This window comes from Lithobates pipiens, unplaced genomic scaffold, assembly GCF_037356315.1.
Source record: "Lithobates pipiens isolate NorthernLeopardFrog02 unplaced genomic scaffold, aLitPip1_a1.2 Scaffold_13, whole genome shotgun sequence".
NCBI classification, from domain to species: domain Eukaryota; kingdom Metazoa; phylum Chordata; class Amphibia; order Anura; family Ranidae; genus Lithobates; species Lithobates pipiens.
In genome coordinates this window covers 409616677-409905034 of record NW_027507718.1, presented here as the reverse complement: position 1 = coordinate 409905034, position 288358 = coordinate 409616677, and the positions used below count along the sequence as shown (strand labels likewise).

Here is a 288358-nt window from a genome sequence, read left to right as displayed (position 1 = left end):
GAACTCTCATTCAGATGAATTAGGGTTGATACAAGCATAGATATCAGTGAATTCATGTGCATTTTCTGACAACTGTTATGTATGTGCAGCTGCCTGACAGTTCTGTTCATCCATAGATATGAGAAGGGACTGTCACATCTGCTTTAAAGGAAACCTTTCAAGAGAATATCACCATAAACACCTCATATATCTGTGATATTGATGGACACCATAATATTTATATATATCTAATGAAGTAAATGTGTAAGTTTCAAGTAATTTTTTACTTCTTTTTGTATTCAACAAAGTATTAACTCCAGCTGTACACGACCCAGTAGAAAACACAATTTTTTAACAGCTGCCTTTTAAAGTGGTTGTAAACCTCAGTCATGGAATCTGAGCAAAGCACATATATCTGTAAAGTTAACTTATCTCTCTCCAAAGCTTTAAGTGAAGTTTCTCTCTGGTGCTTCCTTCTTCTGTTATCAGCATGAGTCACTTCTGAGAAGTTTTCCCAACACATGAGATAAATTTGTGTCGGGAGGGGAGCTCAGAACAGGGGAGGCCTGTCTATTAAGGGTGCATGGGCACCGCCCATCCCTGTCCTTCGCCATCCCACCCTCTATCCGTCTGGCCCCTTTCAGGACATTGGCGCAAGGTTTTCAATGTGGAGGGGCTGTTTTTTTGAAGCACCGATTAGAGCCAGAGTGCTCTCTGATCCCACCCAGGTGTGTGTAGCGCCGGCTCCTGAAGAGCGTGCGCTATATGTTTTTGAAATTTAATGTTACCCTTAAACCACAGTTTGTTTTGGGTTTGATTACTCAAAATTTTGACCTCAGCATCAGTCTGACTGGACTAACAGGTGTTCTGCCTAGCCATAGGTGGCGCTGTCACTTGCGGCAGGCATGCAAACACAGTCTAGTTGGGTGCATTAAGGTTACTTTCTCTCGGAACCGGCCCAGTGGGACTGTCACTCTTGCTGTGCCTTCTGGGAGAGGGTACTTAAGATGCGGATGTCACGTGTTTCGGGGGTTCCAGTCCAGAAGTATGTTCTGACTGCATGGTCCTGGTCCTCCTGACCAGCCCCCAAGACTTCCATGGCCTGGGGTGCGGATCCACCCGACGTTGTGTCTTGGGGCTGGCTAGCCCGAGGCGAGGAAACTGAGGAAGTGATTCGGAGGTGGTCCGGTGCTGTCTCGGTTAGTGGAGAGGCCCAGCAACTGTGAAGTTATCCAGGGGAGGACTCTTCGGAAGAAGGCCACGCAAGAGTTGGCTTGTCAACGAGAGCCTGGAAAAGCTGAAGGACCAAAGCCAATCCAATCTCGTATCGCTGGACTGACTGCAAGATACTGGTACCACACGAGTGTTCTACAAGTTTTTCAAGTTTCCCTCACGTGTTCTATAACAAAGTCTGTGGCAGAGACTTGTTTCTAACTCAAGCATCCTATTGGCTGCTAGGCCTGGTGAGAGAACGACTATCCAACTAGGGTGAGAATCCAGCTCTGTATGGCTATTCTCTGGATTTATTCAAAGTAAGAGATTTCTCTTTCATACTGACTTTACCATTAAGAGTACCTGGACTTTTCACCTAGACCCTCTGATCCTATACTGAGAGACTGTTTGTTAACAATTACTTTTTTGCGAATAAAAATCCCTTTAAGTGGATCTGTTGTCAGTCTCTACAGTTCTTAGGCCATCTACCTCGGGAAACCCCTAGACGCATACGAAGTGAGGAAGGTAACGGTAAGCCCAATAAATTCAGCCACTCCTTCGGGAGTCAGAGCTACATGTGTTTCAACAGCGAATGAATATTTGCTGTAGTAACACTGATCCTCCTCCCAGCCAATCAGGATGCAGGTTTTCACACCGGTCACCAGATTGGCTGAATTGGATGCCTAGGAGAAGGAGGGGAGGAGCTGAAAACCGACATGGAGAACACGGAGCTGCTGTACCAAGCTGCCTGCCACTCGCAACCCGCCACTTGCCACAATAGGGTAAGTGCCGGACCAACCGGCAAACAGCAGGGGGGGGGTGGGTTTCGCTGGTTGTTTGCCGCCCCCCCCCCCAAAAAAAAACCCACCAGCCACCACTGGCTCAGAACGGAGCTTGTCTATTTACAACACAGTTCTCCTGCTGTATGGAGGAGGGTGTGTTGTGTTCCTTTCCTCCAATCAGCTCTTACACAGTGTAACTGCAGCCTCTTCACCCCCTCTGTTCCTGACAGATGAAGAAAGATTTTTAACACAATCTCTTTTCTGAAGGGGTATAGAGAGGAGAAGACTGCAGATAAAGAAGTAAAAACTATGTAGTAGGATTTGTTTAATCTCTGTGTATCATCTGAGGCTGCTCACTTCACTGGGTATATGTGATTGTTTACAACCACTTTAAATGGTGTTTCTTCTAATTGTTTCTAATTATTGAAAAGGATCCGGAAATTTGGATGACATTCGATTTGGACAGAATTTCATGAATTCAGGTGTCCTGAGCTGACTTTGAATTTCTATTTAAATGTATTTTTGTTAGGACAATTATTAAAGAATACAATACATTAAGGGACCTGGTACTCGGCTTTCTCATATGGGAGAAAATTATTTTGTGACTTCACTGAAACCTATCTTCCACCTTGTGTTGTGCAAATCCCTTCACTAACATATCAATACTCTCACATTGTGATTTGACCCATGTGCCCCTTTGAGCAGAGTATTGTTGCCAAGAGTGCTGTTCCCCTCTACTTGGTCCAGATGTCTTTCAATCCACCTCCATCCTCAGCAATCCTTATATTGAACTCTCAAAAAAGAAAGGTATAGAATAGATAGTACTCTCTGCATGCCAAATAATATTTTTTGTTTTAACTTAAGCCAACGGTATAAAACTTAAAGCAGGAGTCCGCCGTTTTTTTTTTAAAGCCAGCAGCTACAAATACTGCAGCTGCTGACTTTTAAAATAGTGACACTTACCCGCCCAGCGCGCCCGCGATGTCGGCACCCGAAGCCGATCTCTCGATCGTCTCTCGGGTGCTGCCGCCGCCATCTTGGGTATGGGAATCAGGAAGTGGAGCCTTTCGGCTTCATTTCCCGGTTCCCTACTGCACATGCGCGAGTCGCGCTGCGCAATAAGGATGGTCCCCGCTGTCTCTGGGATCCGTGTGTTTCCCAGCAGGCAGCGGGGGACTTTCGGAAAAGGGGCGTAGATTCTGCGGAAAGGGGCGTACCTTTTTCAGAATCTACGCCGGAAGTGGGTGCAGATACCTGTACTGTACAGGTACCTGCACCCCCCTCCCCCCTGAAAGGTGCCAATTGTGGTGCCGGGGGGGGGAGGATTCCAATGAACAGAAGGTCCACTTTAGGGTGGACCTCCGCTTTAACTTAAATTGTGCACAAACTGTGGTGCACAACAGTTTATATGTACAGTATATCAATGGGAAATGTCTGAAAAGCAAGATGGTGACCCGCTAATTTCCATCCTCAGCTCCTCCCAATGCGTTACATCACAGAGTCACGTGACTTCCTCGGGAGATAAGTAGCAAGAAATAGTGACAGACACTCACTTTATAATTGAAGAACTTTTTTATTATTATGAACACATTTTGTTATTTGAAAGTTTTTTCCAAAAAATATAGACGTTGTTTGTATAATTTCATTGTTTCTACATAAATAACACTGTGTGGCACTATTTTATATATAATTTTGGTTGGCACATGTGGGAACACATAGAGTGGGGCAGTAGTATTGGGGAATATAACTATATGCATATATATACTGTACAGCATTTATGAGACATAACAATTGCACACAATTTGTATATATTTCTAATTATTTCACTGGAGATTTTCACAGTTACTAACACTGTAGTGTAGTTTTGCTGATTATTTTCTACATATGAGGCAATAGTCTTCTGGTTCCCCTGTCAGGCCACAATAAGGTCCCTATCCTGAGACGCAGTCACTTGGAAGGCGAGAAGCTAGCCAGGTCTTAAAAACATACCAAAAAGATATTTGTAGTCCATAAAAAGTACAGGAGAAAAAGGGACAAAAGGCTGTAAGGGGAGGAACGTTTTGCATTCAAGTTGGTTTAGAGAACATACTGTAGAGTGAAAATAGGAGAGAGAAGAAAGATGAGAGGAGATTAGTGCCTGTAATGAAATGGAGGAGAGTAGGACTACAAACAGGTACTGTGCCCTGCTTCTCCTCATGTAATGTGTCTGGTACCTCTCCCATGTAATGTACCCTGCTTCACCCATGTAATGTGATCTGCTGCCCTTTGGGTAATTTGCCCCCCTGCCCCCCTGGGCTCTGCCCTGTGGACCCTCTCCACTCTGCCCTATTGACCCCTGTACTCTTCCCTACTAACCCTGTATACCCTTCCCTGCGAACCCCCTCTACTCTTCCCTACTGACCCCATGTACTCTGCCCTTCAAACCCCTGTACTCTGCTCTGCTGACCCCCTGTACTCTGCTCTGCTGACCCATAAATTCTGCCATGCTAACCTCCTCTACTCTGTCATTCTAACCCCTATACTTTGCCTTGCTGACTCCCTGTGCTCTGCCAAGCTGATCTCCTGTGCTCTGTCCTGCTGGCTCCCTGTGACTCAAAAAGTGACTGCATCCAGGCTTGTACAGTGAGGTCACTGAGATATTATATAATTAAGACCACATTTAGTTTTACTTTGTTGTTCCTTTATGTGCTTACTGAGAAATATCTATTAATGTCACTCAAGAAAAATACAGCAAATTACAAATACTGTATCCTTATTGGGGCATCAATAAGGCAATGTCATAAAATTCTGCTTGTAGAGATTATGATATGAAACTTAGTTGTCAAGACAATATTATGGCCTAGACTTCAGTCATAGAGGCGCATGTGACACAAATAGTTCAAGATATTTTGGTTAGATAATACATTTCCAGGAAAAGTTGGACATCTGTCTGTTCTGTTGCTGTACTTGTCTAATATGTCTTGATTTTATGAGCATGCAGTGATGTCAAGGAGAAAATATTATTCCTTTTAAGTACTCAATTATATAATGTTTCTCAAGAGATATTCACTTAAAGCTAGGGGGTTTTGATTACAATCAAGACCACAACAACAAAAATAAAGTCAATGTTGGGGCTTTGGCTCACAGCTGCCATTTACATATTGGGGCTCATTTATAGAAAAATTGAAAAATATTACTTATCATTGGAAAATGAACAGTGAACCTGCAATTCTTATCACAACCTGAAAAATGACAGCTGCCTATTTCTATTGCATTGGCCGTATTTATACCCAAATGTATATTTTCAGAGCAGTCTCCCTCTTTTTACTCTGACTGAAGGTTTTTCACATGCTGACCTTTTAGCTTAGTATGTTGTCCCATGCTCCTTTCATTATAATGCTTCTTCTTGTACATAGGCCCCTGAAAGTTATCCTGCAAAGACAGATTGGAAGGTAGAAATTGGGTAATTCCAAGTATCAAAGCCAGGGAATCAGCATGACAGCCAAACAAAAAGCATTTTCAGAAGAAGAGGTCAGAAGTGGCAGCCTCCAGTATAGGTTTCATTCAAGTACTAAGGCTTTCCTTTTAAATCTACCACTTCATTTGTAGGTGGGCCCGAGGCTCAAGGTACCCAGTTAGGGAGAGACCACACACACACACACACACACACACACACACACACACACACACACACACACACACACACACACACACACACAGAGACAGAGTTTTTGCTTGTTGTAATTGTTTGGTATATTGTGTATAAATATATATATATAGATTATCGGTAATGAAAGATGATAGTTCTTGTAGACACTGATATATGGCAATGCAGTACTCATAATTTCACAATATTACCACTCTTGGGGCCTGTAGTACCAAAACAACAGCTGGAGGGTGGAGGTTTGTGGTGTACTGGACGGCAATGTATGGCTACTAAAGAAAGCCCCACATGGCTATCCTGGATAATGGGATGCCTCAAAACTCAGTTTTAACCGGTTCCCGACCGCCCACTGCAATTATACTGCGGCAGAATGGCTTCCCTGGGCGAGTCGTCGTTACTGTACAATGACCCCCTAAAAATGCTGCGCGCCCTTAGTGTGTGCCCGGAGTGATGACCGGGATCACACAAATCCTGATTCTCTCAGGGGAGAGGAGACCGATTGTGTGTTCATACGAAGACACGATGAACACATGCACTTTAACAGCATCCCGCTCTTCATCCGTAGGGTTCAATATTGAGTTGGCCCTCCCTTTGCAGCTACAACAGCTTCAACTCTTCTGGGAAGGCTGTCCACAAGGTTTAGCAGTGTGTCTATGGGAATGTTTGACCATTCTTCCAGAAGCGCATTTGTGAGGTCAGGCACTGATGTTGGACGTGAAGGCCTGGCTCGCCGTCTCTGCTCTAATTCATCCCAATGGTGTTCTATCGGATTGAGGCCAGGACTTTGTGCAGGCCATTAAAGTTCCTCCACCCCAAACTCGCTCATCCATCTCTTTGTGTCTTTAGTAAATCCACCCCATTACATTTAGTAATTCCACCCCATTACATGTAGTGAAATATATCTATTTTCTCTGGTCAGTTCACAATATTTCTGGAGACTTTTTGTGTATATAAAAGCATATACATTAATTTATATACATACATACACCTCCAATCACTCTAAGCACAATGCACACACATATCACAATGATCAAATTCCTTGTTAGAACATACCGTATGTAATATGTTGTAGGGATACTTATTCAAATGCGAATGTGATTAGACAAGTATCCCTACAAAGGTGTGAAACTTGAGCTGTTAGGAGAGGGATGTCAGGTGGATTAGGTTTGACAGATGGATACCAGAGTGATACTTTCAAGAAGACAATGACTATTCTCTAAGGCCGCGTACACACGGGCGGATTGTCTATCCAACTTAGTCCGCTGAACCGTGTTTCAGCAGACAATCCGCTCGTGTGTGGGCTTCAGCGGACTTTTTCAGCGGACTGTCTGACGAACAAAGTCTTACGGAATTTCCGAAATTTTGTCCGTTCAAACTTGGTTTTGTCCGTCCAAACTTGGTTTCAGCGGACAGTCCGCTCGTGTGTAGGCAAGTTGGACGAACTAAGTATGGCGCATGCTCAGAAAGGATTTACACGGCCGAAGGTTGCATTGCAGTGTATAGGACGTCGTTTTTCTAGTCCCGTCGTACGTGCTGTACACGTCATCGCGCACGCTTTCAGCGGACTGTCTGCTCATCGTGTGTGGTCAAGTCCGTTCATGCAAATTTTGAACGGACTGTCTGTCGGATTGTCTGACGAACTTAGTTGGCCAGACAATCCGCCCGTGTGTACGCGGCCTTACAAGACAAAACAGACTTGTTCAAAGATATAGCAATGACTTTGCCAAATATCATCGCAAAAATGACTTTAAGCCCTGGTTCACACTGACTGCGGGAATGAAATTGTGCGAGTTCAGCTGAACTCGCACAATTTCATTCTCACATGTCAGTCAAGTCTTCGGGGGCGATTTCAGAGACACCTGTGCGGGTTGCTGCACAGCTGTCAATGGTAGTACAGAAACTACTTTTGGGAATCGGTGCGGGGATTCTTCCACCAATAAAACAGACAACTTATTTTGTATTGGCGGAAAAAGGGTATTTATATAAGTGTGTCATTTTTTAATACTATTTTCATTCAATATTTGACATTTTTCATTTCCAATATTTTTATTAAAGTGTTTTTACAAAAGAGAATACAAAAGTTAAGGCAAAGATTGCAGATCTTCCACAATGTAAAGTACATACAAAAATGGTAAGTGTTCCAAAAATGTTAACATAACAAGATATAGCAAAAATAGAAGATGCACTGTCAATGTGGGGTAACCCCCGTTCCTTGTCAAAAAATGCACCACGGGCTTATTGGCAGTGGTCCCAAACCTTTTTGGCACTAGGGACCACCAGCTGCATGGAAGAAAATTGTGGCAAGGACTGTGGGACGTGGGGGGGGGGGGGGGGGGTGCTGGTGTGATCATGCAGCAGGGTAAACGATTTTTCATGGGAAATGGCTGGTGTTAGCACTTCAATCATCATGGCACCATGCTTGATATGGTGTCAGGGTGATTGAAGTGCATTACTTCTATTATTACATTGTAGTAATAAATGTTCAACTCACCATAATGCAGAATCGGTTGGAGCCCTGAGCGTATCACTTGCCACCTCGCCTTCCACCAGATGCAGAATGTCATTTGCCACTCTGCCTGCCACATTTCCTGTCACCAGATGTGGAATGTCACTTGCCACGCTGCCTGCCATCACTGCCTTTGTGCAGTGGTGGGTTCCGAATGTGCCTCCACCTCACCCATTCAGAATAGCAGCAGCGGTTCTGGCTGTAGAATGGAGAGGAATATGGAGGTTGTCATTGATCATTCTGAAAATGCCAGGTGCCTGGCTGCCATGCTGGTCTGAACCCCCCATGTAGATCTGAAGCTGTGCCGTCATTGGCTACACGCTGCTCCCAGGCACGGAGGATCAGACCCCAGGGTCAGCCAGACACTCAGCATTTTCAGGGTGATCACTGATAGGCATCCAGCATTACCTTCAAAAACGAATTGGGTTCTGACAGGATAAACTGCAATAGATTGCTCTGTGCCAGGGGCAGAAGGGGTGGTGTCTCCCTGCTTTCTCTCTTCATCTTTGCTGCCACAATTTGGAAATTATGGTTTGCTCTGGAAGTTCAGACTCTATGTCTCTTTCTCTAGCCAAAGCCTTAAGTTCAGAGAGATCTAGTTTTGCATATGTGCCTTTAGATTTATGCCAATCATCTGTTTCTAGGATATGAGCCAAATCCCTCTTTGTGGGACTGTTAAACCTCTGCTCTCTACTATATTGCCCAGCTCATCTTTTGTGTGTTCCATGTAATCGAATTCTTTTGCTTTTGTGCGTGGACCCCTTAAAGCCAAACAGGCAGCCACATAAGGTGGGGAGTCCTCCTCTACAGAGTCTTCTGGCCAAACATAGTAAATTTGGGCAGTACTTTTATTAAACATCTCCATCAAGCCAGTTTGATTTGCTACTTTAGCTTCTGTCTCCCATGTACAAGCTATTCTCCACATTCCTTCACTGCACAGTAGTGGGCCATAATTGTGCAGAAAAATGTGCCATACTTGTAAATCAAAAGTCCCTTCAGATTTTAAAAGTTTAGCTGTTCCCTTTGTCCAGTCTACCCATTTATCTAGGGGCTCAGTATAGGCGGAACCGTGCCTTCGGTTCATATATTCGCTGTTGCTCATCTTGCGCCGGGCATTTTCTGAAGGCCTCTCACCCTTCATTCCCTTAATTCATTTAATGCCCATAATCATGGGCGTCTGCAGGTAGGGGCAAGGGGGTCAATTGCCCCCCCCCAGAATCATAGATTAGATCTTAAATTCAGCACAGTTGCATCGCTATCAAGGTGCTGGCAGCCCTAACCCGGGTGCCATCCGCCAGTGGGGTGACACCATGAAGATGCTGTCAAGCCCCCCAATCAGTGTAGTGTGACTTTGGCTCTTTTCTCTGCTCAGTCCAGCAGAGAACTCTGCGATGTTGTGACAGGAGAAAGGCGAGCTGCGGGCTGTCAGAGGTTTCCCCCGCTCGCCCCTCCTTTCTCCTGTCAGGGAGAAGAGACGGTGGCTCTCACCAGGTTCCTGCTGCTCCTTCCCTACTGGCCATAAATGAGGGCCAATCAAAGGAGACCAGGAGAGGAGAACATCATGAGACATGTAGTCCCAAAGATTGGCGGCCCCATTTTCTACAGGGATGAGGCTACAGTGAGATCAAGAGAGAGATTGAGAGACTGCACCCTGGAAAAAAGCTGAGGGAGAGAGTGCTACAGGACAAAGAACGAGGAGTGTGCTGGGCGAAAGCCAGAGAGAGAGTCATGCTGCCCAGTGCCACCAGAGAGAGAGAGACACACTGCCCAGCACCACCAGAGAGAGAGAGACACACTGCCCAGTGCAACCAGAGAGAGAACCACACTGCCCAGAGAGCCACACTGCCCAGCACCACCAGAGAGAGACACACTGTCCAGTGCAACCAGAGAGAGAACCACACTGCCCAGAGAGCCACACTGCCCAGTGCCACCAGAGAGAGACACTGCCCATCACCACCAGAGAGAGAAAGGCTGAGTCACTACCAGGGTACAGACATACTAAACTACTGACCAGCGTCGCCCCCGGGGAACCAAGAGTGAGCGACCGTCCAGCAAGAGGGATCACTGCTGTAGTTTTGCTGGGTCTGGTAAGAGGGCCTGTTGACCATTATCCATTACTTATCCTAGGGACTGTACTATGTCGGCAGACTCTGACCATGATAATGTGATAATGACATTGTCGAAAAGGGGCAGTGCATGAGTGACCGTAAAATGATGCCCCCCTGAAAAAAGTTCTGTGGACGCCCATGCCCATAATGACTGGCCAGTCTTCCCTACTTGTGCCTATACCCTCTTGCCTCTAAAACAAATAGTACAGCATATCTGCAGATTTACAAGAATAGTCTCCACTTATCTATGTGAATAGAAGGAGTTTATGACAATAGACAAAACACTCATTAAGAGACCCGCCTCATCTCTTCACTTGTCTGTGAGTTTTATTTGACCCTACCATGCACCTCTGACCCAGATCGCCCACAAGGAGTCAACACAGGGAACTGCAGAAGATTCTCCCTATCCACACACAGTCCAACCCATGAAGGAGGACACAAACACATTCACACACACACGTTACCCAACCAGAAAGTCTGAGAATGGTCTGGTATCCTTGAGAACCAACAGATAGGATACATAGGAAAGGCAGAAATATAGCAAGCTTAAGGGACAGCTTATCTAGCCGGCATTTAGAGGTCTGCATTCCCAATGATCCCGATCAAAGCGCGGTTCATTCTGGAGACTCTGCCAAACTCCTGATATCTGTTCTAGAATTATTTCTGATTGGGACTCTAAAACAAAGTTCATACTGCAGCTGAAGGAACAGATTCATAGGACTCAATCACTGTGTTTAAAATGTCCGTTCAGTGTCAAAATTTGTTATTACATGTTATTTTATACATAGATAAGAAAGGGGTGTGGTGATATGTTATTAAAAAATAACATCATGGCTCTAAAAGCAGAATCAGCAGCCATCAATGCACTGCGATCTCGCAGTGCATTATGAGGCACTCCACAGCGCTCTTGCTGCGAATGCCCCATATGTTCAGTTTGTTTGTGAACAAACGAACACCCGATGTTCGAGTTGAACTTACGTTCGACCTGAACATCGGGACAATCCCTATTTATGATATTCACAAGAAACATTCAACCATTGTAGCTAACCACTTCAATGGTTGTCATGCAGATGACCCGTCAGCTGTATCTATACAGGGTGTAGAAAAGATCATAGTCCCCAAGAGAGGTAGTGATAAGTTAAGGCTTCTGTGTAAAAGAAGTTTTTTGGATATGTTTTTTATGGACTTGCTGAAATGAAGGTGATTTTACTGGATGTATGGCCAACCAGAATTAATTTTGCTCATTGGAATCTGTGATGGACGGGGTCAGCCCCTGGTCTGTGTGTTTGTGGAGGTGGAGATGGGAGACTGATCTAGAGCAGTGTTCACACATTTAAACCATTTTACCTCTTTATTAACAATGAAAAATGACAGGGGTTCTAATTCTTCTCCACTGTATCCATCCCACTGGATATCACATGAGATAAAATAGCAAATGATTTCATGAGATAAATACAGCATATTTCAATGAAATACCACATGCTCTTCTCTAAGGCACAGCCCTGGCCACAGAGGATGCACAAGCAACCGTCATTTTCTCAGGATTCTCTAGGGCCTACTCACTGTGATCTAGGCAGACTGAAGGCATCCTTTACTTCAGCCAACTCTGACACAAGATACCCCAAATGTATCCTCTTTAGATTGTTGCCTTGAATATTGCTGTGCCTTTAGGGGTGATCCTATGGCTCCTCACTGAGCGAGAATCATCCAGGACTTCTTAAGGCTTATCCTAAGCCTTGGAAGGTTTAACAGCATTTCCAGGCTGGGTCACTCTCAGCAGGCAAAATGACCCGGCTACTCTCTGCTCTCAGCCTTATATACACCTGTCAGCAGTCAGCCCCCTGCTGGCTATTCTTTCTCAACCAGGGATTGGCTGAAACTGTATCCAGGGCCAGCTCAGACTCTGCCCTCTCCTCTCACTGTGTTTCCAGAAGATTCTGGAAAGACAGGGGGAGACAGACAAGCCTGTAGCTGCAGAACTCAAAGTAGCAAAACACAATCAAGTCTCCACTTCTATCAGCAGAGCCGGAAACTAAATTTGCCTTACTTCTAGCACCTGACCTAGGAGGGTGCTACATATAAATAATTAGATAAATAATGCTTGTGAAACAGGATTATGTAGATCTTTTGATTTTTATCAGTGCATAGAGTTTTGTTTTTGATCACAAAGATCATGTACAGTAGACTTTTCATTTCATCAATTCATTTTAAGTAAATTGTCAAACTTACATCACAGTTAGTGTTTGTATCCTTATTAAACCAATTCACTGTCAGCCCCTCTCCTTTATCCAACAATAATGCACAGTGTAAGTGTTTATTGAAATTGATGCCTCTAAATAAATTTTTCAGATATCTTCAGGCCGGTCACATGACTCCCAGCCTCTCAGCTACTCCGATCTCCAGGCTACAGCAGGAGGGGCCGAGATCTCTCTCTGACCTCACCCGGGAGGTCACGTGACCGCCATGCTGGCTGCTCAGTCCCTCCCGCTGTAGCTCTGGATCAGAGTAACAGAGCGGCCAGGAGTCATGTGACCGGTCTGAAGATATCTGAAAAATGTATTTAGAGGCATCGATTTCAATAAACACTCACACTGTGCATTATCGCTGGATAAAGGAGAAGGGCAGGCAGTGACATTTGTTAAAGTTGAATGTACTACTAATAGTGGCAGGAGGGGGGGTGGAGACAGCTCACAAAGACAGATGGAGTTGACAGGCAGGGAGGGGAGAGAGGACAGAGGAGAGCTGCGGATAATGGAGGCACATAAACTGACCACGTTGTCAGGGCTCCGCAGCTCAGCATATTTTTATTCGTCAGATCTCCTGAATTGTTTTTTCTTTTATGTTTTAATATGTTTTTACATTTTTTGTGGTTGTTTTTTTAACCAAAATCTCCTGTTTTTTTTTATTTTGGTGATCTCCATATTTTTTTTGTGTGTTTTGTGTGTCAAATTACTACAACGCCATTATTATCTTTTAATTTTTTTTATTTGGTGATCTCCATATTTTTTTTGTGTGTTTTGTGTGTCAAATTACTACAACACCATTATTATCTTTTAATTTTTTTTATTTTTTAATCTCGAGGAGGTTGTTTGGTGTTGGTGTCTCTTGTTAATTTGACTTTGTATTTTTGAAATTCACCTGCCTACTCCCAAATAAACTTTCCTTTTAGAAGTAAAACCCATAGGCAAGTATTTCTTAAAAAAAAAAAAACTTTATTATGGGTCATAACCAAATAAAGAGGAAGGTAACGCTGGAGAAACTGCTGAAATTGGTGAAGCCTTTGGCCCCCAGGGTACACATCAACTCTTTTAAGGCAAAATTGGTGGCCTGAGGAGTCCATATATAAGGGAGTACAATCTGGTCCAGAAGTCAAAGAGATCAGGAACAGCAGCAGATGACATACATGTCCCCAGGCTTTGGTCATACAAGAGCCTACATCTTTTGTCAGACCAGACTGAACCCAGGCCATCACTATCTTGTCTTCCTTTCACGCTTCCTTCCAGACTGTGGCTGTGGTGTTGGAGGTGTGGCAGGAGGAGGATGGTCCAACTCACACAGGTGGGTTTTTTGGTGAGTTCGCACCTCAACCCCTTATTTAGTGTGAGGTACATGATTTCCTCACACATGAGGTGTTGCCCATCCTCCATGTCCTGCAGTTTGCATGCAGCCATGGAGGCAAAGGCCTCTTCATGAGTGGGGGTGGTTTTGAGGGCCGCAGAAGCCTCCCCAATCAGCCTGAGTGCTGACTCCTCCATGCCCCCCCCTTCCTGGGCCTTTTTGTTGGAAGGCGGAGGGGAGAGACCTGGAATTCTGTGAGGCGCCTAGGTCTGCCCACCTCCTGGCTGACACTAACCCCTGCCTACTCCTGGCTGCCACATTCCACAGCCACCTCCTTCTGGCTGAGGTCTTCCTGTGTATGAAAAAGGGACATACTTTTAGTTTTTGGTTCATCAATAACACACAAATTTCAGCTCATGACTGTTGAAAATTGAATGTTAACAAATAGAAAAGACTATCATTCTGACCCCAGCATTTTTCATTCTTATTTTTGGCTACTACTGTTTATTGATATGTAAAACACTTTATTAAATCAGCAATTAGTGATCAATAATCACATCTGATTAACATCCTTAATTTGTACAAAAAACAATATGTAGAACCATACTATACCGGCTCAAGCTGGGGTCCTCCACTTCTTCCTGGCTGGAAGGTCCAGGGTGTGCGTCGGTAGCCTCAGCTTGGGAGGAAGGAAGCGTGGAAGGAAGGGTTGAGAGGGATTCCCTGACTTCATTCTGGTCTAACAGAAAATGCAGTCATTCATAGTACCACAGCCTGGGGACATAAATGTCATCTGCTGCAGCTAAGATATGTGCTCCTCAGGCCACCAATTTTGGCTTTTAAATAGGGAATGTTTGCTGTGGGGATCACCAGCTTCACCAACTCCAGCAGTTCCTCCAGCGCTGTCTGCCTCTTTAATTTGTTATTATAATGTGGATGTTTCACCTGCCACAGACAGGGCAGCTCCCTGTAGTTGTCTATAAAAATTGGGAGAAAGCTGTGGTCTTTGAACCCATCCATTTTCTCTGCAAGACACAACACAAGACAAACTCTAATGTCAGGCTAAACTCTCCTAATCTTGACCCAATATAGGCCTCAATATATAAGCAGTATAGGCCAGTGATGCACCAAGTTTAAATTGTATCTTCGTTATAACGATCGTCACTTCCGATACCCGTCCTCCATTCACAGATCGTACATACGACGCACGCATGTTACGTTTTATATACACTGCGCATGCATGAAACTCCGCACGCCCCTGACGTTCTTTCTCGTCTATTTCCCACCCCTCCTCTCTCAGCGCAGTGGGGAGAGCACATGGACACAGCAGGTGCATGATAATTCCAGTAATGAGGAGGACGAGGTAAGCCCGGAGCCAGAAACATCCCGATCCCAGAGGAGGCCTCAAATGTCCTTTGTAGAGATGGTGGACATGGTGGACATTTTGAAGAGGGCCGACTATGATGGGAAGTATGGACCTTATCCAAACCCAAATGTGAGAAAGGCAAAGATCATGACTAAAGTTGTGAAAAGTCTGCAGAAGAATTTTGGGGTAAGACGATCCAAGGATCAATTGAGGAAATGCTGGTCAGACCTGAAACTGAGGGAGCACAATCAGTACAGAAAGATCAAACGAGTTCTTCAAAAAAGTATTTGTCGTGTGTTCATATTATTTATTACTTGCATACTGCTCCATGTGCTTTTCTTTACTGTTGTACAGTTTAAAATGGCAAATTTAATATTCATGGGTTCAATCAGTCGTAGGAAACATCGTCCGTTCGCCACTAAAATACGATGTTTTGGGAAGTTGCAGTTAACTACATTTGTTCAGGCCTATTTCTATTAAAAGAAGTTTGTTGTCTAGATGGGTTTGTTACTAGAATGAAATGCAAACTCGATTCAGTGTGAAGGAGAGGACACTCAGCAGCAGTTTACACATCTGGACTCGTGTGGGACACCAGAACACCCTTTTTATTAGGGTGTCCCACACATGTGCTCCAGTGGATACTATAGGGGTGTCTCCATCTGTGAAACTTACACAAAACAGGTAAGTATTCCAGCTTTAGAAAGTATAAAAAATAAAGTTTTCATCTTGGAACTCTGCCAAAAAATACAGTTGTACGACACTTCCAAGCAATGTTTCATATTCCCATTTCTACCCTCAAATATCGGTGTGCTAAGTATTCCTTTTTTCAATTCTCATAGGGGGAGAAAAGACTTGGGACGTCTGAGGACACCAGGAAGCCCCCATCTCCGAAAGAAGGGGTAATCCAAAATCCTCAAGCAGAGGACGAGGATGAGGGAGAGGTTTTGGAAATTGGCGAAATTGTCACCACAACAGGTGAGTGTCTGAGACCACAGCTTCAGGTAATAGATGAATGCCTGCATATTTATAATACATGGGGTTTTTTTTGGTTTATTTTTAGGTGATGTGGATGTTGTGGAAGAAGAATCTAATTTCACCAGTGAAAGTGCCCAGATCCTCATCGGGGAGATAATGGGGTGCAATCGCGATTTAGAAAATCTAAAGAAAAACATCAATGATGTTCAACAAAAAATGAAGAACATCATTGATGTTTTAGGGAGAATCTAAAACATACAAAAATACCTAGTATTGATTTGTGTTTTTAAAAACAAGTTTTAAATTTTTTGAAAGGCCAAATTTTGAAGATGCACACAGTATGTCAACATTTTCTATCTACCACCACGGCAGATCAATGTACACGTTTTGTGGGCGCAACCCCTTCCTCGCTACTAAAGTGGCTGAGATAAAGGGGGTTGCATCCCAAAACACGTTCATTAATCCCCCATGATGGAAGATAGCACATGTTGACATTAGGCATGGGATCAGGAGGGAAATGCCCAGTTTGAATCCAAATTTGTGTACATCTTCAAAATGTGGCTTTTACAATATCAACACAGTTTTGACATACTAATGTCTGATATTGCCTTCACTTTTCAAAGTTGAACTTAAGTTCCTGAGTTGGGTATGTTATGCTTTGAAACATGCCTGTTTTAACAAAAAAGGCTAGTTATATTATTGTTACAAAAAATAATGTTATACACCAAAGATGTTGGCTTGTTGAAAAACCCTTTTATAAACACACATGTGAATGTGCTTTGAGTAAAAAGTTTGATCATCAACAATGTGTGGCTTCTTTCAATGCTCAAAAGCAGTTTTTGTAGTAAAGTTGGTGTTTTCAGTGCCAATGGGGATTATTTACTAAAGGCAAATCCACTTTGTACTACAAGTGCAGTTTCAAGTGCACTTTTGCAGTGCACTTGTAGTGCAAAGTGGATTTGCCTTTAGTAAACAACACCCACAGTGCTTTATAATATGCCCCAATCACTCCATTTTCATGACTCCCCAAATTTCTGTCATGGTGCTGAAAATTCATATTTTTTGTCAGTAATAAATTACATACATTAACAACAAAAACAAGGTGGGTGTGTGTGTAGCAGACCCAGAACATAATAATAATATTAGCCGTAGAAGAGATTGTCACCTCATGTCTCAAAGAAATTTGGTTTGCACTGTTGAAGAAAAGGCCCCCCAAAAAAAACAAAAAAAGATAACCTAGGAGACAGCTAAAAGAAACCTAAGCAGTAAATGAAAGCAAATATTATAAAGTTTCAAAAATAAATGTATTTAAAAAAATGTCTCAGACATTGTCTGGCATATCAATGGGCCCCCTACCGTCAAAGTACTCCATGTATCTTCTGACCTCGCGGGCGCTTTGGGGGGGGGGGCAAGCCAGAATTGCCAACTTCAAGTGCCATCAGGGTTGCAGCATCCAAAAGTGCAAAGTTGGCCTACGGCCCAACTGAGGCCAGATAGTTTGATAAATTTTTTCTTAGAAAATTGTGCAGAATGCAGCAGGCAAGCACAATCTGGTTCAGTTTATATTCTGCCATGTGTATCGGTGTCAAAAATAGGCGGAACCGGCTGGCCATTATCCCGAAATCGGTCTCCACCACTCTTCTGGCTCTGGCCAGCCGGTGATTAAAAACCGTCTGGTCCAGGGTGAGGGTCCTCATAGGGAATGACCGCAATAAGCTGGTCCCCCAGCACAAAGGCTTCATCCATGACAAAGACGATGGGGAGTCCTTTCCTATTGTCTTCTGAAGGTGGCAAGCTCAAGCTACCATTCCGGAGACGCCTGTAGAACTCCGTCTGGGTGATGACTCCACCATCGGACATGCAGCCATTTTCCCCCATGTCCATATAGAGGAACTCGTAAGTAGCTGACACCACCGCCAACATCACTATACTGTTATACCACCCCGAGTTGTGGGGTGGGACTATGTGGGCATGTTTACCATAAATTGCCCCTCCACAATTGGGAAAGTCCCAACGGGTGGCAAAGTGGAAGGCCACAGTCTGCCATTCCTGTGGCATTGAAGGAAACTGTGGAGTTGCAAGCAGATTAGACACAAACATTCTTGGCCAACATAAGTATAACATTTTTTGAAATGAGTATTTAAAGACAAAAGTATAAGGACCACTTATCAGATTCCTCACCCCATCTGATGGCCCGTTGCAAACATTTAAGGGGGGGGGGGGTGTATTTGACACTTCATTGATAGCTGAATGCAAAAATAATGTGTGTTAACTTTGGCCAGCCCCTCCTTATTTTCACTACTGGCAGCCCACTGGACAGGTAAGAAGTGTCATGATAAAAAAATAAAAATACACACTGAACAAATGGAAGCACATTTTTACATTCTACTATTACCTATCAAGATAATAATAGGAGAAAAAAACTTTAAACAGTACCATTTGAAAGTATTCAGGCAGGCCCTTGCACTACATGGTGAATTCATCCATAAATCTGACCACAAAAGAGGTAGGTATAGTGTGTATGGGTTTCCAAAGTCAGCAGATAGAGGATTGCTATCAGCTGACTTAGCGGTTGGGGGAGGGGAGGGTTCCAACTGAGTTTGGGTCACCAAAAAAAAAAAAGGCTCTGGCACTCTGCATGAATTTAAGGACACAAATAACACTTGTACACATTTTAGGTGGTGTTTAGGGGAAAGCATTACTATGGAGTTGAAAAAATACATTGCTAAGTGATTCGGCTATCTGTATATGGGCCCAGAAGAGCATGTTGGGGAGGTTAGTGAAGGCAAATATGCATGGAGGACAAAAAAGGAACTTTAAAAGCTTCCAGCATGCATGAGGACAAAGGGACACAGACCTGAATATTGGCAGAACAGGTCTCTGGGATAATGATCCCCAGAGCCTGGGGGGAGATGCCTGTCGAGAACTAGAGGTCCAGCAGGCTTCCCCAGTCGCAAAGTACTGCAACATGGAAGCTAGCATCTGTTCCAGAGCGATGGCTTTCCGCATGCAGGTATCCTGCCTGCTGATATAAGGGGACAGCAAAGCCAACAGACGGTGAAAAACGGGGACCGTCATCCTGAGATAATTCCTGAAATCATCAGGATTATTCTCCTGGATCTCATAAAGCAAAGGCATGTGCAAGAATTGGTCATGCTGGAGTAACCAATTCTTTATCCATGAACTCCTCCTCGCCCTGTGCATGGACTGGGCTTGTGTCAAAGCTAGAAGCCTAACACCAAACCCCTGCACAGCACAAACTCTACGCCGAGTACATACATGCAACATTGCTTCAAAATGGTCGGCTGGTCAGAATGAACAGAAAGCACTGAAAAACAGCAAGGCCTGAAAGAACAAGCTGAAAATCAGCAACGAGCAGACAAGAAGCACTGAATATCAAATAAGGTACTATAAAAAGCACGCACTGACAAACAAATGAGAACTGACTACACGCACTGAAAAGCAGATATGAACCCACAAGCACAAACTGAAGAGCAGTAACGATCTGAAGCAAAAGTCTGAAAAGCGCAAATCGTCTCCCCAAACTTCTACTGACACACGATAAACACAAAATCAGCAGAAGGATCCCAAAGGGTGGCGCACTTGGTACTGAACTTCCCTTTTATAGTCCCGTTGTGCATGTTGTACGTCACAGCGTTCTTGACGTTCTGAAATTCTGACAACTTTGTGCAACCGTGTGTATGCAATACAAGTTTGAGCCAACATACGTCGGAAAAAATCCAATGGATTTTGTTTGTCGGAATGTCCGATCGTGTGTACGAGGCATAAGCCCATATACTGTATGTAAAAATTGGTATCAATATTTATGACTGATATGACCGATGCCAGATAGGAAGAAAACTACTACTGCGGAGCAATGCAACCTGCATGTTATTCTCAGTTGCATAATGTTCTCTGGAACAAAGTCAACAATAACTCCTCACAAACTTTATGCTTAGCTATTGAGTGGAGAAATGTTCAGTAAAATTTTAAAGCGGGCATGAATAAAAGAGGCAATAAAAATGCAAAAATGTACTTCCCCATGAAAATTAAATTGTAAAGTATGTGCTAGACAAAATGTATGCCAGAAAATTATAGTACATAGTGGAGGCATTGTCCACAGCAATTGATTGGATGTCTGCTTTATTTCTCTAACGTGGAGTAGAAAAGGATTTATGCAGTGCAATGAATTAAGAAGAGTGTGTCTGATGCTGACTATGGAGAGGAAGGCCTGGGTCAATCCAACTTCTTTTACTGACCATGAATAAAATTCTCAGTTATATAGAGCATGGTAGCAGAGACTGAATTGGATTGACAGGCAAGCACCTGGCATTTTAGAAGAAGAGGTCAACAACGGAAGCCTGTTTTTTTTTTCTTTGGACACATTTCATTCAAACAAGTTTAAACACATTCTTTGTCCTACAGACGTCAACTAGAGAAAACATTTAAAATATAGCTATTAAGGTTAAAGTGGTTGTAAAACCCTCTCATATACCCAGCAAAGTGAACAGTCTCAGATGAGACACAGAGATAAAACAAATCCTGCTATATCATTTTTACTTGTTTACTAGTTTATCTGCAGTCTTCTCTTCTCTACAACCATTCAAAAGAGCAGAATTGTGTTAAAAACCCTTCTGTATCTGTCAGTATCAAAGAGAAGGAGGCAGAGAGCTGTAGTTACAGTATGTGAGAGCTGATTTGGAGGAAAGAGACACATTCCCATTCACACAGCACACAAGGTCGAAGGAAGACAAGCTGAGCTCCCTCCCCCTTCACAAATTTATCTCATGAGAATTTGTCAGAAGTGACTGCTGATAACAGAGGAACGAAGCACCAGAGAAAAATAACGCTAATGCCGCGTACACACGATCAGACTAACTGGCAGACAATTTGCCAGTGTGTGGGCTCCGGCGGACTTTTTTTCCCCAAAAGTCCAGCGGACTTAGAAAGAAGTTTTGACTCAAAAGTTGTCTACCGGACTGCGAGTCCGGCGGACAATCTGGCCGTCTGTGCGCTAGTCCGCCGGACTTTTGAAATGAATGGACTTGCTCACAGGGAGAAAAGTCCGTTCATTTTGAACGCAGCTTCAGGTAGACGGGACTAACACAGGAGGTCAATGTCGCCGCCTCCATGGGCGAGATTGACATCTCGCTAGCCCTGTTATCTGGTATGGACTTAAAAGGGAAGCCCCTATGCCGAAAAAACGGCGTGGGGGTCCCCCCAAGGTCCATATCAGACCCTTATCCGAGCATGCAGCCCGGCTGGTCAGGAAAGGGGGTAGGGACGAGCAAGCACCCCCCTCCTGAGCCGTACCAGACCGCGTGCCCTCAACATGTGGGGGTGCTTTGGGGAAGGGGGGCCATGCGGCCCCCCCACCCCAAAGCACCTTGTCCCCATGTTGATGAGGATAAGGGCCTCTTCCTGAAAACCCTGGTCGTTGGTTGTCGGGGGGGGGGTTTAAAAAGGGGGCCCCCAGATACTGGCCCCCCAACCTATGTGAATGAGTATTGGGGTACCATACCCCTACCCATTCACCTGGTGAAAAAAGTGTGAAAAAAAACACAACGCATCTTTTTAAAATAATTTATTGCACAGCTCCGGTGGTCTTCTTCCGTCTTGGAGGGTCTTCTCTTTTACTAGCGGAGGAGCCCGGCTTTCATTCTACGTCGCCGCCGCCTTCCGGGGTCTTCTTCTGACTTCGGGGTTCTTGTCCTCCTCTTCGGGGGTCTTGCCCCCCTCTTCAGTTCTTCTTGCCGGGCCTCCGCTCCTTCTTCCAGCTCTTTTACTAGCGGTGGCCAGGTTTGTCCGCCAGACTACGTCCGCCGGATAGTCTGATCGTGTGTACGCGCCATTAGAGCTTTAGAGATAGACAAGTAAACATTACAGATAGCCGTGCTTTGTTTGGATTTCATGACTGAGGGTTATAACCACTTGTCAAATTCTTTTAGGTGAATGTTAAAGCAATAGCTCTAAATAGGCTCAACTCACAGAAGTTTAAAACAAGGATGAGGACCTTTGATTTCGGCTATGTGACAAATTTTTCAAATGTCATTAGACTCATCTGATAAAAACTGTCACTTCTGTAAAAATAAGGATCCTTGTCTTGGTGTGTTAGTTATATCAATTGAGCACACTGTGTACTTACCTAGAAACTCCTGTATTGCCAAGTTGCTTGCCACTGTGTACTTGCTGAACATAACCTCTTAATTGCCAGTTAACATCATATTGTCCTTTGATCCTAATTACAACACTGTTTACTTGTCACTGTGTATCTCCTCCGTGGCTTATTACTACTGTATTGTTTATTGGAACTAACCAAGCTGTCATATTTTAGCTTTCCTAATTTCCTGGCTAATCCTATTCATAATGGTTCCCATGCACAAAATCCCCACCTTATCCTATCTTGGTGCAGTGGCATCGCTATGGGGGTGCAGGGGGTGTGAATGACACCCAGGTGACACCCGCCAGAGGGATGTTCCTAGGTGTCCCTGCAGCACCAGGTTTCTGAGCTGGAATGAGGTGACAACACCAGAGGTGGGGCGGTGACCTCAGTGAAGGGAGAACATGAATGGTTGGTTCCCTGTCTACCCCACTGCAGGACAAGTCCGGCTAACACCTCCTCCTGGATGTAGTGACGTTATGTACCGTGTGCTCCCCAGTTGTTCTCATAAAGGGTGGTTGTTTACTAGCCGAAGCTGGATGGAGTGATAGTGGCCAGGGAAGGGTGAGAGACCATCCTGGGGAGGCAGGTGCAGGGGAATTGTATGTAATATGAGATTGTGGGGTGTAGGGTAAATTAAAATTGAGGGGAGGGCTGCAGGGGAATTATCATTGTGTAGGGGAGGGTAATTACAATTGAAGGGGAGCTGCAGAAAAATTACAATTGAAAGGGGGGCTACCAGGGAATTATAATAGAAACCATGTTGCCTTCCAACAGGGGGTCTGCAAGGGAATTATAATTAAAGACGGGGGATTATAATTTGGGGGGCTGCAGGAGAATGATAATTGTGTGTGGAGAGAGTAATTATAAATCAAGGGGCCTGGAGCTGCAGGGGAATTATATGTGAGGTGGTATAATAGGGTTGGGGGGAATGTGGGGTAATTATAATGGGGTTACTAATTAGAACTATGGACTGTGTGTATGGAGGGGGAGCAAAGTAATTAGATGTAATGTGTGGTAGTTATAATTGGAGAGAGGGTCCAGGGTATTTCTAATGTGGGAGGAGAGGTTGTGGGATGATTATAAAATGGTAAAGGACTGTGGGGTAAATATAATGCAGGGTGAAGTAATTATAATGTGGGGGGGGGGGGGGTGTACCATGAGGTAAAGTTTAAAGTTAAAATAAACATAGTTCTTGAATATTTTACATTTTGAGTTGTATTATTTTCATGATATTGTTATTCAAATTTGCTAGTTGCTTGATAGTTGTTAATGCCACTACTCTTGTCATTATATGCAGTGTTATATGGGAAAAAATCATTTGGGGGGAGGGGGGTGACACCATGTTTCACCACCCCAGGTGACACCAACTCCAGTGATGTCATTGTCTTGGTGCTGGATTTTATAGCTTCATCCGCAACAACCTGCTCTTAGTGATACATTTTAAAGATTTTGTAAAAAAGAATTTTTATAGAAATGACACAACTGCCAATTTCCTTAAAAAAAAAAATTGTTTTTGGTCACATCTGGTCCCCGTTTGGGGGGAAAAAGCCTTCTTGAAAGTGGACCCCTTACATGTGTAGCTTGCAGCTTCCACGTGAAAATGGACAAATTTTATTTGCTACTAATCAAGAAAACAGATAATAGGTTTTCCATAATCTGAAACCTCATAAATTAATTTGATGAAATTAAACATTTTAACAAGTTATGAAGTTACAATTTTTATTTAAGTAATAAAGTGTATCTATGGCCAAACATCTTTTTAAAGGACTGGAATGAGTAGGGAGAGGTTAGCTATTTATTATTTTTTTGTCTGTGTACCATTGGAGAAATTTCCATTTGCTAACAAGTTATAGGAAATGACCCCAAATTGAGCAGGTGTCCCAGGAATAGTACTGTTCCTATTGAAAGATTTATGGGAATAACTGCAATATTTTCGATATAGCCCCACTTTCTTTCTCATTGACAATGGCCACTAGTAAACTAGTAATCGAGGAGGGTATCTATTTTATATTAATTTTTGAAATTCTTTTTATTGATGTTTTAAACATAGTACAAACATGACACTTGTAAAGTGACAACACAAAAAGAAAGAAAGAAAAGAAAGAAAAACAAAAAGTAAGAAAAAACACAAAAGAGTCATACAACAGCATGGCCCTGACTTACAGTAGAGGACTATCTCAGGAGAAAAGTCAACCACATTTCCACATAAAGAATTATTTTCTTTTCATAATAAAATTATATGCAAACGATTATGACATCCAGATATACAATCAACCCTTCACAGATAAATCTCAAAATGATTAATCTGAATTACTAGATGCAGTTTTATGGTATTGAACCGCATATTTAAAGAGAGACAGCTCTCACTCAGAAGCAGTAGGTCACCCTCCCCACACTTTGTCAAATTTTACTAGTACCACTCTATTGGCATATATAGCCTTATAAAGAGGTTTTGTTTATTAGAGCCTTCCAGGCCATGATGGTTGGAGCATTAGAAATAATAATGCTTTTTTTGGCATAATAGAACAGCAAGGTTAGGAGAGTTCGGATCACCTTTGTAGGGGCTAAGGGTTCAGCTGATCCCAGCAAGCAAAAAAAGGGTTGTGCCTTCTTAACGAGGATACAGACAGACAGCAATAAAAACTTAGAAAAAAATGTGTTGCTCTACCCCTTTAAGCCAAATTAATGCAAAATAAATGAAATGATGCATTTCATATTGCATTCATTCTTAGTAAAGATTTATTTGTTATTTGTGCTATTATATATTTTATTTCTCTTTTGTTAAAAATCCTTCCCAGTTTAGAATGTAATTGTGGTGAGAGTGGCATTATCTTGGATGAGTCCACTGGAGCCTTTATAATTAATTAGCCACAGCAGATATTTATCCAGCTGCCTGACAACGTCAGCTATGATGAAACGCATTGTATGCCTAGCCTGCTGATGTCATCACGTGCACTGGAGACATCGGACTGGGCTTTTGTCTCATTATATGTTTTTGTATACCCTCTCGCACTGCAATAAACAAGGTAGTTTTATGCCCCATACACATGGTCGGACATTCGGAAAACAAAATCCACCAGATTTTTTCCAACGGATGTTGGCTCAATTTTGTCATGCATACACACAGTCGCACAAAGTTGTCGGAATTCCTGAACGTCAAGAACGCGATGATGTACAACACGTAATATGGAACTATAAAAGGGAAGTTCAGCACCCTTTGGGCTCCTTCTGCTGATCTTGTGTTTATCGTTGTTAGTAGAAGTTTGGTTAAAGACAAATCGCGCTTTTCAGACTTGTGCTTCAGATCGGTATTGCTCTTCAGTTAGTGCTTGTGGGTTCGTATCTGCTTTTCAGTGCTGTTAAGGTCTTCAGATAGTGAGTCTGACTGAGTGGAAGGGGACCTCTCTTACGGCTCTGGTTCTAGTCTCTCTGGAATGGGAACAGGGAGACCGGAGCGCAGCGGGGTAGGAGAGTCCAGCCAGGTGCAGCAGCAGATGCTAGGTAGATGAGGATCCTCTGGAGCAGGAGCTCTCTGTAGCAGGAAGGCAGCTGGGAGAAGGCCACGGACCGTGGAATCAGGATGGATGGATCTCTGGATGAGGAGGTAGCAGACACAGGAGCAAGCAGGAGCCAGCAGAGGAATCAGGTACAAGCAGAGGTTCGGCAACGAGAAACAGTCCAAGAAGGGTCAAACAAGCCGGGGTCGGAGCAGGAGAGATCAGCAAGGTCAGACGGAGCCGGGTCAGGTATCAGATAGGGTTCAGGCAGAATAGCAGGTAACTTCGGGTACAAGCTGCAGACGAGACAGCACAGAGCCCCTGCAGCTGTGCCTTTAAATAGGGCCACTGGCGCCAATCGTGCTAACGCTCGCCCGTGCGTGCGTGTACCGCGCTCACATACGAACGACGTGCACCCGCGCACGTCAGAAGACGCTCGTGCCCACGACGACCCGCGGCACGAACGCGCGTGCGCGTACGGAGAGCCGATCGCACGGAACGGGCGGATTCCTGACATTGCCCCCCCACAAGGGGCAACCTCCGGGTGCCCCTAGTGGCTCTTTTCTCCGGGTGTGCAGCAAAGAAGGCCTGGATTAGTCTATTAGCATGTACGTTAGTAGCAGGTTCCCAAGAATTATTCTCCGGGCCATAGCCCTTCCATTTAATCAGAAACTGACCTTGTCCCCGTCGTCTTCTGAAATCTAGGATGGCCTCCACTTCAAATTCCTCACTGCCATCAATCAGCACAGGGTCAGGTGGCCTTGTTCCTCTACCAGGGAAGGGATCAGGTACAGCAGGCTTAAGTAGAGCTACATGAAAGACTGGGTGTATTCTCATGGAATCAGGTAAGGACAATTCATATGACACCTCGTTAATCCTCCTCTTAACAGGAAACGGGCCCAGAAACTTGGGTGCCAACTTCCTGGAGGGGCATGCTAATTTTAAATTAGAAGAAGACAGCCATACCTGGTCCCCGACTTGAAGGATCAATTCTCCCCTTCTCCCTCGATCGAAGCTCCTCTTGCTGTCAGCCTGAGCCTTGGTTATGGCCTCCTGCAGGGTCCGGTTGTTCTGCTGAAGAAAGGATACTGTGTCCTGTACTGCTGGAACATGAGATTCTGTAAGGATATCGGGAAGAAAAGACAGGTTAAAACCGTAATTGGCAAAGAACGGGGACTGCCCAGTGGTAGCATGGCTGGCATTGTTGTAGGCGAATTCCGCCAGAGGTAACAGGAAAACCCAATCGTCTTGAACAAAGGAAGAGAAACATCTGATATATTGCTCGAGGGTTTGGTTGGTGCGTTTTGTTTGCCCATTGGTCTGTGGGTGGTAGGCGGAGGACAGGGCCAATTCTATTTTCAAGGCTTCACATAGAGCTCTCCAGAAACGGGAGGTGAACTGAACCCCTCTATCAGATACAATGTTGGTGGGTACCCCGTGAAGCCTGATTATTTCCTTGATGAAAATGTGGGCAGTCTCGGTCGCAGAAGGGGTTCCCTTTAAGGGTAGGAAGTGGGCCATCTTAGACAAACGGTCACAAACTACAAAGATGGCAGTACAGTTCTCAGAAGGGGGAAGTTCCACGATGAAATCCATAGTAATCATCCGCCAGGGGCGGTCGGGTGCGGGAAGAGTTTTAAGCAGCCCCCAGGCCCGATTTCTGGGGACCTTATTCCGGCTACATACGGGGCAAGAATTCACGTACTGCTTGCAGAACTCCCTCATGCCTGGCCACCAGAAGGAGCGTTGTACCAGCTCCAAAGTCTTGCGGACACCAAAGTGCCCAGCGAGCGGATGGTCATGGAGGAGACCCAAGACCTTTACTCTCACATCTTCAGGGACGAAGATCAGGTTGTCCTTCCAAAGCAGGCCCTCCCTGGATGCTAATGAGATTCCTGGGGGACAGGAAGATGTGGAGGAAGCGCTCTTTAGCAGAGATACTAGGTCTGGTTGGATGAGTAGAAAGGTGTTAGCAGGGAGGATGGTATCCGGGGGTGCGGTGTCCTTGGGACTGTCAAACATGCGGGAGAGTGCATCTGGCTTTATGTTTCTTGATCCAGGGCGATAGGTTATGTGGAAACAGAACCGGGAGAAAAAGAGGGCCCAGCGGGCCTGCCGAGGTTTTAGGCGTTTAGCGGTACGGAGGTACTCGAGATTTTTGTGATCCGTGTAGATGAGCACGGGGTGTACCGCCCCCTCAAGTAAGTATCTCCACTCCGCCCCTACTGCTATCTCAGAGGCATCTACCTCCAGAATATAGGGTCTAGAAGGATCCAGGTGACTGAGGATGGGAGCAGAGGTAAACAAGTCCTTGAGTTTTTTGAAGGCGGCCTGGGCTTCAGGACCCCAAAGAAAACGCGTATTTTGCTTAGTGAGCTGGGTGATGGGAGAGATAATGGCTGAGAACCCTTTAATAAATTTTCTATAAAAGTTGGCGAAGCCCACGAAGCGTTGGATGTCTTTCTTGTCGGTGGGGGCTGGCCATTCGAGGACAGCAGCGACCTTTTGAGGGTCCATCCTGATGCCTGCTGGGGAGATTTCAAGGCCGAGGAATTGGATCTCCTGTTGCTCGAATTTACATTTCTCGGCTTTAGCGTAGAGTCCATGTCGCCGGAGCCGAAGCAGTACTCTGCCGACGTGTCCCCGGTGCTGTTCCAGGGACCTGGAGAAGATCAGGATGTCATCAAGATATACAATAACAAAAAAATATCCAAAAAGTCCCGGAAGACATCGTTAATCAAGTGCTGGAAGGTGGCTGGGGCGTTACACAACCCGAAAGACATCACCAGGTACTCGTAGTGCCCAAAGCGAGTTCGGAACGCAGTTTTCCACTCGTCACCTGCTCGTATACGGACCAAGTTGTAGGCTCCTCTCAAATCTAGCTTGGTGAAGATAGTAGCCGACCTCAGTTTTTGAAAGAGTTCTGGAATCAGGGGTAAGGGATAGCGGTTTTTAATCGTGACTCTGTTCAGCTCTCGATAGTCCACATAGGGTCGGAGGGTCTGGTCTTTTTTAGTAACGAAAAATATCCCAGCCCCGGCAGGAGACGTGGAGTGACGGATGAACCCCTTCTTGAGATTCTCGGAGATGTACGCCTTCAGAGCCTCTTGTTCCTTCTCGGATAAAGGGTAGACACGTCCAAACGGGATCTCCGCCCCAGGAAGGAGCTCAATGGGACAGTCGTAGGGGCGATGCGGGGGTAAGGAATCAGCCCCCCGTTTACTGAAGACATCCAGAAACTCGTGGTAAGGCTCGGGGACTGATTGACATAAGTCCAGGTCTGGGTCTAGGCAGAGAAGCGTTCTGGATTGTACAGAAGCCCCAGGAAGACAGTGGTCCTGGCAGTAGGGGGAGAGGAACCTCACCTCCCCAGAAGAAAAGTCAATGGAGGGATTGTGGGCCTGCAGCCATGGTATGCCCAGAATCACAGGGAAGAGTGGGGATGAAATGACGTCAAGAGTTAACAGTTCCGTATGTCGGCAGGAGGTGGAGGTGGGTAGTGGAAGGGTCTCCTGGGTGACCCGGCCAGACTTAATCTGGGAACCATCGGCCAAGGTGATAGAGAGTCCATGAGGTTTTTTCTGGAGTGGAATGGAATGCAGGTTGGTGAAGGCAGCGTCAATGAAGCAACCGCAGGCTCCAGAGTCAAGGATGGTGTTGACGTGGATCGTTCTTCCCGGAAGCTGAAACGAGAGCAGAAGGGCAACATGGAGAGAGTTGGAAGGCAGGTTAAAGGAACTGCGAGACACTGAAGAGAGGCACTTACGTGACTTAACAGGACAGTTGGCCACATAATGTCCGGAGCCGCCACAGTATAGGCACAAGTTCATCTGTCGGCGGCGGGCTCGCTCTTCAGGAGACAGGGTAGGTCGGAGTAGTCCAAGCTGCATAGGTTCCTCAGGAGCAGGAGAAACACTGGCAGGCCCCCTTTGAGGGGGAGGAGAGAAGAAAGGTGTGGAAGACGGGGTTCTGGCGGTCATCCAGGCAGGTCTCAGAGGTTGGGAAGAGCGTTCGGCCCTACGCTCGCGAAGTCTTCGATCTATCTGAATGGCCAGAGCAATTAAGTCCTCTAAGGCGTCAGGGGTACCAACACGGGCTAATTCGTCCTTGAGGCCTTCAGACAGGCCCATGCGAAATTGGTGTCTTAGGGCCGACTCGTTCCACTGGGTATCTGCGCTCCAGCGTCGAAAGTCCGAGACGTAGTCCTCAGCCGTCCTACGGCCCTGCTGGAGCGCAGTTAATGCGGATTCTGTGGTGGCAGCCCGCTGGGGATCGTCGTAAAGTTGCGCCATCCCTTCGAAGAAGGTGGAAAGAGTCTGAGTAAGGGGACTGTCATTCTCCAGAAGGTGATGGGCCCAGGACTGAGGTTCTTCTTGTAGGAGAGTGATAACAAACCCCACCTTAGTTGCCTCCAGGGAGAAGGTCCTGGGCTGGAGGGCAAAGTATAGCTGGCAGGCGTTGCGAAAAGCCCGGAACTTGGAGCGGTCCCCCGAAAACCTCTCCGGAATGGGAACCCTAGGCTCAGGTGGAAGCATCATGATTGCCGAATGGGCAGCTGGCTGAACAGGAGGAGGCTGAGGTGTGGTGTCTGGTGACCCCGGGGTAGAGAGATGCTGAACACGTTCCTCCAACCTGGTGTAGCCATCCTGAAGAGACTTCACGGCCTGGGTGAGAGCCGCAAGGTGGGAGCAGATCTCCTTCATGGCGGAGGCCCCTTCCGCAGACTCAGACATGGCTGTCTCGTACTGTTAAGGTCTTCAGATAGTGAGTCTGACTGAGTGGAAGGGGACCTCTCTTACGGCTCTGGTTCTAGTCTCTCTGGAATGGGAACAGGGAGACCGGAGCGCAGCGGGGTAGGAGAGTCCAGCCAGGTGCAGCAGCAGATGCTAGGTAGATGAGGATCCTCTGGAGCAGGAGCTCTCTGTAGCAGGAAGGCAGCTGGGAGAAGGCCACGGACCGTGGAATCAGGATGGATGGATCTCTGGATGAGGAGGTAGCAGACACAGGAGCAAGCAGGAGCCAGCAGAGGAATCAGGTACAAGCAGAGGTTCGGCAACGAGAAACAGTCCAAGAAGGGTCAAACAAGCCGGGGTCGGAGCAGGAGAGATCAGCAAGGTCAGACGGAGCCGGGTCAGGTATCAGATAGGGTTCAGGCAGAATAGCAGGTAACTTCGGGTACAAGCTGCAGACGAGACAGCACAGAGCCCCTGCAGCTGTGCCTTTAAATAGGGCCACTGGCGCCAATCGTGCTAACGCTCGCCCGTGTGTGCGTGTACCGCGCGCACATACGAACGACGTGCACCCGCGCGTGTCAGAAGACGCTCGTGCCCACGACGACCCGCGGCACGAACGCGCGTGCGCGTACGGAGAGCCGATCGCACGGAACGGGCGGATTCCTGACAAGTGCGTGTAGTCAGTTCACATTTGTTTGTCAGTGCGTGGTATTTATAGTACAGTATTTGATATGCAGTGCATCCTTGTCCATACATTGCTGATTTTCAGTTCGTTCTTTCAGGCCTTGCTGTTTTTCAGTGCTTTCTGTTAGTCCGTTCTGACCAGCCAACAGTTTTGAAGCCATGTTGCATGTACATACTCGTCGCAGAGTTCGTTCTATGCAGAGTCCATGAACAGGGCGAGGAGAAGTTCATGAAGCAAGAATTGGTTGCTCCAGCGTGACCAATTCTCGCACATGCCTTTGCTTTCGTGAGATCCAGGAGAATAATCCTGATGATTTCAGGAATTATCTCAGGATGACGGACCCCGTTTTTCACTGTCTGTTGGCTTTGCTATCCCCTTATATCAGCAGGCAGGATACCTCCATGTGGCAAGCCATCACTCCGGAGCAGAGGCTAGTTGCCATGTTGCGGTACTTGGCGACTGGGAGAAGCCTGCAGGACCTCAAGTTCTCCACAGGCATCTCCCCCCAGGCTCTGGGGATCATTATTCCAGAGACCTATTCTGCCATTATTCAGGTCCTGCAGAAGGACTATATTAAGGTAAGTTTTCTCCTTTAACATCACATTATATGTATTTAATGTTTGCTAAGGTCTTGTATTTCTTTCATCATCCACTAATTACCATGATTGTAATATGCTGTAAACTGCTGTGCCCCTTTGTCCTCATGCATGCTGGAAGCACTCCTGGGCCCATATACACCTATAGCCTAGTCACTTAGCAATGTATTTTGTCAGCTCCATAGTAGTGCTTTACCCTAAACACCCCCTAAAATGTGTACAAATGTTATTTGTGTCCTTAAATTCATGCAGAGTGCCAGAGGCTTTTTTTTGGTGTCCCAAACTCATTTGGAACCTTCCCTCCCCCCAACCCCTAAGTCAGCTGATAGCAATCCTCTGTACTGTTGTACTGTTTGTTTCTCATAGTATTATCTTGATAGGTAATCACAGAATGTAAAAATGTGCTTCCATTTGTTCAGTGTCCAGTGGGCTGCCAATAGTGTAAGTAAGGAGGGGCTGGCAAAAGTAACACACATTATTTATGCATTCAGCTCTCAATGAAGTGGAGAGGGTTACCTGTCCAAAACATCTCCCCCCCCCCCCCCTAAATTTTTGCAATGGGCCATCAGATGGGGTGAGGAATCTGATAAATGGACCTTATACTTTTGTCTTTAAATACTCACTTCAAAAAATGTTATACTTATGTTGGCCAAAAATGTTTGTGTCTAATCTGCTTGCAATGTTGATGTGTAAAATGACTATTTTTTTCTTGTTTGACTCCACAGTTTCCTTCAACGCCACAGGAATGGCAGACTGTGGCCTCCCACTTTGCCACCTGTTGGGACTTTCCCAATTGTGGAGGTGCAATTGATGAGAAACACATCCACATTGTCCCACCCCCCAACTCTGGGTCCTACTATTATAATTACAAGGGGTATAATAGTATAGTGATGTTGGTGGTGGTGTCAGCTACCTACAAGTTCCTCTATGTGGACGCGGGGAAAAAAGGCCGGATGTTGGATGGTGGAGTGATCGCCCAGATGGAGTTCTACTGGCATCTCCAGAATGGCAGCTTGGGCTTGTCACCTCCAGAGGAGAATGTTGAATGACTCCCCTTCGTCTTTGTCGCAGGTGAAGCGTTTACGCTATCGGACCATCTTATGCGGCCATTCCCTATGAGGACCCTCACCCCGGACCAGAGGGTTTTTAATTACCAGCTGGCCATAGCCAGAAGAGTGGTGGAGGACACTTTTGGGATAATGGCCAGCCGGTTTCGCCTATTTTTGATATACATGGCGGAATATAAACAGAATCACATAGTGCTTTCCTGCTGCATTTTGTAAAATTTTCAAAAAAAAAAACTCACCAAACTATGTGGCCTCAGTTGGGCCTGAGGTCAACTTTCCAGAACTTTCCAGCCTGACAGCACTTGAAGCTGGCCATCCTGGCTTGCCCCCCCCCCCCCCAAAGCACCCACAAGGTCAGAAACAGATACACAAAGTACTTTATGGGTAGGGGGGCCATTGATATTCCAGACAATGTCCTCATTGATATGCCAGACAATGTCTGGCATATCAATGAAAAAAATCTGTATATGCGCCTTTGGTTCATTTAGGATAACCACTCCATTAAGGATTTCACCAACAGCCTTTCCAAGCAATATATGGGGGCCTCTTGCACTAATTGTTTCTCATAGAAATATATAAATAGCCATCATAGTGTAGTATATAGTAAAAAATGTATTTAAAAGGTAAAAAACAAAGATTTAAACTCACATGTGCCTGTGCCTATGCCGGCACCAAGCATGTCCAGCCATATGTGCGGGGATGGTGTTCAGATCTATCTCGCTAACGCTCCAATCCCCTACAAGTGGCGGTGTATGTCCCACAGTCTCTGAGTGCGCTCCAAGCCTCGCTTTCTCGTGGTATCTTAAGTGACAAAAAGTGACATATACAGACTTAATCTGGTGAGTGACCATTTTGACAGGTGGTGGTGAAGTCACTTGATTGGTGGATAGAAGAAGCACTTTATAAAAGAAGAACTTTACATAGGAGGAATTTAGTGGCACTGGATTGATCACTCACTTAGGACATTCATGTGGCACTGGAACAGTTTTTTTCTATTTTATACTTATACATTGTTTACATACTATTTTTGTATTTTTATATATGGATACACAAATCCCGATCCCTCCAAATAGTGTATCGCCACAGTGCTCCAGTTCCTACCACCCTAAACCTCAGCTGCTACTTAAATAGAAAATTCTGTCAAATAGGTGCATCAAAATGTGTTTCTTTTTATATGAACAAATACTGTAAATAATGCCACGTAGCGCTATACCTGTGTGAATAATAACACACACTATCTACCTCAAATACTCCCACACGTGAAATGATATATAAAATCGCATGTGTATATGCAATCAGAAATACAGATACTAAAAGTGCATCACTCTAAATGCCACCCACTTTAAGTGAATAAAGATATATATAAGTTTGCATAAGTCTATACTTAAAAAACGTAAACCCACAATATAAATCAATCAAACCACTGTGCAAAAAAATTTACATCACCATAAGTAATTATAGTTTGAAACTCTAAAACAGTACACTCACCAGCTGTTAAGCCTTACACTCGCGTGCTTGGCTAATAAAGCTTTAACTTCTCTCAGAAGATGAGTGCTATGGGACATCCCAGTATCGTAGCCTGTATCCCTGGATCTCTTCTGATTAGAAGTATATAATATATATGTACCTCAAAAGAAATAACAATGGAAGCCTCCAATGGTGTAGTAACATTAAACCACTTTAATCTTTAAAAAACAATCTATATGCACTCACATGAACAGTAGACATGTGCATTTGTTTTCGTCCGAATGCATTTTCGTCCGAATTTCAGCTATTTTCGTTTTCGTTTTGACAAACGATAACGAAAGCACAAAATCCGAAAAACGAAAGATCCGACATAAATAAATGCTTTATTTTCGTTTTCATTGTTACAACAGTTCGATATAGAATAGGAGATTCGACATGACTCTGACAACAATCTGTGTCTAAAGAACCTGTGGTCGAATGTGCTTAACCTTACCTCTATTAGTCCAAGATTATATAGAGAAAATATTCGACAGAGAAAAAAGATTTGACAGAGAGAAAAGATTCTGCAAGTTACTGTCCTAAAAAGTGTTTGGGGACCCGGGTCCTGCCCCAGGGGACATGTATCAATGCAAAAAAAAGTTTTAAAAACTGACGTTTTTTCGGGAGCAGTGATTTTAATAATGATTAAAGTGAAACAATAAAAGTGTAATATTCCTTTAAATTTCGTAGGGGGGGGGGGTTGTCTATAGTATGCCTGTGAAGGGGCGCATGTTTCCCGTGCTTAGAACTGTCCCTGCACAAAGTGTCATTTATGCAGGAAAAAAAGTCCTTTAAAATCACTCGCAGCTATTATGAATTGTCGGCTCCGTAATACAGAGAACACTCATTGAAAGTCATTGATAAAAAAATAAAAAATAAAAAAAAGCGTGGGGGTCCCCCAAATTCAATTACCAGGCCCTTCAGGTCTGGTATGGATATTAAGGGGAACCCTGCCTCAAATTTAAGAAAAAAATTGACGTGGGGTTCCCCCTAAATATCCATAACCAGACCCTTCAGGTCTGGTATGGATATTAAGGGAAACCCCGCATCAAATTTAAAAAAAAATTGACGTGGGGTTCCCCCTAAAAATCCATACCAGACCCTTTATCCGAGCACGCAACCTGGCAGGCCGCAGGAAAAGAGGGGGGGACGAGAGAGCGCCCCCCCTCCCTCTTGAACCGTACCAGGCCACATGCCCTCAACATTGGGAGGATGCTTTGGGGGTCTGTGACCCCTCAAAGCACCTTGTCCCCATGTTGATGAGGACAAGGGCCTCATCCCCACAACCCTGGCCGGTGGTTGTGGAGGTCTGCGGGCGGGGGGCTTATCAGAATCTGGAAGCCCCCTTTAACAAGGGGACCCCCAGATCCCGGCCCCCCCCTGTTTGAAATGGTAAGGGGGTACAAAAGTACCCCTACCATTTCACAAAGAAAGTGTAAAAAATGGTTAAATAAAACAAACACACTTTTGAAAAATTCCTTAATTCCTTATTAAAAAATAAAAAAATAAAAAAAAGATTCCAACGGCGGTAATCCACTCTTGCTATCCAGCGACAGACGATCATCTCTCCAGCGATGTCTCATCTCATCCAGCGCAGCGATCCTCCATCCTTCTTCTGTCTCCTCCACGGAGACACTGCAGGCATTCCGGCGGCTGACGTTTCTTATATACGGAGGGCGGGGCCACCCGTCACCTGACCCCGCCCCCCTCTGACGCAAGGGGAAACCCGGAGTTCCCTGTGACGTAGGGGTGACCCGCACCCCTCTGATGTAACACAGGCAGGTTTCCGTTACATCAGAGGGGGGCGGGGTCACCAATACCCATATTTTTTCTTAAATTTGAGGCAGGGTTCCCCTTAATATCCATACCAGACCTGAAGGGCCTGGTAATTGAATTTGGGGGACCCCCACGCTTTTTTTTATTATTTATTTATTTATTTTTTTATCAATGACTTTCAATGAGTGTTCTCTGTATTACGGAGCCGACAATTCATAATAGCTGCGAGTGATTTTAAAGGACTTTTTTTCCTGCATAAATGACACTTTGTGCAGGGACAGTTCTAAGCACCAGAAACATGCGCCCCTTCACAGGCACACTATAGACAACCCCCCCCCCCTACGAAATTTAAAGGAATATTACACTTTTATTGTTTCACTTTAATCATTATTAAAATAACTGCTCCCGAAAAAATGGCCGTTTTTAAAACTTTTTTTTGCATTGATACATGTCCCCTGGAGTCCCATAGACTTTAATAGGGTTCTAAAGTATGCTATATAGTTAGCTCCGTCGAATCTTCTTTATACATTCAACAGACACCATAAGCCTTCCAAGACAGATTCGACCGTAATTCATGTGGATTTTCGGACGCATGCAATTTTTGAACGAAAAACGAAATAAATAAAAACGAATTTCGGGAGTAACTAAATAAATTAAGTTTTCGGACGAAAACGAAATTCCGAAACGAAATATTTTACTCTGCACATGTCTAATGAACAGTGAAAGAATAAGCCACATCAAAAAATCAATCCACTTCACACTTAAACTTCAACAGGTGCTTTGAGTATGCCGGGACATTGGTGGTCACAGCGGACCTCTTAAACAGGGAGATGGACAGCTATTTCTCACCCCTCCTCACGTATCCCGCCTGGTCCCACACAGCAGGTCCATGTTTTGATTTAGGGCACCTTCGCTAGCTTCTTCTGTCCCCTCCGTCCAGCCCCACCTCCCGCCGTCACATACACAAGCTAGTAACTCAGTAATGTTCGCCAGATAGCCACGCCCCCAGGGGGCCTGGCTATCTGGCGAACATTACTGAGTTACTACTGAGTTACTAGCTTGTGTATGTGACGGCGGGAGGTGGCGCTGGACGGAGGGGGCGGAAGAAGCTAGCGAAGGTGCCCTAAATCAAAACATGGAAAACAACCACAAAATGCTTAAAAATATAAAGCTAAAATAATTATTTGGGAGATCTGACAAAGAAAAATATTATATTCATTAAATCATGAAAAATAAGAAAGAAAGACGTTTGTGAGAAGTCTGTGTGAAAATGAGTAGCAAAACAACTTCATTCTTCTAGCATTTTAAAGAAAAAGAGAATGCGCTGCATTAAATAATTTTTACAATGGAAGTGTGACGAATGTGCTATATCCATTACGAACGCTAGTTTTAACAGACCGAGCGCTTCCATCTCGTAATTTATTCTGAGCATGCATGGCACTTTGTGCGTCAGACTTGTCTACACAAGATCGGAATTTACGCGTTTGGATTTTGTTGTCGGAAAATTTTAGATCCAGCTCTCAAACTTTCTGTGTCGTAAATTCTGACGGAAAAAGGGTGATGGAGCCTACACACAATCAGATTTTCTGACAACATGATCCAATCACACATTTTCCGTCAGAAAATCCGAATGTGTGTACGGGGCATTAGACTGTGTTACACTATGTAGTGTGTTTACCCTCCATGCTTTGTGTTGCACATATTCTTTCTGAGGTTGATGTAGCATATGATGAATTTGCTTACAAGGCTGACTGTTGACACTGTGATGTTTATTATACCTGTATGTGCTGATGACCTCATGCTTTAGGGGTCATCTCTTTTCAGTAAGGAGCCTTTTTGTACATGGGTGGTGGAGCACAGGAGTTGACAGGTTTGGAGTGACGTTTTCTGGCCAAATTTTTCCACTGCAAATATATGAAGCATGGACTTTTCTTTTTATACATATTCACGTTTATCGCAGATACATTTACTGTTTCACATTGCTTCAAATTTTCTCTGTTGGTGGTATGATACTGAATATTTGTACTTACTAATTTGAAATTTTTCCACTATTTTACAATAAGTAATAAAGGGTCAGCACAACACAATTTTCAAGTCCTGAGCTACTAGCCAGGCCTTAAGAGTAGGCCATAAAGCTGGCCATACGTTATACAATTTTCTTCTATAGATTTCCTTTAAATTTACCAAAACCATATAATATGAGGTCAAATCTGAACACTTTCAGTTTGTGTGCAATCAGGCAGGCCCTTGTACTACACAGTTGAAGGTAAATCTAAAGGAAATTGAATAAGAAAATTGTATGGTGTATGGCCAGCTTTACTCACCACCAGCTGCCCCACCCAACCTCTACCCTGCCCCTGCCCTCATAAATTATCTCATGAAATTAAACTTAATTGTTTTATACAGAATTAAGTTACAAACATAAATATTAACAACAACGTTATCAGTGCCCATCAGTGTAGCCTCACCTGTGCCTAACAATGCAGCCTCACCTGTGCCCATCAATGCAGACTCACCTGTGCCCAACAATGCAGCCTCACCTTTGCCCAGCAATGCAGCCTCACTGCTCATCAATGCAGCCTCACCTGTGCCCGACAATGCAGCCTCACCTGTGTCCATCAATGCCACTTCACCTGTGCCAACGATGCAGCCTCACCTGTGCCAATCAATGCCACTTAACCTGTGTCCATCAATTCCGCTTCACCTGTGCCAACAATGCAGCCTCACATGTGCAGGGGAAGAGAGAGGAGAGGAAGAGGATTGCCAGCCAGATCACCATAGAGCAGGGAACATCGCTGTAACAGCTTTCATTTGAATTGCAGAGTGTTCCCCGCGCTCGCTGTCACATACAGCCCCGCATCCTGGCTCGGGTACCTTGAAATATGTCACACGTCCCGGCATTGGACCAGTGTTCTGTCTATAAAAGTACCCGGGCCAGGAGGCGGGACTGTATGTGACACCAAGCATGGGGAACACCCGACAATACAATTGAAAACTGTTACAGCTATGTCCCCCGCTCTCTGATGCTCCTGCCAGCTCTCTCTTCCCCTGGGCGAACGCTAGGAGAACAGCTCCCATTCAACCCCGCCTTCAAACCCATGCTCGCCCCCTCCTCTGAGGCAAGGGGGCCTCTATCCAGACTCGCCAGAAATCATTTTCCACTTGCAAAATGCGAGTATGCTGGTATTATATTTATATTTTTAATTCTTTAACTTTAAGACTTATATACTTCATATTGTCAGCAGATGGTCTAATCCTTCCTTACTCTATCCAAAACAAAAAAATAAATAAAAAAAATGTTTTCCTGCATATACGCTTTAACTAATTACATACACTCACCTTTTAGTTCATTAAGATGAATAATGAATGCTACAGTGTCCCCCGATTACTTTTTTTTCCAAGAAGACTTCTTATGCAAGTCAACTAAGATAGAGACCTCCTTGTTAACCACCTGACATCCGCGCTATGGCTGAATGATGGCCACAGCGCGGATGTGAATTCCCGGGAGGTCGTCATATGATGTCCTCCCCTGTTCACGCTCCCTGTGATCACAGAGTCACTGAGACTCGGGTGATCACCGATCCGAATAAGGGGCCGGTCCTGGCCCCTTACCATGTGATCAGCTGTCAGCCAATGACAGCTGATCATATGATCAAAACAAAAGCTCGGTGATCGTTTTTTTTTCCTCCTCACGCTGACAGAGGAGGAGAAAAAAAAAGAAGATCACCGGCTTATCTTAAAGGGACATCGGTCCCGAAAAGGAAGTGACAATTATGCCTCATTTATAGAGTCTAACAGTGCCCATAAGTGCCACCTATCGATGGACCACAAGTGCCACCTTTCAATGCCCACCAGTGGTGCCAATCAGTGCCACCTAGAAGTGCTGCCTATCAGTGTAACCGATCAGTGCCCATCACTGCCACCTATTGGTGCCCATAAGTGCCGCCTCATCAGCGTACATCAATGACGGACAAAAATTACCGTTATACTTTTTTTTTAATTTGGTCTTTTTACATTAAAAAAATAAATAAATCGTACAGGTGATCATACCACCAAAAGAAAGCTCTATTTGGGGGGAAAAATTATAAAAATTAAATTTGAGTACAGTGTTGCATGACCGCGCAATTGTCATTCAAAGTGCGACAGTGCTGAAAGCTGAAAATTGGTCTGGATAGGTGGGGGGTTTAAGTGTCCAGTAAGCAAGTGGTTAATCAGTGCTACCAGTTTCAATAAATCAGTATGGTAAAAAATGAACATATACAGGTGGGTGATCTTTGATGGGAAATGATCCTCGATGGGAAGTGGTTAGTTCATTTAGGTCTTTCCACCAGGACAGCTTTTGTGGTAACAAAATCCAGCCTGAAAGTTAAAGACCGAAAGATTCTAGATAACAACCTTTTAGAAAACTTCTGTCTTTTCTAAAGAGATGTACTAATGTATTTCTCTTTGATCAAAGGAATGGATAAACCTAAATGGATATGAGCTTATCTATCTGATCGGAAATTGTCTCATGCTTTCAGGGGTGGCTGAAAATGTTGAAATTTTGTCAGAAGGTATGTTTTATTACTTTTTTTTTTCATGTGAGAGTCTTTATTTCTGAAGAATAATTCATGAAATAAAGGTTTCAACATGTAGTGCATATGTGGTTAGATGATGTCACTTACATTTTGTAATGGAATTTAGATTGTACTATAACTTTTTTAAATTTTGAACGATCAATAAAAGCCAATAACACACTATGAGTCATATACAGTGCCTTGCGAAAGTATTCGCCCCCCTTGAACTTTTCAACCTTTTGCCACATTTCAGGCTTCAAACATAAAGATATAACAATTTTATTTTTTGTGAAGAATCACCAACAAGTGGGACACAATTGTGAAGTGGAACGAAATCTATTGGATTTTTGAAACTTTTTTAACTAATAAAAAAATGAAAAGTGGGGCATGCAAAATTATTCGGCCCCCTTGCGTTAATACTTTGTAGAGCCACCTTTTGCTGCGATTACAGCTGCAAGTCACTTGGGGTATGTCTCTATCAGTTTTGCAAATCATGAGACTGAAATTCTTGCCCATTCTTCCTTGCAAAACAGCTTGAGCTCAGTGAGGTTGGATGGAGAGCGTTTGTGAACAGCAGTTTTCAGCTCTTTCCACAGATTCTCGATTGGATTCAGGTCTGGACTTTGACTTGCCCATTCTAACACCTGGATACGTTTATTTGTGAACCATTCCTTTGTAGATTTTGCTGTATGTTTGGGATCATTGTCTTGTTGGAAGATAAATCTCCGTCCCAAATTGATGTATAAAATACCTCTGCGCCAACCAACCAAACAAGGAAATGGAAAACTGCTGCAAACACTAGAAAAGAGCTTAACCTACTCCGTAAGAGATATAAATTATGGATTTTAGTGTTGCGCAATATAAAAGAGGATGGAGGGGGAATAGAAGAAGAAAGAGGGGGGGAGGGGAAGAGGGGAGGGGGGAAGAAAAAATGGGGAATGGAAGGAAAATGGGCAAGGAGGCAAAGGGGCTACAGGTGAAAGGATACTAGAAAGAAAATAGAGATATGGATAGTGACTAGATGTAAACAGTGCCTTTAAACTGATATAGTGCGTAATAACCTAAATGGTAGTATCAATCATAAGTAAATACTTAAACACATGCATAATAAAATAATATTCAAAAAAGCTGTGCAAAACTGCAATATGGCATGCCAAGTGAGTGTTTAAATAAAGTGACAATCCAAGGTCTATGACCAAATACCAGAAATCTATATGCAATCACTTAAATGAAAATAAGCACAATGCCATATAGCATGCCTGGTGAAATGTGTGAAAAAGAACAATTCTCGGTAGATCCAGTAAAGCATATAAAAAACTTGAGCTGATATTCCATGCAGTGCATTAAATTGTGCAAATGATGCTAGCAGCAGTAAAAAACGTGACCATTGCAGGTGAAAAATAAATAAAAATCAAAAAGATAAAGTGCTAATAGTCAATATGAAATGTTCAAAAAGTAATATAAACATGCAATATTCCGGAAAAAAAATAAAGTAAAGAGTTCTTTGCTTCAAACTCCAGTGCCACGTGCAAACATATAAGTGCAGTGACTTTTCCTTCTTTTATCCAATGAGTGAAAGGATGTGCCCTTACCTCACGGCTGTGAGGTTACAGCCTTATTGAAATAATGATGTGTAAGTTGCTCCAGTTCTATGACCTTAGGGTGGGTATACTTGGTTTTGAGAGGACACAACCAGTGATTTATTTTTTATTTATTTTTCGAGGTTGCAAACCAGCCAGGAGCTGAACTGAGTCAGTGGGTAACTGACTCAGTTCAGCTCCTGGCTGGTTTGCAACCTCGAAAAATAAATAAAAAATAAATCACTGGTTGTGTCCTCTCAAAACCAAGTATACCCACACTAAGGTCATAGAACTGGAGCAACTTACACATCATTATTTCAATAAGGCTGTAACCTCACAGCCGTGAGGTAAGGGCACATCCTTTCACTCATTTTGGTTTCATCTGACCAGAGCACCTTCTTCCACATGTTTGGTGTGTCTCCCAGGTGGCTTGTGGCAAACTTTAGACGAGACTTTTTATGGATATCTTTGAGAAATGGCTTTCTTCTTGCCACTCTTCCATAAAGGCCAGATTTGTGCAGTGTACGACTGATTGTTGTCCTATGGACAGACTCTCCCACCTCAGCTGTAGTTCTCTGCAGTTCATCCAGAGTGATCATGGGCCTCTTGGCTGCATCTCTGATCAGTCTTCTCCTTGTCTGAGCTGAAAGTTTAGAGGGACGGCCAGGTCTTGGTAGATTTGCAGTGGTCTGATACTCCTTCCATTTCAAAATGATCACTTGCACAGTGCTCCTTGGGATGTTTAAAGCTTGGGAAATCTTTTTGTATCCAAATCCGGCTTTAAACTTCTCCACAACACTATTACGGACCTGCCTGGTGTGTTCCTTGGTCTTCATGATGCTCTCTGCGCTTTCAACAGAACCCTGAGATTATCACAGAGCAGGTGCATTTATACAGAGACTTGATTACACACAGGTGGATTCTATTTATCACCATCAGTCATTTAGGACAACATTGGATCATTCGGAGATCCTCGCTGAACTTCTGGCGTGAGTTTGCTGCACTGAAAGTAAAGGGGCCGAATAATTTTGCACGCACCACTTTTCAGTTTTTTATTTGCTAAAAAAGTTTAAATTATCCAATAGATTTCGTTCCACTTCACAATTGTGTCCCACTTGTTGGTGATTCTTCACAAAAAATTAAAGTTTTATATCTTTATGTTTGAAGCCTGAAATGTGGCAAAAGGTTGAAAAGTTCAAGGGGGCCGAATACTTTCGCAAGGCACTGTAGGTATCTTGAACAAGGCTAAAATGTTCATATCTACTTTATTTTCATTCTCTGTATATTGTGTTTTCTTGAATGCCATTCTTCAACTGTAATAATTGTATTATTGTCAATACCTAGTCTACATAATCTGTCATTGACCTTGTTACTCTTTTTTTTCTAATCTTTTTGGTTGTTGTATATTGAATAAACGCCTAATAAAAATACAATTTGGAAAAAAATAAAATCCAAGAGATGTTCTCTAAATAATTGAACTGAAAAAGTTTTTTTTGACTTTGTCAACAAACCAACTACCATCTTCTGGCCAATAGGAGTGCCTTCACAGGTCACTAAGGCAATCCTAAAGTACAGCGATGGTAGTTGGCAAGGATTAGGCCTGAACTAATGGACATGTGTGGCTCATTCAGTTCCAAATAGAAATTCGGACAAATTTTTTGTTTTCCGAATTTCCAAATTACAAAATAACGAATCAAAAATTCAGATGAAATTCGAAGACTAGTTTTCAAATAAAATTAAAATACTTTTTAAATCAAATTCAAATTTCTGAAGAGAATAAAATAGAATAGAAAATAAAGGAAAAGAATAGAATAGAAAATAAAAGAATAGACTATAATAGAGTAAAACAAAACAGAATAGAAAATAAAAGAATAGGAAAAAATAGAATAGAAAAAAGGGATAATGGAAAATAGAGTAAAACAGAATAAAATAGAATAGAACATAAAAGAACAAAATAAACTAGAATAGAAAATAAAGGAATAGAATATAATTAAAAATAGAATAGAATAAAATAGACTATAACCATCTTCTGAAATTTGAATTTCGAATAGAATAAAAAAGAATAGAGTAGAATAGAAAATATTAGAATAAAAAATAAAATAACAGAATAAAATAGAATAAACAATAGAAAAGAATAGCATAGAAAGAATATAACAATATAACTATTTTCTGAAATTCGAATTTTCGAATAGAATACATTTGCATTTAAATAGAATAGAATATAATAGAATATTATAGAAAAAGTAGAATCCATAAAACAATAGAATAGAATGGATAAATAAATAAATCAAGTGCTATTTATAAATCATATATATATATATATTTTATTCTTGGGATTGAATTTATAGGCACATCACTTTAGTTAGCAATTTTTTTTTTAGTTTTTTTTGCTGCTGGTTCAGCAGATCATTAAGGGGATAGCGCAGCACATAATTTATTTATTTATCTGTGATTCTCACACATTAGTATGGGACATGATTAGTACTAGCAGCTGTCATCACACTATTATAAGATATGGGATCTTTGATTGACTTTACTACTAATAGAATAGAATAGAAAGAATATAACCATCTTCCAAAATTCAAATTTCAAATAGAATAAATTTGATTTTGAATGACATTCTATTCAAATGCAGTTCGAATGGATTCTAATTTGAATAAGTGAAGTGAATTAAACTAATTTAACTTAACAAATTTATGTAAATAACGAATCAAAATGAAACAAAACATTTTTTTTAGTTCTGCACATGTCTATAAACTAGAGATACTGCATAATAAGTAAGTGATTGAACAACAGGGTTTTCTCTCCTTCAGTATATTGATAACCCTCAGTACTGATTGGCCAGTGTTTGCTGTCACTCAGGAGCTGCGGGTAAACAGCAACTATTATTGGGTGGTGATGAGCTTGGGTTTGCTTTGAACCTGGAAATCAGCTGTCATTGATCTAAAGTGGCCACTTGGTCAATGATGCCATGAGATCCCTACCCCTTAGCTACCTGTATACAGAGCATTGGGGATGCTCTTGTCATGATTGCCCTCATGGCCATATCAGGTCAATCACAATCTCCTTCTCAGTGGCCCAACAATGACTGCCAATTTTTATGTTCAAACCAAACTCATCCCCACTACTGAGTCACTGGCGTTGATTCACTAAAGACAAATTGGCTGTTCACTTTGCAAGGGAAATTTCCCTTAGCTTAGTGAATGGGATGAAGCTTTGCTGACTTCTACCATCCAATCACGCTCAAGCAAATATAACGTTTTTTTTTTTTTTTATTGCACATAATTGGTTATTTCTTGTAAAGGGAATTGTAACCACATTTACTAAGCTAAGGGAATATTACCTTGCAAATTGTACAGTCTATTTGCCTGTAGTAAATCAACCCGCGTCACTGTTATTATTTGAAATAATTTGTCTCTAACATTCTGTGTAGTGGCTAGCAGAACACTCCCTCAAACAAATATTCTGATAAACAGAATATGGTGTGTGCCTGAAATACATTCTCCGCATTCTTTCTCAAACATGAAAATAATAAACAGATTTCATTGTTCTGGAGCTGTACAAATCACCCCCTTGGGTGCTGAGCTTACTGGTATGTGAAGTCCCAGCTGTGCTGGATACCAGTAATCTTAAGGTTTTTGTTTTGTTTTGCTATTACAAGTTGCTGTTTTCAGTTATTGCCGTGTGAATTATTGGCGCACCTGTAGACCTCTAGGAAAAGCATGTGGTAGAATAACTTGGTATAGCAGGACTATATGGGTGGTCCTTTGGTGAATAGTAAGGCTTCTACAGGTGTTTGGTGGTCAGGGTTATAGCCAAGGGCCAAACAACCTTACAGTTGCTGAAGGCTACAAAGTTCAAGAAGGCCATAGCTTTATGCTCATGGCCATTCTCTCTGTTGGGTCCTCTAGCTCAGATATCGACTATAGTATATGCAGGTGAGATTTCTGTTACACAGTAAAGCTGCTCAGAAGATAGGCAATCAATAAAGCAGTCAGATTCGTAGGTAAAATGTTCCAGGAAAAAAAGATAATTCCAGTGTCCCCAACCAGGTTTGTGACTCAAGATTTAAGTTATTACTAAATCCAGGGCCCTGCATTCACTATATCTGGTCTCCTACAGTACATAGAACATAGAAATGCAATTAATTCCGTAAATATTTAAGAAAACTCATTTATTCAGGGAAGTCTATCCCACTCCCACCTAACTGTCCCCGAGCCACCCCCATCAAATCATTTTCTGCAGCTATTACCTTTTGTACCATCACCCCCTCCTTTTAGAATGTAAGCTCTACGAACAGGGCCCTCCTGTACCTTTTGTATTGTACTGTAATTGTGTTGTCCCCCCTATACATTGTAAAGCGCTGCATAAACTGTTGGCGCTATATAAATCATGAATATTATTATTATTAATAATAATAATAATAATAATAATAATAATAATAATATATACTGCATAATACCTTTTCTCATCAGCAGTGTATACATAGCTCCCAATTGTCCCTGATTTCAAGGGACTGTCTCTCATTTGGAACAAAGTCCCTCTGTCCCTTTTTTATCTTCATGTGCCCCTCATTTTGGTCTGAGTTATATAGTTGTATATAAAATGCACTACTTATGTATCAAAACGTGTTTCCCAGCGCTAAACGTTTCATCCAATTTCTAAATTGCTGCATTTGTAAATTCCAAAAGCCAATATAAAGGAATATCAGTGGTAAAAAGCGCTTGTTGGTTTAACCAATCTTTTTTTTGTACAATTCTCCTTTAAGGGAGGTGTGGCAGGGGGCGTGTCCTATGCCTACACACTTTTGCTAATAGGTGTCCCTCATTCCCATCCCAGAAAGCTGGCAGGTATGGTATAGCGCAGTCCTGTTTACCTGACTGCCCTATGAGGCTGCAGGACCCCCTAACCCTCTGTCTGGACAGTGCTGATTGGCATTGTGCCGATCACATGCACCCTCTCAAGAAAATAAAATAACTCTAGCAATACACACCAATCTGAGCATGTGCAGCATGCCCCAAGGCTCTGTTCAGCAGATAGTTTAGGGACCGTGGAAGAAGGGGAGGATCAGGGAAGACAGAATCAAACAGCCTTTTTACACAGTGTTGAAGATTAACCCCTTAGGTTCCACAAAGAGTATAATCGGCATGCTTTACTGAATATACAGACTGATTTTACTATAGTGGGTTTAGTAACACTTTAACGTTACATAATCATATGTTATTTAAAGTTGAACTCCAGGAAGTCAGGAATTCATTTTTTTTTTTTTAACTAAAATTGGTACAGCTTGGTTTAATCGAATTCATCATATTTCACATCAGGAAAGGCCACTTGGGATATAGATATCATAGTAGCCTGTGTTACAGTCAATTCTGGTCTTCTCCGGGTGCTGCTCAAGAGATTTGATTCTTTATACTGAACAGAGAACGTTGCTCACTCTGCACCTACTCCATTCAGAGAATGCCATGAATTTCAATAAATACAAGGCATTCTTTCATTGAACAAGGTGACAAGGTCTGGTGGATCACAATCTCCGCCTTGTCCAATCAAACAACATCTTTTCTCCACTGGAAAAATTACAAGAGGTTTAATACAGTAAAATTAGTGGAGCTCAGTACTCTTATGCCCCATACACACGATCGGAATTCTGGCCAGAAAAAGACAAATGAGAGCTTTTCATCGGAAATTCCGATCGTGTATATGCAATTCCGACACGGCAAAAATCACGCATGCTATGATTCAACTATGAGATGGAAGCTATTGGCTACTGGTTATTGAACTTGCTTTTTCTAGTCCCGTCGTACGTGTTTTACGTCACCGCGTTCTAAATGATCGGAATTTGGTGTGACCGTGTGTAGGCAACACAGCTTGAGTGGAATTCTGTCTCTGATCCAAAAAACCCATATGACTAACAAAGCCCAATATATTATAAAGTGTCCAAAGTGTCCAAATAACCCCAGTCTGTTCTGTATTACTTCACACTGCTGTGCTTGTCATCCACCTGGTGAAAAAACTTGATCACCTCAAGGAAATAGGAGACATGCATATGTCATATAATCCCCACTGCTGGAATCCTTAGGAACCGGCTTCTGTTGGCAGGAGGCCACCTCCTCCACTTTCTCTGATCTATTTATGTTCCCACACAAGAGTCATAAAAGATAAAAGGTACCAACATAGTGTAGTCTGCTTTAAAAACTTTTATTTCCCCACAAAGTAGCACGCTTTCATCAAGTCCAAAATCACAGCACAAAACAACACAGGTCAAACGTCGACTATCCACCTCGGCAGACAGGCGGCGTGACGTCACGGGCTCAGCTCCTCCCTCCTAGATGCGCTGCGCCCCATGATTGCGCTTCTTCAGCAGGCCTACTGGGCTGTTTTTGAACACTTTAATTTGTTGAACTTTGCTAGTCATACAATTTTTTTGGATCACAGATTTTATTATAACTATTTTATGGTTCACTGTATTTTTAGTGGTTTATGAATTGTGGTAGGGTCGGAGATAAGAGTGTTGTGCTTCACCAATTTTACTGTATTACCGTAGTTCTCATATTTGTATTTCAATGGTATGTTTAGTATTTGGATTAGTCTACGTTTACTTGTAGGGTTCTTGTATTAGAATTCTCTCTGAGAATTTGCACAATTGGGAATGATAACTCTATATACAGAGGCTCAAGTGACTGTTATCACACACATCTATGGTAAATTGAAACTCTCTATAGTCTAACAACCACATTACAATGTCCATGTGAACGTAATACCAGTCAGGATAGAGAAGGACCCAGATTCCAGTAGTGTGACATATTACACTGAAATTACTAAGGACTTATATTTCCATTATTACAAAGAATGTAGTGCACAAAAGGTTTCAGAGCATGTGCAACAACTTTAGATGTAATTATGGCATTTGGTGTTTTTTTTAAGTAGAGAGAGCCATATATACATACATATTTGCCTTAAGTAAGTATCATTACAGCTATTATGTTGTTTGTATTACCTAATTACTCGCAGATAAATCACACATTCTGCTCAAGCCTTAACATGCTTAAATGAACATGACATTACCTCATCAAAGCTCCATATATTGTCCCATAGCGCTGCTTTATGATACTTACAGTAAGCCTGTCCTCTTTCTGAACTTTACCATCAGGACCCCTAGACTTACCAGACAGACACGTGCTAGGAATAAAATATGTGTTTTATGGAATGTAACCTCTGACACTCAGTCCGTCTTTATTGGGTTGAATGGTAATGAATTGCGAACCCTTACAGAAGCACATCTGTTTATTACAGTTACCATAGTGGAGCTGAGTGTAAAGTAGATGTTATGACATTATGCAAGAACAACAAATATGCTGTGACCATGAACTTGTTATTTTTTTATTTTTATTTTTTTATCAAAAAAGTTTTTATTATGTCAAAAAATAAATAAACGTCACTTTCAATATATCTTTCTATATCTATATACAGTATTTCAAATATGTACCATGTATATGCTTTCCGTAGAACGTGAATAGATATTCATACTGTTACATAGAGAAATGTGTACGGTCTTTATAGTGCAACTTCTATAGGGGCAGTTACAGCTTTGATATCGCCTTTTATATTAACTTCAATGAAACAAAATTAACAGAAATTAAGGAAAAATAACATTTAAAAAACAAGAATTAACGTAGAACATTTCAACCTTCAAGAGCAATTATACCTTTTCCCCAATATATAGCTTTTTAACCGCTTCCGACCGCCTCACGCCGATATACGTCAGCAGAAGGTCTCCTACAGGCAAACTAACGTAACTGTACGTTGCCCTTTATGAGACGGTCTGCGCCCACGACAAGCTCCGTGAGTCGGGTCACGGGTCCCGTGGACTCAATGTCCACGGGGATACCCGTGATCGTCTCACGGAGAGGAAGAACGGGGAGAAGAAATGTAAACAAGCATCTCCCCGTTCTGCCTAGTGACAGTGTCACTGATCTCTCCTCCCTGTGATTGGGAGCAGAGATCAGTGACGTGTCACATGTAGCCACGCTCCCCCACAGTTAGAATCACTCCCCAGGACATACTTAACCCATACACTGCCCCCTAGTGGTTAACCCCTTCACTGCCAGTGTCATTTACACAGAAATCAGTGCATTTGTATAGCACTGATTGCTGTATAAATGACAATGGTCCCAAAAATGTGTCAAAAATGTCCGCTGTGTCCCCCATAATGTCGCATTCATGATAAAAATTGCTGATCGCCGAAAATTACTAGTAAAGAAAAAAATTATTAATTAAAATGCCATAAAACTATCCCCTATTTTGTAAATGCTCTAACTTTTGCGCAAACCAATCAATAAACGCTTATTGCCTTTTTTTTACCAAAAATATGTAAAAGAATACGTATCGACCTAAACTGAGGGAAAAAAAAAAATTTTATATATTTTTTGGGGATATTTATTATAGCAAAATGTAAAAAATAATGTGTTTTTTTCAAAATTGTCGCTCTTTTTTGTTTATAGCACAAAAAATTAAAACCGCAGAGGTGATCAAATACCACCAAAAGAAAGCTCTATTTGTGGTAAAAAAAGGGCGTCAATTTTGTTTGGGAGCCACGTCGAGCAATTGTCAATTTTTTTTTTTTATCACAATAAAGTTTATTAGAAAGAATATGGTAGATACAGAAAGTAAAATACATCACAGAAAATGTATAACAGTAAGGAAATTATGGACATTGAAATTGGTCTTGTAATCTTAGGAGTGTATCTTATGAGTACATTCACGTATGAAAAGGGGTTATATTAACTATTATATATGTATGAGGAAGAGTGTAAATAATCAAACCATTACAGTGTAATAATCTGGATGAGAAAATAGTTGGGTTGCTCGAATTAAAGGATATAAATAAATACATCAAAGCGACGCAGTGCCGAATCGCAAAAAGTGCTCTGGTCTTTGGCCAGCAAAATGGTCTGGGGCTTAAGTGGTTAATTGTGTGCCTTCTTCCATGTAGTTCTCTGTTCTGTGTCTCTCCTCCATGCGTGCCATCTTGGCTTGCATCTTTAATCTGTACCCTCCTATTATTTGGGCAATCAGTATTGTATAAGTTTGTTAAGGACTAATTGTGGAGGAGCTACTTTTGGGGCGCTTAGCCAACATTGCCATATTTTTTCAATCTTTTGTGGTGATTTCCTATGATAATAATAGGTGTTTTTTTCTCTCTATAAGAATGTTATTAATCTCCTGGATCCACTACTTGCTCGTCAGAACCCAGTTAGACAGCCAATATCTTGCAATAAGCTTTCTTGCCAAATTGAGCAGTCTAATAAATATGAACTTGTTATTTAGGACACATTTTTTTTCCCATCCATATAACATAGCACCCTGTTATATTCCAACTGTGATTTGGAGAGTGCCATTTAGAAAACTGAAGATAACATATAATCGGTTAATTGGTTTGGCAGCACCATAATTTTTGCTTTACTTATCAGTCTAAAGACATTATTAAAGAGTAAATGCTGCCTATTTACAGTATAACATACAGCATGCACTTACTCCACTATTTAAATCAAAACGTTGCATCCTCTTGGTTGATGGGACTTAAGGTAAGGGGTTAATACAAGTGCTAGTACACTGCAAGTTTCATTGGTGCAAGGGAGCCATGCAGGGGGTCAGATAACCTGAACAGTATGGGGCCCATTCAAGGAATAGTTTAACCTCTTTCAGACTGCTCTTTCTATCATCCAATCAGGAGAGAGTACATTTCAAGGAGCTTAATTGTCAGTTGGTGCTGGGCCCTCTTGCCCCATGAGGTGTGGACATTTTTTCCACAATTCGACACTGCAACCTCTCCCATATACTCTAGTTTTAGTGCAGGAATTAGCCCTGCTGCAAAGCATTGCATCAAAAATTGTAATTAAACGCCCCTGTTAAACAGGGGCAGAAAAATTGGGCCTTAGGCACTGGTGCTGGTGCCACGACACTGCAACCTCTCCCATATACTCTTGTTTTATTGCAGAAATTAGCCCTGCTGCAAAGCATTGCATCAAAAATTGTAATTAAGCGCCCCTGTTAAACAGGGGCAGAAAAATTGGGCCTTAGGCACTGGTGCTGGTGCCACGACACTGCAACCTCTCCCATATACTCTTGTTTTATTGCAGGAATTAGCCCTGCTGCAAAGCATTGCATCAAAAATTGTAATTAAACGCCCCTGTTAAACAGGGGCAGAAAAATTGGGCTGATGGCATCACCCAGAACCAGAAATGTTCTTCCAACATATCAGCGGAGGAGGAAGAGGATAGACAATCAACATAACAGGACAGTCACTCAGCATCAGCATAGGCAGTCTTGAAGGGATGTGATATTTCAAAAAAAAATTATTCGGTTACATCAGCTTCAGGTGCTTGGTAGCTGTGGGTTATCCAAGACTGATTCATCTTGATGAAGGTCAGTCGATCAATTGATCTGGTGGACAGGCGCACCCTGTGATCGGTAACAAAGCCACCAGCAGCACTGAAGGTGCGTTCCGAAAGAACGCTGGATGCAGGACAGGCCAGTAGCTCAATTGCATACTGTGCAAGCTCTGGCCAGTGATCCATCCTCAAGACCCAGTAAGCCAGAGGATTTTCGGTGGGAAAGGTGTCCAAGTCTGACCTTGCCCCTAGGTATTCCTGCACCATGTAAATCAGACGCTGGCGATGGTTGCTGGAACCGATCATACCTTGGGGCTGCAGACTAAAAAATTGTCTAAAAGCATCAGTCAGACGGCCACCTTCTCCACCGCTCCTTCTGACCGATGCCTCAGCAACACGTTGTCCAGGACCAGGAGTTTGTAACCTCCCAGTCTCTGGGAACGCGTTGCACAGACCTTTCTGCAAGGCCTCCCGGAGATGTCTCGTCCTCTGCTCCCTTTGCAATGGCAAGATAAGGTCAGCAACCTTACCCTTGTACCGTGGATCAAGGAGAGTGGCCAGCCAGTAATGGTCCCTCTCCTTGATCCGAAGAATACTAGGATCCTTCTACAGGCTTTGCAGGATCAGGGAGGCCATGCAGCGTAGGTTAGCTGAGGCATTCGGTCCTCTGGGTCACTAAGGACAACATGATCCGCAGCTACCTCCTCCCAGCCACGTACAAGTCCACGGGTTTCTTGGGACTGTAAATCATCCCTACAAGACTGCTGCTGCTGCTGATGCTGAGTGCCAGCCTCCACCTCCATGCTGACACAATCATCCCCCTCCTCCTCTTACTCCTCCTCATCTTCTTCCTGTGTGATGGGTGGCACAGCAGGAACACTGTCTGGATAAAGGGGGCCTTGAGAGGCAAGGAAGTCCTCCTCTTCCTGCCTCTGTTGTGCCTCAAGTGCCCTGTCCATTATTCCACGCAGCGTATGCTCCAGGAGGTGGACAAGAGGTACAGTGTCACTGATGCATGCACTGTCACTGCTCACCATCCTTGTGGCCTCCTCAAACAGTGACAGGACAGTGCATGCATCCCTGATCATGCCCCACTGGTGTGGTGAGAAAAAACCGAGCTCCCCTGACCCTGTCCTGGTGCCGTAGTCGCACAGGTACTCATTGATGGCCCTCTGCTGCGTGTGCAGCTGCTGCAGCATGGCCAACATTGAGTTCCACCTGGTGGGCATGTCACATATAAGGCGGTTCTTGGGCAGGTTCAACTCCTTTTGGAGCTCAGCCAGCCGAGCACAGGCATTAAATGATCGGCAGAAATGCACACAGACTTTCCTGGCTTGCTTCAGGACATCCTGTAAGCCCGGGTACCTGCCCAAGAACCGCTGCACCACCAGGTTAAGGACGTGAGCTACACAGGGCACATGGGTCAGTTGTCCCTGTCGGAGGGCAGAGAGGAGGTTGGTGCCATTGTCGCAAACCACCATTCCTGGCTTAAGCTAGCGTGGCGTCAACCACCTCTCGGCCTGCCCCTGCAGAGCTGACAAAACATTCGCCCCAGTGTGGCTCCTGTCCCCCAAACAAACCAGCACAAGCACGGCATGGCATTGTTTTGCCTGCGTACTTGCGTAGCCCCTGGAACGCCTACGGAGCACCGCTGGTTCTGAGGACAGAGCACTGGAAGAGGCCATGGAGGAAGAAGAAGAGGAGGGGGTGGAGGAGAGAGGTGTGTCACAACCAATAGTAGCATTTTGGAGGCGTGGTGGCGGAACAACCTCCAACACTACTGCACCTTGTCCTGCATCCTTCCCAGCTGCCAGAAGAGTGACCCAATGGGCCGTGAAAGACAGGTAACGTCCCTGTCCATGCCTGCTGGACCATGAGTCAGCGGTAATATGCACCTTACCGCTGACCGCCCTGTCCAGCGAGGCAAGGACATTGCCTTCCACATGCCGGTAGAGAGCCGGAATCGCCTTCCGTGCGAAAAAGTGGCGTTTGGGGACCTGCCACTGAGGAACCGCACATTGTACAAACTCTCGGGAGGGGGCCGAGTCTACCAACTGAAAAGGCAGCAGTTGAAGTGCTAGCAATTTAGCCAAGCTAGCATTCAACCGCTGGGCATGTGGATGGCTGGGAGTGAACTTCTTTCGCCAGTCCAGCAGCTGGGGCAAGGACATTTGCCTGCTATAATCGGACGTGGGTGTACTGCTAGCAGAGTGCCCGGAAGCACTTGACACACCTAATTCTACACCTTCATTCCTCTCAGAGCAGGTTTCAGAGAGGACTGAAGGTCTAGTGGGGTTGGAGATCCCAGCTGATGAGGAGCAAGGAGAGGTCCGCTTTGTTCTTTGGTGTGGGTCTTTGAGGTACGCTTGCCAACGAGCTGCATGGCAGGTCAACATATGTCTGGTCAAGCATGTGGTGCCCAAGTGGCTGATATTTTGGCCACGCGAGATACGCTTAAGACATATGTTGCAAATAGCAGCGGTGCGATCTGATGCACTCGTCTCAAAAAAGGCCTACACCAAAGAACTTTTAGAATAACGCGCAGAGGCAGCGCCCTGCACAGGCGGAGCTCTGCGGTGTGATTCAGTCGGTGTGCTGCCCCTAAGCTGGCCCCCGGAGGGCATCCTGCCTCGTTGGACATGTGCCCCCTCCTCCTCCTCCTCTCTCCTACCAGGCACCCACGTGGAGTCAGTGCCCTCATCATCCCCTCCCTCTTCATCGCTGGAGCAAACCTGGCAGTATGCTGCAGCTTGTGGAACATGACTGCCAGATTGCTGTCCTTCTTGAGCATCCCCTCTCTCTGCATTCACGCTACTGCCTTCCTCTAGCTGAGTATCATCATCAGAGCCTACAAAACACTGGGCATCCTCCTGGACCATGTACCCAACACTGTGCTCAAAGAGTTCAGGAGACTCCTCAGGAGGACGTGGTGGGTCTAGGGAAGGAGTCACTGATGATGACATTGAGAGGAGGGAAGACGATGCGTTTGCTAGTACCCTGAGACTGGGTGAGAGAGGATGAGGAGGATGAAGAGGGCTTGGTCATCCACTCTACCAAGTCGTTGGCATGTTGCAGCTCAACATGTCCAGCTGCCGAAAAGAAGGACAAGCGTGTCCCATGGCCACGTGCTGATGATGACGATGCACCGCGTCCACGACCAGCACTGTTGTCTCTAGACACAGAGCCTGCTTGCCCTCTTTTATCGGCTCGCGCCTGTCTGCCTCTCCTTGCTGGCCTTCCAGACATGGTAATGGCCTGAAGGGAAAAACAGCAATTGGGTAGTGTATATTGTGCTGGAGGCACACACAACTTCCACTAACTCCTGCAGATGGCAGATGGCTCAAATAGAGAAGAGCTATGTAGGTGGATATAGCGGTGTATACTGGGTTCAGAGCACGCAGACAGCACGCACAAGCTCCTACCGCTGACTGCAAGCTCTATTTAAAACGAGCAAGATAGTTTGCTATATAGGTGGATATAGCGGTGTATACTGGGTTCAGAGCACGCAGACAGCACGCACAAGCTCCTACCGCTGACTGCAAGCTCTATTTAAAACAAGCAAGATAGTTAGCTATATAGGTGGATATAGCGGTGTATACTGGGTTTAGAGCACGCAGACAGCACGCACAAGCTCCTACCGCTGACTGCAAACTCTATTTAAAACGAGCAAGATAGTTTGCTATATAGGTGGATATAGCGGTGTATACTGGGTTCAGAGCACGCAGACAGCACGCACAAGCTCCTACCGCTGACTGCAAGCGCTATTTAAAACGAGCAAGATAGTTTGCTATATAGGTGGATATAGCGGTGTATACTGGGTTCAGAGCATGCAGACAGCACGCACAAGCTCCTACCGCTGACTGCAAGCTCTATTTAAAACGAGCAAGATAGTTTGCTATATAGGTGGATATAGCGGTGTATACTGGGTTCGGAGCACGCAGACAGCACGTACAAGCTCCTACCGCTGACTGCAAGCTCTATTTAAAACGAGCAAGATAGTTTGCTATATAGGTGGATATAGCGGTGTATACTGGGTTCAGAGCACACAGACAGCACGCACAAGCTCCTACCGCTGACTGCAAGCTCTATTTAAAACGAGCAAGATAGTTTGCTATATAGGTGGATATAGCGGTGTATACTGGGTTCAGAGCACGCAGACAGCACGCACAAGCTCCTAACACTGACTGCAAGCTCTATTATAAAAGATAGATATATTGCAAGCTATATAGGTGAATATAGCGGTGTATACTGCGGTCAGGTCACGCAGACAACAACCACTACAGAAGAGCAAGAAAAATCGGCCGATAACGATCGGTGTATACTGTGTTGAAGGTACACAGAACACCCACTAACTGCTTCAGACGCCAACACACTACACAACACAAGGCCGCCACGCTGGCAGCCTTATATAGTGTGGGGAGTGTACTACACAGCCTGAGCTATGATTGGCCACAGGCATCCTGCCTGTGGCCAATCATGGCTCTCCTCGCTGCCGGCGCTGTGATTGCCCAAGCATGCGGGGTCACAGTGCATGCTTGACCAATCATGAGCCAGCAATGCACTGCACCATCGCAGTGCATTGTGGGCCGTGAGCGCCACACGAATTTGGCGCGAACGGCACATAACGTTCGGAATTCGCCGAACGGGCGAACAGCCGATGTTCGAGTCGAACATATGTTCGACTCGAACACGAAGCTCATCCCTACTCAACAGTGTCCTGATGTGGTTATGATTTTTCAGTGTAATTATTATACTGTATGCTATTTTTACTTTATGCATGGCTGATTATTTATAGAAATTTCTGCATGATCTTTGTGCATCTATTATTATCTGATAGGCTAGTCCTTCTCTGGAGATGGGCTCAATGTTGAAGCACAATAAGCATCAATACATGCATCAATTGTTTAAGTGTTTCCATGGTTACAAGAACGACAGTTTGTATGCGTGTGTCTCTACTTGTTGAGCAAATTCCTTCTCAGCCACTTCTAAGCAGACATTTACAAGTCCTAATTTATGTTCTAAACCTGTTTTAATTTGTCATTGCCAAAATATGCCTTTTAGCTTTTACAGCACTGACATTTATTTATTTGGTTCTATACTGTTTAGTACTTTTTTCGTAAATATACTGTATGTTTTGACATTTTTAACTAACACAGTGATTTTTTGGAAGAATAAACAAATCATTTTTGGATAGGATAAATTACTTGAGTATAAACTAAATTCGGAGACAACGATCCTTGTCTAACAGCTAGTACTTTGCAGAAATATGATCATTAAAGCTGAAATTTAGTCTTTCCTTCAGTCTTGAATAGTGTGCAATTGTTGAACTAAAATGGTTTATTCTGATTTCACTACACACTCTGAGCTTCTCACAGTGTGCATTAAAAGCTACAGCAAATGAGATAGAGCCTGCCTCATTAGCTGTAGGACATCCAGCATCATCTAGTCTCTCCTCGCCACCTTTATTATTTTTTGCCCTCCCCTTTGATTTATTGGATTGCAGTTCTTTCACTTATAGAGGCTCGGCATCACGTGAGGGTGTTAGAGAAGTACAGAGACCCAGTGAAGATGTCACTAGGTTTGAAAAAAGGTATGTAATTAAGATATAAAGGTTTTATTTAAAAATGTCATTAGCATGTTCATGAAGGGGAGGAGGACGGGATCAGTTTAGGCAAAATGTGAGCAGATTAATATTCAGGTCTAAAGGAAAACCTGTGCTAAAAAACATATGCCAGTAGTCACTGTGAGAATGATGTCAGAATTCCCAGCACATGCCATTAAGGTACTCTAGGTATTTCTGCATCTCTGTGCCTAATAGAGAATGCAGAAAACAGAGAGAACAGCAGCCATGTTCTTCATATTGCGGCATTACCCTTACTCCATCCAAAACCCCCGTTTTCTGGTAGCATGGTGAGCAAACACCGACCTGGGACAAATAAGGTTAATTTTTAACCTCTAGCACACCTGTATTGCTTCCTAAATAAGGGCCACTTTCAGTTATGAAAGACATTTCTGGAGAGTGTAAAAACGGGTGCAGCTCTGTACAGAACAATCAGCCTCCATGTTTTTTGGCAAATATTAAAGTTTTACTAAACCCACAACAGTAAAATAAGTCTATACCACTGCTAAATGTGACAGTTCAGCTCAGGGATGCTGGTTATTAGGGAGCTGGCAGCCGCCGGCATCCTAACAACCTTGAATCATCCCAGCTGTTAGGGGGGCACTGCTCTCTGACAGCAGAATGCAAACAAAAGAGCCAATAGTAACACATTTAAAGAAAGAAACAGTCCCCTCCAATCTATACCAGTCCCTTCGGAAGTAGCGGGATAAGCGTTCACCCCCCACCTGAACCATACCAGGCCACATGCCCTCAACATAGGGGAGTCCGCCCCTTGGCAAATCACCCTGTCCCCATGCTAATGTGGACAAGGGCCTCTTCCCCACAACCCTGACTCAGTCGCTGTGGGGGTGTGGGGCAGGGCCGTTTTTAAGGCAGGGCAAAAGAGGCAGCTGCCCTGGGTCCTGTCATATTTGTGGGGCCCAAAGTAGCTGCCTCATACTTGCCAACTATCCCAGTTTAAATTTCCTTGTCTCTTGCTGTGTCCTGATATCTGAGTGTGAAGTGCTGCTACTAATGCTGCCCAGCTCTGCCCTATTGTTGTATACAGATAAATCACCTGCAGACCCTGTGTTTACATGTAAATAACCAGCATTCACATGTAAATAGCAGCAACATTCATATGTAAATAACTGCATAGATATGTAAATAAATGCAACATCTATATGTATAGCATAACCTCTGGAGATGATGTGCTGTAACCTCTAGCAACGAATCAGTGAGCAGTATTACTGTACAGTAATCTCAACAAGCAGAAATCATGTGCTGTAACCTCTAGCAACTAATCAGTGAGCTGTAATGTGTGCTGTAACCTCTAGCAATCAGTCATTGAGCAGTAATGATACACTCTAACCTCTGGCAACCAATCGCAATAGCTGCCTGATCTGATTCAGTAAACTGATTTTAAGTCTAGCTGCTATTTATTGTATGTCTCAGAGCAGGTGAAGAGCAAAACTGCATGGGGGGGGGGGGGGGCAAGAACAGTTTTGCCCAGGGTCCAATCAATATTAAACATGGCCCTGGTATGGGGGGTGACTTATCGGAATCTGGAGGTCCCCTTGTGAATGAGAATATAGATATTGTACCTCTACTCATTCACCAAAGAAATTGCAACTGTAAAAAAAACACACACATGTCCATGTATGGTCAATGACGTCACTTGGTGAGCTCGCCCCTTAGATTACTTAACCTCCCTGGTGGTATGATTATTTCAGATTTTAGGTGCTGAAAGCGGTACAGTTATTTTGCATGAAAATTTTGCATTTTATATTGTAGTCCTGCAATTCTTAGGAATAACTCACTTAAATCTGTCCAAACCAGAGTCTAGCAGACATCCCGGGTATGATAAAGTTTGAAAATGAAATCATAAATTATAATATAATAAATAACTATAAATATGAATACCAAATAATAATATAACAATAATAAAAATTATTCAATAATGTAATCAAATCAAAAACACTGAAATTTGCTCAGTTGCAGAATTGTCACTGTCATTACTTTTCAGTATTTGATGACGGATCTCCCCACAAATCGCTATCCCTCAATTCTGCGAGTGATTCCAATTTATTATCGCTGTTTTCTAGCTGGTCTAAAACCATTTTTGATGTAAAGGGACAGTTTTGGTTGCTATGGACAATCTCCAGTTTCCAGGCATAAAGAACAGTTTTTATAAGATAAAACTGCATGCAGGGCACTGGGCAGAACACTACGGATAAAGGGGATGTGAAATAATTACATACAGCAATGTAATCTGTAAGAATACATTATACTGTATGTATACTGTGTGTTTCACTTTTTGAATTTGGCACTGTTCTCCGTCCCCGTGTGTCGCAACGCTCACAGGGAACGGAGATTGGCTCCGTGATACATCGATCGGAGGACGAGCCGCTCGTACAGCAGGGGGAGAAGGTAAGTAAACACTCCCTGCATTCAGCGATGCGGTCCTGAGTCTGGCTCTGGGTTACCGCTTTTGGTATAAAATCTCCCCCCCGAGCCAGACTCGGAAATACCACCAGGGAGGTTAAGCGGCGAGGGGAAGTGGAGTGTCAGTCAGCAGGAGCCAAGCAATGGAGCACAGTCATGTTTTTTTTCTCGTGGGGGTCAGAGGGTGGCATTCATTGTGACTGACGATGGATGTACATCGGGAGTATTTTAGGAGCCCACAATCTAAGGTCCCCATTCATATACTAAGGCCAATTTTAGACAGAAGCCAATTAACCTACCTGCATGTCTTTGGGATTTTGTTTATTCTTTAATTGTTTTTTAATAAAGGACTTCTCAAATGTTTAGGTGTGCTTATTTCTAAGGAACATTCTTTTTTTGTGAATGAGCACAAATAAGCTAAGTAAGCTAGAAGTAAACTTTCAACAGACATTAAGTGTAACGTAAATTAGAAAATTCATCATCAGTATATAAGTTACCCGTTCTCAATGTTTTGATAAAAATGCTAAAATTTTATCCAAAGTAGCAATTTTTCATGTCAAGGATTTCAGCTTTCAGACTTAGAACACTATCTAAACTACTAATTTTTTTATTCATTTGGTCCCATTGTTTTCTCGCCCCACTGAGAAGAGTTTTGAAGAATATAACTCTGACTGTGCAAACTAGAGTCTAGTATAGACAAGGGTACCAAACACAACACAATGGGGTTTATTTACTAAAGGCAAATAGTCTGCAGTTGCACTCTGCAAGAACAGTTGCTCCAGAGCTTAGTAAATGAGGAGAAGCTCTGCTGACTTTCATCATACAATAATTTGCAAGCAAAAAAGCAATTTTTTGTTTACTTGTATGCGATTGGCTATTCTTTGAAAAAGTGAAGCTTTAACTCATTTACTAAGCTCTGGAGCAACTGCACTTGCAGAATGCAACATTGACATATTGGGGTTGATTGGGAAGAGACTGTTCACTTATAAAAGTGGATTTTTATTTTCTGCTTAGCTTAGTTAATAAGATAAAGTAATCTAATGCAAGGAAAATAGATTTTTGCTTGCTAATGATTGGATGATTGCCAGTACAGCTATATCTTGTTCACTAAGATAGATGAACATGTGATTTGCAAAGTGAACGGTCTCTTTTTTAAATTTTTGTTTTTGGTTTTACTATGCAAAACCATAAGAAAGGCTGATCTACAGGCAGGAGCGGGTTGTGTATGTTCAGCTGTGGCTGTGCAAGCGAGAAATCCCTGCTTGCTCTCTTCCCATCCCCCTCCTGCAAAGCCAGATCAGATCCAATCAGCAGCAGGGGCACTTACCTCAGAGGACACTGGGACTTGTAGGGGAAGAGCTCAATACAAATGAACAGGAGACAGATGGACTCTAAACTACAGGAGGCAGGTTTATTGGAGAGAGAGGGGCTGCTTTTCCCAGGCGAGAGGACGCCATGCTGAGAGGCCCTGCTGCAAGATTTGCTCCAGCTGCATGATAGAGAGCAAGTCATGAAGTGGGAACTCACTACTGGAGCCTGACTGCCTATTTCAGAGGGATGACTGAGACTGAGACTGCCAGAGCTGCTGTAGAGTGTGTGTGATACAGTGTTCAGAGACTGAGCCTCTGGGCCTGTTCATCTGGAGTCCAGTGTGTGAAACCAGACCTGTCACTTTCTACACTCAGTTTCACATAGGCTACTCATTACTTTTCAGCCCTACAGCTATACATCACCTACCCTTAAAGAGATAGACTCTTGTGCACCACCGACAGAGGGCCCCATCGCAAGCTGGCCGACACTAATATTAAGGTGTCAGACTTGAGACACCACCATGTAGGGGAAACTGATTCTGATTATTAGTAGTTGTCTCAGTTAAAATCTGAACTAACGCTGATGCAGTTAGTGTATTTCCCGCTGGTAGAGAGAGTTTACTTTGCATAATTCTTCAACCTTAAAGTGTTCTATTGTTTGATAGTAAGTCTTGCACTATTTATCTGCTTGAATATAATACAGTTACTTAAACTGAACTTTAGGAAGAAAATTAAGTCCTGCTAGATCACTTCAGGCTGGTCCCTTTTGCAGGTATAGCTATGCAAAACATTTTAAAAAGTCCCTATACTGTTTAAAATCCAGTAATACACTGTCTCACCCTGTTCTGCACATGCTCAGTTGCTCTACATTTTTAGGTATTTTTAGGCACTGCTGAGTTTGTAGAGGCCAATCTGCTTACAGCCTTAAAGCGGAATTAAAGCCTCATATCCTTTACAGCCAAGGAAGGTGCTTCTGTTTGAAATGCAACTGCCATGGTTATGCACATGTGATCAGTTAGAACACCATCTATTCAATGTTTTGACAGTTTGGTTAACCTCCCTGGCGGTATGATTCAGTCTGGAATTAGGTGCTGAAAGCGGTACAATTATTTTGCATGGAAATCTGGCGTTTTATTTTGTAGTCCTGTAATTCTTAGGAATAACTCTCTTAAATCTCTTCAAACCAGAGTCTAGCAGACATCCCGGGTATGATAAAGTTTATAATATAATAAAGAATAATAAAAATTATTCAATAATGTAATCAATTCCTAAAACACAAAAAAAGGGACACTTTTTGGTTACTATGGACAATCTCCAAATTCCAGGGAGAAAAAACAGTATTTATAATATAAAAGTGCATGCAGGGCACTGCACAGACCACTAGGGACAAAGGGGGTGTGTCATTTTTAATACAGTACTGTAATCTGTAAGATTACAGTGCTGTGTGTGTTTTGTGTCTTTTAACTTTTTTGAATTTGCCGCCGTTCTCTGCTCCCGTGCGCCGTAACGTCGCAGGGAACAGAGCTCGGGGGCATTCGGCACTGTGTGAATCGAGCGGAGGACAGCTCGATCACACATCGCGGAGGACATCGCTGGATCCAGGGGACAAGGTAAATAAGTCTCACTGTGTCCTCCCCTGCATTCAGCGGTGCGATCCAGAGTCTGGCTCGGGGTTACCGCTCCTGCTAGTAAATTCCCAACCCGAGCCAGACTCGGGATTACCGCTAGGGAGGCTATGGAAACAATCGAATCAAACAGTTTTTTGACACTGGTAAATTGATGGATTAGTTCCACTTTATGATTTACAGCTGGGGCTTTGGACTTCAGCAAAATGGCAGCCTCCAGCAAAAAGAAACAGGAACATTGCTGGAGGCAATTTACAGCACACACTAATTTTGGTACATAATTATTAATATAGAATGTATGCTCCTTGCTAAAGAACATTATTTTTTATCAAGTTGTTATGGGTAAAGTTCCACTTCAACCTACTATCTGGTAGTCTATCCTCTAACTGGGTGTGTTAGCGGGGACTGAGCAGTTTTAAGAGTCATGGCAGAACAGAGTACTCATCATCACCAGTGGTTCCTGTGGAGGAAAGCTATACATAAGTGATGTTTACAAGTGACTTAACTTCCCAGATGGAGATGAGCTTGGTAAAAAGTTGCTGACAAATAAAATATGACATGATACAAATATAATAAATGCATATATGCTATATAATAAAAATATTGTTTTAGTTTTACATTTGTTCACTGATTGTGAATGCTTACATTTACATAAAGAAACATTTTGATTGAAAATACTGCAAAGTTTTCAGGTAAACCCAGGTAAATGACTGCCAGCTGCCACTGCACGTATGTTGTGCAATCAGTACATTATACTCACAAAGTGAGATAAATTTGGAAGGTCCCTTCTGTGTAATTAATTCTACAGAGCAAAGTTGTTACAAAAGGAAACAAACTGTCAGCACACAGCAGCAGGGCAAATAGGGCCATGTGTTTAGCACATCCTTTTTTTCATCATTGTTTAAGATAACATTTGGCTTGGCGCACAGTCAAGGACAATTTGACTTTTTTATTCACCTTGCAGATAAAGTAGAAAAAGTACCCAATTGCTTTACTCTACTTTTGTCTTTAATTCCTCTGAAAAATAGCAGCGCACTTCCTGTGGCACTTTGGTACCTTGAGCCTCATTGCTGAAAATATGGAGTGTGAAATCATCTAAGTCACTTCATCCTCTGTTTACTAGTCTCGCAAGATTTGAAGTGAGATATCGTGATTTCACCACTATCACTACTGTTCTCCCTGCTGGAAAGGAAGCTGTGGGGTTGATTTACTAAAGGCAAATAGACGGTACACTTTGCAATGTGCAGTTGCACTCTGCAAGAGCAGTTGCTCCAGAGCTTAGTAAATGAGCAGAAGCTCTGCTGACTACCATCATCCAATCATGTGCAAGCATAAATGCTGTGTTTTACATTTTCCTTGCGCGTGATTGGGTATTATTTGCAAAGTGAAGTTTTACCTCATTTACTAAGCTCTGGAGCAAATGCTCTTGCAGAGTGTGCACTTTCCAAAGTGCACAGTCTATTTTCCTATAGTAAATCAACCCTTGTACCGGAGGCTCTGCAGTGCAAGGATTTCCTTGCTTCTGCTTCATTTGCTGTGTGGATCTCACATTTTTTTCACCTTTTCTGCTGCTTCTTGATCATTACCCTCTAGCTGCAGGAGGACAGTTCTGACACGGGGACGCCAGGCCCTGCTTTGCTACCAAGGTGGCCACGCTACCAGTCGTCTTTATACCTATCTAACAAGATATATTTGCTATGACCCTGTTTTTTTTCACACAGAATCTGATGCAGCTATTTATAGTGGGCAATTTGCTTCTAGGTTTTATTGTCAAAGCTTAAAGCGTTGTTCCGCCCCAAAAAAAAAAATAAAAGCCAGCAGCTACACATACTGCAGCTGCTGTGTTTTAACAATAGGGCACTTATCTGTCCTGGAGTCCAGCGTGGTCAACACTGCAGTTGATGTTTTGGGTGCTGCTGCCGCCACTGCGGGTAAGGGTACCTGGCAGGGTAGCCTTACGGCTTCACGCCGGGAACCCTACTGTGCATGTGCAAGGCCCGCTCCTCTCTCCTACTGGCCCCGCAACAGGGAGAGGAGGAGGGAGCCCCGCAGCGATGTCACGGGCCGTGGCCCGGACTCCCGGAAGTAGGAACAGGATACCTGTCAAAGACAGGTATCCTGTCCCCCCCCTCCCCCCGAAAGGTGGCAATTGCAGCACCGGAGGGGGAGAGGAGACAAACGAGCGGAATTTCCACTTTTGGGTGGAACTCTGCTTTAACTGAACAAGCTTAGAACTTAGCAGCTGAACCAGATTTTGTGTGCACCAGTTTTAGTAAATCCCTAATTTAGACTTCATTTACAAAAATATAATGCATGCATTTTTTTTTAATTAATCAAAATATACTGCACCAAAAGGAGAGGTCCTGGTGACATAACACAGAGCATAAAAGCCAACTTGAATCAGTGTGGGCATATGGATGATTTTCATGCTTTCTCTGCACTTAGAAATGTTACATCAGATCCCATGGCCAAATGCTGCAGACATTCCAGGTATAGCTTCATTCCAGGGTATGACACTTCTTTAACTGGCAGTCTCTGGGTTAAAAGTAATGACATGGATGGCAGTAGACAGTGGGGACCAAGTCCCTTGGACAGACTAGTTAACCAATAATCTGACCTCTGTGACCCCTATTCCTTTGTCACTGCTTTAAAATCTCTTTTAGCCTTAAATCGCAGCTAACATTGACCATATACTAACCAAAACATTCAATGTCTCAGGGTCCTCTATATTATGCAACAATGCTTAGTTTTACATGAACAATTGTGGGCAACCACTCCACATAGATCTTCCACTTAGATCTTCCTAATGTTTTAGTGCCCATCAGACAGAGAGGAGGCCAACAGAGCATAAAACCCTTTATTTTAAAAACACATAAAAACATTAAATAATTAGACTCACATTCTTTTTTGCTTTATCCAGCTTTTGGATGTGTAACTCTTGTGTTGTATGGTGAGCAGCTCTAGCCGCTCAGTTGGTAAGAGTGCAGCTCTCCTCTGTGTGAGGTGATGTATAAATCTGTAGCCTTGCCCAAATGCATTTGGTCATATAACATCTTCAGGGAGCAATACATAGACTGCCCCTCCTACTACACATATTCTGCTTTTAACCATTCATAGCCCTCAATCAAAGCCTATACCTGTACTTATGAAGATGGGAGACATTGTTTGGTTCTCTAAATTTGCTGTAGCTGCGATCATCAGCTTTTGTGATGGGGAACAGATTGGGTGCAGTTCTGCTGGGGGGGGGGGGCAGTCCCTGTTTCAAGGAGGAGGTCTGTCATTGGCCACTTTTAAAGCCAATCAAAGTCCTGCTAGCCCTGCCCACCATCTGGAGGAAGATGACTTGCTTGGTTGCCACTAACAATCTCAGAAAGAAGGCATTTTACTGTGATTGAGAAAACCACAATCAGGTGAGAGTGTGGAATTACTGTTGAGCTTCTGGGAACTTTGTTGAAATGATTCCTGAACCTTTGTGTCACTTACTACTGAACCCCTGCACTCTGTGTCCCTTAGCCAGTATTCAGCGCAATGAAAATCATACCCAACTTTTCCTGTGGTGCAGAGTGCCGCACTTTTTCTCAGCTGCGGGGGCCCAACTTACGATCCTGCACACAGGCTCACTGCTTTTAGAAAATGCCCCTGACCTGAGTTCATCATTGTGCATCTATTCACATACATCACATACAAGCACGTGGGCTGGATGCGAGAGGTGGATCAGCAAGATGAGTGTGCCAGGGCAGGTAGATGTGTCTCATCTCTGCTTCCTTCGCCACTCTGCATATCACACATATCATAGATGAGAAGAAGGTAAAGCTGTGGAGAAGATGAGCAGGAGGATACAGCGGTAGGGAAAATCAGCAGAAGGGGTTCAGAGGTGGGACAGAAGAGCAGGAGGTACAGCGGTGGGGCAGATGTGCAGGAAGGTACAGTGGTGGAAGAGATGAGAAGGGGCTGCAGCAGTGGGACAGAAGAGCAGGGGGTACAGTGATGGGGCAGATGAGCAGGGGGGTTCAGTATTGGGCCAAATGAGAAGGGGGTTCAGTGGTGGGACATAAAAGCAGGGGGGTAGAGCAGTGGGGCACATGTGAAAGGAAGTGTATTGGTGGGACAGATGTGCAGGGGGAACAGAGGTGGGGGAGAAGAGCTGGGGGTACAGAGGTGAGACAGATGTGCAAGAGGTACATTGGTGAGGCAGATGAGGAAGCGGGTTACAATGGTGGGAAAGATGAGTTCAGTTAGGGCAGATGAGAAGGTGATTCAGTAGTGAGACAGAAGAATGTGACGGAACCGATACCGCTTCCTAAGTCTGAATATAGGTATCACATATTCCAACCGTTCACAAGCACAAAACAAGACGACACTTGCTTAACTGCTCAACATGGTCTGATTTATTAGACTCAAAATTACAAATATTTATAATACAGTAGAAGACTAAAACCTAACCTAATTAGCATGAGCTAATTATCTAATCATTGACCCAGACTAGTTGTCTGAGAGATAAGACTTTTCAGGGTAAGACTTTGGCCGCGTACACACGGGCGGATTGTCTGCCCAACTAAGTTCGTCAGACAATCCGACAGACAGCCCGTTCAACTTTTGAATTAACGGACTTGACCACACACGATGAACAGACAGTCTGCTGAAAGCTTGCGCGATGACGTGTACAGCACGTACGACGGGACTAGAAATACGACGTCCAATACACTGCAATGCAACCTTCGGCGTGTAAATCCTTTCTGAGAATGCGCCATACTTAGTCCGTCCAACTTGCCTTCTCACGAGCGGACTGTCCGCTGAAACCAAGTTTGGACGGACAAAATTACGGAAATTCCGAAAGACTAAGTCCGTCAGACTGTCCGCTGAAAAAGTCAGCTGAAGCCCACACACGAGCGTATTGTCCGCTGAAACACGGTTCAGCGGACTAAGTTGGGCAGACAATCCGCCCGTGTGTACGCGGCCTTTGTCTCCTAGCTCACTGATTGACTATTACACATTACCATAAACATAAACACAGGGTTAATTAGCACAAACAACAATTACAAGCCAGACTAGACTCATTTACACAACAGACAGGTGGCTGGAGTTGATGACATCTAACAGTTTGTGTCCCAACAGTGTGATTCAGTTTATTGCTAATATGGCAAATACATATCCAGAGTCTATGTGTCTTGGGGGGGGGGACATGGATCTGAATCCAAGTAACACCACCTCAGGTGTCCCCAGGCATACAGCTCACAAAGAGCACTGTTCCCCCAAATGCCAGGGCCCATAATCGCAAGGCAAGAGGCTCGCATTCTGTCCCCTCCAACAGCCTCTGTCCCAGCTAGGTCTGTCCCAAAGAGCATGGGGATACATCGGTGGAGCAGATGTTCAGGGAGGTACAGTGGTGGGGCAGATGAGAATAGGGGTACATTGAAGGGGCAGATGAGCAGCAGGCTTAAAGTGGTGGGACAGAAGGGCAAGGGGGTACAGTGGTGGGGCAGATGTGGTGCAGGAGGTACAATAGTGGGAGGGATCAGAAGGGGGTTTAGCGGTGGGACAGAAAATCAGGGGGGTACAGTGATGGGGCAGATGAGCAGGGGGTTACAATGGTGGGAAAGATGAGCGGGAGTGGGGTTCAGTGTTGGGGCAGATGAGAAGGGGGTTCAGTGGTGGGACAGATGAGCAGGAGGGTTCAGTGTTGGGCCAGATAAGAAAGGGGTTACAGTGGTGGGTAAAGATGAGCAGGGGTGCTCAGTGTTGGTGTTGGGGCAGATGAGTAGGGGGTTCAGCAGTGGGACAGAAGAGCAGGGGGGTACAGCGGTTGGACAGATGTGAAAGGAGGTGCATTGGTGGGACAGATGAGCAGGGGTTTACAGTGGTTGGGCAGAAAAGCAGGCTACAGAGTTGGGGCAGATGTACAGGGGGGTACAGTGGTGGGGCAGAGGAGAAAGGAGTAACATTGGTGGGACAGATGAGCATGGCAAACAGAGGTTTGACAGATGTGCAGGAGGTACAGTGGTGGGGCAGATGTGCAGGAGGTACATTGGTGGGGCAGATGAGAAAGGGGGTTACAGTGTTGGGGCAGATGAGCAGATAAGTTCAGTGTTAGGACAGATGAGAAGATGGTTCAGTGGTGAGACAGCAGAGCATGGGGGTACGGCGGTGGAGCAGATGTGCAGGGAGGTACAGTGGCAGGGCAGATAAGAAAGGGGGACATCGGTGGGGCAGATGAGCAGGATTTACAGTGGTGGGACAGAAGAGAAAGGTGGTACAGTGGTGGGGCAGATGAGCAGGGGGTTACAGAGGTGGGGCAGATGAGCAGGGTGTACAGTGCTGGGACAGAAGAGCAGGGGGTTACAGTGGTAGGGCAGATGAGCAGGGGGTTACAGTGGTGGGGCAGATGTGCAGGGGGGACAGCGATCTAAGGTGTGAAGGTGCATGAATTGGGGCTGATCTGAGGCGTGAGAATACAGGATGTTAATTTCTCACTACTACTCAAGTAGTTTACAGCATTTACTTTATAAAAAATCCTTTTCGTGATTGAGAGTGTGAAGGTGACATTTTTTTGTCATAAAATCAGCACTCTTGTCTCAATTTCTTTAAAAATATTTTTCGGCACACTGTGCTCAAAAGGTTACCTACCCCTGTTGTAGACCTTTCTTTATATTCATGACCTTCCACAAATGGCAGCAGTTTATCTTTAAGCCGCGTACACACGTAGCGGTATGTCCGACGTACTTAGTCTGGCGGACTTCCCGCCAGACTGTCCGTCGGACTTTCCGAACGGGCTACTTGCCCACACACGGCACTTTTTGAGCGGACTAATACGGCGTACTAAGTCCACCGTACTATCCGCCCTACTTTTGAAATGAACGGACTCGCCCACACACGCGGAGGAAAGTCCGCTCATTTCGAGCGCGTCTCCAGGTAGGCGGGGCCCGCGAAGGAGACGTCGCTGGCCCCGCCGCCTGGTATAGACTTAAAGGGGAACCCCAACGCCGAAAAAAATCGGCGTGGGGGTCCCCCCCAAGTCCACAACAGACCCTTGCCCGAGCACGCTACCCGGCCAGCCAGGAAAGGGGGGGCGAGCGAGCGCCCCCCCCTGAGCCGTACCAGGCCGCGTGCCCTCAACATGGGGGGTGCCTTGGGGAAGGGGGGGCTGCGCGGCCCCCCCACCCCAAAGCACCTTGTCCCTATGTTGATGAGGACAAGGGCCTCTTCCCGACAGCCCTGGCCGTTGGTTGTCGGGGTCTGCGGGCGGGGGGCTTATCGGAATCCGGGAGCCCCCTTTAATAAGGGGGCCCCCGGATACCGGCCCCCCACCCTATGTGAATGAGTATGGGGTACAATGTACCCCTACCCATTCACCTGTAAAATAAAAGTACAAAAAAACACAACACACGAGATAAAATACTTTATTGCACAGCTCCGGGGGTCTTCCGTCTTCGGGGGTCTTCTCGCCGGACTCCTCCACTATCTTCTTGTAGCTCTTTTGCTAGCGGAGGAGCCTGGCTTTCTTCCTCACCGCCGGCCTCTTCTTCCGACTTCGGGAGTCTTGTCCCCCACTTCGGTTCTTCTGCCGGGCCACCACGCCTTCTTATAGCTCTTTTACAGGCGGTGGCCCGGTCTTCTGTCGCCGCCGCCGCCGCCTTCCGTTCTTCTTCTTCTTCTTCTTCTTTTTCTCCAGGAGATGTTGACTCGACGATCTCTCCGGCCGCAATGCCAGGGACGCGCTGCGCTGCCACTTATATAGGGACAAGGGGCGGTGTCACATGGGTTTATGTCACATGGGTTGGTCACATGGGTTGATGTCACATGGCGACAGTCCCAGCATCCTCTGGGACTTTGACATCGTAAGGGGGCGGGTTCACCATGTGACTCCAACCCATGTGACATAAACCCATGTGACACCGCCCCTTGTCCCTATATAAGTGGCAGCGCAGCGCGTCCCTGGCATTGCGGCCGGAGAGATCGTCGAGTCAACATCTCCTGGAGAAAAAGAAGAAGAAGAAGAAGAAGAACGGAAGGCGGCGGCGGCGGCGGCGGCGACAGAAGACCGGGCCACCGCCTGTAAAAGAGCTATAAGAAGGAGCGGTGGCCCGGCAGAAGAACCGAAGAGGGGGACAAGACCCCCGAAGTCGGAAGAAGAGGCCTTCGGCGAGGAAGAAAGCCGGGCTCCTCCGCTAGCAAAAGAGCTACAAGAAGATAGCCGGGGAGTCCGGCGAGAAGGCCCCCGAAGACGGAAGACCCCCGGAGCTGTGCAATAAAGTATTTTATCTCGTGTGTTGTGTTTTTTTTGTACTTTTATTTTACAGGTGAATGGGTAGGGGTACATTGTACCCCATACTCATTCACATAGGGTGGGGGCCGGTATCTGGGGGCCCCCTTATTAAAGGGGGCTCCCGGATTCCGATAAGCCCCCCCGCCCGCAGACCCTGACAACCAAAGGCCAGGGTTGTCGGGAAGAGGACCTTGTCCTCATCAACATGGGGACAAGGTGATTTGGGGAAGGGGGGCCGCCCCTTCCCCAAATCACCCCCCATGTTGAGGGCACGCGGCCTGGTACGGCTCAGGGGGGGCGCTCGCTCGCCCCCCCTTTCCTGGCCGGCCGGGTAGCGTGCTCGGACAAGGGTCTGTTGTGGACTTGGGGGGGACCCCCACGCCGATTTTTTTCGGCGTTGGGGTTCCCCTTTAAGTCCATACCAGGCGGTGGGGCCAGCGACGTCTCCTTCGCGGGCCCCGCCTACCTGGAGACCCGCTCGAAATGAGCGGACTTTTCTCCGGGCGGGAAAAGTCCGCTCATTTCAAAAGTACGGCGGACTGGCATACACACGGCCGGATTGTCCGCCGAAATGCGAGTCCGGCGGGAAGATTGGAGTGCAACACGGCATTCTAAGTCCGCCGTACTTTCGGGTCAAAAAAGTATGCCGGAGGCTACACACGGGGGGATTGTTTGGCGGACATGAGTTTGCCGGACTTTTCCACCGGATTGTTTGATCGTGTGTACGCGGCATTATACTCCCTGATCTTTTTCTCATTTTTTGCAATTTTTCCTTTCTTCTCTTAAAAAACATCTAATAATTTTCTCTCACGTGGATTAAAAAATTCATACTCCTCATCATTATGTTCTTTATCACTGAATCCATCATTAGGAGCCACCTCCCACCTTAACCTCTTGGGGTGGGGTTTTATTGCTGTCTGTTCCCTTTAGGGAGATTCACCCTATTTGTCCTTGTTACTGTTATCATCAACAGTGAACATAAAAGAAAAGCCCAGATTCATGAGTTGTCCCCAGAACAGTAATAGGGGGAAATCTTCCAATGAGGACACTAGTTCTTTCAACAACCTGGGATTTCCCTCCCTTTCGATTTCCTGTTGCTTCCTGTTTTAGCTATGGGACAGGAAGTGAAGGGAAATCTCCCTTACTATATCCAAATGAAAAATGAAGTTTTGCTTGTAGTTCTACTTTAAGAAAAAAATAGGGGTGAATGAAGTTCCTCTTCAAGCCTGAGTAATTATAGGTTAAATCTAATTATTGCTGTTATGGATTAACTGTGCAAAGTGATCAATGCCATTTAATAACTATGGAAATTATCAAACAAAAAAAGGATAATAATACACCTAGCTATATTAGGTCACAATATTTTCATATGTTTACTGAAGCCACTTGGTGAGGTGTCTGCAAAAAATATACAACACCGTCACATTGCTCCAGTTTCCATTATCACTGAAGACAGAAGGATAAATCTCTAAAGTAGTGGGTGATTCCTGTTACACATTAAACTCCTCTAAGCATGGAATCTCTGCCAGTTATGCACTTTGCCTTTATACTTGGCTCATGGTGCTAAGTGTTCTATATTGGACAGCATGCACAATTTCCAGTTAAATGACAAGTGGGTGAGCAGGGTTACAGAGCAGTGTATGGCACGGCAGATAGAACTCTGACTGTTGAAGCCAGAGCTGTAGGGGTGGGGGGCTATGTTTTTACACAGAGATATCCCTTCTGATTATTCACAATTATTATGCTATGTATCTAATGTCTGGGAACATAGAATAAGGATATGCCTATACTAGCTGTCATCTCAGCAGCCTTTGTTTATTGCTTTTGAGGTGGAAACAGACTCTTACGTTGTGACCCGCAGGTTCCACCAAAGTGACCCGCAGGTTCCACCAAAGCCTTATAGAGACTCTGTTACCAACCTCTCCAAAACTAGCCATACACACTTTGCCCTGTGGGTTGAACAAGAGAAATCAATAAATTTGCCAAATCTGGGATTTAGTTTTACTTTGACTTTCAGTGAAAATGGTAAACATGACAAATAGAGAGTAGTGAACCTCCCTAACGAGGGTACAGACAGCAAAGAAAACCTGACAGGTAGTCTAATCCTTCTCCAGGTCATCCAAAACTAAAAAAGTTTTCCCTTTAGTAATACTTTAGTCAACTTTATTAGCATTATGCAAAAAGAGAATAATGTGGATAATTAATTTATTATTAATTATTAATGAGTATTAATTAAAATTGATTATATATTTTACAGATCTCTGTTGGCAGTCAGATGAATCTCACCTCTTACTCCTATGCATTGTGGTGCCTTGTGATACAAGAAAAGAGTCACGTCCAGTTTTTAGCATATCGGGGTGCATTGGCAGCACACTAATTTCAGTGGGCTGCCTTACCCAATCCACTTTAACATGTTACTTAATGCACATTAACACACGCGTGTTAATGCAGCACAGTTATGCAAGTGGGCCCTGTTGTGGAAATTTTAATAAGATGTATTTAATATGTATTTTCACAGTGTCTCCCAGTGTTAGTTCTCCCGGAGCCCGCTCTAAAGAGCAGACTGGGGCAGACTGATGCTGGTTGAGGCCCGTCTGGTAGTAAAGATGCAGAGAAGTATTTTTGGATTATGTCAGCCAGCGAAGGGCCCCTGTGTTCACTCTGCAAAGACATTATCGGTTATGGGGGGGGATGTACGCTTGTGTGTCTGATCAGCACATGGGGGCTATGGTGTGTCCCTGAAGATAATCTCCCATCAGCAAGAATGGTATGCGTTGTTCTCTGAACAATGCAGACTAAGGATTTGTGCCAATGGTAAAAACGGGAGGCTTTGTGTGTGTTTTGGTTGGGTACAGCGTTCAGAAATTCTAAGGCCAGCCATATGGTTTCTAACTGTAGCTAAAGAGCATGGACAGAGGGTGGCAAATCATACACAATGCCCCTGCATAGACACATTCATACACTTCCCTAGTCATTGTTCATTGGTTGAGATTTGTATAACTCCTCCTGTTTGAAGGAATGCCTATGCTTGATTGGCTGATTGTGAAGCCATCAAGCTCTATTGTCTTCACTATTAGGCCTCATATACACTGGACGTTAAAATAACGTTATAAAAATGCCAGTAGCTTTGCAGTGAGTTTTTCAACTTCTTTCAACGTTTTTCAATGTTTTTGCAATAGTGGTTTTTAGTGTCTATTAGCATTTTTTCGCGTTAGCATTCTTTAGCATTTTTTTTTTTAAAGAAAAATTTTTTTTTTTCCAATGGATCAAAAATATAAAAAAAATGCTAGTGAGCAAAGTTTTTGAGAATTTATCAACTTTTATCAGCGTTTTTACAGCTGAAAAATGTCTTTCAGAACCCACTGTGTGCATGGACACATAGGATAACATGATGGAGAGTTTAATGACTGTAGAAAAAAACATCTATAGCCAAAAACAGCTGCTGTAAAAACGTCAAAAAACGTCCAGTGTGCATGAGGCCTTATTATAAATAAACAACACAGGCTCTCCAGAAGGGAAGTCTGCCTGTGGAGCTAAGGATGTGAGGATGGTGGCTATGACGGTTTTACTTGGGAAACAGGGTTGTACTAAGATGCATTATACCAAAAAGCTGAAAGGAGCTTATTAGCGCAGGAGACATGGATTACGCATAGCGTAGAAAAAAATCTCCCTTGGACATCAAACAAGGCAAGGGATTTGTGCAAAAGTTTATTTCCTTGTGCACTTGGTTACTTTACAGCAGTGTTCTTACCATTTTTTGGATTACCACGAGAGGTGTTCCTTTTCTTCTTTTTTTGTAAAATTGTGTTACATAGCCTTCCATTTGGAGGCTTTTAAAACACTTGAACAGTGAAGGGTTTGGTTTTAGTTTTGTTGCTAGCAAAAGTAAAAAGCTGCACATCATGAACAGTGACATTTAAAGGCAGCAGAAAGGTCAAGTAGGACATGACATTCGAGGTCCAAGGATACCTCATGGTGTTTGTCTGAGAAACATCTTGACAAAAAGTGTGTATCCTGCAAGAATTTTTATTTTTTTAGGCTCAACTGCATTTACTGAGCTGATCTTTTTAATTTTTAGAAACTTATCTCAACTGCTAAAACCCCAAATATTATCACCATAAAATCCAGAGTTGCATAATTGAAAGAGCTTTTATTGTTGGTGAGATTGCATAAAGAACATTCAGTTCAGCCTTGATTAGGACAGTGAAGCATAACATCACATCACCTTGTGGCCTTGCCAATGCAGTTGATTAATTTGATTTCAATGTGATGTTCATTTTCAGTTTGTACCTGTAGTTTGTATTTTATAAATGAATTGCAGCATGCTGGAAAAACCAACAGTCTTGGCTGGAACAAGCCAGTATTTTATCTTCACGTGTTTTTAATCAGTGTAATGATGCTGACATGGTCTCAGTAGACCTGCTGCTGACCCCAGAAACTGAGGATTATAATATATGTCAGGGAAGTTCCGAAACGCAGAATCTCCAGAATGAACTATTTGAGATCTGATGAAAAAATGTTCCACACTAAGCAGATTGCAGAAATTGGAATTTTTTTTTTTTTAAAGGGGGGCTTGGGAAATATATTACTGAGCTTTAAATAAAATACCACAGGGGGGCCCTTTACGCTGTTGTGGTGTATTGTGGTATATTACTGTGTGCATGTTATGCACAGTATTCCAAGTGTTAAAGTGTGCTGCTTCAAGCCAGCTTATTCATTTTGTATGGGCCATATGTATGCATTTTAATGTACTGAAAACTGAATAGATACTTTTTATATAACTTCTTTTTTAAACTGTTACTAAGCCCACAACAATAAAATCAGTCTGTATATTCAGTAAAGCATGCTTGTTATACTCACTGTGGAACCTATGGGGTTAATCCTTGGCATTGTGTAAAGAGGCTGTTTGATCCTGTTTTCTCTGAAATTCCTTTTCTTCCACTGTCCCCAATCCATCTCCTGATAGAACAGAGCCTTGGGGGCACTCCGCACATGCTCAGTTTTGGTGTGTATTGATAGAGAGTTTTTTTTTTCTTGGGAGGGTGCATGTGATCAGTACAGGGCCAATCAGCATTGCCAAGCCGAGGGTTAGGGGTCATCATGCTTGGAATGAGCACCTGGCGGCCATGTGTGCCAGATCCAGTGACGTCACAGCTGACGGGGAGACGACTGCCAGCTTGACTCCAAGCCTCGGAAAACCCCTGCAGCTAACAAGACTGCAGCAGCACCCCACACAGCCAGGCCATCTGGATCAGGACTACACAGTGCCCCCCCCCCCCCCTTGTGACTAGTCTGAATTTAACCCTTACCCTGTGATTTAATTAAAATTCTTAACTTTAGTAAATTTATCATCCACTTGTTTTAATATGCTGCGCTCAGATGAGCGCTGCTGTTCTCCTCATCATAGAAATCTTAAAACTGCTTTATACTGCTGATGAGAAAAGGTAAGTTTATATTTACTAAAAATATTGCATTTCCATGTTCTGTTTACTGTGGGAGACCAGATATAGTGATTGTAAGGTCTTTGGTTTAGTAACACTTTAAGGTTGTTTTTCCAATAATTTACAGGATAAGAATATCAGCTGTAAAAAATGCTTTACAAAATGCATTTCATTCGAGGTAGATAGGTATAAAGTAAGCATCCTGTTAAAAACTTCTTGATCTCAGAACATACGGTGCCATTGAACAGAGTCCAATTTTCTCAGGGTGCTTACGGTATTGCTAAAGGAATTATGCCGTGTACACACGATCAGACATTCTGACAACAAAATGCCATGTCTTTTTCCAACGGATGTTGGCTCAAACTTGTCTTGCATACACACGGTTGCACAAAGTTGTCGGAATTTCCAAACGTCAAGAACGTGGTGACGAACAACATGTACAATGGCACTCAAAGAGGAATTTCAATACCAAGTATGCGCCCCTTTGGGCTCCGTCCACTAATCTCATGTCAGTAGAAGTTTGGTGACAGACGATTCGCGCTTTTCAGCCTCCTGCTTTTACAATCATTACTGCTCTTCAGTTTGTGCTTGTGGGTTTGTATTTCTATTACGTATTTGATATTCAGTGCATTCTGGCTGTTCATATCTGATTTTCAGCTCTGGCCTTTCTGTTTTTCAGTGCTTTCTGTTAGTTCATTCTGACCAGCTGACCGTTTTGAAGCCATTAGGACCCTCACCGCGGACCAGAGGGTTTATAATTACTGTCTGGCCAGAGCCAGAAGAGTGGTGGAGAACGCTTTTGGGATAATGGCCAGCCGGTTCCATCTATTCCCTACTCCAATCAACACGGCGGAATATAAACCTAACCATATAATCCTTGCATGCTGCATTCTACACAACTCTTTAAGGAGAAATTCAATTAACTATGCGGCCTCAGTTGGCCTGAGGCTTGACTTCAACAAGAAACCATGATGGTGCTTGAAGCCTGCCATCCTGGCTTGCCCCATCAAAGCGCCCGCAAAGTATGACAGAAGTATGTCGCCTACGTTGCGGGTAGGGGGCCATTGATATGCCAAAAACTGTTTAACCACTTGCTTACTGGGCACTTAAACCCCCCTCAGTCCCAGACCAATTTTCAGCTTTCAGCGCTGATGCACTTTGAGTGACAATTGCGCGGCCATACAACACTGTACCCAAATGAATTTTTTATCATTTTTTTCCCACAAATAGAGCTTTCTTTTGGTGGTATTTAGTTACAGCTCGGAGTTTTATTTTTTGCTAAACAAACAAAAAAAGATGCAAAAAAAAAAAAAAAAAAAATCATGTTTTAATAGTTTGTTATAAAATTTTGCAAACGGGTCATTTTTCTCCTTCATTGAAGTGCGCTGATTAGGCGGCACTGATAGGCTGCATTGGTGGGCACTGATGGGCTGCATTGGTGGGCACTGATGGGCTGCATTGGTGGGCACTGATAGGCTGCACTGGTGGGCACTGATAGGCATAGTTAAGGCGGCACTAATAGGCACAGATAAGGCGGCACCGATGGGCACAGATAAGGCGGCACTGATGGGCAAAGATGGGCACAGATAAGATGGCACGGATGGGTGGCACGGATAAGTGGCACGGATGGGTGGCACGGATGGGCACTGATAGGTACCACAGATAGATGGGACTGATGGGCACTGATAGGTGGCACTGATAGGTGGCTCTGATAGGTGGCACTGCTGGGCACTGATGGGCGGCACTGCTGGGCACTGATGGGCGGCACTGCTGGGCACTGATGGGCGGCACTGGGGTGCAGCACCTGAGGCAGATTTTGGGTGGCACTGTGGGTGGCACTGCTGGGTGGCACTGTGGGCACTGCTGGGTGGCACTGTGGGCACTGCTGGGTGGCACTGTGGGCACTATGGGCACTGCTGGGTGGCACTGACAGGGGGCACTTACTTTATTTCAGGATGGCACTGCGGGTGGCAGGTGGGCACTGGCAGGGGGCAGGTGTCCTTTTAAATTGCTGGCCGTGATCGGGACTGATGTCCCGAACACGGCCGCCGGCGATCGGCTTTTTTTTTTTCTCCTCGCGCTGTCAGCGCGAGGAGGAATACTAGCCGATTACCGGCTCCGTTTTATCACATGATCAGCTGTCATTGGCTGACAGCTGATCACGTGATAAGGGGTCGGGATCGACCCCTTACACGGATCGGTGATCAGGCGAGTCTCACGGACTCGCCGATCACAGAGCGCGCCGCGCGCGCCCCTCAGGGGGCGCGCAGGCCGCTCGTAACCGGGACTACGTCAATAGACGTAGTCCCGAAAATGTGGGTCCGCGCTATTGCCGTCATTTTGCAATAGCGCGGATCCCAAGTGGTTAAGAAACATTTTATCCTAAAAAAATTTTTTACATAATTTTACTTAAACTGAAAGAAGATTTCCTTTAGTTTACTGCCTGGGTATCTTTTAGCTGTCTCCTTGGTTCTCCAGTGGGCTTTTCCTTTTGGACATTTTCTTCAATAGTGCAAATGTAATTTGTTTGATACATGAGGTGACAATCTCTTCTTCAGCGTAATATTATTATGTTGTGGGTCTGCTACACACACACACCTTGTTTTTGTTGTTAATGTATGTAATGCATTACTGACAAAAATATTCATAATTTTCAGCACCATGAATGAATTTTGTGGAGTTATGAAAATGGCGTGATTGTCTCAAATTAGAAAGCACTGTGGGTGTTATTTATTAAAGGAAATTCCACTTTCCACTCCAAGTGCACTTAAAAGTGCACATGAACCTGCACTTGTAGTGCAAAGTGGATTTGCCTTTAGTAAATAACCCCCATTGCCACTGTAAACATCAACTATTACTTCACAAACTGCTTTTGGTCATTGAAAGAAGAAGCCACACATTGTTGAGTAGAAAACTTTTTACTCAAAGCACATTCACATGCGCATTTAGAAAAGGGTTTTTGAACAAACCAACATCTTTGGTAGTGATGGCCGAACGGTTCGCCCGGCGGTCGTTTCGCGGCGAATTTCCGACATTCGCGGTCCGCACGTTCGAACGCCTTTTTCCGTCGTTCGCCGCGGCGGACTTACGTGTTTAATGTATACAAGAACTTTAACCTTTGGTGACACGTTTATCATGTGATACAGGACAGCCAATTGAGACATGACAGCACATGGACACTTGTACATTCCCCCTAACCTATAAATACACCCGATCCGGTGGCCATTTTACATTCTTTCTTCTGTTACGATAGGGACAGGTTCCTGTGTGGAGTAGGGAGAGATAAACCACTAGCTATTTGGTACACAAAAGTTCTTTTCAGGACTGGTATAGGTGTTAGGTGTTGATAGGTTTGCTGTGCTGCTGATTCTTGCAGCAGCCTGAGTGTCTTTTGTTAGTTTAGAGAAAGGGAAAGGACGGTGTATGCTACAGGGACAGCCAGATTAGTCTTTCATCATCATCATCATCATCATCATCATTAGCTGTTACTATCAAGGTCCACAAAAGAGCTGTTCCAGTAACCACTAATCGTTCTCTTTTTTTGCCAATTTGTATAGGGACAGGAAGGAAGCAGTGTTGTCAGGCAGTGAGGGTAATTTTAAAGACTTGCTGTTATTATTAGTTCCACAAAGGTTCTTTTCAGGACTGGTATCAGTGGTACAGTAATAGGCTTGTACATGTATAATATTCTTTCTTCCAAATATAGAAAGGATATTATACTTGACTGCTGCCCTTCTGCTGCAGTCTGCTAAACATTCACAACTCACTTGTTCCACAAAAGTTCTTATAAGGACTGGTAACTTGGTATAGGGTGCTACGGTACATAGGCTTGAGTGCGGTACAGTCTGCTGTTCTGTAAGGACCGCTATCGGTCCACAATAGATAGGGTTGACGTGCACCACTGCTGACCGCTGCCCTATACTGCAGCAGTCCTTCAGCGGTATAGGGACTGACGTACAGTCTGCTAATCACTAACACACAACCTGCTTGTTCCACAAAAGTTCTTATAAGGACTGGTAACTTGGTATAGGGTGCTACGGTACATAGGCTTGAGTGCGGTACAGTCTGCTGTTCTGTAAGGACCGCTATCGGTCCACAATAGATAGGGTTGACGTGCACCACTGCTGACCGCTGCCCTATACTGCAGCAGTCCTTCAGCGGTATAGGGACTGACGTACAGTCTGCTAAACACTAATACACAACCTGCTTGGTCCACAAAAGTTCTTATAAGGACTGGTAACTTGGTATAGGGTGCTACGGTACATAGGCTTGAGTGCGGTACAGTCTGCTGTTCTGTAAGGACCGCTATCGGTCCACAATAGATAGGGTTGACGTGCACCACTGCTGACCGCTCACCTATACTGCAGCAGTCCTTCAGCGGTATAGGGACTGACGTACAGTCTGCTAATCACTAACACACAACCTGCTTGTTCCACAAAAGTTCTTATAAGGACTGGTAACTTGGTATAGGGTGCTACGGTACATAGGCTTGAGTGCGGTACAGTCTGCTGTTCTGTAAGGACCGCTATCGGTCCACAATAGATAGGGTTGACGTGCACCACTGCTGACCGCTGCCCTATACTGCAGCAGTCCTTCAGCGGTATAGGGACTGACGTACAGTCTGCTAAACACTAATACACAACCTGCTTGGTCCACAAAAGTTCTTATAAGGACTGGTAACTTGGTATAGGGTGCTACGGTACATAGGCTTGAGTGCGGTACAGTCTGCTGTTCTGTAAGGACCGCTATCGGTCCACAATAGATAGGGTTGACGTGCACCACTGCTGACCGCTGCCCTATACTGCAGCAGTCCTTCAGCGGTATAGGGACTGACGTACAGTCTGCTAAACACTAATACACAACCTGCTTGGTCCACAAAAGTTCTTATAAGGACTGGTAACTTGGTATAGGGTGCTACGGTACATAGGCTTGAGTGCGGTACAGTCTGCTGTTCTGTAAGGACCGCTATAGGTCCACAATAGATAGGGTTGACGTGCACCACTGCTGACCGCTCACCTATACTGCAGCAGTCCTTCAGCGGTATAGGGACTGACGTACAGTCTGCTAATCACTAACACACAACCTGCTTGTTCCACAAAAGTTCTTATAAGGACTGGTAACTTGGTATAGGGTGCTACGGTACATAGGCTTGAGTGCGGTACAGTCTGCTGTTCTGTAAGGACCGCTATCGGTCCACAATAGATAGGGTTGACGTGCACCACTGCTGACCGCTGCCCTATACTGCAGCAGTCCTTCAGCGGTATAGGGACTGACGTACAGTCTGCTAAACACTAATACACAACCTGCTTGGTCCACAAAAGTTCTTATAAGGACTGGTAACTTGGTATAGGGTGCTACGGTACATAGGCTTGAGTGCGGTACAGTCTGCTGTTCTGTAAGGACCGCTATCGGTCCACAATAGATAGGGTTGACGTGCACCACTGCTGACCGCTCACCTATACTGCAGCAGTCCTTCAGCGGTATAGGGACTGACGTACAGTCTGCTAATCACTAACACACAACCTGCTTGTTCCACAAAAGTTCTTATAAGGACTGGTAACTTGGTATAGGGTGCTACGGTACATAGGCTTGAGTGCGGTACAGTCTGCTGTTCTGTAAGGACCGCTATCGGTCCACAATAGATAGGGTTGACGTGCACCACTGCTGACCGCTGCCCTATACTGCAGCAGTCCTTCAGCGGTATAGGGACTGACGTACAGTCTGCTAAACACTAATACACAACCTGCTTGGTCCACAAAAGTTCTTATAAGGACTGGTAACTTGGTATAGGGTGCTACGGTACATAGGCTTGAGTGCGGTACAGTCTGCTGTTCTGTAAGGACCGCTATCGGTCCACAATAGATAGGGTTGACGTGCACCACTGCTGACTGCTGCCCTATACTGCAGCAGTCCTTCAGCGGTATAGGGACTGACGTACAGTCTGCTAAACACTAATACACAACCTGCTTGGTCCACAAAAGTTCTTATAAGGACTGGTAACTTGGTATAGGGTGCTACGGTACATAGGCTTGAGTGCGGTACAGTCTGCTGTTCTGTAAGGACCGCTATCGGTCCACAATAGATAGGGTTGACGTGCACCACTGCTGACCGCTGCCCTATACTGCAGCAGTCCTTCAGCGGTATAGGGACTGACGTACAGTCTGCTAAACACTAATACACAACCTGCTTGGTCCACAAAAGTTCTTATAAGGACTGGTAACTTGGTATAGGGTGCTACGGTACATAGGCTTGAGTGCGGTACAGTCTGCTGTTCTGTAAGGACCGCTATCGGTCCACAATAGATAGGGTTGACGTGCACCACTGCTGACCGCTGCCCTATACTGCAGCAGTCCTTCATCGGTATAGGGACTAAGAGTTTTGTCACAGGGTCATTTAAAAAATGACAGGCAGAGGAAGAGGCAGGCCCTTCCGCAGGGGTGGTAGGGGTAGGGCAGGAGCAACAGGCTTGAGCCAAAGTGGGAAGTTGCAGAAGGTGCGTTCAATTACTTTAAAGGATGCACCAGACTTGGTTGAGTGGCTCGCTCAGCCTTACTCTTCTGCACCCTCCTCATCCTCTCGATCTGCACCCTCTTCTTCACTCTCTGCTATGTGCACCCCCAAAGACACTACCACCAACAACACGACCACCACCACCACCACCACATACCTTCCGCTTGAGTCACTGGAATTATTTTCCGATCCATATCAAGAGGACATTTCTGATGCGCAGCCACTCTTGGTATTGGATCAGGAAGAGGAGGTAGCAACAAGCGCTACTCAGCAGTCTGACGCCAGTACCCAGATCAGCCCAAGGAGGAGGTTGGTCCCCGGTGTTGCTGCCTACTCCGAGATCTCTACTTATAGCGGTGGGGAAGGTGACGTTGATGATGACGTGTCTAGTGATGTCACGTGGGTGCCCACAAGAGAGGAAGAGGAGGGGAGTTCAGAGGGAGATATGGACCAGCAGATAGGGAGGAGAAGCAGCAATGACTTACATTGCACAGCAGGGACAAAGCAGACTGCAAATGTATCAGGAGCGAGTCATCGACCATGTACGGTCACATCTGGCGCTCCCAGGACACCGGCACATGGCTCCGCAGTGTGGGCTTTTTTTAACGTGTCCGCTGCTGACAATAGCGTTGCCATCTGCAATCTTTGCAGTCAACGCGTTAGTCGCGGTAAGCCCAATACTCACCTAGGGACGACCGCCTTAAGAAGGCACATGAGCAGCCATCACCGAGCCCAGTGGGAGCAACGGAACACACAAAGCCACACTGCAGGCTCTCACCGTCCAGCCTCGTCTTCTACTTCTCCTTCTCCTCTCTCCTCACAATTGTCCTCCACTCCACCTTCCATCACGCCAAGCTCACATTTTTCTGCAAAAAGGCAGGCTTCCGTGGGCCTAATGTTTGAGCGTAAAAAAATGATGACGCCGGATAACCCTCTTGCCCAACGGTTGGCGGCTGGCTTGTCAGAACTCATAGCCCGCCAACTACTGCCATATAAACTGGTGGACTCGGAGGCCTTTCGCAAATTTGTGGCCATTGGAACACCACAATGGAAGGTCCCAGGAAGGAAGTATTTCTCAGAGAAGGGCATCCCAGAGCTATATGGCCATGTTCAGCGGCAAGTGAATGTATCTCTGGCACACAGTGTCGGTGCCAAGATACATCTGACCACAGACACGTGGTCTAGCAAACACGGGCAGGGAAGGTATATCAGTTTTACTGCCCACTGGGTGAACCTTCTGACGGCCGTCAAGCATGTAACCCGTGGCACCCGTGTAGATTTGGTTTTACCGCCACGGATTGCATGCAGGCCTGACTCTTCTTCTCCTCCTCCTACTCCATCCTCCTCCCTCTCCTCCTCAGCTGCCTCCTCCTTTTCCGCTGCTAGCGTCTCTTCCACTGCACCGCCCAAGCTCCCCAGAACCTATTCCACATGCCAGGTGAGACGTTGCCATGCCGTGCTGCGTCTGTTGTGCCTGGAAGCAAAGAGCCACACTGGCCCGGCACTCCTTTCAGCTTTGCGTTCACAGGCAGATGAGTGGCTAACACCGCTCAATTTGACAGTTGGTAAAGTGGTGTGTGACAACGGTGCCAATCTGCTTAGCGCATTGAAACAGGGCAAAATCACGCACGTGCCGTGCATGGCACACGTCTTAAACTTGGTCGTGCAGCGATTCCTTGTCAAATACCCTGGGGTCCAGGACATCTTGCGGCAGGCAAGGAAAATCTCGGCCCATTTCAGAAGATCTTACACGGCCATGGCTCGCCTTGCTGACATTCAGCGGCGACACCATCTGCCGGTCAGACGTCTTATTTGCGATTGCCCGACGCGATGGAACTCAACCTTCTATATGCTTGATAGGCTGCTCCAGCAGAAACGTGCAGTTAACGTCTACCTGTATGAACTCTGCGAAAGAAACGGTTCTGGGGAGCTGGGTTTTTTTTCACCGCGCCAGTGGCTGCTCATGCGCGACACATGCAGACTTCTGCGGCCATTTGAGGAGATCACCAAACTGGTCAGTCGCAGCCATGGCGCCATCAGTGACATGGTACCTTATGCCTTCTTTCTGGAGCGTGCATTGCGTCGTGTCATTGATCAGGCTGTGGAGGAGCAGGAGCGGGAAGATGAGGAAGTCGCAATGCTGGATGAATTCCCAGGGGGGGCTACTCTATCTGAGACAAGTCAACAACAGGAGTCTGATGAGGAGTCAGAGGAGGATGGTGCCGGGGCGGATGAGCAGGAGCAAGAAGAGCATGCTTTAAACCTTTCTGGGATCCCTGTTGTGCGAGGATGGGGAGAGGAGAATGAAGAGGACGACATTATCCTGGATGATGAGCAGGAGCCAGGCCACCACACCGCTTCCACTTTAGTGCAAATGGGGGCCTTCATGCTCCAGTGTTTTAATAGGGACCCCCGTATAAAAAGCATGAGGGTCAAGGACCAGTACTGGGTGGCAACGTACTTAGACCCCCGGTACAAACACAAAATGGCGGAAATGTTACCGCCGTCGCAGAGGGCTGTCAGAATGCAGCACTTCCAGGCCTTGCTTCGAGAAATGCTGCATTCTGCTTTTGCGTGCGCTGGCAGAGGAGCAATTCCCACTCCCAGAGAAGGATTTGCGGGTACCAATCCAACAGCGCCTGCAAGAAGAGGCCGGTTTGAAGATGTGTTGGTGACTTCGGATATGAGGTCATTCTTTCAGCCGACCCATCGACAGGTGTCATCCGGATCCAGCATCAGGGAACGCCTAGACCGTCAGGTGTCCGACTACATTGGGTTAACGGCCGATGTGGACGCTCTGAGGAGTGATGAACCCCTAGACTACTGGGTGGGCAGGCTTGACCTCTGGCCAGAGCTTGCCCAATTTGCAATCGAACTGTTGGCTTGCCCCTCATCCAGTGTCCTGTCCGAAAGGACGTTCAGCGCAGCAGGGGGGATTGTGACCGATAAGCGTACTCGCCTAGCTCACCACAGTGTTAACTACCTCACATTTCTAAAAATGAATGAGGCATGGATCTCGGAGGAATTCAACACATGTGACCAGTAGACCATGTATATGTCTATAAACTATTTTTTTAATCAAGCACACAGACCTTCTTAATTCATTTGGCTCACTTCCTTGACCCAAAAAAGCACACCGTACTATATGCCCCTACCCTCCTCTTTGAAGAGGTTGAGCGGTGTCATATTTCTACTGGGGCTGCTTATGATATCCCTGTGCTGTGCTGACTTCCTCCTGGGGGTTCTTATTATGAAGGGATCACACTATCCCTGTGCTGTGCTGACTTCCTCCTGGGGGTTCTTATTATGAGGGGATCACACCATCCCTGTGCTGTGCTGACTTCCTCCTGGGGCTGCTTACGGTGCTGCTGTCAGTGCTGTATGTCACGGTGCTGCTGTCAGCGCTGTATGTCACGGTGCTGCTGTCAGCGCTGTATGTCACGGTGCTGCTGTCAGCGCTGTATGTCACGGTGCTGCTGTCAGCGCTGTATGTCACGGTGCTGCTGTCAGTGCTCTGTATTACGGTGCTGCTGTCAGATGCCTCTATCACGGTGCATGTGTCATTCCGGTATGTCACGCTGCTGGTGATCATCTCCTGCACCCTCTTCTTTGCCTACCCTGGTCCCTGACCTTCCCTCTCCTCCATTGCCTTCATTAGCTCCATAGTCCTGAATTGTTAGAACAATTTCCCAAATAAAATAAAAATGCTTGTAGTTATCGATCCCAAATTCACCTCATACATGTATTATGTCATTGTCCAGATGGTGGGACTACGTTTTACCCCCTAATAATTACCACGTGGCCGCAAATTCGACATGAAGGTTTGCAAAGTTCGCCTCCCATTGAAGTCAATGGGGCCCGCGGCGAACGTTCGGTTTCGCGAACGTTTGGGTCCGTTCGCATTTCGCTTTCGCGAAACGTCCCGTCGGAAGTTCGTCCATCACTAATCTTTGGTGTATAACATTTTTTGTCACATTAATTAGAAATAGCCTTTTTTCGGTTAAACAGGCATGTTTCAAAACATAACATACACAATGCAGGAACTTACAAAGTTCAACTTTGATAAAGTGAAGGCAATATCAGACATGAGTATGTCCAAATTGTGTTGATATTGCCTTCATTGGATGGGGTGATGTAACCCCTGTAAAAGCCACACAAATTGGGATTCAAACTGGGGATTTCCCTCCTGATCCCATGCCTAATGTCAACATGTGCTAGCTCCCATCGTGGGGGATCAATGGACGTGTTTTGGGGGTGCAACCCCTTTCTCTCAGCTACTTTAGTTGCGAGGAAGGGTTTGCACCCACAAAACGCGTACATTGATATCCTCTGATGGCAGATAGCACACGTTGACACACTGTGTGCATCTTCTAAATTTGGCTTTTAAAATACTTTAAAACTTTTGTTTAAAACCATAAATACACAATAAAAAAGGGTTACATTTTTGTGTGTTTTAGATTCTCCCTAAAACATCAATGATGTTCTTCATTTTTTGTTGAACATCATTGATGTTTTGCTTTAGATTTTCTAAATCACGAAAGCACCTCATTCTCTCCCGGATGAGGATCTGGGCACTTTCACTTGTGAAATAACATTCTTCTTCCACAACATCCACATAGCCTAAAAAAATAAAAAACACATTATGTATTATAAATATGCAGGAACAGATATCTTACCTGAAACTGTAGTCTCCAACACTCATCTGTTGTGACAATTTCGCCCACTTCCAAAACCTCTTCCTCATCATCCTCTGCATGTGTTTTGGTGACTTCCCCTTCTTTCGGAGGTGGGGGGTTCCTGGTGTCCTCAGGCATCCCGAGTCTTTTCTCCCCTATGTGAATAAAAAAGGTATACTTAGCACACATATATTGGAGGGCAGAAATAGGAATATAAAACATTGCTTGGAAGTGTCATCCAATTGTCTGTTTTGGCAGAGTTCCAAGCTGAAGACATTTTTATTTCCTTTCCAAAGCTGGAATACTTCCCTTTTTTGGACAAGTTTCCCACATGGAGACACCCCAAGTACCCACTGGAGCACCTGCATGGGACACCCTAAAAGTTTGATTCTGGTGCCAACACTAATGCTCCTGTAAACAGCTGCTGAGTGTCCTCTCCTTACACTGAATCAAGTTTGCAATTCATTCTAGTTACAAACCCATCTAGACAACAAACTTATTTTAATACAAATAGGTATGAACAAATGTAGTTAACTTGTATCTGCCTAAAATATCTTAGAAGTGGGCAAACAAACAATGTTTCCTAAGACCGATTACTGTGCCCATGAACATAAAAGTTGCCATTTTAAAATGTACAACAGTAAAGAAAAGCACATGGAGCAGCACAAACATTAAGAAGAAGAATAGAAACACATGACAAAATACTTACTTTTTTGCAGCACTCTCTTGATTCTTCTGTACTGATCGTGCTCCCTCAATTTAAGGTCTGACCATCATTTCCTTGACCCTTGGATCGCTGTACCCCAAAGTTCCTGTGCAGGCTCTTCACAACTTTAGGCATGATCTTAGCCTTTCTCACATTTGGGTTTGGGTAAGGTCCATACTTCCCATCATAGTTGGCCCTCTTAAAGATGCCCACCATCTCCACCATCTCTATAAAGGCCATAATTGAGGCCTTCAATCTCCTCCGAGATCATGAAGTTTGGGGCTCCAGCCTTTTGTCTTTGCTGCTCTTCTCTGTATGTAGCTGTTGTCTCTCCGCCATGTGCTCTCCCACTGCGTTGAAAGACAAGGGGCGGGGAATAGACTAGAAAGAATGTCAGGGGCGGGTGGAGTTTCACACATGCGCAGTGTATATAAAGTGGAACACGCATGCGTTGTACATACGATCTGTGAGCGGGGAACGAAGTAATGGAAGTGACGATCGTTATAACGAAGGTACAATTTTAATCAGTGGCTTATAGATTGAGGTCTATATTGGGTCAAGATTAGGAGAGTTTGGCCTGACATTAGGGTTTGTCTTGTGTCTTGCAGGGAAAATGAATTTATTCAACGATGAGGACTTTATCCCCATATTCATTGATATGTACAGGGAGCTGCCCTGTCTGTGGCAGGTAAACCACCCCTTTTATAACAAAAAATCAAAGAGGAAGGCAGCGCTGGATCAATTGCTGGAATTTATGAAGCTGGTGATCCCCACGGCAGATATCCCCTATTTGAAGGCCCTAATTGGTGGCATGAGGAGCGCTTATATTAGGGAGCTCAAGAAGGTCCAGGATTCCCTGAGATCAGGAGCTGCAGCAGATGACATTTATGTAACCAGGCTGTGGTACTATGACAGACTGCATTTTCTGGCAGACCAGACTGAACCCAGGCCAGCACTCTCCAGTCTTCCTTCAAGGCTTCCTTCCCCCCAGCTGAGGCTTCCAACGACCAACCTGGGCCTTCCAGGCAGCAACATGTGGAGGAGCCCAGCTTGAGTCAGGTACTGTATAGCATTCTTAAAAATATTTACGGTTGTCAAATTAATGATGTTATATATATGTTAGTTTTGATAATGAATTTTTAATTTCCCAAAGTTTTACATATCAATAGACAGTAGTGGCCATAAATGATTGTGACAAGAATGAAAAATGCTGGGGTCAGAAATCAAGTCTTTTCTATTTATTAAATTCAATTTGAAACAGTCATGAGCTCAAAATTGTGGGTGATTGATGAACCAAAAACTAAAACCATGTGCCTTTTTCATACACGGGAAAGCCTCAGCCAGTAGAAGACCGTGGAAAGTGGCAGCCCAGTAGCCTGCCTAAATCGCAGGTCACTCCCCTTGGCCTTCCACAAAAATGTGCCAGGAAGAGAAGTAACCTGAAGGAGGCAGCAATTGGCCTATTTCTGAAGGCTACTGCGGCCCTCAGAAACCCCCCAGTGTTCAAGAGGACTATGCCTACATGACAGCCTGCAAAATGCTGGAAAGGGAGGGCCAACGCCTCTTATGTGAGGAAGTGATCTTGCAAGCCCTAAATAAGCCAAAGCCACATTTGTGAGTTGAACCATGGTCCTCCTCCTCCAAGTCCTCCTCCACCTCCTGCCACAACTCCAACAACAGAACCACAACCTGGAAGGAAGCATGTAAGGAAGACAAGAGAGTGATGGCCTGGGTTCAGTCTGGTCTGGCAAGAGATGCAGGCTGTTGTATGACCACAGCCTGGGGACAGATATGTCATCTACTGCTGATCCTGATCTCTTGTAGTCCTGGACCGGATTGTGCTCACTATTATATGGACTCCTCAGGCCACCAATGTTGACTGTAAAATAATTGATGTGTGTCCTGGGGTACAAAGGCTTTGCAAATTCCTCCAGTTGCCTTCCTCTTTATTTTGTTATGACCCATAATAAATGGATATTTATTTTTCACAAATACTTGCCTATGTGTTTTACTTCAAAAAGCACAGTTTGTTTGTGAGTAGGCAGGTACATTTCAAAAATACAATGTCAAATTTACAAGGGACACCAACCAACCTCCTTGAGGTAAAAAAAATACAAGATAATAATGGTGTTGTGGTAACTTGACACACAAAACGAGAAATAACATTATGGAGAGCACTAAAAAAAAAAATGCAGACCTTGATAAAAAATAAATAAAAAAGAGTTATGGAGATTTGACAAAAAAATAATAATATTATTCATGAGATCACGAGAAATTATAAAGAAATCAGTTTGTGAGAACTCTGTGTGAATATGAGCAGCAAAACAACTTCATTCTTCTAGCATTATAAAGAAGAAGAGAATGCGCTGCATTAAAAGATTTCAAAATTTGCAGTGTGATGACTGTGCTATCTCCATTACGAAGGCTAGTTTTACCAGACCGAGTGCTTCCATCTCGTATTTTATTCTAAGCATGCGTGGCACTTTGTGCGTCATAATTGTGTACACACAATCAGAATTTACGCAAGTGGATTTTGTTGTCGGAAAATTTGAGAACCAGATCTCAAATTTTGTGCGACGGAAATTCCAATGGAAACAATCCGATGAAGCCTACACACGGTTGGAATTTCTGACAACAGGCTCCGATCGCACATTTTCGATGTGTACGTGACCATGTGTATGTGGCATTAGATTTAGATAGAGGAAGAGAGACAACAGAAAATAGGTCAATGTGAAACTATAAGAAAACTGGATAGGTAATTTTTTATACAACTGTTTATTTAAGGTAATTTTTCCAACAATTTACAGGAAAAAATATCAAAGACAACTGTACAAACACCATTTTAATTACGATGGAAACTATCCGATGAAGCCTACACAGGTTGGAATTTCCGACAACAAGCTCTGATCGCACATTTTCCATCGGAAAGACCAACCGTGTGTACGCGGCATTAGATTTAGATAGAGGAAGAGAGACAACAGAAAATAGGTCAATGTGAAACTATAAGAAAACTGGATAGGTAATTTTTTATACAACTGTTTATTTATGGTAATTTTTCCAATAATTTACAGGAAAAAATATCAAAGACAACTGTACTAACAGTATTTCAATTGGGGCAGATAGGTATGAAGTAAGCACCCTGTTATTAACCTTTTTACCTGAAAACATGCATAATAGGTGTTGTTGAACAGAGTCCAGTTTTCTCAGGGTGCTTACTTTATTGCAAAATGAATAAGATTTAGATGGAGGAAGAGAGATAACAGAAAATAGGTCAGGGAGCAATAATAAGAAGAGAGAAAAATAAGAGTAATGTCTAATTACTAGGGACACCAATGCCAACAGGTTTTATTCAGGGTGGTACTGTGAGATAAGATTTATAGAGGTTTCAAGTTTCCCATATGGCAGCAAAAAGGTTTAGGATGTTGTGAAGTTTGGCCGATAGGAGTTCCATCAATTACATTCCTCCAGTATCCCTTGGCCACATGGTTTGCCATATTGTATAAGGAAGTTCCTGGCCTAAATCTGTATCCCAGTACAGCATGTATTTGTGCTTTGGCAATGGGTCACCAGGAGTTTGTAAATATCCGGGATAAACTCCTTACTGGATGGCCCACCTCTACAGGTCAATTCAAGTGTTTGAGTGTAGTGGCAAATTTGCAGGTATCCGTATAAGGCTTTGGTAGCAATTTAATATTTATCCTTGATTTCAGAGAAGAACAATCCTTATTCATTTCATCCACCAACTGTCCTAGTTTGTAAATAATGCTGTTTCCAGGGCTGAACCATTCATTGTGTTAGACTGTCAAGTATCGTTGTGTTAAAAAGTAGATGTGGTTGTTGTGAGTGAGAATTTGTCTTTATTTTGCCTCTGGGTATTTTTTATAAAAGACATCAGTCTGAGAAGGTCTATTAATCTGGAATATTAATAGAGGAATTCCATATTATGGCATTGGTGGTGGATAGAAGCCAGCCATATCTTGTCTAACTCCATCCACTTGTTAAAGGCCAAGAAAGTAGACCAAGAGGCCAGAGTCCATGACTATGTTGGCAAATAATATTTGGATATATCTGGGTTTTGAAGGTAAAAAGGCATGGACCTGGGGAGTCTATGAGATTTATAATTCTAGATAAAGTTCAACAGAGTTGCTTGTAATTTTTTCAATGGTTTGTTAGAGACAGTCACTGGGAGTGTTTTAAAAAGGTAACTAAATTTAGGCAGTATATTCATTTTAAAATATGCTATACACCCCAATACACAATAGTGACAGCGGTAGTGTTTTCCATGTACATGGGGATTGGGTAATGTCTTTAAGTAAAGCTGGGAAATGGACAGGTACTTTTAATGCATAACACACAGATGGTTCCCAAAAGGAATGGCGATGCAATACGTCACTGAATTATTATTTGTTTTAATAACAATTGCCTCTGCATCTAATCTCATTCACCATAGTTTTCTTAGTCACAAAAATATTTTTTATATCAGTGTGCAGTGCCATGAATATTTATTTCTGCTGTAAAAAAACGGGGAAAAAAAATAATCCATTAAATTCTGTTACATTGATGTAACACCATAACAATTCTCAACCAATATTCTAACCTCCACAATCTGAAAACTGCTGATCCGGCACTACATTAAGAGGTTAATTCCATAGCAAACTGCAATTCTCTAATAGTTGTTATAAAATGTTAGGGTTAACTGCAGTGAATATACACATAGCATTTCTTTTAGAAATTCAAGGGTTTTGTGTTTTTCAAGTATTCTTGAACCTGGAAAAGACAGAAAAGCGCCACATTAGATTTGAATTTATATACTGTATATTAATAAAGTAGCATGTAAACCTCATGTAAGGCTGGGTTCACACCTAATACCAATGCGGTTTAGAGCAGGGGGTCCGGTGCATTCCTGCTCAGCATTTCAGGTCTGATTTTGGTCAGAATTTTTGGCTGAATTCAGACCTGAAACAGACCAGAAGACGCACAGGACTCCCGTGCAATTTGCTCCGCAGCTGTGTGAACATTGAGAACTGGTCACAGTCTCCTGGCATGCAAATTGGATGCAGGGAGACCTGCAACCAATTCACAATAGTGTGAAGCCAGCCTAAAATTAACCACCTTCAGACCGGACCATTTTGCTGGTAAATGACCAGAGGTCTTTTTACAATTTGGCACTGCGCTGCTTTAACTGGTAATTGCGCGGTCATGCAATGTTGTACCCAAACAAAATTTGCGTCCTTTTCTTCCCACAAATAGAGCTTTCTTTTGATGGTATTTGATTGCCTCTGCGATTTTTATTTTTTGCGATATAAACGTAAAAAGACCGCAAATTTTGAAAAAAAATGATATTTTCTACTTTTTGTTATTAGAAAAATCCAATAAACTCAATTTTAGTCATACATTTAGGCCAAAATGTATTCAGCCACATGTCTTTGGTAAAAAAAAAGTCAATAATTGTATATTTATTGGTTTGCGCAAAAGTTGTCACATCTACAAACTAAGGTACGTTTTCTGGAATTTACGCAGCTTTTAGTTTACGACTGCCTATCTCATTTCTTGAGGTGCTAAAATGGCAGGGCAGTACAAAACCCCCCCAAATGACCCCATTTTGGAAAGTAGACACCCTAAGGAAATTGATAAGTGGCATGTTGAGCCCATTAAATATTTTATTTTTTTGCCTCAAGCGATTGAATAATGACAAAAAAAAAATTATTTTTTTTTTTTTACACAAAGTTGTCACTAAATGATATATTGCTCACACATGCTATGGGCATATGTGAAATGACACCCCAAAATAAATTCTGCTGCTTCTCCTGAGTACGGGGATACCACATATGTGGGACTTTTTGGGAGCCTACCAAAAAGTCCTACCACACATTTTAGAAAGTAGACACCCCAAGCTATTTGCTGAGAGGCATGTTGAGTCCATGGAATATTTTATATTTTGCCACAAGTTGCGGGAAAATTACAAACTTTTTTTTTTTTTTTTTTTTCACAAAGTTGTCACTAAATGATATATTGCTCACGCATGCCATGGGCATATGTGAAATGACACCCCAAAATAAATTCTGCTGCTTCTCCTGAGTACGGGGATACCACATATGTGGGACTTTTTGGGAGCCTAGCCGCGTACGGGGCCCCGAAAACCAAGCACCGCATTCAGGCTTTCTAAGGGCGTTACAGTTTTGAAGGCCATAAAATGCCAAGATGGCACAAACCCCCCCCCAAATGACCCCATTTTGGAAAGTAGACACCCCTAAATTTAGGGGTACACTAGTGAGACTAGGTAATAAATGGTGGGTGCCCTGAAACTATAAAAAAAATAACTAACCAACCAGCGTCACCTGTAACAGTTATATGGTGATCACTGGTGAAAGGGTTAACTAGGGGGCAATCAGGGGGCTTTATGCGGTAGTATATGGGGGTCCCTGGCGCTATAAAAAGCTGCGGCGAACCTAAATACCTACCTGCCTAACTAGCGCCACCTGTGACACTAATACAGTGATCAGAAAAACGATCGCTTATTAGGCTGGGTTCACACTGGAGCGATGCGGGAACGCCACGAATGCGCGGCGGGTTCCCGCATCACATGCCTCCCGGCGGCAGTTCACACTGCCCTATGCGAACTGCTGGGAGTGTCAGTGAAATGTTAATGACACCCCCAGATCAGTTTGCATATCGCAGTGCGATCTGCAAACTCGGATCGCATGGTGTGAACACCCATGCGATCCGATTCTGCTGCGGACCAAAAAAAGGGTCCCGTGAGAGTTTGCGGCGGGTGCGGCGGGTGCGACACGAATTCAGCCATACTATCTGTATGGCTGAACTCGAATCGCACAGAGATCGGATGTGATTTGCACTGCAGTGCGGTGCGAATCACATCCGTTCTCATAAACCGCTGCAATGTGAACCCAGCCTTAGTGACACTGGCGACGGGGGGTGATCACGGGGTTAAACCTTTATTGGGGGGGTTAGGGGGGTACCTTAGAACTAAAGGGGGCTAACCCTAACTGCCCTAACAGTTATTACAGTCACAAATGGCACCCGCCGGGTGATCAGGGGGTTAAACCTTTATTAGGTAATAAATGGCGGGTGCCCTGAAACTATAAAAAAATAACTAACCAACCAGCGTCACCTGTAACAGTTATATGGTGATCACTGGTGAAAGGGTTAACTAGGGGGCAATCAGGGGGCTTTATGCGGTAGTATATGGGGGTCCCTGGCGCTATAAAAAGCTGCGGCGAACCTTAATACCTACCTGCCTAACAAGCGTCACCTGTGACACTAATACAGCGATCAGAAAAACTATCGCTTATTAGGCTGGGTTCACACTGGAGCGATGCGGGAACGCCATGAATCCGCGGCGGGTTCCCGCATCGCATGCCTCCCGGCGGCAGTTCACACTGCCCTATGCGAACTGCTGGGAGTGTCAGTGAAATGTTAATGACACCCCCAGATCAGTTCGCATATCGCAGTGCGATCTGCAAACTCGGATCGCATGGTGTGAACACCCATGCGATCCGATTCTGCTGCGGGCCAAAAAAAGGGTCCCGTGCGAATTTGCGGCGGGTGCGGCGGGTGCGACACGAATTCAGCCATACTATCTGTATGGCTGAACTCGAATCGCACAGAGATCGGATGTGATTTGCACTGCAGTGCGGTGCGAATCACATTCGTTCTCATAAACCGCTGCAATGTGAACCCAGCCTTAGTGACACTGGCGACGGGGGGTGATCACGGGGTTAAACCTTTATTGGGGGGGTTAGGGGGGCACATTAGAACTAAAGGGGGCTAACCCTAACTGCCCTAACAGTTACTACAGTCACAAATGACACCAATGCAAAAAAAAAAAAAAAAGCAATTGGTGTCACTGTGACTGGGGGGGCAGGGGTAATTGGGGGGTTATCGGGGGTAAAGGGGGGGTGTGAGTGTGCCTGGCATGTTCTACTGTATGTGGGGTGTGTTGGTGCAACTCACCGAACCTCTCTCCTCGGTGCCGGAACGAAAACTACCGACACGGAGGAGAGAATACATCACTTCCTCTCCTGTATTTACATTACAGGAGAGGAAGTGATGTCACCGGACATTTTCATTCGCCGGGAGCGATCGAGAGGGGGTGGCCATGAATGAATGGCCGTCCCCTCGTCCGGGATCGCTCCCGAACGAATACCGACCGCCGCAGGCACCGGGCGGGGGCCCGATCGGGCCCCCGACCGGCGGGCAGGCAAGGACGTACATGTAAGCCCTTATGCCTGCCCGTGCCATTCTGCCGACGTACATCGGCGTGCGGCGGTCGGCAAGTGGTTAAGGGGTTGTAGATAAACTACTCTGTGTTCCTACATCTCACTCAGAAGGGGCCACCCCCCCCCCCCCCCATAGATTCGGTGGTGTCATCATAACCTGTCCAAAGTGACAAACACAAGGACCACAGGCCGAATCCAGCTCATTAGGCCATTTCATGTGGCTCTTGTACCTCTCCTGCAGTTGTAGCACCCACCTCGTCTCCACCCCATTTTGTCTCAATAGTCGGCAGCAGAGAGGAGGACAGAATACTTCCTACAGATCCTGTGCCATTCTGTGTAACCACAGCAGCTCCTCATTTCCACCTCCCCTGCTCTCAACAGTCAGCGGAGATTCTTGCAGCTGACTCCAGCCCCCTTCTGCTTCTTACTCCAGACCCTGCACTTTCTTCAGTTTGCACATTAAATCAGAGCACAATTATTTGGCTTGCCATTGTACTGCCAGTCTCAACTGGGACTAAAAAGTTAAAACAAAGTTAATGTAATAAACAGTGCTTGGTAATATTTGTCCGATAATTAAAAAAATTACTTTCTGTTACCAAAACACATTTTTCAATAAATTTTACAATAGTTGTACACTTAAATATCTGCTTGCTATTATTTTTCCTAGACTTATACTTGCTAGCACTACTTTTGGACCTATTTCTCCTGTGGGTCACAAGAGTGAACTTCATTCTGCACTCCTGTGACCCGTATTCCCTGTTTGCTGCAGACTGACTTATGCAGAGACTGGAGAGATCCTGGCTTTAATGTTGGGATCCACCCAGATGCCTAACCAGAAGCTGGCTCAGCCTCTCTCCTGAGCCAGCCGCTCCCACCCCCTGCACAGCCCAGGGCAGAGCACTGGGCAGGCTGGCAGTTACCAGCTCTCTGCTCACCTAAGAGTGAGAACTGAGTAATAAGAGATCTTTGATTGCTCAGTTCTTGGTCTTAGAGACAGCAGGGACCAGGTGCAGCATCAGATCAATGCTGCATCCATCTATGAGTATATGTGTGTTTGTTTTTTTTAAAGCCTGCACTTCTCTTTTATGTTATTACTAAAATCAGTAATAGAGTAGACACATTACTAGATTACAAATCCTGAAACGACAATGGACGAGGGATATACCTGGGCTGTCGGAAGATAATTGGGAGGAACTATTGGATACTTATTTTAGCACTGCTATCTCCGCTAGAGATAAAATGATCCAGATACGCATATTTCATAGGATATACTACACCCCTCTACGTCTGTTTCGTATGCGGAAAATACCTACCCCAATGTGTCATAAGTGTGGTAAAGAAGAGGGTGACTTGTTACATATGCTATGGGACTGTGAACAGATAAGACCATTTTGGTCTCAGGTGACCCACTTTGTTGCGATCACTTTTGACCTGCCCAATATATGTAGTCCTAAATGGTGTCTCCTCTCGGTGTTTGAGGAGGTAGATCTTAGTAACTGTCGGAAACAATTTTTGCGTTTTCTACTATATTATGCTAGGAAGACTGTACTATTACATTGGACGCAAACCACAATGATCTCCTTGAACAGATGGAAAGCTTTGATTAATCAGGACATACCAATATATAAAATAACATACGAGACAAGGGGCAGGCCAGGAAAATTTCTCAAAATATGGGGAGACAAGATAGAAACGTGTGGATCTGCTGAATCGTGACCTACCATAATATGAGAATGTTGCCATGGGATTATTGTGATCTCAGAGGATTGGGTTGATGCTTTGACCTCATAGCCACCCGACTGTCTTACTTATGCGTGCAACTGTTTATTTAAGGGTTTGTTTATTGTTGCTTGGGGGGTGGGGAATAAAAGCAAAACCAGTACACACTTTCTGTATAACTGAAGCACAGGGAAGTTATTACTGTAAGACTTGATACTATTTACGATGTCTTGTTTGTACTACACAAAGATGTATAATATCTGTTTTACCATACCTGTCTGTACCAATTATTACTAATAAAAAAGAAGTTTAAAAAAAAAAAAGAGTAGACACATTTATATGGTCTTAAGCCACGTACACACGGGCGGATTGTATGGCCTACTTAGTCCGTCATACAATCCGACGGACAGTCCGTCATACTTTCGAATGAACGGACTTGACCACACACGGATGCACAAACAGTCCGTCGAAAGCTTGCGCGATGACGTGTACAGCACGTACGACGGGACTAGAAATAGGAAGTCCAATACACAGCAATGCAACCTTCCGCCGTGTAAATCCTTTCTGAGCATGCGCCATTCTTAGTCCGTCGAACTAGCCTACTCACGAGCGGATTGTCCGCTGAAACCAAAGTATGACGGACAGTATTACGGAAATTCCGAAATACTTAGTACGCCAGACTGCACGCTGAAAAAGTCCGCTGAAGCCCACACACGAGCGGACTGTCCGCTGAAATGTGTTTCGACGGACTAAGTAGGCCATACAGTCCGCCCGTGTGTACGCGGCCTTACAGATACAACCGGTCCTTTGTGGGCAGTCATAATGCTGATGAGGTCTGCGATGCTATAAAGGCATATTTTTTGTTCATTTTTAATTTCAGAGTCTTACAACCACTTTAAGGTTTACATACAATTATGCCACCGGACAGCTCCCAAAACAGATAGCTGGTATTAAAAGGTCTGGTCCCTGAGTGAGAGGGGGGGTAGGATTTTATGAGTCCCTGAGGCTGTGTTCCTAGTAGTATCGAGCACTCCTCTGCCCCTCCACAGCTCAGCATCTGTGATCTATGAGCCTCTAGACCTGTCACAGGCACTTGTCAAAAGTGTCAACTACGCTTCCCACAATAAAAAGTGCTCTATGTATGGAGGATGGGCGGATGAATGAAACGTCCACCTCCTCCATTCATAGAGCCCTTTTCATTGTGGGAAGCAATAGTACAGTATTTATAAACTGAGCAAGGGGGCGGAAAGGGTGGCAGTAATTGGTACAATTGAAGAGTGCCTGTGGCCAGTCCACAGCGGCTCATATTACCCCTGTAGCCCTGGCAGATCACAACTGGGGGGTTATGGGGTGGCAGAGAAATGAACATTTCAACAAACAGGGCCACTACCAGGAACACTTCTCATCCAATGAAAATGTCATTTCATCACTGATAGTAATAAAATCCATTTCACCCATAGAAAACATAACCTTTTGCGGTTACATTACATAAAGACTTATAATCAAGAGACTGTTCTGAAAAAGTCGACTGAATTAAAATATATTGCTTAGAGGTAGAGGATTATTAATACCACATTATTCCTAGGTTGCTTGTCACCTTATGCTCACAGAGACAATGAAAGTACATTTTAATTATTGGTTTAATCTGCAGCAGAGCGCTAATGACACTTTCTTTTGTACCCTAACGTTGCAGTTTTTGGTAAGAGACATTTTGTTCTAATGTATACAAACGAGATGAGTAGTTTATATTGAAACATTACCTGTAGGACAAACAATTAATTGGGTGACTTTGTCAAGAGTTCTTTGCCTAACACACATATTTAATTACAGAGTGTGGGTAATGGATCCAGCTGTGTATCCAGGTTAAATGTCTAGCTCTTCTTGCTGTATTGTTTTGCGGTTTGTCAGTGTGATTCTCCTGTAAGTTTCACTATGTAGCATTTGGGGAAATGTCTTATCCAGAAGCTGATTATGAATGTGAAAGCCATTAAATAGCACAACCAATAAATACTCCCCACAGGCCTGTTGATGAATTTTTGGTATGACTATGTAATATTTTCGTACAAATGAGCAGTATTATAAAAAAGCATTGCAATGCTTAATTTTTACATAACGCTGCTCATTTGTGCAGAAAACACATTGCACATGAACATAGCTCCCAACTGTCCCTGATTTCGAGGGACAGTCCCTGATTTGAAATAAAGTCCCTCTGTCCCTCTTTCCTCCTAATTTTTCCCTCATTTTGGTCTGATCTATATACTTGTAGATAAAATATAAAGATAAAAAATAAAAAGTGTTTCCCAGTGCTAAACCTTTCATCCAATTTCTAAATTGCTGCATTTGTAAATTCCAAAATCCAGTATAAAGGAATAGTAATGGTAAAAAAAAAAGCACTTGTGGGTTTAACTAATAATTTTTTCTAAATGTAATTCTCCTTTAGGCTAGGTTCACATTGCAGCGATGCGGGAACGCCGCGAATCCGCTGCGTGTTCCCGCATCGCATGCCTCCCGGCGGCAGTTCACACTGCCCTATGCGAACTGCTGGGAGTGTCAGTGAAACGTTAATGGCACCCCCAGATCAGTTTGCATATCGCAGTGCGATCTGCAAACTCGGACAGGAATCGGATCGCATGGTGTGAACACCCATGCGATCCGATTCTGCTGCGGACCAAAAAAAGGGTCCTGTGCGAGTTTGGGGTGGGTGCGATGCGAATTCAGCCATAATATCTGTATGGCTGAACTCGCATCGCACAGAGATAGGATGTGATTTGCACTGCAGTGCGGTGCGAATCATATCCGGTTCTCGTAACCGCAGCAGTGTGAACCCAGCCTTAAGGGGTTGTGACAAAGGGTGTGTCCTATGCCTACATACATTTGCTAATAGGTGCTCCTCATTCCCATCTCAGAAAGTTGGGAGGTATGCATGAATAATAAATAAATGTATTATGCCGCGTACACACGATCGGAATTCCGGCCAGAAAAAGACCGATGAGAGCTTTTCATCGGAAAATGCGACCGTGTGTATGCCAGCAAAAATTGATAGCATGTTCTCAATTTTCCCGACGGAAAAACTTTCTATCGAAAATTCCGATTGTGTGTATGCAATTCCAATATGCCAAAAATCAGGCATGCTCAGATTCAACTACGAGACAGAAGCTATTGGGCACTGGCTATTGAACTTCCTTTTTCTAGTCCCGTCATACGTGTTGTACGTCACCACGTTATAAACGATCGGAATTTGGTGTGACCGCGTGTAGGCAAGACAGCTTGAGCCAAATTCCGTCGGGAAAACCATCAGAGCTTTTTCCGACGAGAATTCCGATCGTGTGTACATGGCATTAGAAATATGCTGCACACCCACAGGGAAAATTTTATTACATGTTGAAAAGACTAAATACTAACCCTGACAGTTTAGTAGCTACCTCAATACAAAGCACTTATACCCCCTTCCTGCCCAGGTCATTTTTCAGCTTTCAGAGCTGTCACACTTTGAATGACAATTGCGCGGTCATGCTACACTGTAACATGTGAAATTGTTATAATTTTCTTTACACAAATAGAGCTTTCTTTTGGTGGCATTTAATCACTCCTGGGTTTTTTATTTTTTCCTAAAAAGTTAGTTTCTGTCAGTAAATTTAGTATATAAGTAATTTTTCTCCTTCACTGATGGGCACTGATGAGGCAGCACTGATGGGCACTGATAGGCTGCACTGATGGGCACTGATGCGGTGGAACTTATGGGCACTTATGAGGCGGCACTTATGGGCACTGATTAGGTGGCACTGATAAAGAGGCACGAATATGCCGCACTTATGGGCACTGATATGTGGCAATAATGAGCACTGATAGATGGCAATGATGAGTGGCACTGGTGGGCACTGGGCACAGATAGGCGGCACTGGTGGGCACAGATAGGCAGCACTGGTGGGCACAGATAGGTGTCACTGATGGGTGGCATTGATGGGCACTGATGGGCATTGATGGGTGGCATTGATGGGCAGCAGTCGTGAGCACTGATAGCCAGCAGGGATGGGCATTGATAGGCACTGATTGCTAGTACTTGTGGGCACAGATTGGTGGCAATTGTGGGCACTGGTTGGCACTGATTGCTGGCAGTGGTGGGCTATCATTGGTGGCACTGGTGGGCACTTAATTGTAATCAGGGCACTGATGATCAGATAGGCGGCACTAGTGGGCAGTGCCACCTATCCTAACAACCTGGAAGCAAGTGAAGAACTCTGGAGTAGCTACTTCAGTGATTTCCAGCTTCCAGGCGCATTGGCCAGGTATTGGACCACTGTAACTATGTATAAAATATCCATATCTGGAATTCATCTTTAAGGAGAAACTGCAGTCTGGTCACATAATTTGTAATAAAAACATCTTTGCCATTCTGGAGCTTCCCTCCAACCATTTTGCATATTATTTTATATATACTGTGATTCTGTACTTGCCAAATATGCTGCATAAATCTCCCACTAAATCTGGCTGCAATCATTTTAACTGTGGTTAGCTGAAGCTGCTGCCTGTTCACTTCCTGGATTTACACAGACACACAGAGGCACACTTCCAGCTCTGAAGCCCTGCAGATCTCATTGGCCCTCTTATGACTCATCCCCCCTCTCTTCCTGGCAAACTCTCACAAGAGTGAGAGACAGATGTGTATCAGGTCATAAGCCTAGGCTACTGGCCAGACAAGAAAGAGGAAGTGGGCTGTATAAGTTATTTATTGGCAGAAAAAAAATGTTTTACTATCCAAAGTTAAAACAACAAGGGCAGAAGATTTAATAGATGGAAAGTTGAAAAAAATTACTGAAGGTTTGCTTCAAATATTTGTGACCTTGGCACCTTAACCGATTGCCTACCGCCTCACGCCGATATACGTCAGCAGAAGGGCTCGTACAGGCAAACTAACGTACCTGAACATTGCCCTTTAAGGGGTGGCCTGTGGGCGCGTGCACGCACACAGCAAGCTCCATGAGTCAAGTCGCGGGTCCCGCGGACTCGATGTCAGCAGGAATACCCGCAATCATCTCACGGAGAGGAAAAACGGTGAGATGCTAATGTAAACAAGCATCTCCCCGTACTGCCTAATGATAGTGTCACTGATCTCCGCTCCCTGTGATCGGGAGCAGAGATCAGTGACGTGTCACATGTAGCCACGCAGTTAGAATCACTCCCCAGGACATACTTAACCCCTACACTGCCCCTAATGGTTAACCCCTTCACTGCCAGTGTCATTTACACAGGAATCAGTACATTTGTATAGCACTGATTGCTGTATAAATGCCAATGGTCCCAAAAATGTGTCAACAATGTCCGATGTGTCCGCCATAATGTCACAATCATGATAAAAATCGCTGATCATCGCCATTACTAGTAAAAAAAAAAAATTAATTCATAAAATTTATAAAAATGCCTAAAACTATCCCCTTTTTTGTTAACACTATAACTTTTGCGCAAACCAATCAGTAAGCGCTTATTGTGATTTTTTTTTTACCAAAATTATGTATAAGAATACATATCGGCCTAAACTGAGGAAAAATTATTATTTTTTTATATCTTTTTGGGGGATATTTATTATAGCAAAATGTAATTAGTAATGTGTTTTTTTCAAAATTTACGCTCTTTTTTGTTTACAGCGCAAAAAATAAAAACCGCAAGGGTGATCAAATACCACTAAAAGAAAGCTCTATTTGTGGAAAAAAAAGGACGTTAATTTTGTTTGGGAGCCACGTCGCACAACCGCGCAATTGTCAGTTAAATAAAACAATGCAGTGCTGAATTGCAAAAAGTGCTCTGGTCTTTGGCCAGCAAAATGGTCCGAGGTTAAGGAATATCCAAAGCCAAAACTTTTTTTGTTTTGTATGACATAAGGGAGGGTTAAAACACCTGTAAAGTATTTTGTGGCCCTTTGGGAAGATTTCCCTTAATTTCCTGTTCCATGCATACAGAATGAAATGGGAGAATACCTCCCGAAAGTAAGCAAAACTTCCTCTTAGAGAATGGTTGTTCGAACAGGTGTCCCCATTGGAAGATTTGACCACTATTCCTGCTCTGGTGGAAATTCTAGTGGCAACCAAAAAAAGAAACCTGACAGGGTTGATAGCGTTTCAATACACTATCCAAAACTAAAAAAATACTTTGGGCTTTTGATATACACTATATTGCTAAAAGTATTGGGACGCCTACCTTTACACACACATGAACTTTAATGACATCCCAATCTTAGTCTGTAGGGTTCAATATTGAGTTGGCCCACACTTTGCAGCTACTGTTCTGGGAAGGCTGTCCACAAGGTTTAAGAGTGTCTATGGGAATGTTTGTTCCAGAAGCACATTTGTGAGGTCAGGCACTGATGTTGAATGAAAAGGCCTGGCTGGCAATCTCCTCTCTAATTAATCCCAAAGGCGTTCTATAGGGTTGAGATGAGGACTCTGTGCAGGCCAGTCAAGTTCCTCCATGCTACACTCACGTATCCACACTATATTGGCAAAAGTACTGGGCAATCCCTTCAAAATATTTGGTGGAGGGGGAATTAAGGTGTGGGGTTGTTTTTCATGGGTCCGGCTTGTCCCCTTAGTTCCAGTAAAGGGAACTCAAGGCATCAGCATGCCAAGACATTTTGGACAATTTCAATCTCCCAGCTTTGCGGAAACAGTTTGGGGGTGGTCCCTTCCTGTTCCAACATGACTGCACACCAGTGCATAAAGCAAGGTCCATAAAGACATGGATGAGCAAGTTTGGGTTGGAGGAACTTAACTGACCTTAACTGACCTCAACCCGATAGAACACCTTTGGGATGAATTAGAGCAGACTGTGAGCCAGGCCTTCTTGTCCAACATCAATGCCTGACCTCACCATTGCACTTCTGGAAGAATGGTCAAACATTCCCGTAGACACTCCTAATCCTTGTGGACAGCCTTCCCAGAAGAGCTGAAGCTGTTATAGCTGCAAAGGGTGGGCCAGCTCAATATTGAACCCTACAGACCAAGACTGGAATACCATTAAATTTTTTAGCAATATTGTGTACTTTAATGACAATATTAAAACACCTTTCCTAATTTCCTGCTGCCAAGTCTATTTCTGGTGATTGTGGAGTATTTTTTTAGGCATTTTTCAGTTGTATTACAGGTGCTTTTGCACTTGTATAAAGCTTCAGGAGTTTGTTTCCTGTGCTGGGCAAGGGAAGGAGAGCCGTTTTCTAGGAGAGGAGTTGTTCAGGTGTAAAAATTCTGCACATATGCGCGTATTCCACATTTACAGGGGCTCCTATTAAAGTCTATGGAACCAAAAATATCTAAATATGCTAAACTAAAAAAAAACTTGTGCTTTTTTTTCAACATAGGGCGACTAAGCGTAAAAGTGTTAACAAGGACAGTTAGAAAGAATGAGACTCCGTGTTGTCAGGCATAGTCAAGCTTAGGAAAACAAGCACAAAAATGCTCAAGTGTGAATGGAGGCTTACCAGCTTTCAAATTGACAGCAGCCTCTGCTTGCATATATGAAGCTTTTGAGCAGTGTGTGTAAACACTGTTCAGAAGCATGATTCAGAAGTTCACAGTCACATTATTTTACTCATCTCACAATTAAATTGGTGACTTTTAATCTACATACAATGTAAGTCAATGCAACTCTTCAGATTTATAAAACACCTTATTAACCCTTAGATAACCCTAAACTGTCCTGATCAACTTTTTCATCTGTAAATGCTATACAGTATACAAAGTACCCATAGATGACTCGATTTTCTTTTTACTCAATTCACCAACTCACTGTGTTGATGGGGGAATCCCTCCCATTAGTGTAATTGTGTTCTGCTGGCGGTGGGTGGTATGGAGAGCCTTCCTGGCCAGCAGAACACAATGATTACTGCTAACAGTTATATCTGCCAGCAGTAATCACATGTAAAAAATCCAACAGGGTGGTTGTACTTTATGGATCAACTTGGGTACAATCAGCCTGCCCATGTATGGATCACATCCCTGCTGGTCCCAGCCAAACCATCTTAATTTTGATCCATGTGTGGCTGGTTTAATTGTACTAAAAGTCAAGAAGCTCATTTAATTCACCTTAGAAGAGAAGTATGGGTTTAAGAAAAGAAAGATCCCAGCTTCTAAATCTCAGGACTGAGCGATCAAAGACTACTGATCTCTCAGTTCTCAGTGTTCAGTGAGTAGAGAGCTCTCTGCTCTGCCCCTCCAGTGCTCATGGAGCACCATGCTGTAGAGGAGGTGGTTGCAGCTGGCTCAATCTCCTAGTGGTTCGCTGAAAGGTTAGTCCAGTTGTTAGTCCAGCTACCTGGGTGGATCCTGACTGTAAAGTTGGGATCGATCCAGAGCCTGGATCGGCTGAGTTAGGTCAGCTGACATCAGGTTTCAGCCCACTGTCAGCTGAAAATGGGTCACAGGGGTGCAGAACGAACTGCACTCCTGTGAGCCATAGAAGGAGTAGGGCCAAAAGAGTTTTAGCCATTTCTTCTCATTTAATTTGAGTTCTTTGTAAGCCTCAGCAAAAGAAGCACATGTCTCTCTATAGAGTCATTGAGAACATGGTTCTTGAAGCCTGTGCTATGTGACATTCTAGCTTTCTGCTTTTTCCATCACCAATCTCATTTAAAAAAAACAAGGTAGGTTTGAATCTGATTGAAAGCTGCGAAAAGCATACTGTATTAGCACTGGCATTGTTTTCAGATGTCTATGCATGGGAAATGAGGAAAAGCAGAGGGAGTATAGTGAGGCAAGCCTGGAGTTGCAGTGGGCAGGGAAGGGGAAAGATCCAACCTATCTTCAAAAGCTAATCTAAAGTCACCTCATTAAAGTTATATTTATATTTCTGATGTCCAGTAATATGGTGACTTCTGTGGTCTTTGCATACAAAGACTGACATTATTTAGAACAGTGAGGCCACCAGCACACACTTGGGCATCACTAAGATGGCAGAGCGTGTGTTTTGGGGATCTCTACTCCAGATTGATGCCTGTGTTAAAACTCTGCAGCTAAACAGCCAGGAACCCAAGCAGTGTGCATCTGGGGAGTGGGAGAGGGTGGGTAATGGGGGTAAGATAATGATAATTTTGAAACATTTGTATGCACTTTTTTTGTTTATAGTTTGTATGTATAGGCGACAACTTAGAATGTGAGTAATGCTGTTAATTTGTTGCTTGAAACTTAATAAAAAAAGTATTAAAGGAAAAAAGAAAATGAAGCCAGTAAAAGGTGAAGATCAAGCTGCATTACACAGGAATCTTTAGATATCTGCAGCTTAGCTTTATTGTTTATAGCTTTATATTTAGATTGTGAAATTTGAAAGTCGTGTCTGTATTTACCTTTACAGTAAACATGCAATAAGGGGCAAAAATAAGTGCTTACACAACACATCTTGTCTTCCCTTTATGTGAATATTTTACACAAAAAAAAATAAAAAATTGTACAGACTTACTTTTGTAGAATCAAAATGTGAGTCAAACTCTGTATTTAATGCCATCCTCTTAAAAACATCCTGTGCAATTATCTTACTCATTTCTGATGTCACCTGAAAATAGATGTAATTTATAAAATAATAATTGTATTATTTGTTGTATTTATTTCTATAACACTGACATATTCCTCATGACTGACTTCTGATGGGAGATGGGCTCTATTCTAATGCAGGTATATATGGATGTGTTACATTGTCAGCGAAAATTTGGCTGTACGCAGAGCACACAACCAAATTTCCTGTTTCTAATAATAATAATAACATTTAGTCTCATGATATAATGCATCTTACCTAAAAACCCACTCATCCAAGTAAACAGACACGACCATCCTTAAGCTCTCAGTTCTGTCAGCATCCCTCACTCACACTACAAACAGGAAGTGTTGGTTTCAGCCAATCACTTCTTACCATGGGAAGTGACATCACAGGAAATGAAAAACAGTAAAGGAGAGGGCACTCATGGGAAGGGAAAGAGGAGGGGGAGTGCACACGCCCCCTCTTAGTCAGCATGCAGCCCAGCCAATACTGTTCAAAGTAAACAGTATCTAGTAAGCTCATTCTACTGGTTCTTACAGGCTTGAGAAAATCTGCGGGAACATTGCTACTGGTGTTGTTAATATACGGTACGGGTACACTGACAAGGCAGATACCAATGTCCTCTTATTAAAGCAGATAGTATCCAAAAGGCATAGCGTAGCCACACAGAGATAAAATAATATGTTTCTCTCGTTATGTGGACTTCGCTTCTCTAATGCGCATAATCATTTGAAGGCAAGAAGCCCAGCGCATTGCGCTTGGTACCTACAAACCGACGAACATCCACAGACACAGAGAACACGTCTCAAATCCCATGAGAAGGTTTTCATACTGACCGTTTTTACCACTGGTCTCGATTCAACCCAAGTGCGCTCTGCTAGAGCGCTCCTCGATTAGATTAGACACAGGGAGACAGATGACAATCTATAAAACACACATCCTAGAATAAAATGTTCACACATTTTATACAATAAAAATTCCACAACAACATGTGTTATGTTACACATGGCTGGTCTGATAAAAGGTAACAAACTGGAGTCATGGGTGGAGAGCACATTTTGAGGCCAAGATAATAGAGCATCATAATAAAGGAGAGCTAACAGGACTTTGTATGTTTGTGTTTATTGCTAAAGTTTAATTAGTACATTTCCTACAACAAATAGGTTTAGTCACAAAGCTTCCAACCTTCTTTTTTTTTTATTCCAAACTTCAATAGTAACTCGAAAAGAAAAGGCAATGTGTGATGTCTGTTGGATTTATTCCATATCAGACTATTCACTGTTGTGTGACAGCAATATTACCTAACCAAGCATTAAATTATAGTTCAAACTAGTCTACAGCAGTCTTTTTTTTAACAAGAGTTCCATAGAACTCTAGAATTCCTCTAGAGATTGCTAGGAGTTCCTTGAGAAATTAACAATTTTTGCTTCCCAGACAAGTAACATCTGATAACAATGATTTTCTTTTTATCTATATGCGGAGGAAGTGGGATTCTCCCCAATGATCACAGATGGAGGGAGCATTCTTCCCAGTGCACACCACACGTATGTACCCTGAGCTGTAGACAAAAGAATTATCAGCAGGGGTTCCTTGAGACTGGGAAGTTATTCCTCTGTGCTTAAAAGACTGAGAAAGGCTGGTCCACAGCTAGGGACCATACCTGAGTCTTAATGATTACAATATATTTAGATCAGTTAAAGGGCAAATTCTTTTGAAGCAACCATAATTAACTCTACCAGCCTGTAAAATGTTTTCTGTGTGGTGTCAGAGGCTTTGACTGTTGTCCTATTTTATATGGTTCTTCTCCCCTTACTCACATTTTTTCTCATTTGTATTGCAAACCACATGTTCTTTTAGGAAAAGGTCCCATTTAAATGACACAGGTAAGGTAGTGGTACAAAGTGCAATAACTCACACAACATCATTTCATTTTTCAAAACAAGTGCTAAAGCTTATTTCACCTTACAATGCTATATGTTGTGCAACAGGATCAATCCAGAAGTCTACAAGTCTTCAACAGAAACAATGGAAACTTGGGATGTTTTCCCTAATGACTCAGGACCTCAAAATTCCAGGGAGCTCCAATATTTCAACATTATTTTTGGCAGTGTTAATAGTTGATCTGCCCCCTCAAGCCTCATGAACCTACTGGCCAGTAAGACCATCCATCATGTGATGAGCCAATAGGAAGATGCTGGATGAACATAAATAAAGGGGAGGGGGAGAGTTCAAACAGCTAACAACACTGCTAGAAAGTATCTGTATTTTCATATTAGACTTCATATTAGAACACCTTGGGGTTCATAGCGCCTACGTCATTTGCAGGTAAATTGAATTATATATAGAGGCACAGCTAGGTATCTGCATTGTAGTATTAAAGTGGTTATAAACCCTCACATTGTTAAAGTACACATTTGGTTTAAAATAGAAATGACAGGAAAACACTTGTATATATATATATATATATATATATATATATATATATATATATATATATATATAGATAGTAAATGTCTATCAGTGTTGCATGACCGTGCAATTGTCAAAGTGGAACAGCATTGAAATCTGAAAACTGACCTGGGCTGGAAGGGGGTGAAAGTTCCTGGTATTAAAGGGGTAAAGGTTGCATGGTGACATCATTCCTACTGCTCACCAGAGAGCATCTTCTCTTTTGCTTTTCACTTGCACTTTGATTCAGAATTCTTAGTTGGCTTTCCCTATTATATACTGCTTCTCCAATGCTGAATACAGTATCTATTAAGATGCTGAACTGAGGTCCTAGGGCTGTATCATAAAATATTTGCAGAAATTCTGCCCTTTTTCCTTTTATTAGACTTTATAGAATTACTGTACGTTACTGTATACTACTTCAGCAATGAGCCACGTACCCCAGCAGGTGTTTTTGTTGCCCATTCAGAACAGAACAGGGTTACTGTTAGCACAGCCAGCCATAATCTATTTAGTACCCTAACACATTGCCAAAACAGATTGCGAGTAGCTTTTTAATTGGTTGTTCTAGGCCAGTCATAGCAAACTGCCTCTTTTGTGGCCTTCAGTTGGTCTAAGAACATTCCTGAATAAGGCCCCAGCTGTCCTCTGGTTGATAAAAGCTACACTTCTGAGATAATTCTGCAGCTAAAAACGTCAACATGTTTTACAGTCCCCTTTTTGTTCAAATAAAATGTAAGTTTTATCTTACACAGTACTATATTACCTATTAAGAAAGTGTTTTAGGGGGAAATATGTAGGTTGGGGCCTCCATACTTTTTTTGCAAAATGGACACAGACAAAAGCAAACATCTGTCAGGGGTTCTAGCCTTCCCTTACTTTACTAAAGAAAAGCATTTTTATTCCTGTCTGTGTTGCTGCTCTAAAGATCCCCTTAGTTCCCGTCTGGTAAAACATTATCAACAAGACAGAAAGTGAGGGGTAAAGGGGAGCCCTGGATAGCAGTAAAAACATTACGCTTCACTTCATCCAAAACAAGAAGGAAAAAATGTTGGCTGGACATTCACTTTTAAAATTTAAATATTATTACACTCATTTCAGCTCATGATTTCGTTTGACTTTGATGTGTCTGCTCTAAACTATTGTGCATTATTCTGAATTGCACTGGGTTTCTTTTATAACCAGCGCAAGGGCTTATGATTCTTGGCAAAGCACAGCAAAAAATATAAAGCAAATACAAATCATCTTTTAAATATAAAATGTTAAATTAAATATCTTCATTTTATAAGTTACTGTACTCTGCACATCATTTTCCTCTTTGCATTGCCTTACTAAATACAGTACAATCTGGTAATACAGAGAATAAATGAACACACTGCATCTGGCTAAAATCAATAAGTCTGTTCAATTTATGTTCATGTAATAGGAATACACTGCACAAACAATTAGCAGGCTTTTCAAACTGATTAAAGGAGTTCTCCAGTCCAGTCACCATTCACCAACAATCGTTTTTTTGACAATCCATTATAAAATCCTTAAAAAATCTCCTTTAATGTTGTGAGTTCTGCTTGTCTGCTGGTCATCTCTTTGTACAACTTCTTGGACTCTCTGCATGCTTTGCAGCCTTTCCTGCTGTTTATTTTAAATTTCTAAGGACTACATATCCCATGGTACCTTAATGCCTGCAAGCAGTGATTCCTGTACTGACTCCGCCTTCTGAAGCTCCTCCTCTAAACTCTCTGTAGTTCAGAAGGCAGGCTCTGTGAAATGTGTGCCTACTTACAGGGCATAATGATTACATGTCACAGAATTCAAGGACGTGAATGTGAAGGGATTTTCACAACGTAAGTTTACAAAGTTCAAGATCATTCAGATTAATAGTAGGCTAGAAATAACTGAAACGTAATGTGGAAAATGTATTTATTATATTACATTTTGACCACAGATTTAGGTGAGAGACTTCAGGCTCCTGTCACATGATTCTGTGCTGAGCAGCCTCTCTCTCTGTGAACTACAAAGGGCAATGTTTTGATAAAGGTGAAACCCAGCCTGTATTTCTGCAAGCTGAAATTGAGGAACAAAAATGACACTGGGAACCATGGGGATTGGGAATAAATGCAAAAATATTTTAACATGTTTTAACTTATTGTAACTTGTGCAGTTCTTAGCACCATCAAATGTGAATGCAATTTCCTTTTTTTTTTATGAATTTAATATTTTTAATGGTATCACACTATGTGGAGTTTTAATTGCTTTTAGGCTTTGTTCACACTGGTGCGATGTGGAAACCACCGCAATTCCTGTGCAGGTTCCCACATTGCAACTGACTCACAGGCAGTTCACACTGACATCTGCGACTTGCTGCAGGTGTCAATATAAGGTTAATGACACCCCCAAATCAGTTTTCAGAATGCAGTGTGAACTATGGAATTGGTTTGCATGGGTCTAAGCACCCATGCGATCCAATGCCAGTGCGGACCAAAAAAAAAGGGTCCTGCACCATTTGGCGCGAATGTAAAAATTGTATGGCTGAATTTGCATCTCGCAGACATCGCATGTGATGTGCACAGAAATGCGGTTCAAATCACATGCTATGTCTGGGATCGCATAAGTGTGAATCCAGCCTTAGGTCTTATGCACACTGGGCATTTTGCACCAGCACATAGGACTCCAGCCTTTAGGTGTGGGTGGAAGGCACAGGCACACCAGCTGAATGTTACTAACGTTTCTGAAAGGTGTGGCCAGGGGCAAATACCCAGAACACAACCAGTCTGCTTTCTGAGTATTCATCCCCTGGTGCATACTGCCCTCAACCCTAGCACCAGCCCACTGCAGCAGCTGTTTTGCCCCATACACACGATCGGAAATTCCACCAGCAGTCCAATGAGAGCTTTTAGTTGGAAAATGCAATTGTGTGTATGCTCCATCTGACTTTTGCTGGCGGAATTTCAGCCAGCAAAAGGTTGACAGCATTTTCTCAATTTTTTGGTCGGAAAAAGTTCCGACCGGAAATTCCGATCGTCTGTACAAATTCCGACATGCAAAATTCCTATGCATGCTCGGAAACAATTTGACGCATGCTCGGAAGCATTGAACTTAATTTTCTTGGCTTGTCGTAGTGTTGTACGTCACCACGTTCTTGACGGTTGAAAGTTCAGAGAAATTTTGTGTGACCTTGTGTGTGCAAGCCAAGCTTGAGCAGAATTCCATCGGAAAAACCATCCAAGTTTTTTCCGCCGGAAAATCCACTCGTGTATACGGGGCATAAGTCTCCCATAGGCTGACAACAGTGCAGAAGGCAGTGCACCTGTGTCTCCCACCCACACCTAAATGCCACAGCCTTATGCAAATGCCTAGTGTGAATGAGGACTTACAGTGAATGCCATAGTGGAGGAGAAGATCAAGGGAAATTTGAACCTGTGACACTGAGGATTTATCAAGCTAAGTGCTTATGGACCATTTACCTCTGGTGAGTGTAATTATGAGCACATTGCTTTTTGGAGAAGATACTGTACATTATAATTTATCTTTTGTAGAGGGTTTCTTTTATTTGGATTTACTGAAGAAACTGTGTATGTTTCAAGGTTTTTGAACGTTATTTGTGCAAATCTGTCATCCTACCTTTTATCATTGGAATGGTTATAGATCTGTCATTTTACAGTGTGGGGAGGGTTTAGTAAGTGTGCTAGACTTTTCTTTGATGTTTTTTTCTACAGTGTTTCAAACTTACAAAGTGTCATTTATTAGAATTTTGACTTTGTTACACAGGGGTGGTTATAAACAACACAGAATGTATAATATGCTTTGTACATGCCATTTAATCTCCTGAAAATATAGAAACTTATTCTGAATTGTTAGGGGTTCATGCAAAGTTGCAGATATAATGGATGAGGGAGATTCATTTATTATTGTGATATGTTTCTTTTCCTTGGTAGTCATCACAAACATGCTTGAACAGTCAGTAATTGTTAGCAAAAGCCAGCATTTAAGGACAACTATGGTTTACTTAGGTATTTATACCAGGAAGGTCATTAAGGCATTCTGCTTTGTGGCTACGGAAATTGCATAAAATTGAATTTATGCTGCAAAGACTGCAATGGCCTCTCTTTTATGACCACATTTCTATTTGTGGAAAAATACACTTTGAGATTCCATGAACTCTATTCCAAAATGCCAAACAATTACTCCTTCTGAGAAAGTACTTCACAGGCCTGGGCTGCTTTTCTGAGTAAATACCTTTTAGCGCTATTCCATTTTCGCTGCTTGGTAATCAAAACAGACTAAAACAGTTTTTATAAAAACTCTCAAATGATCTGCTTGGATGCCAATTAGAAACACAAAGCAGAAAAAAAAAGTTTGTACTACTTTAAGACAGATACATGAAAAAAAACAAAAACATTCTGAATAAATTGGAATTATTGTTTTGGGAAGGTACTTGGAGTGGCAGACTTCCTAAAACACTCTAGAATTTGCTGTCTGCTAGTGGATTTTAGGTCAGGATTAACACAGTAATTGTTTTATATCAGAAAGATGTTTAATAACTAACAACTTTTAATATGCTTTTTTTTTAAGGGTTACAACTGTGAATATGACCACTGGGACACTCAAGTTTTAATACACATTATTTTAGGATGGCCTATAATTTTTGAAATGATCTTTGGTCAAGCAAGTTGTTGAAGCACTGGGACCAGGACAGTACAATCAGTGCACTCCTGCTTTTTTAATGTTAAACAATAGTGTAGCACCTAAATACAAAATAAATATCTCAAGATGCAATAGAAAAACCATGTGAAGCACAGAAACTAATAGTGCAAAAAAGAAAATCAAACTTCCAAAGATTGCAAAAATAAAGTTCCACAATATGTATGGTTGATGAAAAAAAAAACATTTGATACATGAAGATGCTTCTCAGAAAAGTGCCAGCCACAAATATCAAGTGTATTCAAAACTAACCAGAGCAAATGGCTACCATTACAGCAGCATATGCTCCTAAATATACATTGAAGTTTAACAGGGACTAGTGTGGTAAGTTACATCTAATGGCACCTTCTTTGTGGGAAGGTCTGGGGTCTACAAAACCCCACATCTCTCTACAATGAAAAGCAGCATCAGACAAAAAAAAAACATTGCTCTTATGCTTTAAAAAAAAAAAACGGCATTGTTTACATCGGCAACCGGAAGTGATGTCATGATGACACTTCTGGCCTCCTAGGTCATAGAGTTGAGCAGAGGTCATCTTTCCTCTGCTAATTTATATGGCCAGCAGCCATAACTGCTGAATCAGTTTCCAGGTTTCCAGATGAGCCAGGGAAGCTTGATTGGCAACTGGAAGTGATGTCATGGCGTCACTTCTGTCCTCCTAGGTCATAGAGTTGAGCAGAGGCCATCTTTGCTCTGCTACTATGGCCAGCAGCCATAACTGCCAAATCAGTTCCCAGGTTTCCAGATGAGCCAGGTAAGCTCAAGAACCACCTTAAAGGACGGCCCCTCCTTCCGCTTCTAAAAGTGATCCAGCAGCTAATCAGCCACTTGGATCACTTTTTTCAGAAAGAGCTTAATACTGGAGTTATGACATCCAGCTGTAGTCATAACCCCCAGTATTCCACGTTAAATCCATAATGAATTTTTCCAATAAGGAGGTCTTGAAATGGTCTTAAAATGGCTGTTTTTTGTATACCTACTACAGGCCTTACAGCAATGAGTGCCACATTAGCCCCCACTGATACAAATTACCATGAGATATTCCCAATAGAGGTTAGGAGAAGGAAATACAGATGCAGAAAGCCTTTTTAATTAATTACTTGATTCATTCATATTTACATGCTTCAATCAACCTAGTCCCAGGTGACAGCACAATCCTTAGTTGTAAACAATCATTAGATAAGTAGCAAAGAGATGAAATGAGAACTGAGTGGAGGAGCAGCCTATATCTTTAAGGGACTGTCTGCATCCTACATCCCATACCCAAGTGATGTGAATAATCCTATAGTCCTGCACATCTCCTTGCTTACTCAGACTTGCTCACACTGCTTCCTATGACCAAGAAAGGCAGGCAAACTCTCATCCAACCATTTATATACAGCCCTCTACACAACTCCAGCATTAACTCCAAGTGAGCTTTCTATCTTTCTAACTTTCTACCAAGCCTGCATATAGGCACCTATAGGCTGCCTATTAATCCAAGCAGTCCTGGATCTATCCTATGTTAAATTGATTGTAAAGGCAGAATTATTTTTTTATCTTAAAGTGGATGTAAACCTGATTCATAAAATTTGAGCTAGGTACATATATCTGCAGTGTTTTCTTATCTCTCTTCAAAGCAAGTCCAGTGGCTTTCTCCTGCTCCAGTCTTCCGTTATCAGAATGATAACGTCTGACAAGTTCTCCGTCAACTGAGGTAAAATTAGGCTGCATTTTGTGTCTGTGAAGTTGCTATAAATAGATTAGCAGACAGCATTGTTGTTGTTAATATATGAATAATGACTGTACATATGTCTTTTGACAGCAAATTAACCCCCTGAGGAAGAGTTGAGGGAAAGATGTATGGTGCTAAATACAGGGATATTCTTGAGCAAAACCTGTGCCACTCTGTGTGTTATTTGAGGCTATGATGGAGGTTCACTTTCCAGCAGGACAATGACCCCAAACACACTGCTAAAGCCACACTTGAGTGGTTTAAGGGGAAACATGTACATGTGTTGGAATGGCTTGGTCAAAGACCAGACCTCAACCCAATAGAAAATCTGTGGTCAGACTTAAAGATTGCTGTTCACAAGAGCAAACCATCCAACTTGAAGGAGCTGGAGCAGTTTTGCAAAGAGGAATGGGCAAAAATCCCAGTGGCAAGATGTGGCAAGCTCATAGAGACTTATCTAAAAAGACTTGGAGCTGTGATAGCTGCAAAAGGTGGTTCTACAAAGTACTGACTTTAGGGGGGTGAATAGTTATGCACATTGACTTTTTCTGTTATTTTGTCCCATTTGTTGTTTGCTTCACAATAAAAAAAAAAATCTTCAAAGTGAGGCAACAAAACACGAAAAATGCCAAGGGGGTGAATACTTTTGCAAGGCACTGTACCTGTAAGGCCTCATGCATATGGACTTAAAGGCATGTTGTGATCTGCATAAACCTTATGTGACGGTCCAAGCAAAGATACACTGTCCCGCTGGTGCCCAGGAGTAGGGGTGCTAGTAGTGTAAATGAAGAAGGAGAACCACCGCTCGTCCAGCCCAATCATAGTAGATACATATATATGTGGAGCCTCAGACAGTGCTGCTCTGCAGACCACGCCCCTGACATGTTTCGCCCTGCTCACCAGGGCTTAGTCATAGAGGTCTGGATTTGTTCCTTTTGCCCTAGTGTGCACTCCATTTGTGGCTGTCCTTTCTGCTCACCTCTTCTTGCACATTGTATTTACTATTATCTTTTCACTGTATTCTTGTTTGGTCCTAAGGAAACTTTATGAGAAATGTGTTGATTGTGATAAAGTAATACTTGTACAGTATATACTCCTGTATGGAATTTAGAATGTACATGTAACAATACACGTTGGTAATTGAGAGGAGATATTGCTAATTATGTGATTTGAGCTTTTAGGATCAAGGAGATCCACTTATTTTTAGTAACATTAATAAAGTAATGTACAACAATTTTATGAAATTTTATGAAATTTGTACCAGTAATGCCCGTATGAACCTTGTGTAAAAATTCAGTGATTACAAAATAAATAATGGAGACATGGATGGATCGGTGAGTTTTCTGTGAATAATAATAATGAAATAAATAGCGATTTCAGTTTGTGGTGCTCAGATACAGTTGGAAGTTCTGCTTTAAACATAGAGCTCCAAAAACATAACTTACATTGTTCTATGAAAAGCAAACAAACACACCCTGAAATAAACTATGTTTTAGTGGCATAACATTTAAGCTTAGGTATTACTTACAAAATTCCTGGGACATATTTCAAACAATTCTTATGAAATAAAAGTTATCAGCTTAAATCCGCCATTTCAAAAATAGTCGTTTTGTAATCCATCTACTAAATACACGCACATGTACGGGGCTTATGTTTCCAAAAAAAGATAATTGTAGATTTAGATATGATTGGTTCTGTATGGTACCTTCAGTTTGTGTGCTGCAAGTGTCTTTGACAGTGTGAGGTTTTGTTGCCAACAACTGGACAAATGATTTCTTCATAGCAATATCTCCTCCACAATATCCACAAAGAACATGAAAAAAGTTATTCAAAGAAAAGAAAATTTCTTTGAATGCCGATAAAAGTACAGTGAATGGTATGACTGATTAGCAAGAGCTACATGTGATGAAAGATGGAAATGGTTCACTTAAAACTGCCTACAAAACTAATGCCTGGGGAGGAGACTGTAACTAGTTACAAAGTATTAACTGTAAAGGCCTGGTCCAAAAGTTTCAGATTTCAAGATGTTGAAGATTAGCTGCTCAGAACGTAGTTCAAAGGAAGGGAAAAGTAGAAAATGTAAAACATGTTAATCAACACAAATAAAATTCGCTATGTGTTTTTGTATGTATTAATGTAATGGACCTTACCCATCATGCTTGATATAAAAACTCTAAGATATACAGTATCTCACAAAAGTGAGTATATCCCTCACATTTTTGTAAATATTTTAATTATATCTTTTTAACTAATATAAAGTAGTGAGTGTACAGCTTGTATAACAATGTAAATTTGCTGTCCCCTCAAAATAAATGAACACACAGCCATCAATGTCTAAACCGCTGGCAACAAAAGTGAGTACACCCCTAAATGAAAATGTCTAAACTGGGCCCAAAGTGTCAATATTTTGTGTGGTCACAATATTTTCCACCAATGCCTTAACCCTCTTGGGCATGGAGTTCACCAGAGCATCACGGGTTGCCACTGGAGTCCTCTTCCACTCCTCCATGATGACATCACGGAGCTGGTGGGTGTTACCTTGCGCTCCTCCACCTTCCGTTTAAGGATGCCCAACAAAGGCTCAATAGGGTTTAGGCCTGGAGACATGCTTGGCCAGTCCATCACATTTACCCTCAGCCTCTTTAGCAAGGTAGAGGTCGTCTTAGAGGTGTGTTTTGGGTCGTTATCATGTTGGAATACTGCCCTGCGGCCCAGTCTCCGAAGGGAGGGGATCATGCTTTGCTTCAGTATGTCACAGTACATGTTGGCATTCCCTCAATGAACTGTAGCTCCCCAGTGCCATGCACTCATGCAACCCCAGACCATGACACTCCCACCACCACCCTTCACTGTAGGCAAGACACACTTGTCTTTGTACTCCTCACCTGGTTGCCACCCCACACACTTGACACCATCTAAACCAAGTAAGTTTATCTTGGTCTCATCAGACCACAGGACATGGTTCCAGTAATCCATGTTCTTAGTCTGCTTGTCTTCAGCAAACTGTTTGTGGGCCTTCTTGTGCATCATCTTTAGCAGAGGCTTCCTTATGGGACGACAGCCATGCACACAAATTTGAGGCAGTGTGCGGCGTATGGTCTGAGCACTGACAGGCTGACCCCCCATCCCTTTAACCTCTGCAGCAATGCTGGCAGAACTCATACATCTATTTTCCAAAGACAACCTCTGGATATGATGCTGAGCACGTTCACTCAACCTTTTTGGTTGATCATGGCGAGGCCTGTTCTGAGTGGAACCTGTCCTGTTAAACTGCTGTATATAGCCTTATATATGGTTTATAGCCTATGCCATCTTTATGTAGAGTAACAATTCTTTTTTTTTTTCAGATCCTCAGGGAGTGCTTTGCCATGAGGTGCCATGTTGAACTTCCAGTGACCAGTATGAGAGAGTAAGAGAGATAACAACAAATTGAACACACCTGCTCCCCATTCACACCTGAGATCTTGTAACACTAACGAGTCACATGACATCAGGGAGGGAAAATTACTACTTAGGTCCAATTTGGACATTTTCACTTAGGGGTGTACTCAGTTTTGTTGCCAGCAGTTTAGACATTAATGGCTGTGTGTTGAGTTATTTTGAGGGGACAGCAAATTTCCAAGTTGTACACTCACTACTTTACATTGTAGCAAAATATAATTTCTTCAGTGTTGTCACATGAAAAGATATAATAAAATATTTACAAAAATATGAGGGGTATACTCACTTTTGTCAGACACTGCACATGTGTTGATGTACATTTTCATGTGCATCGCAGTCTGATGCATTTTTATGCGTGTTAGTATGCATTTTCTATGTCATCCGTTATGAATTGAGAGGTCCCTGGAAGAGTTAAAATAATAACAATTTTTTTTTTTATACCTTTACTTTCAGTTCCATTGTGTTGCATTTACAAGCAATCATGTGTGTTGTGTTAAAAAGCTGACATGTTGATTTTTAATGCAACGTATTGCAATGCACATGTACACAGAATTGTGATGTAAACGGGGCGCATAGAAAACCCATTGATTTCTATGGGCCCTTGCAGTAACATGCGTTCATCTGGTGCTGAAAACTATAGGTTACTGAACATGGTGTGAATGAGTCCTTATGCTTGTCACTGTAAACGTTAAAGGGTGAGCCCAGTCAAAAATGAAGTTTCAGTTATAAATTGAGTTTATTGTGCAGTACATGCTTTGGGCTCTCTGTATCTCTTTGAACAAGAACAGAAAACACGGCCTGCTATATTTCTATCTGAGTCTAGAAAGCCCCAGGGGTCCAAAATATGTGGCCTGAAAATTTAGACTTTTGCTGATATATGAGGTTTGACCCACCAATCCCTATTACACCCCAAGTGAAACACAGCCTTGATATTCAGTAGGGAATCATGCAATTGTTAATAAGGGGTAGGACAGATCTTGACTTTACTAAAGGCAAATGGGCTGTTCACTTGTCAATGTAATTTTCCCTTAACTTAGTGAATGTGGTGAAAATTTACTTGCACTTGCATTTACTATTCACTTGAATACTCATTCACACCAAAGGAAAATTTACCAGGTGATTTCTGTACTTGCTGAAATGATTCTTGGCCTAAAGAGTGAACATTAATGCAGGGACCACATCCAAGGATTTGTAATATATAATAAATATATAATAATATAATATATATATATATATATATATATATATATATATATATATATATATATATATATATATATATATATATATATATATATATTTATTATATTATAATAATATATATATATATATATATATATATATATATGATATATATCATAATATATTATATATATAATATAATATATACATTTTTTGTTTAAGGGTTTAGCAATGCTTTTATTTCTGCAAGGCTTCTATTCTGTACTGAGAGAATACTATCCGCTTGCCAACCGCCCTTTATCAGATTTATTGCTACAGGGTGGCCACGCTGTGCAGAAACACGTAAATATATGTGATTCTGCACTTCCAGATATGGGGAGCGTGTGCGTGTGACGCAGGCGCGCCACTTCTGCTGTGATTTGTCACAGCAGAAGCCAAACAGTGGGGGCCGGCCAATGGATGCCCACCAGCACCCACTGAGTGCCACAGAGAGACACAAGATGGAGCTTTGTAACCAAGACGGAGCTCCGGCCTGACGGGGAAGTGATGGATTTTCTTTCTCTAGCTGTTTAACCCCTTTCCAGCCAGTGTCATTAGTACAGTGGCAAAGCATATTTTTAGCACCAATCACTGTATTAGTGTCACTGGTTCCCACAAAGTGTCAAAAGTGTCAGTTTCAGAATGTCCACCGCAATATCATAGTCCTGCTATAAGTTGCTGATCACCGCCATTACTACGGTAGTAAAAAAAAAAATTCCAGTATACACCATCGTTTGTAGATGCTATAACTTTTGAACAGACCAATCAATATATTGAGATTTGTTTACCAAAAATATGTAGCAGAATGCATATTGGCCTATATTTATGAAGAAACTAGATTTTTTACATTTTTTAATTGAATATGTTTTATAGCAGAACATAAAAAATATATATTTTTTACATTTTTCAGTCTTTTTCTTGTCTATAGAGCAAAAAAAAAAAAATGCAGTGGTGATCAAATACCACCAAAAGAAAGCTCTATTTTTGGGGATAAAATTATATACATTTTATTTGAGTACAGCATTGCATGACCACGTAATTGTCAGTTAAAGCAACACAGTGCCATAACGCAAAAAATGGCCTGGTCATAAAGGGGAGTAAATCTTTTGGAGGTCAAGTAGTTAAAAGCACTAAAGGTTTTTAACAAACATGCAAACATTTGTTTCTATTTATACCACAATAACCCGTAAAAGAGCTGTTAATGAGATTTGTGTCTTGGGATTTCCAAACTCGAGTCAGTCAATATATTACGTACTCTTAAGAATGCAATTATTTTCTAAAAGGGCCGGTATTATGTTCAGCTGTAACTAACAATTAAAAAAACCTTTTGATTACAGTGTATTGGAGAAAAGTTAATTTTGGACATCCTCCAAATAACCTACACTAGAGTAGTCCAACCAAAAATATAACCATCTGCAACAATTAGCGTATTTTGTCCACTCTCCGGTATGAAGAATTATTGGTTAGATATATCATCTGCCAAAAGATATGTCATTATAGAAGGGCCAGGCATTAGCAGTATTTGATCAACTACAGTCTTTTGTGTTGTACGTAAAAGTAAGAAGCCACTTCACTTAAGGATTTCCCACTGTATATATATATATATATATATATATATATATATATATATATATGTCATTACTTTGACATTATATATTGTTGTTATGGCAGCAGCTAACTGCCATAACCCCAGTATATTTTTATACAGTGGGCAATCCTCTTTGACAGAAAAGTGGTCTCGGCAGCAGATACGCCAAGGGGCACACTTTTATAGGCAGCGAGAGAGCGGCACAACCCCTACCGCTTCCCAGGTGTTTCCCCACTTAACGGATCCAGCAGCAAAGGGAGAAACAATCTGATCCTCTGGAGTGATGGGCAGGAAGTCGGGTGATGGCCCCTGTGACAGTGGGGTCACTTTGGACACAGGGTGAATAAAAGAAACCCCCGATATGGTCTGTGATAGCCATATTCAAGGCTGTATAATTCATTGTGTATAAATTGGATGTATACTGTATGTGGGGGTTAAGTGTCATTGCTGTGAGGAATTAAGTTGTTTTGCATTTCTATTGTTCATTTAAGTCTATCCTTGTGTGTATTGTAAAGTGCCAGACAGACTGGCTGCTAACCCTTTGTGAAAAGATGTGTATTGGGTGGGATCGTTTGAAGCCTAGCAGACGTCTTGGGATGTGTGGGTGGAGCTGGGCTCTTGTTCATGTTAAAGCATGTGCCTTGAATTGTGTATAAAAATACAATGTTGGTTTTTAATAAAGTCATTCCTACTACAGCAGAGACATAGTGCGTCTCGTCTTTTTGCCAGAGGGGTCGGCTCCTATAGGAAAGGGTAGTTTAGCTGTGGATATTGGTAGCGAGTGGATGTGTGTCTAGGAGAGGGAACATCGTAAACGGCGTTAACCCCCTTTATATTAGAGGAGTCGTTACAGCCCCCACTCGACTCTATGCCCTTGGAGGACTGGAGCAACGTCTGACTTCACTTCAGCCAAACGGCCTTAAAGGGCCAATTTTTTTCTTTTTTTTTTCTTTTAAGTGTAAATGTGAGATGTAAGGTCTTTTTGACCACAGATCTAGCAATAAAGAGGACCTGTCATGCTTATTTATATTTCTAGGGATGTTTACATTCCTTGTAATAGGAATAAAAGTAATCAATACATTTTTTTTAAAGGGACAGTGTAAAAATAAAAAATAAGAATAAATAAGAAATAAGAAAAAAATTATTTAAAATACCCCGTCCTTTCAAGCTTGCGCGCAGAAGTGAACACATACGTAAGTCACGCCAACATATGTAAATAGTGTTCAAACCACACATGTGAGGTATCACCATGAACATTAGTGTGAGAGCAATAATTCCAGTAATAGATCTCCTCTATAATTCTAAACAGGTAACCTGTAAAAAAAATTTAAGCGTTGCCTGTGGAGATTTTTAAGTACCGTAGTTAATCGCCATTCCACGAGCATGCGCCATTTTGAAGCATGACATGTTAGGTATCTATTTACTCGGCATAACATCATCTTTCACGTTAAAAAAAAATATTTGAATTTAAGGAAAGTGTATTTTTTTTTAAATAGCGCTTGAAACACTGCTCAGCAAATACAGTGGGACATAAAATATTGCAAAGACCGCCATTTTATTCTCTAGGGTCTCTTCTAAATATATATATATATATATATATATATATATATATATATAGTTTGGGGGTTCTAAGTCATTTTCTAGCAAAAAAATACTAATTTAAAGCGGGAGTCCACCGGGACTCCGCGTTTTTTTTTTTTTAAAAGCCAGCAGCTACAAATACTGCAGCTGCTGACTTTTAAAATAGTGACACTTACCTGTCCAGCGCGCCCGCGATGTCGGCACCCCGAAGCCGATCGCTAGGTCGTCTGTCGGGTCCTGCCGCCGCCATCTTGGGTATGGGAATCAGGAAATGGAGCCTTTCGGCTTCATTTCCCGGTTCCCTACTGCGCATGCGCGAATTGCGCTGCGCAATAAGGACGCTCCCCGCTGCCTCTGGGAGCTGTGTGTTTCCCAGCAGGCAGCGGGGCACTTGCGGGAAGGGGCGGGCACTTGCGGAAAGGGGCGTAAGTTACGCCCCTTTCCGCAGAGAGCTGTCCCGGAAGTGGGTGCAGTTACCTGGATTATCCAGGTAACTGCACCCCCCCTCCCCCCTGAAAGGTGCCGATTGTGGCACCGGAGGGGGGGAGGGTTCCGATGAGCGGAAGGTCCACTTTAGGGTGGACCTCCGCTTTAAACTTGTAAACAACAAGTGTCCAAAAAAGCCTGGTCCTTAAGTGGTTAATGGGCTTTTCTTTTCCATTTTTACTCTACACATTTCTATACAATGCTCACTTCATGAAGCATGTCGAAATGGACAGATAGGAGTGCTTGTGCACCTTCCTGTCATCCACACATGACGTTGGGGGCGGAGCCTCTTGAGCCCTTCCTGGATATAACTTGGAGGTTTTGCACTGCATGGATTCATTTGCAGCTTTTCTTTCACTGAACACTCATGCTTGTGGAGGCCACTTATTGGAATCTACCACTGATGCAATTATACACCTATCTCACTCAGGTATACTCATTGGTTTTCCTCAAGTGCTCACCTGTAGCTTGTCTTTGATCACATTGACTTTCTCCCATATTTGCACTTCATTTCTTTTTCATCTCTTTTTGCTCACCTTCTTTATTTCCACTTATGCCATTCTCTGGTGTTTCTCCACCACATCTCCCTATAGTCCTTTGTCCATGTCATTCATGGCTCTAGTCTTATATATTATATATAGAACTGTCCATGTTACTACTCTTGTATTTTACCTATTACTCCAGATTATCTGACATATACCTTTATGTTTACAGTCAATACCTACCATGGACATAGTGAGACCAATAGGGATACACATTTTCCATCCATGCAATGCTTTCCCTCCAATCTGCCCTGTGTGGGGTTTCTTCTGGCTCTGCCTCCTCAGCTCCCTGGCAATACACTTGCTGCCACTGTCTGAAGGCTTCACATTTGTTGGCTCGGCTATGTGTAGTGGTGAGAATTTTTATAGATTTCACACGTGCTTTCTCCTGAAGAGTGGCGTTTAAGCCACAAAATGCGTAGAGCTACTGGTTGCCGTGTAGCTATCAATTGCATCACGATTTTTAAGTTTTTATAGATTTTTTATTTTCCCCCCTCAGGTTTAGTGAGGCCATAGGTCCTGCAGGTATTATCTTTAAAGTACTGTTATATATTATGGCTTTTGAGGCGAATGAGGGAATGTTTTAATGTTCATATTATATGAATTTACCATAAATTTTATTATTATTATTATCTTGTTCATTGTATACCATTAATATCTTTATTTGGATGGTATTTAGTGATTCTATCATTATATGTACTATTACATGCATTTTATTATGTACTACCATTCTGCATTATTATGTTACCATGTACTATCATTATGTACCATTGTACATTTATTTATTGATGTATAAATAAAACTCCTTTACATTCGTCCTTTCACCGGTTTGCTTCCATGTGCTGCATTTAAAGTCCCACCTCCCCTGAAAATGAATCCCTTCTCTCTTTCTCTAGGTAATTGGGATGGATATTCACAACCTTACCAGGTCGTGTTATCATATAAAGTCCCTAGGGATGGAATTATTGGACCTTACCAGGCCATGGTTTCCTGAAAGTCCCTATTTCCCACAAAATTTCTTCAACAACATACTTTCAATTTTGACTTTAGTTTTGATATAGTATTTATCTTATTATTTAAACCTTTTTTTTAAGTACTATGTAGCATCATAATTTATCAATGTATTAATTTATTACTGTCAATCAAATTCTGATTTTATAATTATATTGTACTAACACTGAACAGTGCAAAATCTGGTGCAGCTCTGCATAGAGACCAATCAACCATGCACAGCTGCATCAGATTTTTCTCTTTCCAGTTTTAGTAAATCAACCCCAATGTGTATATATATATATATATATATATATATATATATATATATCTATATGCCAATCAGCCATAACATTATGACCACTGACAAGTGAAAAAAATGTATTTTCTTGTTACATTGGTACCCGAAATTGGGTGGGATGGCAGCAAGTAAATATGTTGTCCTCGAAGTTGATGTGTTAAAAGCTTAAAAAAATGGGCAAGCATAAGGATTTGAGTGACTTTTACAAGAGCCATATTGTAATGGCTAGATGACTGGGTCAGAGCATCTCCAAAACTGAAGCTCTTGTGGGATGTTTTCAGTGGTCAGGACCTACCAAATGTGGTCCACGGAAGGAAAACCAGCGAGTTGGCGACAGGGTCACAAGCGGCCGAGGCTCTCTGATACACATGGGAAGTGAAGGCTGGCTCATGTGGTCTGATTCAATAGAATAGCTACTGTAGCTCAAATTGCTGAAAAAGTTAATGCTGGTTCCAATAGACAGGTGTCAGAACACCTACTGCATAACAGTTTGTCGTGCATGGGGCTGGTGTCTATGTTGACACGTGTCCACAGCCAAAAGTGCCCACAATGGGCACATGAGCATCAGGACTTGACCAAGAAGCAATGGGCAAAGGTGGCCTGGTCTGATGAATGCATTGTTGTGTTTGAAGAACATAAAAATGACTGAGGATCCCCAGATCTCAAGACAATCATTTATCTTTGGGATGTGCTGGAAAAACAAATCCAATTTTTATCACAGCTTCCAGGGACAACTTTGTGATTTTTGGACAGACATATTACTCATTCAGTGTCCAAAAAGCAGGGTACTGGCAGACATATGGAGCTGACTGGTATATAAGTATGTCACCAGTAGAGAGAAGCAGCAAATTATCATCAAAATTTTGCCTGCAATTGATCCCAATACTTCAAATTTTTTGCTCAGATCATTTTAAACCAAGTAAATTCCTCTGACATTTGGCAAAAATCAATTTTGCATAAATTTGGTTGATCATCCCTAGTTACCTGGCATGGTGGCATCATGGCTCGGGAATGGTAGCAGAATTTTGTAAATCAAAAGACTGGCTGGGTGAAATTAAGAATCTTTTGGCACATTAAATCTCTATATAAATGGATGTCAACTTTGCATTTCTGCCTAAATCATTGCTTTATTTTATGATTGTAACAGTAATGCTGCGTACAGATGATCAGACATTAGGACAACAAAACCCTGGATTTATTTCCGATGGATGTTGGCTCAAACTTGTCTTGCAATCACACAGTCACACAAATGTTGTTGGAACCAGCTCTCACATTTTGTTTGTCGGAAATTCCGACAAAAAATGTCCGATGGAGCCGACACATGGTTGGAATATCCGACAAGAAGCTCACATCGAATATTTGTTGTCGGAAATTCCAATTGTGTGTACGCGGCACAACAGTTCTGGAACATTTACAGCTTGACCGAAAATACCAAAGAGTGTCTTAGTGCCCGTTCACACAGGGGCGACGTGACTTGCAGCGCGTCTCACAGACGCGACCTGCACACGATTTCAGCGGCGACTTGCAAAATGACTTCTGTATAGAAGTCAATGCAAGTCGCCTGAAGTCGCCCCGAAAATACTACAGGAACCTTTTTCTAAGTCGGAGCGACTTGAGTCGCTCCTATTAGAACGGTTCCGTAGTACAGAACGGAGCGCGACTTGTCAGGCGGCTAAGTCGCCTGACAAGTCGCGGTAGTGTGAACCGGCACTTAGTTAGCAGGGCAACCAAAATGTTATTGTGAAAGACTACATAAGCAAATGAAATATGATAAACCCAATGTCACATTAAAAATAGCTTAGCTATTTATTATCTCTGAAGAAAAGAGCCTTTCTACAGCCACAGGGAAATCGTGTTCTGCTTCTCGTTTGAACTTAGCAACCCTTCTGTTACTCTTTTCTGTTTTTACAACTATGGCCAAGTTGTTTCTTCTCTGTTTTTACAACTATGGGCGTATTTTAAATACTAGACTGATTAGAAAAGTGAGTGGTTAATTTAGCAAGAAATAATGAGCTATTCTTAGATAGATTAAGTGCTAGATATTGTTCAAGCATTCACCCTTTCAGACATCTAACATTAGATAGTGACAGATTGCTTTTCAAGCATTTTCAACTGAACTGTGTACAAAGAGGGTAGCAGAAGGAGCCTTAGAACGCATTCCAGATTAGAATCTATTGTGGGTAAGAGCTGCTGTCAATGATTTTATGTAGAAAGACTGAAGAATCTGATAAAAAATTATTCGGGCAATAAACAAAAGAAATCTCACAGCAGCTCTTTAAATAACAAAAAAAAGCCCCATCTGCTATAATCACCCTATTTCCAGCGATGTCCCCAACAGACTTGCCTTTTACCAATCCAGCACTGGTTCTCTATCTGGCTGAATGTCACCCATTGCCATCAACCCACTTACTGTGAGCCCAGGGAATCAAGGCCATGCCTCCCACCACTGGCTCATAGATGAAAGTGGCAGTGTAATGGATATGCACAATAATAAAGGAAGAAAAACGGCAAGGAGGACCTGGGACATCACTAGACTGGACTGAAGACACCTGGATAAAAGGTAAGTATAATGATTTTTTTCATTTGTGAGCCGGAGTCTCCAATGGGCGGGGGGTGGATTAATGGGGGATCCAGGTCTGGAGTCCAGTTATAAAGTGCTGATACACAATATACTCTAGTCTACACTGATATTCTGTATAATAACAATCTTTAAAGAGAATGCATAGGCTTTATAACTTGTAATATGTATATGGGGGCAACTGTGTTTGCTCATCACATATGCTGACTCTGCTTTCTGTTTCTACACAATCCTTGTGCTTTACTGCTATTCCCCACAATAGAAATCTATAAATTGGCCAAATGATTGAAGTGGACCATCACCTATTACATGCTCATGTTCTTTTTTTGGTTCCTCCCCCCTCCCTATTAGAGAAATGGAAAACATTTTATCATTATTGGTAAAGTATAGTGCATTTTTGTACTACAAGGCAGAACTTCCTGCTTTCCCACCTTAGGACAAATTACGTACGCACCCCTCCTGACTCTTGGGATTGCCACATCACACATTCCAAGAAGGACATTTTTCTGAGGGTGCATATAGGCTTTTAGATACTCTGCATGGGCAGACATGGCATTGCACTCTGCCAGATATTTGCACACACACTGGAGTTTTAAAAATGGCGATGCAGAAGAGCGGCAGGGGAGAAAGTAGTAACAAATTGGGGGTAAGGTTCTGCTTTAAAAACAATGCATTCTTATGTTGCTGATACCTTATCTGAAGGGTTGTTATGAATGATTACCAATACAAACAAAAAAGCTTGTACAATGGTAAAGTCACATATAAATGACATTAAAGCTTGACTCTGGGCAGATATAAAAGACAGAATTAACGCAGCTCTGTATCCATTAAAGCGTTTGTTACCTCAACACTTCATATTCCTGATATGTCCCTGCTGTACCATGTACTTGTATGAGGAAATCTCCTGTTCTCTTTGTATTGCTTCCTTTGTGTGAAATCCTTGGTGTTTCTGCCAGTCCCTCTGGTTTCCTATTAAAAACTGACCACACTAAGCAGGGGAGCACAGCATGTTCAGTTCTCTAGCTATGCTGGAAACTCAGCCTGCTCCCCTACAATGAACAGCCTTGTCCTGACACATCCCTGCTGCACAGCAAATCACTGGGAAGCTCAGTGTGCTGCTGCTTCTTCTCCCCCCCCCCCCCCCCAAGTCTTACGGAGGAGCTCAGCTATGAGGAAAGTTTAGAGGAACTGAATCTATTCCCTCTTGAGAAGAGGAGATTAAGGGGGCATATGATCAACATGTACAAATGCATAAGTGGTCCATATAGTGAACTTGGTGTTGAGTTATTCACCTTAAGGTCATCACAGAGGGAAAAGGGGCACTCTTTAGATCTAGAGTAAAAAAGATTTCATCTCCAAATATGGAAAGATTTCTTCACAGTAAGAGCTGTGAAAATGTTGAATAGATTCCTCCAGAGGTTTTCCTGGCCAGCTCAGTAGATTGCTTTAAAAAAGGCCCGGATTCTTTCCTAAGTGTACATAATATAACTGGGCACTAACATTTTAGGTAAAGTTGATCCAGGGAAAATCCGATTGCCTCTCGGGAGGATAAGGAAGGATTTTTATTCCCTGCTGTAGCAAATTGGAGCATGCTCTGCTGGGGTTTTTCCCCTTCCTCTGGTTTAACTGTGGGTAAAGAATTGCGTATATGGGATTGTATTTTTTATTTGTTTTTAACTAGATGGAATTGTGTCTTTTTTCAACCTGACTAACAATGTAACTATGTTATGTAGCTGAGAACAGAGGGAATCTGATCACTTATAAAAAAAAGGGAAAAATGTATTTATAATTTTTTTTATATATCTTTACACAAATGTTTTGTCTTTCATTTCTATTTTAAACTGAATGGGTTGTTTCACAAGGTGATCCTTTGCAATCACTTTAATACATCATTATATGTATTTAAAACAATTGTAACAGTCTGTTGCAGTCACAGCTCAGATTGTGACAGAAAGAATCTGCACAAGGAGCCAATCAGATAATGTGCTGACAAGAAGCATGTTGACGGGGCAAGAAACTGTGCTGCTTCTCATTTCACTGTCCAGTAACAGACCTGGGTTGAATGAAGCTGGCGGAGGACATCAAGCAACAGAAAAAATACTGCAGGAAAAATCTCTGGAATGAAGCTGAATATTGCAGCAAAAAGCTGATTTTGGTAATTTATCTTTTAATGAGCTATTCATTTCTGTCCCAATTTCAGGTGGACTTGTACTTTCAGTTAAATGCTGACATAATAACCTACAATTTGCATATACTAAAATACATTATACATTTCTGCTTACAGTAAACACTCTGCTTTTTGAACATTCATTATGCTTTTCCTTTACAAAACCTAATGCAGGTACAATAATGAAACAATATAATGATTAGGCATCTAATGTGTTACTTTGAATAGGCGACACTAGGCCTAAATTAAAGGAAGAAAAGGGGAGAATCCAGCTTCCTCCTACAGATTAAATACACTCATATATGGTGAGAGTGCTCATGTATGGTAAATTTTGGCTTGAAAAAGTTTTCCACTTTCAAAATTATCCCCATTCTACAACATCTGTCATTGTGTTATAATATAATATATATAATAATATATTAACCACTTAACCGCCGCAGTTTTATGGCGGCTGTTTGAAGGAGGATATCGTTGTTATGGCAGCTGGTAGCCGCCATAACCTCGGTATCCTCGTCTTCAGTGGGCGGACCATTACGAGATAAAAGTGGTCCCTGCGACGGATTCACTGAAGGATCACTTTTATCGGTGGTGGAAGAGGGCCCTCCCTTCCCGCCGCAATCCGGTGCCTTCACTTACTGGAGCTGTCGGCAGCAGCGGAGGCGATCGCGTCTTCTTGCTGGCTCAGTATGGAGACGAGTGACCCGTCTCTATACATTTGCTGGGCGTAAGCGACGTCAAAAGTCACTTCTGCCCACAGCTCTTAAAGGGACAATTTTTTTAAATGATTTTTTTAAATTACAATTTTATTTTTTATTGAATTTTAGTCTAAATATGAGATCTGAGGACTTTTTGACCCCAGATCTCATATTTAAGAGGACCTGCCATGTTTCTATTACAAGGGATGTTTACATTCCTTGTAATGGGAATAAAAGTAACTTTTTTTTTTTTTTTTAAACAGTGTAAAAATAAAAAATAAAAATAAATAATAATAATACTTTTTTTTTAAACGTGCCTCATCCCTCCGAGCTTGTGCGCAGAGGTATCGCCGCGATCGGTAGAGCAAGAGCAATAATTCTAGCCCTAGACCTCCTCTGTAGCGCAAAACATGCAACCTGTACAATTTTTTAAACGTCCCCTATGGAGATTTTTAAGGGTAAATATTTGTCACCATTCCAGGAGCAGGCGCAATTTTGAAGCGTGACATGTTGGGTATCAATTTACTCGGCGTATCATTATCTTTCACAATATATTTTTGGCCTAATTTTACTGCTGTCTTATTTTTTTATTCAAAAAAGTGTTTTTTTTTTCCAAAAAAGTGTGCCTGTAAGTCTGCTGCGCAAATACGATGTGAAAAAAAGTATTTCAACGACCCCCATTTTATTCTCTAGGGTGTTAGAAAAAAATATATATAATATTTGGGGGTTCTAAGTAATTTTCTAGCAAAAAAAACTGTTTTAAACATGTAAACATCAAAATCGCAAAACGAGGCTGCTCCTTAAGTTAACCACATGGTCCACATATGGAATATCATAACAACACATCCCAATTTAATGTAATGACAGAGAAAAAATTGAGTATTAAAGGGTTTTTGAGATATCAATATGTCATGTACTTTCCAAAAAGGTATGTGTTTTGGTTACAATTGTTATTTACATAATGATCATTACAATCCATATATTATATTGATTACAGAACCTGATACGCTCTACCAATGAGTGATCAAAGCTTTTAGTAGTAGAGGGTATCAGGCATTGTAATAAACTTTCGGACTTTCCGCCAACAAATGTTGGCTAGCAGGTTCTCAAATTTTCCGCTAACAAATGTTTGTTGTCTGACTTTGCGATCGTGTGTACACAAGTCCATCCCACACATGCTCGGAATGAAGGACGAGCTGGAGGTGCTCGGTCTTGTAAAACAAGCGGTCATAATGGAGATATCACATACATCATGTACGTCACTATGTTCGTAATTGTTGGCCAACATTTGTGTGACCGTGTGTATACAAGACAAGTTGGAGCCAACACCCTTCCAACAATAATCCACAGTTTTGTTATCGGAAAGTCTGATCGTGTGTAAGGGGCATAAGCTCTGTAGTAAGGGCTGAAAGGGATCTGTCAGGATAGATATATGGAAGCTGCCATTGTTGAGTCATTCAAAGTGTCAGAGGCAACCTGAAGTCTGACAGTTGCTGTTCTGTGCGCAGTGTGTGGGGCAAGTCTTTTGACAAGAAGCAAATACCACACTTCAGGTTACCCATGACATCTTGAGAATCCAGATAAAGTATCAAGTTCAAAGGAAACAAAAGGAAAGTTAAATCAAAAGACACATGAATCTTTTGTTAATATTACTGCGCAATTATACAAATAGAGCTTTCTTTTGGTGGTATTTGATCATCTCTGCAGTTTTTATTTTTTTGCGTTATAAACAAAAAAAGACAATTTTCGGGAAAAAAAAAACAATATTTTTTACTTTCTGCTATAATACATATCCAAAAAAAAACAAAAAAACAACACATTTATTCACCAGTTTAGGCCAATATGTATTCTACTACATATTTTTGGTAAAAAAAAAAAATCACAATAAGCATATATTGATTGGTTTGCGCAAAAGTTATAGCGTCTACAAACTATGGGATACCTTTATGGACTTACATTTTTTTTTTAATTGTTTTTACTGGTAATGGTGGCGAATCGATCTTGTGATTTTTAGCAGGACTGTGACATTGCAGTGGACAAATCTGAGCCCAAGTCACACTTTTAGGGGACCAGTGACGTTATTACAGTGATCAGTGCTACAAAAATGCACTGATCAATGTATAACTGACACTGGCAGGGAAGGGGTTAATACTAGGGGGCGATCAAGGGGTTAACTGTGTTATCTATGTTCTAAATGTGTGGGGGATGGGCTTACTGGAACAACACAGAGATCGTGCTTCCTGATAACCAGGAACAGCCGTTCTCAGTATTGTCTCCTGTCAGAACGGTGATCCGCCTTGTTTACATAGGCAGATCCCCCTTGTGCCTCTCTTTAACATGTCCAGCAGACATCGAGTCCACCATACCCGCGGACGAGCTCCCGCAGTGCGCGCGAGCGCCTCCAGTTGTATCTCAAATAGGTACATTGGTTCGTGTAGTCGGGCTGCCCTGCCGCAGTATATGTGCGGTAGGCAGTCTGACAAAAAGTTAAAGAATATGTTCACCTTCTGTAATATGTTACACCCATATTCAGGGTGTAACATGTAACATGTTACAAATGTACTGTTCCCTGCATCCCCCCCACCCCCCATTTGGCAGTGAGCAGGGGATTTTCTCCCCCTACTCACTGCCACAATCTAAAGATTTGCAATATTCTATGAATGAATGGACTACAACTACCGACACCCTTTGCAGCTGTTGGCTTGTAGTTCTCAATACACTATCACAGTGGTAGTTCATTAATTCTTCCTATCAGTCTTAAAATGCCTGTCAGTACAGGCAGACAGCTTACACTGACAGTCTGCAAGAGACCTGCATGGCATTAGCAATCTGCTGATGGCTGGTGCAATGCTTTCCAGGCTCCTAGAACAAAAAATAGTAAATGCACATTTATTTTTATCTGCAAAAAAATGTACATTTATTATTATTTGTTAAAAAGTGAACTTATCCTTTAAAGTGTATCTAAATCCAAGTAAGAAAATGTAATTTTATACCGCTTCCAATTCTAATGCCGCGTACACATGATCGGAATTCTTGTCAGAAAAAGCTCTGATGGTTTTCCTGTTGGAATTCCGGCGGAATTCTGCTCAAACTGTCTTGCCTACACATGGTCACACCAAATTCCGACTACCAAGAACGCGGTGATGTACAACGCGTAAGATGGGACTAGAAAAAGGTAGTTCAATACCTAGTAGCCAATAGCGTCCATCTCATAGATGAATCTGAACATGTGTGAGTTTTTGTGCGTCGGAATTGCATACACACGTTCGGAATTTCCGATAGAAAGTTTTTCCATTGGGAAAATTGAGAACATGCTATCAAATTTTTGTTGGCGGGAATTCGGCCAGCTAAACCCCAATGGAGCATACATACAGTCGCATTTTCCGATGAAAAGCTCTCATCTGTCTTTTGCTGGCCGAAATTCCGATTGTGTGTACGCGGCATTAGAGTTGGTGGATTGTATTGGCTTCCTTTATTTTCACCTGGTGATGCTACCAGTAACACACTTCCTGTGCTAGGGAGACAACAATCACTGTACTGCATCTATGGTGTTAACAGTGGCGTCGCTCTGCGGGTGCAGACCGAACCCGGGTGATACCCGCCAGAGGGGTGACACCAGAGCTTTTTTTCAGCCAGCGACCATCTCCGGCGACAGACCCTTATGCCCCACTCACTGCATTCACTTTCACACAGAGGCCAAGCTTTTGTATGTAGATGACAGCTCCCCTCTCCCAGCGGTATGCACAGTCCTCCTGCCCAGCAGTATCTCTATGAGAGAGGGATGGGGCAGGGGATGTGCACGGCAGCTCCACTATCCCGGCGACAGCTTTATTATCCCAACGGCTGCTCTACCATCCCGCTGGCAGCTCCTTCTAAGAGCAGAATGCACAACCTCTGTAAGTTGTAGCTGCTCTTTGGCAGCAGCCCCGCTGTCCTCTCTTCTGGCCTGTGAAGCATGCAGTACTTAACTTTGCACCCTGTACATAAAGAACTCTTGAGCCTTGCACCCTGTACATAGCGATCCTTGCACCCTGTACATAGAGATCTCTTGAGGCTTGCACCCTGTACATAGCGATATTTGCACCCTGTACATAGTGATCCTTGCACCCTGTACTTAGAGAACTCTTGACGCTTACACCCTGTACATTGCAAACTTCTGAGCCTTGCACCCTGTACATTGCAAACTTCTGAGCCTTGCACCCTATACGTTGCAAACTTCTGAGTATTGTACCCTGTACATTTTGAACTTCTGAGCCTTGCACCCTATACATTGCGAACTTCTGAGCCTTGCATCCTGTACATTGCGAACTTCTTAGCCTTGCATCTTGTACATTGCAAACTTCTGAGCCTTGCACCCTATACGCTGCAAACTTCTGAGTATTGTACCCTGTACATTTTGAACTTCTGAGTCTTGCACCCTATATATTGCGAACTTCTGAGCCTTGCACCCTGTCCATTGTGAAATTCTGAGCCTTGCACCCTGTACATTGTGAACTTCTGAGCCTTGAACCCTGTACATTGTGAACTTCTTAGCCTTGCACCCTATACATTGTGTACTTCTTAGCCTTGCACCCTAAACATTGTGTACTTCTTAGCCTTGCACCCTATACATTGCGAACTTCTGAGCCTTGCGGCCTATACATTGCAAATTTCTGAGCCTTGCACTCTGTATTTAGAGAACTCTTGAGGCTTGCACCCTGTACATATTGATCCTTGTACCCTGTACATAGCAAACTTTTGAGCCTTGCACCTTGTACATAGCACACTCCTGAGTACCGAACCCTGTACAGAGCACATTACTGAGTTCTGCACCCTGTTTGTATCACATTCCTGAACGCTGCACTCTGTATATAATGTGCTTTTGAACTGTGTGCATAATGCACTCATGTTATTTAACAATGCCTTTGTAAGGCCCTACCATTGTAAGTGCACTTCGGCCACACCTACCCTTGCATACAGTGTGCTCTCCCCCTGTGGGGGTGTTGTGGTGGCGGTGTAGTTAAGCCTTGGGTGACACCATCAAGTGCACTGTGGCAGGCTAGACAGGAGAGGGCCTGATGCGCTAGCCTGCCAAGTGTCTATTGCTCTGTCCTGCTCCTGCTGTCACTCCACAACGGCAGGACAGAGCATTGTGGCAGGCTAGGGGGAGAGAGCCATGACAGTGCAGTAAAACATGGAGCCACGGGCAGTGCGGTAAAACATGGTATCACCCCCCCCCCCCCCAGGTGACACCATCCCTAGTGACACCACTGGGTGTAAGAATGTTGTCACCCTACAACAGGAAGTGTCTTAAAATGACTGAAGACCACCCCATCTCCTCCACAACATAGGGGGAATTCTTCTGTAGTCCACAGTGATAGCTGGGAAACATAACTACTAACAGTCAGCAGAGGCACAAAAAGTTACCAGCTCACTACATTTATTATAGGAAGAACAGACATTTTGTGTCTTTTTTTTTTCTGTGTAACGTGCATATCCCAAGAAACTTCGGACAGCTGGGGAGGTTATTATCACCCAGGCGAAGGGGTGAAAATGCAGGCTGTGCTCCCTAAATTAAAAGGAAAAAAGCTGCCTGCCATTTCATTAAGTAAGGAGCAGGATTCTTTAAAACGAAAAAGGAAGGGAAGGTCTGCTTTAGAATTAAAGACTTTATGTAGAAAATCTGCACATATATAATCAATAGAATGAAATAGCCTTTAGGCGGAATTTATTTAAAGCATAGAAAGAAATAATGAACATATTTAATATTCTTGCTGCACAGTGCCTACTGCACTTTGTTATGTACTGTATTATTATTATGTGTCTGTTACAAGTACACATCCCAGACAGTGACAGGCTACAAATCCAGGCTTACACGAAATGTCAGCATCACATTTACGTTTCCTGGCCATCAGACTGACAGTAAGACATATTCTCAGAAGTCAGAAGAGTCACCGGCTACAGATGGTCAGTGACATTCCTGAAATACTGTTCTTTGCCACTATGACATAAGTGTAAGCAGTGACAGCTGTACTGAAAGGAGATCTTAGAACAGATGAAACAAAGTAATCTGGCATAAGAACATTCAGGTCCAAGTACAGTACAGAGCAGGGCTGTCTTTAATATAGATTGGACCCTGGGCAAAATTTTTCTTGGGGCCCCCCATGCAATTTCCCTCTCCACCTGCTCTGAGAAATACAGTAAATAGCAGCTAGACTTAAAATCAGTTTACTGTATCAGATTAAGCAGCAATTGTGATTGGTTGCCAGCAGTTACTGCATTTCATTACTGCTTACTGACTGGTTGCTAGAGGTTACAGCACACATTACGGCTCACTGATTAGTTGCTAGAGGTTACAGCACATCATCTCCTCACAGCAGGGGAGCATGATATACATATGAATGCCGCCTTTATTTACATATCAATGCCGTCGGCCACAGCTATTTACTTAGTGTTATCACTATTTACATATGAATGCTGGTTATTTACATGTAAACACAGGATCTGCAGGTGAGTCATCTGCACACAACAATAGGGCAGAGCTGGGCAGCATTAGTACCAGCACTTTACACTGAGATATTGGGACACAGCACAGGAATAAAACTTCCAGGGACAAGGGAACTTAAACCTGGATAGCTGGCAAGTGTGAGGCAGCTGTTATGGGCCCCACAACAATGACAGGGCCCAGGGCAGCTGCCCCTTTTGCCCTGCCTTAAAGACGGCCCTGGTACAGAGTTATATGGGCTTAGGTGATCTTCCAGTCTTCTGTAGATACTATATTAGCTATGGTGATCTGTATAAGTCTATGGGGACAAAAATGCACATTAATGTACCATCTTTACTATTTTTCCCAACACACAGCATCACACAGATGTGAACAGGTTCCCGAAGAAAAGAATGACAATCCTCTTGTCATTTGTCAATGTGCGTTGGGCAATGCAAAGTAAATTGCACAGGTGTGAACAGGGCTTAACCACTTCAGCTCCGGAAGATTTATGACCCTTCATGACCAGGCCCTTTTTTGCGATACGGCACTGCGATACTTTAACTGACAATTGCGTGGTCATGCAACGATGTACCCAAATAAAATGCATGTCCTTTTTTCCCCTCACAAATCAGACACTAACTAACGCTTTTGACTCTTTTTTGGGAACCAATGGCATTAATACAGTGATCAGTGCACTGTCACTGTACTAATGACACACTGGCTGGGAAGGGGTTAACATCAGGGGCAATCAAAGGGTTAACTGTGTGCCCAGTTAGTGTTTGTGCACCCTGTGGGAGGTGCTTTTACTAAGGGAAGGCATGGATCCACGTCCCTGCTTTGCAAGAACACAGGATCCATGCTTTCTGTACTGACAGAACAACAATCTGCCTTGTTTACATAGCCAAACCACCTGTCTGCCCTGATCGGCTCCCGCTGTGCATAATCACAGTGAGAACAAGCTGCCAGCACTGCGCAATTGTGCCTGCTACCTGGCAGTGCAGGATCACGTATATATACGCGATCCTGCGCACAGCCGCCGTCCTGTAGCAGTAAAATTGCTATAGGATGGCCAGCAAGTGGTAAATAACAGTTTTTATTAAAAAGAACATCAACTCTGAAACTTCTGTGCCTGAAAAAAGGTAGGCGGAGGGCAAATGATTAGTTACCAATATTACTTGTAGGCTTCCTGCAACTCATTACTGAGTTATCATACCTTTTTCATCAAATGTCAGAGCTGCTCCCCTAATGATTGGTGATCAGGTGACAGGTAGTGTAATAATCAGGGAGCAGGAGGAGATCCCTAAGGAGATCCCTGCAATGCAGATTTTTTTCCAGCAAGAAAAACAGTGACCAAATCAAAATCTCAAAATAGTGATTTGATTGGCTTCTATTAGATCAAAACAATCACATTAAAATGTACTTGTTTGCTTAGTAAAACAAATATAGTACTGTGTATAAAATATATACAGTATCTCACAAAAGTGAGTACACCCCTCACATTTTTGTAAATATTTTATTATATCTTTTCATGTGACAACATTGAAGAAATTATACTTTGCTACAATGTAAAGTAGTGAGTGTACAGCTTGTATAACAGTGTATATTTGCTGTACCCTCAAAATAACTCAACACACAGCCATTGATGTCTAAACCGCTGGTAACAAAAGTAAGTACACCCCTAAGTGAAAATGTCCAAATTGGGCCCAAGTAGACATTTTCCCTCCCGGTTGTCATGTGACTTATTAGTGTTACAAGGTCTCAAGTGTGAATGGGGAGCAGGTGTGTTAAATTTGGTGAAACTGAGTAGCAGAAAGGTGGCCAAGACCATACAGAGGTTTAACAGGACATTTTCCACTCAGAACAGGCCTCGCCATGGTCGACCAAAGAAGTTGAGTGCACATGCTCACATCATATCCAGAGGTTGTCTTTGGGAAATAGATGTATGAGTGCTGCCAGCATTGCTGCAGAGGGGTGTACTCACTTTTGTGAGATACTGTAGTTGATACACATAGGCCTGGCCCATTGAATGACCCTACTTGCCACCAGCCTGCTTAACATTCGCAAAGCAAAGACCCTACTTTCATGGACATACTTAGGGTTCAAGGTCATTTGCATCTTCCAGCAAGGACTCAGTGCTCTTGTGATGGTGTTGGAGTTGAGAGTTACTTTTTTACACTCAACTTTGTATAATTATGGCCCTGCCTGGAACAGGGGCGGATCCAGGGGGGGGGCAACGGGACAATTGCTCCCCCCGAGAAAATATTGCTGACTGTGAGGCTGAGAGCGCCCCGAGAATTCAGAGCCACGGTCGGACTCACAGCCATTCTGAACATTAGGATTTACTGCTTACCTACGCTGGGGACTGCACTCTCCGCCCCCTGTACCTCCCCCAGCAGTTTTCCAAACTCTCTCCTGTAAGCTGTTGCTTGAGTGGGAGGGAAGGGGATGTGCCTGACCCCTGAGACCACGCCCGCTGGAAGAGGGAGGTGTGAAGCCGAGCAGAGGGAGCCGAGTGACTGAACTTCCTGGAAAGGTGAGCTCAGCTAGAAGCATATCGTGGATTTGTTTACAGACACCTCTATGATGATTCTGCCGAGTTACTGCAGCTTAGCATAGAGGATCTGTTAGCTGACAAATGGGATTGCATCTTTTCATGTGGCACAGTCAGAAATTGTGCCCTCCTGATCCCCTCATTGTGTGCCCTTCTGATCCCCTCATTGTGTGCCCTTCTGATCCCCTCATTGTGTGCCCTCCTGATCCCTTCAGTATGTGCCCTCCTGATCCCTTCAGTGTGTGCCCTCCTGATCCCTTCAGTATGTGCCCTCCTGATCCCTTCAGTGTGTGCCCTCCTGATCCCTTCAGTATGTGCCCTCCTGATCCCTTCAGTATGTGCCCTCCTGATCCCTTCAGTGTGTGCCCTCCTGATCCCTTCAGTGTGTGCCCTCCTGATCCTTTCAGTATGTGCCCTCCTGATCCCTTCAGTGTGTGCCCCCTGATCCCTTCAGTGTGTGCCCTCCTGATCCTTTCAGTATGTGCCCTCCTGATCCCTTCAGTGTGTGCCCTCCTGATCCCTTCAGTATGTGCCCTCCTGATCCCTTCAGTGTGTGCCCCCTGATCCCTTCAGTGTGTGCCCTCCTGATCCTTTCAGTATGTGCCCTCCTGATCCCTTCAGTGTGTGCCCTCCTGATCCCTTCAGTATGTGCCCTCCTGATCCCTTCAGTATGTGCCCTCCTGATCCCTTCAGTGTGTGCCCCCTGATCCCTTCAGTGTGTGCCCTCCTGATCCCTTCAGTGTGTGCCCTCCTGATCCCTTCAGTGTGTGCCCCCTGATCCCTTCAGTGTGTGCCCTCCTGATCCCTTCAGTATGTGCCCTCCTGATCCCTTCAGTGTGTGCCCTCCTGATCCCTTCAGTGTGTGTCCTCCTGATCCCTTCAGTGTGTGCCCTCCTGATCCCCTCATTGTGTGCCCTTCTGATCCCCTCAGTGTGTGCCCTCCTGATCCCTTCAGTGTGTGCCCTCCTGATCCCCTCAGTGTGTGCCCTCCTGATCCCCTCAGTGTGTGCCCTCCTGATCCCCTCAGTGTGTGCCCTCCTGATCCCCTCAGTGTGTGCCCTCCTGATCCCCTCAGTGTGTGCCCTCTTGATCCCCTCAGTGTGTGCCCTCCTGATCCCCTCAGTGTGTGCCCTCCTGATCCCCTTAGTGTGTGCCCTCCTGTTCCCCTTGGTGTGTGCCCTCCTGATCCCTTCATTGTGTGCCCTCCTGATCTCTTCATTGTGTGCCCTCCTGATCTCTTCATTGTGTGCCCTCCTGATCCCTTCAGTGTGTGCCCTCCTGATACCCTCAGTGTGTGCCCTCCTGATACCCTCAGTGTGTGCCCTCCTGATACCCTTCAGTGTGTGCCCTCCTGATACCCCTTGGTGTGTGCCCTCCTGATCCCCTCAGTGTGTGCCCTCCTGATCCCTTCAGTGTGTGCCCTCCTGATCCCCTTGGTGTGTGCCCTCCTGATCCCTTCAGTGTGTGCCCTCCTGATCCCCTTGGTGTGTGCCCTCCTGATCCCTTCAGTGTGTGCCCTCCTGATCCCTTCAGTGTGTGCCCTCCTGATCCCTTCAGTGTGTGCCCTCCTGATCCCTTCAGTGTGTGCCCTCCTGATCCTTTCAGTATGTGCCCTCCTGATCCCTTCAGTGTGTGCCCTCCTGATCCCTTCAGTATGTGCCCTCCTGATCCCTTCAGTGTGTGCCCTCCTGATCCCTTCAGTGTGTGCCCCCTGATCCCTTCAGTGTGTGCCCTCCTGATCCCTTCAGTATGTGCCCTCCTGATCCCTTCAGTGTGTGCCCTCCTGATCCCTTCAGTGTGTGCCCTCCTGATCCCTTCAGTGTGTGCCCTCCTGATCCCCTCATTGTGTGCCCTTCTGATCCCCTCAGTGTGTGCCCTCCTGATCCCCTCAGTGTGTGCCCTCCTGATCCCCTCAGTGTGTGCCCTCCTGATCCCCTCAGTGTGTGCCCTCCTGATCCCCTCAGTGTGTGCCCTCCTGATCCCCTTAGTGTGTGCCCTCCTGTTCCCCTTGGTGCGTGCCCTCCTGATCCCTTCATTGTGTGCCCTCCTGATCTCTTCATTGTGTGCCCTCCTGATCTCTTCATTGTGTGCCCTCCTGATCTCTTCATTGTGTGCCCTCCTGATCCCTTCAGTGTGTGCCCTCCTGATACCCTCAGTGTGTGCCCTCCTGATACCCCTTGGTGTGTGCCCTCCTGATCCCCTCAGTGTGTGCCCTCCTGATCCCTTCAGTGTGTGCCCTCCTGATCCCCTTGGTGTGTGCCCTCCTGATCCCTTCAGTGTGTGCCCTCCTGATCCCCTTGGTGTGTGCCCTCCTGATCCCCTCAGTGTGTGCCCTCCTGATCCCCTCAGTGTGTGCCCTCCTGATCCCTTCAGTGTGTGCCCTCCTGATCCCCTTGGTGTGTGCCCTCCTGATCCCTTCAGTGTGTGCCCTCCTGATCCCCTTGGTGTGTGCCCTCCTGATCCCTTCAGTGTGTGCTCTCCTTATCCCCTCAGTGTGTGCCCTCCTGATTCCCCCCCCCCCAGTGTGTGCCCTCCTGATTCCTCCCCCCCCAGTGTATGCCCTCCCGATATTCCCCCCCAGTGTGTTCCCTCCTGATTTCCCCCCCAGTGTGTTCCCTCCTGATTTCCCTCCCAGTGTGTGCACTCCTGACCCCATACTGTGCCATCCTGACCTCCCACCCTTGTGTGCTCTCCTGACCCCTCCACCCAGTTATGTAAGCAACACCTTATTTTTGGGCAGTGCCCCTCCCGAGACTGGACTCTGGATCCGCCCCTGGCCTGGAATCCTTTAGCTCCTCTGACAAATGACAAGTCTGTAACACAGTGTTGATTTCCACGAAATAAATCCTTTTTTTCAATATACAGTATGTAAAATTAAGCGGTTTCCTTGATTTGATCTTGCAAGACTAACTAATTGTCTGTAAACTAATAGCACAGATATCTGATGACTATATGGTGTAGTTAGCAAAGAGGATGGATACACTGTATATCCTTCTAAAAATGAAATGTCATGATGTTTGTCTTGCATTAAAAAAAATACAATGTGATATGGACTCCCCATACAGGCCCATAAAACTCAGACTTGTATTTCATGTCCAAACAAATGTATTACTGTAGTGTTTCATAGAGGAGGCTAGATCAGCAACCATTTAAGTGCACTTAGCTTACATCAACAGATTTATGAGGTCTCTTCTGTAAGCTGCAGTGAAATAATTCCAGGCTGCAAAGTAGGCTCGGAGCTGTTGGCTTAACACTACATACAAGTCGTCATTATTTAGCCTCAAAACATATCTAAACCTAAAAAAATTGCTATATTGCTTCTAACGAGTCCTCCAATTCCAATGGGGTGCAGTGGGGTGCATCCCTACCCCATGCCCTCAGGCTTTGGATTATTTCAGCTGTTTGTCTGTGTTACCAGAACCACCCTGGATTTCACTGTGAATGATGCAGTTTACAAGAAAAATCACAAGCAGCTGTTTGTGTTCTGTAAATAAATTGTGAATTTCTAAATAAGTTAGGGTGTGGCATATATATATATATATATATATATATATATATATATATATATATATATACACGCTTCTGGTGGTGTACACAGTATAAAATACAGTGCAGGCATTGTACACTTTCTAATACAGTGTAGGTGGTGTACACAGTATCTAATACAGTGTTTACAGTTTCTACTACACATCTGGTGGTGTACACAGTAAAAAAATACAGTGCAGCTTTTGTACAGTTTCTAATACAGTGCAGGCGATGTACACAGTATCTAATACAGTGTGTACAGTTTCTACTAATCTTCTGGTGTGTGCACAGTATCTAATACAGTTTCTACTACACTTCAGGTGGTGTACACAATACAGTGCAGCCCTAGTACAGTTTCTAATACAGTGCAGGCGGTGTACACAGTATATAATACAATGTGTGCAGTTTCTACTACACTTCTGGTGGTGTACACAGTAAAAAAATACAGTGCAGCTTTTGTACAGTTTCTAATACAGTGCAGGCGATGTACACAGTATCTAATACAGTGTGTACAGTTTCTACTAATCTTCTGGTGTGTGCACAGTATCTAATACAGTTTCTACTACACTTCAGGTGGTGTACACAATACAGTGCAGCCCTAGTACAGTTTCTAATACAGTGCAGGCGGTGTACACAGTATATAATACAATGTGTGCAGTTTCTACTACACTTCTGGTGGTGTACACAGTACACAATACAGTGCAGCCATAGTACAGTTTCTAATACAGTTCTGGCCGTGTACACAGTATCTAATACAGTTTATAAAGTTTCTACTCATGTTGGTGTCCCTTGTCAATTTTACATTGTAATTTTTTAAATGTAACTGCCTACTCCCAAACTGTTATTGGAAGTAAAACACAAAGCCAAGTATTATTCTCCACAATTTTTTCTTGTGCATTAAAAAAAGAAAATACAAATAAAATTAGACATACTATCTGCCAATAGAACTTAAACAAAAAGTGCATTCTATGCATCCGAAAATATAACAAATCAAATCATTATTATTCAACCAAAAAATAAAATAAAAGCCTCATGCATGGGTCCTGCTTCTTAATATAGGGGGTCAACAATTCCAAGAGTTGGTGAAAGCAGGGGTCTGTCATCCAGAGATAATTCTGAAAATCACCTAGATTATTCTTCTGAAGCTCCCGCAGCAAAGGCATATAAAATAATTGGTCATGATTAATAAAGCAACCAATTATTGGTCCAAGAACTCCTTCTCCTGTTCCTGGACTGGACTTGGGCCAAAGCAATAACTCCAAGGCCAATAATAAATAACACGTTATCTCCTCCAATTCCGCAACATGTCTGGTTGACGAACAGCCATTCCGAAACTAATTTAAAAGCACAAACTGAAAAGTGCAAAATGAAAAGTGCGAATCAAGACTCACCAAACTTCTACTAACACAAATTTAGCAGAAGGAGCCCAAAGGATGGTGCTAAAGAGCTGAACTTTCGTGTTTGTTGGCAGACAATTCCTTACCGTTTGTATGCTTGAAAAAATTCAGGCACACGCCTTCAGACAAAAATTTGCGGTTTTGTCTGTGAAAAATCGTGTGTACAAAGCTTTAGACTGTCTGTTACTTTTTAGGCTTAAAAGACTATTTTATGCAGTCACATATTATCCTTATTGAGCTACGGAAACATTCCTGTGAAAAGTTTATATTTGTACAGCTTTTATAATCTGTTTTGTATTATTTTGCAGAATATGCATACTTTTTTGCCATTCGGACATTGTTTTGTCTTGATTCTAAATTTTCACCTGTTTAGTAAATTGAAAATTACAGTTACTCCCTGTGTGAATATTCAACTGATTACCTATTCCGTTACACTACTACTCAGAGACCCATCAACCCACCATTTAATGGAGATGATTAAAGGCAGACATATTTGAAGTCCATTTGACAATAATGGCTCTCCCCCCAGAATCAATGGAGAAATGAAAAACTAAGGAAAAGGGCCTACAAAAAGAGCAGCCAACAGCCAACACATCTAAGGACTGGTAGGCTGTAATATATTACATTTTTGTTTCTGGGATTAGATACACTTTAACCACTTAAAGTGTTTGTAAACCCTTACAGACCACTTTTCACTACAGGAATGTTTAAACATCCCTTGTAATAGAGAAAAAACATGACAGGACCTCTTAAATATGAGATCTGGGGTCAAAAAGACCTCAGCTCTCATATTTACAGTAAAATGCAATAAAAAAAAATCTAATTTAAGATCATTGGGCGGAAGTGACGTTTGACGTCGCTTTCGCCAGTCAATGCTATGGAGCCAAGTAGGGGCCATCTTCCCTTCACTTGGCAGCCAGCCAAACAGGATAGAGGACACGATTGTCTCTGCCACTGCGGTAAGCAGCGGAGACCACCGGAGCTTGGCAGGAGGGGGGACCTCTCCCACCCCCAATAAAAGTGATGTTGCGCCGAATCTGTCCCAGAGACCACTTTTATCTGAAAGCAGACCGCCCGCTGAAGAAGAGCATACCAGAGCTATCAGCTGCCATAACAATGGTATTCTTCTTCAAACAGCCGTCGTATAATGACGGCGGGCGGTCCATAAGAGGTAGCCATATCTGAATCTGGAAATCTGATTTGTTGGCAAAAAATTATCAAATTTTTTTCACCACACAAGCAGATCTGCCATTATGTGAATGTTAAGGGTTTTTTTTTTTTGTTCTTGTGTATGAGTAATCAGAAGGGTGTCACAGGGAGGGCTGGGATATCTTGGTAAGGTAATATTCAGGAATGCTTCATTATTTATGGAAGGCAGTAATTGGTAAGGACTGTTTAGGTGTATAAGACTGATATTTGGTGTAGATGACGTATTGCTGCTTTATCAGAAGAGGAGAATAGAATGTCCAGCTAAAATAATTCCACCAGCCAATCTACCAGGGATCCCCAGAACAACTGAGCTCGCTCTAGACAATTGTATATTCCAATACTACGAGCTCCTGGAGGAAAGGTGAAATTTCAACCAATATTAAAGAGGAACTGCAGTCTGCTCACATAATTTGTAATAAAAAAATCTTTGCCATTCTGAAGCTTCCCTCCAACCACTGCAAATTATGTTATATATACTGTGATGCTGTACTTGCCAAATATGCTGCAGAAATCTCCCTCCACTGAGTCTGGCTGCAACCATTATAACTGTGGGCGGATGAAACTGCTGCCTTTTCACTTTACACAGACACACAGAGGCACACCTCCGGCTCTGCAGATCTCATTGACCCTCTTATGACTCATCCCCCTTCCTTCCTGGCAAACTCTCAGGAGAGTGAGCGAGAGAGTTGTGTATGATATCATAAGCCTAGGCTTTTTACCAGACAAAAAACAGGAAGTGGGCTGTATAAGGTATTTACTGGCAGAAAAAAAATCTTTTACTATCCAAAGTTAAAACAACAAGGGCAGAAGATTTAATAGATGGAAAGTTCAAAAAATGACTGAAGTTCCGCTTTAATAACAATATAGTAGGCTGCTGCCTTATAAAACAAATGATAAACAAAAAGAGGAAATCAGAACAATTACTCAAGCAGCACTCTACCACACTTAAAAAGATTATCGCTACACCTCCACCTCCCAGTGACACTATTGTGCAGTATAGTAGTCCATAGATAAAAATGCATCAACTGGATGATAAAGAGTCCATCAAAAAACTGCTTGGCATCCACTTGAATGGCTGAAATCTCCACCCTTCATAAAGTGACTCACACTCCCCTCTTGACACCTCACTCACCGAAAATGATTGCCTCTTATTTTACTGATTGTCTTAATAAGCTTAATTCTCCAATCACACTGTTGGTTTCACCTTGGTTAGCAATCACTGCTCAGGTGATCTTCAGTAAGACTAAAACTCAAACACAGAGGAAAGAACAATCCTCATAGTGCAATGCCCTGCATTTTCCTACTGTATAACTGTGCCCCTTTAAATGACACTCACAAAAAATTGCCTTAAACAATCACTCATCATTCGTATAGTCAGGCTGTGACCGCGTGGTCACATTTCAAACTGCATCTAACCACCACTACCAGGATCGGCATCAACGTCAGGGTTCTAAGTAGTTTTCGAGCAAAAAATTGCTCATTTTTATTTGTACACAAAACATGTCAGAATAGGCCTGGTCTTTAAAGTGGATGTAAACTCGATTCATGAAATATGAGCTGGGCACATATATCTGCAATGTTTTCTTATCTCTCTCGTAAGCCCTAAGTCCCATGGCTTTCTCTTGCTCTGTTCTTCTGTCTGATAACTTCTGACAAGTTCTCTGACACAAAACCAGCCTGAAATTTGTGTCAGGGCGGGTGCTATAAATAGATAAGCAGGCAGCTGGTCAATTCACAGCCCAGTTTTGCAAGTCTCTGCCTATGTGGAGGGGGACATGTGCCTTTCCTCCAATCAGCTGTCTCACAGTGTATGGCAAGACTCCCCTCCCCCTGCTGGAACAGAAAGAGAAAATTCCAACAGGATGTACTGCACTTTCTAAACATCTAAAAAGTATATAAAGCTGAGGACAGCAGATATACAGTACATGTAAAACTTATGTAAGGAGATTTGTTTCATCCCTGTGTATCTTCTGAGGCTGTTCACTTCACGGAGTATATGTGAGGGTTTACATCCACTTTAAGTGGTTATGTTATAGTATATTAATATATTATATTCAGCTAATATAATATATTATATTATTATTATTTTCTTTTTTTTTTATTTCGGAGTTGGTACAAGTCCCTCATGGGCTGTGAAAAATTGTTCTTGCCTTTTGTTTGACAAGAGCTTGCTTATTAGCCACACTTTCAGTGCAGCAGAGAATATCACTTTCTGAATTTTGCTGCAGAAATTTACTATAAAGATACATTTTAATAGGTTATATTACTAGTGGACAGCAATTAAAACCAAAGAACAGAGGAACTCACTCATTCCAAATCTAACCCCCAAAAAATTTAAAGTGGAATTCCTGGTTAACACTAACTATTGTTAAAAATGTCCCCTGACCCTCCTGCTACCTATCCTGCCTAACCTATGTGAAAAAAATCGGAATACTTACCTTTTTTTCAGGCCGCTCCAGTCTGGTTACGTGATCCAGCAGCATAAGCTCCCCTTCGTCAGGGAGCACTCAACAAAAGTGGGGAACTCCAGAAGCAGTGATGTCTTACATAGGGGTTGATTTACTAAAACTGGAGAGTGCAAAATCTGCAACAGCTGTGAAAGGCAGCCAATCAGCTTCTAATTTCGGCTTCTTAACATAATCTTTTACAAAAAAACAAAAAACAAAGCTGATTTCTATGCAGAGCTGCACCAGCTTTTGCACTCTCCAGTTTTAGTAAAACAACCCCATAGGCTCCCATAGACCATCCATTCTTGGTGCTCCTTCCTCTCCCCTGCAGCTGCTACTCACCAACACAGGAGAGTCAGAGAAAGTGTAAGGTAGGAATTTTACTTTAAAGCGTTTTTTATCCCAACATATTCCTGATATGTGCTAGCTGTACCATGTACTTGTATGAGAAAGTATCTTGTTCTCTCTGTATTGCTTCCTTTATGTGCAAACCCTGGTGTTCCTGCTAGTCCCTATGCTTTCCTATTATTATTCTGGGAACTCAGTGTACTCTCCTCCAATGATCAGACTGACATGCCCACCCCCCCACACAACCATTCAATGGGAAGCTCAGTGTGCTGCTGCTCCTACTCCCCCCAGCTCTTTTGCACCTGAGAACAAAGGGAAAGTGCTCACTTATAAAAAAAAGTTTAAAAAGGTATTTATCATTTTTTTAATATCTTTACAAGAACGTTTTGTCTTTCATTTCTATTTTAAACAGATTGGATTGTTTACAATAAGTTACAAAGTCAGAGTTTATGCTACACAAGTTTCCATACAGTCATAACAATACAATATGATGATTGTTTGCCCTAAAAGATAGCATATAAAAATATTTTTATATTATGCCAAAAGGAATTTATCCACAGTAATCAACAGTAAGCAATGAGTTCATTTGTGTAACTATTATTAATGGGCAACATTTTGTAGTTGTTATTCTATTATAATTATTTTGATTTGGAAATGAAAATCTATATCCACAGTGAATTATTCTATACAACTATAACAACCATTTAGGTTTGAGGGGAAAATGTGGCTATAGTAGTGCTTGTATTTTCTAGAACTCAATTTAATAAGCATGTATGCTTATAACAACAAGAAAAAAAGTTAAATAAATTACAAATTATGTAAGACTTGCATGTCTGAATTTCTGAATATGGCGTCTGTTTGGATTTTATATCATGTTTTCTTAACATAAATCAAAAGCTTCATAAATGTGTTATAATGAGAAAGTCTTTCTAGGAAACAATCCAAATATGTAATTTATGACATTTTATTTGGTACCAGTTGCTGCAGCTTGTTATGGCTAAGGCTTTTTGTGCATGTATGTCTCTGTAAGTATGCAGTATGAACAAGCACGGATTATCTTAAAGGATTCAAATATCTGCATTCATACCTACATATACAGCATGCTACATTGAGTGCATCTACAGTATGTTATAAGCTTATCAGAATAAAAATGTTTTTTTTTTTGTTTTTTTTTACACAGGTTCGTCAGAATAGAAATTTTTGCATTATAGCAGTGATTTTTAATAGATTACAGCAAAAAGTATTTTATAGGGATGAGCTTCGGGTTTGGGTCAACAGAGAGTTTGACTGTGAGTGTTTGTGGATTTTTGCATTTGTTAGGCACACATAAACATGAACCAAACTTTGCTCGGTTCACTCACCTCTACTTTTGGTACCGATTATTATTTAAGTCTGCTTTACCTTCAAATGCCCAATCAGTTTCAGGGAAAAAAAAAAATCCTCTGAACCTGACAGAGAGCTTGAGAAGTGCAGGCAGGGCATATTTTAGGTACCCTGCTTGGCAGTTATCATTCTCACACAGTGCACAATGCATCAATATCCATTTTACAGGTGCATCTCAAAAAAAATTAAATATCATCAAAAAGTAAATTTCTTTCAGTAATTCAATTCAAAAAGTGAAACTCATATTTTATATAGATGCATTACCCACAGAGATTATTTCAAGCATTTTTTTATTTTGATGATTTACAGCTAGTGGAAACTCAAAATTCAGTATCTCAGAAATTAGAATATTACATAATACCAATAAAAAAAGGGATTTTTAGCACAAAAATGTTGGCTTACTGAAAAGCATGTCCATGTGCAGTATAGTATGCACTCAATATTTGGTCGGGGCTCCTTTTGCATGAATTATTGCATCAATGCCAGGTGGTATGGAGGAGATCAGCCTGTTGCTTTGATAGCGGCCTTCGGCTCATCTGCAATGTTGGGTCTGGTGTCTCTCATCTTCCTCTTGACAATGCCTCACAGATTCTCTATGGGGTTCAGGTCAGGCGAGGTTGCTGGCCAATCAAGCACAGTGATACCATGATCTTGAAATCAGGTATTGCTACTTTTGGTAGTGTGGGTAGGTGCCAAGTCCTGCTGGAAAATGAAATCAGCATCTCCATAAAGCTGGTCAGCAGAGGGAAGCATGAGGTGCTCTAAAATGTCCTGCTAGAGGACTGCATCGACTTTGGACTTGATGACACACAGTGGACCAACACCAGCAGATGACGTGCCCCCCCAAATCATCACTGACTATAGAAACTTCACACTGGACCTCATGCAACTTGAATTCTGTGCCTTTCCACTCTTCCTCCAGACTCTGGAACCTTGATTTCCAAATGAAATGCTACATTTTCCATAGTTCGTGATGACTTGGCACCTGCCCACACTGCCAAAAGTACCAATACCTAGTTTCAAGATCATGGTATCACTGTGCTGTGGGGTATTGTCAAGAGGAAGATGAGACAAATCTATCAAAGCAACCTGGGCTCCCATAACACTTCAGAAGTGCCACAGGCTGATCGCCTCCATGCCACGCTACATTGATGCAATAATTCATGCAAAGGAACCTCGACCAAGTATTGGTATAGTGCATACTATACTGTACATAGACATACTTTTCAGTAAGCCAACGTTTCTGTATTAAAAATGCTTTTTTTATTGGTCTTATGTAATATTCTAATTTTTTAAGATACTGAATTTTGGGTTTTCATTAGCTGTAAGCCATAATCATCAAAATTAAAAAAAAAAAAAAGCTTGAAATATATCACGTGCATGTATATAAAATATGAGTTTCACTTTTTAAATTGAATTACTGAAATAAATAAACTTTTTGATTATATTTAATTTTTTTGAGATGCATCTGTAAAAGCTTTGAGCAAAGTTGTTAAAGAAACATAACCAATCGTTGGCACTGATATATGCAGTGGCGGAATTATCAGGGGGGAGAGAAGGCAGAGGCAGCGCCATGCTGAGACAGGCTGTGTGTGTGGACCACCCCCACCTATGCAGAGAGTGAGACAGAGAGACTGTAGGGAGGCAGGATGGACACTGAAAAATAAAGGTCAGCAGACCAATTGAGTAAAGGCGGGGGAGGAGCTCTCCCCTCTGCCTGGAGTACATGCTGTCCAGTCTACAGTCCGTCTACCCATGAGGCAAGGCATTCTTGGAGGAGGCACAGTGAAGGATCATTTCTGAGGGGGGTGGATCGATTGATTGGCGGTAAGCCATGACATTTTGCACTGCAATCGATCCCAACCTCCACCACCTCTGCCTCTTACTGATCTCATCCCCCCACCACCACCACTGATCTCATCCCTATCTCCCCGCCCCACAAGAATTTAGTGTCCAATCAGATTTTTTTTCCATTCTCAAGGCACTGTACAGAATCACTTAAGAAACCCATACATGAGTCATATATTTTGTTCATTCAACCAATGGAATGGACAAAAAAAAAAAGCAACTAAATTCCCCCATCCACACAATCAATGTGTGCGAGGGAATCCTCCCCACTAAGGTATTGTATTCTGACAGCGGGGAGACTTACCCGCCATCAGAATACATTGATCTTCACTGCCGGCTATAGCCTGCAGCATTGACTGCCCACACATGGATCAAAATCCACCCAGTCCCTGTTGAATCGCCCAGATTTTAAGAAAAGGGATCAATTTGCGTATGAGATTCCTCGCCCAATGCAATAAGCCACCTACAGGCAAAAAGGCTAACTTCACCTGCCTACAAGTGCACTAATGTTAAGGTTAAAATGTTCAAATCAAACCATAATCAGGTATCAGATTAGCAATTATAAAATAGTTTATACAAAAGAAAAATAAAATGATTTATATATACCATAGAGAAGAATAACTAACTTAGAGTACCAACCTCAAGAATTATTTCCTCTTCTGTAAGAAGGATAACATGATCTCTAGATGATTCCAATGTCAGCTTTTGTATTCGTCTTGGAGTAATTTTGATGAAAGAAAATTGACTTAAAATACAAAGTACAAGTGTATACAATACAAAAAAAGACATCCAGTACTAGTTAGAATGTTGTCTACTAATTTCCATTTTTATCTTTAAATGCTCCTTCACAACAACTGAAAATTACAGTAGAAACACACGCAAAAGTTATAATGCTCAATTCATTTTTGTTGATAAACCTATTTATTTAAAATAGTTATGTGAAAGCATGTTTATAAGTAATTGTTGAAGCATATTAAAAACAAAAAAATAGTCCTTAGAGGAGGTGGCTGCATTAGTTTTCTCTTTTTCAGTATTTTTTTTTCACCTGGTAGACCTCTCCTCTTCTCATTGCCATAACACATGAGAAGTGTGTTCCATAGTCCTAGGAACAATGCTAACTGATAAGAGTGCACCACAGACACAGAATCCAATAATTTATTTAAGCTAATATCTGCTTAAATGATGAGTAAAGGATACTCTTTTATAGCCGGATCCCTTTTTTGGGGTTGGTAAGAAAAATTTGCACTCATTACTTCTTTTATGATGTCATCCATCAGAGGTTCATCCTGCAAAGATATGTACACATGATAACAATCTTTGGGGTAATAGCCTAAACATGTAAAAATACAAGCTATGACCATGACCCATACAAATCATAACAGCATTCTACTACAAGATGAAGTAAGTATTTGCCTTTTTAAATAAGCCCAATATCTATTTCCTCCCATATTGTACTGAAACAGTGAACTGCCATTTCAGTGCTAACCCTTATGATGGAGCAGGCTTAGCAACAGCAGTAAAAGCGACATGGGAACACACTTGGTCCATGGGATCCGGTGAGCCTACAAATCCAAACCCAGAGCTGTTCAAACATCTCTTTTTCTTTCAAGTAAGGACATACTGTATATCTGTATTTCTAGGTGTCCAATTTATTTATTTATTTGTAAATAAAAAAGAGTTGGTAATGGTTGGCATCAGTGGCGGAATTATCAGGGTCGCAGCAGTTGAGGGGGCCCTGAGTTCCTCCCCCAGCAAAATCCATTTTAGACATGCTGAGCTAATTCCCGGAGCACAGTGCTGGGGAGCAAACTCCAACACTGAGCTCCAGTTCTCTGGCTAACGGGGTATAGCAGCGTGGGCACTCGTGACATCTGCCCCACATCTCTTGTGGGGTGCCCCGTGTTCCACATGCAGTGGTCGCCCCCTCTGTGGCAGCCGGCATGTCTCCACGCTGACTGGCTGCACACCTCACAGACCTCACTGAAGCCGGCTCATCCTCCTTGGCTCCGATGTTCTCCTGTACATATACAGACAGGAGGAGCTGGGGAGGAGGAGTATAGAACTGGAATAGCCGCGCTGCTGAGGTCTGTGTGTTTTTATGTATTCAGAGGAGGGGGACAATAGTGAATAAGTGGATATGTCCTGGGGGATGCTTTCAGAAAGCATTGGGCAGGGGGCTGGGGAGTCGGATTTGACACTACACCTTGTAAGTCCTGTCCCCTCCCAAAATGCTCCACCAGCACATATCCTCTTCCCGCCCAATCAAAGAGATGCCATCTGTCTCAGAGGGGGCAATTGCAGCATCTGGGACCCCTGGCACCCTGTAAGAGATGCAGGGAAAGTGCCCCTGGTCCCCAAGCTGAAATATTGGGGGGAGGGGGGATTTGTGCCGCGCTGGAGGGGTGTTGCGCTGGAAAGGGGGATTAAGAACATTTGCGCTGCAGAGGATTAGGGGAGTGGAAAAGATTTGTTCCAGGGTGGAAAGGACAGGGGAGTATGTACGGGGATTGCAATTGCAGCATATAGAGGAGGGATAGTGGGGGTGGCATATAAAGCAACCAATCCCCACCATTTTACTCCTGTAGCCTTTCAGCTGCTGCCCCCTGGCCCCGTGTACTCCCCTGGCTCCCTCAACTGCCCCCCCCTCCCCACAGCACTGCCGGCTTCCACCCTCTCCCGCCAGCTGCTGGATGTGTCAGGATGGAGAGTGGGGAAGGGGCTGGTAAATGTGTCTTAATGATTAGAGTCAGTGATCCACACCGATTGCTGACTCTGTTCATTCATAACTGAGGCATAATAAACTGTGTTTACTATGCTTCAAATAAATGGAAAGCTCTGTACAGAGCGATTTCAGTCCATTCATTCTGTGAAGCTGAGACTGAAGATATGGAGATTGAGGGCTGTGTCCTCAGTCTGCTTTCTCTGTCTCAAAGGTGGAACATCAGGTCTGTTTAGACCCCTGATATTAAAAGAAAGCCCCCAACGAGGCTCATAAAATATTGTAAAAAAGTAAATTAAATAAAATGGTCAAAATGAATAAACAAATAAAATAAAAATAAAACTACTGACACCAGTGATGGAACTACCGGGTCACAAAGGTCGCACTTGCAATCAGGCCCTGGTGTTTTGCCATCGTGGGGGGGGGGGCCTGGGCGGGGGGCCCTTTATGATTTCTTGCAACAGGGCCCTGAAGGTTCTAGTTATGCCTCTGGTTGCCACCACAGTAATCCAGATACTGGGGAATGTGCTCTTTTGCTTGACTAGTACATACACACATACAGTATACCGTATATACTCGAGTATAAGCCGAGATTTTCAGCCTCTTTTTTGAGGCTGAAAGTGCCCCCCTCGGCTTATACTCGAGTCATCGCTGTCTGCCCGCTCGATCAGCGTGTCGAGCAGACAGACAGCGGCCATTCTAGGATTCAAAAGCCGCGCCTCCGGCTCCGCCTTCGCCTGTGATAGGCGGAACACTGAATTTCCCAGCAGCCTGTGTTCCGCCTATCACGGACATCGTATCATCCTCGTACTACGGACGAGGATGATACGATGTCCGTGATAGGCGGAACACAGGCTGCTGGGAAATTCAGTGTTCCGCCTATCACAGGCGAAGGCGGAGGCGCGGCTTTTGAATTTTACAATGGCCGCCGAGGCGCCGACGAAGAGGGCACGGGACGGAGGCAAGGCAAGGCACGGCACGGCACGGGACGGGACGGAGGCAAGGCAAGGCACGACACGGGACGGAGGCAAGGCACGGCACGGGACGGAGGCAAGGAGGCAAGGCACGGGACGGAGGCTCGGGACAAAGGCTCGGGACACAGGTAGGCTGGACACACACACACACACACACACACACACACACACACACACACACACACACACACACACACGGATGGAGACACACACACACACACACAGGGATGGATGGATGGATGGAGACACACACACACAGGGATGGATGGATGGAGACACACACACACAGGGATGGATGGATGGATGGATGGAGACACACACACACAGGGATGGATGGATGGATGGACACACACACACACAGGGATGGATGGACGGACACACAGGGATGGACGGACACACAGGGATGGACGGACACACAGGGATGGACGGACACACACACAGGGATGGACAGGCATGTCTCACCCTCGGCTTATACACGAGTCAATAAGTTTGCCAGTTTTTTTGGGGGTAAATTGGGGGCCTCGGCTTATATTCGGGTCGGCCTATACTCGAGTATATACGGTATAATTTATTTATTTTATATAGAGGAGTAAAAAGTAGTAACCAGGTGGAGGTGAAGAAATGGATAGCGTCTATAGTGGATAGAAAACCAGGAGTAGAGGGGTATGAGAGAATGTATAGGTAGGATGGAAAGAAGGGGTGTTAAGGTATGATAGGGCCTGTTAGAGAACACGTCTAAACTGGCCTGGTTAGAGGGCAATCCATAGGTAGCAAGAGAGTTTTGGGCATAGAAATAGTATATGGAGACAGCTATTAAAAACGATCACAAGGATCTTAGTCTCTTTATATCTAATGTTTGACAAGAATGTCATAGTTGTGGTTCCCAAATGTAGAGGTATTCAGTTTTTATATCAATAAAAATTATAACTAAAGGCAAAACTTTTTTTTTCGTTTTGGATAGAGGAGAGAGGGACTACAACACCTGTCAGTTTTTATTGTTAGGAAGAGTCATACTCTTTATTTGTCCTGTTTGCCTTTATCATTTTTTAGGTTGTGTCCAGAAAAGTAATAGAGGGGAAATCTTCCAATGGGGACACTAGTTCAGGTGACCTGGGGGGCGGGGGGGGGGGGGGGGGAGAGATTCCCTTAAAGTGTTACTAAACCCAGGCCCCTGCATTCACTATATCTGGTCTCCCAAAGTACACAGAACATGGAAATGCAATCGTTTTAGTAAATATGTGGCTAAACACCTTTTCTTATCAACAGTTAGAACAGTCTTGTGACTTCTTTCAGTGTCTGCTTCTTTCTCCCATGATTGTCCTATGAGGATGCAGGACCCCTGACCCTTCGTATGGACAGTGCTGATTCCAAGAAAAAAAAAACTCTATAGCAATACACACCAAACTGGGCATGTGCAGCTTGCCCCCAAGACTCTGTTCTATCAGGAGTTTGGGAACTGTAGAAGAAGGGGAGGATCAGAGAAGATAGGATCAAACAGCATTTTTACACAATTCATAGGATTAACCCCTTAGGTTCCACAAGTATAACAAGCATGCTTTACTGCATATACAGACTGATTTCACTGTTGTTGGGTTAGTAACACTTTAATTTGGGATTTTTTCTCAATTCTTGTTTTGGCTATGGGAAAGGAAGTGAAGGTAGATCCCTCAATGGAAGACAGAGGGCAGAAATAAACCCCCTTTAATCTATCCAAATGTTTTTTTTTTTAAGTTTTGCCTATATTTCCAGTTTAGGATATTAGGTAAATATTCATTGAGCATAATTGTAGTGATCTGTGTTTGACTCTGGGGGAAGGTTTTTTTTTTGTTTTTTGTCTGTTTAGTTGCTATGAACATATGTAAACCCATTTTACACAAAAACACTCAGATTCAATATTACAATAAGCAATTTTAATGGGCATTTTTAAACATCTTTGATTTGGCAACATACCATTTCTAAGCCCTTCAGAAAGTCACTCCCTAGTGGGTTTGTACTCGTAGGTTCTTTTCTGCCAAAAAAATAGACCACTACAAGTATTAGCCAAGGAATTATTATAATTAATGCATTTTGGGGCTAATCTTTACAATACTCTTAGTATAGAAGGTCACAAATTGCATCAGTGAAAAAAAAAACATTATCAGTCAAGTAATGTGCTATAAAATGAGTCAATGGCATGTTAAGAAGAGACAGCTGCTATTTATGTCCTTGTAATAAAAAGACTTTGGCTAGTTAATAAAAGACTTGATCTGATCATATGCTCATTGAGATAGCAGACAAGTCTGTAATCAGATACTCGATAGTCATGTTCACCATCACCTGAGTTTAGCAAACAATTGCTATATACCAGAAACCTCAATTGTCAATTGCTCCCACATTGTTACATTATGATTAGCTTGGAAGCAGTCAGATACCATTTCTTATTTCATAAGAAAAATTACTAATCAACAACACTGGGTAAAAGAATTTAGAAAAGAGCTGAACTACTGAAACTATTATTGGCGCCACATCCCTTGATAAATAGAATATCTAAAGAAAATATGAAAAAATATAAATTTTAATAAGGATAAAAAAAGTGAATACATAGAATAAATATTTCAAAGAATCAATCACAGAGATTGAGATCCAGAACACTGAATAAGGTTATAACTAATTAGACGAGTGTTCTCGATGTACTCGGGTGTGCACCCCAGGGGACGCACGAGAGCGTAATTCAGGGAGGACGTCATAGTACGCCCTCCCAGGGTTAAGCAACGGCCCTGTAGCCATCATTCGGCTATGGGCCCCTTGTTAAGTAGTTAATAAACGTGGGCTACCAGGCCCTTAACTATAAACGCCTGTCTGATGTGGACTCACTGCACAAAAATGCGTCTATCCACTTGAGCTAAACACCCAAATATCACTGTATATATATATATATATATATATATATATATATATATATATATATATATATATATATATATACCTCTTTTCTATCAATTTTCATTATGTTTGTGCAATGTCACAGGTTTTCTTCTTGATTTTGTTATTCCAGCAGTTGGTGGTCCTCTATGCTGCTGATAATAATGTCATGATTATTTTGTGCACCCAGGATAATTGGATAATGCACCCTCAGAGGGCATGTCCTGTCCTGGACTTACAGGAAAGGGTTTGAATGCTGCTTGGCATCATTCAACTCCAGAAAGGACCAGCAATGGATCCCAGAGCAGTGAATTTGTAGGGTTCAGCACCAGAGATATGGTGAATATTGCAGAGAGGGCTGCATTTTTATTTAAACTGCTGCAGGGGAATGCTTTTTTTAAATTAAGATGCAGTTGGTTGGGCTTGAAGTCAGAGTTTCTAAACTGCAAACTGATTCCAGGTCATTGACCACTGATTCAGCATGACATCCAGGCAACAGGAATTTGCATAAGGTCAGCAATGGCATCCTCAGTTCTTTCTTGGAATACATTTTCTTTATGAAGCAACAGAAAACAGGTTCTAGAAGGCAGAAAATACCATTAACCACCTAGTGAACCCCTTTCTTTCATCATAAAGTTTCCTGTATTTATTTTGTATAGTTCTATGCATCTAATAAAGCACTGAAATACTGTTTAACATAAATAAATGATTTCATAAAAGCAAACTCAAGAAGTGCAGCATGTGAATGCCAGCAAGATTTATTATGCAAGCCCTTGTTCAAATTAATAAGCATCTTTTCTGGTATTTTATTAAATGTGTTGAGCAGAGTCTAATGTACTCTGGCACAGATCCAATGCTTTATAGACTCCAGCCTGTAATTCCTTTAAGCCTTGCCTATCTTCACATCTAATTTCCTCTACATAGGATGTGAACTCTGTTATATACTGTAAATCCATTTCAGCTTGTTGGCATGCCATGCTGTAATCATTGATTCTATTCGATTTTTGTGACAGCTCTGAACCACAAGGCTTAGTTGGTCATGAACTTTCTTCATCTTATCGTTACCTTTAACTAAATTCCAACCTGATCAATATATTATTTTCAGAGTTTTATATCCTTGTATAAGTCATCACCTTGTGGCATCTGGATTGTATCATAAATAATGAGATCTATAGCAGTTGTATAAAACACTTAGCTGACATGTGTTTGGGATGCAGTGTTAGCCAAATCTTTGACAAAATGTAAAATTTGAGGTCATTACATCCAGAAAGTATAAAGCCAATGGGAATTCAAACAATTAGTTAACAGACAAATCACCAGGTCTACAAAAAGGGTCGTGTGTGACCTGATGGAAAGAGCAATTTTGAAACACTGCATTCAAAAATGAACTGTCTCCATGTAACAGACACTAAACTGCAGGCAAATATTAACAGAAATCTGAAATCCTATGAAACACCAATTAATACAGTTATGTATTCAATAAAATGTATTAACTGCATTTTTGTATTCAACTGTTGTAACCAGATTTGACTTGGTATCAGCCTCTTCTAAAGCCCTGAAGTGGAGGAAAGAGGGACAGTAATCATGAAAGCTGCATGAATGTGTGCTAACGAGGAACATGCTAATAGGAGGAGAGAACAGAGTAAATTGTGAGATGATCTCATTATGCTGAGGACCAGGCTGCAACGCCTAAAGTCATGTCACCAACCTGGCTCTACTGCTTGTCATGGTTGCATACATATAATTACCAGATGAAGAGAAATACAAATTATTTGGCATGTAAAACAACCCTCATATACTGTATGTATTTGCAGTTTTATACTTTGATGTTTGATAGACTTCTACATGGTGGCTAACACATTGGAAGGCCTCTGTAGTAATGGAGTTGGTGAGAGGGTTTATAATAAATTTCAGTGTTTGACTTCCTTTTTGCAGAAGAAAAATATATACTCTCTCTTCCTTCGGGAACACACACAATATGCACCACGCCCACAGTGACCGAGGGGGTTGATTTACTAAAGGCAAATAGGCTGATGATTTAGCATGAAAAGTTGCAATTTGTATGGAAATTTGCCTAGACCTTAGTGAATGTGGTGAAGTTTCACTTTGCAAAGAATAACCAATCACGTGCAAGGAACAGTTAAAAAAAAAACAGCATTTATACTTTGACATGATTGGATGATGGAAGTCAAAGTTTAATTTCCTTCACTAAGTTCTGAGGCAAATTCTCATGCAAAGTGAAGTCTGACTTCCTCATAATTGCTGTGAATTCATTAAGGACAACTGGAAGACATCTGGTTTTGAGTGTCTTCCATCGGGTCTCTATGCAGTTGAAGCAAATCTTTTGAGTCTATGGGAGATGAGCTGAATTTACAGGCTGCACTGGGAAGGAGGTCATGTCATCAGAGGTTGTTAGATATGGGCAGAGAGCCCAGAAGCCCCAGACACAGCCTCTCATTCTCTGCGCATGTCCCTGCAATGGGAGCAGTTGTAGAGTATGAAGTGGCAGAGTTCCTGAGTAGCAGAAAGTTTGCCAGTGATGTTCACAATCAGATGTTTATTGGTAGGCAGTGGCAGCCCATCAATAGGGGGCACAGGGGTGCCGCCCTCCCCAAAGCTACTCATCATAAAAACATTTTAAAATATCCCTTTAAGTGTGTGCAGGGCGCCGGACACACAGGTGTCTGGGGGAAGCATGACATTTTTGCAATCACGTGATTGCGGCTAAGAAGCTCTATTGGCTTCCTTTAGAGCATGGGTAGGCAACCTTGGCCATCCAGCTATTTTGAAACTACAAGTACCATGAAACATTGCAAGACCCTGACAATACCAGGCATGACTCCTAGAGGCAGAGGTATGATGGGATTTATAGTTTCACCACAGATGGAGGGTCGTGGTTGCCTACCCCTGCTTTAGAGTGTCCTTGGGGCGCAGAATTATTTCCTGTGGTGGTTACTGATTGGAGTGGTCCGTAGGATGTAGGCCAGTGCTTTTAGCAGAATCATTGCATCACTTTGGGTTTCTCGAGTGACTCATCCCCGTCCCAGGATGGATGGAACGCAAAGCCTGAGCCTCTCTGAGTTGGCCGGTGAGCAGGGTGCACTTGTATTACTGCTGCTAGGAAAGAGTAGATGGGCTTAGTTCTGATGTGTTTAGCTGGTGCGAGCACACCACTGAAGAAGTGACCGCCGTTCATCCCTCTCCCTCCATTTCCCCACCGACAGGCAGGCAGAGGTCTCCTGTCCTGTAATCAGTCCTCTTCCGTTCCCGGTAAGAAGACCCTGTGTCCGAGCACATTTCTCTGCTGAAGACATGCTCAGGCCCGGCTGAGATCTGCTGTCCGGTAATCGGCATTGGCCCATCTGAGGTCTCCTGTCTGGTCATCTTCCCAGTAAGAAGACCCTGTGACATTGTATCTTTATATCTGCAATTCTTCTTTCTGATCTCTATAGATGTGATATAGGAAGGATTGCATGTATTAGGAAGGTGCACACCCCATGTGGATCAGGCTGGCTGGAGGGGTATTGAAAAAAAAGGGGGAAATAATGTGCAATTCAACCAAGCCAGCAAAAAGATTAGGTGGCGGCGGTGCAAGTGGGGGGGGGGGGGTGTTTGTTTGCCCCCCTCTCCCAAAATATTGAGCACCAGCCACCACTGGTGGTAGGAGTACTGAGTGACCAAAATGTTTTTTTTTTTATGTTCATAGTCAGGGGTTTAGTGGTAGGAATGCTGGTTATCAGGGAAATGCAATGTCAGGGTGCAGAGTGCCAGGTGTACTGTATCCTTCATAGGTCTAAATGCAAAAGCTGTCTACTTGCAAGCCTGCAGTGCATCTTCTCCAAATGAGGGCCACCGATTATGGTAAATGGAAGGAGGTTTAATTAATATTGGGAGATGGAGGGAATCATTAGGGTTAAGTTATTTGAAGGTATAGATAGCTTTTAGGCCCCCTTTAGAACTATGTGTTGCAAAAATATTTATGTTTACATGCATTATCACAATGCACCGCATACTAGCTCATTATGAAATACTTACCTTAGAACGAGGCCCCGATATCTCTGATGAACCACACCGAGGGATAGATCTGGGGTAGATCTGAAATGAGTGGAAGCTCTGCTGATTTTATCATCCAATCATGTGCAAGCTAAAATGCTGTTTTTTTATTTTCCTCACATGTCCCCCTTGGATCTACAAAGACTTTACTTCCAAGTGCACTTGCAGTGCAAAGTGGAATTTCCTTTAGTAAATAACCCCCACAGTGTATGCGGATTTTTTGTACCACTGACTTGGGTTTTTCACTTTAAGTCAACTGAAGTATGTCAAAAATGAGTGAAAAGCACAGATGCATTAAAGCATGTCAAATTGCATTTAATGTTAATGAAACTTTAACCTTAGACACATTTATCTTTCATTACACAAAAAAAAACGTGACAGCCAAATTGGAGTGTGAATTTTATTTTGCCCAAAGCAGCAATGGAGTAGGTGTATGGGCAGGAGTAGTTCATACACATGCACATACATACAGTATATCATATTGTTTTGCATGTTATGATTAGTGTACTTACAAATCAGATAATGGTGTACTACTGGACTATTGATTGCTAGTCAAGTAAATTTGACATGCAAGACACAGCAGTTGCATATATCTGACTAAGCTGCAGGACTTATTTTAGCTAATGGTAATTTTCTTTTCTTGATCATACATCACGGGACACAGGAGCTTCATTACATAATGGGTTATATAGGCACCTCTGGTAATTGGACACTGGTTAACCCCAATTAAGGAGAATTCCTCCCCTATATAACCCCTCCCATATGGGAGGCACCTCAGTTTTTTCGCCAGTGTCTATGGTGGTTGGTCACGTAAAACTTTAGCTCTGTGCAGGTCCCTGCGGGGCCTAAGGGCTACAACAAACCGGATCCATACCTCGGGCCGATATTTGACTCCCAAGATGGTATGGTACTCGGGCCTCGTCAGCTGAAGAAACAAGGTTTGGCCTGTAAGTCCTCTCCTATTGGAAGACTGGGCTCTGGGAAAACCAGACTTGGTGTACTGTTTATACAGTGCATGAAAGTTTCTGGCAGAGTCTTTTACATGGTCCAGGTAGGAGGCTCTTCCGAGAAAGAGCCCCAGATAAACCTGAAGGTTGGCTAACACTGCCCGCCGTGATAGGTGAAGGCTGGAATTTGTCTGTTTCAGCAATTCCTGCGGCGAGGACAGATAAGGGAAGTTAATCCTATATATATATTTATATGATGGATTTCTTCATTTTGAGTAGTTGTATGTCTTACCTGGTTTCCACCACTAGAGGGAGTAAGAGCAGCCTGATGCATACTTACATGCCTTTCAGTACACACGCTCAGTGAAGCCTGGTTCTCCAGCTGTCTCACGTCTCCACTGCAGTCCCTGCCACAACAAGGTAACACAGGGGTCCCACGTAGTCTGGGGGTCCCACGCAGCTCCGGTGGAGTTCTCCTTTCCCCCCTGGATCCCGCGGTCCTCGTGCACGCGCGCCGGGCGCATTCTCGGCCTAATGGAGCAGGGGGGAGTGTGGTTGTGAGCAGTGCACGTCAGTGTGCACGGCGCTGTACTGCGCAGGCTCCAGGTGGCAGATTTAAAAAGCCCAGAGCGTCAGGGGGCTGTAAGTGGAGACACAGGAGCTGTGGGCAGTAAGCATCCATGGGGTTTGGATCCAGGCAAACCTTAGACACCTACTCAGCATCAGGTTGTGCAGTTTAAGCATATATATTTATTGTGAGACTTTAAGCACAACAGTGATTGCACTTGTACTAGTACCTCTGCTTTGTAGCTTAGGACTATGTCTCCTCGTAAGAGGGTCTCAGGGGGAGGTAGCAAAGGCACTGGTAAATCACCGCCTAGGTCCAGGGGTTCTAAAAGTGCCTGTAAGTTACCACCCCCCCTGCAAGACTGGAGCCAGCCTCTCAAGACGGGGCAGTGCCCCTGTCAGGTTTTGCAGCCTCTCCTAATGTCCCAGCCCCGGTATATGTCACTGAGGACTCCCTTAGGGCTACATTGGAGGGTTTTGAAGGGAGAATAATTAATTTTATTTCTGCTTCCCTGAAAGATAGCAGGAAAAGGGGTAGATCCCCTCCCTCTGCTGAAATTCCTCTCTCAGATGATTCTTCTGAAAATGAGGAGAGATCCCTGTCTTGGGACAGGGATCTTGAGCAGTCGGATGAATCAGAGAAAGAGGAGAGAGTCCCCTCCTCCCAGGCACTCAGAAAACAGGTGCAGTATTATACTGAATTGGTGCGTACCACATTCAGAATGCCTGCTACTGATGTCGCTACATCCTCTGTTTCTCCCCTGGGAGTCAGGAAAGCCCCACAGACTGCCTATTCCTTCCCAATTCATCCCTTAATGGAAGAATTGTTGTATGAGGATTGGGGACATCCCGATAAACTGTTTGCTCCTCCTAAAAGGTTTTCTATGCATTATCCTGTGGAGGAAAGTTTCACCAAGAAGTGGGGGGTCCCATCTGTTGATGCGGCTGTTTCTTGCGTGAATAAAAACCCTTGGATAATGCGCAGGTATTTAAAGATCCAACTGATAAAAAGCTGGAAACCTTATTAAAAGCCTCCTTTTCCATGACTAGCGCTCTAGTGCAACCTACAGTCACAGCCGTGGGGTTGTGTCAGTTCCTCAAGGAACAGGTTAAGCAGATGCTTGGGCTCCTTCCCAGTGAGGAAGTAGAAAATTATGCAGAATTGCCTCATATTCTGTGTTTCATGATTGATGCGATTTGGATTCTGTCCAACAAGCATCACGTTTGTCTCTCATGTTGGTACACATGCGAAGGGCCCTATGGCTAAAGAATTGGGCAGCTGAGCTGTCATGCAAGAAGCATTTGATTGGGTTCCCGTTTAAAGGGGAACGTTTGTTTGGAGAAGAATTAGACAAATTTGTCCAAAAAATTTCAGGAGGTAAATCTACTCTCCTTCCAGTCAAAAGGAGCAAGCGTCCTTCATTTAGGCGTGTTCTCTCTCCCGGAGCATCAAGCTCTAAGCAGGTGTGACGGTCTTCTCAGCCCTCATCTACAGGAAAGGCTCAGGGCCGAGCCCAGGGGCAGAAAAAGACTTGGGGGCAAAAGCATACCAAGCAGAGCCCAAAAGCTTCCTTGTGAAGGGGCCCCCCTGCACGGCCGAGTGGGGGGAAGGCTCCTGCAGTTTGCAGGAGCCTGGCGGGAAGAGATCCGGGACAAGTGGGTGATCTCTTCGGTATCTCTGGGCTACAGGCTAGAGTTTCAGGAGATTCCACCTTGTCGTTTCCTAAGGTCAAGGATCCCCAGGGATCCAGTAAAGCAAAAACCGCTATTTCTGGCCTTGGATCACTTACTATCCCAGGGGGTGATAGTAGAAGTGGACCCAAAAGAACAGGGTTCAGGATTTTACTCAAATCTCTTCACCGTTCCGAAGCAAAATGGAAGTGTCAGACCTATCCTAGATCTGAAGGATCTGAACCGGTTTTTACGCGTCCGGTCCTTCCGAATGCAGTCAATCCGCACTGTAGTCTCCTTCCTGCAAGGGGGAGAGTTTATGGCATCAATAGACATCAAAGATGCATATCTTTATGTGCCAATTTTTCTCGCACACCAAAAATTTCTAAGGTTCGCGGTAGAGCGGCGCCATTTTCAATTTGTGGCCTTGCCGTTCGGGCTTGCTACGGCCCCTCGAGTCTTCACGAAGATTCTGGACCCTCTCTTGGCAAACCTAAGAGCTCAGGGTATAGCCGTCAGGGCTTATCTAGACGATTTGATTCTCATCGAGAAAACAGTAGCGTTCCTGAACCACAGCGTTACCAGAACGCTAGAAAACCTGGAACGCCTAGGTTGGATTATAAACCTAGAAAAGTCGTCCCTACAGCCTGCCACCAGGTTGGAATACCTGGGTATGGTCACCGACACCGCTCAGGGCAAGGTGTTTCTTCCAAGGCCAATGGCCTTGGCCATTGGGGATCTGGTGCGCCTAATTCTGGGCAGGAGGTCATCCCCCATTCGATTATGCATGAGACTGTTAGGGAAAATGGTCGCCTCCTTCGAGGCCATCCCATTTGCCCAGTTCCACTCAAGGCCTCTGCAAAGATGCATCTTTGCGGCTTGGAACAGGAAGCCCCAATCCTTGGATCTTCCTATGCGTCTATCCCCAGAGACACGCAAGAGTCTCATATGGTGGTTACAAACCAAGAATTTGCTGAAGGGCAAAACTTTTCTTCCTCTTCCATGGAAGATTATCATGACAGATGCCAGCCTGACAGGCTGGGGAGCAGTGTTGGAGGAGACGTGCTCGCAGGGGAAATGGTCTGCGATCGAGAAGCTATTGCCCATAAATGTCCTGGAGATCCAGGCAATTTATATGGCTCTCATAAAGTGGTCTTACAGACTACGAGGTCTCCCTGTTTGGGTTCAGTCCGACAATGCCAAAGCAGTGGCCTATATCAATCACCAGGGCGGTACCAGGAGTCTGGTGGCCCAAAAAGAGGTGAATCGCATACTTGTCTGGGCAGAAAAGCATGTTCCGTGTCTTTCTGCAGTCTTCATTCCAGGAGTGGAAAATTGGCAGGCGGATTATCTGAGCCGCCAGCAGTTGTGCCCAGGAGAATGGGCTCTGCACCCCGATGTGTTTCGGAACATATGTCACAGGTGGGGTACTCCAGACGTAGATCTGTTTGCATCCAGGTTCAACAGGAAGCTGGACAATTTTGTGTCAAGGGCAAGAGATACACTTGCTCAGGGGTCAGATGCTCTGACAGTTCCCTAGGATCAGTACAATCTGATCTATGCCTTCCCCCCGAGCCCGCTTCTGTCGCGGTTCCTGGGAAGAGTCAAGAGGGAGACAAAATCGGTCCTTTTGGTGGCCCTGGCTTGGCCCAGGCGACCGTGGTACGCAGAGATCATGAAGTTGGCAGTAGGCAGGCCATGGATCCTCCCTCTTCGGCCAGATCTGCTCTCACAGGGTCCAATTTACCATCCTGCTTTACGCAGTCTGAATTTGACGGTTTGGCCTGCTGAGACCCACATTCTGAGAGACCGTGGCCTTTCGGGGCCAGTCCTTTCTACTCTGGCCAATGCCAGAAAGCCGGCCTCCAGGCTTATTTATTACAAAATCTGGAGGGCATATGTTTCCTGGTGTGAACTCAGGAAATGGCATCCTAGAAAGTATGTCATTAGCAGGATCTTGGCCTTTCTCCAGTCAGGCCTAGAAATGAATTTGGCCATAAGCACTATCAAGGTGCAGATTTCGGCCCTGTCAGTATTTTTTCACAAGCCACTTGCATCGCATTCCCTGGTGCGAGCTTTCATCCAGGGGGCCATGCGGATAAGACCGCCAGTCAAACCTCCGGTATGCCCATGGGATCTGAATTTGGTTCTCTCGGCTTTGCTGGGGCAACCATTTGAACCTTTGCACTTGGCTTCATTAGTTCTCCTAAAAAATTGGTCTTCTTGGTAGCCATATCTACGGCTAGAAGAGTATCAGAGCTAGCAGCTCTTTCCAGCAAAGAGCCGTATCTAATTATTCATAAGGACCGGGTGGTCATGCGTCCCAACAGGTCCTTTCTACCTAAGGTGGTTTTGGGATTCCATTTGAATCAAGACGTAATCCTACCATACTTTTTTCTGGACCCACAGTCCGCAGAAGAAGAATCTTTGCACACTTTGGATGTGGTTAGAGCAATCAGTATACAGTGCCTTGCGAAAGTATTCGGCCCCCTTGAACTTTTCAACTTTTTGCCACATTTCAGGCTTCAAACATAAAGATATAAAATTTAAATTTTTTGTGAAGAATCACCAACAAGTGGGACACAATTGTGAAGTGGAACGAAATCTATTGGATTTTTGAAACTTTTTTAACTAATAAAAAAATGAAAAGTGGGGCGTGCAAAATTATTCGGCCCCCTTGCGTTAATACTTTGTAGAGCCACCTTTTGCTGCGATTACAGCTGCAAGTCGCTTGGGGTATGTCTCTATCAGTTTTGCACATCGAGAGACTGAAATTCTTGCCCATTCTTCCTTGCAAAACAGCTCGAGCTCAGTGAGGTTGGATGGAGAGCGTTTGTGAACAGCAGTTTTCAGCTCTTTCCACAGATTCTCGATTGGATTCAGGTCTGGACTTTGACTTGGCCATTCTAACACCTGGATACGTTTATTTGTGAACCATTCCTTTGTAGATTTTGCTGTATGTTTGGGATCATTGTCTTGTTGGAAGATAAATCTCCGTCCCAGTTTCAGGTCTTTTGCAGACTCCAACAGGTTTTCATCCAGAATGGTCCTGTATTTGGCTGCATCCATCTTCCCCTCAATTTTAACCATCTTCCCTGTCCCTGCTGAAGAAAAGCAGGCCCAAACCATGATGCTGCCACCACCATGTTTGACAGTGGGGATGGTGTGTTGAGGTGTTTTGCATTGTGGGCAAAAAGTTCAATTTTGGTTTCATCTGACCAGAGCATCTTCTTCCACATGTTTGGTGTGTCTCCCAGGTGGCTTGTGGCAAACTTTGGACGAGACTTTTTATGGATATCTTTGAGAAATGGCTTTCTTCTTGCCACTCTTCCATAAAGGCCAGATTTGTGCAGTGTACGTCTGATTGTTGTCCTATGGACAGACTCTCCCACCTCAGCTGTAGTTCTCTGCAGTTCATCCAGAGTGATCATGGGCCTCTTGGCTGCATCTCTGATCAGTCTTCTCCTTGTCTGAGCTGAAAGTTTAGAGGGACGGCCAGGTCTTGGTAGATTTGCAGTGGTCTGATACTCCTTCCATTTCAAAATGATCGCTTGCACAGTGCTCCTTGGGATGTTTAAAGCTTGGGAAATCTTTTTTGTATCCAAATCCGGCTTTAAACTTCTCCACAACAGTATTACGGACCTGCCTGGTGTGTTCCTTGGTCTTTATGATGCTCTCTGTGCTTTCAACAGAACCATGAGACTATCACAGAGCAGGTGCATTTATACAGAGACTTGATTACACACAGGTGGATTCTATTTATCACCATCAGTCATTTAGGAAAACATTGGATCATTCACAGATCCTCGCTGAACTTCTGGAGTGAGTTTGCTGCACTGAAAGTAAAGGGGCCGAATAATTTTGCACACACCACTTTTCAGTTTTTTATTTGCTAAAAAAGTTTAAAATATCCAATAGATTTCGTTCCACTTCACAATTGTTTCCCACTTGTTGGTGATTCTTCACAAAAAATTACAATTTTATATCGATGTTTGAAGCCTGAAATGTGGCAAAAGGTTGAAAAGTTCAAGGGGGCCGAATACTTTCACAAGGCACTGTATATCTTCGGGCAACTGCTCAGATAAGGAAAACTGATTGCTTGTTTATTTTGCCGGAAGGCCCTAGGAAGGGCCAGGCGGCGTCAAAATCCACTCTCTCAAGGTGGATTAGACAGGTTATTTCTCAGGTCTATAGTGTAAAGGGGAAGATTCCTCCTTTTCAAGTGAAAGCGCACTCTACTAGAGCTGTAAGTGCTTCTTGGGCAGTGCATCACCAGGCCTCCCTGGCTCAGATCTGTAAGGCTGCAACTTGGTCATCAGTCCACACATTCACCAGATTCTATCAGGTGGATGTCAGAGGGCAAGAGGATATCGCCTTCGGGCGCAGTGTACTGCAGGCTGCAGTTTAGGTCCTCTGGTCCCTGGCGGTCTATAATTATGATCTGTGTCTCCCTCCCCTCAATCTGGGCATTGCTTTGGGACATCCCACTATGTAATGAAGCTCCTGTGTCCCGTGATGTATGATCAAGAAATGGGATTTTTATATACAGCTTACCTGTAAAATCCTTTTCTTGAGAGTACATCACGGGACACCCCTCTTGGGTTTTACGTGGTTTCTTATTGCTTTGCTACAAAACTGAGGTGCCTCCCATATGGGAGGGGTTATATACTGTAGGGGAGGAATTCTCCTTAATTAGGGTTAACCAGTGTCCAATCACCAGAGGTGCCTATATAACCCACTATGTAATGAAGCTCCTGTGTCCCGTGATGTACTCTCAAGAAAAGGATTTTACAGGTAAGCTGTATATAAAAATCCCATTATTAACATCCTCCATTTATGAAATAATTATTTTTACACATAAAAATGGTTTACCTGTTGTAGCAAACTTGACAGTGCTCATAAGTTTTTTGCCTTCTTCTGAATCTACTGTGGGATTAAGGTTCTGTATGTGCAGGTTTTATATATATATATACACACACACATACATACATTTTTCTCTTAGTTTAACTTGATAGACTTGTGTCTTTTTTTTAGTCTGACTAAAGCTAGGCTCACACAATTGCGGGTGAGGGAAGGCGTGCTTTTTGCATGTATTCCTAAACTGGGAATTAAGCAGAAACACGAGGGTGCGATTGACCCTTAATGGCACCCCCACACATTGGAAAACATTCCCTACGCTCCTCTGTCTGACTTTGTATGAGTCTTCTGGGAAGGATGGTTTCCTCATTCGAGGCAATTCTGTATGCCTAATTTCATTCCAGAGTGTTGCACCAGAACATTCTGTCTGCATGGAGCAGGAAGATGTAGGCTTTGGATTCTTGCATGATCATAACCCCCAGGGCTCGAGGAAGTCTCGCCTGGTGATTAGTAGACCCGAAGCTGGTATGAGGAAGGTCTTTTCTTCCACTGTCGTGGAGGGTAGTGACCACAGATGCCAGTCCTTCGAGCTAGGGGGCAGTCATGGAAAATTCTACAGTCCAGGGGAAATGGACTCTGAAGGAACAGGGATTGCCCATCAATGTTCTAGAGCTGTGGGCGATACGCCTCGCGCTGAATTATTGGACAGCAAAGTTACAGGGTCACCCGGTGATGGTGCAAACCAACAAGTCAACCACCAGTATGGAACCAGGAGTCATCTGGCTCACATGTAGGTCAGTCATATACTGTCTAGGGTGGAAAAGCATGTGCCAGTGCTGTCTGCAGTCCACATTCCGGGGGGTAGACAACTGGAAGGCGGACTATCTCAGCCACCAACAGATACTACCAGGAGAATGGTCTCTGCACCTACAGGTGTTTATGGAGATTTGCCAGCGTTGGGGCACGTCGGATGTAGATCTATTGGCATCTAGGTTCAACTGCAAGATTCAGCAGTTTGTATCCAGAGAAAAAGATCCCCATGCAATCAGGATAGATGCACTGGTAGTTCCCTGGACTAAGTTTTCTCTGATCTATGGATTCCCCCTGATTCCTCTCCTGCCACATTTTCACGTAGGATCCGAGAGGAGATGACATCAGTCATTTTGGTAGCTCCAGCCTGGACCAGGAGGCCCTGGTACCCAGACATAATGAGATTAGCAGTGGACGAGCCTTGGAAGCTTCTGCTCTGGCTCGATCTACTGTCAGAGGGGCATATATTCCACACAAATTTACACTTGCTGAATATGATGGTGTGGCTATTGAAGCCAGGGTGCTAGAAGATCGTGATATCTCAGGTCCAGTGATGTCTACATTGGTAAATGCCAGAAAGGTGGTCACCAGTAAGCTCTATCACAGGGTGTGTAAAGCCTATATTGCTTGGTGTGAGGCCAGAGGTTGGCATTCTCGCTAGTGCTTGGGTGGAAGAATTCTGTCTTTTCTTCAGTCAGGCTTAGACAAGAAATTAGCCTTGAAAACAATTAAAGGGCAGGTTTCGGCCCTATCAGTGTATTTCCATATGCCTTTGGCTTCACATTCTCTGATCCAAATTTTTCTTCAAGCAGTGACTCATTTATTGCCTGAAGATTCCTCTTTGTCCTTGGGATTTGAATTTGGTTCTGTTGGTGCTACAGTAGCAACCTTTTGAACCGATCAATGAGATTCCATTAGTTCTTCTGACATGAAAGTTGGCTTTTCTTTTTGTAATTACTTCGGCTAGAAGGGTGTCCGAACTGGCGGCCCTTTCCTGTAAAGAGTCGTATTTCCATCCTTTTTACCTAAGGTAGTTTCTGATTTTCATTTAAAACAAGACATTGTTCTACATTCTTTTTTCTCTCAGCCTGGCTCGCCAGAAGAGAAGCAGTTGCACCTTTTGGATGTGGTGAATGCAGTCAGAACCTATTTGGAAAGGTCTGCAAGCATCAGAAGTTCTGATGCGTTTTTTGGTTTGACGGAAGGACCCAAAGAAGGGTCAAGCAGCTTCTAAGGCATCCATTTCACTTTGGATTCACCAATTAATTTCTCAGGCCTATGGCCTGAAGGGTAAGGCTCTTCCCTTTGGGGTTAGAGCTCATTCTACCAGGGGTGTTGGAACCTCCTGGGCATTTCGATATCCGGCAATGGCGCAGATTTGCAGGCTACTTGGTCTTCGGTACATACGTTTACAAGATTTTATCAGGTGGATGTTGGGGCAGCAGATGGCTCTTTTGGCCATAGTGTCTTACAGGCTACTGTATAAATCTGATGGTGATTGATGGTGATTTCATACAGTGTGTCTCCCTCCCCTCAAGGCTATTGCTCTGGGACATCCCAGGTAGTAATGTATATGGCTGCCCTGTGTCCCGTGATGTACGAGAAAGAAAATTAGATTTTTTCTTCATACTTACGTACATTACTCCCCTCTCTTTTTGGGAGTCCATTGCTTGATACAAAACTGGGGTACTTCCTGTAAGGGAGGGGTTATATAAAGGGAGACTTACTGCTTTGGTTATTGGTTATTTGGTTATTATATGCCATTCTATATACTCACTTTTGGGAGATACTGTATGTGTATATATATATATATGTGTATATATATATATATGTGTATATATATATATATATATATATATATATATATATATATATATATATATATATAATGTGTGTAGCAGATGACATTTTGGACATAGTGTAATTCGTGTGTAAATTTAGTTTTTTCCTCAGAATGGTAATGGGGTTCTGAGGGTTAATTATGTAGGTTAACTTTGACATCAGTTTGGCTGGGCTGTGTTAGTGTTCTGCTTGGTCATGTGTACAGTGAGGTGCACATGACAGGCCAGAAGCAGGCCTGGTTGGACGTTTTGGGTATCAGCTTCCTCAGAGCCAATCAGTGGGTGTGCCGGGCCCTGCTGAGGAGTCTGGGGAGGGGTATTTAAGATGTTGAGGTCACGTGTTACGGGTGGTTCGTTCGTGATGCCCTAGCGGTCTGTTCCTGATTCTGGATTGGGGTAGCCCCGCAAGGGGTCCCGGTCACGGGATCGTTTGACACTCCGAAACATGCTTCGGTTGGTTAACCCCACTAGACCCGCCTGGTCTGGTGTAGGGATCCGTCTGTTCCTGAGTCTCGGAACCGGTTGGTCCGAGGCGCAGTAACCGTGGACGATTCAAGGTGTCCGGGTGTGCTCTCGGCTTGGAGGGGCACCATAGCTCGTGAAGGTGACCGGGGAGGACTCTTCGGAGGAGAGCCAACAAGCTGGCATTCTGAGAAGTGCCTGGTTACTGAGTTGGGAAGGACATTGACGAATCCACGCTTTTCCCAGTACTACCAAGGAGACAGAGAACGTTCCAGGTACTGAGGAAAAAGCTTCCTGTTCACTTTCAGTTACAACTTGTTCAAGGACAGAGATTTTACAAGTTCTGAATCAAAGTGCTGACTGGCATAATCTCTGGCTAGAGATTTGTTCAGCCTTGAAGCGCCCAGCTGCGAGTGGCTACTCTCTGGGTGGCACCAGAGACTTTGTTATGTCTGCAGTTCAAGGTGCCTGAGTTCTTCACCCTTGCCCTCTGTTCCTATACGAGACTGTGTTGTTGGATGTTACCCCTGCAATAAAAGCCTTTCAAAAGGACTTTATTAGTTGTTGGGTATCAACCCTGGAAACCCCTAGACGTGAAAGGACAAGCCAAGCGGAGGTAACCGGTAAGCCCAAAAAGTTAAGGCCACCCTGCAAAGGGTTATGGCCGCTACATATATAGATATATACACACATATATATATATATATATATATATATATATATATAGTCATACATATAAATATCTATCCTTGTCTCATTAACAAACCATTCATTATATTATCAAACTTTGTAATCTGTAAGCTTGTATCCAGAAGAATATGTATTAATCAATGTTCTAGCTTATAGCATTTTACTGGTCTGTATATTACTTAAGCCATTCTAAACTGAATATGAATATACCAACCTGGGATCATAAGAAAGACTCAGCATATGGGGTCCTGCAGCCTGTAGTGGTTGCCCTGTACAAGAAAGAGATATACAAAGCAGATCACTTATCAAATATGTATATGTACCACCATTAATCTGGTCTTAAGCCCCATACACACTATCAGATTATCTGCTGATTTTTTCCTTCAGGTTTACCAAGACCATGTAGTAGAAGGGCCTGCCTGATTGCATACACATTGAAACTCCTAAGGTTTGACCTCATATTATGTGGTTTTGGTAAATCTGAAGGAAAAACTCAGCAGAAAAACTGATAGTGTGTATGGGGCCTTAATCTACCTGTCTGTTGCACTTTTATAAGTCATTTACACTCACGCTGTTTCATGTTCAAATTCTCAGACTAATTCCTAGGGGCAGATGCGCCTTGGGTCATATTTTTCTCCTCGTGCGTGTGAAAATTAGGAATCAAAGAGACTAACTTCTCCCTGTTTGGTGACTCAGCATCATAAAGTAACATTAGACAGTGTCTAAGTCACGTCACGCTAAGTTTAAATTAAAAAACGACAACTATTTACACTCTCCAGACGTGCCACATTTTTAACATATCATTCATTCCAGGTAGGTAAATGACTACTAAGTAAAATTTACTATCAGTAATTTGTGGTGTTCGTAAATCTATATAATTAAAAGCCAACTCCAGCCATTTGGACAATATGAGAAAGAGTTTTTATAGTCATAGATATATATTATATGTCAGTGTTACAAATATGCTGTTTACATAAGTATATAAATGCAGTGTTGTAGAAGCATCACATTCACAGGCAAAAACAGTTCCAGTTCCTCAATACAGTTACTTTTTGACTTTGACTCCATTAATGAATAATTAAAATGACAACCCATTTTCTAGACCCCACTGTTAAAGAATTATTATTATTATATTTCAGCCTATGACATTTCAATGTAAACTAATACAAGGGTTAATAACTAGGAACATGTGGGAAACAGTATCCAAGTGTTTGGGTGTTACTGTGGGTACTCTTGATTTAGTTATGAGGAGGGCTTTTTTTCTCAGAGAGCAGGTGCAGGAACTCCCCCTTTCCGAGCCACCCCTTTTCTTCACCCCTACCCACCTCTGAGCACCGTTCCTTGGTTCCATCCCCTGCCCACCTCCCAGTACTGCCCTTTTAGACAATACAGAACCAAGTATCAATTTGTTGTGCTAAGTAATCCATAAGGAATTTGGTGATTATAACAAGAAAAACAGTCAAATAGAACCCCTGCAGCCAGTAACAATAGAGCCCCCACCAGTAACAATAGATCGCCCCACCACAACCCCCCCCCCCCCCCTCCACACAACAATATACTCCCAGCAACAACAGCAGATCTCCCCACAGCCAGCATCAATAGATTCTCCGGCAGCCAGCAACAATAGATCCCTCCCTCAACAGCAACAACTGACCCCCCAGCAATATAAGACCCAACCCCAGAAACAGTAGGTCTTCCACCAGCAACAATAGACTTCCTAAGAAACAAAAGACCCCCATGCAAAAATTGATACCCTCCAGCTAGAATAAGTCCCCTAGCAGTGAGTATCAATAGACCCTGCAGAACACCCCTGCACCACTTGCTATCAGTGGTGAAGGTGCCGGAACAGCGTTCCCCCGTGTTCCGGCTGAAAAAAAGCCCTGGTTAAGACAAATAGAACCTATACTAAATCCAAGCATTTTCTTTTAAAACACTCTGTAAAAACCAGAAGGTGAGCAATAACAGAAGCCGCAGAAAGGCTGACAATCACATCAAAGTAGCTATAGAGTACAGTAGCTGAGACTGAAGTAAAGGTGCAGTTGTCAACCTTAGCTTGTATTCTGACCAACTTTTATTGAAGTATGACACAAAAAAACATCACACAAAGGAGCAACCCAAAACCACGATTCAGCTGCAATGTGGGAAGGAAGTTTGTGGTCAGGTGAACCATGAGGCTAAGATAACCCTTGTTTTCCCAAGAAAATTTAAGGGGGGATGAGGGCCTTTGACACCTTCTATCATCTACAATTAAGTATTCTCTGCCCTTGCAGTTTGACAGCAATTCACACCTTCAGCCAGAAGTATTAATGCCTGTTGCAGACTTTCTGACTTTAAGGGATGGGATTATACCATTAGAAAAGGGTGGTTCCACAACTTCACACCTCTGATCACATCCTGGACAATCAAAATCTGTCTTGACACATTCCATGATTATTGGAGTAATATAGGACTGAAGCAAGAACTAAAGCTTAGACAATGCCCTATTTTTAGTCCACATGGCCATATATGGCATAATTACAAATTGGAGTGCACAGGTCTTATCCAACTAACCAGAATAGCCTAAAGTAACCCTGTCAAAAATAATAGGCCAAAAGAAATACACCCTTTCCTAACCAATGACACCACCAATCTAATAATCCACTAATTTGCTATCTCTCGCCTTGACTACTGCAACTTCCTCCTCATTGGCCTACTCCTACACAGGCAATCCCCCCTTGAATATATAATGATTTCTGCTGCCAGATTTATCCACCTTATTAATGGCTCAGTGGCTGCCACACCTCCCTGCTAATCCTTCCACTGGCTTCCAATCGCTCAACAAATAAAATTTGAAATGCTAACAATTTACGAAGCCATCCACAACTATGCCCAACTACATGACCAAATCTCATCTCAGATTAAACTGCCTTTTTTGCTGCTCTCCAAACATCCTGATCTTCACCTTCTCCCTTGGTCACCTCCACGACTGCTCCAGGGTTTCTCCTATCCTCTGAAACACCCTACCCCAACACTTACTGTTATCTCCTACTCTGTCTGCCTTTAGGTGATCCCTAGAAAGTCATCTTTTTAGGGGGAAGCCTATCTTGTCCCTACCTAACGAATTAATTTTACTTCCTTGAATAACTTATCCACTCACAAGTAACACATTTTGTATCACTTTCTGTTCCCTTAAGGGCCGGTTCACACAGGGGGCGATGCGAGGCGACACGACTTGCCTCGCCACGACCTGACAAGTCGCCCCCGTTCTGTACAATGGAACCGTTCTGAGAGGAGCGACTCGAGTCGCTCCGACTCAGAAAAAAGGTTCCTGTACTACTTTTGGGCGACCTCGGGGCGACTTGCATTGACTTCTATACAGAAGTCATTTGCAAGTCGCCGCTGAGGTTGCGGCAGGTCGCGGCGAGGCAAGTCGGTGTCGCCTCGCATCGCCCCCTGTGTGAACCGGCCCTTAGCTTGTAAGCTCTCACGAGCAGGGCCCTCCTAACCCTAACTAGAATTGTATTGAAATCGTACTGTCTCCCATTATTTTGTAAAGCACTGTGTAAACTGTTGGCTCTGTATAAATACTGTATATTAATATTACATGCTGTTATTGTAAAATATGGCTCTAGAAAGTTTTACTTTATTAATCACTTATGGATCGGAAGAATTTACCCCCTTAATGACAGGCCATTTTTTGCGATATGGCACTGTATCGCTTTAACTGATAATTGTGTGGTCCTGCAACGTTGTATCCAAACAAAATTTATGTTCTTTTTTCCCCACAAATAGAGCTTTCTTTTGGGGGTATTTGATCACCTCTGCGGTTTACATTTTTTGCACTATAAACAAAAAAATACCATACATTTTGAAAAAAAAAAAACAATATTTTTTACTTAAAGGGGTTGTAAAGGTAAATTTTTTATTTTCTACATAGGTTCCTTTAAGCTAGTGCATTGTTGGTTCACTTATTTTTTCCTTCGATTTCCCTTCTAAATGTGTTTTTTTCTTTGTTTTCTTTGTCTGAATTTCTCACTTCCTGTTCCTCCTCAGTAAGCTGTTCAGTAAGCTGTTCTGGCTGACTAACCACCAGCTCGGATGATGGTGAGAAGTTTACTGAGGAGAAACAGGAAGTGAGATATTCAGACAAAGCAAAAAAACATTTAGAAGGGAAATCGAAGGAAAAGGTAAGTGAACCAACCAAGCACTAGCTTAAAGGAACCTATGTAGAAAATAAAAAAATTACCTTTACAACCCCTTTAAGGCCTTATGTACACTGCTGCTGGTAAACTGACATTTAGAAGCAGTTGGACATTTTTTTCAGCTGCCCCTGAACTCTCCTCTACGTTATCTTATCACTACATGTACAAAGGGTCGTTTATAGTCGTTTATCGGCAGTTGAGTTTAGAAGCATTTTTTTGGAACGCAAAAAAATGGGTTCAGGATGAATTTTCAGAGCCATTTGAAATGCCAAATTCCTATAACAGCCTGTAAACGCTGCTAAACACGGTAACTCGTGTTTAGCAATGTTTCATTAACAGACTTTTTCATTTAAAAAAATAAATAAAATCTTTTTTTTTTTTTTTTACAAACGGTTCTAGACAGAAAACCAGCATGTAAATGTGGCTAAACAAACGTTTTTAGATGCAGTTTATAGTTATCAAGTTAAATCATTCAGGAGAGGTTAAACAACATCCCGTGTACATGAAGCCTAATAAATATTCCCCCAAAAAATGGGAAAAAAACGAATTTCTTCATCAATCTAGGCCAATATGTATTCTGTTACATATTATTGGTAAATAATTATAGCGTCTACAAACTATGGCATAGATTTGTGGCATTTTAATTTAAAAATTTATTTTTTTTACCAGTAATGGCAGTGATCATCGAATTTAACGGGACTGCGACATTGACAAATCGGACACTTTTGACACTTTTTTGGGACCAGTGACATTATTACAGTGATCAGAGATAAAAAAAAAAAGCCACTGATCACTGTATAAATTACACTGGCAGGGAAGGGGTAAACACTAGGGGGCGATCAAGGGATCAAGTGTGTCCTAGGGAGGCGTTTCTAACTGTGGGGTTAGTGGACTGACTGGGAGTATAGAGAGATTGCTGTTCCTGATCACTAGGAACAGACAATTCCACTGTACTCTCCTGTCAGAACGGGGATCTGCTTTTTTTACAAAGGCAGATCCCCATTCTGCCTCTCTGGGGAGCGATCATGGGTGGCCAGTGGACATCACGGCCGCTGGACCTGTGCACCGGCTTTCCCGCTGTGCAGTGGGCGCGCATGCCCACAGTGACTCGTGCACGAAACGAGGTATGGGTACATCGTTTTGCGCACTAGGGCTGCCCTGCCAGTGTATATGCAGTGGGCAGTCCTTAAGTGGTTAAATCCCAACTCACCTTTCATTTTAAATCAGTTAATCAATTTAAATCGACCTTTCATACATCAAAACGAAAGGTGTGCAAAAACTTACAGTTTGCTTTCTTAAAAAGCAGCCACAGCCTGAGTAGAGGAGCCTTTTACCTGTCAGTATGCTGCAGAGTGGGATACTTGTTCTGTGTGGGGGGAAGCAATGATCTCCCTCAGAAGGTCCAACACACCTCCTACTGAGTCATAGCCAGAACTCTCCAATCATGAGCTTTGCTGATTACAGAACTAGAGATCTAATTCGGTAGGGGGCATGTCAGACCTGTGCAATGAAACTATTGCTTCTACACAGAGAACAATGGGCTCACTCTGCAGCTGCTGGCAGGGATCAAGCTTTTCTACTCAGACATTCAACACCTTCTGTTTTGATGCACCACTTAACCAATTTTAACCAAAGGTTCAATTAGACTTTAATTCTAACATCTGTGCATTAAATATTTGTACAATAAGCATTGACCGACTTGTTTTTATTATTATTATGTGGCATCAAATCAATGCTCTTGGCAGGAGTCAACATTAAAGTGGTTGTAAACCCTTTACAACCACTTTTGCCTACTTTTGCCTATAGGTAAGCCTATAATAAGGCTTACCTGTAGCTACTGTAAATTTCTCCTAAACTTGCATCGTTTAGGAAATATTCACTGTTTACGCATGTGCCGAGATCCGAGATCATCGGCACATGCGCACTGAAGAGACGGCTCGTATGTGCCGTTTCTTCAACTAGTGTGCCGTTACCTGCGGCTCCCGCGCGCATGCGCGGGAGTGACATCATCACGGCTCCGGCCAATCACAGCACCGGAGCCCACAATACCCGGAAATAACTCCGGGAGACGTCGCTGGCCAAATCGGTGTGCCGGGACCGCTGCGGAGGCTTCAATCTAAGGTAAGTATATCATAATGAGCTAGTATGCTATGCATACTAACTCATTATGCCTTTGTCTTGCAGGGTTTTTTTTCTGTTTGTTTTTTGTCCCTGTAGGTTTACAACCACTTTAAATTGACTGCACCTTATATTAATAGTAATTATAATAACAATCTGCATATTTATGTTTTTTATTTTCTATTTCTTGAACCCAAAATACAAGAAAAAAACATTCCAATAATTTGAAATGAAACATTTTACAGGAAATGTAATTTTAGTGTAAGATTTTCTAGTCACTAAAATGAAATTAGTCAATACTTTTACAGATATCATAACCAATAATTTTCCTTTTCTAGTAACTTGAGGATTTACTACACATGCACTAAATCACGTCCTGCCTGAAAAATGTCAAAAACAACTCTTACACTCTTATAAATAAATTGTCTTCTCTTCATTCTGCATGAACTGTGCGTTTATGTGGATTTCCTGTCATTTAAATACCATGCACAAATATGGTGTTTTTCCCTTTACACTATTCTATCAGTGTTCTGTTATTATTACATGTACTGATTAAGAGAAATTGGAGATGTCAGTTCTTCTTTTTTATTGACTGGATGGAGCACAGGAAACTGGAAATAAAGACATTTTGGCAAGTCTGTTAATTCCGAATGCATACTTTATGTTTCCAGTGCTATACTGTGTTCCTGAAATAAAAATGTATATACGAATATACTATACATTGTTGGATCTCCCTGGGTTGGGTTCTCGATTGCCTGGCTCCTGGCCATATTTGGCAATCTCCATGTTCTCTGATAGACATACATGACAAAACACTGAATAAGCTGCCTACTATAATCGGTAAGAGCATACCATTACCAAAGAACTCATTCTGTGCTTCTAGATTCTTCAGCTTTTTCTTCAAATGTCCCTTGGCGGCTTCAAGTTTTCTTGAAAAAATAAATGATATTCTATATTTAGGATATTTTTACATCACTCTACATTTTATTTAGTTGTCTGTCCTCTTGAAGACATTCTTTTGGAAATTAGATAGGTTGAAGAAATAAATAGGGGGTTATTAACTGGAGAGAAACCTCCTAACAAAACGTGTCTTCGTAATAATATGCTGGTTAAACAGTGACAAATTAAAATTATCTTCAGCAGTAGCTAAGCTACAGGTCTTAGCAACATATTAATTGTATGCAAAAAAATTCTTAAGCATTCATAAGCCTTCAAACACTAATTGATATACTTAGTACCGTCTGAAAGAGGTCATATCATTTTGCGTATTTAGGGCAAAGTCACAATTTCTCTTTATAGCTCACATCATCTGCTACTAATATGGCACTTATTCTTCCTCCAATGTCTTGAAAGCTCTGTGCAGGTCTGCATCAGGCCTTCCTCTCCTGCCTCATGTGACAATGTTCTGGCAGTTGACTGCACAAGCACTGTGCACTGTATAAAGAGGGGAATGTCACATGCTCTGCCATATCCCGAAGTATTGGGTAATTCCAGGCATTCCAGCAAAAATGAACAGCAAGGGAGTGTGGGCAAGGTAAGTATCAGAGGAGCTGGGTTATAAAGAGAACCTGTTAAGTTACCATGAATGTGCAAAGTGACAGATTTCCCTGTTCGTATCTCCTTATTTTTTTTTTTATTTTTTATTTTTTGCTAAAACTTGACCCTCTGTCAAGCCTTCATTGCTGTTGGTGTCCCCTCTATTTTGACAATTGTCACTAAAAAATAAATCAATTTTAGAGTTGTCCTAGAACAAGAGGTAAAAGGAAATCTTCCATGGGGACATCTGTTTTGTGGTCTAAGAGGGACGAAGCTCTCTTTAGGAGATTTCATCTAAATTTCATGTTGCCTCTGTGAGACAGGAAGTAAAGATACGCTTCCCTAGTGGTATACAGATAGCTAAAAGAAATATCATAGGTCTCTGATGATGCTCTTTGGGAGGGCGAAACGTTAACGCAATTTCCGGTATCACTGACGTCACTTCCGTTCCCATGGAACACACGCCAGGAACGCCATTTTTACACCCACAATTCTATGTTTGAGGCTTGTTTTGATCTGATTTTTGTAAGTACCCACTCCCTTGTACAATAAAACCTTGTACTTTATTATCAGTTTGAGACCATATCCACCATCCCAGGATATTGTCATTAAGCTTTAAGTGACCCACCATTCTGAAAAGCTGGGGGTCATCCCGATCTGGTGAGTGGGGATACATGAGGGGATGTCGCACACCTGAATATTTCTAAAGCACCTTATACTACATTTCCTTCACTTTGGATTGGAGCACTTATAGTCACTTCTTTGGAATTTGTTATGTTCATAATTTTTTATTGTTTTTTCACTTATTGTGTTTTCACTTATTGTGTTTGTGAGTGCTATATTTATATTCATATAAAATATCTTACCTACTCTTTCCAAACTTTGACCTAACACACACTTTAATGCAAAAAAATACCTATGGCCATAGGTATAGCTCTGTCATTGATGCAGCAGGATTCAGTTATGGTGGAGGTGTTCACTCTCCTTCAGGAGATTGCAATTTAGCGGGTGATACTTTGGTCTGGCCATTTGATCTAAGTGTCCAGTATATACTATCTTTTGCAATATTCAGCGATACGTTTGGTACTTTATCTGTGGTTAAAGGCGCACTCAATTGTGAAGGGTATATACAAAGTGACTCTCAGCCATGAACATTTCCACAGCATCTTTTGCTTGCTTACCAGCAAGCTGAAAAATATTTATACTTTTTTTTCAAATCGTACGCGCGAATCTCTCCTGAAGAAGCGCTAAACTAGCGCGGAACATGTCGAGCTATCTTGCTAACTAAAAATACGGACCCATATACCTGACACCACTCTCTGGGACTCTAAATATTTTTCTACCACTGGAGACCAAACCAATGGCTTTGTATTGTTAACTATTGTATTATATACTTTACTGGAGAATATCAGTGGTCAGGCAATATGGGTCAAGCAACACTATGTTTTATTCAAATAATTGTTGTTTTATGTGTATGACATTTTTGATAATTAAATAATAAAATATTTCTAATACTTTTTAGATTGAATACTCATGTGCCGTATAAATTCCACCCAATATTAGTCTTTTTTGCTTATGTAACCCATATTTTGATGTTGGCACATTAATGCTGGTGTGTTCGTAGTGTCACCCTACGATACATACTATCTCCTCTAGACACTTCCTCATTCTCATTATCCCATCTAAGCTTTCAGCCTTTAACAGTTTTGAGAGCTTCTCAATGTTAACATCTTACTAATATGGACAAAACTAGACACTTTACACAAAACCATTCAGTTCCTATTGTACCATCCACATTTTCACCATACCAGTACCTTTACTATCTGTAATTCTGTCAAGATTTCATAAAAAATCAAAAAGAAGGTGCCATGATTTGGGTGGGATATTTTAATCACTTCTGCAGTGGCCCATATCTCCATTCCAGTACTGTAAAACTTCAGCATTCATTTTTGGGAGTGTCAGATGCATATCTACCCTGCTGCACACTCTGGTTCTGTCCTTTGATCACTATGTCACTGCTATGTCCAGTTTGAAATTTTAATTACTTAATTATGTAATGGAAAAAGGTTGCTTTAAACTAAAAGATGCCAGGATGGTCCTCATTCAGGCACTTCCTGTTATAAGGTGACAATGCTTTGTCCCTATCATTTGTTTTGCTGTTTTATTACCATGCCACACAAGTTTATGATGGGGGCTACAAGTGGCCATTATAGCACACATCATATGGACATGTCCCATTGTTGTCTTCATTAGGAAGCCTGCCATGACAAATGCCATGAGGCCATGTCGATAGGAAGTTTCTGCTGGAGATCAGCGAATTAAAATACAAACAAATGAATGAAAAAAATAATACAAGTATATTACTTTAAAGAATGTAAATTAAAGGGGTTGTAAAGGTATTTTTTTTTTTTTAAATAACAAACATGTTATACTTACCTCAACTGTGCAGCTTGTTTTTGCATAGAGTGGCCCTGAACCTGGTCTTCTGGGGTCCCTCGTGGCTGTCTCGGCTCTCCCCCACAAGGACTTCTCATGTTCATGCGAACTCCCTCGCATGGTGCGGGCATGCTCCTGTAATACAGCCGGCAGCCACAGCTGCTCACTGTATCACTCGGCCCTGCCCCCGGTGTGCCGCGTCATTGGTTGTGATTGACAGCAGCGCGAGCCAATGGCTGCGCTGCTTTTAATCCATCCACTGTAACCAATCAACGGCCAGGCTGAGCGGTAAACAGGATGTCGGAGGCGAGCGTGGGACTTTTGAGGGATCAGGTAAGTAAAACGGGGGGGGGCTGGGGGGGCTGGCATTGTCGGATGTTTTAAGGTGAAAATTTTTTTTACCTTTACAACCCCTTTAATTACAAATGCTTTAAGAAACAAAATGTGCTTCTGTTAGGGTGTACAATAACTTTAATCTTAGTATGTAAAGTTTTGTCATACCTGATAGCTTCATTCAAATCCTTCATATGGTCTGCATGAGCCAGGCTCCTTCTGATCAAAACCTTGTCAACCACCTCTTGCTTTGGAGGAGCACTATGTGATTTTTTCATAGTGCCTATCAGAAAACACAACACATTTATAATCAAAAATATTTTTATGTTAAACATCTTTCGGCTACTACATGGGTGTATGGAATTTTGCAAGAGTATCATTATTATGATTCACGATAAAGTAACATGGACCAAAATGATGCATAAAGAAACCATGACCTCTGGATATACTCATACACAGTCTGGATCGATAAATCTGACTTGTATGGTAGGGTTCTCTTGCTTCATGATGATGTGAACCAGCTTCCTAAAACATAATGTACATACAGTTTCTGCTTACATAAAAAGAACAACGGCTGCAATTTATCCAAAGAGGAAACCCATGGTTGAGTTATATAATGCTTCCTCTTGTTATTATAGTGGTCTACATAGAAAGAGAGTTAAGCTTTTGTATGTCAGAAAAGTAGATTTAGTGAAGAAACATGTGCAGTTTAATGTTAAAGCAGAATATTACTTAAAGTGGATTTAAAGGCTGAAGGTTTTTCCACCTTAATGTATTCTCTGCATTAAGGTAGAAAACCTTCTTTGTCCAGCCCCCCAGCTCCCTCTTATACTTACCTAAGCCCAGTGATGCAATGTGCATGAGAGCAGAGGCTCCCTCGGCTCTCTCCCTCCCCATTGGTTCAGGCACAGTCACTCACAGCCAGTGAGGAGGAAGCAGGGCAAGCTGCCCTCTGTGTGTCTATGGACACACAGAGCTGGCTCAGGAGTTAGCCTGCACGAGCGCCAACTAATAGCAAGCAGTTTGTGCTATACGGGCACTTGGTGGGGGAGTGGAGCCAACAACACCAGCAAGGAACCTGAGAAGAGGAGAATCGGGGCTGCTCTATGCAAAATCATTGCACAGAGCAGGTAACTATAACATTTGTTAACGTTTGTTATTCTAAATAGAATAAAAATGATAGCTTTACAATCACTTTAAAATATATTATATTTAAGATTTTTTAATTATTACAAAAAGCCATGCTTAGGTAAGCAATCTCGGGTTGCAGCCTCCCCTAAAAATAAAGCTCCTCTACCAGAGCCTTACATAAAAGGATTATACTAAGGATGGGGTCAATGGCGCTACCTAGTATATGCCCATAAAAAAGGTAGCACCATCCTTAGTATAATCCTTATATTATATTTAAACCCAATTATTCAATTCCTACTCCCTCATCTTCCACAATTGGAATTAAAAAGAAAAATTGTATTACTTTTTTGGGGAACACATCTTAGATTCCCACCTAGGCAACAATGACATAATTGTCTACCTGCAGCTTCCCGGGGGGCATAAGGGGGACTGGGGGAGGGGAGTGAAGGAGTGAAGTTCCATTTTAAAACACTTTCTGTGGGAAAATGCTATGTCTCTGTCTCAAACCTGTACATGCAATGTCATGCTCTATCAATGCAGACTAGAAGAAAAACCCTTTTTTTTTTAAACATAAACAATGAGTTTGATTCATCAAACTGTGATAGCCCTTAAAGTGTTACTAAGGCAAAAAAAATGTTTACTTAAAAAAAAACATGTTATATTCACCTGCTCTGTGCAGTGGTATTGCACAGAGTGGCCCTGATCCTCCTCTACTCGGCTCCCCTGGCGGCGCGCCTGGCTTCTTCTCTTCTTCATGTTTCCTCATAGCAAGCCACTTGTCTGTGCGCTCCCGAGCTATGTGTCTATGGGGACTTAGCCCCGCCTCCACTTCCTCCTCACTGCATTTGATTGACAGCATTCGCTCCTGCTTCTGCTTGAGTCCTGTGTGAAGAGGAAGAGAGGGGAGAAGAGAGCTGTGTACAATGCTGGATCTATTTTCCCCTCTCTTCCCCTTCAAACAGGGAAGGGGATGGGTTGATAAGGTAAAATAAGTTTTCTATTTCTCTAATACAAGGAATGTAGTAGCCACCCTGGCGGTAAAATTATGTCAGATTTTTGCATCTCAAAGCGGTACAATTGTTTTGCATAGAAATTTGGCGTTTTATATTGTAGGTCTGTAATTCTTAGCAATAACACACTTAAATCTGTCCAAACCAGAGTCTATAGATATCCTGGGTATGATAAAGTTTGAAACACAAAATCATAAATTATAATATAATAAATAACTATAAATATTTATTTAAAAAAAAAATAATAATAAAATGAATTTCCCCGCGATTCAATATCGCTCACTTCTGAAAGTGTTCTAATTTACTATAACTGTTTTCTAGCTGGTCTAAAACCAATTTTGACGTAAAGGGACACTTTTTGGTTGCTATGGACAATCTCAAGTTTCCAGGCAGAAATAAAAGTATATGTAAGATAAAACTGCATGCAGGGCATTGGACAAAGCACTAGGGACAAAAGGGGTGTGAAATGATTTCATACAGTAATGTAATCTGTAAGATAAATGTAAGATTAGTGCACTGTATGTGTTATGAATTTTCTATTTTTTTGAATTGCCGCCGGGCTCCGCCCCTGTGCATCACCACGCTCGCAGGGAACGGAGCCTGGCACACAGAGGCATTGGGTGGAGGTCACAGCCCGCAGACACAGCGAGGGGGACATTGTAGGATCCTGGGGACAAGGTAAGCACCAGGATCATGAGATGCAATCCCGAGTGTGGCTCGGGGTTACTGCTAATGGTACTGAAATTTAACCCCGAGCCACACTTGGGAAAACCACCAGGGAGGTTAAAGTAAAACATGATTTTCGCTTTTTGTATCACTTTTTATGCATGCTATATTGCCTCTCAAGAAACATTATTGCATATGTTAAATGTATTAGGAGAAAATTAAAGCATATATGCAGTGCTATCACAGCTGGATGAATCAGAGCTATTGACATATTTTTTTACATACTGGTCATTTACAAATACTATAATTTTGTGCTTAGCATCTTTCTTTTATAGTGTACTGCAGGGTAGATTAGCACAGAGAACATTATTGATAATCAAGCAAACAAATAAGCTTGAAATACGTAATAGGAATCAAAATGTATAAAGTTATATAAATGTTCTACTGGTGAATGACCTAACTACTGTTCACATAAAATTTGACTTGGTACACTGGAATAAAGAAGAACAATTAAAATGTAAATATCATTTTTATCACAGCCAAATGGCAGGGATGCCCTGATGAAGACAGTTTAATTACTCTTATTATCGCAATGATGTGTTACTAAGAGCAACACTACTGCTTTTCTTCAGATCAAATGATAGATGTTAGCCAATCTTGTTTAGTCTAATAGCTTACGGTATATGGGCATTGATTTTACATTTAGAATGATCATATAGAGACACATACACAATCAGACCAATCAGGCCAATATGCTTAAAAATGATGTCCATTGTTCCAACTGTTATATCTCTAATGAACATTTAAGATGCAGAATGTTGGACTGGGTGTAGAAGATCCAGAATATTGGAATTGGTACAGAAGATGAAAAATAATGGGCTTGATGTAGGAAAGAGGTCTCCAAAATGCGTCCCTTTGCTTGCCTTTATTTGGCCCTTAGGGCACTATTCCATTCACTGACACCAAAAATTGGGCATAATTCTTGTCACTGACACCAACAGTGGGGCACTATTCCTCCCATTGACATCATCAAAGGGGCACAATTCCTCACATTGGCACCAACAATGGGGCAAAATCCCTCCCACTGGCACCAAAAAATTAGAGGTGAAATAACATCGTACACCTTCCCTACTCCCCAGTCTTCGCTGTGCTTACCTCCGGGGATGCTGAGCCATCATTGCCAATGCAACCGGTCCAGTGTTCCAGGGATTTGAAAGCCCCGCTCTTCTCCCTGTTCAGTGCAGCACTTCTCATACTGACCAGGGTGATTCTGATCAGTCAGTGCCTGCACAGTGATTTGCTCTGGTTTGTTCAGGAAGCTCTGTGCGGGGAGGCAGAAGAGTGGGGATTACAAATCCTTGGACCACTGGACCGGCTGCATGAGCAGTGACAGCCCAGCATCCCTGGAGGTAGGTACAGCAGCGACCCTGGGGGAGCTTGTACAGTGTTAGTTCACCTTTTTGTTTTTTCTGAAAAAGTAAACAAACAATTTAAGCATAAGGACTTATAGCAACCAATAAGAACTTATTCTGCATAAATCACATCAGGATAGGATGGATTCTGATTGGTTGCTAAGAGTTACAGCACTTAAAGTGGTTGTTAACATCCCATCTGCACTGTAATAAACCAGTAATTGTCCCTGTGCCTGTGTTTGCTGACACCCAGAGAGGGGAGGGGGGAAGGAGGACAAAGGAGACACAGACATAGAAGAGCAGGGCTGCGGATAACAGAGGCATGCAAACAGACCACAATGTCAGAAGCCGAGCAGGCATGATTATCGTGGTCTGTTTGCAGAGGGGAGGGCATAGCTAGGCAGGATTAGCCAGGTATTACAGGTGTTACAGGCTACCAAATTACACAGCACAAGCACTGTGCTTTGTAACATGCTTTAAAGGAACAGAATCTGTTTTTTTTTTGTTGGGGTCAACAAACGCTTTAACGAAGAATTCCAGGCTTTCATTTGTAATACATAGTTACACTGGTCCAGCTTGGACCCATGTATCAATGTATATACCATACCTGACCGATGCTCCTGGAAGCTGGAAATCACTAAGTACTGCTACTCCACTTGGAGATTACTGGAGTAGCAGTGTCTACTGGAAGCTAGACTGGATAGTATCTCCAAAAGGAGTAGCGGTGATTTCAGTGATTTTTAGCTTCCAGGGCCATCTGCCATTTAGAGTTGCCACCTCATCCCTTTAAAACCGAACACATATGAATTACACTGGTTCTGAGGCTAATGTAATTTCGATAAGGCACCAAGTGTGTATAAATTACCATCTTAACCCCGAGTCTGGCTTGGGGTGGAAGTTTTGTACCAAAAGCGGTAACCCAGAGCCAGACTCGGGACCGCACCGCTGTATGCAGGAGGAGGTTTACTTACCTTCTCCCTTGGATCCAGTGATGTCCCCCCGCTGTACGAGCGGCTCGTCCTCTGCTCGATTCATCACGGAGCCGACCTCCGTTCCCTGCGCGTGTTGCGACGCACGGGGACGGAGATCGGCGCCAAATTTAAAAAGTGAAACACACAGTATACATACAGTATAATGTAATCTTACAGATTACATTGCTGTATGTAATTATTTCACATCCCCTTTGTCCCTAGTGGTCTGCCCAGTGTCCTGCATGCAGTTTTATATTATAAAAACTGTTCTTTATGCCTGGAAACTGGAGATTGTCCATAGCAACCAAAACTGTCCCTTTACATCAAAAATGGTTTTAGACCAGCTAGAAAACAGCAATAATAAATTGGAATCACTCGCAGAATTGAGGGATAGTGATTTGTGGGGAGATCCGTCATCAAATACTGAAAAGTAATGACAGTGACAATTCTGTAACTGAGCAAATTTCTGTGTTTTTGACTTGATTACATTATTGAATAATTTTTATTATTGTTATATTATTATTTGGTATAATTATTTATAGTTATTTATTGTATTATAATTTATGATTTCATTTTTCAAACTTTATCATACCCGGGATGTCTGCTAGACTCTGGTTTGGACAGATTTAAGTGAGTTATTCCTAAGAATTACAGGCCTACAATATAAAATGCCAAATTTTCATGCAAAATAATTTTACCGCTTTTAGCACCTAAAATCTGAAATAATCATACCGCCAGGGAGGTTAATCAGCCACAGAACCTTTGTAATCATTATGGGTTTTAAAGAGATGGGGTGGCAACCCTACTGCCAGCCATGGTATATACTGTACATTTTTACACTAGTCAAAGCTAGACCAATGTAACTCTGCATAAAATATTAATACCTGGTATTAATCTTTTAAAAAAAATGTTATATTTTAGCAATGAAAGTGCGGCAACAGCACATCCCAACCTTCTAGGTAACTTTCTGCCAATGAGTGAACTGCAGAGTGTCCATATTGCTTTAGAATTTCTTTATTCAGTTCTCTTCCAGTCCTGTACCGGTTACCAGACACAAAGGGCTTTCCAGTGGAGTCATCTGCCTGTTTAGAGCCGGGCTTGTGAAATGTCAGCTGCTGTGGGCAGAAAAGAAACATTGTGTTAGAAATGTCCTATGATATCTGAGTATTTCAGCTTTTAGAATTTCCCAGGCTCAGTGTGATTTGTTTCATACAAAGCATAGTGATTTCAGGTTCCAATTACAAGAGATTCCTGTCCCTAATCAGAGCCAGGTCTCCAGCTCTCTCTTCCGCTGCTTATATAATGTCCTAGCAATGTAAGGCATCTCTGCAATGGGCACATTTGTAGACTTGGTGGCGCACAGAGAACTGCAAGTCACAAGTTCTATTTATCTGACACTCTAATGTTTATATAGTATCCTGTGATCCCGCACTTCACATTCAACATACTCTTCCCCTAACTATGAGTCACGCTAATTCAGACATGGTCTGTTTTATTTGGATCAGTAAAAAGTAAAACCTAATATCATATATGGGATAGAAGTTGTTATATTTTTGCTGCAGGAAGATGTGTTATGGCATCAAATGAACAAAAAGAAAAAAAAAAACGATATGTTTTTAACCCAAGTGTGATATGTAAATCAGTATATGAACGCTGGTTTTCTAACTGAAACCAGTTTGAAAACTATTTATTTAAACTATTACAATCCAGGCAGCACAGTGGCTGAGTGGTTAGCACTTCCACCTAGCAGTACTAGGGTTACTGGTTTGAATCCCACCCACAACACTACGGGCCTGCAGTTTGCATGGCCTCCCTGTGGGGTTCCTCCCACATTGCGAACACAGGTTAATAGGCTCTTGTCTATTTTGGCCCTAGTATGTAGTGTGTATACGTTCACCCTATGTTTTTGTGGGTTTCCTCCCAAAGACACGTTGGTAAGTTAGTTGGCCTTAGTGTGTATATATTGGCTATGCACATGTACTATTGCATACTGCTCCCAAACATGAGCAATTAGAGAGTGTTGAGGAAAGACTTTGGGACCTTCATCACAGAAAATGTTATGGGAAAATTGCTCTCCAGTGCATTAGAGAGCTTTCCCCCAAAACTACTGAGAGTTGGATATGTATATATGTAGAGCGGGGGTGCTCAACCTGTGACCCACAGAACTCTCTGAATTGGATTACGACCTCAAACCAGGGAAGTGCATGCCTGGGGTTGGCAATCCAGTGATCGTGATTTGGGCTTGCTGACCCCCCATCCTAGAGCACCAGAGTGCAGTGAGACGCAGGTGGCCACGGAGGGAGCAGAGCCATATAAGCTGGTGCTTCCTCTGTACTCCTGTCCCAAGCAGAGTGAAACCAAGTGCACTCCACCTCTAATCCTTTCTAGCAGCCTGGAGAGCTATGCCAGCATAGAGGAAAAGAAGGTTGGTATATTAAGCAACACATACACTGGGTATAATAGCTTTTACATTGGGCATATTAGCACCTATAAACAACTATTAACCACTTAAGCCCCGGACCAATTTGCAGCCAAAGGACCAGGCCTTTTTTTGCGATTCGGCACTGCATCGCTTTAACTGACAATTGCGCGGTCATGCGACGTGGCTCCCAAACAAAATTGGCTTCCTTTTTTTCCCACAAATAGAGCTTTCTTTTGGTGGTATTTGATCACCTCTGTGGTTTTTATTTTTTTGCGCTATAAACAAAAATAGAGCAACAATTTTGAAAAAAATTCAATATTTTTTACTTTTTGCTATAATAAATATCCCCAAAAAATATATAATTTTTTTTTCCTCCTTTAGGCCGATTCTTCTACATATTTTTGGTTAAAAAAAATCACAATTAGCGATTATTGATTGGTTTGCACAAAAGTTATAGCATTTACAAAATAGGGGATAGTTTTATAGCATTTTTATTTAAAAAAAATGTTTATACTAGTAATGGCAGCGATCATCGATTTTTATTATTATTATTTTTATAATTATTATTATTTATTACATTATGGCGGACACATCGGACATTTTGGACACATTTTTTTGGACCATTGTCATTTATACATCAATCAATGCTATGTAAATGCATTGATTCCTGTGTAAATTACACTGGCAGTGAAGGAGTTAACCACTAGGGGGCAGTGTAGTGTTATGTATGACGTTATGTGTTTTTTTTATTGTAGGGGGTGTGGCCTGGCATGTGACATCACTGATCGTCATTCCCTATAAAAGGGAAGAGACGATCGGTCACAGCCACACTAGGAAACACGGGGAGAGGTTTGTTTACACAGACCTCTCCTCATTCTTCAGCTCTGTGACCCGATCGCGGGACTTAAAGAATCACGTACCGGTACGTGATTGTGCCCAGCCGTGCCATTCTGCCGACGTATATCGGCGTGAGGCAGTCCTTAAGTGGTTAAGCTGTGCACCTGGGACTTTCCTGAGGGTTAGCTGCACTGAGCCATAGACTTCTATTTTATCCTACAGGTTTGGTGCGCTTTCTGAAAGTGCACCACATCTAAAAGATGTAATAGAAGTCTATGGCAAAGCGCAGCTAAACCTCAGGAAAGTCCCAGGTGCACTGTGCTACACTTGAAGTGTGGGTAAACCAGAGTACATCAGTGTGAAAGCAGCCTTATGCCATGTACACACGGTCGGACTTTCCGATGGAAAATGTGCGATTGGATCTTGTTGTCGGAAAATCCGATCCTGTGTGGGCTCCATCTGACTTTTTCTGTTGGAATTTCCGACACACAAAGTTTGAGAGGAGGATCTAAAATTTTCCGACAACAAAATCCGATCGTTTAAATTCCGATCGTGTGTAGACAATTCCGACGGACAAAGTGCCACACATGCTCAGAATAAATTGTGAGACAAAAGCTATTGGCTACTGCCCTCTTTATAGTCCCGTCGTACGTGTTCTACCTCACCTCGTTCTGAACGATCGGATTTTCCGACAACTTTGTGCGACCATGTGTATGCAAGACAAGTTTGGGCCAAAATCCTTCGGAAAAAAATCAGACGGATTTTGTCATCAGAATGTCCGACCGTGTGTACAGGGCATTATATGGGCTCAGTACAGTAATGCCACGTACATACGATCGGAATTTTGGTCGGAAAAAGCTCTGATGGTTTTCCCGATGGAATTCCGACGGGATTTCGCTCAAGCTGTCTTGCATACACACGGTCACACCAAATTCCGACTTTTAAGAACGCGGTGACGTACAACGTGTATGGTGGGACTAGAAAAAGAAAGTTCAATACCCTGTAGCCAATAGCTTCCATCTCCTAGTTGAATCTGAGCAGGCGTTAGTTTTTGCGCATCAGAATTGCATACACATGATCGGAATTTCCGATAAAAAAGTTGTTCCATTGGTAAAATTGAGAACATGCTCTCAAATTTTTACTGGCGGGAATTCGGCCAGCTAAATTCTGATGGAGCATACACACGGTCGCATTTTCCAATGAAAAGCTCTCATCTGTCTTTTGTTGGCTGAAATTCCAATCATGTATACTCGGCATAAGGGTTTGTTTACATTTCTAGATGGGGGGGGGGTAAAACCCCATAGTTAAGATGTGCTTTTGCCACACCTGTGAAAAGTAAACAAAGTCAGTGTTAACGCTAGGGTCCTCCACTCTTTCTTTTTCTGATTGTGATTAAACAGTCGATAAATATCCAACAGGGACTGGTCCCATGGAAAATGATGATCTGATTGTTGTTTCAAAATCTTCATTATGCTATTCAAAATAAAAAATTGGAAATTCTGAACCATTTTATTTCATTGTGGCCTGCGTTACAAAATCACTTAAGTAGCCCTTGTTCTTTAAATGCTTGAGCACCACTGATGTAGAGTATATAAATACTAACTACATCATGATATGGAGACTGAACATATAGCAGCAAGGTCTGAAGCTTTTGCATAAGTGGCTGGACTTGGATTATGGAGTAACCTACCTGCTGATGACCTACTTCCTTCAATACAAGACTACAAGCCATCTACCCAATCAACACTTTCCTGCATGTACTTACCTATTGCAGCATCATAGTTTCCATTCTTCTTTGTAACAGGTATTGACTAAGGAAAGAGGAAAAAATGTACTTTACATTTCCCCCCTCGTTAATAAATAACAGTGTTAAGGCCAACACTGGGCACCATTTTAAATTTTTGGACACTTATCTTCTCTAACTTCTAATAGAAAAGCAAAAGCTTTTCTATTAGACTCACTTAGTACTGCTATAATGTGTATAAGGAGCCACACTACTGGAATGAGGTCTATTACAGATCCCTGTTCCAGTTTTGTTCCTCTCCCTCTGCTTAGCCATTCATAAACCATAGCCAAACCATCATCCCAGGACCACGCTTTATGAATTGCTATGCAACACTGGATTGATGTTAGTAACAGACCCTGTTCCTTTGCTGCTGGGAGTCAGAAGTGCATGTGCCACTGTACATTCTGGCGGCACTCAATGGAGCTAATAGAAAAGCTTTATAGTAAGTATAAGCTCTGTTCTAACAGCAGTTAGAGAAGATAATAATTGTCTAAACATCAGTGGCGTACCAACAGGGGGGAAGGCCACCCCGGGTGCCACACATTGGAGGGGTGTCAGGCTAGGGCCACTTGGGGGTTATTCAGCAGTTCTGCTTCCATTTTCGACCATAGGGAGCTTTGACCTCTAGTATCGGTCTCTGCAAAGATGGAGGCAGCCCACAGAAGGGAAATGATGCATACGGCAGCAGGAAGTGCCTGCTGGAACGCATTTCTGGCCCCATTTCCTGGTCCCTGTGGTTGAAGTGTATTCCACATTGCAGACTTTTCTTTATGCTTTGCACCCCCAGCGAACACCCCAGAAACGTTTACGTCCTGATTCCACTGTCACCAAGCGCATCATACCACACCTTCTTGTCTTGCAAACAAGCACCTCTGTGGTAAATGTGTGCACAGCGAAATTTCACTCGGATTATTGCCAGATGAGGGGAGGTGTGCCAGAGGGGGTGCCATATAAAGGATCCACCCCGAATGCCAAATGCTCTAGGTACGCCCCTGCTAAAAATGTAGTTGGTGTTGGGTTGTTATTCATAAAGTATGAAATCTTAGGATGGGCAAGATTACAGAGGCGTATAACACGCACCTTCACTTTAAGAGGGAAGTTTAACCACTTCAATACCGGGCACTTAAACACCTTCCTGCCCAGACCAATTTTGAGCTTTCAGCGCTGTCGCACTTTGAATGACAATTGCGCGGTCATGCTACACTGTACCCAAATGAAATTTTTATCATTTTTTTCCCACAAATAGAGCTTTCTTTTGGTGGTATTTGATCACCTCTACGGTTTTTATTTTTTGCGCTACAAATAAAAAAATACCGAAAATTTTGAAAAAAAAAATGTTTTTTTTGTTTCAGTTTCAAAACTTTGTAAATAAGTACGTTTTCTCCTTCACTGATGGCCACTGATGGGGCTAGACTGATGGGCACTGATAAGGTGGCACTGATGGGCACCAATGTGGCACCAATGAAGTGGCACTGATAGGCGGCACTGATGGGCGACACGGATGGGCGACACGGATGGGCGACACGGACGGACACTGATAGGTGGCACAAATTGGCACTGATAGCTGGCACGGATGGGCGGCACGGATGGGCATGGATAGGCGGCACAGGTGGGCATGGATAGGCGGCACAGGTGGGCATGGATAGGCGGCACAGGTGGGCATAGATAGGCGGCACAGGTGGGCATGGATAGGCGGCACAGGTGGGCACTCATAGGCGGTACAGGTGGGCACTCAGGCGGCACAGGTGGGCACTCAGGCGGCACAGGTGGGCACTCATAGGCGGCACAGGTGGGCACTCATAGGCGGCATCGGTGTTATAGTAATGGATGCCAATCAGTGCCAAACAATAATGCATGCCAATCAGTGATGCCCATTGTGGCCACTGATTAGCATCCATTATGGGCACTGATTGGCACCCATTGTGCTGACTGGCACCCTGGTGGTCTAGGGAGGATTATGGATTTTTATTACCTTTTCCCTGGTGGTCTAGTGGTGTCCCTGGTGGTCCAGTGTGGGCATCCTCGGGGGGGCTGTGCTGATAATCGATCAGCACAGACCCCCCCTGTCAGAGGAGCAGCCGATCGGCTCTCCTCTACTCGCGTCTGACAGACGCGAGTGAGGGAAAGCCGATCACCGGCTCTTCCCATTTACACTGTGATCAGCCGTGATTGGACACGGCTGATCACATGGTAAAGAGTCTCCGTCGGTGACTCTTTACCGAGATCGTAGTTGCCGGGTGTCAGACTGACACCCCGCAACAACGATCGCCGCGATGCGCGCCCCCGGGGGCGCGCAGCGGCTCATAATCCTAATCACGTCATATGACGTCCGGTTAGGATTATGAAACCACTTTGCCGCCGTCAATTTGTAATAGGGCGGGCGGCAAGTGGTTAAGAAAAAACGAAAATTTTAAATAAAGAACTGTGAAGCAAAATAAGGGTCAGTGCCCATCAATGCAGCCTAATCAGTGCCCATCCACAGCCTCACCATTGCCATGAATGCAGCCTCACCATTGCCATGAAGGCAGCCTCACCATTGCCATGAATGCAGCTTCACCATTGCCATGAATGCAGCTTCACCATTGCCATGAATGCAGCCTCACAAGTGCCATGAATTCAGCCTCACAAGTGCCATGAATGCAGCCTCACAAGTGCCATGAATGCATCCTCACCATTGCCATGAATGCAGGCTCACCATTGCCATGAATGCAGCCTCCCCATTGCCATGAATGCAGCCTCACCATTTCCATGAATGCAGCCTTACCATTGCCGTTAATGCAGCCTCACTATTGCCATGAATGCAGCCTCACCATTGCCATGAATGCAGCCTTACCATTGCCAGCAGTGCAGCCTGATACATGCCCATCTGCTGAGCGCCAACAGATTACATACAGGAGATGGATAGAACAGTCATCCAATGCCAGCCCAGGAGACGGGACTTCCTATTACAGACGCCGCCCAGTAAACTGAAGATTCTCCTGTATGTAATCTGACGGCGCTTGTCCCACCCCCTTCCCGTCCCCTCTGAGGCAGTGCTGATAGATACGGTATATATCCAAATTACCAGCGGGCTGCATTAAACCAGAAAGCAGGCCGCACTTTGGACATGCCTGGCGTAGGGGGTTGCAAGGCTCCAAATGACCAGAAAGGTCTGTGTTGCCCCAAATAGAGGAATCTGGGGAATCTTTCCCTGTTCGAGGCTTTTATTGGCTCTACTATTACTAGGGATATCAGAAGCCTCCAAATACATAGAATGGAAGTAGGGAGGCTCCTGGTCTCCCTAAGCAATCAATGTTATAGACACAGTAGAGGATAAAGAATATATGGACAAATCTAAGCATTAAAGAGGTTGTAAACCTCCATTATCAAGTTGTACCTATACAAGTAAATATAAATAAATAAATATATATATATATATAGAAAGGCCAGTATGGTGGCCTGAAATTATGGGAGGAGCCCGGTGGAGTATATAACCAGCCGTCCGCCCGTCTTCCTCGTCGGTTCCGGTGAGCGATACCTGATACGTCAGATATCAAGGGCCGACTATCCTAGACCAGACGCAGTGAGCCCGTCCGTGAGTTCCCGCGTTGTTCGTCTCCGTCTTGACCGTCTTCCCGTTCATCAGCGTCCGTGGGTTTCGCCGTCGGAGTGTCGTCTTACCCATCAAATTTGTCGTTACACGTCGGGCCGGCTGTCGCAGGTAGGGCTTCGGCACCCCCTTTTCGGTTCATGTATTACGATGTCCCATCAACATTCCCTGAACACACGAACCGCTCGGATGTTTTACTGTGACTCTCGTACTCATGTCACTATTTCTACTTTCGATGTAGTCGTTATCACCTTCGGTCGATCACGCCACGTCAGGCGATTCGTTCGCAGGTACGACATTCGAAACCGTTCGACTCCCCGAGCATTTCTATTAGCATCGGTCGAATCGTTCGACTCACAGCCGACTGCTTGTTACGACAAAGCAAGCAGTCCGCACGTATCGGTTGGTCTGCTCCAGTTCGAATATATCTCATCATTCATGCAGTTGTGTTATGTATCTCGTTTCATCTCATGTCAAGTCATTTCAGTCCCACTCATTTCTACCGTTTCAAATCATTTCTGTCACTAGCCGCGCTCCGGCGCGAATCCTGTCGCACCTCTGGTGCACCGATTCGCTTTGAAGTGCCCCAGGGTTCGGCCTCATTTCTGTACATGCTCCAGAGACTGAGTCACTCGCAGGTTCACGCACGGTCCCTGATTCTTGTCTTTGTCATGGCATACCATTTCTGTCACTTATTACGCTCCAATTCGAATCCTGTCACATTCTTCTATGCACCGATTCGTCCTGGTGTGCCCAGCTGCTACGCCTCATTTCGGTACATGCTCCAGAGACGGATTCTTTTTTCGTAACCTGCAGTCCAGTCGTTGAATCCGGTCTCTGTCATGGGATATCATTTCTGTCACTTATTACACTCCAATTCGAATCCTGTCGCATTCTTTTATGCACCGATTCGTTCTGGTGTGCCCAGCTGCTACGCCTCATTTCAGTACATGCTCCAGAGACGGATTCTTTGTCGTAACCATCAGTCCAGTCGTTGAATCTTGTCTCTGTCATGGCATATCATTTCTGTCACTTATTACGCTCCAATTCGAATCCTGTCGCATTCCTTATGCACCGATTCGTTCTGGTGTGCCCAGCTGCTACGCCTCATTTCAGTACATGCTCCAAAGACAGGATTCATCTGTTTGGTTCAAGGGCTCGTCCTCTGATTCTTGTCTTTGTCATGGGTTTTCATTTCATTTCACCTATCACGTTCCGGTACGAATAGTCACATCTGTGTACCAAATTCGTCTCGGCGTGCCCCAGGAATGGCCTCATTTCAGTACATGCTCCAGAATCCGTTTCGTGCTCGGTCGCAAGTTGTGGCATGGCGATCCGGATCTCTGTCATGGCAGGTTCTCTCATTTCACTGTCACATACCGCTTCCCGGCTTGGGTCCAGTTGATTCTTCAATGTTTGGATGCCTGCCGGGGGCCTTGCTCCTCGGCCTCATTTCATTATAGATTGCCTCAAAAGAGAAAACACAGCTTTGTTTAGGCGTGTCTCGCTGTTTTCTCCACATACAAGCGTAGACTTCTTGCAATCGTTGCAAAACACACATCCAAGCGTAGACTTCTCGCAATCGTTGCAAGCACGCATCCAGACATAGACTTCTCGCAATCATTACAAGCACGCATTCGAGCATAGACCTCTCGCACTTGTTACTAGCACGCATTCGAGCATAGACCTCTTGCAATCATTGCAAGCACGCATTCGAGCATAGACCTCTTGCACTCATTACAAGCACGCATTCGGGCATAGACCTCTTGCAATCGCTGCAAGCACGCATTCGAGCATAGACCTCTCACGATCATTACAAGCACGCATTCGAGCATAGACCTCTTACACTCATTACAAGCATGCATTCAAGCATAGACCTCTTGCAATCGTTGCATGCACGCATTCGAGCATAGACCTCTTGCACTCATTACAAGCACGCGTTCGAGCATAGTCCTCTTGCAATCATGGCAAGCACGCATTCGAGCATAGACCTCTTGCAATCGTTGCAAACAGGTGTCCAGGCACAACTTGTTGCAATCATTGCTGGCAGGCACTTCTGGCTTGCTCAATAGATTGCTTTGGGGAAAACCTGGATACCTTCCTAAATGTACGTTGTATTACGGGGTACTTATATTTATAGGTATAGTTGATCCAGGGAAAAATCCGATTGCCTCTCGAGGGGTCAGGAAGGAATTTTTTCCCCGGCTGTAGCAAATTGGCCTATGCTCTGTTGGGGGTTTTTTGCCTTCCTCTGGATCAGCTACGGGCGTAGAATTGGGTGTGTCGGGGCGTGTGATACCTTATTTATTTTGATTTGGTTGGACCGGAGGGACTTCTGTCTTTTCCGGTCTGGCTACTCAGGAAGCCTACCATAATTCCTTGCAGTCGTTGCAGGCACGCATCCTAGCATAACATCTTGCAGTCGTGGCAAGCACGCATCCTGGGTAACATCTTGCAATCATCTCAAGCACGCATCCAAACATGCATTCAAGCACAACTCCTGTAGTCTTCGCAGTGCACATGCGGTAACACGAATTGCTCACAGTCACTACGTATACATCTCCAGTGACAAACTCCCGGGCAATTGTCGCAAGCACATGTTTAAACGCGACTTTTAGTCATGCCAAGGCTCGCGACTTGGCATAACTTCTTGCAATCATTCGTTGGCAAGCACGTTCTCAGTGGCACACAAACTGGCTACACGTCATTTTCAGCAGCACTTAATTGGCCACTCGTCTCCTGTGGCTTTTCTTACAAACTACTCACTGTTGTCTGTCTATCCGTCTCTTCCTTAGGACAGTTGAGTTCAGCTTCCGTCCCGCACCAGGATCATGTTGTCACACGCAACTGGCTTCTTCCTGTAGCACGCCCAGGCTATTTCTAGCCAGCGTTCAGCATTTCTTATCCTTTCAGTGCACGGAGATCCATCTGTCGTTACGGCCCATACAGCAAGATCCCCACCACGAGGCGTCCAGAGGCATCAGCCCATAGCCAACGGCAAACGCTCGCCATCACAACTGCCATCTTTAGGGGCATATTATATCCTCGCATATTCTCCAGTCTAGTCGTCCAAAAGACACCTACAGTCCCTACACGGCATCTTGAGTTCGCTATGCGCATCATCCCTCAGGGTCGCGCCTTGTGTCACGCCTATTGGTCTTACTGTCCCTCTCACAGGATCCAGAGCAAGTCCTCAGCCTGGATCCCACGGCAATAACAGTCCTTGCTATGCGGGAGGAATTCCTGTCGTCTGGGAATGGCGTCTCCCTGTTCATTCCCTCCGTGTCTTCCCTTTCGCCCCAGGTGATGACCGACGCAGCGGCCTCCACGGGCTTGCGGCTGTTTTTTGGCCACCTCCGGCTCGCAGCTCCCCGGCCTCCCCAGTTACTGGCAATTCCTGGCTGCGCCAAGGCGTCCTCTCTGTTGATTATGTCCTTCCTACGTCAACTGGTCCAACTCTTGTTGTTGTTTCAGTTCAACATCCATTGTTCCTGTATCCACGGTAAGTTCAATCAGGCAGCGGACGCCCTCTCCCGCTTTAACCTTGTCTCTTTTCCGATCAGGTACCCGGAGCCGGACCAACATCAGCAGCTATCCCGGACTGGTCTCAACTAACCCTGGATTAGCCCCTCACCTCCTAGCGGCTACCCAACTTGTCGATCACTCCCTTTCCCGCAATACCCTCGAGGCCTATCAGTCAGCCTGGAGGGCCTTTAACCGCTTCATCACGTATCACAGCACAGTGACGTCCCGTGTCAAGCAAGTCGTAGCCTTCATTTCCTACTGCCACTCGCAGTTGGTGTTATCCGTTAATACGATCCGGCTATACCTGACCGGTGTACAACATTTCACGTCCCTCCAGGGCCCTACCGTACCCTCCTTATTTTCTTACCACACCATTCGGGCTGGTATGCGCAGTGTCCAGAAGCGCCAGCCGATGGCCGGCACCAAACCACCGCCTCTCACAGGAGATGTTCTAGAACTATGTCAGATATCCTGGCCACTTCACCTTACGGTCTCCACATGAGTGGCATTTACAAGCAGCCATACACCTGGCCTTCTACGGCTCCTTACGGCCAAGCCAGTTTACTTGTAGTAGCCTCACAGCACGCATGCTGTACAAGCACCACCTGGTCCGATACGAGGACCATTTCATCTTACACTTAGCAGTCTCCAAGACGCGGCAGCTTGGCTCGGGTATGGACATACACTTCTATAAAACCAACAACCGCTGGTGCCCGGCCACTGTTCTCATCCGCTTGTTGCCCCTTTTTGGCCAACCAATCAGGAACTGGCCCGCTTCTGCCTTTTCACACGAAAACTCTCAACGCAGCCCAGTGCATGGAGCATGTCAGGATACTCCTGGGCATCTTTCACCTCAATCCTGTTCACTACTCCGGACATTCATTCCGTATCGAAGCAGCTTCTACGGCCTCCCGCCAAGGGGTCCCGGTCCATGTTATCAAGAAATTGGGTAGATGGAAGTCCTCCTGTTTTGCCCGTTACATACCCAATCTGCAAATAGAGATGGCCCAGGCCTTTGTCAAACTCACCCAGTGACAGTCTTGATTCAACAAAGTGCAACCCCTACCTGGATGTTTTGCCCCCTTATTTTGGCATACCGTACGTTAGACCAGGGCACACTTTCAGGTCCATTTCAAGTAAGCGAGTTTATGTTAACCTTGTTTGTCATCCTTATCCGTATCGGTCTGAGGGCTCTGGACCATAAATAGAAAGGCCAGTATGGTGGCCTGAAATTATGGGAGGAGCCCGGTGGAGTATATAACCAGCCGTCCGCCCGTCTTCCTCGTCGGTTCCGGTGCGCGATACCCGCCCACCCATCCCCTTTATCAGGGCATTTCTCTAAGCATACTCCTCAAGTGAGTACTCATTTCACCCATTTCATATTCATTTCATTTTAAGGTATGCCCCCTTATTTTGGCATACCGTACGTTAGACCAGGGCACACTTTCAGGTCCATTTCAAGTAAGCGAGTTTATGTTAACCTTGTTTGTCATCCTTATCCGTATCGGTCTGAGGGCTCTGGACCATAAATATATAAATATATATATATATATAAATAGCCTATAATAAGTAAATATCTCCTAAACGTGTGCAGTTTAGGAGATTTTTACTTTATACCGTGACATTGACGTAATTGACACATGCACTGTGAATAAATGGCCCTCTGTGCCATTTCTTCACTAGCGAGTGCCATTACTGGCGGCTCCAGCCAGTCAAAGAGCCAGAGTCCGCGGCCCTGGAAGGAAGGGGGGCAAACATGGATGCGGCCTCCAGCGGGGACAACACGGGCTTTGTTTGCAGGTAAGTGTCCCATAATGTGCTAGTATGCGATACATACTAGCACATTATGCTTTTACTTTGCAGGGAACAAAAAAGGAAGTAAAACCCATCATGGTTTTTAGAGTCCCAAAATGAATACAGTTTTTTCCATTGATATTAAATTTACCAAAGAGTTTTCAAGTGAATACATTTCAAGTTTCTTCTTAAGGGACTGTACTTGTAAATCATAGGTGACCCATTTGGATTCCAGTTCCTTGTTCTAAAGCAAAACAAAATTACAGATATTAAAAGGAGTAACATTTTGATTGCAATACACAATGTAAATAATACTGGAAGAATATAGGATACGCAAAGTAGGAATTTATTAGTTACCTCTGATGTTTGCATTGCTGAAAGTCCAAGTGTTTGCTGCAAGGCTTGCACCTTATTGTTGTACCGTGACCAGCTCTGGACAAAATTTATTTTATCCATCTATTTAAAAAAGAAATTATGATCGGATAATCATATTGCTAACTTAATGCTGTATAATTATAGCTGAGGTATAGGAACCTATAAAAAGAAATTAATAGAATAATTAAGAAATGTTTACATTATATTATTAAGTAGGCTTGCATTTTGAGAAGAGAAAACATCCCTAAGACACCCAAAACCTGCCTTCACTATATCTGGTCTCCCACAGTACACAGAATATAGAAATGCAATTATTTTAGAAAATACAAGTTGATAAATAAATGTTCTCATCAGCAGTATATAGCAGCCTTGTGACTTCTGTCAGTTTCTAGTAAAGCTTGTAGGGTGAGTTTTCATTCTCCCCTGATCCTCTGTCTGGACATGTCTGGACAGTGCCAATTGGCCCTGATCACATACACCCGCCCAAGAAAAAAAATACTTTCTAGCAATATACACCAAACTGAGTATGTGCAGCCCGTCCCCTGGCTCTGTAAATATCAGGTTATTTTTTAGAGACAGTGGAAGAAGAGGAGGATCAGAGAGACACCAGACTCAATGCAAAGGATTAACCCCTTAGGTTCCACAGTGAGTATAACAGGCATCTATCTATCTATCTATATATGTGTATCAGGTAATACACTTTAAATAATTTCTCACTTAAGAAAATGGATGGATAATGCAGTGACGTAGTGTGGGGGATGGAGCGGGGACCATGGCCCCGGGCGCAAAATTTAGGGGGGGTGCAGCATCCGGTGCCAGTGTCTTGCCGTCCTAATGATGAATATTTCTAAGGTACTGTACCACTTGCTGCTCTGCAGCCGCCATGTTCCGGCAAAGGTATGGGCAGCGGGTGCCCAGTGATTAGACGAACAGGTTCCTATGCGGTGATGTAGGGCTGGGTTACTCTGGGAGTCCCGCCACAGTGTACACTACACACATACACAAAGAATCACCCTCTCCCCCACTTATCCCCAATGTCCTGCCTGTCCTCCCACTTATCCCCAATGTATCGCCTGTCCTCCCAATGTCCCTCCTGTCCCCCCTCTTATCCTCAATATCCCCCCATTCCTCTCACTTGTCCTCAATGTCCCCCCCTGTCCTCCCACTTATCCTCAATGTCCCTCCTGTCCCCCCAATGTCCCCCCTATCCTCCCACTTATCCTCAATGTCCCTCCTGTCCCCCCAAAGTCCCCCCTGTTCTCCCACTTATCCTCGATGTCCCCCCTGTCCACCCACTTATCCTTAATGTCCCTCCTGTCCCCCCAATGTCCCTTCTGTCCCCCAAATGTTGCCCCTGTCCTCCTACTTATTCTCAATGTCACTCCTGTCCCCCAAATGCCCCCCGTCCTCCCACTTATCCTCAACGTCCCTCCTGTCCCCCCAATGTTCCTTCTGTTTCTCCCACTTATCCCAAATGTCTCTCCTGTCCTCCCAATGTCCCTCCTGCCCTCCCACTTATCCTCAATATTCCTCCTGCCTCCCAATGTTCCTTCTGTTCCCCCCACTTATCCCCAATGTCCCTCCTGTCCTCCCACTTATCCTCAATGTCCCTCCTTACCCCTCACTTATCTCCAATGTCCCATCTGTCCTCCCAATGTCCCACCTGTCCTCCCACTTATCCTCAATATCCTTCCTCCCCCCCCCCACTTATCCCCAATGTCCCTCCTGTCCACCCACATATCCTCAATATCCCTCCTGTCCCCCCAATATTCCTCCCATCCTCTCAATTATCCTCAATGTCCCTCCTGTCCCCCCGATGTTCCTCCTGTCCTCCCACTTATCCTCAATGTCCCTCCTGTCCCCCCACATATACTCAATATCCCTCCTGTTCTTCTAATGTTCCTCCTGTCCTCTCAATTATCCTCAATGTCCCTCCTGTTCCCCAATGTTTCTCTTGTCCCCCTACTTATCCGTTAATGTCCCACCTGTCCTCTCAATGTCCCTCCTGTCCTCCCACTTATCCTTAATATTCCTCCTGTCCCCCCACTTATCCCCAATGTCCCTCCTGTCCCCCCACTTATCCCCATTGTCCCTCCTGTCCCCTCACTTATCCCCACTGTCCCTCCTGTCCCCCCAAAGGTCCTCCTACTTATCCTCAATATCCTTCCTGTGCCCCCACTTATTCCTAATGTCCCTCCTGTCCCCCCAAAGTTTCTCCTGTCCCCTCAATTATCCCCAGCGTCCCTCCTGTCCCCCCAATGTCCCTCCTGCCCCCACAAAGTCCCTCCTGCCTGCCCACTTGTCCCCAATATCCCTTCTGTCCTCCGTGTTCCACCTGTCCCCTCAATGTTCCTATTATCCTACCACTTATCCTCAATGTCTTTCCTATCCCCCCAATGTCCCTCCTGTCCCCCCACTTATCCCCAATGTCCCTCCTGTCGCCCCAATGTTCCTCCTGTCCCCCCACTTATCCCCATTATCCTAAATGTCCCCCTCTCCTCCCACTTATCCTAAATGTCCCCCCTTTCCTCTCACTTATCCCAAATGTCTCCCCTTCTCCTTCCACTTATCCCCATTGCTCACCCTCTCCTCCCACTTATCCCCAATGACCCTCCTCTCCCCCCACTTATCCCCAATGACCCTCCTCTCCCCCCATTTATCCCAAATGTCCCTCTTGTCTCACCACTTATCCCAAATGTCCCTCCCTCTCCTCCCACTTATCCCAAATGCCCCTCCCTCTCCTCCCACTTATCCTCAATGTTTCTCCTCTCCTCCCATATATCCCCAATATCAACCACTTAGCACCAATGCCCCCCTCCCCCCACTTAGCACCAAGTTCCAACTCTCCCCCAAGTTAGAAATTAGCACATTGACACCCCCCCCCCCCCATTTAGCACCAATGCCCCTACAACTGTAAGGGGTAGCTGCTCTTCTGTAGCAGACCCTCTCTCTGATACTTTGTAGGTGGGGAAGAGAGGATTTGGGGGTGGGAGATGAGCTCTGTACTTGAAATAGGGTTGTAAACTGTCCTGTGAGACATGCATTCCTGAGCCCTGCAATTTGTACATAGCACACTCATGAACTCTGTAGTGCACTCTCTACGCAGTGCACTTCTGAACTCTGCTCACTCTGTGTAACACACTCCTGAACTCTTTTGAGCTTTTCAATATGCATGTAGTGCATTCCTGAACCCTGCACTTTGTACCTAGTGCTCTCCTGAACTTTGCACTCTGTACATAGGACAGTCCTGATCTATTGCACTCAGTACATAGTAGAATATTTCATCTTTTCTCTTTGTATATAGCACACTCCTAATCTCTGCACTGTGTACGTAGCGCACTTCTGAATTCTGCATGGTATACGCAGCGCACACTTCCTGAACTCTGTATGCAGTGCACTTTTGAGCTCTTCATTCTGTATGAAGTGCAAACACCAAACTCTGTACCTAGTGCTCTCCTAAACTTTACACTCTGTACTATGTCTGCAGTCTCTGACCATCTCCTGTAGTATGTCTGCAGTCTCTGACCATCTCCTGTAGTATGTCTGCAGTCTCTGACCATCTCCTGTAGTATGTCTGCAGTCTCTGACCATCTCCTGTAGTATATCTGCAGTCTCTTACCGTCTACTGTAGAATCTCTGCAGTCTGACTGTCTTCTATAGTATGCCTGCAGTTTCTGACTCTTTGGCTACTGTAATCAAAGAGATATCTCGGATCTAACCAATAATAAAAGGTTGCAGGCAGAGGCTTAGACCCCTTTCACACCAGGGCATTTTGCAGGCGCTATAGTGTTAGAAATAGCGTCTGCAATCCGCCCTAAAAAAGCTGCACAATTGTTTGTAGTGTGAAAGCCCGAGGGCTTTCACACTACAGCAGTGCGCTGGCAGGACATCAGGGAAAAGTCCTGCCAGGAGCTTCTTTGGAGCGGTGAAGGAGCGGTGTGTTTACCGCTCCTCCACCGCTGTTCCCCATTGAAATGAATGGGGCAGCGCTGTAATACCGCCGGCAAAACGCCGCTATTGCGGTGTATTGCCGGCGGTTTTAACCCTTTTTCGGCCGCTAGCGGGGCGCTTTTACAAATCCGGCTATAAATAGCGGCATTTTGCCGCCCGCGCTATGGGTGGTGTGGTGTGAAAGGGGTCTTAGGCTGTGAGTGGAGGAACCTGGGCCCCCATTCTTAGGTGCTAAAAGTTTACAGGTAAGGGGGCGCAAATTACTTGCCTTGCCCCAGATGCTGACAACCCACGCTACGCCACTGGACTAATGTGTAATATTTTTTCCTATTCATGACTTTGATGAATAGCCAGTTACTATATGTCACAGTCTCTACTGGAATTTTAAATTCACTGTGTTCAGATATGACAAATGAACCAAGACACAGTCCTCGGAAATGTTTATAGGGTGCACAGTAACAAATGAAGTTATTTCACCAAGGGTTTAATGGAACAATTGTCATTTGGAGGCCTATTCACAGACTAGTAAAATGTGTTTTTATTATTATTGTGTATTTATAAGGTGTCAGGGGACGCAGTGTTCGTTAATGAAGTGATAATTATTAAAACATTCCAAGCATGTACTTTTTAACAGACTCAGAGGCTGCAGTGTTAGGTTACTGTGGAGTATCAGATAATTCATGTTGTAAGGTTTTATATGGTAAATTAGTTTAAAGCCGAACTCTAGGCAAACAGCTGAAATATATACAGTATAAGGAAGCTTTTTGCCTGCCAGTTGACGTTTACACAGCTCTATCAGACAGTGCAGTCTGGCCATTGACTCCTCTTTGCATTAGGTAAACCATACAGTTTGGAATCCTAGATGGCTATTTATTAACCACTTAAGCCCCGGACCATTTTGCTGGCCAAAGACCAGAGCACTTTTTGCGATTCGGCACTGCGTGGCTTTAACTGACAATTGCACAGTCGCGCGACGTGGCTTCCAAACAAAATTGATGTCCTTTTTTCCCCACAAATAGAGATTTCTTTGAGGGCCAGTTCACACCAGATGCAGTTCCGTTCAGTTCTGTGTGCTTTTTTTTGCACTAAAAAATGCATGCACCAGAAACTGACTGGAAACTGACTACATGGTGTGAACTAGAGCCATTGGAATACATGGAAAACACTATGCGTGCATTTTTAGTGCAGAAAAAAAGCACATGGAACTGCATCTGGTGTGAAATGGCCCTTAGTGGTATTTGATCACCCCTGCGGTTTTTATTTTTGGCGCTAAAAACAAAAAAATAGCGACAATTTGGAAAAAAACTCATTATTTTTTACATTTTGCTATAATAAATATCCCCCAAAAATATATAAAAAAAACTATTTTTTTGCTCTCAGTTTAGGCCGATACGTATTCTTATACATATTTTTGGTAAAAAAAATTGCAATACGTGTTTATTGATTGGTGCAAAAGTTATAGCGTTTACAAAATAGGGGATAATTTTATGACATTTTTATTAATAATTTGTTTTTTACTAGTAATGGCGGCGACCAGCAATTTTTATCGTGACTGCAACATTATGGCAGACACATTGGACATTTTTGACACATTTTTGGGACCATTGTCATTCATACAGCAATCTATACTATACAAATGCACTGATTCCTGTGTAAATGACACTGGCAGTAAAGGGGTTAACCACTAGGTGGCAGTGTAGGGGTTAAATGTGTCCTGGTGCGTGTTTCTAACTGTGGGGGGGGGGGCGTGGCTGTGTGTGACACGTCACTGATCTTTGCTCCCGATGACAGGGAGCAGAGATCAGTGACACTGTCACTAGGCAGAACGGGGAGATGCTTGTTTACATTAGCATCTCCCTGTTCTTCTTCCCCATGAGGCGATCGAGTCCACGGGACCCACGATCCGACTCATGAAGGTCCCGACTGGCGGTGCGCACGCGATGGCACGGCGGAAAATTTAAAGGGAAGAGCCAAGAATGCTGGTGGAGGACCCCAGAAGAGGAGGTTCGGGGACAATCTGTACATACCATTGTAAAGAGCAAGCAGGTACAGTGCCTTGAAAAAGTATGCATACCCCTTGAAATTTTCCACATTTTGTTATGTTACAACCAAAAACGTGAATGTATTTTATTGGGCTTTTATGTGATAGACACAAAGTGGCACATAATTGTTAAGTGGAAGGAAAATGATAAATGGTTTTCAAAATATTTACAAATAAATATGTGAAAACTGTGGCATGCATTTGTATTCAGCCCCCTTTACTTGGAAACCCCTAACTAAAATCTAGTGGAACCAATTGCCTTCAGATTAGCAAATAGGGTCCACCTCTGTGCATTTTAATCTTTAATATTTAACAGATTATATAAATTAATATGAATGAAGTGCTCAGTCCATAATGATGTAATATCTGTGTACAATATTCCACAAATAAGTGACAGTCCATAAAGGAGTAAAGATAACACTTGTGTCTTGACACCAGAAATCCTCCCTATACAAGGACCTCTCCTCTTGACAAACGGATCTTTTATTTGTGGATATTTTACAGAGATATTACATCATTATGGACTGAGCACTTTATTAATAATAATTTATATAATTTGTGGTGGTATTCATTATATTCACATATTTGCTTTATGATTGAAAGCGCTATCTAGCACATGATTGGTGTTATTTGTAATATAAACATGTAAGCCCTTGTACACGCGGTCGGACATTCCGACAGAAAATGTCCGATCGGACCGTGTTGTCGGATAATCCGACCGTGTGTGGGCTCCATCTGACTTTTTCCGTAGGAATGTCTGACCAACAAAGTTTGAGAGCTGGATATAAAATATTTCCGACAACATGATCAGATCGGACTCAGTCCGATCGTTTGTAGAGAATTCCGATTGGACAAAGTGCCACGCATGCTCAAATCAAATTCTTAGACCAAAGCTATTGGCTACTAGCCTGAACGTAGTCCCGTCGTAAATAAAAAACGTCATCACGTTACGAACGATCTGATTTTCCGACAACTGTGTCTGACCGTGTGTATGCAACACCAGTTTCGGACAAAATCCGTCGGACAAAATCCAACGGATTTTGTTGTCGGAATGTACGACCGTGTGTACAAGGGCTTACAGTAACCTATTTAGCAGGCTCACTCCCAAGCTGCATACTTGTGAATGGGCACTGATAAGCTGCACTGATGGGCACTGATAACCTGCATTGATAGGCATGGATTGGGCTGCACTGATCATCAGGGGACTGATGATCAGTGCCCTGATTATCAGTGTACAAAATGTACTCACTGTGCCCTATCCGGCTTGCCGATTATTGGCTCTCCTTTCCTTACACAGAGACTGCGTGTGAGCAAAAGAATACTTATAGCTGGCAAGTATGTTTACATGTGACCAGCTGTGATTGGACAAGGTTGATCACATGGTAATGGGCCACTGTGATTGGCCCTTTACCGTGATCTGTGATCACCTGTATCCAAAGGTGCGCACGTGGGAGGAAATCCATGGAACCGGAGAGCAGCGCTGTAGCCGTCTTTTGGCTATAACGTGGTCGGGAAGCAGGTAAGGTACATATAATATTTGTATATAAAAATAAATCCAACAATTTCTTTATGATACATATCTGCATTAATGTTGAAATTCAGTTATGGCACTTTTTTAACCAATGTAAAGCTGGCCATACATGGGTCAGTTTTTTTCATTCAGCCAGCAGGTTGGACAGAAAAACTGACCTGATTCTGTGATCCACACAATCGATGTGGATGCGGGAATACTCCCTGCTGTGTCATTCTATACTAACAGTGGGGAGACTCAAAATATACAGATCAGCACTGCATTCTACTGCCTGCAGGGCTGATTGAGCAGCTTTTATTTGACAGGATGTTTGAACAGAAGAGGCCACACATAGATCGGCATTTGGCTGGTCCCTGCTGAACCAGCCAATGTTTGATCCATGTATGGCCAGCTTAAGTATGCATGCGCTATACCTGTGGAAGCTGGAAATGACTATAGTAGACACACCGCTACTCCAGTGATCTCCACTTGCTTCCAGGTCTCACGCTGAACCATTGCTCTGCTGCATTATTAACACAGGTTGATTGCTTTACATGGACACTATTCCGGGAACACTTTGCATTTTCTCAATGAATGCAAAGCATTCTCTGATTGAGCGAGGTGCAGAGGTGATGTCACAATCTCCTGCCAATGCTGACATCTTTGTAAAACGTATTTTTCAGTTTTGAATAGACTGGGAAAAGATTAGACCTTTGGTACATTTTTATTGCTGCTAGACACCCCATTGGGGAGATTCCTCATTTACTTGTGATAGTGACCATTGTCATCAAAGCAGAGTGAGGGGAAATACAACATTTTAGAGGTGTCCCCAAAACAAGAGGAAAGGGCAAATCTAATGGGGGCAATTCTTCTGGAGACAACTGTCTAAGCCCTTGTACACACGGTCGAAGAATCCGTCGGAATGTGTCCTATCGGACCGTGTCGTCGGATAATCCGACTGTGTGTGGTATGCATCGGACTGATTCCGTCGGAATATCCGTTGGACCCAATTTTCCAACATGTTGGAAATATTTCCCGACCAACTGGTTCGATCGGACATACTCCGATCATGTGTAGAGAATTTTGATCGGACCAAGTGCCACACATGCTCAGATCAAATTCCTACATCAAAGCTATTGGCTACTAGCCTGAACGTAGTCCCATCGTAACGAAATTACGTCATCACGTTCTGAATGATCTGATTTTTCGACAACTTAGTCCGACCGTGTGTATGCAACAGTTTCGGACAAGATCCGACGGACAAAATCCGACGGATTTGGTTGTCGAAATCTCCAACCGTGTGTACAGGGGCTAAAAGAGGAATTCCCCTTAATTTGGGAGATTCTCTCAGGGACAGGAAGTAAAGGGAGATTTCCCCAATGGTACACAGAGCACAACATAACATTTGTGGGGTTTACTACACTCTGACTATCTAAACTGAATGCTTGTTAAAGGTCAGTGAGTCAGGTCGGAAAGTATTAAAACCAGAGGCAGCTGGGCAGCTAGTATTTGCAAAAGGAGGTCAGTAATGACAGTCTCTATCGTTTATCCAGTATGGATTTCACCAAGCTCTGTTTTTTAGTGCTTTAGTGAATATTAGTATTAAAGTGGACCTTCATTAATTTTTTCAACTTTCCATCTACTAAATCTTCTGCCCTTGTTGTTTTAACTTTGTATAGTAAAACACTTCCTGTTTCTTGTCAGGTCATTAGCCTAGGCTTATGACATCATGCACAGCTCTCTCTTTCTCTCGTGAGAGTTTGCCAGGAAGGAGGGGAGGATGAGTCATAAGAGGGCCAATCAGAGCTGCAGAGCAGGAGGTGTGCCTCTGTGGGTCTGTGTAAATCCAGGAAGTGAAAAAGCACAGCTTCTGCCTACAGTTAATATGGATGCAGCCAAACTTAGTGGAGGGAGATTTCTGCAGCATATTTGGCAAGTGGCCGGGGGGGGGGGGGGGGGTCGGTGGAGAGACTCGGAAGACGAGTGTTTCCAGGTATTTCCGAATGTCTCCGAACAGGCTTGAATCCTGCTTTATTTTGCGAGGCAACACTCGCAAACCAAGTCAGGATTTAAAAAAAAAAAATTGCTCGTATTGAGAAACACTCGTTAACTCTATTAGCTCGTTAGCGCTATTCGCAATCCAAGGTTCCACTGTATATAAAATAATTTGCAAAGTGGTTGGAGGAAAGCTTCAGAATGGCAAAGATGTTTTTATTCCAAATTATGTGAGCAGACTACAGTTCCTCTTTAAGCTATTAGTACTCAATATATTTCACCTATAGGGGGCATCTATAGATAAAAACAAACTGTGTAGCTTTAACTGAAGTTGGATAATGCCCTTGCTATATGGATAATCCATGTACATACCTCCCAAAAGACTCCTATCCTTACTTTTTGCAGCAACTGCTGTATTTAAACTTACTTTGTCTCTCTCAAATTATAATATCTCTAGCCTTAACATAACACATTTCAGCATACTCCTAGTACAATGCAATCCACGTGCATTAAAGTGGGCTTCCCCCAAATGGAGAAGTTACGCTTTTAGCCCCCCCTTTAGGAAATGGCACTTTTTTGATCCGTAGTTCTCCCCCCCTCCCTGCACTCTTCTGGGACATGTTGCAGGTCCCAGAAGACAGCAAGACTATTATTCACAATGCACAGCAAAGCTTGCACATGAGCATTGGGCACCCAGCGGTGAAGCCACAAGCTGTCACAGCCAGTTGCCCACAGTTGAGACGCTGGGGACAGAAGACCGATGGAAAGAACAGCTCGAGTGAACACATTCCTGGATCCTAGACTAGGTGAGTGTCTATTTATTATAAGTTAGCAGCTAGTTTTTGTAGATGCTGAGCTTTATTACCACTTCAATACTGGGCACTTTTACCCTCCTGCACTGGCCAAGTTTGACTGACAATTGCTCAGTCATGCAACACTGTACCAAATGTATATTTTTATCAGTTTGTTAACACAAATAGAGCTTTCTTTTGGTGGTATTTAATCACTATTGTTTTTTGATTTTTTGCTAAATAAATGAAAAAATACTGAACATTTTGAAAAAAACAAACGTGTTTTTCTTTGTTTCTGATCTAAATTTTTGCAAATATATAATCTTTCTTCATATAATTAGCCCAGAATGTATTCTGCTATATTTCTTTGGTAAAAAAAAAAAAATCCAAATCAGTACATATTATTTAGTATATTGGAAAGTTATAGAGTCAACAAACTATGGCATATACAGTATATGAAAACTGATCAATCCTGATGTACTGACAGATCTAATTTCTTGAGGACCTAAAATGCAAGGATAGTAGAAATACCCCCCCCCCCCCCCCACCCCCAAATTACCCATTTTTGGAAAGTATACAGTCCAAGGTATTTAGTAAGAAGCATGGTGAGTTTTTTGAAGTTTTAATTTTTTTTATCAGAATTTTTTGGAAAATGAAGAAAAAAATGTTGCACTTTTTTGTGTTTTTTTTATATACTATCACCAGTGCAGTATAGCGTCATCATATAACTGGTGTGGCGGTGATCAGGGACATTGACTGGTGACAGTACGAAAAAAAAGTTATAATTTAAATAATGCGGTGCTTTGCGCGCCGCGGAAAGGCGTGGGTGTGGTTTAAACTACACTGAATATGTGGCGTGGCTTAAATGAGGTGTGGTTAAATAGAGTCTCAGGTGGTAATGTTAAGTAGGGAATTCACAGTGCGGAGTGTACGGCAGTGGGTAGTATGTGCAGGAGAGGAGTGCGGAGTGTATGGCGGTGGGTAGCATATTATTATTATACAGGATTTATATAGCGCCAACAGTTTATGCAGCTCTTTACAATAAAAAGGGGGGCGGTACAATTATAATACAGTTCAATACAGAAGGAATAGGAGGGCCCTGCGCAAGGAGCTTACAATCTAAAGGAGGGGGGGGGGGGGTTGTACAAAAGGTAATGGCTGCAGGGGATGATCTGTTGGAGGGGACTTAATTACAGTTCTTAGGTGGAGGTGAAGTAGTCTTCCCTGAAAAAGTGAGTTTTCAAGGATCGCCTAAGGCGGACAGGGTAGGAGCTGACCAGACATACTGGGGCAGGGAGTTCCAGAGGATGGGAGAGGCTCTGAAGAAGTTCCATAGGCAAGCATGGGAGAAGGTAACAAGGGAGTTATCGAACAAAAAAAACAGAAAAGAGAGGGCGCACCGTCCTTGTGCATTATCCTTTAACAAGTTGGTGGTTATTTAAAAGAACACGTAATAAAACTACTCACAAAGGTAGATGAAAATTCACGCTTAAAATAGTCTTTGACTTGTGACAATCTGCCCGCTGATAGCAGACTCTAGATCCTACGAAGAGGACATCAAACCGATGCTGGATGATGCATTTCGAAGGTTACACCTTCTTCTTCAGAGCCTAGGCAGTGGACGGTGTCAGTAGGTTTTTTTTTTGTTTTTGTTTTTTACAATTTTATTTTTAAAATATGTATTACAATTTTATTTTTTATTAGCCCTGTTGGGGGGCTTTTGGTGAGATATCAGGGGTCTACACAGACCCTAAACAGTCTAAACAGACCCTTGTGAGACAGGGAAAGGGACTGAGGACACAGATTCCCCAGTCACCTTCTCTGCAGCCTCAGCTGCACTGAAGATGAATGAGGAGGAGACAGAGGCTCCTGTTCATTCATAAACTGAAACATAGTAAATAGAGTTTACAATATTTCAGTTATAAATGGACGGGGGAAGTGATCACTGACTCTGCTCATTCAGAAAAGGAATGGGCCGGTAAATGACACATTTACCAACCCCTTCCCCCAATCTCCATCCAGACAGATCAAAACCGGGGGGGGGGGGGGTGTGGAGGATCACACAGGGGAGCCAGAGGAGCTCAGGGGCCAGAGGAACAGGCAGGGGAGCCAGAGGAACAGGCAGAGGAGCCAGGGGAGCATGGGGGCTAGAGGAACAGGCAGGAGAGCAGAAGGAGTAGGCAGGGGAGCCAAAAGGAGCACACAGGCCAGAGGAGCAGGCACTGGCAAAAGAACTAGAGGATTAGGCACTGGCAGGGGAGCCGGAGGAGGAGCAGGCACTGGTAGGGGAGCCAGAGGTGGAGCAGGCACTCGTAGGAGAGCCGGAGGAGGAGCAGGCACTGGTAGGGGGGCCGGAGGAGGAGGAGGAGCAGGCACTGGCAGGGGAGCCGGAGGAGGAGCAGGCACTGGTAGGGGAGCCAGAGGTGGAGCAGGCATCAGTGCAGCGGTGGGGGCAGTTACAAGCATTGATCTCCCTGTATGGCTTTCAGTGAAGCAGGTGACAGCCAAGGGAGGGAGAGGGGGAGAAGCGGTTTTCAGATGCTTCCTTGAAAGCCATACAGGGAGATCAGTGCTTGCAACTGCCCCCACTGCCACATTGATCACCCCCGACTGACAGATATCACCATCCATGTTTCATCATCAATGGGTGCGATGTGGATCAGACCCCAGTGGGCCCCCCTTCGGGGCCTGTGTGCAGTGAACACCCTGCAGTGAACACCCTGCACCCACAGATAATATTCCACTGCATGTGACAGAGTCAGCACACTGGAACCTACTCCTAATCTTTAATAGAGTAATATCGGCCAGTAGGGTAGACTGGAATTCATAGCATGTGTATGTTGTCCATAGATGGGCAAATTAGTAAGCCAGGGTGAAGCCACTGCCTCTCAGGGGGGAACATTCTTGTACAACCAATAAACAGCAAATGGTCAGGTACACATAATCTTAAAATAGGACTGATTTCCCAATGGGGAACCATCCAGACCAAATGTGAGTAAACCACCATAAAGACAGCATGGCAGGTAAAGTAGTCAAGGCACATACTGTATATTCCAAAGAGGGGGCTCTTGATAAGTATCTTAGAAACTCAGTTCACATCAATGCAGCCTGTGAGCTGCAATATCAGACTGGATTGATGTGAACTGAGTTTGTTTCCTAAGATAATTATCAAGAGCCCCCTCTTTGAAATATACGTGCCTTCACTTCCCGTGAAACAAATTGCAAATTCACAGCTGCTAAGCATTAATAACGATCCCATAATCTATGAAAACATATATACAAAAAAAAAATGCAGCACTGTGTGATACTGAACCTTACAAAGGCATAGATAGTGCCATAAACAATGAAAATCAATATTGCTAAAAAAATGTAACTATAAACATAAAAAAAAAAAAATAATGTTAATTTTATAAAATGTTATTTTTTTTATTTTTTTTATGTTCATAGTTACTTTTTTTTTAGCAATATTCACTTTCATTGTTTATGGCACTATCTATGCCTTTGTAAGGTTCAGTATTACACAGCGCTGCATTTTTAATTTTTTTTGACTACCATGCTGCCTTTCCTGTAAAATAATATCCTCTTATTTGTAAATAACATTAATCCCACTGATTTTGGGGAAACCAGTTCATACAGGCCCTTTGTGTTTTTTACTTTTTAGAACTATGTTGCAATGTACTTTCTCCATGAAAAACCTTCTGCTTGCAATGTTTGTGTGAATGTGCGCTGTATATACAAGTTATTTCAGAATCTGTATATTTCACAGCTGTGCTGGTTCCTACCAGTTCTCTCTGTATTGAAGTAGACTCCACAGAGAAGCATGAGGTTGTGCCTCCTCTAATATATACAAGGTGTCTGTAGAACATGCTGTCAGGACAATCCAGGGACAGACTCCATTTGTTACTATTATATGAACCTGGGGTGGAATCACAAGGATGCAACTGCTTTATACTGTCTATGACTGGACGGCTTATCTCCACATCGCTCTCTCTGGATACTAAATATATCTTTGTTTAACACATTTAACATATAGGAAGTAAATATCTAAATGTCTAACGGCACTTAGCGCAGAACAAGCAGGCATTATGGTCTTTTATTGCTCTGAGGAACATCCTGTGTGCATATGTTACTAAATCCTCCAGCCAGGGCCCTCTTTAATATTGATTGGACCCTGGGCAAAACTTTTCTTGGGGCCCCCCTCCATGCAATTTTGCTCTCCACCTGGTCTGAGACATACAATAAATAGCAGCTAGACTCTAAATCAGTTTACTGACTCAGATCAGGCAGCTATTGAGATTGGTTGCCAGAGGTTACTGTGTATCATTACCGCTCACTGACTGGTTGCTAGAAGTTACAGCACACATTACGCCTCACTGATTAGTTATTAGAGGTTACAACACATGATTTCTGCTTGTTGATTGGTTCCTAGAGATTACTGTGGATATGACCTCAAGGGGCATGTTATACATATAAATGCCGCCGACCGCCGCTATTTTCATATGAATACCGTCACTATTTACATATGAATGTCAGTAATTTACATGTAAACACAGGGTCTACAGATGAGTCATCTGTACACAACAATAGGGCAGAGCTGGGTAACATTAGTAGCAGCACTTCACACTGAGATATTGGGACACAGTACAGTACTAAAACCTCAAAGGACGAGGGAATTTAAACCAGGATAGTTGGCAAGTATGAGGCAGCTGCTTTGGGCCCCACAACAATGACAGGGCCCAGGGCAGCTGCCCCGTTTGCCCTGCCTTAAAAACGGTCCTGCCTCCAGCCATAGTAACCTTCTACTATAGAGAAAACAGGCAAACATCAAACATGGAGGGGAGATATTATAATAGTATGGATATGGAGGGTTTTTAAAGTTTTGACTCCAGATTTTATTGATGCTTGTAATAGCAACTGATATACATTACTGTGCAAAAGTTTTAGGTAGGTGTGAAAAAATGCTGTAAATTAAGAATTTCAGAAATAGAAGTGTTAATAGTTTCTTTTTATCAATTAACAAAATGGAAAGTAGAGTTTGCTGTGACCATTTTTCAAGGTACACTTGCATACAGTTTTTGAAGGAACTCAAAGGGTAGTTTGGCCCCCACAGAATCCTGATCTCAACATCATCGAGCCTGTCTGATATTACATCAAGAGACAAAGGATTTGGGGCAGCCTTCATCCACAGAAGTGGATAGTTCTTCAAGATGTTTAACCACTTCAGCCCTGGAAGGATTTACCCCCTTAATGACCAGGCCACGCATTTTTTGAAGGAACTCAACAGGTAGTTTGGCCCCCACAGAGCTCTGATCTCAACATCATTAAGTCTGTCTGGGATTACATCAAGTGACAGAAGGATTTGAGGCAGCCTTCATCCACAGAAGTGGATAGTTCTCCAAGATGTTTAACCACTTCCATACCGGGCCTATTCTGGCACTCCTCTCCTACATGTAAAAATCATAATTTTCTTGTTAGAAAATTACTCAGAACCCCCAAACATTTTATATATATATATATATATATATATATATATATATATATATATATATATATTAGCAGACACCCTAGGGAATAAAATGGCGGTCATTGCAACTTTTTATCCTCTTTATGGTGGAGAGATGCGAGGTCAATAAGACCCCACATCTCTCCTTCAGGCTGGAAAGCATGAGATTGGAAAATAAAATCCACAATCCCAAGCTTGACGTCTGGTCACTGGAAATCTCTATGTTCTTCATCAGGCGGCGGGCGATTCTTTCTTTGGGTCCCTGATGGCACGGGAGAGGTGGTATTTAATCACCTCTGCGGTTTTTATTTTTTTGCGCTATAAACAAATAAAGAGTGACAATTTTGAAAAAATATATATATATTTTTTTACTTTCTGCTATAATACATATCCAAAAAAATATATAAAAAAACAAATTTATTCATCAGTTTAGGCCAATATGTATTCTGCTACATATTTTAAATTTTTTTTTATTGTTTTTACTGGTATTGCCGGCAATCAAACCCACAAAAGCCAGTGCACGAACCGACATACCAGTACGTCGATTTGCGCAGCCGAGCCAACTTGCCACAGTATAACTGTGGCGGATGATGGGCAACTGGTTAAAACAACCTGCCTGCCGAGTTCCTTCAAAAATTGTATACAAGTGTACCTAACAAGTGTACCTGATGCTGTTTTAAAGGCAAAGGGTGGTCACACCAAATATTAATTTGATTTCATTTGGATTTCTCTGTTGTTCATTTACTTTCCATTTTGTTAATTGATAAAAAAAATAAACTACTAACACTTCCATTTCTTAAAGCATTCTTAATTTACAGCATTTTCCACACCTCCCTAAAACGTTTGCACAGTATTGTATATATTACTGTATAAACAAACAACAGCTGGTATACTTTAAAACGGCCTATCATATACCTCTCTGCGCCAAACTGGGACCTTCATACACCTCCCAAAATTATATATATACTCACGAATGTGAGCCCTTTTAAACAGTGAACGCACACACGTAAATAAAAGAGTATATATATATATATACACATATATACATGCACATATACACTTCCCTTCAAGCGGATACCTGCATATATAATAAATACTAGAACCACACTATATTTGATAGTAACTGCTGAGTATATTAAAACCCAGCAGAGCGGACAATAGTAGCAGCCATTAAAAATTTTATGAAATTATATAAAAAAAGTTATACGAACAATTCATCAATATATACGAGAATATCAGTATAAAAACAGCGCTTATTTCTATAACAAAAAGTCCTTTGTAGAAGTCGTAATAAACAAAAAAATCAAAAAAATCACTAGACAGTTCCAAAATGTGCAGATAAGGTGCCTATAGTGATCTAATCAACGTTGTAAGGTGATCAAAGGTGCTGCCAAACTTTCTTCCACCATAAACCGGGAGTGCTTCACCACATGCGATGCGTACCCCCCTCGGGGGTTAAACTCACCAGACACAGCTGATAAGATAAGCCTTAAGGTGTAATCACTTCAATGGATATAGTAATATTCATATATATCCCCCTTTAGCGTTGCAGTCACAAGTAGTCCTCCAAGTATATCATAGAAATGAAACAGAATATATACATAGCATAATACTGTTTTATTTTTTAAAAAGTTTGACACATATCAGCAAAGTCACCAACTTCAATATATGCGTACATTAACAAAGAGTAACATCAGCGTTAAAATCGTGTACTTCACCAAATTAGCAATTCCAGAACCATTCACCAGTGTTCCCCTGTATACACTGGGTATCACTTCCTGGTCCGTGGTTAGCGGTGGAGCGCACACCTACTGTATATTCACATAATTATTGTCCCACAAATAAGTATTTCATTTAAAAAATGTGGAATCAGGAATTAGGTTTATTCTCCAATGGCGAGAACATACACAGGGACCTAAAACAAACTGGTATTCTGTTTGAAACGTGGCCTTGCATTGACTTACCTCCATAGATCCAGTCTATCCACACAGTATGGTCACCTACTTGACTTGCCACTATTCACATGCAGCTTAACCTGAGGAGGCACTGATATGTAGAAATGATGGGCACTGATAGGCGGCACTGATATGCAGCACTGATGGACACTGATAGGAAGCACTGATAGGTGGCACTGAAGGGCACTAATAGGTGGCACTGATGGGCGGCACTAATGGGCTCTGATAGGTGGAACTGGATAGGCGGCACTGATGAGGAGCTACTAACAGGCATTAGTGATTGCCATCTGAAGGGCACTGACAGGCATTACTGATGGAGCACTGATTGGCACTGTTATGGGCACTGGCTGGCGTATTTAATGGGGCACAGACTGGAGGCTATTGGGCACTGATTGACACATCTGATGGGGGCTGTGCTGATAATCAATGTGCTGATTATCAGCACAGACAACCCCCCCACCCCCCGACAAGGAGAGCTGCCAATCGGCTCTCCGTCAGCTCGAACTGAGGAAAGCCACTTTCTGGTTCACGCGATGATCAGCTATGATCAGCTATGAGGCTCCATACTACGATTTGAGATGCAGTGTGCCAGACTAACACACAGAACCAGCGATCGGCACGCGCCAGCATGTTATCCTGCTGGACATCATATGACTCTACCAATACTTATCTGAGCCCGATCTCATTCCAGCAATGTGCACAAGAGCAGCGGCTCTCCTTCCTCATTGGCTCAGAGACAGCAATCACAGCCAGTGAGGAGGGAGCAGGGCCGAGCCTCACTTCATGTGTCTTATGGACATACAGAGTGGGGCTCAAAAGCGAGCATGCACAAATGCCCCCTAGCAATTGGTTTGCTATTGTGGCTGGGGTGGAAGAACATAAAGATCTAGTGTATTTCCCAACCTAGGAGCCACAGACGCGTTGGTACTTGCTTAACCACTTCAATACCGGGCACTTAAACACCTTCCTGCCCAGACCAATTTTAAGCTTTCAGCGCTGTCGCATTTTGAATGACAATTGCGCGGTCATGCTATACTGTACCCAAATGAAATTTTTATCATTTTTTTCCCACAAATAGAGCTTTCTTTTGGTGGTATTTGATCACCTCTGCGGTTTTTATTTTTTGCTAAACAAATAAAAAAATACCGAAAATGTTGAAAAAAAAAAATTTTTTTTTGTTTCAGTTTCAAAACTTTGTAAATAAGTAAATTTTCTCCTTCACTGATGGGCACTGATGGGGATACACTGATGGGCACCGATGAGGTGGCACCAATGAAGTGGCACTGATGAGGTGGCATTGATGGACACTGATATGTGGCACTGATAGGTGGCACTGATGGCACTGATAGGCGGCACTGATGGGTGGCACTGATGGGCGACACGGATGGGCACTGATAGGTGGCACAAATTGGCACTGATAGCTGGCATGGATGGGCGGCATGGATGGGCATGGATAGGTGGCACAGGTGAGCATGGGTAGTCGGCACAGGTGGGCATGGGTAGGCGGCACAGGTGGGCATGGGTAGGCACTGATAGGTGGCATGGATGGGCACTGATAGGCGGCACGGATGGGAACTGATAGGCGGCATTGTATTATAATATACTGTACTAATGGATGCCAATCAGTGCCAAACAATAATGCATGTCAATCAGTGATGCCCATTGTGGGCACTGATTAGCATCCATTATGGGCACTGATTGGCATCCATTGTGGCACTGACTGGAATCCCTGGTGGTCTAGGGTGGCATACCTTATCCTGGGCATCCCTGGTGGTCTGGTGGCATCCCTGGTGGTCCAGTGTGGGCATCCTCAGGAGGGCTGTGCTGATAATCGATCAACACAGGCCCCCCCTGTCAGAGGAGCAGCCGATCGGCTCTCCTCTACTCGCGTCTGACAGACGCGAGTGAGGAAAAGCCGATCACCGGCTCTTGCTATTTACACTGTGATCAGCCGTGATTGGACGTCGGAGACTCTTTACCGAGATCGCCGCGATGCGTGCCCCCGGGGGCACGCAGCGGCTCATAATCCTGAGGACGTCATATGACGGCCGATCAGGATTATGAAACTACTTTGCCACCGTCAATTTGTAATAGGGCGGGCGGCAAGTGGTTAAAGTGGACCTAAAATTATCTAGTAAAAAAAGGCAGCTTTATTGCAGAAGAAATATGCTATGTCTGTTCTGCAATAACACACACTTAGCCCTTGTACACACGGTCAGAGATTCCGACAACCAAATCCGTTGGATTTTGTCCGAAACTGTTGTATACACACGGTCGGACAAAGTTGTCAGAAAATCCGACGTGATGGCGTTATTTCGTTACGACGGGACTATGTTCACGCTAGTAGCCAATAGCTTTGGTGTAGGAATTTGATCTGAGCATGGGTGGCACTTTGTCCGATCAGAATTCTCAACACATGATCGGAGTATGTCCAATCGGAGCATTTTGTCGGAAAATATTTCCGGCAAGTTGGAAAAGTAGGCCCGACGGATATTTCCCGACGGAAATAGTCTGATGCAGACCACACACAGTCGGAATATCCGACAAAACGCTCCGATCGGACACATTCCGACGGAATCTCCGACCGTGTGTACAAGGGCTAACTGTCTGTTCGCAGTCTTCTATTGATTGTACACTGTGCTGCGCTTGCCTGGTTCAGCTTGGATTCTCGGCAGTCAGCACACTATGGCTTCAGGCTCCTGTGCGCATTCCTCTACCAGCCAATCAAGAAGCCAAAAACCTGGCACCTGGAAGTAGCCAGGGGAGAGGATGACAGGGGGATGTAACCACCTCATCACTGGAAGGTGGAGATGAGTATTTTTGGGGGTTTTGTTTTGTTTTAAGCAAGTTCATGGTATGTAGTACAGCCCTGGAAGCAGACTGTCTGCATCCAGGACCATATGTCCATAGGCATGCACATGTTTGCACAAGTACAGGCAACCCATGTACAGCCAATCATTTCTAGGGGATGGCTGCACCCAGCGCCTGCCGGAAATTTGACATTCTACAGCTTCAAGCGCCCATGAGCATGAGGCCTAAATAAAACAAACACAAAAGGCAAAGGTAAATCTAGCTAAACTGTATAATCTCCTTTTGATCTACCAACAACTATGGTTTGCAAGGGTTTGCCTGAATGGATAGACAAATAACTGTATAGTTTTGGATGGTCCTCATGTTACATTTTTGGTATATTTATAGCAGATTATACAGTTGGATTGTAATGTTTATGACCAGCTTTACAATAGTGGCTTAGGCAATCGGAATTAGGTTCACATTGGTATCTGCACAATGCTGAAATATATAAGTGGCGGAGGGCACCAGAGCGCGGCTGGAGGCACCCTCTCCCACCGCTGATAATAGTGATCTCCCGGCAAATCTGCCACAGAGACCCCTTTTATCTTGTAGCGGACCGCCCGCTGAAGAAGAAGATATGAGGGTTATGGCAGCGAGCTGCTGCCATAACAAGAATATCCTTCTTCAAACAGCCGGCGTAAAACTACGGAGGACGGTCCGTAAGTGGTTAAAAATGCTCCCTCCCCCCTCCTAACACTGATTCTAACCTGTGTAAGAAAAGATACTTACCTGTTTTCAGACCTCTCCGGTCTGGTCGTGTGGTCTCCCCCTGGCAGCTGCAGGGGAATAGAGAGAGCACATACCTCCCAACTTTTTGAGATGGGAATGAGGGACACCTATCAGAAAAAGTATGGAAGCATAGGACACATCCCTTACCACGCCCCCTTAAAAGGAGAACTGTTCAAAAAAGCAAGATTGGTTAATCCCACAAGTTCTTTTTTTTACCACTACTCTTTCTTTATATTGGCTTTTGGAATTTACAAATGCAGCAATTTAGAAAACAGATGAAAGGTTTAGTGCTGGAAAACACTTTTTGATAGATAAAAAGGGCATTTTATATACATCTATATAGATCAGACCACAGTGAAGGACAAATGAGGAGGAATAAGGGACATTGTTCCAAATCAGGGACAGTCCCTCAAAATCAGGGACAGTTTGGAGCTATGAAAGTGCTCAACAACAGCTAGTAATCCCTAAGCAGTGACATCACCCATAGGCTTACTATGACCCATGCATTCATTGTCTGCGCTCAGTCCTCTTCCCTGCAGGAGGTGTTGGCTGATACAGGGGAGCCCATCACTTGACTGGACTGGAGGGGCCGGAAAATAAGTAAAGATATTAGGTTTTGACAGGTAGTTAGGTTTTGAACAGAATTCTACTTAAAGTGCCATGTGTTTTGGTGGAGTGCGACTTTTAAAAAAGGTCATGTACTAATTTTCATGTGTAGGACAGCTTATTGAAATGAATAGGCTGCCCTGAGCACGATGTGCGAAATCATGCAAAAACGCATGCGCACCGTTGCACCTGCAGGTGTGAACAGAGCTGCAGGGAAGAGTGGGCATATATGGTCGTCATGTCTCAGTTTAATGATAGAAAATGATTTTTCTCGTCCTTAGTTACCAGTACTTGTTGGTAATTGTCTAGTAAATAGAAGAATACATGGACAAAAAATCCAAGGGGATAGACTAGAGTAACCTCCGGCTCAGTCTGGAATATCTGGACCTTAATATTCCACATTTCCTACATCACAGTCACAACTCATAACATTTCCAGACATTGGTTTACATTGTTACCAGAGCTCCCAAGCAGGAACTGAATGTCAGAGCGGTCATTGACTCTGGTCTGTGCGTTGAATGATCTATGGTGTGTTAATGAGTACAGAAGAGCGCAGGAATAGACACTAATCATCCACTCAACTGCTAGACACTGCTGTGCTTATGGATTTCCTTTCCACTCCATAAATGCTTAAAGTGTAAAGGGCATGAGATGTGTAGTAAGAATCCATACCTGGCTGTTGTTAGTCTCATTCAATACGGTGACTGGTTACCATGGAGGCTCCAAACCAAGTGCTGAACTACACACACAGTCCCTGGGTCCTAGAGCCTTCCACCACCTATAACTCTTTATTACTTTTAAAGATAGGCATTTTCTAAGTCTATAAGTTTTTTTTCCTAATATGCATTTTTTGTATGAGCTGGTAGATTTACAAAAGGCAAATAGACTGTGCACTTTGCAAGATGAACTGATTTTTCCCAGAGCTTAGTCGATGTAGTAAAGCTTTACTTTGCAAAGAATATCCAATCAGGTGCAAGGAAAAAACAGCATGATTGGGAGATGGATATCAGCATAGCTCTCAACTGTCCCTGATTTCGAGGGACTGTCCCTGATTTGGAGCAATGTCCCTCTGTCCCTCATTCCTCCTGATTTGTCCTTCATTTTGGTCTGATCTATATAGATGTATATAAAATGCACTTTTTATCTATCAAAAAGTGTTTTCCAGTGCTAAACCTTTCCTCTGATTTCTAAATTGCTGCATTTGTAAATTCCAAAAGCCAATATAAAGGAATAGTAGTGGTAAATAAAGCACTTGTGGGTTTAACCAATCTTGTTTTTTATTTTTTTACAATTCTCCTTTAACCACTTTGCGCCCGCGCTATAGGCGAAAGATGGCTACAGCGTGGATGCTACCTGCCAGAAGGGCGTCCCTGGACGTCCCCCTATTTACTTCCGCAATGCGCGCTCCTGAGAGCGCGCATCAGGGAAGTTCTGTGTTGGCCGTATCCCTTGGACACAGCCAATCACAGATCGCTGTAAACGGTAAATCACAGTGGCCGTTTACAGCGTGATCGGCGTGTTCAATGAGAGATGATCTCATATGTAAAAATCATGAGATCATCTCTCAGCGCTGCTCTCCCTCCTCCCGCGTTTGAGGAGGGAGAGATGAACAGCTGCAAGTAAAAAAAAAAAGGTGTAAAATAAACTGCCATCTGTCCCCACTGCCATCTGCCCCCGCTGCCATCTGCCCCCGCTGCCATCTGTCCCCACTGCCATCTGTCCCCACTGCCACCTGTCCCCACTGCCACCAGTTAGTACCCTCTGTCCCCAGTGCCACCTGTTGTCAGTGCCATCTGTCCCCAGTGCCACCTGTCCCCAGTGCCATTTGCCCCCAGTGCCATCTATCCCCAGTGCCACGTATAAGTGCCATCTGTCATCAGTGCCACGTATAAGTGCCATCTGCCACATCATGCCACGTGTCATCAGTGCCACATGGTGCCATCTGTCATCAGTGCCATATCAGTGCCATCTGTCATCAGTGCCACATATTAGTGCCATCTGTCATCAGTGCCATCTGTCATCAGTGCCTCCTGTCAGTGTCACGTGCCATGTATCAGTGCCATCTGTCATCAGTGTCACGTATTAGTGCCACTGTCATCAGTGCCATGTATTAGTGCCATCTGTCATCAGTGCCATGTATTAGTGCCACGTATAAGTGCCATCTGTCATCAGTGCCATGTATTAGTGCCACGTATAAGCGCCATCTGTCATCAGTTCCACATATTACTGCCATCTGTCATCAGTGTCACGTGTCATCAGTGCCCCATATTAGTGGCATCTGTCATTAGTGCCACATCAGTGTCACGTGTCATCAGTGCCATCTGTCATCAGTGCCATCTGTCATCAGTGCCACATCAGTGTCACGTGTCATTGTCCTGGTGCTCCAGGGCCTTCAAAAGTGTAATAGGTAGTCAACAATTTAGATGTGTAATTTATGCTCCTAGAACACGTGATGGCGCTCCCTGCATGTTGGACCTCTCTAAGTGGCTAGGATGTGGAAAAGTCCCACACATGTGGTATCGTAATACTCAGGAGGAGTAGCAGAATGTATTTTGGGGTGTCATTTGTGGTATACACATGCCATGTGAGAGAAATAACCTATTACAATGACAATTTTGTGGAAAAAAAAAATCTTCATTTTGCAAAGAATTGTGGGAAAAAATTACAACATCAAAAAGCTCACCATGCCTCTTACTAAATACCTTGGAATGTCTACTTTCAAAAAAGGGGTCATTTGTGGGGTATTTGTACTTTCCTGGCTTGTTCGGGTCACAACAAATGAGATAGGCCACCAGCACATCAGATGTGATCAATTTTGTATGATTCGCACCACAGCTTGTAGACTCTCTAACTTTCACAAAGACCAAATAATATCCACTAATTTGGGTTCTTTTTTACCAAAGATATGTAGCAGTATAAATTGTGGCCAAAATTTATGAAGAAAAATTAATAATTTGCATAATTTTATCACAGAAACAAAGAAAAATGTGTGTTTTTTTTTTTTTAAATGTGCAGTCTTTTTTCATTTATAGCGCAAAAAATAAAAACCCCAGAGGTGATCAAATACCACCAAAAGAAAGCTCTATTTGTGGGAAAAAAAGGACAAAAGAATAATTTGGGTACAGTGTTGCATTACTGAGTAATTGTCATTCAAAGTATGAGAGCACCGAAAGCTGAAAATTGGTCTGGGCAGGAGGGGGGTTTAAGTGCCCAGTAGGCAAGTGGTTAAGGAGGTGTGTCAGGGGATGTGTCCTATGTCTGCTTACTTTTGCTGATAGGTGTCCCTCATTCCCATCTTAAAAAGTTGGGAGGTATGCATCGGCAGAGATTTACCACGATTGAGCTCTGGGAAAAATGAATGTAACTACCTTTGCATAGTTCACAGTCTATTTGCCTTTAGTAAACCCACCCCCATGGCTGTTTGTGAGATTTTTTTATAGGTGGTCAATGACCAAGCATTCATAGCTGTACCTCAGCAGCACAGTGGCTAGCTCTCCCACCTAGGGGAGTCAGTTCAAATCCCAGCCTGGAGTTTGCATGTTCTCCCTGTGTGGGTTTTCTCCCACACTCCAAAGACATACTGGTAGGTTAATCGGCCCTAGTATGTGTGTGTGTATGAATGTGAGTTAAAGACCTTAGATTGTAAGTTCCTAGAGGGCAGGGACTGATGCGAATGTATGATATACCTATATGTAACACGCTGCGTAAATTTATGGCGCTGTATAAGTAAGTACCTGTAATCAGTGCCAGGACAAAGTCATCCAGCGCCCAGAGCAAAGATGCCAAACTGCACCCCCCCTTCCCTTAGGGTTAAGATCAGGGAGCCCCCATCCCTGAAATAAACCATTGCACCCAGGGCAGCCATCCCTCCTGCCCACCCCTGGTCTCGGCCCTGCCTGTAATAAATAATGCTTTCCCATTTATTTTCACTCTCAGAATAGAGCATGGAACTGATCAAAAGTGTTGTTAATATATCTGTTCAAACTGCAGTATATATGGAAGGGTGCTAACATACAGTGCCTTGCGAAAGTATTCGGCCCCCTTGAACTTTTCAACCTTTTGCCACATTTCAGGCTTCAAACATAAAGATATAAAAATTTTATTTTTTGTGAAGAATCACCAACAAGTGGGACACAATTGTGAAGTGAAACGAAATCTATTGGATTTTTGAAACTTTTTTAACTAATAAAAAAATGAAAAGTGGGGCGTGCAAAATTATTCGGCCCCCTTGCGTTAATACTTTGTAGAGCCACCTTTTGCTGCGATTACAGCTGCAAGTCGCTTGGGGTATGTCTCTATCAGTTTTGCACATCGACAGACTGAAATTCTTGCCCATTCTTCCTTGCAAAACAGCTCGAGCTCAGTGAGGTTGGATGGAGAGCATTTGTGAACAGCAGTTTTCAGCTCTTTCCACAGATTCTCGATTGGATTCAGGTCTGGACTTTGACTTGGCCATTCTAACACCTGGATACGTTTATTTGTGAACCATTCCTTTGTAGATTTTGCTGTATGTTTGGGATCATTGTCTTGTTGAAAGATAAATCTCCGTCCCAGTTTCAGGTCTTTTGCAGACTCCAACAGGTTTTCATCCAGAATGGTCCTGTATTTGGCTGCATCCATCTTCCCCTCAATTTTAACCATCTTCCCTGTCCCTGCTGAAGAAAAGCAGGCCCAAACCATGATGCTGCCACCACCATGTTTGACAGTGGGGCTGGTGTGCTGAGGGTGATGAGCTGTGTTGCTTTTACGCCAAACATATCGTTTTGCATTGTGGGCAAAAAGTTCGATTTTGGTTTCATCTGACCAGAGCACCTTCTTCCACATGTTTGGTGTGTCTCTCAGGTGGCTTGTGGCAAACTTTAGACGAGACTTTTTATGGATATCTTTGAGAAATGGCTTTCTTCTTGCCACTCTTCCATAAAGGCCAGATTTGTGAAGTGTACGACTGATTGTTGTCCTATGGACAGACTCTCCCACCTTCAGCTGTAGTTCTCTGCAGTTCATCCAGAGTGATCATGGGCCTCTTGGCTGCATCTCTGATCAGTCTTCTTGTCTGAGCTGAAAGTTTAGAGGGACGGCCAGGTCTTGGTAGATTTGCAGTGGTCTGATACTCCTTCCATTTCAAAATGATCGCCTGCACAGTGCTCCTTGGGATGTTTAAAGCTTGGGAAATCTTTTTGTATCCAAATCCGGCTTTAAACTTCTCCACAACAGTATTACGGCCCTGCCTGGTATGTTCCTTGGTCTTCTCTGCGCTTTCAACAGAACCCTGAGACTATCACAGAGCAGGTGCATTTATACAGAGACTTGATTACACACAGGTGGATTCTATTTATCACCATCAGTCATTTAGGACAACATTGGATCATTCAGAGATCCTCGCTGAACTTTTGGAGTGAGTTTGCTGCACTGAAAGTAAAGGGGCCGAATTATTTTGCACGCACCACTTTTCAGTTTTTTATTTGCTAAAAAAGTTTAAAATATCCAATAGATTTCGTTCCACTTCACAATTGTGTCCCACTTGTTGGTGATTCTTCACAAAAAATAAAAATTTTATATCTTTATGTTTGAAGCCTGAAATGTGGCAAAAGGTTGAAAAGTTCAAGGGGGCCGAATACTTTCGCAAGGCACTGTACATCTTTATGCAAAAGATTCAGCATTTTAGGGGCAGTTACATTTTTGATTTTTCCTTTCCAGGTACTGAGACAAGCAGACACATAGGGAGTTATTTACTAAAACTAGAGAGTGCAAAATCTCTGCATACAAACCAACCGGCTTCCAGGTTTTATTGCCAAAGCTTAAGGCCCCATTCACACCTGGGTGTTTTGGGATTGCGGCAGAATCACTGCAATTCTGTCTGCGATCTCAAAGCACACTACAATAGCAAAACTCAGATTTATGTGACACAATTGTTACAAAGACAAATATATTTACTATACCCCACCTCCCTCCACCCCCAGAAGCCCCTCTGGTATTTAAAAAAAAAAACAACCCTATACATACCTTTTCCTGCTATAACCAGTCTGGTGGTGTCATACATTTCCTCTTCTTTCTCTGATGGCAGGGAGGGCCGCTATTCTTCTAGGACTCAGTGGTGCCCTTGTAACGATGTGTGATTGACGCTTATGCTGGGCACACACTAGCATAGCTCCCACCTGTCTTTGATTTCGAGGGACTGTCCCTGATTTGGAACAAAGTCCTTCTGTCCTTCTTTCCTCCTGTGTTTCCCAGTGCTAAACCTTTCATTGCTGCATTTGTAAATTTCAAAAGCCAGTATAAAGGAATAGTAGTGGTAAACGACAAAAATAAAAAACACTTGTGAGTTTAACTAATGAGAAGAATTATCCCCCCTTTTTTGGGGGGGATAATTCTCCTTTAACCACCTTCTGCCCCCCCCGTATAGAAAAATGACAGCGGGCTGGATCCTCTCTCATTCTGAGACGATGTCATATGACGTTGCCCCAGTGTCACTGCTCTCGCATGCCTGATCTTGGTAAAGAGCCAAAGATGTGGCTCTTTACCCATGTGACCACAGTCAATCACATCTAAACACAGAATTGGCATTTATCGTCTCTCCTCAGCTCACACTAACAGAGTGTGAGGAGAGGAGAGCCAATCAGCAGCATCTCCTCGCAGGGGAGACTGTAAAGTTAATCAGGGCACTGATCATCAGTGCCCTGATGAGCAGAGCAGTGCCCAGCAGTTATGCCAGCCAGTGAACATCAGTGACACCAATCTGTGCCCATAAGTGATGCAGATTTGTGCCCATCAGTGATGCCAGTTAGTGCCGCATATCAGTGCCATTTATCAGTGCCCATCAGTGTGGCATATTAGTGCCATCTCAGCAGTACTCATAGGTGCCGTCTCATCAGTGCTGCCTCTTTAGCACACATCATGGAAGGAAAAAAATTACTTATTTACTACATTTTCTGACAGAAACTAAGAAACTTTTTGTTTTGTTTTTTCAACATTTTCAATCTTTTTTCAGTTTTCTATCAACAAATAAAAAATCTAGCGGTGATTAAATACTACCAAAAGAAATCTCTATTTGTTTGAAAAAAATGCAAAAAACTTAATTTGGGTACAGCGTTGCATGACCGCAATTGTCATTCAAAGTGTGACAGCACTGAAAGCTTGTCAGGGCTGGGCTTGTCAGGGCTCTCAGCCCTCCCTTCTCAGTGCTCAGGTTGCTCAGCTGTCGTTTAATTGCCAGCACTCATCATTACACAGTGGCTCACCTGGTGATCATGTCCTGCTTGTCAGTCCAGCCTGCACCCTGCCTCTTCTGGCTATTTAAACTGCCTAGTTCATTTCTTCCGTGCCTTTGCCTTGGTCAACATAACTGGAGACTCTCTACTGTGTTCCTGTTGAAGACTTGCCTGGCTGAAGTCCCTTTTGGTTCCTGATTCTGTCTCCTGCCTCCGACTATGCTGATCTCTGGCTTCCTGATTTACTGACTACCCACTTTGGCTACCGTACCCAGTCTATGTTTTGACCATGTTTACTATTTGTACCAATTTTACCATTATACTAAAAGGTGTGATTTTAACTGCATTTTCTTTCTCCATCTGATTCAAGGTTCCTGGCAAAGCTGAAAATTGGCCTGGGCAGTAAGGGGGTAAAAGTGCCCAGTATTGAAGCAGTTAAGGGAGCGTAGCGGGGGGTGCTACTTTTCTAATAGGTGTCCCTTGGTCCCATCTCAAAGAGTTGGGAGGTTTGCAGTGACTAGATAGTGCCGCCTCTGTCAGACAGGCTGCATTGAGCTTGCTTTCAGGGTCATATAATCATTGTATTTGTCATAATAAGGAATTATTTTCAGATATGTGTTCCAATGGGTTGTAATGTCCCTGCCTCTCTTTTCCATAATAGAAAATAACAATGGTTTTCTTCTTTGTTTTATCTTTTAGGATACATTTGAAGATTAGATCCGTATGTAGTTTAAGTAGAAGTTTGGGGTTTTAAAAAATAAACATATATACTAACTTCTCTGCTGCAACATCCTCCTCATGCTGTAGCTGTCCCATGCTGGCTTTAAGACCAAGAACGGACCCATCACGTGACCATTGATCAGACCGTTCTCAGCCTCTGATCCCCACACCGCCTCCAGAAAGAGGTGGATGCTGTTGGCTCTGGCTCTCAGTTGCATGCTAAAAGGCAGAGCTAGCTGTCAGACAGCCAGGGTGGATCCTGACAAAATAGTTGACTCTTCTCTGTAAGTCGCTTGTGAACAATAGCCCACTATGGACTGATTTAGTAAATGTACTGCTGTGACCAAGAAAAGTACAGCAACAAAAATGTTTGGCCTCTTAAACTTTACCCATACTTCTGACGAATAAATGGATAAATGATATGTGGTTCTTTGCCAACAAACTTATTTTCTTTCAGGCTGTTCCAAAAAAAAGGTACAGGAGCTACTTTGGCTCGTCTTTGGATCAGAGATTAGACCATTCAAATGAATGGTGCTGCTCCAAACATGCATTAAAAATGCAATGGGCTGTAAAGTTTCTAATGCTGCAAAGTTCTCCAGGTTCTGATAGCATGTCAAATTTTCCATATGTCTAACAAGAATAACTGAAAAGTCACACTCGCCATCAACAACTACAAACAAGCAGAACTTTACTCTCCCAATCAACATTATTTTTAATCCTTATGCTGCTAGGCTTAGGATTAATACTCTGGCCAATAAAATAAATAAACTCTCAAGTTCTTGACGAGCCTAAATGCGTCTAAACGTGCCTAAACCCATTTGCAAAAACATAGTTTAGGCGCATTTTTGAAACTGCTTTTCTCCTGCCAAGAAAAAAGCATTTACAAAAGCCCCAGTCTAAAGACACTACTGCAGCTGCTTTGTGTACCTATACATGGCTCTTATACTGGCTTTCAGTGCCATTCAGCATCCATCCAGCAGAGGGAGCTGATGGGCATAAAGGACTTGAGAGACTTTGATGCAGAACGCACTGTAATGTGGGAAATGTAGTTTGGGAAGAGGATCTTGCATAAGGGCAGATGGAGAGATGGACTGCAACTCCCAGATATACACTCTTAACATAAGGTTTAAGCATAACTTAGACAGAAATGTTTTTTGTTGCAAGGGACCAGAGTGTGCACATTTCTGTTCCCGAGTGCAAACTAACCTGCTAAAAGCCCAAGCCCTGAGACAGAAATTGAAGTGCTGCTAACCTGTGTGCTGAGGACCCGAGTCGCTCCAGTCAGATCCAGAAGTGAGCTGACATCAGAACAGTGGAACCAAGGTTGCTGTATTGCTGGGACTGGTAAGCAGTGTTAATTTCGTCAATGAAAAGTTTTTCGTCAAATATTTAGTCAGCAGCACTTTTACAGTAACGAAAACTACATGAAAAGTACAGCACATTTTTGTCCACTGATGAAAACTATGACAAAAATCATATCCGTTTTCGTTAACAATGAAAATGGGATGAAAATGTGAGGCAGGGACGTTTACCATTGTGAACTAACTTCTGTTTTTTCACAGAGATCCGCCTGCTTCTGCAATCCGCTCCCAGCAAGCCATGATGAGATGACTTCCAGAGACCTGAGAGTGAGAGCATCACTGTGCATTACAGGCCAGCCAGGCTGAGTCCTCCATAGTCCCGACTCCTGATGAGACGACCACGCTGTCAGACGCCCAGACTGTGAGTGTCAGTGTACAATAATAATAGTTGTGTTACATTACAATAACAGCAGGCCTGAGGCCTCCTCTCCCCTCAGACCATCGTCCGTCCAGAGCAAACTGTGCATTACAGGTCTCCTCTGACCACTGGCAGTTGCATCCAGGGCACTGTTTATTACAGGCCATCTCTCAGACCACCATCCAGCACTGTGCAGCATTACAGGCCTCCTTTGACCACTGGCATCCAGGGCACTGGGCATTACAGGCCATCCCTCAGACCTGAGACTACCATACAGCACTGTGCAGCATTACAGGCCTCCTTAGACCCACCGTCCAGAGCACTATGCACCATTACAGGCTTCCATTTCAGACAACTCATCCCAAAATTCATACAAAGGTAAGCACAGTACACTTAACCCCACTACACACAGTCTTTTCTATGTACATTTTTAACAAACTTTCTTGCAGTCAGTTTGCATACCTTTTGTTATTCTGAAGTAATAGCTGTTTGTTTGTCAGGTTGTGCAAAGTCACCGAATCTTAATGGAATTGATTTCATAATATTTCTCAGCTGTTGCTTTCCCAGAATTGAAGTATCTCACCAAAATATATATAGAGGGATGTGGTCACTGGGAGGGGCACTGTCAATAATTTTCACATGGTACAGGGCATCTAAAGGCCTAAGGCTGAAAGTACAATCAGAATAACTTTTTTTCCCTAATTCAACCCCACAGATACATAAAACCTCTAATGACGGGCCAAGTCAAGCCAGTGCACAACCACAGTAAACTATTTGCACTGCTCTTTTAAGTGTTTCAAAATACAAAATTGACTCTAAGGAACAACAGGCTACTGGGGCCAGGGAAAAGGCCATAGCAAAATTGGATTGTGTGCATCGGATTACCAATCAGACTGATCTGCTGCTCTATGCTGCCTGTTTGCGGAGATGCTCTGCCTGGGTCTTCTGCAGCATTTTGAAAGAAACCCAAAGACTATCTGCTTTGATGTGGATGATGCTTTTTCCACTTCCTGTGATTTTTCAATATTCTCCTCTTCTTACACATCATCTTCGTTTAACACTTCTTAATACATCATTCTTTTAACACTTGCCTCCATGCACCAGACGAAACCACACATGGTGTCTGGTCCAACATCTTATGGGAATACATGAGATACAAATAAAGTGGAAAAATACTAAAGATACACCAGTAGAGCAAACAGCCCCAAAGTCATTTATTTCATCTCTATTTGATAATTGACTGTAGTGTCATCATGTAAAAGAATAATAAAAATGGCTCATTGCAGATCATTAATTTTGGAGTCATAGTCACTTTCTGTCATGAAGGAGTCTTCCTCCCTAGAGCTGGGTGGTTCTTCTGCTGCAGCTCCTGTGGTTTGTTTAAATGCTGCCACCATATTACTTTTATTACTATTGTTCTTCTGCTGCTGCTGTGGTTTGTTTAAATGCTGCCACCATATTACTCAAATTACTATTGATATAAAGCTTAGGATCCTGAGAGACGCTTTGAGATACATCTACCATGGGCTCATATCCTCCGAAGTCTTCTTAGCATCCGATTGGACTATCTACAACTTACCATCTGGTTCCATGTTTGGATCCCAAGCGTTTTTGACTCAACTGTCGTAAGACTGATGAGTCCATCTTCTCTGGTAAAAGTATTCTACCCACCTTTTATATTACTTCAGACAAGCTGATACACTTGGTTTCATCTGATCAGTGGATTCCCAGATTTCCCTGTGAGGAATACCTACCACAACATTTGTGCACTATTCAATATATGTGGACTTTTTATCTCTGGGACTCACTTATTTAATCATTAATGGTTTTTAGTATTCACAGTTTTCACATTTGTGTATATACCTTATTCTGGTTTTGTTTTATCATGATAACATTATTCTTTATATATTGATTTGTTATCTAATTCAGCACTACACTATTTTTTGCTTTATATTGGTTGAACTTTGTTTGTTTGAAGTGTTGGCAGCTGTTGCAGAAAATAATTTTTCTTTGTGTTGATTTAGTATAGCGCGGTGTTTTTCCCCTTTTTGCATATAAAATACTCAATACATGTTAGAAATAAATAGAAACAGAGGTTACATTTTTCTGCTGACAATGTTTTGCCAATGTGATCTGCGTTAAATCTATACTTTTTTTTTCGCTAATGGCATCATTACTCTAGAAATGTGTTCCCTATATACAATTATGTGGATAATGCATTTCTGCATAGCACAGATTAAATGGAAGCTTATGTTGGACGGGCTGCTAAAGTTTATTTTGGTTAGATACAACATGACAGGGCTTATAAAAATAAAATCACACTGGCTTTATATGCAAGCATGATAATAATAACCGCCTTTGGTACTGAACAGAGGTGAACTGTGCATAGCTGTATTATGCCTCATTATTGGATGCAAGGTTACATAGCTTAAAAGGAGGTCAGTCTGGGGGCAAAAACTGAATTTATTAGAGGTAATGTTTCACTAAATATTAAGATATGCAGAGGAAAAGTTATTGAAACCGTCCAAGTGGTTGATATGCTTGAATTGAGCCAGATAGTTACTATAGTCAATATATTTAATACATTTTACAAGGTTGTTCATAGCGAAAAATTAGTTTTTGGATGGGCACTTTCCAAACTTTTAACATGTTCCCTAACCTGTTATTGAGCCCTTTAACAGTTTAGTTATTGGTTAAGTCAGGCCATTTAAAACTGATCTGTGACTAGGCAAAGTATGGAAAGCAAACAATATCTACCTAAGGTTTTTTTTATTTTGCTTGAAAATCCAAGCATAATAGAAAAAGTAGTCATCTCATATACAGTAATTGTATGGACTGTGTATGCAGCATGACTGTTTCTGTAAACCCCACATAATACTAGCTTGATCTATCAAAGTAGTCTGCATGAATGTAAGGGCAGCACCTAGGGTTGGGGTACCCAGTCTGGGAGAGATCACCCAGGTTGTAAATTGTCTTGTATATTATATTTAGATTAGCAGTAATGACAATAAGCTTACAAACTTTCAATGTGATAAGTATCATGTGAGCAGTAATGATATGAGGATCATGTACAATCGGTTGGATTTGAGTGAAGCAAACAACATGGTTTGACTATATTTGGATTTTAAAAGGGATAAGGGAGAAAGGGACTCAAGAAGATCTGATATGTTGGTCCTTAAGGAATGCTGAATGTACCTTCGTTCCACCAGTCCACCCCTAATGGGAACAAACTGTGGACAGATGGGGGCACATCTGACAAGTCAAAGTATAGGACAAGTCCTAGGGTGGAAGTATGGCAACTGGGGTAGGAATATATTAGGTAAGAAGGGAACCATGCTACGGGTACTACAGTCTATTGTTACACATCAGTTACGAAATTAAAAGTAATAATCATCCACGTAGGATGGGGGGGAGGAGTCTCCCAACATGGTGGTACGCCCCCTCATCAGGAAGCCCTCAAAGTAGGTAAAGAATTGAAAGAATATAATGGAGTGAATTATCAAGGCATTAGTAATGAATCATCGAAGTCTGGGGGAGGGTAATGCTTAACCCAGGGTTGCCATATTTTTTCGAATTTCTTCACTTTATCGGTTTTGATGGCAGTCATTTTATAAGGGCCCTATTCATCCTGAGTTTTGCTTCAACCACAACCAAGGTCTGTGATTTCCATGCTTTGGCTATAGTTTGTTTAGCCACAGTGGTAAGTTGGATTAGTAATCAGAATTGATTATGAGTAAGCTCTGCTGGTTTCAGGTTTAAAAGGACAGGAGGGATATTAGTCTCTAAGGCTTTGGATGCCATAGAGAAGATTATTTTCCAGAAGTCTTGGGCCACCGGAAAGGGTGACTGGGGATGAGCAGGCTCGGAAACAGTTTCCTGGATACGATGGGACATATTTTGCAATTCTCGCAGGAACAAGGTACCAACGGTCTAGGACTTTGAAGTTAGTTTCAATTACCGAGCAATTATGGGAGGAGGGTATGGTAAAAAGTCATATAGCAGATCAGTCTGCAGTCTGCAATCTCGAACATGTGCTCCATGTCTTGTGCCCATTTAATGGTGTAGGAATGTGGGGCATTGTTGGGGATATTAGTCAGGTGTTGATATAGGGTCGATATTAGTCCTCTGGTGTGTGGGTCACTTTTGTAGATGTGTTCGAATTCGGTCAGCTGGTTCAGTGGAGAGCCAGCTCTGAGGAATAGGGTATAGGCATGGGGTATATATTTTTAATTTGCAGATAACCTAAGAGTTCTGATCTAGGTAGTCCAAAGGTCTCGCATAGGGTAGGAAAAGTCTGAATTTTGTTATGAGAGGTTAGTTGGTGGAGTCTAAATAGATTTGCCGTAGACCATGACGCAAATGCAGTCAGATATTCCCAAGCTAGGTAGAAAGCTGGGTTTCTGAGAAAGGATAGGAAAGGATTATGAGGGGATTGGAGATTGCGAGCATCCCTGAATTTGTCCCAGATGGTCAGGGAATGCCTAGTAACAGGATTGGAGATGCAAGTTCTATCTTTAGGTTGTAACCAAAGCATGTTCGCTACCGAAGTCAACTGATTCACTAGCAAACCATAGTGGCATTTCATCTGTCGTGTGATACTTGGGAAGTTGGACAAGCCTAGTAGTAAGATGAGAAATTGGGAATGCCTAAGCCCCCACTTAGTTTGTGGAGAAATAGGGTAGCTTTCGGGATACGAGGCTTGGTGGCCCCCATACAGTATGTAGGACCTTACTCTTCGTTGTGTTAGGCGTAAGAAGTAGGATGGTAATGAGATGGGGAGAACTCTGAACAGATAGAGAAATTTAGGCAGAATTGTCATTTTCGTGGCATTGACTCTACCTAGCCAGGATAATGGAAGGGAGGACCATTGTGTCATGAAATTAGTCACCTGTCTCAATAAAGGTAAGTATTTCTCTGTAAAGAGGTTGGATAACAAGGCTGTAAGTTGTATCCCCAAGTAAGGGAGTTGATGAGTCACCCAATTGAATGGCAGGGAGGACCTGGCCTATTGGAGCTCTGATTGTGATAGGGAAATGTTGAGTGCGTTAGATTTCTTGGGGCTGACATGTAGTCCAGAGATCTGGGCAAAGTTATCCAATATAGCTAACAAATTTGGGGCGGAGGTGTGAGGATGTGCCATGAAAATGAGGATGTCACCCGCAAAAAGACATAGCTTATTTTGATGACCACCCAGTTCTATCCCTTTGACATCAGGGTCTGATCTAATCAGTTGTGCCAAAGGCTCTATAAGTAAGGCACATAACAGCGAGGAGAGGGGGAATCCCTGTCTAGTGCCTCTTCTAATATCAATCATCGCTGATTTATAGCTTACATATTTGATGTAAGCCCGTGGGTCATTATATAGGGAGGAGACCCAGATTAGGAAGTGGTCCCCAAAACCCCAAAATTAAACAGTTTCTATAGGCTATGACATACAGGCAAAAGAGAAGTGGATATTTGTATAGTATCACATTATAATAGCTATAAACTCTCCCTAATAAATGGGAACAAGATTTGTTTTGGATGTCCATAGGGTGTACAACTTGGACCCAGAATAATTTAGGTGTCGTGACAACTTTTTGATTACACCACTATAGCATGCTTAGAGTAGTGGACCAGAGTATAATGAAACCCAGAGGATGTTTCAGCTACTTTTAAAAGTCCACGGTTAGGAGTTTAAATGGCTCAGCAGTGAAACCCACTAAAGTGATGGTTTGTTCAGCAGGCATGTGAGGCACAGTTCTGACATTCCGGACAAGCCTGTTGCACCCAATCTCTCAACCTTGGTCAGTAGAAATACCACCTAACATGGTGTCCTATGGTAGTTTGCAGGCAAACTTCCTGAGGAATCATGATCTGGTAAATATTCCACACAGTAGCTGGATAAGAGGATCTGCGATCTAAGTGGATTTAGGTGTCAGGACCTGGACTTGAACCCGGGACCTCCGCTGTGTCTGGCAATGAATCTTCTCTCTGAGCTATCTGAGATGCTGGACAGTTCCTTGTCAGATCCTTTTGACAACCCTGCCTTGTACCTTGATTTCAGCTGAACCTTGAACTCTTTGCTCCTCCCATGAACTTCCTGATATAAGCCATGTCTCTGCACTTCCTCCTTGCCAGAATATTGAGCTATCTCCAGCCTGTATCTCGCTCCCGTCTTCTCTGCTGCCATTTATATTTGCTACTGCTCCTTATCGACCCCTTGGCTTGTTGAATATTCTGTCACGATCAGGGGTCAGGCTCGAAGACCAATTGCTATAGCAGTTGCAGGATTACCACTAACCAGCAGGATAGGAACACAGGCTGTCACCCTGGCAGAAGACACAGGCTCACCTGAGGTGCGGAGTCTAAGTACTAACCGGTTTTCACCAGAGCTCCAGATGGTAGAGATGGATTTAGCTGCGTGTTAGTATCAGGTCGCGGTCCTCAGGATCGCCCCACCAGGAGGTGAGCAAGCTGGGGTTCAGTAGCGGATGAGCAGGTAAGGATCAAACAGAAGCGTGGTCAGAAAGCAAGCCAAAAGGTCGGTAACGAGTTGTTGCAAATTGGGATCAGGCAGAAGCGTAGTCGTAGAACAAGCCAAGGGGTCATAAAATCATAAAAATAATCAGAATTTTTAATATTTTGTTGAGAATCCTTTACTGGCAATGACTTCCTGAAGTCTGCACCCCCATGGACATTACCAAACACTGGGTTTCCTCCTTTCTAATGCTTTGCCAGGCTCTAACTGCAGCTGTCTTCAAAGTATGTGCACTTTCAGACCATATCCATTATCCACTTTAGCCCCGGACCATTTTCCAGCTAAAGGACCAAGCCCCTTTTTGTGATTCAGCACTGCATCGCTTTAACGGTAAATTGGGCGATCGTGCGACATGGCTCCGAAACAAAATTGACGTCCTTTTTTTTCCCCTCAAATAGAGCTTTCTTTTGGTGGTATTTGATCACCCCTGCGGTTATTATTTTTTGCGCTATAAACAAAAAAAGAGCGACAATTTTGAAAAAAACACATTATGTTTTACATTTTGCTATAATAAATATCCCCGAAAATATATAAAAAAACATTTTTTCCCTCAGTTTAGGCCGATACGTATTCTTCTACATATTTTTGGTAAAAAAAAAATCACAATAAGCATTTATTGATTGGTTTGCTCAAAAGTTATAGCGTCTACAAAATAGGGGATAGTTTTATGGCATTTTTATTAATTTTTTTTTTTACTAGTAATGGCGGCGATCAGCTTTTTTTTTTTTTTTTTTTTGCACTGATTACTGTAAAAATGTCACTGGCAGTGAAAGGGTTAACCACTAGTGGGCAGTGTAGGGGTTAAGTGTGTGTGTGTGTGTGTTTTTTTTTAACTGTAGGTGGGCTTTGCTTGGCGTCTGATGTCACTGATCGTCTTTCCCTATAACAGGGAACAGACGGTCAGTGACAGCCTCAGTAGGAAGCACGAGGAGAGGTTTCCACTTACCTCTCCTCGTTCTTCAGCTCTGTGAACTGATCGTGGGACACCAGCGACGATCGGGCCCGTGGGTCCCGCGGCCATGGTCACGGAGCTCAGGACTGGTTCAGGAGTAAGCCTGGTAAGCCTTTTATCTTAAAGAGGTGGTCCACCTTTAAAAAATATTAAAAGCCAGCAGCTGCTGACTTTTAATAAATGGACACTAGATCAATTGCTCGGCTATCGGCAGCTGCTGCCTCCATCCTCAATGAGGGAATCAGAAAGTGAAGCTCTGCGGCTTCACTTCCCGGTTCCCTACTGCGCGTCCTAACTTGCCCCCGCTATCTCCTGGGATGTCATTCAATATTGCACATACAATATGCTATATTGTATTATGTTAGTTGTATGTAAATTTTAGTAATTTCACTATTATTCAATACCGCATATTAGTTATAGTGATATTGCATATTGATCATTTCACATTTACACTTTATTTTCACATGCTGGTAGGCATTGTGTTATTATTCATATTTTCAGTTTAATTTAGTGCTGCACTTTATATTTTGCATTATTCTTTTGTGCCCGATATCTGGGTTACAGTGTTCAGCTGCTGATTTTTTAACAGAGTGCAGATATAATTTTTATATATAGTATTTCTCTGCAGAATTAATCCGGCTGCTTCTGTCACATCATCAATAAACACCAATGATCCAGTGCCCCTGGAAGCCATGCATGCCAATGCCATCATACTGCAACCACCATGTTTTACAGATGACCTTGTGTGCTTTGGATCATGATCTGTTCCAAGCCTTCTCCACACTTTTTCTTTCTGTCATTCTGGTACAGATTAATCTTAGTTTTATCCATCCAAGGAATACTTTTCCAGAACTGGTCTGGCTTTTTTAGATGTTTTTTAGATGTCTAATCTGGTTTTTCTATTCTTCAGGCTTATGAATGGTTTGCACCTTGTGGTGAACCCTCTGTATTTGGTCTTGTGAAGTCAACTCTTGATTGTAGACTTTGACAATGATATGCCCACCTCCTGGAGAGGGTCCTTCACTTGTCTGGATGTTGTGAATGGGTTTTTGTTTACCATAGAGGATCCTGCGATTTTCCACCACTGTTGTCTTCCGTGGACATCCAGGGCTTTTAATGTTGCTGGAGCTCACCAGTACGTTCTTCTTTCCTCAGAATTTTACCAAACTGTTGCTTTGGCCAACTACTATCTCTCTGATGGATTTGGTTTGATTTTGAAGCCTCACAATGGCCTGTTTCACTTGCATGAACAGCTCCTTCGAATGCATGCTGTTCACAGCAACAGATTCCAAATGCAAATACCACACTTAAGGCCCATACACACGATATGAAAATCGGAAGTAAAATTTCATTCAACGCACGATTTGCGTATTTTCAGATCGTTATTATGGCCCTTTCGACAGTCTATTCCAGTTTTTCATCAGACAAAAGCTGGATGTGGAGACTATAACATTTTTGTTGTACGTGAACTCAACGTCCAATTTTCGTTTAATTAGTATGGTTTTCGTACGAGGAAGACTACACATGCTCAAAACTAAAGAATACATACAAAACTAGTCAACACATTTCATCACTTCTATCTGAGTTGTATATCTAATGCCGCGTACACGCGGCCAAAATTTCCGATGGGAGCTTTTCATCGGATTTTCCGACCATGTGTATGCCCAGCGGTCTTTTTCTGTCGGCATTTCCGACAGTCTTTAGAGTGAGAGCCTGTTCTTAATTTTTCTATCAGATTTTTCAATCGTGTGTATGCAATTCCAACACACAAAATTCTGAAGCATGCTCTGAAACAATTTGACGCATGCTCAGAAGCATTAAACTTCCCTTTTTATAGTGCTGTCAAACGTGGCGGTGTTATTGACCGTCGGATGTATGTGGCGGTGTTATTGACCGTCGGAATTTGGTGTGACCGTGTGTAGGCAAGACAGTTTGAGCGAAATTCTGTCGGAATTAAGACAGGAAAACCATCAGAGCTTTTTCCGACGAATTCCGATCATGTGTACGCAGCATAAAGTTGTATTCTGTCGTACGAGAATTTTTCGTATGGTGAGTAATCACTTTACTTTGAACATGAAACTAGTATGCAACAAAAAAAACGGAAGTTCGGTCATCCGAAAATCTGATCGTGTGTGCGAGGCTTTGGTATCAACTCCTGACCTTTTACCTGCTTAATTGATGAAGTAATAATGGAGCAGTAGCCCACACTTGGACATGAAACGGCTTTTGATTTGATTGTCCAATTACATTTGGTCCTTTGAAAAAGGCGGGGTGGCTGTTCTTAAAGAGGAAGTAAACCCTGATGGGTTTACTTCCTCTTTGTCTCCCTGTATAGGTAAAGCATAATGGGCTACTATGTTTAGGGGTAATAACTAATCTTCAGGCCCAAAATATTTTTTTTAAATATGTGCCACAAAAAAAACCAGCTCTGGCAACAAACAGGTTAAAGTAGGGTGACCAGATGTCAGGGGACAGTCCCTGGATTGAGGACACTGTCCCCGAACCAAGTCTGTCCCCAGTTTTGTCCCCGGATTTGACTTCAACAGGGGCTGGGGCAATTTTCAAAGACAGTCAGTGCAGAATAATAAAAAAAAATCTGAATTACACACCCCCTCTCCTACTACCTTAGGCTAGCGTATATTTTTTCCATTATCTGTGTCCCTTTCTGATGATGTGCTGGTCAGAGCGGACTATTTAGTCAGTTTCCAGCAGATGCCCATTCAGCTCCGCTCACATGTTCTTCTGCCTTGGTTCAAATCCTGGCCAGCCACCTGCCTGCTTATCTCCTTGCCTTCCTTGGCAAAGTCATTTTCCTCCGCTCCCCACCCAGTAGTAGCCGGGGGCCCAGTGAGTGATACCTGAGAGGCTGTGACTGTGAGGCAGCTGGCGGCGGCGGCGATGGGCAGAGAAAGGCTATGTAAACAAGGCAGTTCGCCATTCTGTCAGTGTGGAAGACATTGATCCTGTGTTCCTGCAAAACAGGTATAGGGATCTATGTCTTCCCTTAGTAAAAAGCACCTACCCCACAGTGAGAAAACACTTGTTAGGTACACATTTAACCCATTGATTGACCTAGATGTTATCCCCTTCCCAGATGTTATCCCCTTCCCAGCCAGTGTCATTAGTACAGTGACAGTGCATATTTTTAGTACTGATCACTGTATTAGTGTCAGTGGTTCCCACAAAGTGTCAAAATTGTCACTAATACTGTGTACACACGAGCGTAATTTCCGACAGAAAAAGTATTTTCATCGGATATTCCGATGATGTGTGGGCCTCATCTGACTTTTTTTTCTCAAATTCTGACGGATCTAGAAATAGAACATGTGTTAAATATTTCCAACGGAACCAATTCCTATTGGGAAATCCGTTCGTCTGTATGCTGTTCTGATGGACCAAAAACAACGCATGCTCTGAAGAAAGTACGAGAGGGCAGATATTTGCTATTGAACTTCCTTTTTCTAGTCCTGTCATACGTGTTGTACATCACCGCATTCCAGATGATCAGACTTTGGTGTGATCGTGTGTAGGCAAGACAGTTTCAGCGGAACGCCGTCGGAAAAGCCTTCGGTTTATTCTGACGGGAAAAGCGGTTGTGTGTACGTGGCATTAGTGCCCGATTTGTCCACCGCAATATCGCAGTCCCGCTATGAGTCACTGATTGCGGCCATTACTAGTAAAAAAAAATAAAAAAAATATGTCCCCGGATTTCATTTTAAAAATCTGGTCATCTTAGGTTAAAGGCTTGATTCACACCTATGCATTTTTAGTGCATTTTGCAGATTTGCACTACAGAACGTGTTCCATAGGAAACCATGTTAGATGGACTGTAGTGAAAATCTGCAACATGCAAAAAGCACTAAAAATGCATAGGTGCTAATCAAGCCAAAGGGCCGAATGTGGATTGCTTTTCCGTACAGGCGCTGATATTGCTGCTTTCTGAATGCGTATCTTTTAGCCTAGGTTCACACCAGGGCAGCTGCAGCACAATGTGCTTTTTAGTGTGTTTTTGTAGTTGCGCATTGTGCGTTTTTTCTGTATGAGGCTGAATTTTTTACACAAAATTCTGATGAAAACGTAGAATGCATGTATGTGCTATTTACATGTTATATACATTCGCTCCCACGGAAGGCTATGAGGGGGGAGCACTGCATGGGCACCAAACAAGTGCCTGCACCTCTTCAAAAATGTACTGATGTGAATGGGCACCACACAGAGTATTTCGATTTCCACTATCATGCAGGGCAGCTAATGCAGGAGAAAATGTACCGAGCCACTAAGAAAAGCCTACTGTTTGGCTCACATCACGGTGGCAGTGTATCTCCATTCACTTAAATGGGACACAATGTGATCTGGATGACAATACACACACATTGGAGGAAACTTCGCTGGTGAACAGTTTAAACTCAGGACAGCACAACCCAATCCTAACACAGCATGCTGAGGAGGGGGATACCAACCAGCCAATCACTGCTTTTCATCCACAGCACAGCACATGACTAGCACAACGACCTCGTGTCACGCGTGGACTCTCGCGATACTTCGTTTCCTTTATCAGACTGTGGGCGGAAGTCGCCCTTCCTTTCCTTACTGAGCGCGAGGTGAGTTGGTGTGTTAGTGCGGTTATCATAGAGTATACGTGGTGTGCAGGACAGGCAGCCTGCCCGCCCGAGTCCTCTTCTGTAGATACAACTAGAAGTGTGAGAGAGTACTAGTACGGTGGACGGGGGTCATGCTCCTAGGGCTCTTAGTAGAACAAAGTGAGCGGCATGGCTGGGCTTTACACTGGAGAAGCTGACTCTGTATAATTAAAACTGGTTTGCGGGCTGGGCTTTGTTCATACAGATGTAGTAATCTCATACATGTAAAACTCAAATATATATATATATTTATAATATAATATCTTGGAACCCATGTGTATTTTTTTTTTTTTCCCCCTTGGATGCCATAGAGCATAAAATGATAGGTGTTGCTTTTTTGTCACATGGTATTTGCACAGTTTTCTTTGGGGTGCTGGGTGTTTTTTTGTTACATATAATTATAATCCCAAATTTTGGCTAAAATATATAAGCTGTGATGAGTAAATGGATACTTGTCATGCTTTAAAATTGTGCATGCCTGTGGATTGGTGGCAACCTTTCATTGTCTGTCCATCCACTGTAAGCCTTTACAGGTTAACACGCTGAGGTGCTCAAATTGCCCATAAAATGCTGGGTGTTTTGCGGTCCTTCAGCGCCAGTTTTGTGGCATCAGCAGTGTGCTTTAATTTAAAACCGAAATATTTGCGGTGCATTTTAAGCATTTTGGCAGCACTTTCCATTCATTTCAAAGGATGGGTGTTTTTTGAGGCCTTTTTTTAAAGCGCCTCTGACCCCAGATCTCTCCTGTCCTTAAAAGGACGGTTTGATCCATTGATTTCCCAAGCCAGTAATGACCCAGTTTTGCCTCATAACAGAAGTGATAAAATGCTCATCACTTGGGTTTCTTAGTCTTTGGTGATCAGGGATGTTCCGCTTCTCAATCCTCCCAATGGTCAGCCGGCTGCATGCCTGGGCTCCCCTATGGGATGAGGGGGAACACACACTTCTGCTATCTGCAAAAGCGAGCTAGCGACTAATTGGTTGCAAGCTTCAACCCTGCATCGGCTGAAGTTAAAGCAGCATCTGCCTGACATTTTTGGGTAGAGCTGCACTGAAATTTTGTTTGACTCTACGGTCCGTCTTCATCTGATTTCTCTCCCCCCCCCCATAAGGGAGAGCGCCGCTCTGACAGGTCGGTCCTTGCAGTGTGCAGAGACAGACCTGTCTTGCTCAGCGGGGATAGACTGAGCAAACCTCTGCTGAGTAGAGCGGGCTCCATACACCGACACGTCCATGTGAAGGAGCCCTAAAAGGTGGAGTTTATGCACTTTTCCTGCAGTAAGGCCCCTTTCACACTGAGGCACTTCTAAACTGCCAGTAAAACATTTGAGCGTTTGTGAAGAGCTTTTCAGGTGCTTTTGAAGAGCTTTCCATTCATTTCAATGGGGAGTGGAGTTTTTTCACTGCACTGCCCTGTTTGAAAGCATTCATTGATTTTAATTTAAATAGTTTTTCGTGAGCTTTTCATGCGCTTTTTTTTAGCATAAAAGGGCCTGTGAAAGGGGTCTTATGGGGAGGTGTGTATTTGGTGCATTTTTTTAATAAAAATGTAGCAAGCAAGATTTTAAACGCCACATTGGAAGGGCACCAGACCAAATTGAAGACCTACATAGACTTTAAAGGGATGCATTTTTCTTGCGCTATAGGTGTCGCTACTGGCCGATAATAGGAATTTAAATTCTTATAAATTTATAAAGTCAAATATAATACAATTATGAAATATGTTAAAATCCTTTTTAATTTTTGGCCAAGTGCATCCTAAATTAAAAATTTTCGCACCAAAATTTCCATTTGGTGCACTTCTAAATTCAGATTCATATGGCGTTTATAAGCACCTCCTGAGGGCAGTGACAAAGTCCTTAAAGCATCCATTGCAAACAGGAAAGGGGCAGAGGAAGACCCCTTCAGTTAGGCCTCTCGTGCACACTGAGGGTATGCTCAGCTCTTCTGAATGCCTTTCTCTAGGCAGAAGAAAAAGCACCATTAGAAATGCACATAAAGCCATTTTTCAGGCACATTATTTGGGTGTTCATTTCTTAGGTCAGAATTTTAATTTACTATGGCCGTTGAAATGAATACTCAAGCTCTTAAAGTGGGGTACCCCCTAAAAAAAAAAAAAAAAAAAAAAATTAAAAGTCAGCAGCTACAAATACTGCAGCTGCTGGCTTTTAATAATCGGACACTTACCTGCCCCAGGGTCCAGCGATGCGGGGGAACGAAGCCCCCCCCCCCCTCGCTCCCCGCTCCGCTCGCGGCGCCGTCATGCATACTGTGGGCACCCGGCTGTGGCTTCACAGCCGGGCACCCTCTGCGCGAGCGGTGCAGGGCGCCGTGATACGCCGTACAGTCACCTGGGACACATGACAGGTCCCAGGTGAATGTGCGGCGCGAGGGGAAGTGATGTCACCAGCCCGGGCAATGAAGAAGGCAGACTACGAGGGACCCCCTAGCAACCGGTATTTAGAGGTGAGTAAAAAAATTTTTTTTTGCCAATTATTTTTTTTGGATTTTTTTTTTACGAATTTTAAGTAGCTTTATTTTTTTGGTGGCAACACCACTTTAACATGCTTTAGCCATGTCCAGGGTTTTTTCTCCTGCCTTTAACCGCCTATGTATACACGAACACACATGCTAACAGTGGGGTGTTCAGAGGCAGAAAACCTAAAATGGCATTTTAAGCTGCAGTGTGCATGAGGTGTTTACAGTGAAGGTCTGATTTAATAAATGGAGCTGCAGCAGACATGACATATCACCTGTCCCCATGTTGTATAGGTGTGAATGGAGCCTTAGTCCAAACATACAAGTCTCAAGTCTCGGCAGGAAACGCATGAGATTGAAACCATTAATGGGCAGTCTTGAATGGACCAAGTTGATCAACTTGGGTACAACCAGCCTGCCCAATTCACTTTGATTATTGCAAGTGGCTTCTATAGCTGCTAGCAATAATCTTGGTCTTCTCCCGGCAAGCAAAGCAATCCCCACTTGGAGAAGACTGTCTTGGAAGTAGGGATTCTCCTGTCAGCGGTGTCTGTTCTGGGGGGGGGGGGGGCGGCATCATGCAACCTTTTTTCTTGCAAACAGTGGCTGCAGGAAAGAAATTCAGTCTGTGGCCTGTCTTTGGGTCACAACATTTTTCTAAACTAGAAATGTTGGCATTTATTTAATGGATGGTAGTTGGTCAGAAAAATGCATAGCATGTGTTAGTGATTTTTAGGGTGCTCTGTTCCAGAACCATCACTTTTCAGTCCAGCAGTGGAAAATATGGTGAATTGGTGTTAAATGGAGCTACATTCAAGTCTTGTGGTATATCTGTAGTGTGATGCATGTTACTACACTGTTGTGGAATGAGAGGTTTGATGGAAACCAGGCCAGAGGTGCAGCGGGCTGGATTGTTAATGCACCAAACTAAAACCTAGGGGTGGGAATGTATTGTGCACAAATGGTAAATTAAATCTCCAGTTTAGTTGTCGCCCCTTCATTGCCCATTCAAAGCCACCCATGCTTTGTAATGGCTAACACAGGGGGGCAGAGCATTTTCCTCTCTAAAACGCAGTTTGGAGACTTGCACCCTCCTCTCTGTATCCTGTCGTGAGGTACATCTCTGCTGATTCAGTTAGACAGAATATGCATTTTTTTATTGCATAGTAGGTGAGGTTGAAAAGACAAGTCCAACCTATGTGTGTGATTATGCTAGTATTGTATATCCCTGTATGTTGTGGTTCAGGTGCTTATCTAATAGTTTTTTTTTTTTTTTTTAAATGATCAATGACCACTACCTGTGGAAGGCAATTCCACATCCTTGTCGCTCTTACAGTGAAGAACCAAGAACCCTCTGCATAGTTTAAGGTTAAAACCTTATTTTAATGAGTGGCCATGTGTCTTGTTAAACTCTCTTCCATGAAACGTTTTATCCTATTGTGGGGTCACCAGTACAGTATTTATAAATTGAAATCATATCCCCTGTCAAGCGTCTCTTCTCCAGAGAATACGTTTATTGCTCGCCGGCTTTACTCATATCCTCCAGATCCTTTATTGGCTTTGTTGCCCTTCTTTGTACTCGCTCCATTTCCAGTACATCCTTCTTGAGGACTGGTGCCCAGAACTGGACAGCATACTCCAGGTGTGGCTGGACCAGAGTCTTGTAGAGTGGGAGAATTAGTTTCATCTCCTGGAGTTGATCCCCTTTTTAATGCATGCCAATATTCTGTTTGCTTTGTTAGCAGCAGCTTGGCATTGCATGCCATTGGTAAGCCTATCTACCAGGACCCCCAGGTCCCCTTCCATCCTAGATTCCCCGAGAGGTTCTCCCCCCAGTGTATAGATTGCATTCATATTTTTGCCACCCAAATGCATTATTTTACATTTTTCTACATTAAACCTCATGTGCCATGTAGTTGCCCACCCCATTAATTTGTTCAGATTTTTTTACAAGGTTTCCACATCCTGCAGAGAAGTTATTGCTTAGCTTGGTATCATCCACAAATACAGAGATTGAGCTGTTTACCCCATCCTCCAGGTCATTTATGAACAAATTGAACAGGATTGGTGCCTGATCCAAAAACAATATTGTTGCATATATCTCCCAACGTCATGTTTTGACTCCCAATTCAAATCACACTCAATGGCCTCCTTTTTTGTTGGCTGGCTTTGCTAAATGTCTGGGCCTATAGTGGGAATTTTTTTTTTATTCTGCCTAATTAAAGCTTACCTCTGCAAATTTGGTACCACAACACTGTTGCATGGTAAGGGGTTGCATGTGCTACCATACCCAAATCCACTGGAAAATGATCTACCCGATATGTTGGCCAGATGTAAGGCCTGAGCATCATTGAGGGAGTGATGACCATTCCCTCTAGCATCAAACCACAGATAACACTGAGGATTTAGTGCAGTTTTTGATGAGGGTGTTAATGGAGAACTGGCAGAGTGCCAGTGAGCCAGTAACCTTGGTCGTGTTCTGAATGGGCAAGGAGATGGTATCTAATACTAATATAAGATGCTATGTGCACTGAAGCTGAGCCGAATAGGATTTTTTCTCTTCCTGCATGAATATTGGCAGGTAGCTGTAACACAGCATTTGTTTTATAGTGCACGAGCTGTTGCTTTCATTAAGCCAAAGTCCTGTGGCCCTGTGACAATGTGTAATTTTAGAAAATGGCTTGTTTAAGCCATAATACTATGCTACTTTGTAAATTTTGCTAATACTAAATGCAAATGTTAGAAATATTAACACGAATAATTCTCTGTATAAAAAGGACCTCATGTTTGTATATTAAATGCATTTCTTTCTCTTGGATTAGTGCTAAACATGGTCTGTGTTTCATCAGAGGATTATCACATGGGGGTCTATGTACATCTGACTGGACAATCGAAAATGGTACGTAAGCTTGCCCATTGAGTGGTCAATCTAAAGTAAATTCTTTTGCAAAACCTTGTGCCTATGTTAACTCAAATGTAACATTGTTTTGCGGTTTGTCTATCCGCAAAAGGGGTATGAATGGGACCCATTGGTGGCTGCTGTCAATCAAATTATGAGGGGGTGGGGCCAAGCCAGTGTCAAATGAATGACACAGCCTGGCTCGGGAGCGAGCTTGCAGTTGCGCTGCCATCATGAACTTATTCTAACCTTCTTTTTTTTTTTTTTTCTCCCTCTCTAGGTACAAAAGAGTAGGCCACCTACTGGAAAAGCTTCTAAAAACAGAAATGACTTGGCTACATGAAAATGATTTACTTGGAAAAACTTCAGGAAAAATATAACCAGCCCTCCAGTCAGAGGAAGAAATAAGAGCTGGGCTCTTCTGTGTTTGGAATATTGATGAAAGATGGTTCTGCTGTATTAGGCACTGCCTGCTGATCACATGCCGTCTAAGTTGGTGGCAAACGGCACCGATGTCGGAAACAAAACCTGTTGGTATGTATTGGTGAAGCTTCATATGCTAATTAGATATGGTGGATGCAGCAGTGGGTGATTTTTAGCTAGATGCAGTTGAGATGGAAATAAGTGAATTCTACCTGTGAGTACCCAAACCCCACACTGCCTTCAACAGAGTGCAGCTTTCCAAATTGGAAGCAACTTGTGTCCACAAACGGTATGCAAGGCCTTGCCTGCTTTTTATTTTTATTTTTATTTTATTATATAAAATGTAGTATCCATATGCCCCCCAATCAGATTTGACCATTTACTTCAGAAAGCTTAAGTCTGGCTTCTTAATTACATGAGAGAACAGATCTCTGCTGCACTACACCAATAAGCCATAACACTGTGACCAGCCACATAATGAATAGGTGCCCCTTTTGGCTCCAGAACAGCTGACCCATCAAGATGGACTCCAAAGTAACATTCACACAAGGGGTTGGACCCAAGTTTTACCCAACTGAACACTGGTTGAAGCAACAAACTTGCCTTCTTCCCATAGTGCACTCTGGTGCCATCTCTTCCCCAGGTAAACAATGCACCCAGCCATCCTCATTTAAAACTATTCATCTGACCAGGCAATCTTCCACTGCTCCATGGTCCAGTTCTGATGCTAATGTGTGCATGGGTCAGCATGGCCACCCTGACTGGTCTGTGGCTATGCAAGCCCCATGCACAACAAACGTCAATGCACTGTATTGAAACACCTTTCTAACAACCAGCATTAACCACCTAGACAATTTGAGCTACAGTAGCTCTTCTATTGTATCAAGCTACACAGCAGCCTTTGGTCACTGCATAGCATTGGCTACCTATGACCCTGTCTAGTGTTTTTTTTTGTTTGGCCTACTGCAGACTGGAAACATCCCACAAGGGCTGCAGTCTTTGAGTTGCTGTGACCCACTTGTCCAGCCATTAGTTTGGCCCTTGTTGCCCAAATTGTTACGCTTGTCCAATTTTTTTTTATGCTTTCAACCCCAACTTCAGGGACATGTTCACCAATGTTATACAGGATTTATATAGTGTCAATAGTTTGTACAGAGCTTTACAAAATTGAGGCAGACGTTGGTTACAATTTTGGTACTAGAGGAATCGGCGGGTCATTGGCGCTTACAATCTCCAACAGTCTTTCAGGTGCCATTGTAATAAAATATTCAGAATTCACTTGTCAGTGGTCAAAATGTTATGGGTGATTGTTGTAGATCCACTATAAATATATTTTAAACAGGTCTTGGTACCCTTGGCTAGAGAAACACTGCAAAACTGTTTGCGTGGTTGCAAACATTCCATGTTCGGGAGGATGTTCTCCCTTCTGCCCCAGTCATTGTTTCTTAGAGAGGAAGTCTCTTCTAAAAATTGTAACACTCTCAATGATGCAAAAAATATCAAATACATAAGTGGAAACAATTGAGTGAATGTCCATATAATAGTGAACAATGTGTTCCAATCAACAAAGTTCTAAGTGCCGATTCACTTCAGGATGCATATAAGATCTCCCATATCAGTCATAAGTGGATAATGGTGCCCAAAAAGAGAAGCCTAATGGTGAAGTACCGTTTGGCAATTGTGTTGTGCAAATTAAAAAAGTGTACTTGCAAAAGGGTAGGTAAAATCAAGCATGTAAACGCAAGAGATTATAGTAGGAAGTGCTTTGGTGGCTCGTGCGTTCCACAGACAACTGGAAATGATCCAGTTTGGACTCAACTGGAAATAGATTAATTTGGCGCAATTTCCAGCTTGGAGTCCAAACAACTTAATTTCTGGTTGTCATGCACTATTCATGTATGACTGATATATGGGAGATCTTTTATGCATCCTGAAGTGAATCTGCCATCCCTGGCTTACTTTTTAAGCCTGTACGACTCCTAGACTGAAAAGTTAGGGGTCCATTCCATCCAGTGAGTGGGGACACGAGAGGGGTGTGGCACATTTTGGAGCTCTATTGCACTTTGGAACACATTGTTGACCATTATATGGATGTTCACTGTTTCCACTTATGTATTTTTGCACTAATGTGCACACTGTAATTTATCCTTTTTCATTTGCTAAGTGTATAGCACCGTGTGTGTGTATATATAGTTCTATCACAAAATTTTTCACATTCTCATGTCTAGCACAAGTTTATATATTTAGAATATTTTTCTTTAATTTTCTCTCAAAAACATGACTAAGTGCTTTTAATCTACCTTACAGAAACTAAAGAAATGCAACTGATACTGTACTTAAACTTTTTATATAAATGTAAGATCTAAATTATGAGCATCCCCTTTTCAGCTTTGCCCACTTTAAGGTGTCCTGTTCTTTAAGTGGCCAACACAGGGGGGTATAATAAAGCTCTCTAAAACTCAAAGTAAAATGCTAAATGTTTGCTTTGAATCCTGTCGGGAGCAACACAGCTTTAATGTTCTTATTAGTTCATGTGCTTTGAAACTAACTTTGGTTGCTTTTGTTTGTTGCAGAGACTTCAAAATGGCTGCAGACGTCACGATTTCTGTTTGTTTCGTTGGATTTTTTTTGGCAAGAACTGATGAAGAATCTGTCTTGGAAGGAATGTTTTTCTGGGAACCTCATTGGCTAAATTCCTGGGTCACAAGAATGCTTATATGTGAAGCTTAAAATAAAGATCAAGCACTCGAACATCACTTGTGTGACTTCTAGATGATTGACAGCTGCTCTTTAAAACTTCTGAATATGAGCAAAATGTAAATTTCAGTTTTTTAATAAAATTACCATTTACTTTCAAATCTTTCAGGATCTTGTGGATTCCTTACTAACTTGAAAATCTAGGTTGGTGAGGATACAAAGCTAATTTTTGTCAAAATGCATGGCTTGTATTTTAATGCACTAAATCGCTGCTTTCACACTGCCTGGCTGCAGTTTCCCCAGTGTTTTTGTGTGAGTTACCTGTTCTTTCCCATAGATCTATTAGATGAGGCATTTTTGTTTTTTTCAGAAAATGCACCAAAGGTCCTTCATTCTGTATCTTTGGTCCTCTTCAGGAAAATACACCAATAATGCCCTGATTTAATATCTATGGGAAAGCAAACAGTGGGTATGCTGCACTGTGGCAAACAGGGAAATGTGAAATGCCCTTATTTTGCTGCATTTGCCTAGAGTGCTATCCAACTAAAAGGAAGCTGGACATGTTTTGTAAGGTGGTAAATGTCACTCATTTTGAGGTAGGGGATTCAACAAACTTGCTGTAATGGTCTCTGCATTAATGGTAGCAGAGAAGGATCTGCAGTAGCTGCTAAAAATCTTTGCAGTGTGGGCAACATAGACAAATCTGGCATTTCACCTAACACATTTACACTGTCTTTGCAACTAAAGACCTGACAAATGTGACCAGTGAACTGAATGAGACGCTCTGCTTTAAACCAAACAAGATATCTTTAAGATTTGAACTTTACTACATAAGGGGCAATACAATGAATGCCTAGTTGACATTTTAGAAATATGCAGTTGGTAATTTTACTCAACATTATGTTAAGAGTTTGGGTGGCTGCAGCATATTTCTTTTTTTATTTTTTCCTTAGAATTAAGATATCCTGACTTTACAACCACTTTGGGCATACATCTGTGGTTTCTAAGTGGGGCACTGATGCCAGGAGGTTCCTGTGGGTTTATTTTCCATTAATCCAGGCATACTTGATGTGATTGTGACAGAGAAAATTGAGTACTGTCCATGATACTTTTTTTTATTTTTGTTTTGCACTAACATACAATTTTTTTTCTTTTATATTCACTAACCGACACAGCTCCTCTCTTAGCCATTGGGTTGTTTGCCCTATTACTAGGAGATACTAGAGATACATTAGTTGTAACACAACATTTAGAACTTAGTTCTGCCCACGGGATGGTCCCTTGGGCAACAACCCTCCAGTCTGCCAAACAGACCTGTTTTATTTTGCCTAGTGAAGGACCGAGGAACCCTGCGGTCCCATCGGTCCGTGCTTTTTCTCTTGTATTCACCGACCGACGCAGCTCCTCTCTGTAACTAAATGGGTTGTATAGCCTGCCATTAGGAGAAACTAGGCAAAATTGTTACAGAAGACACAACTTTAATCCGTGCTATCAACCCTTCCCCCTGCTCCTAGCTTCAGTTTTTATTTTGCCTAGCAAGGAGAATGACCTAGGAAACTCTGCGGGCATCTTGCTCCATGTTTTTGCGTAAGATAAAATCTCAGGATCTTTCAACTGCTGGCTGGGTGACAGGCTGGTTAATGAAATCCTTGTAGTCTCCCCAGTCCGGCCATCGAGCCTGAGCAGGCCGCAGCTACGGTTTGGCAGACCACAGCATACCTCATGCTCCAGAGGTGGTCGGTGACCTTCAATGCTCCGGGGTATACATGTGACCGGGCTACTGATGTCTGGATCACAGTATACCGGGCCAGTAACCTTCCCTGTAACTGCGCAGGAGTTGGCTACCACAGAATGTCTCCCAGCTCTTCAGGACTGGTAAGTACAGCTCTCCCTGCTTTGGTGGGGGAAGCAAGCTGGCCATTCCCTGGGGGGTCGATCTGGGGCCACCTCACCACCTTATCTTTCCCAAGTCCCTATCACCCCTCCCCCTCTGAGGGGGGTGTCTGCATGCATGCACTGCGGGTGGTGTTGCTGTTTCTCTGCGGTTGCTGTTCAGTCCTGGTCGGGGTCCAAAAAAAGCAGTTTTTGTGGAGGATGTCTGTCAGCAGGCAATTCGTTTTTTTATTTTTTGTTCTTTTCACCTCATGGTGCCGAAGTTGGGAAAGCTATAGATTCCCCTCGGGAGCTTCAGCAGTCTTTTTCCCTGGGATTACATTGGCAGCCATTTTATGAAAGCCAAAATGCTTTCTTCACCGCTGGCCTGTTGTGACAGCTTGCAATGTGCTTTCTCTTGTCACTTCCTGTATTCCCTGTGTGTGAGGGACACTGGATGGCTGTGTGGAATGCTGTAGCTGTTCTGCAGACCGTTGCACTGCTGTTAGAGCTGCTGACAGTTCTCTCCTCTCTGCATCTGGCAACCTCCTAGGGACTACAGGCACTGTTGGCATTCACAGAACACCCCAGGGTGGTGAGTCTAGCGCTAAGCACCCCCCACGCGGCAGCAGAAGGGTGGGACCGTCGCTGTCCTAAGTCCCCTTGCAGGTGGCTGACAGGATAGGGTCAGCATGGCTTCAGAAACTGGTTTCTTCCCCCGAAATCCAGGCTATAGCAACCGGGTCTCCTGCGGTTAGTGTGGTGCGCATGGACACCCTGACGGCGTTCCTGGACTCCTATGTCTCTAAGATAGAGGCGGCACGAAAGGTGCACGCAAGAGTCCCCTGACCCCCCCCCCCCCATCCTCTGGGGAAAGCTCTGATGCAGACTCAGGCCCTGCTGCGGCTGGAGACCCCTGCTCTGACCTATCAGACATGGCTGACCAGGACTGTTCGGACAGTGAGGATTCACCGTCCGGGCACAACAAGGCACTTATTGGAGCACTTATCACAGCTGGGCGTGATACCCTGAAGATTCAGGAGCCAGCGGATTACTTTGCTGATGTACTAGTCCCTTTTGGGTCCCACAAGCCAGCACGTTCACCTAAGGTGTTCCCGTATTTGACTTATTTTGACAATTCATCTACAGGGAATGGGGTTGCCCGCAACGGACCTTTTCGGTCCACAAAAACTTGGCCGTGCGTTACCCCTTTGAGGAAGACCTTCTCAAAAAGTGGTCGGCTCATCTGGTTGTGGACCCCCCCCCCCAGTACCTAGGTTAAATAAAGTAACCACGATCCTGGTTGAGGTGACTCCTGCATTCAAGGATCCCACGGCAGGAAGGCCGACGCAGTGGCTCGTTCCTTGTTTACGGTTGTGGGGTCAGCCGTGCGACCTGTACTGGCATCCGCACTGGTGTCGCAGACACTGACTGGGCAAAACTTTTGCACTGAGAATTAGGAGAGAAGAATGCCTCCCCTGTCTGCGTGGAGTTAGCAAACCAATTAGTGCATTGCCTTAAAGAGGAGGGCCAGTTAAAAAAAAAAAGTCAGCAGCTGCAAACACTGCAGCTGCTGACTTAATAAACACACTTACCTGTCCAAGGCGCCCGCGATGTCGGCCGCCCGAGGCCGACCCGTCCCTCGGGTCCCGGCGCCGCCATTCCCTCTAAGGGAAACAGGCAGCGGAGCCTTACGGCTTCACTGCCCGTTTCCTACTGCGCATGCGCGAGTCCCGCAGCGCTTTCTGAATGGGACGCGCTGTGTTCTGGAACACAGTTCCCAGAACACAGCGCGACCCATTACCCAGAAGACGCCGCGACGAAGACAGAAGATCTCCGCGGAGGAGGAAGAGGAAGATTAGGATAAAGTGCCTAGCAACAGGCATTTCTGGTAAGTAAAAAAAAATAATTTTTTTCATTTTATTTTTTTTGTCATTTTTAACATTTTTTTTGTTTTCAGGGTGGCCCTCCACTTTAAGTACGTTTGTGACGCAGCCCTAGATACTCTCCCTCTGTTATCCAGGGCCTCAGTGTCAGCCGTGGTGCTTTATTTGGCTGAAATGCTGGTCCGCTGACCAGGCATCAAAAAACCCTGACGGATCTTCCCTTCCTTGGTGACCGGCTCTTTGGAGCCTCGTTGGATATTATTAAAAATGCCACGGATGGTAAGAGTACACTACTCCCACAGGCCAGGAAGGCTAAGGAGCCACGCCGCAGGCAAGGGCCCTCCTTTTTCGCTCACAAGCGGCTTTTTCTCAAATCGCCTTTCAGGACAACCCCGGAGCATGTAGCTCCACCTTCTCAGGAAACACATGCCCACTTTAAAAACGCCACCTCTTCCCCCATGGCTTAAGTTATTGTGTTTCCTCCATGGGGGAAGCATGTGCCTGCAACCAGGGAAAGCTACACTCTCTCCGGGGGAGAGCAGGCTTACCGGTGTGGATGTGTTTGATGGGCCCCCCCAGCAGCCTCTCGAGGGGTGTCCTGGGGCTCCTGGTCTCACCATCTCAGTGGAGCAAGGACCCTCAGAAGACCGGCATCGTGAGCCTGGAGGCCGCTGGATAGTGCAGGGGGGGCTCTGTTGCTGGCGGGGGTCGCTGCAGGTCAGTGGCATATCCCCGTTTTCGGGTCCAGGTCCCGGCCAGCGACAGCGTTGTTTTGGTTCAAGCGCCTGGAACGCAGGGACTAAGAGGCAGGTCAGGTGACCGGTGCTTCCGGCTAACACTGATAATGCGGCGGCCGGGAAAATTCAAATTAATGGCAGAATTAGAAGGATAGGAGCTGTCCTACTCGACGTAATGGACAAGGGCAAGATGGCGGAGGCAGGCGCGTCCATCCCAGGTAGGTGAGGTGCAGCGGCGGTTTCTTGCTACCCTAATGGGCTGTCCTTGGGTGTTTTTTTTTTTTTGTATGTTTCTCCCCTGTCGGAGGGCCTGTTGCTGCAGGGTTAGAGGTGACGTCTCTCGGACCCTGCAGCATGGTTCAGGGGTTTCACTGGTGGCCTGTTGGTGGTGGGTCTCTGCACTGGCTTGGTGGTGTGGTTACAGTTAATCATTTAGTGAGTTAAACTGTAATTTCAGGAAAACTCACTAGGAAAGTCTAAACCAGGGGTGCCCAACCAGTAGCCAATGGAGCCCTCTGATGTGGCCCGCGACCTCCCTCTGTGGGATGGCAGATTGGCAAGCTTGGATTATGCGTTGCAGACCCGCCATCCCAGAGCATCTGTGTTAATGAAGCTGGCAAAACAAGCAGCTGTGGAGCAGCTGTATAAGCTGATGCTTCCTGTATAGCGCCGTCTCTTGCCATAGGTGGAGTGATACCAAATGCACTCTGCCGGGGACAGCAACAGCAGGTGATACCTGTATGGAAGACTGTTATTAAAGGTCAGTTTATTACTAAAATTGCAGTGTATACTGAGCTGCTTTCAAACTGATCCACAGGTGCAGTGCACCTTCAGATTACCTGCACTCAGGCAAAGACTTCTGTTATTACCTGCTGGTTTGGTGAGCTTTCAGAAAGTGCACCACACCTGCAGGATATAATAGAAGTCTATGGGAAATTGTAGCTAACCCATAGGAAAGACACAGGTGCGCATTGCGCTGCATTAGTGTGAAAGGGGCCTTTCACATCGGACCCTCCATTCACCTCTATGAAACGGCAGATGTAAACAGATTTGTGTCCTTTTACACCTGCCTACCTCCAATCTGATTTGCTAGAAAAAAACAAGGGGATCAATCCCCTTCCATCAGATCGGATCGGAGGACCCATAGAGTAGAGTGGCTTGTGTCCGTGTCCTCTCTGTACGGACCTGTCATCCGCCTGCTCTGTTCGTTGTGGCCGTGACCGGTTACTAAGTTGTTTAAGTGGCCCTCGCTCTTCAAAAGGTTGGGCAAGCCTGGTCTAAACCATGCCAGAGGAAATGTCCTTCTTGCAAGAACCCCCTTAGAGACTCATGGCAGAAGGCAATGTGCAGAGTTTGTATCAAGGAGTTGGAAGAGGAAACATCCCAGCAGTATAAGGAGTTATTTTCCTCGGTTAAAGAGCTGACAAACTCATTGAGTTTGGTCAGGTCCATCTTGATACAAAACCCATCCGGGCATGCCGTGCCTCAGAACCTACTGCCTAGTCCCAAGGCATCTTCTTCTAGACCAGTAGAGACCGAGGACTCTGGCGATGAAGGGGGGAGTATTCTTGTCTCCCTCAGGGACTCTGAAGAGGAAGAAGATAGCAAGGCCTCTCGGTACAAGCTATCACTAGAGGGGGTAGATGATATTTCAAGGGCAATCTACACGACTCTGGAAATTCAGCTGGAGAAAGTACACCTGTCAGTTCACGACAAGATGTACCAGGGGATGGACAAAACAAAACATAGTGTTTCCAGTCCACAGGGTCCTCTCAGATGTAGTTAAAGAATGGAAGGACCCAGAAAGAGCCCCTTTTTTCTCCAAAGCTCTCTAGAGGAGGTTTCCTTTTGAGGACAAGGACTCGGAGGTATGGAACAAGAGGCCTCGAGTTGATGCAGCCTTTTTCCCAAGTCTCTAGACCAGGGGTCTCAAAATGGCGGCCCTAAAGCTGTTGCAAAACTACAAGTCCCATGAGGCATTGCAAGGATGACTCCCAAAGGCAGAGTCATGATGGGACTTGTAGTTTCACAACAGCTGGAGGGCCACCAATTTGAGACCCCTGCTCTAGACAAACTGATCTGGCTTTCGAGGATATGGGAATCCTAAAAGACCGGATGGACAAAAAACAGCTGACTCCATCCTCAAAAAAGCCTGGGATGCAGCATCAGTTAGTCTGAAGCCAGCCATGGCTGCTACAGTGGTGGCCAGGAACCTGGAATGCTGGGTGGAGAAATTAAAAAGTCATGTAGAAGCGGGTACGTCCCGCAAGGATCTCTTGGAATCTTTTCCGCTAATCTTGAATGCACTCAAGTATATGGCGGACGCATCAGTAGTCTGTTAAGCTAGTGCCAGGTCTTTGGCTCTTGTAAATTTGGCCAGGAGGGCAATCTGGCTGAAAACATGGTCGGGGGACACAGCCTCTAAGGTCAAGCTTTGTAGCTTGCCCTTTTCAGGAGATTTTCTCTTCGATCCTGACCTAGAGTCAGTGCTGGACAGGACGGCTGACAAGAAAAAGGCTTTCCCGGCTAAGAAAAGGCAAACTGTCAAGAAAAATGTTCGTGCTCTTCAACAGTCCCATAAGAAAGACCAGGACTGTAAGAGCCAGTGGGGTTCAGAGAGAGGTAGAGATGGGGGCGGAATTCTCTTTAGATCTCCCCCAGATCAGTCCTCTAAAGGTAAGTGACAATCTCTCCCCAGTGGGGGGGGAGACTGTCAGCTTTTCATGAACAGTGGGACGCAGTGTCTCCAAGTCTGTTCCTGAAAAGCGTTATCGCTCAGGGCTGGAGTTCTCAGAACCACCCCCGAGCAGGTTCTATGTGACAGGCTTACTGAGGGAACAGAAGGCCTCTGCAATGATGTTCCTATTGCAGGAACTTATACAGCAAAGGGTCTTGATCCAAGTTCCAGTAAGTCGGCAAGGCAGGGGTTTCTACTCCCACATTTTTCTGGTGAGGAAACCCTCAGGGGAGTACCGTCTGATCTTGAACCTAAAAGTTCTGAACAGGTCAATACGGTACAAACATTTCAGGATGGATAAAAATTTTTCCATCACAAAGTTGTTGACCCCGGATTGTTTCATGGCATCCCTGGATTTAAGGGATGCCTATCTCCATGTACCCATTCACCAGGCATCCCAGCAGTTTTTTGCGCCTGGCAGTGGATCTAGGGAGTTCGGTATGGCACCTCCAATTCAGGGCTCTGCCATTCAGACTCTCGTCCTCCCCCAGAGTCTTTACAAAGATTATGGCAGAGACTCTGGAGCCCCTGAAGCTAAAGGGGATTTCAGTCGTCCTTTATTTGAACGACCTTTTATTTTTTGTGGACTCCAGAGAGCAGGTCCTAGTCAATCTTCAGACGTCCCAGTCTCACCTCAAAAGTCTGGGGTGGCTTCTGAACCTGGAGAAGTCAAATCTGGTTCCCTCTGGAGCCCCTGAAGCTAAAGGGGATTTCAGTCGTCCTTTATTTGAACGACCTTTTATTTTTTGTGGACTCCAGAGAGCAGGTCCTAGTCAATCTTCAGACGTCCCAGTCTCACCTCAAAAGTCTGGGGTGGCTTCTGAACCTGGAGAAGTCAAATCTGGTTCCCTCACAGGAGGTGAGGTTTCTGGGTTATTCTGTAGATTCGGTTCTGCAGAAAGTGTTCTTGCCGCTAGAAAAGCAGGAAAAGATAGTTAGCAGTAGTAAAGCAGGTATAGAGCAACCAGACAGTGTCGGTCAGGTCGGCTATGGCAGTTCTGGGTCTGCTTACAGCAGCAATCCTGGCTATTCAATGGGCCAGGTTACATTCCAGACCCCTTCAGAGGAACATTTTAATCAACTGATCCCATCAAGATCCTCTGGAGAAACAGATAAGGATCTCTACAAAGACGAAAAGGGCTCTCTGGTGGTGGAGAGATCACGCAAACCTCTCAAGGGGTCTGGTGTGGGCTTTTCCCATGGACAAGCAGCTGACGACAGATGCAAGGGGCTGGGGGGCTCGCCTGGACAGTCAAACGTCTCAGGGGGTCTGGTCCAAGGGGAAAGCTCGAAGCTCTTCCAACTGGAGAGAGCTGAAGGCGATCTTTCTGGGTTTGTTGGCCTTTCAGCAGGTGTTGAGGGGTCATCATGTCCAGGTGTTGTCAGACAACACAACCGCGGTAACCTATATAATGAAGCAGGGGGGAACCAGGAGCAGAGGCTTGATGGAATTAGCCAATCTTTTATTGGCCTGGGCATAGCAGAATATACGGCTTCACTGTCGGCAGTGCATCTGAAATGTTCTCAGAACTTGTTGGCAGATCTTCTAAGCAGGCGGAAGTTGATAGAGGCAGAGTGGAGTCTGAATCAGGAGGTATTCCTGATGATTTCCGAGGCTTGGGGGGTTCCCCAGATAGACCTTTTTGCCAGTCAGCAAAATTCGAAAGTGAACCGATTCTTTTCTCTTCACCGAGGGGACGAAGCGGTAGGGCTTTACCAGCTGTGCTACGCTTTTCCCCCCTTCTCTCTAATTCCACTGGTTCTGAGGAAATTCAGAGGAAAAGACGGATCTAATTCTAATCACTCCATTTTTGCCAAAAAGTCCTTGGTTCGCGGTGCTTCGGAATCTAGCCGCAAAACCCCCATGGAAGTTACCGGTCAGAAAACACCTGTTATCCCAAGGAGCAGTAAACCATCCAGAGGTGGAACTTCTAACCGCCTGATTTCTGAGGAGGACCTCTTGAAGGCAAAGGGACTCTCGAACAAGCAGGAAAGCAGTCACACAGGCGATTTACATGAAGGTCTGGAAGAAATTTAACTCCTTGTGTGGATCCAGAGACCTCAAAGTCAAGAGCACAGTGTCCGTTCTGGAGTTTCTCCATGAAGGAATGGAGAAGGGGCTAGCAGCCAGTACTCTGAAGACCCAGGTGGCGGCCTTAGCAGTTTTCTTTGAAAAGACTTTGTCGAAAGAAACTTTAATTTCTAGATTTTTTAGGGCTCTAGCTCGAAGTAGACCGGTAGCCCTTAAAGACTTTCCCAGTTGGGATTTGTCTACGGTTTTGCAGGGTCTCTCGGGAGCTCCGTTTGAACCCTTACGAGAAGCTTCATTACAGAAGGTGGTTCTTAAAATGCTCTTTCTAGTGGCCATCACCTCAGCTAGGAGGATCAGCAAGCTGCAAGCCTTGGCAGTTACGGAACCTTTCCTAAAGGTATTTCTGGACAGAGTGGTTCTTCAGACAGACCCAGCATTTCTACCTAAAGTATTCTCAGCCTTTCATGCAACTCAGGAAATAGTGTTGCCTACCTTTTCTGCAACTCCAGCTAATGCAGGGGAAGATGGTTTTCACACGTTGGATGTGAGAAGATGCTTGCTGCAATTTCTAAAAGTGACCTAGGAGTTTAGAAGATCAAACACCCTTTTCGTGGTCTTCTCTGGATCACGCAAGGGAGAGAAAGCTTCAAAAAGTACGCTGGGTAGGTGGCTTAACCACTTCAGGACCGCCGTATTGCCAATGTACGTCAACACAATGGCACAGGCAGGCACAATCACGTAGATGTACGTGATTGCCTTCCAGCGGGTGGGGGGTCCGATCGGACCCCCTCCCGCTGGTTACGGCGGTCCGGTTCGTTCCAGGAGCGCTCCGTGATGAGGGGATGGCCGTTGGTTTTCGGCCACCCCCTCTGGATCGCTCCTGGCCAATGAGAAGCTTCCTCCCACTGTGTATTGTTTACACAGGAAGGAGGAAGTGATGTCATTCTCCTCGGGGCGGTCTTTTTGACCGGACTACGAGGAGAAGACTAATAGTAAGTGTGCACCAACACTACACTGACATGTAGGTACACACAGGCACACAACCCCCCCCGATCGCCCCCCCGATCGCCCCCCCGATCCCCCCCGCCCCCCCTCCCCCCCCCAGTCACAGTGTCACTGATTGCATTGATCATTTCTTTACTGATCAATGCATTCAGCGTCAGTTGTGACAGTAAAAACTGTCAGGACAGTTAGTGTTAGGTCCAGGGTAGCCCCCTATCACCCCCCAATAAAGATTTAACCCCCTGATTGCCCCTAGAGTTAACCCTTTCACCCCCTTTTGCCAGTGTCACTAAGCGATCATTTTTCTGATCGCTGCATGTGTCGCTAGGTAGCTAGTTATTTTTTTAGGTTCACCGCCAGGTTTTTATATCGCTAGGTACCCCGATATACTACCCAATAATGGGTTTTAACCCCCTGATTGACGCTAGTTAACCCTTTCACCCTCTTTTGCCAGTGTCACTAAGCGATCGTTTTTCTGATCGCTGCATTAGTGTCGCTACAGTCGCTAGGTAGCTAGTTATTTTTTTAGGTTCACCGCCAGGTTTTTATAGCGCTAGGTACCCTGATATACTACCCAATAATGGTTTTAACCCCCTGATTTCCGCTAGTTAACCCTTTCACCCCCTTTTGCCAGTGTCACTAAGCGATAATTTTTCTGAACGCTGCATCAGTGTCGCTAGGTAGCTAGTTATTTTTTTAGGTTCACCGCCAGGTTTTTATAGCGCTAGGTACCCCGATATACTACCCAATAATTTTAACCCCCTGATTGCTGCTAGTTAACCCTTTCACCCCCTTTCACCAGCGATCACAGTATAAGTGTCACTGGTGACGCTGGTTAGCCAGTTAGTTATTTAGGTTCCCCGTCAGGTTTTTATATAGCGCCAGGGACCCCCATATACTACCTAATAAAAATTTGAACCCCCTGATTGCCCCTAGTTAACCCTTTCACCACTGATCACCGTATAAGTGTTACGGGTGACTCTGGTTAGTTTGTTTTTTATAGCATCAGGGCACCCACCATTTATTACCCAATAAAGGTTTAACCCCCTGATCACCCGGCGGGTGATATCAATTAGGTTTTAGGGTCAGGGTCTGCGTCGCCCCAGGCAGCGCTAGGTTAGTGCCAGTACCGCTAACACCCACACGCAAAGCATACACCTCCCGTAGTGGTATAGAATCTGAACAGATCAATATCTGATCTGATCAGATCTATACTAGCGTCCCCAGCAGTTTAGGGTTCCAAAAAAAACGCATTGTTAGCGGGATCAGCCCAAATACCTGCTAGCACCTGCGTTTTGCCCCTCTGCCCAGCCCACCCAAGTGCAGTATCGATCGATCACTGTCACTTACAAAACACTAAACACATAACTGCAGCGATCGCAGAGTCAGGCCTGATCCCTGCCAACGCTAACAGGTTTTTTGGTAGCATTTTATATTCAAATCCGGAAGGCAGTGCTTGGGTTTTCGGGGTCCCGTACGTGGCTAGGCTCCCAAAAAGTCCCCCACATGTGGTATCCCCGTACTCGGGAGAAGCAGCAGAATTTATTTTGGGGTGTAATTTGACTTCTGCCCATAGCATGTGTGAGCAATATATCATTTAGTGACAACTTTGTGCAAAAAAAAAAAAAAGTTTGTAATATTCCCGCAACTTTTGGCAAAATATAAAATATTCCATGGACTCAACATGCCTCTCAGTAAATAGCTTGGGGTGTCTACTTTCCAAAATGGGGTCATTTGGGGGGGTTTTGTGCTATTTTGGCATTTTATGGCCTTCGAAACTGTGATAGGTAGTGAGGAGTTAAATCAAAAATTTGCACCCTTAGAAATCCTGAAGGTGGTGATTGGTTTTCGGGGTGCCGTGCGTGACTAGACTCCCAAAAAGTCCCACACATGTGTGGTATCCCCGTACTCAGGAGAAGCAGCAGAATGTATTTTGGGGTGTCATTTCACATATGCCCATAGCATGTGTGAGCAATATATCATTTAGTGACAACTTGGTGCAAAAAAAAAAGTTTGTAATATTCCCGCAACTTGTGGCAAAATATAAAATATTCCATGGACTCAACATGCCTCTCAGTAAATAGCTTGGGGTGTCTACTTTCCAAAATGGGGTCATTTTGGGGGGTTTTGTGCTATTTTGGCATTTTATGGCCTTCGAAACTGTGATAGGTAGTGAGGAGTTAAATCAAAAATTTGCACCCTTAGAAATCCTGAAGGTGGTGATTGGTTTTCGGGGTGCCGTGCACGACTAGACTCCCAAAAAGTCCCACACATGTGGTATCCCCATACTCGGGAGAAGTAGCGGAATATATTTTGGGGTGCAATTCCACATATAACCATGGCATGTGTGAGCAATATATCATTTAGTGAAATTTTTTTTTTTTTTTTTTTTTGTCATTATTCAATCCCTTAGGACAAAAAAAATAAATATTCAATGGGCTCAACATACCCATCAGCAATTTCCTTGGGGTGTCTACTTTCCAAAATGGGGTCATTTGGGGGGGATTTGTACTGCCCTGCTATTTTAGCACCTCAAGAAATGAGATCGGCAGTCATAAATTAAAAGCTGTGTAAATTCCAGAAAATGTACTCTAGTTTGTAGACGCTATAAGTTTTGCGCAAACCAAAAAATATACGCTTATTGACATTTTTTTTACTAAAGACATGTGGCTGAATAAATTTTGCCCTCAATGTATGACTAAAATTTAGTTTATTCGATTTTTCTTATAACAAAAAGAAGAAAATATCATTTTTTTTCAAAATTTTCGCTCTTTTTCCATTTATATCGCAAAAAAAAAAAATCGCAGAGGCAATCAAATACCATCAAAAGAAAGCTCTATTTGTGGGAAGAAAAGGACGCAAATTTCGTTTGGGTGCAATATTGCATGACCGCGCAATTACCAGTTAAAGCAGCGCAGTGCGAAAAAGACCTCTGGTCCTTAAGGTGTTTATTGGTCCGGAGCTGAAGTGGTTAAGCTGGCTATAGCAGAAGCCTATAAAGTGAAAGGAGAAATACCTCCCTCAGGTATTGCTGCTCACTCTACTAGATCCACGGCAGTTTCCTGGGCTGAAAGGGCCGGTGCGGCACCTGAACAGATTTGCAAGGCTGCCACTTGGTCCAGTTATTCGACATTTCTCCGGCGCTATTGACTAGATCTACTGTCTGCGGCAGATCAGGCCTTCGGCAGGAAGGTACTGCAGGCAGTAGTCCCACCCTAGGGTAAGTTTCTCGGTTATCCTCTCCGGGGTTGTCCTGAAAGGCGATTTGAGAAAAACGTAGTTAGACTTACCGGTGACGGTATTTCTAAGAGCCTTTCAGGACAACCGCTACTTCCCTCCCTAGGTTAAGCTTAGTAATAGTATTAAGTTTCTATCATGGTGGTGTGGTTTTCTGTGCTTTGTTTTACAGTGTCGGAAGACCACAATAACTGAAGCCAGGGGGGAAGAGGAGGTGTTTTTAATGTGGGCATGTGTTTCCTGAGAAGAAGGTGGAGCTACATTCTCTCCGGGGTTGTCCTGAAAGGCTCTTAGAAATACCATCACCAGTAAGTCTAACTAAGTTTTTCGTCTGCCCGGTGCTTTGGCGAAAGGACCCCAGCCCGACAGGACGCCAACAGACGGTCAGAAGCGTCCCTGGAACCGCAAGCCTAACAAGCCTGCGAACAAAAGTGCTACCGCATGAAGGTCTGCCCCCACCCACATCTCGGGTGGGGGGTCGCCTTCGGGAGTTTGCAGCCCGTTGGACCTCCCGGTTATCTGACCAATGGGTCTGCGACCTGATTTCTACAGGCTACAAGATGGAGTTTCTCTCTTGGCCGCCAAGCAGATTTTTCCCCTCCAGCATATCCGTGTCCCCGGTTCGCCGGGAGGCCCTGTTAGGGGCAGTGAGGGACTTGCTGAATCAGGGGGTGATCATACCAGTTCTGGAATCGGAACGCTTCCAGGGGTTCTACTCCAATCTGTTTGTGGTTCCCAAGAAGGAAGGGGTACGTCCAATCTTGGACTTAAAAGCCCTCAATCACTTTGTAAAAGTGCAGAGGTTCAGAATGGAATCGGTTCGCTCAGTAGTCGCTGCACTCAAGGGGACGTCCTGGCGTCCTTGGACATTCAGGATGCCTACCTGCACATACCCATATGCCTTCGGCATTAAAAGTTTCTGCATTTGGCAGTCGGGGAAGCCCATTACCAGTTTGTGGCTCTTCCCTTTGGCCTGGCATCAGCCCCCCGAGTCTTTACCAAAGTACTGGCTCCAGTGTTGGCGATGTTGAGACAACGCGGGATCGCGATCGTGGGTTACCTAGATGATCTCCTCCTGAGAGCTTCTTCCACCTCAGAACTAAAGGAGGATATGGCAATCACCTTGCAGACCCTGAAAACGTTTGGGTGGCTGTTGAACCTAAAGAAGTCGGTGGTGGTACCGACTCAGCGTCTGGAGTACCTGGGGTTACTATTGGACTCCAGGGAAGCAAGGGTTTTTCTCACCTCAGACAAATTGCTGACTCTCAGATCTGCGGTAAAACTACTGTTGAACCGCAAGTGGTCATCACTCCGCTTTTGCATGCGGGTGCTGGGGCTCATGGTGGCTTCCTTCGAGGCAGTACCTTATGCCCAGTTCCACACCAGAGTCCTGCAGAAGGAGATCTTGACAAAATGGGACAAATCTCCATTGTCCCTGGATCGGCAGATTTCAGGTGAGCCAGCCAGTCAGGGACTCCCTGATCTGGTGGTTGAGGTCCCAGTGATTCAGGCCGGTAAATCGTTCCCTCCAATGACATGGACGGTGGTCACCACAGAAGCCAGTCTGTCCAGCCGGGGTGGAGTGATGGGGATTCAGTCGGCTCAGGGCCTCTAGTCGACAGAGGAATCCAAGTTGCCGATCAATCTGCTCGAATTGAGAGCGATCAGGCTGTGCCTCCACACATGGTCGACATGTCTTCGAGGGCGTCCGACCAGGATACAGTCAGACAACTCCACGGCTGTGGCATACATAAATCACCAAGGGGGAACAAGAAGTTCAGCCGCTGCTCGGGAGGTTGCTCACATACTTTGGTGGGCAGAGCGACACGTTCTGGCCCTGTCGGCCATTTACATCACGGGAGTAGAAAATTGGCAGGTGGACTATCTGCGTCGACAGATGCTGGAGACGTTCAGGTTACTGTGCGTCTCAATCAGAAGGTACCAAGATTCGTGTCCAGGACGAGATCTGTGGGCAGACGCGCTGGTGGCTCTGTGCGTTCAGTATCAACTGATCTATGCCTTTTCTCCACTGAAACTACTACCACGCCTGCTTTGCAGAGTGGAAGCCGAGGGGATCCCAGTGATTCTGGTGGCCCCAGATTGGCCTCAGCATCCTTGTTACGCAGATCTGGTGGCAGACACTCCCTGGCGACTGCCGTTGCGAGAGGTCCTTCTGTCTCAAGGTCCGATTCTCCATCCTGCTTTACCATCGCTGGCTTTAACGGCATGGCTATTGAGAGCCAGGTTTTGAGGAACCGGGGTCTGTCGGACTCGGTGATCCCAACTATGTTGAGAGCACGAAAATCTTCTTCTCGGAAGATATACCATCGTATCTGGAAGGCCTACATCTCCATGTGTGAGGAGAAAGGATGGCATCCACGCTCCTTTTCTATATCCAGGATCCTGCTGTTTCTTCGGCAAGGAGTAGACCAGAAATTGGCATTAAGCACCATTAAGGGGCAAATTTCAGCCTTGGCTGGCTTTTTTTTCTTTTTCTTTTTTTTTGCGACCCCTGGCGTCTCACTCCTTAGTGAGTACCTTCATGTACGATGTAGTCCCTCCGGTGTGTCCACCATTGCCCCCCTTGGGATTCGAACCTGGTGTTGTCAGCGCTTCAAAAACCACCATTGAAAAAATCAGGGAGATTCCCCTGTTGACTCTTTCCCAGAAAGTGGTCTTTCTAGTGGCCATCACATCGGCCAGGAGGGTTTCGGAACTGGCGGCCTTGTCCTGCAAGTCACCCTATCTGGTTATCCACAAGGATAAAGTGGTGTTGCGTCCGCAACCGTCTTTTCTACCGAAAGTGGTCTCGGCTTTTCACATCAATGAGGACATTGTATTACTATCTCTGTGTCCTAAGCCAAAGCACCCTAAGGAGGTGGCCCTTCACGCTCTGGATGTGGTCCAAGCTCTGAAGGTGTATTTGTCTGCCACGGCTCCCTTTCGGAAGTCAGACTTGCTGTTTGTTTCCATGGCTGGTCCAAAGAAAGGCATGGCTGTCTCATCGGCCACCATTTCTAGGTGGATCAGACAGATTGTAGTGCAAGCCTACCCCTTGAAGGGGCAGGTGCCCCCCTTTCTGGTCATGGCCCACTCCACAAGGGCAATCGGAACATCTTGGGCCTGCCGACACCAAGCGTCTGTTGCTCAGGTGTGTAAAGCGGTGACCTGGTCGTCTGTCCACATGTTTACCAAGTTCTACAAGGTAGACGTCAGTGCATCGGCTGAAGCCTGTTTTGGCCACAAAGTTTTGCAGGCGGCCGTATAGTTGCAATTGAATATGCAATATATATTTCCTTTTTTTTTCCTGTTTTTTTTATAAAAACACAGTACTGTTAACTTAATGCGCTGTTGCATTACTTCCACAGTTTTTGGTGCGGTTTTGGGTAATCACTCCTGTTGAGGGTACCCTGGTTTTTGTGGTGGTTTTTCCACACACTGTGTTTTTTGTGGGTAAAGTTTCACTAGTTCCCACTTGCCATGGTGGATGAAGTTACTATGCTGTTTTTCCCACCCCTCGTTTGGCACTGCTTGGGGACGTCCCAATGGCTAAGAGAGGAGCTGTGTCGGTCGGTGAATATAAGAGAAAAAATAGCATTTTTGTACTCACTGTAAAATCCTTTTCTCTGTAATTCACCGACCGACACTGCTTCTCTCTTAGCCAATGGGTTGTTTGCCCTATTACTAGGAGATACTAGGCATTAGTTGTAACACAACACTCAGAACTCTTAGTTCTGCCCAGGGGGCGGCCCCTTGAGCAACAACCCTCCAGTCTGCCAGAGCTCAGTACGTCAAGCAGTATAACGTAAAGAGAAAAAAGGAGGGGCGGGTGCTGTGTCGGTGAATTACAGAGAAAATAATTTTACAGTGAATACAAAAAATCCTATTTTTCAGGACAAGCTTTCAGTATATGTCCCCTTCTTCAAGGTCCAAGCAGTACTGATTTACAAATTTTTAAGCAGAATGTAAAAAAAACCCCCACATCTCTGAGGGAAAGGAGAGGAAAAACAAACAGGTACAAATCAATGGCAATAAAGATAGCAGCAGAGTTAGTGAGATAAGACGGAGGGAGAGCTATAGCATGGGGGGTGGGGGGGGGGATGCTGGTCACAATGGGGGGGGGTCATAAAACTTTAGTATAATGGGTAAGGAAACCTATATCTAAATTCAGGCCATTTATTTTTTATTTCATTCTTAGTTCAAAGGTTTTCCTTTCCTGGATAGTTCTGAAATTCCATTTAAGAACTAAAACATTGAGGTCTATAGTGTGGTCTGGTTGTGAGAAGTGATGTCCCACAGGTGTGCATATACTGTCTTCTTTATGTTCCTTGATGGTATGTCTGTGCAAATTCATCCTCGCTTGCAACTTCTGTGCTTTCACCAAAATAAAATCCTTTGCTGCACCTTTTGCATTGGATGAAGTACACAACATCACTGGAGGTACAGTTGTAAGATCCCTTGATATTAAGGCTGCATTCACACCTGAGCGTAGCGTTTTCAAGCAGAAAAACGCGTTATTTTGTGGCGTTTTTTACCGCGATTCGCAACGTTTTTTACCGCGATTTGCTACGATTTTGTGCAGGGAAAAAGGTCACCAATGTTAAAAGAAGAAAAACGCTCAAATCTGCTCAATTCGAGCGACAAAAAAGGGTCCGGAACTTGTTTGAGCTTCAGGCGTTCGGCTTCAGGCGACATCGAGTGGAGATGTGAACCGTTTCCATTGAGAATTTTTTCCCCTCCAGCGTTTTGTAGCCTCAGGCTTCAAGCTACAAAATGCTCAGGTGTGAATGGGGTCTTAAGGTCCCATTTGTGTGTGTGTGTGTGTGTGTGTGTGTGTGTGTGACACTTTTGGATGGATTGATCTGGTTGCATAGTTTTCAGCGTTTTTTTATTGCAGGGTTTGCTTCCATTATTTGTGACTTCATAATCGGAGTGAAGCTTTCTGCTGATTAGTTTGTGTGTGAGGTTGGGTGGTTGTCTGAAAGCCAATAATGGGGGTTGTTTGGAATATTCCTTTCAGAGTTTCATCCTCTGTTATAATGGGTTGTAAATCTTTGATTATCTTTTTGATCCCTTCTAGTGCTGGGTTGTATGTGGTGACTAGAGGTACTCGGTTATTTGTTTTTCTCCGTGTATTGGAGGAGATTTTCTCTTCGGGTTTTCAAGGCTGTTGGTGGTTTTGTCTTTGTAGCCTTTCTTATGGAAGCAGTCTGCCAGTGTTCTGAGATGTTTATCTGTCTTCTGGGTCTGAACAAATTTCATGGTATCTTTTTTTTTTTAAACTGATTCTTTCAATACAAAGTAACAATAATTTTCATAATTCGCAAAAATCTTAATTTCATACATAGATAATACAATGGCGAAGCTGCGCCCAACCCACACGTTGCCACAGGCTCGCCGTACACTTTTCATTTCATTGCATTCCCTTCATATAGATGCACCAGCCTGATAATCCCCTGCCTTTCCCATTCTAGAGATCTATCTATATTATTTAATTCACCCAGGTTTCCATTATGCCATAGGGGTCTGTAGGCGGTTACTCCCACATATCCCATACTTTGCTTTACTTTCTGCCATACCTTCCTCAATACATTGGTGGGGCATCTATGAGCAAATGAATTGGCCTCCAAGACCTCAGTCAGTAGCTTATGGGGTGCCCCAACCATCATCAATTTATGATTTGGGGGCCCTCCCTCTTGGAGCCCTGCCCCTGCTAAATGCTGGAGTTGGGCAGCCAAAAAATATGCTCTCAGAAGGGGTATGGCCAATCCTCCCCCCGCGACGGGGAGCTGCAGCGTCTGCAACCCGATCCGGGCCTGCCCCTTTTTCCAAATTAAATCCCGGATAAGTGAATCCATTTTTTGGAACCACTTCTGGTTAATCCAAGTTGGGGAATTGTGTAGGATATATAGTATTTGTGGCTGCCAGATCATTTTTATTAGATTACAGCGTCCCGCCACGGAGAGAGGGAGGCCACACCAACTATTGAGTTTCTGCTTCAATTTCATCAATAATGGTGCTAGATTCTCATTAACATACTGATTTACTTCCCCAGAGATCCAAATGCCCAAGTACTTCAACCTGGGCACCACCTCTAGGCCTGTAATCATTAACGGCCTCAATTGAACCCCAGGTCTAGTCAGTGGCAGGAGAGCTGATTTACTCCAGTTAATTACCAGACCAGATTGTTGACCAAACTCCCCCATCATCTGCACAATCCTATTCAAAGTAGAATCTATGTCCCCAATGAAAAACAGGACATCATCCGCGAATAGGGCAATTTTATCTTCCCCTACTAATCCCTGGATGTCCGGGCGTGATCTTGACAGGACAGCCAGGGGCTCCATAGCTAATACAAACAAGAGGGGAGACAACGGGCACACCTGTCTTGTTTCCCTCTCCAGCTGGAATGCTTCAGAGAATTCAGTTCCCATCTTAATTTTTGCCCTAGGCTTATTATACAGTAATTTTATCCATGGGATAAATAGAGGGCCGAAGCCAAACCTCTCCAACACACCCCACAAGTAGCCCCATTCCAGGCTATCAAAAGCCTTAGTTGCGTCTAGGGCTAGAATAGCTCCCGGCCCATCATTATCCCTGGGTGTTTGAATATTAAGAAAAACTCTTCTGATATTGGTACTGGTTGCCCTACCCGGGATAAAGCCAGACTGGTCTGGGTGTATTAGTTTATGGATATGTTTATTTAAACGGGTTGCTAGGGCCTTGGCTAGTATTTTAATGTCAGAACACAGCAAGGATATTGGCCGATATGATGAGACTTCCTGTTGAACTTTCCCCTCCTTGAGTGTTAAGATGATGTTGGCCTCCAACATCGAGGCGGGGAGTTCACCCACCTCCAGTGCATGGTTCAATGTCTCCAAGAGTTCCGGCAGTAGCACTTCACCATAGCGCTTGTAGATTTCTGATGGCAACCCATCTGGACCTGGGGATTTATAATTGGGCATTTCAGCCACTGCGTTTTTTAGCTCCTCCAGCGTGAGTGGTAGATCGAGGCTCAATTTGTCCTGTTCTAGTAGTATTGGGATTGCTGATTGATGTAAAAAGTCAGTAGCAAGGCTCCCCTGACCCCGCGCAGCTGATTTATATAAGTTGTTATAGTAATCATGGAGTACCCTCATGATCGCGGGGGGACGAGAAACAAGATCGCCATTTGGCATCTTAATCACCTGAACTACTGTAGGAGAACTTTTAGTTTGGACCAAAAGGGAGAGGGCTCGACCCACCCTCTCCCCTTCGCCAAAATAGTGCTGACGTTGAAATATACGCCTGTTCTCTGCCTTTTTTTAAAAGTGCCATTTTATAGACTTGTTGGCTATCCAGCCATGCCTTCTGCCTTTCGGGCGATGGAGCTTCTATATATGCGCTCTCCGCCAGAGTAACATCATTTCTTGTTGCCAACTCCTGTTCTCGGGCTTTCCTCTTAATTATTGCGATTTGCTTAATAATGTGCCTCTTATATAGGCTTTTAGGGAGTCCCAGACTATTCCGGGTGGAGCTGTGCCCTTATTAATTTGAAGAAATTCCCTAATCTTATCCAGAGAAGGGCTTGGGCTGCCCATTAGCTCCAGCCAGCCAGGGTTTATCCTCCACTCCCCTGGGCCAGTTCTAGCTCCCGTAGTCACAATAATGGACAAGGGGGAATGATCTGAGATCCCCCTTGCCCCGTATTCTATATCCTGCACCAACTCTGCAGCCTCTTTATTCCCGAAAACCATATCTATTCTTGATAAAGTATAGTAGGTACTAGAGAAACAAGAATACTGCCTCTCCTGAGGATGTCGCATTCGCCATAGATCACTCAGTCCTATTTCGGATAAAAATCCCTGCAGTCGCCCTGTTCTAACCCCATCAGGTTTAGGAAATCTATCCAGGCTCCTATCTAATGTTTCCTTAAAATCGCCTAGTACTATCCACGGGACTCCTGGTTTGTCCAGGCAAAACGCCAGCAGTTTATACATAACCTCCATCTTAAAAGGAGGGGGTATATAAATGTTGGCTAAGATATAGTGTTGCCCGCCATTTAGACCATATAGGAAAACAAATCTCCCCTCCTCGTCGATAGAGGACTCCTTACATAGGAAATCCGTACCCCTCCTAACTAAAACACTCACTCCCCTTGAGTATGATGTGTGGAAGGAGTGATAGTATGCCTGGAATTTCTGGTTATTTAGCTGTGGAGCTGTGCTAGGGGTTAAGTGCGTCTCTTGAAGAAAGAGTAAGCCGGGGCCTCCCCTCTCAGTTTCCAACATAACCGCAGCTCTCTTCTTTAGGTCCCCCAAACCCCTCACATTCCACGAGATAATACTCACTCTACTCATGAACATTGGTAATTGCTAAATTAGCTGGGGATAGGGGGAGGGGGGGGGAAGGAGACCCATCCTCCCTCGATGGGCCCCCCACCCCACCTCCCCCGCACTCCCCCACGACCACATTCCTCCCCTACCCACAGTGTGTGCTCGAAGTTCCCCCTGACCACCCGCCCACCCCTGCCCATTTGAGCATCCCCTAGGGGTCTCTATTGTGGCCCACATACTCCAAAACTTTCATGGTATCTGATAGCCTGGCTGTGTATGATGGTCCGTTTAGTGTGTTGGGGGTGAAAACTGGAACTGTGAAGATGGCTGCATCGGTCAGTCGGTTTTCTGTATATCGACGTGTGAAGCTTGTGATCCCTGATGTATACTGTAGTGTCTAGGAAGTTGACGTGTGTTTGAATAATCCATTTTTAGTTTGATAGATGGGTGAAAAGTGTTGATCAATGTGAATAATTGGTTTAGACTTTCTTCATACAGACAAATATATACAAGAGGGCCAGAGGCAGCTGGCAAATACTACAAAAAACTGGATTATGATCCAACCCAGGATTTTAATAAGCAATTAAAAGGTCTCATTGCGACAATACCAAGCCACCTTCATTCAGAACTCATCAATGCAATTCCGGATAATCCATGCAAATGCAAATATGTGCCCCTGAGGTCGATCATCGCCAATTGGGAAACAGAAGGTTCGTTATCGTGAAGATAGACTCCATCCTGAAACGCTTGTACCTGATAAACCTGTTCAGGGGCCAGAGATTGAGAATCAACCTGAACTTGCCTGACGGCTTTCAAACTGCGAACACATGGGAATATACCCCCTGTCTGCGTTCCGCATCTGGTACTCGGCTGATGACCTGTTGATCCAACAACTCTCCCAACAGTAAACTCAGAGCTTCTGCCTTCTCCCGGTCTCTGGGTAACTGGGTTACTAAAAAGGTAGGTGGGGGAATGGCATTGAACTCCAACTTGTAGCCGTTTTCTATTATTTTTTAATATAAATGGACTTGAAGTTGCATTGGTCCATTGTGGGAGGAAATCCCCCAACCTTCCTCCCTCCGGAACACAAGAGTCACTGAGGCTTTGGGGTGGTTTGAGAAGGATTGAATATTATTCCTCCTGTGCCACATCCCTTGTGACCCGTCCAGTGTTTTTTAGGCCGACCCTCTCTCTCCTGCTGGGTTTGCTGCCTAAACCCTTGAAAAAGACGTCTGCCGTCAGGCTTCTTTTTCTCTGGAAAGGCTTTCTTCTTGTCCTGGGTACGCTCCAGGGCCTCCTGGAGCCCAGGACCAAAAAGGTGATCTCCTGAGAAAGGTAATCCACAAAACCTGAGTTTTGATGCTGCATCACCCGAGCAGGCTTTCAACCATACGGCCCTTCTAGCATCATTAACCAAAGCTGCAGACCTGGCCGCTAGTTTTACAGACTCCGCAGAGGTGTCGACTAGGAACCCAACTGCTCTAAATAATAAAGGAAAGGATTTTAGCAGCTTTAGTACTGATTTAAGACTATTGGGGTGGATGTTGGGGGGATTTCATTTAACTTCCTACTCCTGAAACACAACAGAAAGTAAGATGAAATATCTCTGTGAATGTAAATTCCCTCATAGACACTTGTCACCATAACAGATGTCCCCATTGAATTACTCCCCCCCCCCCCCCTCCTCTTATTCTAGTGACAGCCCAAAAATGTTGGATTAGGATTTAGTACTGATTTAAGACTGTTGGGGTGGGTCAGTTGGGATGATTTAATTTAACTTGCTCTTACACAGACACAACAGGAGGTAAGAGGAAATCTCTCCAACCTGAAGGTAAATTTCCTCATAGACACTTGTCACCATAACAGATGTCCCCTTTGAATTACCCCTTACCTTTTATTCTGGTGACAACCTAAAAATGTTGGATTTATCATCAGATAATGCCCACCAGTTAAAAAAGTGGGTGAATTCCTTCAGTGTGGACACAAACCCAATACCAGACAAGCTAGTCAAATATCAAATTTCTGTTCTTAAGTTATGAAATAGTTAAACTTTTCTTAGTTTTGGATCCAGTAAGTAATGGTTAAAACCCAGTCTTTTTTTTTTCTGTGTGCCATTTTCACTTCACTTCTTATCCCAGAGACACAGCAGGAAGTGAGAGGAACTCTCTCCAAAATGAAGAGCCAGTCCCTGTTGGCCCCTTTCACGCGAACGATCCGTTCAGGCCCGCCTGTCAGTTTTTCAGGCGGACCTGAACGGATGCTCCATAGGGGTCTATGGAGCGTCGGATGTCAGCGGTGACATGTCCGTTGACATCCAACCCGCTCCGATCCGAAAAAGTGTGACGGAGGAAAAAGCTATTTTTCCATCCGTCATTGGATCGGGTGACGACGGACACTGTGGTCCATCATCATCCGATCTCCCATAGGGGAGAGCGGCGCTGTGACAGGTCTGTCCCTGCGCAGTGTGCAGAGACGGACCCGTCATCTTCTGCTCAGCGGAGATCGCTCCGGCGATCCCCGCTGAGCAAGCGGACATCCACGGGGCGGATCAGCACTGATCCGCCCCATGTGAAAGGGGCCGTTAGCTGCTAATCTAACTGCTGTCCCTGTTGGAAGATTTATTTTCTATTCCTGCTACAGCAATAACTGTAAGTTTTGATTTCCCACCGCATTCTATCCCAGTGACAAACAGAGGGAGAATTTCCCCAGAATGGACACAACAATATAAATATGACAGAGGTTCTAGCCCTTCCCTCCACTATTGAAAATAAACAAAAGTTTTAGTTTCAAAAATAGCTAAGGTTAAAACTTTTTTTTAATTTTGAATAAAGTAGATTGGTGTCAGAGCACCCATCAGGTTTTATTGCTATCTGTGTCCCTGTTAGGAAGATTCACCCTCCCTATGTGTCATGTGAAAGTAAAAGCAAATCCCAAATTTTGGTTGCCATTAGAACAGTAATAGAGGGGAAATCTTTTATGGGGACACTAGTTCTGGTGAGCTTAGTGATTGCTGTGCAGAGATTTCCTCTCAAATCCTGTTGTGTCTATGGGACAGGAAGTGATGGCAAATCTCCCCAAAGGGATACAAAACTACAGCGGTTGTGATCCTCCCTTATACTATCCAAAATGGGGAAAAAAGCAGTTTTGTCTCTAGTTCTTCTTTCAAATACAGTATTTTTGTTATTGTTTTGTTTATAATCATCAGGTTATCCTGTAAACAGGATATATTCTAGGTTCCAGGAAATGATATGAAAGAAGCTGTATTTTAATTTATAGTTTAGCCTCATTTAGTCCTTCAGTATAGTAAAACATTTTAGATTAATCTTCTGAAATGACACTATGCTGGGTTTTCTCTGTATGAAAGCAAAGTGCAAGCATTTGCTGAATACATTACTGTTCTGTGCAAGTTGTACTTGAATGTGAAATGCGTCATGAACGTAAGCAATGTAAAACACCAGTGACAAAACAAGGGAAGGAACTGAGATCTGTTTTCTTTCCAAAAGTGCCTGATCACTATTGAAACTCATATCCTAGTTATACACTTCTTAGTATTAAGAAAAAAATTGTTTTTAAAACCAAGGGCTCCTAACACATGACTATTTAGCTTAGATAGGCCTCAATAATAAAGATAAGTTAACTTGCAAAACTTTTTGCTAAGCCATGGAACAAAGGAAGAATTAATAAAGTCACATTCACATATTTTCTGTGTAAATGGGCATACGCACGGGCCAAGTATTGGGACTATTTCTATTGAACCGGCCGACATTCGGTCATTTGTACGGCAGATGGTCCAACAGAAGCCAGCTTTTGTGAAAGGGGCTTGACTGGAAAAGGTTTGCTGATTGGCATCCAATCTGCACTCTCAGCCAATGGCTAAGAGCGCAGACCAATGTGTTCTGGTGTGGGGCTGTGCCCCCTGTCAGAACGCAATAGCTCAGCAGGGAAGTTTGCGGTATTATCATTGGATTTAGTACAGGATCTCCTCCAAATGTCTTGAGCTTCAGCCCACTAGGTTGAATGAAAAAAAAAAAAAACATAGTGTGCACCAGACTTAGTATGTGAAGGTCTGTTGTGGCAAGGCAGCCTATTCATTTTGAATGGGCTGAACCTTTTAAGGCAACTACACTTTTTTTTTTTGGGCACCACACCGCACAGATGCTTCACGTTTGAGTACTGTGATGTGATAAACTGCAATTTCTTTGTGGTGAGCTGGGAATTTGCATTGAGGTGCAATTTAAAAAAATGACACTGTAACAAACCAAACTACAATATATGCATTACGGTAATGTAGTGTACTAGTGTTAACTGCAGAGCAAAGACATGAATCTAGTCTTAGCCCTTGTACACACGGTCGGAGAATCTGTCGGAATGAGTCTTATCGGACCGTGTCGTTAGATAATCCGACTGTGTGTGGTATGCATCGGACTGATTCCGTCTGAATCTCCGTCCGACCCAATTTTCCAACATGTTGGAAATATTTCCCGACCAACTGGGCCGGACGGACCTAATCCGATCATGTGTAGAGCATTTTCATCGGACCAAGTGCCACGCATGCTCAGATCAAATTCCTACATCCAAGCTATTGGCTACTAGCTTGAATGTAGTCCCATCATAACGAAATTACGTCATCACGTTCTGAAAGATCGGATTTTTCGCCAACTTGGCCCGACCGTGTGTATGCAACAGTTTCGGACACAATCCGACGGATTTGGTTGGCAAAATCTCCGACCGTGTGTACGTGGGCTAAGAGGCACTTCAGTCTGGCTAAAACTGTTTAATCTGCAAAGAATTATTTTTGGTTTTACAAAGGGACAAGGTGGTGTTGAGGCCCAGGACTTCCTTTTTACCTAAGGTAATTTATGCCTTTCACCTGAACAATTCATCTGTCTAGCTCCAGTTCACCAAAATAATATTTCCTTCCTTTGAAAGTATGTGATTAGGTTGTGCAAATCTATCCCTCTGAGTCACTTTTTGGATGGAGCATGAGGGGGTGCCCTACTTGCCCTTACTTGCACAGAAGATCTTAGCGATAAATGGCATTAGATAGATGGCTGCAATGATTTCTCACACACCGGCACCACTGTAAAGTCGGTCATTGGTAGTGCCGGTGTGTGAGAAATCATTGCAGCCATCTATCCAGTGCTATTTATCCTTAAGATCTTCTGTGCAAGGAAAGGCCTGGTCTTGCTTGCTGTCTGGTTTATGGTGGTGGTGCACTTCTTGGAGTGGATCACTGTGGTGTTATTTTAATAAGGATTTATCCCACTTTCTTCAAATACTGAAACATATCATCCTGTTTTTCAATCAATCATCCTGATTCACTATTTGGGACTATTCTAGTGTGGCTTCTCTTATCTAGCTTTTTTTTTTTTTTTTTTTTTTTTTTAGTATGTCAAAAAAATATGTAAGTCAAGTAGTGTCCAATCCCTCAGTAGGTGGCAGAATAACCTGAAGGTTAATGATGTCCTCCTGTGTCCTTTAATGCACTCCAAGAAACAGATTTCACAGTGGGTGCACAATCATTACTTCCCTCTTTCAACCTCACCACTATAGACAAAGTTGCTAAACTACTTGGTAATGTCCACCTTACCACCTGCCCTCTGGATCCTGTTCCCTCACAAATGCTACGTTCACTCTCTGGCTCTCTAACCCACATCTTCAATCTCTCCCTCTCTTCTGGCATCTTCCCCAACTCTCTAAAACATGCACTTGTCAGACCCATACTTAAAAAGCCCTCACTCGACCCATCCAATCCTAACAACCTACGCCCCATCTCCTTGCTCCCCTTCTTATCCAAACTCCTTGAACGTTTGGTCTACAACCGACTGAGCATCCACCTCGCTGATAATAGCCTTCTTGATCCCCTTCAGTCTGGATTTCGTCCTCAACACTCCACAGAAACTGCTCTCCTAAAACTAGCAAATGATCTACTAACGGCCAAAACCAATCGACATTATTCAGTACTCCTCCTCCTGGACCTCTCTGCTGCCTTTGACACGGTTGACCACCCCCTCCTCCTCAAAAAACTCCACACCTTTGGTTTCCGTGACTGTACTCTTTGCTGGTTCTCTTCCTACTTATCCAACCGCACCTTTACCGTTTCTTACAACTCTACTTCCTCCTCTGCTCTTCCTTTCTCTGTTGGGGTCCCCCAAGGTTCTGTTCTTGGACCGCTCCTATTTTCAATCTACACTTCCTCCCTGGGTCAACTGATAGCCTCCCATGGCTTCCAATACCACCTTTACGCCGACGACACCCAAATCTATTTCTCTATCCCTCAGCTCACTTTCTCTGTCTCCTCACGTATCACTAATTTACTATCAGATATATCAGTCTGGATGTCACACCACTTCCTCAAACTCAATCTATCCAAAACCGAACTTTTAATTTTCCCTCCCCCATATGCCCCTTCCCCTGATCTCACTGTCCAAATTGATGGCACAACCATAAGCCCATCCCCACATGCCAAGGTTCTAGGTGTAGTCCTGGACTCTGACCTCTCCTTCAAGCAACACATCCAATCACTGTCCAAATCCTGCCGCCTCAACCTCCGCAACATCTCCAAAATACGCCCCTTTCTAACCAATGACACAATAAAGCTCTTAATTCACTCGTTGGTCATCTCTCGCCTCGACTACTGCAACTCCCTTCTCATTGGCTTACCTCTACATAGTCTATCACCTCTTCAATCCATCATGAATGCTGCTGCCAGACTCATCCACCTTACCAATCACTCTGTCTCTGCTACTCCTCTCTCTCAATCCCTCCACTGGCTTCCGCTCAGCCAAAGAATTAAATTCAAAATACTAACAACTACGTACAAAGCCATCCACAACTCTGCCCCCAGCTACATCACTAGCTTAGTCTCTAAATGCCAACCCACTCGGTCTCCTCGTTCCTCTCAAGACCTCCTGCTCGCTAGCTCCCTCATCACCTCCTCCCATACTCGCCTCCAGGACTTTTCCAAAGCCTCTCCAATCTTATGGAATGCCCTACCCCAATCTGTTCACCTATCTCCTACTTTATTAGCTTTTAGGCGATCCCTGGAAACCCTTCTCTTCAGAGAAGCCTATCCTACCCACACCTAACAACTGTATTTTCATTTTCTCCATCAGCTCATCCCTCACAGTTATTACCATTTTTATTTCAACTTGACCCTCCCTTCTAGATTGTAAGCTCTAACGAGCAGGGCCCTCTAGTCCCTCCTGTATTGATTTGTATTGTAAGTGTACTGTCTGCCCTCATGTTGTAAAGCACTGTGCAAACTGTTGGCGCTATATAAATCCTGAATAATAATAATAATTACACAAATATACATTTTTTTGTGTAAATCAGGCTACCTTTAATATTGCAAAGCATAATTGGTAATGTTGTCATCATCGA

General features: G+C 43.6%; 1 protein-coding gene, 1 long non-coding RNA gene and 2 other non-coding genes across 8 annotated transcripts; 3 read left to right on the top strand and 1 right to left on the bottom strand.

Moving 5' to 3' along the window:
• Positions 1-92010: 92010 nt before the first annotated feature.
• LOC143975271 (uncharacterized) lies at positions 92011-229622 on the bottom strand. Of its 5 annotated transcripts, none has more exons than XM_077477496.1 (13): positions 229574-229622; positions 206950-207048; positions 206744-206836; positions 193592-193754; positions 189247-189462; positions 187618-187732; positions 183997-184073; positions 177060-177114; positions 159997-160054; positions 155551-155639; positions 154993-155068; positions 108652-108744; positions 92011-94021 (listed from the first exon to the last, which is right to left on the bottom strand). In XM_077477496.1, exons 2-13 carry the CDS (start codon positions 207046-207048, stop codon positions 93980-93982), a joined length of 1176 nt encoding a protein of 391 aa, XP_077333622.1. In that variant the 5' UTR covers positions 229574-229622; the 3' UTR covers positions 92011-93979. The 5 variants fall into 5 exon arrangements, with proteins under 5 accessions (XP_077333622.1, XP_077333625.1, XP_077333624.1 ...); XM_077477499.1 differs by having other exon boundaries at positions 184003-184073; XM_077477498.1 differs by having other exon boundaries at positions 193592-193751.
• Positions 229623-254138: 24516 nt separating this feature from the next.
• On the top strand, positions 254139-254261 carry LOC143980040 (small nucleolar RNA SNORA26). The gene has a single exon (XR_013274186.1). It is a non-coding gene; the product is annotated as a small nucleolar RNA SNORA26 (small nucleolar RNA).
• Positions 254262-255883: 1622 nt separating this feature from the next.
• Positions 255884-259318, top strand: LOC143975270 (uncharacterized). Its single transcript, XR_013272346.1, has 3 exons — positions 255884-256037; positions 256318-256571; positions 259034-259318. It is a non-coding gene; the product is annotated as an uncharacterized LOC143975270 (long non-coding RNA).
• LOC143980039 (small nucleolar RNA SNORA26) lies at positions 258851-258970 on the top strand. The gene has a single exon (XR_013274185.1). It is a non-coding gene; the product is annotated as a small nucleolar RNA SNORA26 (small nucleolar RNA).
• Positions 259319-288358: the final 29040 nt, after the last annotated feature.

Coding starts and splice junctions, on each gene's coding strand:
- LOC143975271 (XM_077477496.1), bottom strand. CDS start 207,048: ATGGATAAAATAAATTTTGTCCAGAGCTGGTCACGGTACAACAATAAG. Junction 108,745..154,992: donor AAGAGGAAATAATTCTTGAG/GTTGGTACTCTA, acceptor ATCTATTTTCAG/GTGACATCAGAAATGAGTAA. Junction 94,022..108,651: donor CACATTTTGATTCTACAAAA/GTAAGTCTGTAC, acceptor TGTCTTTTCCAG/GTTCAAGAATACTTGAAAAA.